Source organism: Acinonyx jubatus, chromosome B3 (genome assembly GCF_027475565.1).
Source record: "Acinonyx jubatus isolate Ajub_Pintada_27869175 chromosome B3, VMU_Ajub_asm_v1.0, whole genome shotgun sequence".
In the NCBI taxonomy this organism is placed as follows: domain Eukaryota; kingdom Metazoa; phylum Chordata; class Mammalia; order Carnivora; family Felidae; genus Acinonyx; species Acinonyx jubatus.
Window position 1 is genome coordinate 27,588,363 of NC_069386.1, and position 239,385 is coordinate 27,827,747.

The 239,385-nt window shown below is 40.6% G+C and overlaps 2 protein-coding genes, 1 long non-coding RNA gene and 1 pseudogene across 6 annotated transcripts; 3 read left to right on the forward strand and 1 right to left on the reverse strand.

Annotated features, from left to right (window-relative positions):
• The first annotated feature begins 472 nt into the window (after positions 1 to 472).
• On the forward strand, positions 473 to 26,206 carry NIPA2 (NIPA magnesium transporter 2). 2 transcript variants are annotated; one of them, XM_015085024.3, is made up of 7 exons: positions 473 to 772; positions 1,521 to 1,657; positions 9,227 to 9,454; positions 10,758 to 10,814; positions 19,679 to 19,769; positions 21,165 to 21,325; positions 24,708 to 26,206. In XM_015085024.3, exons 3-7 carry the CDS (start codon positions 9,316 to 9,318, stop codon positions 25,340 to 25,342), a joined length of 1,083 nt encoding a protein of 360 aa, XP_014940510.1. In that variant the 5' UTR covers positions 473 to 772; positions 1,521 to 1,657; positions 9,227 to 9,315; the 3' UTR covers positions 25,343 to 26,206. The 2 variants fall into 2 exon arrangements, with proteins under 2 accessions (XP_014940510.1, XP_014940509.1); XM_015085023.3 differs by having other exon boundaries at positions 473 to 737.
• Positions 26,207 to 39,065: 12,859 nt separating this feature from the next.
• CYFIP1 (cytoplasmic FMR1 interacting protein 1) lies at positions 39,066 to 170,957 on the reverse strand. 3 transcript variants are annotated; one of them, XM_027067854.2, is made up of 31 exons: positions 170,802 to 170,957; positions 123,703 to 123,825; positions 123,538 to 123,627; positions 122,083 to 122,160; positions 121,729 to 121,830; positions 120,666 to 120,847; positions 117,449 to 117,545; positions 117,209 to 117,337; positions 115,836 to 115,940; positions 113,413 to 113,504; positions 110,144 to 110,261; positions 105,246 to 105,368; positions 104,042 to 104,167; positions 96,368 to 96,534; positions 95,187 to 95,334; positions 93,799 to 93,952; positions 92,231 to 92,387; positions 90,974 to 91,070; positions 88,590 to 88,666; positions 88,383 to 88,491; positions 87,247 to 87,366; positions 85,038 to 85,237; positions 78,273 to 78,360; positions 66,979 to 67,122; positions 63,812 to 63,902; positions 62,569 to 62,699; positions 48,156 to 48,228; positions 47,508 to 47,602; positions 42,825 to 43,063; positions 42,199 to 42,346; positions 39,066 to 39,882 (listed from the first exon to the last, which is right to left on the reverse strand). In XM_027067854.2, exons 2-31 carry the CDS (start codon positions 123,817 to 123,819, stop codon positions 39,718 to 39,720), a joined length of 3,762 nt encoding a protein of 1,253 aa, XP_026923655.1. In that variant the 5' UTR covers positions 123,820 to 123,825; positions 170,802 to 170,957; the 3' UTR covers positions 39,066 to 39,717. The 3 variants fall into 3 exon arrangements, 2 of the variants coding, with proteins under 2 accessions (XP_026923655.1, XP_026923656.1); XR_003423221.2 differs by lacking the exon at positions 170,802 to 170,957 and adding an exon at positions 40,419 to 40,557 and having other exon boundaries at positions 39,744 to 39,882; XM_027067855.2 differs by lacking the exons at positions 93,799 to 93,952; positions 170,802 to 170,957 and adding an exon at positions 94,225 to 94,372.
• LOC128315892 (uncharacterized) lies at positions 63,302 to 80,983 on the forward strand. The gene is made up of 3 exons (XR_008299029.1): positions 63,302 to 63,675; positions 64,135 to 64,320; positions 80,660 to 80,983. It is a non-coding gene; the product is annotated as an uncharacterized LOC128315892 (long non-coding RNA).
• A 9,065-nt stretch (positions 170,958 to 180,022) lies between the features above and the next one.
• LOC113602011 (glyceraldehyde-3-phosphate dehydrogenase-like) lies at positions 180,023 to 189,633 on the forward strand (annotated as a pseudogene).
• The last annotated feature ends 49,752 nt before the right edge of the window (positions 189,634 to 239,385 follow it).

The following is a 239,385-nucleotide window of genomic DNA, read 5'->3' on the forward strand; positions in this document are numbered from 1 at the left end:
TCTGCTCCAAGTGTCTCAAAAGGCGCTTTTACCAAACCACTAAAGAGAACGCCATCTCTACGGGTTTCGATTAGGTCACCCTCGGGAAGAAAGAACCCCACTTGGAGCCCAATCCCGCCCCCACCACTTGGTTTCGCACCTCCGCGTTCCGGGACCCGCCTCCAGCCTCCTGGCCCAGCCCTAGCTCCGCCCCTTGCCCTCTCGGAGCACCATTTCCCTAGGGATTGCTAGGCAGTCTGCTTAAAATGCAGCTTTACACGGTAACCGCGTAAGGGAATTCGCATTTTAAGCAAGCAGCACACAGTTCTTTGACTTCAATCACTTGCTCGTCGAACCTACTTTGCAAAATAGTGCATCCACTCCTTCCTTCATCCCGCCCCGCTCTCTTTGCTCTCCACAGCCCAAGGCCAGCTAAAGAAACCGGAAATCCACAGTAAGGTGGGCCGGGGCGGGCCTTTGCTGCGTTGCACTGCGCGTGCGCGCGCCTCCTTTTGCGTCACTCGACCGCGCCCAGGCTCTCCTCGGCTACTTACAGCTCTAGGTCCCGGCGGCGGTCGCGGGTCATCCGGGGCAGGCTCCCCTCGGCGCTCCCCCATGGAGGAGGCGGCGCGCACGGCTGCAGCCCTGGATGCTCTCACCTCCTACTGGACAGCGTCTAAGGCACTGGCCGCGCGAGCTCAAGAAGGGGCGGCCCGTGTGGCCTGTGTGGGCGTGTGAGCGGAGGTGACCAGGGCCAGGTAGTGGAGGGGACCATGGGCGGCTTCCAGTTGGGGTGAGGTCGCCAGTTTTTAATTTTTTCTTTCAAGCAAGGGCGAAGGGGCTGTGGTCGAATCTGCTGGTCTTGGGTTGGCAGGGGCCCTTCAGGGGCGCCTTTCTCTTCCCTGGGAACACGTGTGTTGTGAAATGGAAGGGCTTTTCCTCTTATCCTGCCTCAAGGAATCCCACTGCGAATTGGGTTGCTATTAAATTCTATGGAAATCTGGCTTGACCCTGTCGGGGCACCAGTTCATTCAGCTCATTCACATAGCTTTCGTTTTGTTGTGAGTTTTAGATTGTTTCAGCTGCTGCGGAGATATTAACTGACTGTTGAACAAGTTTTAGAAGTCAGCCATTGAACATGACTTTAAATTTCCTAACTTTTATAAAGTCATTTAATCCCTCCTTCCTTTTCATAAAAACTCTGTATACGTTTAGTTTTGTTTTTGTGTCTCTTTAATTTGTTCACTAGGTTTTTCAATTCGTTTAATACAGGACTACGTTTTCTGTTTTTAGAAATTCTCTATAAACCATATACCTAGGTAGTACTTTTTTTTTTTTTTAGTAGTAAAAGTAAGATGGGAGAGTAGAGATCTTTGTTTCATTGCAGTAAGCTATCTGTTGAAGTACTATGTTGTTTATGCTTGGTTGAGTAGGTTTCATGTTGGTAAGTAAAAAGAGTATGGAGGCTAGTAGCCAAATTTTTGAAACTGTTTGGTAACTGTTCAGTCCTTTTGCTTACTTATGTATTTTCTTCTTTCCAGGCCGGAGCTACTCTACCAGTGTTTAAAACTTTAAATGAGAATAAAGAGTATTATTTACAAGGAAATGAGAGTGAATAAGTCATCTCTGACCTCTTCCAGCCTTTTTTTTCATAAGAGAGACCATATTAAACTTACATGTAAGTTAAAATTTTAATTTATAACTGATGTTGCTAAATTTGGATTGGAGATTTAGGTTCTGCAGTATTTATAAGTACCGTTTTTAAAAATAATTAGCGGGAAGCCGGGTTGCTTAGTCGGTTAAGTTGGCTGACTTTGCTCAGGTCGTGATCTCACCGTTGGAGAGTTTGAGCCCTGCATCGGGCTCTGTGCTGACAGCTCAGAACCTGGAGCCCGCTTCAGATTCTGTCTCTTGCTCTCTCTGCTCTTCCCCCGCTCGCTCTCACTCTCTTAAAAATAAACATTAAAGAAAACTTTTTAAAAATAATTAGCAAAGTAAGAGATTGGAAAAAGTTAAATCAGTGGAAACCAAACAGAAGTAAAGATTAAGAACTCTAATATTAGTTTTCATTCAGTGTGGGCAGCCCATATAGAAGTAGAGTCTAGTAGACACTTAGGTTCCATTTCAGACTGTATAACTTTCTGTGTGGTCCTCTGCATGTGATTTAACCCCTTGGAGGTTTGGTTTCTTTAGTTGTAAGGTGGGGATAAAGATACCTTCTTCTCATTGTATGTATTAGAAATAATGTGTATCAGTTACCTGGAACAGTGCTTCATAGGTGTTCAGTAAGTAGTAGCTATTACTATTTAGAGGGAAATGATAAAAAAGAATTATGCTTGTTTTCAGGATATTTCTTTTATATAAAAATACCCTGCTGTGGTATCCTGCCTACCCTTGTTCACTCAGTGTCAGCCACAGTGGCCTTTCTTTTCCTGGAAAGCTGCATAACAGTTCATACCTCCATGCCTTTGCATTTTTTCTCAGCTTTGTTCTTTTCCTGTCTCTTTCAGGGCTTTACTCAGTGTTATCTTCTCCACTGGGCCTCTTAACCAAACTAGTTCAAACAGAATCCCCTCAACCCAACTCCTCAATGCCCTTAACCATAGTATTTACCACCTTCCAATATAATATTATTATTTATTATTATTTTTTTTAATTGTCTTGCCCTACCTCCAACACAAGGTAAATTCCATGAGGGCAGGGTTTTGGTCTGTTTTATTCACTGCTATATTCCCATTCCTAGAACATAGTATATATTCATGTCAATGTTTGTCGGTTGACTAAATGAGATAAGCACCTGTCCACAAGAAGCCACCATGAAGGGGATGTAAGTCATATACATAAGTAACCATAATATAGGCTAGAAAAGTGTCCAAAGAGAAGTGTAGGTTTAAAGGCCAAGGAATTCAGAAAAGATTGATTTCTCTGGTTTGTGGAATTCAAGCAGGGCTTCATTGTGGAGGTGCATTTTGAGTTTGCACCTTAAAAGACGAAAGGGAAGGGGCGCCTGGGTGGCTCAGTAGGTTAAGCGTCCAACCTCGGCTCAGGTCATGATCTCACAGTTCGTGAGTTCGAGCTCTGCGTCAGGCTCTGTGCTCACAGCTCAGAGCCTGGAGCCTGCTTCAGATTCTGTGTCTCCCTCTCTGCCCCTCCCCTGCTCATGCTCTCTCTCTCTCTCAAAAATAAAATAAACATTAAAAATAAATTTTTTTTTAAGATGAAGGGAGAATATAAACAAAGGTATGGAGGAGGAGAAGGAGTAGGTAAGAATGACAGCAGTATATTGACCTCTGGTGTATCATAGGGTATGTGAATTATAGTATAGGGAAATAAGATTTAAAAGTTAGGTTGGGAACAAATGGTGAAAGGTGTTAGAGGATTACAAAATTTGAACTTCTTTTTGTAAACATTGGGTAGCCATTCTAAGGTTTTAAGCAGGAGAATGAGATAGCACAGATGTGTTTTATAGAGCAGTGTGATAGCATCATTGTTGAAGCTGAATGAGGATTGGGAGAGCCATGGAGATATGAGGCTGTATTTCACAAAGGTATACTCCATATGGTACTCTTGGCCCTTGTATCCAGTTTGGGTAATGAGGATGGTGAAGCCATGGTCAGAAAACAAGGAGGAGCAGATTGGGCAGATGATGATTTACACTGACAGCCTGGTTGGAGCTGTTACTTCCTTGTGTTCCACCTCTGGGTCTAAATGGAGACTCCAGTGGGAAAGGCAAAAGGCTGGATTCTAGCACTGGTTCTGCTACCTACCCATTTCTTGAGAAGTTGCTTGACATCTCTGTACCTGTTTTCTCTTCATGGGGCCCTCACCACATACCTTTCAAGGTTTTGTGAAAATGAAATGTCAAAAATATTGTGACAAGTTTAAAGCTGTAAATGTACTTCTGTTGGTATATTTTTAAAAAGTATATGACTTTGGTAATTGTGTTGCCTACTGTTAGTCATTTTGCAAAGCAAATCTTAGTATCAGCTTATCTTATAGATGGTAGAATACTAGTCTCATCTTTTCCTGTTACATGTTCTCCATATTTTAGAAGAAGGTGGACCAATTTCAAAACTTTATTTTCTTTAAGATATATTTATTTCATTTTTAACATAACTTGTATTTAATGAAAGTTAATGTTATAAATATTCATAAAAGTAAAATCACCTTTGAAAATTGAACTTCAGAAAGAACAATTTGGAAATTCTAAGAGCCTTTAAAAGTGTGCTTAAAATTAAAATGGGTCACTTCAGATCATTTTACTCAGCTGTGGAATCCTTGAGGTCAGGGACTTGTGATCAAATCATCTTTATAACCCCAACATCTGGCATATTAGAGCTGCTCCGCATATGTTTACTGAACAGATGACCACACTATAAATAATATAACAGCTAGAGGAGAGGAGAATGGGATGGGACCTTCTACCTGGTCCCTGTCAGAGGTAGGATGGGCACATTATCACCTGAAGCTTGTCATCTCTGATTTGAGAACATAGTGGAAGTGAAACATACTAAGTTTTCTTGTTTAGCTGTCTTTAAACCTGGCCCTACTTCATAGTATGCTCAAGAATAAAACAATCCATTTCAGGGGCACCTGGGTGGCTTAGTCAGTTAAGCGTCTGACCTCGGCTCAGGTCATGATCTCGCGGGTTCGTGAATTCGAGCTCCACGCCAGGCTCTGCATTGAGCATGGAGCCTGCTTAAGGTGTACTCTCTCTCTCTCCCCCTCTCCCTCTCTCCCCCTCTCTCCCCCTCTCTCTCTCTCTCTCTCTCTCTCTCTCTCTCTTTCTCTTTGTCCCTCTCACCTGCTTGTGAGTGTGCCTGCAGTCTCTCTCTAAAATAAAAAAATTAAAAAATGAGCTTTATGTAAGTGAAGTCTGAATTTGGATTTGTGAAGCTATTGGATTGGAACTGTAGCTAAACCTGACTTGTTTATGGGTATCATCTATGTAGGTAACAAAGTTATATTTTATAGATTTCAGAATATTTAAACTATAAATTAGCTTGTTCAGACTTTTAAAAGGGAGGTTTGTGGACCAGAGAACTTTAGGTAGTCACTTCCTTGGTAGAATTTGAATGATAATTAAGAACAGTGCTTCATGATGATAATGGTTAAAGGAGCTGATTTTAAGTTAGGGGGTGCTTTGATGACTATTAGGTGATCCTTGTTCATTGGAATGCAGAGTGGGCTGAAGTGTGTTTGGTAGCTAGGTTTCTTTACTCCCATCTTCCCAGACTTTTTACTGTTACCTTTGCATTTTCACTTACATATAACACTATCACTTCCCAGCATACTTTGACAACTTTTTACAGTTCGTAAGTTTATACACTGTAAAAACAGTTGTTACATTTTAGGAAGCTGATCTAAATGATACAGCTTTATTTTTAGGGCCAATTATAATTATTCCATTCATCTATATTCACTGAGAAAACCGATATTAAGACATATTTTGAAGCTGTAGGAGCCCAGCATCTGGCAGTCTAGTGAGGAAGACTGGGTCATAAACATGGTTAAGTGAGTCATTTAGAGTGTGCTGGGAATACCATTAAGCACACTTTTTTTGTTGTCATAATCTTTTTATAATCTATATATATTTTAATGTTTATTTTCGAGAGAGACAGAGCATGAGCTAGGGAGAGACAGAGAGAGGGAGACAGAATCTGAAGCGGGCTCCAGGTTCTGAGCTGTCAGCACAGAGCCCAGCGTGGGGCTCAGACTCATGAACTGCGAGATCATGACCTGAGCCAAAGATGATGCTTAACCCACTGAGCCACCGAGGCCCCCTTACAGTCTATAGAAGTAATTCTTTCTGCTAACCATTTTATTCCCAAATTTTCTGCCTCCCCCCTCCCTGCATATGTTTATGTCTCTGTACATAACTGATTGTCACAGTCCAGAATTATTCCAAAGGCAAGCTGAAGTTAAGTTGAAGTTTGGGGCTACCACATAAAGAGACCAATAGTTTATTTGAAATTTGGAAATCAATAACTTTATAGATTCTTTAGCTTCTTTCTTTTCTTATGTGTCTCTGTTAAGGTGGCGACTCAACCAAGGTCATGCACCCAGCTAGAGGCAGGACTGAATCTTCCAAATTCCCTGCCTTGGACCTTTCTCAATGCATTTTTTCCCTTAGGAGTGGCATTCAGAGGACTAGGGATACTTCTCCAAATCCTTATGAGAAAGATCAGTTCTGGAAAGGTTTCAGTTAGACAGCTAATCTCATCCATATTGTATGTGACTGATACTTATAAAACTCGGAGCACCTCCCTGACTTGAGTGTCTTATGTTCTTTCCATGTTTCAATATTATCTTATGCTAGATTGTGGGGTGACTTTGCTTTTGGGACTTGTTAGTTGTTTCTCTCCTGACATCTCTGCAGCTCTTGAGCACTGCAACATGTGTTTTAAAAAACCTTAATATGGAAACGTCCAAACATACATAGTACATACAGTAGAATAATACAATGAACCCCTGTCTGCCTGCCACCCATCTTTACCACTGATCCCCATTTCTGCAGACAAGTTTTGGTTTTTCAAAAATCTGACGGGAATTTTATATTTACCTGTAGTAAGTCTGTTTAGGTGTGTAAGTTAGTTATCCTAGTGGCATGTAGCGTTTATTTATGATCATACTCATGGTTCATTAAGTCAGCAGGGATGACTCTGTGTTTGGCTGTGCACAGGGTGATGGCAGGGTGCAAAGGGGCAAGCAGAAATATAAAGGTCCTCTTTAGGTCTAGACTTGGAACTGGCACTCCTGTCACTTACACCTTTCCCCCATTGGCCAGCATAAGCCACGGAGCCAAGCCCCAAATCAATGGGTTGGGAAGGACTGTTCTTATGAAGGGTTCTGGGAACCATAATGTGACTCAACAGGCAAATCTAAACACTGGCCCCTTTGGCCCCTTTTTACCATTATTACAGAACATTATCACCCATTATTTAACTGTCTTTTGTTTGTCTCCCATGGAAGACTAAAATTTAGCTATCACCATTTTATGCATAGAGCTTAGCATAATGCTTAATGCTTATGTTTGGTAAATACTGTTTGAGTGAATGGATAAAGCAATTGAGGGGTTAGGTGGTTAGAGTTATGATGCTTTTGCTAAAAGCCAGAATCTCATAACCTGAACAATGGAAAAAGTTGGCTAGTGGGCAAGGGTTAATGAGTGAGGATCCTGACTGAATTGTAGATTAGTTCTGGAACTCAGTAGTTAATTTGTGGGACAAAAAATCTCAAGACCTACCAGAAAGTTGGGCTGGCAGTAAGTTATAACTAATCATAAACCTTCTTGCTGAGTAATATCTTTCCCTCTACTTTCTGCACTTTGCTTTAGTTCATTTGTTAGCAGAGTTCATGAGTGACATTTGAAATGTCTTTGATAAGCCTCTGCTCCCTGTCTGGTCTTAGGGTTTGAGCCCTCTAGGTCCATGGCCCTCATGTTCTCCAAAAAGTCCATCAGTATCACACTTGCACTATGGCAAACATCTGTCTGTTAGAATGATCATCCTCTGCTAACAAAATAATGTGGAAGCTGTTTTCTTTCTACACACCCCCAAAAAGGCTAAATAACAAATAAATAACCATCTGTTTATATCTACATAGATTTCAAAGAAGAAAGTGTATGGGTGAGAAAATTTTGAGTTTCTCTGTGTAGATTATTTAAAAAGGACATGTTGTGAAACTGGTAAATGTATTTATGAACTAAATTTGTATATTTTTATGATTTATTTTCATTCTGTAGAATATTTTTTCTTAACAGCAAAGTTTTGTTACTTTGGACTGTCAATTAAGACTGGAACCATTATTTAAATATGAAACTAGAGTTTATAAAATTAATTTAAATTTTTAAATTTAGTGTATTGTTTTTCTTTTTTTTTTTTTTTTCTTACTGCTTCAACAGTATTTATTTAACCTACAGATATTCCTCTACCTTATTTTGCATAGATAGTACCATGCACATGGTATACAATCTCTGGCTGTCTTGCCTGTTCAGATGAGGTCTGGTTTTTTTGTTTTTTTATTTTTTAAAATTTACATCCAAAGTAGTTAGCATATACTGCAACAATGATTTCAGGAGTAGAGTCCTTAGTGCCCCTTAGCCATTTAGCCCATCCCCCCTCCCACAACCCCTCCAGTAACCCTCAGTTTGTTCTCCATATTTATGAGTCTCTTCTGTTTTGTCCCCCCCCCCCGTTTTTATATTATTTTTGTTTTCCTTCCCTTATGCTCATCTGTTTTGTCTCTTAAAGTCCTCAAATGAGTGAAGTCATACGATTTTTGTCTTTCTCTGACTAATTTCACTTAGCATAATACCCTCCAGTTCTATCCACGTAGTTGCAAATGGCAAGATTTCATTCTTTTTGATTGCCAAGTAATACTCCATTGTGTGTGTGTGTGTGTGTGTGTGTGTGTGTGTGTGTGTGTGTGTATACATACATGTGGTAGATAAATATATATATATATACACATCTTTATCCATTCATCCATTGATGGACATTTGGGCTCTTTCCATACTTTAGCTATTGTTGATAGTGCTGCTATAAACATTGGGGTGCATGTGTCCCTTCAAGGCAGCACACCTGTATCTCATGGATAAATGCCTAGTAGTGCAATTGCTGGGTTGTAGGGTAATTCTGTTTTTAGTTTTTTGAGGAACCTCCATACTGTTTTCCAGAGTGGCTGCACCAGCTTGCATTCCCATAATTTTTTTCAGTTTTATTGAGTTATCCCTGACATATAACATTATATTAGCTTAAGGTATACAACATAATGATTACATATATGTATATGTTATAAAATGATCACAATAAATTCAGTTAACATTTATCACTTCACATAATTATAAATTTTTTCTTGTGATGAGAACTTTTAAGATCTTAGTTACTTTCAAATGTACAACACAGTATTTTTAACTGTAGTCACCATGCTGTACATTATACCCCCAGACTTCTTTATGTTATACCCATATCTGTCACTCCTCTATCCCTGGCTCTGGTAGCCACCAGTCTGTTCCCTGATTCCATGAGTTTGATTTTTTAGTATGGCTTTATATCATGATCCTATCTTTTGCCATAACTGGAAGAGAGATAATTACATTAGTGATAAATTATAAATAGTAAATATATTATCAATAGTAGTAATGAAAATATTCCTTTATGAGAAGAGAAATGGAGTAAATTTTTGAGTTGCATTTGGACTATCACTATCATTCTCTGAAAATCTTGTCTTGTTTTGCATTGTTTAGATTTGAAGACTGCATAACCCTGCCTCTAGCACCAGCAGTTTCTCTGTTTTGTAATCAGTGTGATTTAAAGAACTTCAGTAACAAACGAAATGATCCAGGGGCGTGGAAAATATGACTTTTACATTGGTTTGGGATTGGCTATGAGCTCCAGCATTTTCATTGGTGGGAGTTTCATTTTGAAAAAAAAAGGTCTTCTGCGCCTTGCCAGGAAAGGCTCCATGAGAGCAGGTAGGCTATGCCCTATGTGACTGAAATGATATCTGTGTATGCTTGTTTACTCAGGTTCTTGATGGTAGATGACCACATCTTAATTCCTAGTTAGTATATTTGAAACTTTGAACTATGCAAGCCTGGTAAATGTTTATAGAGAATCAAACATCAGTTACTTTGTAATGAGAAAAATAAAAGTGAGACAATGTCATTAATAAGCTAGCTGTTCACTCCTATAGTTACTTTCAAAGTGGAAATAAGGACCAGTGCCCTATTAGCATCCAGTCTTATCTTAAAATTTTGATATTTCTGCAGAGAAGGAAATAAGGGTTTATGAATAGAATCAGAATCTTACTGAAGGCAAGATCTTGGGGGATACTCGTTATGATTGAACCCCACTCTGACTTTGGCGCATTCACAACAGCATTATGTTGCATCCTGGCCGTGTTTCATCACTCAGTCTCTGCTTTAGTTCTAGGTCTGGTTCTGACCTCACAGGAAGACCTGCTTTGGTAGTAAACAAAACAAAACACCTTCTCCCTCTTTCCTGTGCCATCTTTATGGCCAGAGCTAGTCAAACCATCTTAAAATAGTAGCCTCTATTAGAGGTTAGTGGACAAAGGAGAGAGTATTGGCATATACTGCGTGAACAAGTATATTCCTCATTCTTGTCCTAAGACAGGTACTTGCATTGTCCATGATGGATATGTTTATCAAAGAGTTCATTTGCATTGGCTTTTTCTTTTGGACAATGGCTTAAGTACCAGTTGCTTCCTGGTTTTATTATTTTTATTGGGAAGAAAGTCAAGTAGAAACGGAGGGTGAATATCCTAGCAGCCCCAGACTGTGAATAATGCTTAACTTTTTATGTATGGTCAATATAAGACCCCTTTCTCCAAGGTAACTGCCTCATAAATGGGGCTAACCCACACCTGTATGGCTTATCCACTTTCAGACTAATTCATTTGAAGCTGGACTACTACTTACTGGTTCATTTTCTTTACTTGGTTTATTGAAGCTGAGTTCACGAAACAAAAGAATGAAGTATGGACTGAATATAAGGATTAATTTAATTACTTCACTCAAGGAATGAGGTTTGTAGTATAGTGCAAACCTAAAAATTGTAACATTTTCATTATCCTCATCCTCTTTTCTAAGAAAATCATAAAAATATTATCTAAGAAATCATGATGGAACCTTTATTCAAAGTAATAATCATCAACAAATAAGATGTTTTAAAATCTGTCATAGCTAATAGTTGTCATAAATTTATAAGAGTCTGATAATCTTCCCAAAAAGTGAAATATTTTTTCATTCACAGGTCAAGGTGGCCATGCATATCTTAAAGAATGGTTGTGGTGGGCTGGATTGCTATCAAGTATGTATAGAGAACATTTCAAGAAAATATAATTGTATATTAAAATATTTGCATATACTAGTACAGCTTCATATTACTAGCACATTTTAAAACTAATTAAATTCTTCATTTTTATTTAAAAAATTTTTTAGTGTTTTTTGGGGTTTTTTTTGAGACAGAGTGTGAGTGGGGGAGGGGCAGAGAGAGACGGAGACACAGAATCTGAAGCAGACTCCAGATTCCAAGCTGTCAGCACAGAGCCCAATGCGGGGCTTGAACTCAACAAACCACAAGATCGTGACCTGAGCCAAAGTTGAATGCTTAACTGACCGAGCCACCCAGGCACCCCTTAAATTCTTGTTCTTTAATGAACAGTACTCAAAATATGTAAAACTTAAGCCAGTAAAAGTCATTTAGCAAGCAGTTTAATAGTTTAATTTGAATGAGAAGACTTTCTTTTACCTGTCTGATTAAAACATGTTTAATATACCTGTGTTTTTTTAAATTCTCAGTTTAAGAAGATAAATTTGATAGTAAAAGATCATAGAGGGGCACATGGGTGGCTCAGTTGGCTAAGCATCTGACTCTTGTTTTCAGCTCAGGTTGTAATCTCATAGTTGGTGGGATTGTTGACTCTACTCCAACAGTGTGGAGCCTGCTTGGAATTCTCTCTGCCCCACTCCTCCTTGCGCACTCTTTCTCTCTCTCAAAATAAATAAATAAACTTAAAAAAAAAAAAAAAGATTGTAGAAAACATCCCATTTTTAATTCCTCCTCCTTCATTGACTTTCATTCCAAATTGGAAAACAGGTATCCATTTGATAAGAGTGTCCATGCTTATTTTGATGATTACCTTTAAAAAAGTGCATAGAGGGGCGCCTGGGTGGCTCAGTCGGTTAAGCGTCCGACTTTGGCTCAGGTCATGATCTCCTGGCCCGTTGAGTTCGAGCCCTGCCTCAGGCTCTATGCTGACAGCTCAGAGCCTGGAACCTGCTTCAGATTCTGTCTCCCTCTCTGCCCCTCTTCTGCTTGCTCTCTCTCTCTCTCTCTCTCGCTCTCGCTCTCTCAAAAATAAACATTTTTAAAAAGTACATAAAAATGATATTTAATTCACTGAGCCTTCAAAGTATTCAGGATTAAATTATGTAAATGTTCTTATAAGTTTAAGAGCAGTTGAAATAACAAAGAGACTGATTTGACTATTCATTCAACAAATACTGATTGTTTCTTGTATGCCAGGTGTTGTAGGCGCTAGAGATAAACTGTTGAAACAAACAGAAAAATCCTTATGCACATAAGACTTAACATTCTAGATGGAAGACAAATAATAATAAACAAGATGAAGAAATTAAAATGTGTGTGTTAGTGACAAATGCTAACATTTGCTAGGAGTAAGATAGGGAAGGGATGTGAAGGATAGATGGATAAAAGATGTAAAGGAAATGAGGGGGCTAGCCATATGGATATTTGGGGGAGGAATGTTTTAAGCAGGAGGAAACAGTAAATATTAAGGCTATGAGGTGAAGCAAATCTGACCTTTTGAAGTGTGATAGCTCAGAATGATTTTTGCCCCCTGGTATTTACACTTTTGTATAATCCTCTCACACTGAATTAGTGCTGGCCCAGTGTGGTGATAGGATGCAAAAGAAGTTGTAATGTGTGGCTTCTGAGGCCAAGTCACCAAAAGCCTGTGGCTTTGCCTTGATTGCTTGGGTTGCTTACTGAGGGAAATCCAGCCTTCTGATGACTGCAGCCCCAGCTTATATCTTTGACTATAAACTTCTTGAAAAACCCTGAGTGAGAAGTACCTGTTGATCCCTTTCTGAAGTCTTGACCAATAGAAGTTATGAGAAACCATGAGATCTTGACTATTAGAAAATATGGCTTGTCTTTTAAACTGCCACATTTTGGAGTGCTTTATTAATGCAGCACTGGATTATTAAAGCCTCAGGTAACATTAAAGAGGCAAGAACAGCAAGAGAGTGAATGTGGGGGAAGTAGCAGGGGATAAGTTCAGGGAAGTAATGAGGGTGGGTCTTGTACATCACAGAAATGACTCTGACTTTAATGTGTGGGAAGTCACTGGAGACTTTTGAGCAAAGGGGTGACATGATATGCCTTAGGTTTTAATAAGGTCTCTCAGGCTGCTGTGTTGAGGAATAGACCACATAGGGGAAGAAGCAAGAAAACCAGGTGGGAGGTTATTGAAATAATCAGGTAAGAGGTGGTGATGGCATGGACCCAAGGGAGTTGCAGTGAGCGTGTTAAGAAGTGGTAGAATACTGGATTTTGTTTTGAAGATGAACTGATAAGATTTGCTGAAAACAAGTTAAAAGGTTGGATAGAATATAAACTCTTAAAAACATGAAAGATCCAACATGTAATGAATTACCTAGCCAAGATCAGAGAAAGGCATAAAGCTCAGAATGATAAGCTGAAGACACTTCTGCTCTAGATGTAATTGCAGACTTCAGAGCAGGTAGGTAGGAGAGAGAGTGAACTTTTGAATTGGGCTAATAAGCGTCAGAGTCAGGTGCTGCTAAGAATGGAAACCAGGACAAGATTATTGTATTGGAATTATAAAAACAAATAAAAATTAACTACATGTCTTTTACAAGATGCACTTGTAAAACAAGGATATAGAATGGCTGAAAGAGAAAGATGGAAAAACACCTGAAGAAAGTATGCTAGGTAAAATATAATTCAAAGCATAAAGATAAAAGGTTCAACTTCTCAGGAAGCTTTAACAGTTCTAACTTTATTTAATAATATAGCCTTGAAATATTAAAAGCAGAAGTTGACACAGGAACAGGGGAAATAGACAAATCCAACACCATATGGTGAAATATTAATATAACACTCTCATAGGGTAAGCAGAGTAAAATTGTTAAGTCTATAGAACATTTGAAGAGCAAATTTAACAAACTTTTTGGACATGTCATTGATCTACATTGTTTTCAAGGGCATATGGAAAGAATATTTATACAAATGGACTATTTGCTAGACCATAAAGCCAGTCTTAAAGTTTTCAAAGGATTTAATGGAGTGTTTTCATAGATCATTATAATTACCTTAGAAATCAGTAACAAAAAGAATACATAAAAATCCCTATGTGTGAAAGTTTAGAAATACACTATGTACTCCATGGTTTAAAGAAGTCAGAATGAAAATAGAAAATATGTTCAAATTAGAAAATAGTATATTGGTGCCCAATGCAAAATATCATAACTTGTGGACTATTACTGAAGTTATTAAAATTTACAGTTTTAAATAAATATAATTAAAAATAAAGGTGAGGCATCTAGTTCAAGAAAAAAAGAAAATGTAGAAGGAAGTAAAGAGAAGAGCTAAAATTAAATAGAAAACAAAAGGTATTAAAACCAACATTTGGGTTTATGATCTAAATGAAATTGATAAACCTTTTGTTGAAACTGATGGAGAAATAGAGAAGGCAGAATAGCTGGTAATGTAACTAGAGTTTTGTAGATACCAACAGGATGTTTGAACAGTTTTATCTCAGTAAATATAAGAACTTGGATAAAATACGCAGATTTCTACTAACTTAGTACAATTGGGTCTATAGTTTTAAAACCTTTGCATATATTAAGCCCTGGGCCCAGATGGTTTCATTGGCAAGTTCTGTGGTCATTTTTATTTATTTATTTATTTATATATTTATTTATTTAAATTTTTTTAATGTTTATTTTTGAGAGAGACAGAGTGCAAGCAGGGGAGGGGCAGAGAGAGGAAGACACAGAATCTGAAGCAGGCTCCAGGCTCTGAGCTGTCTGCACAGAGCCCGACGTGGGGCTTGAACTCAGGGACTGCAAGATTATGACCTGAGCGGAAGTCAGATGCTTAACCAACTGAGCCACCCAGGCGCCCCTATTTTTAAAAGAAATAATTGCAATTGAGTAATTTCCTAATAATAGAAAAAACGGTATACATTCCCCTACTCTTCTTAAAAATCTAGTATAATCCTAATACCAAAACTTGACTCTGTATAAGAAAGGAAAAATAGTCTAGTCTCATTTGTGAACATATATGCAAAAATCCTAAATAAATTATGAACAAACTAGATTTATTTTAGGGGGGTAAAGTTGGCATAACTTTGGAAAACCAATCACTGTAATTAATGATGTTAATAAATTCAGAAAAAGCATCATTTCAGTTTACCGAATTTTTATTCAGCAACTATTCATAACTAAAAAACCATTTCAAATAAGTCATTTCAAGACCAGTGAAACCAGAACAATCAAAATAAGCACCAAAATGAAATATTGAAGGCTTTCTTTTTGAAACTGGAAACAAACAAATGACTTCTCGTTACTCCTTCAATATCCTGAAAGAATTTCATAATAAATGCAGTAAGGCAAAGGGGTGGAAATAGAAAGAAATATATAAACTTATTATTTACTGATTGTATGATTGTGGGTATAAAAATTCCAAATTATATACAGATAAATTATAAAATTAAGATTTAGCAAAGTGGTGTTGGGTTACGAAGTCAACATACAAAACTTAGCTGTGTTTCTGTATTATCAGCAACAATTAGAAAATGAAATGTTAAAATGGTGTCATTTGCATAGAATTCTTAAAAACAAGAATTATTTCATTCTAAATCTAACAAAAGATGAGAAAGATACTGATGGAAAAAATGAAATCTTATTGAGAAAAAGACAAATACAAGGATATATTATTTTCATGGATTGAAGGATTCCTTATTGGAAAGTCAACATTCCTCTCCATAGTGACAGGTTAAGTGCTATTCCTTTTAAAACCTATGTGCTTATGTGCTACATGGTAAGTTGATTTAAAAATTTGAGGGGCGCCTGGGTGGCTCAGTCGGTTAAGCGTCTGACTTCAGCTCAGGTCATGATCTCACAGTCTGTGAGTTCAAGCCCTGCGTCGGGCTCAGTGCTGACAGCTCAGAGCCTGGAGCCTGTTTCAGATTCTGTGTCTCACTCTCTCTCTGCCCCTCCCCCGTTCATGCTCTCTGTCTCAAAAATAAATAAACGTTAGGAAAAAAAAAATTTTTTTTTATTTGAATGGTAATACAGAAGTCCAAGTAAAGCAGAAATACTCTTTTTTTTTTTTTAATGTTTATTTTTGCGAGACAGAATGTGAGCGGGGGAGGGGCAGAGAGAGAGGGAGAGACAGAATCTAAAGCAGGCTCCAGGCTCCGAGCTGTCAGCACAGAGCCCAGTGCAGGGATCAAACTTAGGAACTATGAGATGATGACCTGAGCCGAAGGCTGTTTAACCAACTGAGCTACCCAGGTGCCCCTAAAGCAAAGATATTCTTAAGAAAAGGTGAAAGGATTTACTCTACTAGGTATTAAGATTTATTATGAAGCTACACTGAGTATGGTACTGTGCCAAAATAGACCAATAGAAAAGAATGGCGAACCCTAAAACCCAAAAACAGTATATTTATTGCAAAGATGATATTGAAATAGAGAAATGTGCTTTTCAGTATATATTATTGTAACAATCCATATGGAAAAAAATAAGATTTGATTTCTACCTCCATACATAAAAACTTCAGGTGGTTTATAAACTTAAATGTGAAAGAGAACACTAAAGAATTTGAAGGATAAAGAATTTAAAGAAAGATCTCCCATATAAGAGATGGGTGAAATAGGTGAAGGGTATTCAGAGTACACTTAAGGGGTGCCTGGGTGGTTCAGTCCGTTGAGCGTCCTGGTCTTGATTTCGGCTCAGGTCATGGTCCTGGAGTTGTGGGATCAAGCTCTGTGGCTCTCTTCTCTCTCCCTCTGCCCCTCTCTCCCACTCTTGCGCTCTTTCTAAAAAATAAAAAAAATTTTTTAAGGTACACTTTAAAGATGAGCAGTGAATAATGTATAGAATTGTCAAATCAGTATATTGAACACCTGAAACTAACAACACTGTATGTTAACTATACTGGAATTAAAATTAAAAAATAACATTTCTCAAGCAAGTTGTAGGAAGCACTATCAAGAGTTTAAAAGAATGACAAGGCAAATTACAGAATGTGGCAAAAAAAATGGTTGTAATATTTTGCTGATTTAACTCAAAATATTACTAAATATTAAGTTGATATCTCATGGATATCAAATTGTCAACACTGTGGAAAAAAGGGTTGATACAAAACAATACAAAAGTATTCCAAACAATAGCTTATCAATATTTGTTCCTTTGATGGGACTTTCTCATGTAACTTTGATTCGTGAAATGATTTCATTTACAAAGCTATTCTTTGATATTGCCTCAGCTTTTAGCTGTTGTAACTTTATTGTGATGTTTTCTTTTGGCACTTGCTTTACCTTGGATAAAAACTCTTATTAATTTTTTCACATTCCTCTTTTTCCAGATAGCACCTCTTTGCCACTAGTTCCATTTCATCATGTCCTTGTGACTTTCCAATATTCTGAAACTCCTCCAGTTCCAGGGCTTTTTTTTAGCACACTCTATTACATGCCTAGGGAAATTTTTATTTTTATTTTTTTTCTGGTTGTTGTTTAGTTAACCTAGAGCAGTTTTAGGTTTAAAGCAGTATTGAGGAGAAGGGACAGATTTCCCATATGCTCCCAGCCCATACACATTTATAGCCTCTCCCATTATCAGTACCCCTCATCAGAGTGGTGCACTTTCTACGGTTGATGAACCTACACTGACACATAACAATCACCCGAAGTCCATAATTTACATTAGGGTTCACTCTTGATGTACATTCTGTGGGTTTGGAGAAACGTATAATGACATACATCAACTGTTACGGTGTCATGCAGCATAGTTTCAATTGCCCTAAAAATCAGTGAGTCTTGGGGGAGAGGGGGGTTGCAAATACATATACATTAAAAAATAAAATAAGGAGCACTTGGCTGGCTCAGTTGGTTAAGCATCTGACTCTTGATTTTGGCTCAGGTCATTATCTCACAGTTCCCCCCGTTGAGCTGTGTTGACAGCACAGAGCCTGCTTGGGAGTGTCTGTCTGTCTGTCTGTCTCTCTCTCTCAAAATAAATAAATAAACTTAAAAAGAAATATCAGTGAGTCTGTTTTAAACCTTCTATTTTCCTCTTCCAACTCCACTGGCTTCCACACTCTCAAATAGTGGTAGGCCTTCTACTTCAGAGAGATCATAAAAGCCATTAAGAACTGCCTCCATTTCCCACACCAAATCTGAAATCTTACCTTCTTTCTCATCCCTTTTTCTCGTTACAAAGAAAAACGTCCTCCTCCTGCTTAGGCTAGCCCCTCCATCTGTGTTCTGGATTCACTCCCCTCCACCTTGTCAAAGACTCTCCTGCCTAGGGCAATTTTTAACCCACAGAAGATTTACATCCAAAATATATAAAAACTTACCTCAAATCAGTAAGAGAAAACAAATAGATTTACTGGCAGACAGGAAAAAAAAGTTCACCAGCTTCTCCATTAAAAGATTTCCTTTGTCCAACACATGAAAAGGGGAAATGCAAATTGGAAGAATAATAAAATAATCCCATTCCCCATTAACAGATTAGCAAACTTCTAAATCTGACAGTACCACCAAGTGGGACAAAGGGAGCTCTGTTACTCTACTAAGTGAAATTTGGTATAACCATTTTGGAAAACAGTAGCCATGAGTGATCTTTTTCTATAAGATCACATCCTTCCCTTGCATAAGATTCCCCAGTGGCCTTTCAATTTAGATGAAATCCTTGTCAGGACTCACAAAGGACTTGTGCCATATGGCCCTGGCTACCTCTGACTCCTGGGCTACTCTCCCCTTGCTCATTCTATTGGAGCTGTCCTGCCTTCCTTGCTGTTCAGACATGCCAGACATTGCCTTGAGTCAGAGGGTTTTTTTGCTGTACTCCCTGACTGGGACATTCTCCCCCCTGGATAACTGCAGGTAAATATTTCACTTCAGACCAGACTGTCTAAAAGTTTCCTATCAGAGTGCCCATGTTTGGCACCACGATCCTGCCCTCAGCAGCACTCCATTCCTTTCTGTCACTTTGTTTTTCTACACTGCGTGGCTAATCACTTGACCTTTATTTTGCCTGTTTTCCCTCACAAAATGTAAATTTTAGGAGAACAGTATCTTTGTTTGCTCACTGCTGCATTTCCTGAGCCTACAACAGCATCTGGAACATTGTAGGTACCTAAGGATGTCCTTCGAATATAAGAGTTGGGTTTTAAAAAAAGAAAAAGCTAGTGAAAAAGACTTGGGAGAAGTGCTTTTACACCAGTTTTAGCTGCTTTTAATTGATTTGTGTTTGTTGTCATAGGATATAGGTATCTATTAAAATTTTATTTTAAAAAATCTGTAAGCATAAATTAGGTCTCTTCCAGTTAAAATTACAGATTTGTTTCTAATTAGTTGGAACTTTAGTGTTGATAATTTACAGAAGAACCTTTATGAATAGCTGGGAGAAAATAAATTGCTAAATACAATTGAAATCGTACATAATATATATACATATATAATATATATTATATATATAGTACATAACATATAAATAGTACATTATTATGTGTGTGTGTGTGTGTGTGTGTGACCCTTCAACAACATGGGAGTTAGTGGCACCAACCCCCTGTGCAGTTGACAGTCTACAAATAACTTTGGACTCCCTAAAAATTTTACTACTAGTGTGCTATTGACCAGAAGTCTTAACCAACAACATAGTTAATTAGCATATATTTTGTATGTGATAGGTATCATACGTTGTATTCTTAATAAACTAGAGAAAATATTAAGATCATACAGAATACACCTACAGTGGTTAAAATGTACATGTAAGTGGACAAAGTTTAAACTCCTGTTCAGTTCATGGGTCAACTCTAAATGAAAACAAAATGCAGGCATTTCCATTTTGAGTGATTTGTTCCTGAGTTTCTTTTGTTGTCTATCTCCCAAGTGGGAGCAGGTGAGGTGGTCAACTTTGCTGCATATGCCTTTGCACCAGCCACCCTAGTGACTCCGTTAGGAGCTCTCAGCGTCCTAGTAAGGTAAGGACACTACATTTCATATGTAGAAACAGCAGTCGGTATTTTAGTCCATGAAGTATTCAGTACCATCTAATTATACATGCTCAGAATAATTTATATTTAAACAATCTTGAGAACTTTTTTTAAGCTGTGTATTAATTTGCTTTTAAAGGGTTATCTTTCGTGCATAGGCATGCTGTCGATTTGGGAGAGAAAATGCATCTATGCTTTTCTTGCTTGTATTCAGAGCCAATGATAGTTCTACTTTTATTACAATTTTTTAAAATTTCAAGTTGGACTTGTTGGAACATTTATCATTTGAGACATGTACACTTTGATAGATGATGGTTGATGATAAATCAGTTTTTATACCTACTACAGAAAATCAGTGATTTGGTGCAAGATTATGTGCCTCTGAAGCCTGATTCGGGGTACTCATTTGGAGCAGTCCAAGATTTGTCCTTTTTGTTATCTTAATGCTTAGCCCCAATAGCTAATTAGCTTAGCCCCTAATAGTTGAAGTTGGATTTGGGCTACTATTCTCAAAGTTGATTAATAAGTTTTCTTTTAATTTTTCTCCCCCAAGATAGTCTGTATATATATATATATAAATTGATATTATGTAAATTACATAATTTTTTAAGATACTATGTAATATATAATGATATATTATGGTACATTGTCTTTTACCCTGAATTTTCTGTATATTATACCATTATATTTATAGGTTTACATTATATATATTTTTAGATTTGGATTAAACTGGCTATAATGTATTAAAATTTGATAACTTAGGGGTACCTGGGTGGCTCAGTGGGTTAAGCATCCGACTTTGGCTCAGGTCTTGATCTCACAGCTCATGGATTTGAGCCCCGTGTTGGGCTCTGCTGACAGCTCAGAACCTGGAGCCTGCTTTGGATTCTGTGTCTCCCTCACTCTCTGCCCCTTCCCCATTCATGCTCTGTCTCTTTATCAAATAAACATCAAAAAATTTTTAAACTTGATGATTTAATTAATAGACAAATTATTACACGAACACATAGGAAGTATGCATCAACCAGTATGGATAAATAAAGTTGAGCCAATTTTAAGTATAAAATTTGGGTTTGGACTTATATTCTTAGGCTATAAATGCTATAAAATGCTATAAAAATGCTATAAATTTGTGCCACAGCTCCATTTATTGTAAGTTTCATATTTTCTACAGTAGAAATACGGTAACTATGCTGGTTTAGTGTATGATGAAACCAGTGTTTCTCTGGAAACTTTCATTTTAGCTTTGTCTGAAAGCCAGAATCTTTACAAGTTCACAGTGTTTTAGTTTTTTAATAACTTAAAATTCTGAGTTGTGTTGATATTTAAATATGAGAAAAGTGTGATTATTTTAATATTCCACACTCCTCTCCACCATTTTAGTGCCATTCTTTCTTCATACTTTCTAAATGAAAGACTTAATCTTCATGGGAAAATTGGATGGTTGCTAAGTATTCTAGGATCTACAGTTATGGTCATTCATGCTCCAAAAGAAGAGGAGATCGAGACTCTAAATGAAATGTCTCACAAGCTAGGAGATCCAGGTAAGAAATAATAAAAGCTGTATCAGTCTTACTAGTTTGCTTTTTTATTTAGTTTTTATTTTAACTAAAATGTTATGTGCATGTAAAGAGACAAATTGTTCTACATAGCTTATTATGAAAAATAGTGGTCATTTTCCTCCCCTGTCAGCCCCTAAACCCTTGTTTATTTTGTTCTTTTAACTCTTTGTCTATAAATAACGTGCTTATATTGCTGCTAGTCTCTTTGGCTTTAGGCATCATCTGTTATATCTACTACCTGTTGAATGTACTTAGTTCCGTGTAAGTGATTTATTTATAATCACTACATAACTTTTATTCCCAGTTTAGACATATGATATGTTGTGATTTCTTCTCCTTTACTAATAAGTATATTGTTTGATAACTTTTCTGTGAATATATCAGTCCATCTTGAAGCTTTTCTCCGGTGGTCTTAATTCTCCCCTCAGAAATTTCAAACACATTAGGTATTCTGCAGTTTCATCTCTTCTGGAAATCTCTGCCAGAGACTCTTTTGGCCTTAGTCTAGACTGGTATCTTGAGGGTGCTAGCACATTCGTCATTCTAGATTTTCCTTCATCAGCATTGTAGAGGATCCCCTCCACTTTCTATTTTTTCTTGGCTCTGAATCCTGGTTTTACTCCTTCATTTTGGTTGGAACCACTGTTGTAGGAGAGAAGAAAGGCACAGAAGAGATGAGACTTTTTGAGACTTTGTATATATAAAAATGCCTTTAATCTATGTGACCTCATTGTCTTCTCACTTCCAGTGTTGCTGCTAAGAAATCAAACACAGTTGATTCTTTATCTTTAATATGTGACCCATCTTTTATCTTTAGAAACCTTCAGGATGTCGTCTTTGCTCTTGTCATCTGAAATTTTCCACTGATGTACCTAGCTGTGGGCCAGTTTTATCCATTGTCCCAGATACTTGATGGATTTTTTTTAAATCTGGAAATGTGTATCTCACTCTAGGAAATCAGTTTGTCCTTTAATTTTCTTTGTTTTCTCTTTGTGAAATTCTTATTCTTCTGTTGATTGGACTTCCTTGATTGTACCATGACTTTTCTTATATATATTTTCCCTGTTTTTACCATTTTTCCTTTTAGCTCTGTGTCCGGGGAGATATCCTCAGTTTTGTCTTACAGCTCTTTGACTTTTTATTTGTGCTATTTCATGTTTAATTTCCAAGAGCTTGCTTTTATTCTTTGGTGTGTGTGTGTGCCAAAAAAACACAACACAAAATTCACTCTCTCAACATTTCACATATATGTATGGTCAACTACATGCATGGTGGTAAGCAGCAAGTCCTCAGAGAGTCCTGGTTATTTTAAAGTTTTTCTGCAAACTTCAACGTCAAGATTATTTGTGGGCTCCATTTTTTCTTTTGTTTTCAGTCATTTAGTTTTGTCTTTTGGCAGTTCCAGTTAAATGCTGGACATACAATATTAAAAAGTGTAAAGGCTCTAAATGATGTTTTATTCCTTCAGAGAGAACCTAAATTTCTTCTGTCGGGCAGATACAAGTACAGATTACTTTTAACTTAAAGTGTTGCTTCTATCTTTTTAGAGGCTGGTGTCTTTCCATTTTGCTTATATTCTTGATCAAAGTCCTTTTCTCTCAGCTGATAGCCTGGGATGTTTACTTGGACCTTCCACCTTGGTGAACTTTGAATGGCAGTGTCTGTGTTAGCATTCCAAGATTGCAGGCCTCTTCACTCAGCTCTCTTGCTTTTTCACCAGGCTGTCCACTTGGCTTCTCTAACCTAGGCACGTGCAGCTTCTGTGCCTACAAATGCCTTAAGGGGAGTTGCACATAGAAATTTGGGCTCACTTGTCTTCAGTTCCTTCCTTTCTGGAATCTTGGTCCATTGTGTCCTAGCTGCTTAGGCAGCCCAAAATTCCAAGGTTTATTTTTGCCTAGTCTACTGAAACTTCCACATGCCTCAAGTCACCACTTTCTGCTGGCCTTTATGCCCATCCTTACTCCCTACTCTAGAACTGGCAGTCATTGCAAAGGAGAAAGCAGAGAGATGAGTGTGGACCTTACCTTTTTCTCCAATTTTGCCCCTTCAAGTTCTGGTTGCTTCTCTGGTATTTCACCATTGTTTTTTTCTGTTTGTTTTGGTGCCTCTCCTGGTGATCCTTGGCTGCCTTCTGAATGTTGGGCTTGTCAAATCCCCAGCAAAGTCTCCTCCTTGGCTGCCTGAGTCCTGGGAGTTGAGTGGGACAGGGGGAGTCCATGGCATAGACATTTACCTTACCCTAAAGTTCTGTGTTAGTGTGGTACCTTCATACTCAACTGGCCCAGAGTCCTCCAGTTCACTGTGGAAGGAAGAACAGTCACTCAGATGTTCAGAACTGAGCAGGGATTCTGGGATCATAATTTAATAGACTTTCAGCTAGGCCTCCTGTTTCTCAGTCTCCCCTTAACCCCACTTCCAGAGATACATTGTATCTTTGGAAAGTTCTGTGCTGCAAACTGAGTTACATTCTAGTCTTTGATCACTGCTGATGTGGGATTCAGCTTTCGTGGATATGCTTTAGCAGTTATGAGTTATCTTCTGCTTTTTGGCTTCCATAATGTTACTGTCATCTCCTTTACCTGTTCTTGTTTTTGTACATTTGCTTCTTTAAGAATCCTATTACTATTTATTTATTAGCAGAGTTTAAGGAGTGACTGCTCAATTTCCTCATCTTAAAATGCAGATGATAGTATTGATATTATTGGGTAGTTGTGAGGATTAAATGAATTAATCAGTGCAAATTTCTGAGAAAAGTGCCTGGCCCATGGTGCTACACAGTTGTTTGCTAAGTTCAGTTCTCCATATTCAATGAGAACCCTGACAATACTTTTCAGATTCTCTTATTGATTTGCTGTTTACCCCAGTGTTTGTCTCTAAATATTGTCTCTAAATATTTAAAAAATTTACTCCTTTTAGGATGAACTTTATAACTGCTGTTCTTTTCAGCATCTATAAATTGTTGAGTATTCAAGATCATCTCATAATTTCTCTCCACTAGTTTCTGATTATTTCCATTCTTGGAATTAGAGCATTCCAGTGGGTAGGAAGTAGTAAGATCTTCTAGAATAGGTGGCTGTGAATCATTCTGATGTTTCCTATGGTCTAATTATCATGGGGCCTAAGATACTATGTTAAAAATGTTAGTGGTATAACAATTTGTGAATATGAAGCACGTTATGGTGCTTCCAGTGTATACATTTAACTAAATTTTTATGAGTGTGCTTTTGCTAGGGTAGCAAAAGAAATCTAATACTTATTTTAGGGACACACCTTTTCTCCTTTGTATTGAGTTTTGGATTCTCAGGGGTTTCTTTTAATACTTACACCATTACTAAAATAAGCCTTTTCTTGCCTCCTCCAGGTTTTGTGGTCTTTGCAACACTTGTGGTCATTGTGTCATTGATCTTAATCTTCGTGGTGGGACCTCGCCATGGACGGACAAACATTCTTGTGTACATAACAATCTGCTCTGTAATTGGAGCATTTTCAGTCTCCTGTGTTAAGGGCCTGGGCATTGCTATCAAAGAGCTGTTTGCTGGAAAGCCTGTGCTGCGACATCCCCTGGCCTGGATTCTGCTGCTGAGCCTTATAGTCTGTGTAAGCACACAGATTAATTACCTGAACAGGGCTCTGGATATATTCAACACTTCCATTGTGACTCCAATATATTATGTATTCTTTACAGCATCAGTTTTAACTTGTTCAGCTATTCTTTTTAAGGAGTGGCAAGATATGCCTGTTGATGATGTCATTGGTACTTTGAGTGGCTTCTTTACAATCATTGTGGGAATATTCTTGTTGCATGCCTTTAAAGATGTCAGCTTTACTCTAGCAAGTCTCCCTGTGTCTTTTCGACAAGATGAAAAAGCAATGAATGGCAATCTGTCTAACATGTATGAAGTTCTTAGTAATAATGAAGAAAACTTAACCTGTGGAATTGAACAACACAGTGGTGAAAATGTCTCCCGAAGAAATGGAAATCTCACAGCTTTTTAAGAAAAATGTAATTAAAAGGTTAATCTATAATTGTGTTATAAAGTTAATTTGAGTATCAGAATGTGTCTGAAAAAACATTGTTCTCAAAAAATGTTCTCTAGAGACAATCTTTTTTAAAGTTTCACTGATTTGGACCAAGAAATTACTTTTCTTATATTTACATGATGGTAGCTCACTAAAATGACCTCAGTACATGGCCAATTTCTATTAACATTGTATTATTATAGAGGTATTTTAAATTTTCCTTCACCAAAATCTAAATGCACTGACAGTTTTAAGTCTATAAAAATGCTGTATTTTTTCATTGGTGATGAAAATCTGAAATGTACATTTGTCATTCCCACTCCATCAATCCCTGACCATCTGAAGGCTTTTTGATTTAAAAAGGAACAAAATTTTCCTAATACATTATCCTGTGATTTACCTTACCTGTAAAAATGACTCCTGTTTGATGACTTAATTTTAAAATGTTAAAAGAGAAACCTAAGTTACTAAATGAAGAAAAACTAATTTACAAAAAAAAAAAAAAAAAAAAGAGGGTAGGAAGTTGCCTGAGGCAATGTTTCTCACACTGTGACTTACCACCACACATTTGATGGTCTTCCTATTCCTTGATGGCACCATGCTAAACCAGCGCATCCTGTGTCTGTCAGACTACTGCCTGACCAGTTTCATTCTTCACTTACTCTAATCCCTTGATACCTGGAACCTTAATTACCATTTTACATCAGCTCTTGTACTTTTCAGTATATTTTCATAATGAGTTATACTGTCATTTAGATCTAACAACTCTGGGAAATAAAGTCAAAAGACTAATTTCTTAAATTTAGTTCATGTTATAATAAAAAGAAAAATTGAAACAGTTCTCATCTAAGTCTGAATGCTTAGAACACACTTAAGATGTTTGTAAAATATGGTTTCTTTGTACCAGATATTTTACTTAAGAGTTTGTGTAGACCACTATATATTTTGACCTTTTAAAAACATCCATGAAAAAGTGTTTATGGAAAATTTCAAATGTATGCAAAAAGGTAGGATATTATATAATGAACTCCATCCAGCTTCAAAACAGATCATCATAGCAATTGGCCGTATAAAAGTGACAGTTGACACTATCCACTGGGTAATAGGAAGAACACAGGCTTGTTCCCACTCTGCTGCTCCTACCCCAAGTTACACAGCTTGACCTCCACTGTGTAACCAGTCATCACAGGTGCCTCACTGTCCTTGCCTGGAGGTCGCCAGAGCCTCACTATGGTAATGGCACCAACGTCCCACACAGCTCTGCATTGGCTTTATCAGGACCGAGTTAGTCTCCCAAATTTCATGAAATAAATTTCCTTTTCGTCACCATTTTCTTATTAATCCTGTAAAGAGCCTTTGTAGACATTTTTTTTCCTGCCTCTCCCATGTAATCTTAATATCACAGATACACTGAGAAATAGGCTCACCGACCCAATCGAAGGAGGGACATGGAGACTTGGGAGCATCTGAAGCAAGGCTTTAATCGACGTCCTTTCAAGAGCAAGTGTCTGACCAAAAGGCACACTGAGGGCACTTACAGCAGACGATTTATGAAAGTAAATTGCCTAAGGAGTTGCAGACACTTTCAGTCCCTCCTCCCTTGTTCTTTGGCACATGCAGCCTGCGAAACAGAGAGGGGAAGAACCAGGAAGTGAAGCGTCTAAAGGTTTGGGACTCCATTGTGGTGGGTGGAGGGGGTGTGGGTTGTAAATATCCAATAGGTTGTACCTGCAACTATACATAAATAAAGCACAGCTCTTATTTGTTATTTCTGAAGATGAATCCTCTCCTCACAATCCCTCTTCTAAGTTGATTCCATTTTCATTTATATTTCCTTTATGTTTGAAGTCACAAACATACTCAGCAAGTGTTGGCTCTCCTCACAGGTTTATCTTCCAATAATAACAGGTTATTTTAGCCATAAGGCACAGAAATTTGTAAGATTCTGGTCAGCCCCCCTATCTTTCCTCCTGTTCCTTCCAACTTACTGGCTTGATAGCTCTAGGAGCTGGATTGTCCAATTCCTGAGGGAAACCTGAAGTGGAGTAGGTAGTGTCTGTTACATTCTTAAAAGGAACCTTACGCCTGAGGAGGTTTGCTGTGGTCAGATGCTCCCAGCATTGTTCCAAAGTATGTTTTCCCCTACCCAGGCACCTTGGGTCCTAACCTTTCCCTCTCTGTTTACTGAATCCTTTTTTTTCCTATCATATTCCCCCTTTGAACATGTGACTCCACACTGCCATTAGGAATTGGGACAATAATCTTAACTGCTTCCTGCTGAGGGGGTGGTAATAATGGAATGGCAGGGCAAGTTCAGAGGTCAAGCCAGAGGTCTGATACAATGAGAAATTATTTGGAATGTCTCAGCAAAATTTTGTCCTATTTTTCTGGCATATGCAGTGGCATCTATGAATGACATATAAAAAGAATACCATACCAACAAGCATTAATATTCTAAATGCAATGCCTCCTAGGGAGTGTTGGGAAAATGAATAAAGTTTTACGCCACAAGATGACCGATGGAACTAAAACAAGCTCTGGTCTCTAGCTTGGAGACCCCTTTTCTGGGTTCTTCTTGCCCTGCCATGCACACGAAAAACCCCACAGATATGGAAGCTGACAACTATAAATTACCATTCCCACTTGCATTTGGCACTCAGATCTTTGGAGAAACGGTCTCCTCTGAGCCAACTGGTGTTAAATAAATCTCTGATGCACCAAGATCTCCGAGTGCTGCTTGGTTTTTCTGCCAGCATTCCAGCCTGGTTCTGTAACAGGGGGAGACCACACCATGGGAAGGAAAGACATATTGTAGCCATTCAAAACAATCCCTGACATGTCTGGTCATATATATATTTGTAAATCAATTTAACTATAGTTTTTCCTCCCTCTTCCATACTTATTTGGATCTTGTGATACTGTTGAATAGAATAATTAAGCTTCTGAAAGAGTTCATGGTCCTCAATCCTCAATTCCTTCTTTGGCCATCCAGTTTCCATAAGCATTCCATGAGGTGTAATTTACCTCAAGGAAAGATTGATATTTGATATTTAAATTACTATAAGTTTAGGCAAATGTTTATCCATCCTGGAGCTAGCAGCACTATAGCCTGTAATTCATGATGGGGTTTTGGAGTTGAGGAACCATAAGGCAGGCTGAAGGCAAAGGATAAGGTACCACATCCCCCACCCCCAGGTGGGATATGTGATATTCCTCAGTCACTCCTGGCTGCCCAAGAACAAAGGAAAGGACAGAAAACAAATGGTTAAACTGAAAAAGTCTGCATCAGTTTACGAATATCTTAGTAATATTACAAGAAAAGGGCAATCATCAATAGCCTAATCTCCAGGAACTCCCTACTGTCTTATGGATAATGCTTTGCTAAAGGAAAAAACAACCTTAGCTTGACAATAGCTAGGCCTCCAGTAATGTCTTCTTTAGCATATGGCAATTCCTTTAAGAAACTTCCTCTTTACTTTCCCCAACTCCATAGCATATAACCACTCTTCACAACCCCAGTGCAGCCCACATGCTACGGGCAGAAAGAGCTGCACTGGGGTTGTGAAGAGTGGTTATATACCTTCAGGTTGGGAAGGAGTTACAGTGTAAGTCTCTAAGGAATTTTGGAAGGAAGGTTTCCAGTACCTTGAGGGGCTAGTTAGGAAAACATTGCTGCTTAGTAAAACCTCAGTCATGAGACCCTTCAGATGTATATTAAGAGCCATGTTGGAGTATAATTGCTAACATATTCTTAGGAATTAAAGATAAAGGAGGTTTGCAAAGGAATTTTAATATGTTTAAGGAGACTCACAGGATCCTGGGGGGGTCAAGATGATAAGCCAAGATTCCCTTTTGCCCTTAAAGTGTCATCATCGAGGCAGCTGAATTCATAGAGGAAGGTCACTCTGCCTGTTTCAAGGACTTGTCAGTTGGACTGTCGGCAGTAAGGGAATTTAATTTTTCATTTGTCTTTGTTTCCCACATCACCATAGTGATAAGTACTTGCCCTGAAAACCCCTTACATCTTGATGAGGGTGATATTAGGGCTCCAGGAAATGGAGTCTATAGATTTTTATTAGGCTATGGATAAGATTGCTTTTTTCTTGCAGTTTACTAAGTTATCCATAAACTGAAGAAGACTTCTGTCCTGCATGATTGTGATCTCTATCAACCATTTGTTTTCTTTCCTTTCCTTTGTTTTTTGGCAGCCAGGAGTGTCCGAGGAACATCACACATATTCCACCTGGGGGTGGTGGGGGCTGTTAGCTTATACTTTGCCTTCAGCTTGCCTTATGCTCCCTCATCAGTCATAATGTTTCTTCCTAGCAAGGGAGTGGGGCTCCCTGGCATTATCAAAAAAGAATGTGGGAGTGCCTGGGTGGCTCAGTCCATTAAGTGTCCAGCTCCAGCTCAGGTCTGATCTCACAGTTCGTGGGTTCAAGTCCCACATCAGGCTCTGTTCTGACAGCTCAGAGCCTGGATCTGCATTGGATTCTGTGTGTCTCTCTCTCTCTGCCCCTCCCCTGCTCATGCTCTCTCTCTCTCTGAAAAATAAATTTTTAATGTGAAAAAAATTATGTCTCCCCATATGCATCCCAGAGGCTGAGAGAAAAATTTAGTCATAAGTTTTCCAGAGATGCTTCCAATCATGCTGCATTAGAATAGTTGGCTAGAAGTGGAAAGAAGGACAGAAAAGGTGACTCTGATGTCAGGAAGGAAATCAATTGGTTTTCCTTCTATATCCAGAGGTATGTGAGACTCTGGGTTTCCAATATATAGTTGGTTTGGGGGAGCCACTGTAAAGAGCCCCAGGCCCCATCTGTCCCTTTCAGGGACACTGGTTATCTGAGCCCTGGCAGATTGAGATCCCCGAGGGCATTAAGATCTCCAGCAATTGTCTCCACACAAGGGGCATTGCATACTGGGTTTTGATTTCAGTCGTCCCCTCTGAGAACATTCTCGTTTCCAGTGCCTTGAATGGCCACATAAATGGCACTTAGTGCCAGGACCTCGGGAAGTCTGGTCTGAAATAATACCTAAGCCTGCAACTAGGCCTTAGATTTTTTTCTTAGGCCTCCTTTCCTGTTCCTTATTCTCCTCTTGATCTTGGTTGTAATATACTCATAAGTGCTCATAAGAGCACCTCTAGTGTCCCTTCTGGGCCAACAGCCAAATTTTTGCAGCTTTCTCCAAATATCTTGGGCCAACTGAATGGCAAATTTGTCCTTTAGCATCATCTCAGCCTCAGAGGGTATCAGAGGAAATAGCCCTCTAATGAGAGCCTCCTTTAACCTTTCCAGGAAAGTCACCAGGCTCTCATTCTGTGTCTGTAGAATACTGGCTAATTTAGCATTAAGGGCTTAAACTTAGACCTCCTTAATTTCTCCAAAACACAGGCTTGGAAGTGGCAGCGATACCATTACCCAATGGGATTATTATAGTCCCAATTAGGATCTTGGGATGGAACTGCCTGAGCTCCAGTAGGGAACTGGAAGTCCCCTCCCTATAGGACCTCCAGTCCCATCTCTAGATCTCTCAGCTGCTGCAGAACACCATGCTTCTCATTGAGTCTGATTCAACAAAAGCATTATATCTTTCCATGTTAAAACATACATGAATATTCTGAAAAGCCTCTATATACTTACCTGGATCATCAGAAAATTTACCTAGACATCCTTTTATCCAACTTAAATCTTGTAATGAAAAACGTACTTGTAATCTTATAGTGGTACCTCCTTGAGTTTCTCCTTCCAGCACCCTAGCTTCTTGTAGAGGAAACATGCCTGTTACACTATGGGGAGGGCCTGGATAAGGTGGGCAGCAGGGAGCAGAAGTGCTCATTTTTAAGTCTGGATATATGGATCAAGGACCCAAGGAGGAGGAGGTTGAGGTGGAAGACTTCCTTCTTCGCTAAGGTCGGCTTTGGGTACAGGCCCTTGTTTCCCCTCCTGATTGCTAGACTTTGGAAAAGGTTACCAGTAAGGATTGACCTTACACTGCTTACAAGTATCTTGATTTTTTTAAGGCCCCAAAACAACGTGTATAAGGGATTCCTCCCACCCCCCATTTCCCCTCATGTTTGCAAAACAAGTCCAATTGTAGGATAGTATTATTGATATTTCCCTGTGGCTGCCAGGCCAATGTATTGGGGCCACGCCTTGGTACAAAAGAAAAGGAGTCCCTTTTTCTTTAGGGTTTGTAGATCAAAATCATCTCAATTTTTTATTGGTCTTGGTTGGGAAATTGTCCATTTCTAAGAAAAAGAGGAAAAGACAACCCTTATCTCAATTCCTTATGGTGGGCCAGAAGCCTCATCTCCTGACCCTGCATTTTGGTTGACTATGCGACTGGCAGCCAAAAAGTCCTGTTAGTCTCGCAAGGTGCTGGGAGTAGTCACTTTTATCCAGGCTTGACCCTACCTCTGAAAGCTGACCTTGTCTTCCCCAATTTCTCACCCCTCTCTGCTGCCTATGGGACTTTGGGGGTATTGACTACAATCAAGCAAGACTCCCCTGGTTGTAGAGGATGGAATAATTTTATCTTGGCCCAACAGGGATTTGAAAACCTTTTCTTTGTAAGGATAATATCGGCCACTGAGTGGGGCTAAAAGGGCCACATCAAGGTCTATTCCCTTGCCTTTTTCAGCAATGCCCACATAAATATGTTCTAGCCACATGGGTGTCCATTTAAAAAAATTTTTGGGGGGGGGAATGCAAGCTGGTGTAGCCACTCTGGAAAACAGTATGGAGGTTCCTCAAAAAACTAAAAATAGAACTACCTACGACCTAGCAATTGCACTACTAGGCATTTATCCCCGGGATACAGGTGTGCTGTTTCGAAGGGACACATGCACCCCCGTGTTTATAGCAGCACCATCAACAATAGCCAAAGTATGGAAAGAGCCCAAATGTCCATCAATGGATGAATGGATAATGAAAATGTGGTATATATATACAATGGAGCATTACTCAGCAATCAAAAAGAATACAATCTTACCATTTGCAACTACATGGATGGAACTAGAGGGTATTATGCTAAGTGAAATTGGTCAAAGACAAAAATCATATGACCTCACTCATATGAGGACTTTAAGAGACAAAACAGATGAACATAAAGGAAGGGAAACAAAAATAATATAAAAACAGGGAGGGGGACAAAACAGAAGAGACTCATAAATATGAAGAACAGAGGGTTACTGGAAGGGTGTGGGGGGGGGATGGGCTAAATGGGTAGGGGTACTAAGGAATTTACCTCTGAAATCATTGTTGCACTATATGCTAATTTGGATATAAATTTTTAAAAATAAAAAAAATTTTTTTATGTTTATTTTTGAGAGAGAGAGAAAGAGAGCATGAGCAGGGGAGGAGCAGAGAGAGAGGGAGACACAGAATCCAAAGTGGGTTCCAGGTTCTGAGCTGTCAGCACACAGCCCGATGCAGTGCTCAAATTCATGGACTGTTGACATCATGACCTGAGCTGAAGTCAGATGCTCAACCGACTAAGCCACCCAGGCACCCCGCAAAAATTCTTAAACGTTTATTTTTGAGAGAGAGCGTGAGTAGGGTAGGGTCAGAGAGAGAGGGAGACACAGAACCCGATGCAGGCTCCAGGATCTGAACTGTCAGCACAGAGCCTGATGTGGGGCTCGAACCCACAAACTGCAAGATCATGACGCTCAACCAAGACACCAAGTCACCCCTACTTTAAAGTATCTAGATTTATACAAGTCAGCATACACTTTGCTAAGTGTAGCAAAATGGCTCCCATGTATCTCGGTAAAATCCCTATATATCATAGTCATCCATTCCTCTGCCTTGCAGAAGCAACACAAATGCCAGCAGCGAGGGTATCACCACCATTTTCCCAGCCTTTGGAAGAAAGGATGAGCAATTTTAATCTTATACCAGTGTACCTTTAAAATCCATTCATTTATGGGGCACCTGGGTGGTTCAGCTGGTTGGGCGGCCAACTTCAGCTCAGGTTATGATCTCACGGTTCGTGAGTTCAAGCCTCGCATCGGGCTCTGTGCTGACAGCTTGGAGCCTGGAGCCTGCTTTGGATTCTGTGTCTCCCTCTCTGCTCCTTCCCTGCTCACTCTCTCTCTCAAAAATAAAGATTAAAAAAAATAAAAATAAATAAAATCCACTCATTTTAACCTTAGTCTATCTTAATCACACATAAAATTCCTTTCCAAAGATTTCCCTTCATCAACCTTCTACAATGTTCCTTTGTATTCAGATTTTGTCCCAAGCCATTTCTCTCCATTCAGGACAAAATTACCTTTTTTTTTTTTTTTTTACCTTCAACAAAAATATATTTCCATTTCTTATATCTTTCTTACACATCTACTTCTCTACAGAGTTGCTTTACTTATTTCCATCAGTCTTAACTACAGTTAGCAGAATTTTAACTCTTAGAAACTTTAGTCTCCATGTGAAAACTTAGTTACCAGTTGTGAACCATTCGTCAGAATTCTTTAGATGGCAAATTTATGAATCTATTAAGCACAAAGCATGTTTACAAACAGACCCAAATAGCCTTAGTTTCTCTGCAATAAGAAGTTAAAAGCATAAACTGAGGTTTAGTAATCAGTGCTTTAGCATTTTATCTTATTAGATATCCAACAATATCTAATTTGACCTTCAGTAAACCTAGGTAGTAAAACAAATATATTAAGGCATTAAGGTAACCATATGTTCCTCAAGGAAGGTCATGCTCTGCATGTTTCAGATGTCTATCAGTGGGCTGCAAGCTGTAAGATTTATTGAAGCTACATTTCTCTTGCCCTTGTTTTCCTCATCATCCCCCACTCCAGGGGGTTCTCTATTTCCCCTTTCCTTTCATTTTCTCCACAGTAGTTACCATAATCTTTGCCTTCTATTTTTTTCTCTCCTCATCCCTCTTTACAAATCTTTCGAATCTCCCTGAGCAATTCTATCTGCTCTTCATTCCATGTATCCATCTTTTTTAACCTTCTGGCAATATGAGGCCAACTTCTAGTTACAAAATTAACCTTCAAGAGACCTTGCCCCACTAGGTCCTCCAGATATAGGCCTGAATACTTCCTCATCTGATCCCTAAGCCTCTGTAAGAAAGCAGTTGGGGTTTCCTCTTTCTCTTGCTGTATCTTTTTTTTTTCAATATATGAAATTTATTGTCAAATTGGTTTCCATACAACACCCAGTGCTCATCCCAAAAGGTGCCCCCCTCAATACCATCATACACCCTCCCCTCCCTCCCACCCCCCATCAACCCTCAGTTTGTTCTCAGTTTTTAAGTCTTTTATGCTTTGGCTCTCTCCCACTCTAACCTCTTTCTTTTTTTTTTTTCCTTCCCCTCCTGCATGGGTTTCTATGAAGTTTCTCAGGATCCACATAAGAGTGAAAACATATGGTATCTGTCTTTCTCTGTATGGCTTATTTCACTTAGCATCACACTCTCCAGTTTCATCCACGTTGCTACAAAGGGCCATATTTCGTTCTTTCTCATTGCCATGTAGTACTCCTCTCTTGCTGTATCTCAAAAGCCTTGGAAACATTCTGATATCTTGGAGTAGATTTGATCCTTTTGATTATTCCTGATCCTTTTGATTATTAGCTCTCTTAAATCCTGCATCCTAACCCTGTCCCCAGGATCAATGTCCCAATCAACCCTGTCCCATTGTCTACGTTGGGAAACTTTTGTTCAGCTGGCTGAACACTCTGGCTGAGAAAAGCTTCATATTTAATGCTGACTCAATACATGAGTTATGTTCCACCTGTGTCCACTTAAAAGTCAGTCAACTGTCAGCTTTTACGGTGGGGGAATCTGAAGTGGGAGGTCCAAGTGAGTGCTCTTCACTCCTTGACATCAAGGGTGGGAGGAGGAGCCAATGGTGCCAGAGACAGAGAGGAGGGTATAGAATCAGTTATGCAGGCTGCACCGTAGGTGTGCAGAAACAGGAGGAGGAGGAGGGGAAGGCAGAAGAGATGAGGTGCTAGCAGAAGGCAGAGAAAGAAGATTCCTGGTTCTAAACCTCGTCAGCTCAAACAGAGGAGCAGGTGCCAATGTTTTTTTCCACCTAAGTGGAAATATGGAGTCTGTATCAGGCTGGAGAAGATAGGGAATTTCCCTGAAACAAAAGGAAGGAGTTTCAGCAGCTGCTTGGGAATATTCCTTAAAGTCTCTCCCCTGAGGTAGACTAACCAATTAGCTCTAATTATCATAGTCATTAACCCAGGAAATGAATGAGGAAGAAACCCCCACATACAGCTAGAGTCTATTAGGAAGGAGGAACAGTGAGAGTGTCAGAGTCGCCTTCATTAGGAATGGCCTGTTTCCTCTGGCAACCTGGGTTTATTTGGAGGAGGCCTATTTAGACAATCATCCAATATATCAGGAGGGAGTTTACTAGCCAAACACATTTGGGTAAACACATTCTGCAAGAGGCCCTCAATTCTGGATCCTTATTTAGGGTCATGAAAGCCTGGACACAGGGTACCTCCATTTGTCCTGTTTGTCCATTTGTCCTATTTCTTGCAGAGGAGATCTGATGGATTGTATTAAAATTTAATGTCCCATTAATGGGCCATTTTTCCTCATCTCCTAATGAGTATCGAGGCCAGGCAGTAATATAAAAGATCCTTTTTTTTTTTTTTTTCTTAGATCTTGCAATCTGAATTGATTCCAGGGGGGATAAAAGGCATCCCAAGGGAGAGTCCTTGGGGACTGAAGAAGATCCCATGTTTCCTCAGTCTCAGTCCTTACAGTCATGGTTTTGAAATAGAAACCTGAGATCTCTCTCATTTTACTCTTGAAAACATAGGGAGAGCTCTTGATAACCAGCAGAGAGCATAGTTAGTCCCTTTCTTCCCTTGTACTGGAACTTTTGTCATTCACATGAAGTACCACAGCCATAGACCCAGTCTTCTGCTGAGCCAAATGGGCCAAAAAACAGTCATTGAATTGGGTCTTTAGTCCAAGCAATGCAGTAGAGTTTGATTATTTTAGGTTTGTCCTTGTTCCTTGTACAAGGAGCATCCTCCCAGTACTCTGGGGACTATGTGGAGGAACCTGACGAGACCCCACCTCTTTCTGGGTGTCTCTTCCCTTATCCCTAGGCCTAGAATTTTTGTTCCCCATCCTCAACCAGGTTAGTTCTTGCTTCTGAGTTTCCCTGGGGTGCTCAACCACTCTCAATGGAGGTTTCTTACACTCTCCAGGACTCGCTTTGTCTGTCTCCAGCCGTTTCCCTCCATTCCCCTCTTGGGAGAACGAAACTGCAGATGAAGACTCTACATTCACTTTGTATGTAGGATAGATCTCAGTCACAAATAGCCTCCAAAGATTTCCTGACCCCCAAGCAGTACTTAGTCTAATTTTCCTATCTTGGACCATGCACGGAATTACCAGGTCGCTGTGGTACCTGTCTTTTACCCTTCCCCCAGCATCACTTCTTCTGTCTCCAAAGGTAAAAAGTCTCGAGCTCCATGGATCCTGCAGAGGCCAGGGGTCCTCCCATGGAAAGGCCACCCAAACCAGGGTGGGACGTGTCTCCCCTTTCTCAGAACTTGGACCCCGCAGGTTGAGGTGAATACTGGACAAGCCCCTAAATTGTGAGAAATAGGCCCACCAACCCAATCAAAGGAGGGATGCGGAGACTTGGAGCATAGTGAAGTGAGGATTTAATCAACATTCTTGAGAAAGTTAGTGTCTGACCGGAAGGCACACACACTCAGGGCAGTTATAGCAATTTATCTCCTAACATGCAAGTCCCTTCTCTGGCTCCTCATTGGCTGAGTACTACAGAGGTTATAGCCTTACCTAGACATCCCCTACACCCTTAAGGCAAGAAGTAGTCTGACTGGAACAAATGTACATTCCCTGAGGTGTCACAGAGACTTTTAGTCTCTCTTCCCTTTGTTCTTTGGCACATGCAACCTGTGAAAATAAGCTCACAAAATGGAAAGGGGGAAAAAAAAACAGGAAGTGAAGTGTCTAAAGGTTTGGGACTCCATTGTGGTGGTGGTGGGGAGGTATTCATACATTTTTCCAATAAGTTGTAAACCTAACAAGACAGCACAGCTTTTATTTGGTATTTCTGAAAATGAATTATTTCCCTTACTTCCCACATATTCTATATGTTTATGTACTGTGTATCTGTACTTTGTACATAATAGAGTAAGAATCAATTTTCACTTCCGTTGGGTGTGATACTGCATTCACTGAGAATGCATAGTTTAATGAATTCTTATTTCAACATCTTATAACACTCGAAATTGTCTTGTACATAAATGTTTACTACATATGATTTAGTTTATAATAGAATCTTACAGAACTTATTAAATGAATTACTTAAATTTAGCCATTAATCGTAATTCCTCAACATATTCTATACTTTCAGTATAGAGTGAGCACAGATACTACCTCAATCTGCCATTAGTTCACATTATCAAAAGCGACATTTTTAGGCAACTTTTTGTAAAGAATAGTTTCATTTCATAATAAGTCAAGGTTAAAGAGTAGAATGGAATAGTTCACAGACTTTATTTTTAGTAGCATGTATGATGCTGCTGGATTTGGTTTTAGTGGTGTGTTTCCAAAGCCATATGGCAGTTACTCCCTATCATGGTCTTGTCCCTTCCTGCAAGGTTGCAGGTGACCTAGACTCAGACCTACTGAGCCAGGTGTGTGCACTGGGATAAGTAAAGTACCTTGCCCAAACAAGGGCATAGGGTCACAAAATGAGAGAGCATAAGGTAAGCTGACACCCCACAAACACCCCCCCCCCATATGTGTGATATTTCTCAGGCACTCCTGGCTGCCCAAGATCAAAGGAAAGTAAAGAAAACAAATGGTTAACTGATAGAGATCACAGTCATACAGGACATGAGTCTCCATCAGTTTACAAATATCTTAGTAAATTATAAGAAAAAGGCAATCTTATCAATAGCCTTATCTCCAGAAACCTGTAGACTCAAGTTACCTGGAGCCCCAACATCACCCTCTCCTCCATAGTGATATGGGGAACAAAGGCAGGAAGGAAATGGCAGGTAAAATTAAATTTCCTTAGAACCTGCAGCCCATTGACAAATACTTGAGGTAAATACAGAGTACAACATTTTTCTAGGAACCCCCTACTGTCTTAGTGTTAACGCTTTGCTAGAGGGAAAAATATCCTTAGCCTGACAATAGCTAGGCCTCCAGTATCCTGTGATTCTTTTTTAGCATATGAAAATCTCTTTGGAAATTTCCCCTTGCCTTTACCTCCCCCAACTCCCAGGTATATAATCAGTCTCTCCTCACTGTCCCGGGGCAGCTCTTTCTGCCCATGGGTCCTGTCCTCATGCTTTAATAAAATCATGTTTAAAAAAAAATTTTTTTTAAGTTTATTTATTTATTTTGAGAGAGACAGAGACAAGGTGAGTAGAGGAGGGCAGAGAGAAAAAGGAGAGAGAATCTCATGCAGGCTCTGGGCTGCTAGCGTGGAGCCTGATGAAACCAGCAAGATCATAACTCATGAAACTCATGAAACTCATCATAACTCATGAAACCAGCAAGATCATAACCTGACCCCAAACCAAGAGTTGGACGCTTAACCAATGGACCCACCAGGCACCCCAACAGAATCACTTTTTTGCACCAAAGATGTCTCAAGAATTCTTTCTTGGCCATTGGCTCCAGACCCCCATCACTCCAAAACCTTATCAACAACACTAAATGAATGAACACAATTAAGTTTTATTAGTTTGATTTCTGTAACCTTTAAATCATACCTTACAAATTAGACTGTCACAACTGGATTTAGTAGAAGCAGAGGAATCAAGTTCACTATTTTCTGAAACACTGACACAAAAAAAGGAACAATGACTTAGAAAAGGTTATTCATAAAAGACCATCAGAAAAATCCCTAAACAAAAGCTAAATAAGCATTAAGTTTAATTCTAATTGGTAGTGGATTTTATTACAATGAGCTGGTATTAAGTTTCTTAAGTCCATAAATCTTTCCCCAAACATGACTGATCCTTTGCTAAGGAATATATGGATGAACTCAGCAGCATTTTGACATAGCTAGTTGTTGGAACATTCCATAGAAAAATGCAAAATAATTCTGTAAGAACATGATGGCAACAATTAGCAGCTAATATTCTCAGACTTTCTAATTACCAAAGGCATATACAATTTTAGTCTAGAAAAATAATTTTATAAAATTAAGCTTTTAAATTGAAAAGTACCCCCTTTAACAGGCACAGAGATACTGAAAAATAGTCACTAAAAATCTTACTAAATAGTTTATGGAAAGAAAAACATGCCCTTATAGTTATTAAATGCAGTCAGTACTGGGACTCTTCAAAAACATGATGTACATGTCCTCAGCTGCTGGCCAGGGACTGGTGGATAGGTGGCTGAAAACAGCGAACATGCTCCACAGGTGTGCTTTCTCCATCACCAGACTTCAAGTACTTGTCCAAGATAGTAATTATCTCATCATTTAGGATCTGGAACTTGCGAATTCTCTCCACCATTTTCTTCAATGGCTGCAACAGTTAAAATTAGGATGTTTTATTATTAAAACATGTACATTTATTCTTCATGTTTCAAAATGTCAGAATTTTCACATTTTCTCAAAACTTATAGCAAACTACTAGCACACATCTCTGTAATGTACCTATTGGACAATGAATGTATTTTGCATTTAAATACATTTCTCTATTGGTTTCATACTACTGATGGTAGATTTACTTTTACAACTTAGACCTATTCATTCAACACACAGGTATTAAGAACCTGCTGTGTGCTAAAAATTAGTGATGTAAAGATGAAGATAATATGGTCAGTGGGGAAAGACCAGTAATCTAATACAAGTTTTAGATTTCCAGTTATTATAGACAGGATACTTTGATAGATCCTCCTGGTTTAATAATAAAAGACACACACACACACACACACACACACACACACACACACAGAGACACACAGACAGACACACACATGCACACACACACACACAGGAAGAAACTTTAAAAAGCACTGCAGGTTTTGTCTATGCAGGAAGTAAAGCAGAAGCCAGGACCTCCTCAGGGACAGATGCCACCAGCAGCAGTGAGATGAGGAGATGGCCTGGGCTGTAAGCAAGCTGGGCTACACCTGAAGACTCCCCATGAAGCCAGGACCCTCTAATTAGGCTAATGTGGCCCCAAGTTGGTAACAGCCTGTGGAGATGAGAAGCAAATAAATATCTTGGGAGAAAAGCAATCCAAATTAAGTTCAATTGGACAAGAGCTGGCAAATAAAAAACCCTAACACACAAAACATTTCAGAATTTGAGATAACCTTTGAGGCCTCACATACTAGAATTAAAAAATATAATACATCAAATGTGTAAAAAAAAAAAGGGAAAAATTCAGTGAAGAAGATAAAATGATCAATTACCACCAAGATTTGAACTAAATCAAACTTGTAAGTATGTATGTATGTATGTGTGTATATATGTAGGCATCACACATGTATGTATGTATATATGTACGTACATAGGATTCACACTCAGTGTGGAGCCCAATGCTGCGCTTGAACTCATGACCCTGAGATCAAGTCAGGTGCTTAACCGATTGAACCACCCAGGCATCCTCCGAATCAAAAATTTAAAAATAAACTACTATTTCTCAAAACTAAAAACAGCAGATTAGGCACAGCTGAATGAATTAGGTAATTGAATAAAGTACTCTGGGAACAGCCCAGAGAGACAAGAAAATGGGAGATACGGAAGGTAGAGTAGCCCCTCAAAGACGTCCATGCCTGAATCCCCAGAACCTATGAAAATGTTACCTTTCATGGCAAAAGAGACTGTAAATGTAGTTAAGATTAGACTTTAAAATGGGGAAACTACCCTGGATTTTCTAGGTGAATCCAACCTAATCATATGAGCAGAGAACTTCCTTCAGGTAGAGGCAGGAGATATAGCAGAAAGGAAAGTTGATAGATTGGAAGCATGGGAGGGACTTGACCCGCCTTGGCTGGAGGGGTTCATGTGGAAAGTAGAAGGATGTAGGCCAATGGGCAGTAAAGAAATGGGGACCTTGGTCCTCTAACTGCAAGAGACTGCAACCAGCCAACCACCTGAATGAGCCTGGAAGCAGATTCATTCCCAGAGGCTCCAGAAAGGAACACAGTGCTACAGACACACTAATTTTGGCCTTGAGATGATAAATAAAGTCAGTTGAGTCATTCTGTACCCAGACTTCTGACCTACAGAACTGTGAGAGAATGGGTGTTGCTTTAAACCACTAAGCCTGTGGAAATCTGTTGTGGATTTGGAACCTAATTAGAAAACTAACAGGATAAGGGATATGGAAACCAGAAGAATATCTAACAAGTAAGTAACTGCAGTCCTAAAAGAAAATAGAATGGAAGAAAACTAAAATATTTGAAAAGATAATGGCTGAGTATTTTCTAGAATTACAAAGAATCTATAAAATGACAAAGGGAAAAAGGCCTAAAGAGCAGTCATAACAAAGAAATCAAACAAAACAAAACAAAACAAACCACACACATTTTGACTATAACAAAGGAAGCCAGAAACTGGAATAATACGCCAATAATCTAAAAATGCAGATTCTATAAGGCTGTATAATATGAAGCAGATCTAAGTACCCTAAAAAGAGAAAGAAAATGGAATAATTACTATTTGAATTGCCTGACTGCTTTACTTAGCAAGTATATTTAGATTCATTTTGGAAAAGAAAGCTTCAGTTGGTGTCACCTTATGTATTGGGATGAAAAACATTCCCAGAAAAATAACTTTTAGTAAATATTTTGTGAAACTTCCACATAGTGGAAGATTCTCTTCCACATACCACATTTTTGATAATCTCATCTTTGCCATCATGTTTCTGGACTTTAAGTAGATGGTAGCAGAAATCCAGGACAGCGAAGCGCCGCTGTTGCCCAAGAAGTACAATGATCATACAGCCAGCCCAGTGGAGCCCGTCGCCAAAGCACTGCCTAGAAATAAGAAGCAACAAGGACAACAAGCAATCAACAAACAATTATAAAGTCTTTTACAACTCTGTGTCCAGAATTCAATGACCAAGGGATCTACTGGGAACAGGCCAGGAAGGGAACGCCAAGCAGCAGATGACGTGTCCTTTTTGGTAAAAGTCTCTTTTGAGTTCCTTTGGCACGCTGTTTCCTAACCTTCTTTCAGATCACAGACCCTCCAAGAACAATGATTCTATGAAGCTGTGGACACCCCCATCTAGAAAATGCACAGTTAAGAAAACTTAACTTACCTAAGTTTCCATGGGTTCAGAGAACACCTAGAAACTTCACCCCGAGTCACCTCCTGAGCATTAAGAACTTCCACTTAAATAGCTTTAAAGCAACTTGAAAAACTTCTAGTCCACTTCCAGAGGAATGTAGTCTTCTATGTGAGCCTAACACCAGCTTGTTCCCACTTTCCCCATCCACTGAGTACACTTACTCGACTGTAAACTCGTGTGTTCCCACAGGAATGCAGTAGACAAACTGCATGGCACTCCAAAGTCTGTGAAACTCAACACACTCATCCACATGCATGACTCCATTGCTGGGCAAAGGCCCACGCCAGATAGGGTCGTCCAGAAAGGTCCGGATCCGAGTCAGGATGACTTCAAACATAGATAGGCCACAGCAGAGACGTTCCTTTGTCAGCAAGTCCCCCTCTCTCGCTATTGCAATTTGCTGCAGAAAGGATGGAATGTTATGAGCCATGGCAGGCTCACTGCTGAAACCAAACTACCCAGATTTATTTCTGACTTACTTGAAAACTATCCTAATTTGCAGAAGAGGACTTCTAGAAATAAGCATCAGCAACATAAATATGTCAGCTATTACATATATGTCTTACTAGATTAAATATACTTCAGTCTAGGAGAACTGTCTACTACAGCCGTTCTTAACTGGGAGTGATTTTGCCTTCAGAAGACATGTGGCAATGTGTGGAGACATTTTTGATTGTCACAGCTTGGGGTGAGGTGAATGGCATCTAGTCAGCAGAGGTCAGGGATACTGTGTTCTAAAAAGTTTTTTCTTAAATTTTATTCCAATGTAGTTAACAGACAGTGTCATATTAGTTTCAGGTATACAATATAGTGATTCAACTATTCCACTCAGTGCTCATCAAGAAAATTATTTTTTTTAAGTGTATTTATTTATTTTTGAGAGAGAAAGTGGGAGAGACAGAGAGAGAGCACGAATTGGGAGCAGGGGAGGGGCAGAGACAGACAAGGAGACACAGAATCCGAAACAGGCTCCAGGCTCCCAGCTGTCAGCACAGAGCCTAATGAGGGGTTCAGACTCACAAGGCTCAGCCTAAGTAAGGTGCTCAACTGACTGAGCCATCCAGGTGTCCTCAGAAAAGTGTTTTATTCTTAATCCCCTTCACCTATTTCACCCACCTTCCCTCTAACAACCATCAGTTTGTTCTCTGCAGTTGGGTTTTGTAAATTCCACATATGAGTGGAAATCACATTGTATTTGCCTTTCTCTGACTAGCTTATTTCACTTACATTATACTCTAGCTCCATCCATATTGTTGCAAATGGCAAGATTTCATTTCTTGATGGTTGAATGACATTCCACTGTGTTTATATATATGTATATATATATATATATATACACACACACATACATATACGTGTATATGTATATATGTATACATGCACACATACACACCCCATATCTTATTTATCCATTCATTTATCAATGGACATGTGGGCTGTTTCCATAACTTGCTTTTTTTAAGTAATATCGCAATAAAAATGGGTGCGTTTAACTTTTCAAATTAGTGTTTTTGTATTCCTTGGGTAAATACCCAGTAGTGCGATTACTGGATCCTAGATATAGTTCTATCTATCTATCTATTTATTTAATTTAATGAGGAACCTCCATACTGTTTTCCAAAGTGGACCCACCAGTTTGCATTGCCACCAACAGTGCAAGAAAGTTCCTTTTTCTCAACATCCTCGCCAACACTTATTGTTTCTTGTGTTTAGGCTTTCAGCTATTATGAGAGGTGTGAGATGATATCTCATTGTAGTTTTGATTTGCATTTCCTGATGATGAATGAGTGATGTTATCTCCTCATGTGTCTATTGGCCATCTGGATGTCTTCTTTGGAGAAATATCTGTTTAAGTCTTCTGCTCATTTTTAATTGGATTTGGTTTTTTAGTGTCAGTTGTATATTTCTTTATATATATTGGATATATATATAAAGTTCTTTATATATATTGGATACTAACCCATTATCGGATGTCACTGGCAAATATCCCCTACCATTCAGCAGTTTGCCTTTTAGTTTTGTTGGTTGTATCCTTTGTTATGCAAAAACTTTTTACTCTGATGAAATCCCAATAGTTTATTTTTATAGTTTTGTTTTCCTTGCCTCAAGACACATATCTAGAAAGATGTTGTTATGGCCAATGTCAGAAAAATTACTGCCTTTGTTATCCTCTAGGACTTTCATGGTTTGAGGTCTCACTCACATTTAGGTCTTTAAACAATTTTGAATTTATTTTTGTATATGGCATAAGAAAGTGATCTAGTTTCATTCTTTTGCATGTAGTTGTCAAGTTTTCCCAACACCATTTGTTGAAAAGACTATCTTTTTCCCATTTCGTATTTTTTCCCCCTTTGTCAAAGATGAATTGACTATATAATTGAAGCATTGTTTCTGGACTTTCTATCCTATTCCATTGATCTCTATTTTTGTGCCAGTGCCATACTGTTTGATTACTACAGCTCTGGAATATAACTTTAAATCTGGAATTATGATACTTTCAGCTTTTTTGTTTGTTTGTTTTGGTTTTTTTCTCTCAAGATTGCTGTGGCTACTTGGGATTTCTTTGTGGTTCCACACAAATTTTACCATTCTTTGTTCTAGTTCTGTGAAAATGCTGTTGGTATTTTGATAGGGATTGCATTATATCTGTAGGTTGCTTTGGCTAATATGGATATTTAATAATATTTATTCTCCCAATCCATGAACATGAAATATCTATCCATTTGTTTCTATCATCTTCACTTTCTTTCAGCAATATTTTATCATTTTCAGAGTACAGGTCTTTTACCTCCTTGGTTAAGTTTACTCTTAAATATCTTATTATTTTTGGTGTAATTATAAATGGGATTGTCTAAATATTTCTTTCTGCTGCTTCATTAGTGTACAGATTAGTACAATGGATTTCTGTACATTGATTTTGTATCCTGGGAATATACTGAATTCATTTATTAGTTCTAGTAGTTTTATGATGGAGTCTTTAGGGTTTTCTATATATAGTATCATGTTATCTGCAAATAATGAAAGTTTTACTTCTTCCTTACCAATTTGGATGCTTTTTATTTCTTTTTGTTGCCTGAGTGCTATGGCTAGGCCTTCCAGTACTAAGTTGAATAAAACTGGTGAGAGTGGACATCCTGTCTTGTTCCTGATCTTAGGGGAAAAGTTCTGTTTTTCACCATTGAGTATGATGTTCACTGTGGGTTTTTTATATAAAGTCTGCATTATGTTGAGGTATGTTCTCTCTAAACCTACTTTGTTGAAGGTTTTTATCAGGAATGGATATTGTACTTTGCTAAATCCTTTTTCTAAGTCTATTGAGATGATCATATGGTTGTTATCCTTTCTCTTACTGATGTATCACACTGATTGATCAGTGGTGAGTGAACCACCCTTGCATCCCAGGAATGAACTCTCTGTGTCTCTTTCTATGTGTTAGGAAAATCAGCTATGTCTCCTGTTCTTGAAAGAAGTAGCTTTTATGAAGAGGTCCTGCAGTGCCATTTAAGGTGTGTCTCCTATATATGTTATGCATGTCCTGCTGTTGTGGCTGAGCTTTTCCTTCAGTTGTCTGCAGTGGCTCTTTGCCTATTGTGGGTACTTGCTTGGTCCCTGTGGTGTTAATGGGCCAGTCTCACGCTGCCTAGGGCTTGAGTTGAGTCAGACTAGGTGTTTGCCAGAGATGCAGTAGCACCAAACTACAGCTGCTTTCCCTGTACTGTCCCCTGAGCTTTCGTTGGTGGGCAGGGCCTGCAGCCAGACTGGTTGTCTGCCCCCAGCCAACTGCTGGGCCCACCGTTTGACTTGTGTGTGTGGTTATCTTTCCCTCTGTCCAGGGTAAGAGTCATTCTGGACTGGCACTGACCCTTGTCAAGGTACTTGCACACTGCCAGGCCTGTGGCACTGCCCTGGATGGGCTCTGGCCAAGAGCATATTGGAGGGGAGGAGCTGTAATGGCAAGGGGCAGGGGAGCCTGGTATTTGGTGGTATTAGCAAAGTTTGTGCAGCACCAGTCCTCTGTAGGGGGTTCCTGCTATACTGGGACTGAAGTGGGCCTGTCTAGAGGGCGTGGATCTGCTGCAGCACAGCGGGGAGTGGGGTAGCAATGTTAGCAAGTTAGGCAGTAAGTGTCAACATGGTGCTGGCTATACTGAAGGTGGCCATGAGTTTATGCTGGGGGCAGAGGATGGAAATGGTGCCTGCCAGCTCCTTTGTTCCTGGAGAAATCTTCCAAGGATCTCAATCCCTCCAAGATGTGCTCTGAGATGAGTAAACTACTCTCCTTTTCATTTGCCTCAGGTGTTTTTCACACTGCTGCTTCTATGCTATATTTCCATGAGGCTGTTGTGCCAGGGATACTGTTCAACATCCTACAATTCATAAGACAGCCCCCACAACAAAAAATTATCTGATCCAAACTGGGGACAGTGCCACAACTATGAAACCCAGCTCTAGCTTAAGCTGATATAAAATCATGGAACTCTACCCTGACACCTTGCCTCCTATAGGAGACTCCCACTTTCTGTTATTAAAAACCTATGAAAAAAGCCTTCTTCATGAACGGACAGACCACACAAAAAAGTAACATTTACTGTGTACATCTTACATGCTAGGTGATGTCCTAAGCCCTTTGCACATGTTAGGTCACTTAAACTTCCCAATCATCCTGGGACAAGGTCCAGTTACAAACCCCACTGGAAACACTGAGGCCTGAGAGGGCCCATCCAACCTCATTACACCTTCCAGGGTGGGTCATCCAGAACCTGTGTTCTGAAGCCCTAGCCGTGCCAGTGGTTTGATGTGGATACCAAACCTGCCACAGTGACAGCTGTCACAGTATGCATTACCTGAGGGGTCCCCAGTCTTTCAATCAGAGGGACAAGATGCAGTGGGGCGTACTTTGATTCTAGTCTTTTCATTTTGGCATCAAGTCTCTCTCCCTCTGCAGTAGAAAAAAATATTTTAATTTTTTTTTTAACTTTCTGTTCCTTTGCATGGAAAATGATTGCTGAAGTTTAATTTTGTCAAAGAAACACATGAAGATTTCTTAAAATTATACACATAGATTCTCTGAACATTGTTTTAGAAAACTGGTTCATTTGATATTTTAACTCAAAATGACAGAACTGATTTTCTGTTCAACATTCATTTTTTTAAACACTAAAAATTATAAATGTAATCAAAATCAAATAGTACAAAAACTCTCTGTACCCATTTGCTATAATGAGGATCAACTCGTGCCACTCGTTTCATAGATATTCAATGTCCCCTGCTATTCTGAAGCACATCCAAGATACACCGTTTTAGTCTTAAATATTTCAATTATTCAATATTAACTTAACTATGTTACATTTCCAGTTACCTTCAGTTATGAATGAACAGGGACCAAACTCAAACAAAACTAGCACTGAGTTCTCTGGTCACAAAGACCACGTGTCACCACTCAACACTGCATAGGCAATCTGGACTCCCTGGTCAGAGGCACAGAAACTCACCTTTCACGTGGACTCTTGGCAAGATGTTCTGAAATGGGGCTGCATGCAATAGGTCACACACTTCTTCTAAAGACTACAGAAAAGGAACAGAAGGTTGCATTAGGAAGTTTACCTCACCGCAAAGACAGACAGAAGTCTGGTGCTGAAAACAAGATCTATATCTTTGCCATTTTAGTGTAAAATAAATAGTCTAAGCAGCACTGTGCAGTAGAACTCTCTGGAATGATGGAAATGTATTGTTTGTGCTATACATTTAGTTACTAGCCACATGCGGCTAGTACACCTGAATAACTGAATTTCAAATTTTATTTACTTTTGCTACCTGCCTCTTAAGTTTGTAACTGAGTTATAAGACTTTATAACAAGACACCACTGCATAGACAGGAGGAAGGTGCTTCCTCTGTGAGCAGCACTAGAGGCAGAAAGAAAGGCAGCATCATTCTTGCACCCAAACCAAGTTCTGAGTAGTCATCTTGAACCTGCTTTTGGAACACAACTCTTTTAAAGAGGTAATAAAAAGAAGACCCATTCTCCAGAATATTGCAGTGTAGAGGTAGAGTTTACTTCTAATATCACAAGAGTTGCAGAACTAAAAACCCACCACGAATCTAAAGGTGGTCAAGAACAGGGCTTATTTCCAGAGACTGAAGGCTCTTAAACCACAAAAAAGGGTCCCTAAGATTGGTGTGTTCACCATGGGGCAGGCAGAAGAGGTGAGTAAGCTCTCTCTCAATCTACTCCAGGCTCTCCACAGACCCTTCTCCTGTATACCCATCTTAAAATCTTATAATTCTACAATAATTTAAAAAAAATATTAAACAAAAGAACTATTAACAGAAGGTCAAGACATATACCAACTGATGCTATTTTCCCTTCCAAGGACGTCCCCAGATGATGGCAAAGGTAAGACCAAGAAAAGGAAGATAAGACTTTCTGTACTTATAAGTGAGTGTCCTATGGTCACCTAACATAAATCTAGTGCAGCAGCCAGTTAGCTGTGACCTGTTCAACCAGGAGACTGACCCCTCCACACTCCGCCTTCTATTCCTGAGGCCAGCACCAAAGCATGAGCTCTTCATGCAGAATATATGTAGTAGAAGCCACCTCTGGGCCAGTGCACCCAGGACCTGTTCGCTTGGGCCTTCTATTCTAGGCGAAGAAGGTGTGGAGGAGAGAACAAGATAAAAAAAAAAAAGGGACATGATCAGATGATGATTGCATGGTACACAAACACATAATGGAGTGTGATGTCAATGGAATAATGTGCAGCTCAAAAAAGATAAGAAATGTAGAGTGATCTCCAGGATATATTTACTGTCGAGTGAAAACAATAATGAGGAGATGAGTGAATGGTCAGAGTGTAAGGGGGTCAGTTGGAAGCTGACTGACTGCAAGAAAAGTACTCAGGGAAATGGATGGAGGATGGGAAACTTTGACAAGGGACCATAGCTACCAGGTAGGATGCTGGAGGCAGAGCCACACACAAGGAGAGCTGTGCAGGCAGTAAAGTAGCCTACAGGCCAGCAATACCATTCAAGACAGGTGGTTCATCCAGCTGTGCTGCTTCCAGGTGTTATTGCCAATGAGCTCAAATTTTTGCCCCCAAACCAAAGCAAACAAACAAACAAACAAACAAAGAACAGCTATAAAAACAATAAAAACTAAAGACTATAAATATAAAAACTATTGTTAAAAACTATAAAAACTACCATTAAAAACAAATAAGCAATGAAAACTATTCTAAAATCAAAACTATTCTAAAATTAAAAAAAAAACTATTCTAAAATAAAAAGTTTAATGGAGGCACAGCTAAGATGGCAGAGTAGCAGGGGTCCCTAGGCTTGTCTCGTACTTCGAACATAGCTAGATAAATATCAAATCATTCTGAATACCCAAGACATCGATCTAAGGACTGAAAGAACAAACTGCACAACTAGAGGGAGAGAAGAGTCCACCTCAAGGGAGGTAGGAGGTGCAGAGACATGGTTTGGGGAAGAAACAGATCATGGGTGCTGCAGAGAGGAGGGAGCCCTGGTCGTTGAGAGGCAAGAGAGAGGCATACACAAGGTATACACAGGCCTTGAGGCATACACAAGGAAAACACTTCCTCAAAGCCACTGACTAGGAAAAAAAGAGAGGCTGATTTCTTTTTTTTTTTTTTTTTTTAACGTTTTATTTTTGAAACAGAGACAGAGCATGAACGGGGGAGGGTCAGAGAGACAGAGAGGGAGACACAGAATCTGAAACAGGCTCCAGGTTCTGAGCTGTCAGCACAGAGCCCGACGCGGGGCTTGAACTCACGAACCGCGAGATCATGACCTGAGCCGAAGTCGGACACTTAACCGACTGAGCCACCCAGGCGCCCCGAGAGGCTGATTTTCTTGAGTTTCTGCAACCAGTGGGGCTCAAAGACTGGAGTGTTGGTCCATTGTGTGGCTAGTATAAAGCTCTGAGGGTGCTGCAGTGCTCCTGTAGAGAAGACAGGAGGCAGAAGGCATGATCTGAGGATCCCGTGGACTGAGCTGGGAGAGACCGTTCCTCCTTCTTGGAGCGCATCTGAGAGAGGTGGCATTGCCTCTCTAGGGACAAAGGAGTGGAGGGCATCATTTCCCTCCCCCACACCTCAGCATAGGCCCAGGGATACCTGCTGAGGGTGGCTAACCTGTACACTGGCTCTTTAGTGTACTTTACTTAAAACCCCATCCTCCTGCACTTTGTACAACTATCCTTCTGAAACAAACCTGCATCAGTCCTGGTGTGGCAAGACCCTCCTCAAGGGGATGAGTGCAGATCTCCGCCATGCTAGGTCCCTAAAGTTTGGAGTTTTAAAACTCAGTTGGCCTGGCTGGGATAGAGCTCAAAGTATACTGCACTGCTCCAGGCAGGCAAGCAACTTGGACCCAGACAGTGTGAAAGCAGCGATCTGAAGGATGCTTGGGACACACAAGGAGAAACTGCTCCCTCCTCTGGGAGGGCTTCTTGAACAGAAGCAAGCATGAACTCCCCTCTCTGGACAAAGGAGCTGGCTGGAGCCATTTCCTCCCCTGCCCCTCAGCATAAACTAACTTCAGTAAATACCACAGCGTCAATACTGGCTGCCTAAACTGCTTACACCAAGCTCCACCCTCCTGTGCTATGCTGGTAGTGCTTTTCTTGGGCAAGTATGCCTAAGGACCAGCGCCGCTGGCCTATTCTCCAGAAGACCAGCACAAATTCCCACACACACTATGTCTAAGGACCATGGAGTTCTACAAAGCTTTAGCTCTAGTGGAAATAGAATCCAGTCTCTTTTAACAAGCAGGCAAGAGCACACCTAGTTAAAAGTTGCTATATTCTGGCAATGGTCCAGACTTTCCCCACCGCAGGCAAGGAGAAACTGCAGAGAACTGACCTGAAAGAAAGAGCAGCCGTAACACAGCAACACAGTGCATAAAATATGCACCAGAGACACTTCTTGAAACACTAGGCCCTGGACATTATATGACCTCTTCTTCATAAAGCCATTAACTCTCAGGAGCAGGAAACATAATGGCTTTCCTAACACACAGAAGAAGACAGAGAACTAGAAAAAATGCAAGACAGAGGAATTCATCCCAAAAGAAAGAACAAGAAAAGGTCACAGCCAGGGATCTAATCGAAACAGATATAAGTAATATGCCTGATCCAGAACTTAAAGCAACAATCATAACTAACTGAGCTTAAGAAAAGCATCGAATACACCAGGGAGTCCGTTACCACAGAGATAAAAGAGCTAAAAACTAATCAGACCAAAATGAAAAAATGCAGTAACTAATTATCAAAACTGCCTGGATGTAATGACAAGGATGGAAGAAGCAGAGGAATGAATAGGTAACATAAAAAAATACAATTATGGGAAATAATGAAGAACAAAAGAGGGAAAGAAGTATCATGGATCATATAGAGAATTCAGTGACTCCATAAAATGTAATAACATTGATATCATAGGAGTCTCAGAGGAAAAGGGAGAGAAGGGGGCAGAAGGTTCATTTGAGGAAATTATAGCCAAAAACCTCCCTAATCTGACAAATGAAACAGACCTCCAAATCCAGGAGGCACAAAGAATTCCCATCAAAATCAACAAAAGCAGGCCAGCACCAAGACATATTGTAGTTAAATTTGCAAATAATAGAGACAAAGACAGATCCTAAAAGAAGCAAGACAAAAGAAGTCCTTAATTTACAAGGGAAGACAAATAAGGTTAGCAACAGATCTGTCCACAGAAACTTGGCAGACAAGAAAAAGGCATGATATATTCAATGTGCTGAATGGGAAAAATCTGCAGCCAAGAATACTCTATCTAGCCAGCAAGGCTATCATTCAGAATAGAAGGAGAGATAAAGAGTTTCTCAGACAAACAAAAACTAAAGGAGTTTGTAACCACTAAACACCCCCTGCAAGAAATATTAAAGGGGATTCTTCAAGTGGAATGAAGGAAGAAAAGTGACAAAGACTAAAAAGGAACAGACAAAAGAAATTAATAAAATGGCACTAACTTCATATCTATCAATAATTATCCTGTAAGTAAATAGACTAAATGCTCCAATCAAAAGACAAAGGATGTCAGAACTGATTAAAACAACAACAAAAAAACCCGGACCCATCTATACAACTGCCTTTCATAGCTCATTGTAGATCTAAAGACATCTGCAGATTGAAAGTAAGGAGCTGGAGAGACACTTACCATGCAAATGGATGTCAAAAGAAAGCCAGAGTAGCCATACTTCTATCAGACAAACTAGATTTAAAAAAATATTTTTTTAAAGTTTATTTTTGAGACAGACAGAGCAAGCAGGGGAGGGGCAGAGAGAGAAGGAGAGAGAGAATCCCAAGCAGGCTCTGCACTGTCAACATGGAGCCTGATGAGGGGCTCGAACCCACAAAATGCAAGATCATGACCTGAACCGAAACCAAGAGTTGCACGTTTAACCAACTGAGCCACACAGGCGCCCCAAGACAAACTAGATTTTAAACGACTGACTGCAAAGAGATGAATAAGGGCACTACATCATAATAAAGGGGTCTATCCAACAAGAAGTACTAATTGTAAATATTTATGGCCCCAACTTGGGAGAAGCTAAGTATATAAAACAATTAATAACAAACATAAAGAAACTCACTAACAGTAATACAAGAATAGTAGGGGACTTCAACACCCCACTTATAACAATGGACAAATCATCTAAGCAGAAAATCAACAAGGAAACAATGGCTTTGATGACACACTGAACCAAATGAACTTAACAAACCTATTCAGAACATTCCATCCTAAAGCAGTAGAAAACATTCTATTCAAGTGCAATGGGACATTCTCTAGAATAGATCACATACTGAGTCACAAGTCAGGTCTCAACAAGTACCAAGAGTGAGATCATACCATGCCTATTTTCAAACCACAGTACTTTGAAATTTGAAGTCAACCACATGAAAAAATTTGGAAAGACCACATACATGGGGACTAAAGAACATCCTACTAAAGAATGAATGGGTCAACCAGGAAATAAAAAAAATAATAAATGAGGGGCATCTAGGTAGCTCAGTCAGTTAAGCACCGACTCTTGATTTCAGCTCAGGTCATAACCTCACGGTTTGTGAAATCAAGCCCCACAGTGGGCTCTGTGCTGATGGTGTAGAGCCTGCTTGGGACTCTCTTTCTCCCTCTGTCCCTCCCCAACTCACGCACTCTTTCTCTCTCTCTCTCTGAAAATAAATTTAAAAACATTAAAAAAATATTTTTAAAAAAACTGAAAATTAAACAAATACCTGGAAACAAATGAAAATTAAAACACAATGGTTCAAAACCTTTGTGATGCAGGAAAAGCAGTCCTGAGTGAGGTATATAGCGATAGAGGTTTACCTCAAAAAGCCAGAAAAATCCCAAATAGACAACCTAACCTTATACGTAAAGGAGCTAGAAAAAAAAAAAAAAATGAAGCCTGGGGTGCCTGGGTTGGTTAAGCAGTTGGTTAAGCAGCTGACTTCAGCTCAGGTCATGATCTCGCAGTCCGTGAGTTCAAGCCCCACGTCAGGCTCTGTGCTGACAGCTCAGAGCCTGGACCCTACTTTGGATTCTGTGTCTCCCTCTCTCTCTGCTCCTCCCCTGCTTGTGCTCTATCTCTCTCTGTCTCTCAAAAATAAATAAATGTTAAAAAAAAATTAAAAAAAAAAAAGAAGCCTAAAGCCAGCAGAAGGAAAATAATAAAGATTAGAGCAGAAATCAATGATATAGAAACTAAAAAACCCCCAACAGAATAGATGAATGAAACCAGGAGCTGCTTCTTTTAAAAAATTAATAAAATTGGTAACCCCCTAGCCAGACTTACCAAAGAGAAAAGAAAAACGACCCAAGTAAATGAAATCACTAATGAGAGGAGAAATCACAACCAACACCATATGTATACAAAAAATTATGGGAGTATTATGAAAAATCATATGCCCCCAAATTGGGCAATCTTGAAGAAATAGATAAATTCCTAGAAACTACAACAACTAAAACAGGAAGAAGTAGAAAACTTGAGCAAAGAATATCCAGCAAAGAAATTGAATCAGTAAGCAAAAATCTCCCAACAAACAAAAGTCCAGGGCCAGATGAATTCCCAGGGGAATTCTACCAAATACTTAAATAAGAGCTAACCTTTTCTTCTCAAACTATCCAAAAAAATAGAAACGGAAGGAAAACTTCCAAACTCATTCTATGACTCCAGCATTACCCTAATTCCAAAACAAGACAAAGACTCCACTTAAAAAGAGAACTACAGACCAATATCCCTGATGAACATCGATGCAGAAATTCTCAATAAAATACTAGCAAATCGAATCCAACAGTACATTAAAAGTATCATTCACTACAATCAAGTGGGATTTATTCCAGGGTTGAAAGGGGAGCTCAATATTCTCAGGTCAATTGATGTGATCCACCACGTTAATAAAAGAAAGGATGGGAAACATATGATCCTCTCAATAGATGCAGAAAAAGCATTTGACAAAGTACTGCATCCATTCTTGCTGAAAACCCTCAACAAAGTAGGTTTAGAGGGAACTTAACATAATAGAGACCGGCCATCTATGAAAAAAATCACAGCTAATATTATCCTTAATGGGGAATAACTGAGAGCTTTTTCCCCTACGGTCAGGAACGAGATAGGGATGTCAACACTCAAGACAGTTATTTAACATAATACTGGAAGTCCTAGCCACAGGAACCAGATAACACAAAGAAATAAAAGGTATCCAAATTGGCAAGGAAGAAGTCAAACTTTCACAATTTGCAGACAACATGATACTCTATGTAGAAAACCCAAAAGACTCTACCAAAAATTTGCTAGAACTGATATATGAATTAAGTAAAGTTGCAGGATACAATATCAATGTACAGAAATCTACTGCATTTCTCTACACCAATAATGAGGCAGTAGAGAGAGGAATCAAGGAATCGATCCCATTTATAATTGCTCCAAAAGGAATTAGATACCTAATAAACCTAACCAAAGAATTAAAAGATTTGTACTCTGAAAACTATAAACCAATGATGAAAGAAATTGAAGATGACACAAAGAAATGGAAAAACATTCCATGGTCATGGATTGGAAGAACATACATTATTAAAATATCTATACTACTGGGGTGCCCGGATGACTCAATCGGTTAAGCATCTGACTTTGGCTCAGGTCATGATCTTGCAGTTGATGAGTTCGAGCCCCGAGTTGGGCTCTGTGCTGACAGCTCAGAGCCTGGAGCCTGCTTTGGATTCGTGTCTCCCTCTCTCTCTGACCCTCCCTCGCTCAGGCCCTGTCTGTCTCTGTCTCAAAAATAAATAAACATTAAAAAAATTAAAAAAAAAATATCTATACTACCCAAAGCAATGTACATGGAATGCAGTCCCTATCAAAATACCACCAGCATGTTTCACAGTGCTAGAACAAGCAATCCTAAAATTTTTATGGAACCACAGAAGATTTTGAATAGCCAATGCAATCCTGGAAAAGAAAACCAAAGCTGGAGGCATCACAATTCCAGATTTCAAGCTATATTACAAAGCTGTAGTCATCAAGACAGTATGGTGCTGGCACAAAACAGACACACAGATTGAAGGAACAAAACAGAAAACCCAGAAACAGACCCACAACTATATGGTCAACTAATCTTCAACAAAGCAGGAAAGAATATCTAATGGAAAAAAAACAGTCTCTTCAACAAATGGTACTGGGAAAACTGGACAGCAATATGGAAAAGAATGAAACTGGACCACTTCCTTATAACATATACAAAAATAAATCCAAAATGGATGAAAGACCCAAATATGAGACAGGAAACCATCAAAATTCTGGAGAACACAGGCAGTAACCTCTCTGACATCGGCCAGAGGAACTTCTAACTAAAGGCAAGGGAAAAATTAACTATGGGGAATTTATCAATATAAAAATCTTTGCACAGCAAAGGAAACAATCAACAGAACTAAAAGGCAACCAACAGAATGGGAAAAGATATTTGCAAATGACATACCTGATAAAGGGTTAGTATCCAAAATATATAAAGAACTTATAAAATTCAACACCCAAAAAACAGATAATCCAGTAAAAAAATGGAAAGACCTGAACACACATTGTTCCAGAGAAAACATCCAGATAGCTAATAGACACATGAAAAGACGCTCAACATCATTCATCATCTGAGAAATAAAAAAGCTACAATGAGATACCACCTCACACACCTGTCAGAATGGCTAAAATTAACAACACAGGTGGGAATGCAAGCTGGTGCAGCCACTCTGGAAAACAGTATGGAGGTTCCCCAAAAAACTTAAAAATAGAACTACCCTACGACCAGCAATTGCACTACTAGGCATTTACCCAAGGGATACAGGTGTGCTGTTTCGAAGGGACACATGCACCTCCATGTTTATAGAAGCACTATCAACAATAGCCAAAGTATGGAAAGAGCCCAAATGTCCATCGATGGATGAATGGATAAAGAAGATGTGGCGTGTATATATATATATACAATGGAGTATTAGCAGTCAAAAAGAATGAAATTTTGCCATTTGCAACTAAGTGCATGGAGCTAGAGGGTATTATGGTAAGTGAAATTAGTCAGAGAAAGACAAAAATCATATGACTTCACTAATATGAGGACTTTAAGAGACAAAACAGATGAACATAAGGGAAGGGAAACAAAAATAATATAAAAACAGGGAGGGGGACAAAACAGAAGAGACTCATAAATATGGAGAACAAACTGAGGGTTACTGGAGGGGTTGTGGGAGGAGGGATGGGCTAAATGGGTAAGGGGCACTAAGGAATCTACTCCTAAAATCATTGTTGCACTATATGCTAATTTGGATGTAAATTTTAAAGAATAAAAAATAAAATAAAAAAAAATCCTATTAAAGGAGCAGAAAAAAAAGAATGTATATCCTTTCCCATATATATATATATATATATATATATATATATATATATATATATTCCCCTGTAGCTAACAAGCTTCAAAGTTCTTCAGAGCAATCTAAAAGGCCATTTCTCAGGCTACAGTCTTCAGTAAAACAAAGAATAAAGCATTTGCAAACTTAAAAAAAAAATTAACAACACAGGAAAGAAAAGATGTTGGTGAAGATGCGGAGAAATGGGAACCCTCTTGTACTGTTGGTGGGAATGCAAACTGGTGCAGCCACTCTGGAAAACAGAACGGAGGTTCCTCAAAAAGCTAAAAATAGAACTGATCTATTAGAATTGCCTATGATTTGGCAATTGTACTCATAGGTATTTATCCAAAAGATACAAAATTAGTGATTTGAAGGGATACATGCACCCTGATGTTTATAGTAGCAATACCAACAAGAGCCAAACTATGGAAAGAGCCTAAATGTCCATTGTATACATGTCTGTATATAGAACAAACTGAGGGCTGCTGGAGGGGAGGTGGGCAGGGGGATGGGCTAAATGGGTGATGGGTATTAAGAAAGCACTTAATGATGACTGATGAGCACGAGTGCTGTATTTAAGTGATGAATCAGTAAATTCTACATACGAAACAAAAAAAAAGAAAAAGGAAAAGGAAAAGGAAAAGAAAAAGAAAAAGAAAAAGAAAAAGAAAAAGAAAGAAATAAAAAGGAAAAAAGTTTATTAGACACACATGCATAAACTAAAAAACACCAAAACAATACTACCCAGGTTGGGTTTAAGGAGAAGAATTTGAAAATAGAATGAAACAAACAAACTTCAGGAAGCTACATGTATCTACCCAATGCATGAATTCAGAATAAAAAAGATCAACATTTTTGGTTACTGAATCAAATCCTGGTGCCAACTGGGACAACTACTGCATGGCCACATATGGACAGGCCCTGGAGGCCCCCACCCAAATACTTGTTGCCTTGGCAGTTGGGTCACAGTTACCCCACTTTTCTAATGTGACAATCTGATTCACCCTTAATACCTCCATTTATAATAGTGAGAACCTACACAAATACCAAAACTTATTTTTTACCACCTTCCTTGGAGAGACCACTAAGAAGAGATCAGTGTCTAGCGTCTTCAAACCTGCCCCTGGGTTTGATGGGACTTGGGCATAATCATCTGAGATAGATTGAGAACAACAGCCATACCTCCTTCCACCATGGGAAATTCTCCCCTAGTGGACATACTGCAAAATATAACCTCCTACTTCCAACAGGACAAAAGCCAACACCACAAAATTCCTATCTGGGACTGAACCTGGGAGCAGACGTGCCCAACACAGAACATGTGGCTTCTCACCACTTCCACAAGGTGCACTGACAAGGGGATCTGGAGAAGGGAGAAGTGAAGGGGTGACAGTAAGCAAAGGGCCTGAGGAAGGGTGGTGACAGGCATTTTTATAGGGAAGGGCTACCACGTCCAGAAGAGAGCCATGCATGGTGTTCACTATGCCTCAGGCATGGGTCACAGAATCTGCCATGAAAAACAAAACTGCGGGGCACCTGAGTGTCTCAGTTGGTTAAGGTACCAACTTCGGCTCAGGTCATGATCTCACAGTTTGTGAGTACTAGCCCCACATAGGGCTCTGTGCTGACAGCTCAGAGCCTGAAGCCTGCTTCGGATTCTGTGTCTCCCCCTCTCTCTGTGCCTCCCCTGCTCACACTCTGTGTCTCTCTGTCTCTCAATAATAAATAAACATTAAAAAAAATTAAAAAAAAAAAAAGAAAAACAAAACTGCACATGATTAAACTGTAGATGATTGTCTTTTTATTCATTGTTTCAGAAATATTCATACACTCATAAGCCAAAGTTTGCTTTCAAGTCAACTGACAACTACTAATTAACATCTTTTCTCAGTGTCCAATACTATGCTTGTCACTCAAAGGAACTAAGCACAAGAGTATACACTTGAGATACAGGCCTAGTCTCAGAAGGGAGAGAACGAAGGGGAGCTGTGTCAACTGGCTGCTAAAGACCAGCACTCACCAGGCACCTGAGGCCCAGGGGATTCTTCCACTGCTGAGGCACCAATCCCCACTGGATTGTGGTGAGGTCTTTAAGAGTGCTGAACAAGTCTCAGAAGGGATTTGCTAGTCTTGAGAGATTTGCAACAGGCATAATTTAGGGATCTAGGCAGCAAAGATCACATGGGTTTCCAATTTCTCTGTTTTAAGTTTCTAATACAGCATTACACTCTCACACTCCAACCAAAAGCCAACAAATGTCCAACTGTTGCCCTAAAAATGGGTATGGACTGCTCCTTTTAGTTGATGAGTTCTGTCCTTCCAGCATCAAACACCAGTGGTTCTATAATTCTTTTATGTCCGTATAAGGCCTCCTGGACATGTTCTATTTTGTAGGTGAAGAAAAGGTTTTGACCATTTATCGTATTTCCTAAAAGCACAGCTGGATCAGGAGAAAAATCAGCCTTCTAATGGTTCTCTGCCAGTAACTAATGTCAATTCTCTAAGGCAGTCCTCCCTCAGTAAAACTTGGGGCTCCCTGCCATAACTCAACGCCAGTGACTAAAACGCACCTTCAGGTTTAGATACATATGGATGAGAGAGATGGCACTTTATACTGTGTGGCACTATGTGTTCAGGAAAAGTCACACATGAAGGGAATCTTCCTATATTAAATATTTAAACTTCATGATAAATTATGATTTAAAATAATTCTTTTTAGCTTATCTGGTTGTCAAAAATTCACAAAATATTGTAGTATAAGATTCAGTTCTCCCTAATATGTTCCTGGAGCGAGGCTGCCCTGGACATCAGCTGCTTGCTCCCTCTACAGGCAGCCTACCTGCTCTTTGCAGAATTGCCCAGCCCACCAAGTGACTCTGGTGGGTTCTCCACCTCATGCTGTCACTCCTGCTGTGGAAGAGGATAGCACATGAGGGGCTGCTCACTCAGAGTCCATGCTGACTTGCAGATGGCCTGGGGTTCCCCCTCTGTGTCACACACATGGAAAGGGTCTACCCAGGAATACAGTAACAGAGGGTAAAGTCAAAAGATGCAGGTCCTAATGGGAGGCCATCAGCTCCTGGAGGTATCCACATCCAACCCTGGACTCTCTGACAATGTATTTTCTTTTTCTTTTTTTTTTAAATTTAGGTGTAAAGTGGCCAATCCAGTGGCTCAGTCCTTAGAGTATGGTAGTCTGGCTGCCATGGCCTGAAATGTATATAGGCACCCTGGTCCCGGTCACTCTAAAGCATGACCCTGCCTCTGTCAAGCTCCCAAGGTCCTGAAGACAAAAGACTCCTTTAAGAAGCAACACAGCAAAAAATCTCCCCAAATAGGTATAGAGATGCAACACAATTAACACTGAAATGTCATGCTTTTTCAGTACATTTGGCAAACTGATACTTTAAGCAAAGCAAAAACGTATGAAGAGGCAACATACCTTTGAAGAAGAATATGGTAAGGAAATATGTCCTGTCAGGTAGCAAGACTTAAGTGAGAGCTATCAGGAATAAGACAATGTGTTGTTATGCCATGGACATAAACATGACCAATGCATGAAGGTCTGCAGAAAGGACATTGCAAAAGCCTGGACACTGACCAGTGCATCCACAGAAATATGGCAGATGACAGTGACATTGCAGATCATAAAGGAAAGGAGGGGTTCTTCAGCCACTGGAGGAGAGACAACTGATTAGCTCCACAGAGAAAAAAGAAACTTCATCCACTCTTATCACACACAAAAACCAATTCCAGGATTATAAACTTAAATCTAGAAAACAAAACTTAAAATCTTCAGTTGAAAATATAAGGGAGTATTTTATGATTCCCTAGGTAGGAAAGAACTTTGTCAAAAAGATATGAAAAGGGGGTTGCCTGGGTGTCTCAGTTGGTTGAGCGTCCAACTCTGATTTCTCACAGTTTGTGAATTTGAACCTTGCGTTGGGCTTCACGCTGTCAGTCTGGGATTCTCTTCCCCTCTGTCTACCCCTCCCCCACTTGCACATGTTCTCTCTCAAAATAAATAAACTTAAAAAAAAAAAACAAATTAAGAGTACCAGTTTATTAAAAAAAAATCACCACTATCAGAGTGAAAAGACACCACAAACAGGGAGAAGTATTTGCAATGCATGTAAAACACAAAGGATATACAAGGAGCTTCTATAAAGCTAGAGAAGAATGGGCAAAAGACACAATGAGGATTTAACAGAATAGGAAAAACAAGCAACAAATGAAGATGCCCACCTCCTTCTCTGAGAGAAGAGACACTTTCTCTCTGTCACAACAGAGAGAAAACCAGAGTAAGGCCACAAGAGTGTGTATGTTACAGTCACTAGGTTTTCCAATTCAGAATGGTCAGTTGTCATGAGGGGACTGAGAGACAGGCTAAAAGACGCCACAAGGAGGCAACCAGTGGAGAGAACAGGTGTCCCCCTGTGCAATTTCTCAGTAATAGTAAGCTTCCAGAATTTGCTCTATTATGCTACCCACCACAATAGTCATGGGACATTAATGTAGCTTTTTAAACATAGAGTAATTAAAATTCAACCAAACTTAAAAATCAGTTCTTCAGTCACACTAAGCCACACTTCAAGTGCTCAACAGCCTCAGATATAGAATTTTCCATCATGCAAACAGCTCTCCTGGGCAGTAGTGCTTTATATCCTTACATACATGTCCCATGTTTGTTTAGGTATAGCGAATACTACATATTAAAATATTACCACAGTGCTCACATAGTAGAACATTCTTAAATGATGAACTACACTGCATTTTTGTTTTTCAGTTGCAGGAAACAAATTCAAATTAAAGTCTAAATAGTCACACACAAAAAAATGGTGCTTTGTAACACTTACTCCCTTTTTACCCCCATTAAATAACCCCAATAAATCAAGCCTCTAAAAAATTCTTTTTTCTGTCACCTATGGGGAATAACTCCACATGGCCTGGGGGTTGGCTAGGCTGAGCACTCACCAGACTCTGCTCGATGAGCAGGCAGAAGAGGACAGCATTGCCCACCTCCCGCAGATTCTGGAAGCACACGGTCTTCAGCTCCGCATACTCAACAATGTCCTTCAGCTGGTGGTGGAAGAACTCTAGGATGCCTGTAGTAGCAGAGAGTGAGTAAGGGGACTGGGGAGGTTGGAGGCACAGCCTGGGCTCTACGGCTGGGAGCATCTGTGCTGGTCATGAAACATCCTCTGACACTGCCATCGTGCCTGCTATGGAGATGGCCATGTGTCCCCTGACCCCAACATCTTCCTTGCAACAGTAGCCTGTCCATCACCTGGGCCTTGGGACTCAGCTCCAAAGCCTCTTTCTCTGTCAACCCTGTATCTTCTGAGGAGGCACATTACAAGAATAAAGGAGAAAGACCACATCATCATCTCCAGCAGAGGCAGAAAAGGTCTTTATAAAATTCATTATCCCTTCTCAGGCATAGGTAGAAAGGGATGTACTTAATCTACTAAAGTACATCTACAAAAGCCCTGCAGCTAATGTCATGAGTCTCAGTGGTGGAACCTGCATTCTCTCTCTCTGAGCCCCAGAGCAAGACCACACATTTTCATCACTGTCCTGGAGATCCTGCACATTGTGATAAGGCACAAAAAGACACCAGGCATAAACACTGGAAAGAAAGCTAATATTCCCTAATTTGATCTATACATTCAAATGCTGACCCAGTCAAAAGTCCACAAGCTGACTCCAAAATTCACGTGGTTACGCAGAAGACCTAGAATAGCCAAAACAACTCTACGAAGAACAAAGTTGGAGACTTAACAGTTTTCAAACCCCTCATCCCAACTGTCAGGTACCAACTGCCATTTTGCAAGGATCCCCAGGGCAGTTGGACCTGGAAGCTGAGTTCCCTGTCCTTCCCTGGTTGGTGATCTTCAAGGTCCCAGTGCTGTGCAAGAGTCAGGGGTTCAGAGTTCAGAGCCCCATCACCCATCAGTGATTAGGCGGCATTGCCCCTCTCCCCCATATCTTCCTCACCCAAGTGTGATGATTCCAACACACCTGCTCCCAAAAGAAAGGCTGGTTTGTTTGTTCCATTGGAAACAACCAGGCTTTGATTAGGTTCGTGGCCTCCTCCCACCTGGGGAAAGGAGATCCTACCCTTATCAGTAATTTCTGACTTGATATCCTGCACTGAGGTCTGAATGTTAATGCTGTCCCTTCTGTACTGCACTCCTGGGGAGGTGCCCATACTCACCAGGAGAGCCATATTCATGACGGGGCAGGCGGCAGATCTTGGGCATTACCTCCATCAGCGTCTTTACGTACTGCAGGATTGTGCCTTGCAGCTGTAGGAGAAATAGGCTGCATCAACCACTGGCTGCCACTGTCTCAAAGGTTGTGAGTGGTGCGTGGGGCTTCTAAAAGGGAGTCTGTTAGTAAAACACATGGTAATGACCAGGACTGAGAATCACTTTGGCTGGGAAAGGAAATCCTATCCACAGAAAGAAAACAACCTCCACCAGAATGACTTTACAGGAGTAACTAAATGCTTCTTCTAAAACACAATTCTTCTTTCAGGAGACAAGTGGCCTGAGGTATGACAGTGGGAGGGCAAGGAGCTCTAGTTGTATCCATCTGTGGTGAGTGTGGTGGCTCTGAAGAAGTGACATCCTCATGGGGCAGTTTCTGTATTCCTCTGACGGATTTGGTGTAGCTGCAACACTGGACCATGTCACCTCATGTGCCTAACACCTTACAAGTTATGTGTTTTGGGGCAGAGGTTCTAGCTGGGGGTCCCAGCAGTGACTGAGTGGGTCATGGGCTCATGTCTGTGCCAAAAGACCCAAGTTTTATATATTCTTAATTGATTTCTGATCCAAACAGGTTGTATATTTTGTCAACCTCTTAGTATTCCGTCAGGTTTTGCTTTGTGTTAATGATCATATCATCTCCTTGATGGACTGTTACTTTAATTATGTGGCCATTAATTCAGCTTTAAGCATGGGAAATACCTGAAAGTCTCTATTTCGCGATAAAAAATTTTAAAGAAATGGGCTTAATCACAGGTAGTTTATTAAAATAATGGAAAAAGATTAAAGATTAAGATTTTATAAAGTTCTTTCTCAATTAACAGAAATAGAACATAGAAAACTAAATCCATGTTAGTCTACATGTATCATTCTCTCACTTTCTCTTTGCAAAAACTTAAATAAAATACTTCTGCATAGAACTTCTGACCTCAATCTGAAGTTACACAGATGAGTGTCTGAATCCTTTATTCACAGTTTAACCCTTAGCACCCAGGACAGGGGCGCACATCATCAGCCTTACAGGTACAACCAGCTATCACTGGGCAACAGAAGTCTGAATAGCAGCGGGACCCTGCCCACACCACTGCCTCACAGCTGAGCCCATCTGCCTCTTGCTCAGGCCTACCCCACAGACAGCTCTGAACTTCTCGTGGCCAACAGACTCTCCTCCATATCCCCCAGTATAAATGTTTCCTGGAGATCTGTGTTTTAAGAAAACTCCTACTTCACAATCAGAAAAGGGCCTCTCCATACAACTGTCCCTACCCAGATGCTTGCCAACTAAAATATGGTCTCTCCATAATGCCTTTATTGTTCCCTTGGGCAACAGCAGTGGTCCTTTATAAGAAAGCTATATTTTGGTACGTAACTTCTTAAAAAAAATTTTTTTTTAATGTTTATTTATTTTTGAGAGAGACAGAGAGTAAGCAAGGGAGGGGCAGAAAGAGAGAGGGAGACACAGAATCTGAAGCAGGCTCTATGTTTTGAGCTGTCAGCACAGAGCCCAACGCTGGGCTCCAACCCACAAACTATGAGATCATGACCTGAGCTGAAGTCAGAGGCTTAACCGACTGAGCCACCCAGGCACCCCTTAACTTTTTCTATGAATTAGTTAAAATAACATGGACCTATTCTCTTGAATTAAGAAAGTTGGGGGAGAAATTAAAATAAAAATTTTAAATATAAAAAAAAGAAACTAAAAAAAAAAAAAAGAAAAAAGGAAGATAGATGGGAGAGAAATCAAACTACATATGGTCAAAAGTGGTGCTAAACACCACAGAGGAAGGACCCCTGGCTTTTCCACCCCAGAAAATTTAAGGTTATGTGTGATACTGTGATTTATAATAAATATATATTTGGTCTTGTATCTATTCCTGACAAAGAGCTCCTAAAACCTTCAAATTATCCTGAGAGCCTTAAAAGCATCTCTTATGGGGCGCCTGGGTGGCCCAGTCGGTTGAGCATCCGACTGTGGCTCAGGTCACGATCTCACATTCTGTGAGTTTGAGCCCTGCGTCGGGCCCTGTGCCGACAGCGCGGAGCCTGAGCCTGCTTCGGATTCTGTGTCCCCCTCTCTCTCTGCCCCTCCCCCACTCTCACTTTGTCTCACTCTGTCTCTCAAAAATAAATAAATGTGAAAAAGATTTAAAAAAAAAAAAAAAGCATCTCTTATTACGTTATTAAGGTCACTTTTGGAGGCCCACCCACCAATGGGGGCTGGCTGCCAGGAGAAACAACCCCATGGTTGGATTTGGGACTTTTAATACCACCCCCAGACCTCTGGGGAGGAGAAGGGGCTGGAGGTCAATTTAGTCACCAAAGGCTAGAGATTTAATCAATTGTGGCTATATACTGAAACCCCCATAAAACCCCAACAGGGTAGGGTCTGGGGAGCTTACAAATTTGGGAACCAGAACAGGTCCACAGGCCACTATGAGGGGCTCCAAAGTCCACAAGGAGAGGAGCTCCTGTCTTCAGGACCTCTCCCTATGTTATCTTTTCATTGGCTGTGGATTTGTATCCTTTGTAATTAACTGGTAATCTAGAGAGTAAACCAGCTTCCTGAGTTTTGTGAGCTGCTCTAGCAAATTAATTGAACTCAAGGAGGGGGCTATAGAAACCTCTGATTTACAGCCAGTGGGTCAGAGGCACAGGTGACAAATTAGACTTGAAACTAGTGGGGGTGAGGGTAGGGCAGTCTTGTGGGTCAGACCCCTTAATCTGTAGGAACTCATGCTATTTCAAGGTAGACAGCGCTATAATTGAGTTGAATTATAGGACACCCAGTTGGTATACGAGAATTGCTCAGTGGAGTGGAAAACCCCCCTCCCCACATTAGAATTGGGTGCAGGGGCACCTGGGTGGCTCAGTCAGTTGAGCATCTGACCATGGCTCAGTTCATGATCTCTCGTTTTTTGAATTCGAGCTCCACATCAGGCTTGCTGCTATCAGCCTGTCAGTGCAAATCCTATTTCAAATCCTCTGTCCCCCCTCTCTCTGTCCCTCCCCTACTTGCACTGTCCCCAAAATAAATGGAAAAAAAAAAAAAAAAAAAAAGAATTGGGTGCAGAACACTGCACTGTGAAAAGGAAGCAGACTGAGGAAAACATACCAGGCTCTTCACGACCTTCAGCAGCTCCTCCATGACCACTGCAATGCCCTGGTAGCCAAGCAGCCGGCAGATGACCTCAAAGTGCGGAGGCCCCACAAAGTTTCGGTAGCTGCCATAAATGCTAGAGTAGGCCAAGTTCAAAGCCTGAGGGACAAAGAATATAAGGGCTTGATGAAATCTCCAGAATTTTCAATGTGGTCACTATGAAGCCAAGATGAAAAAATTGCTGCACCAAAGATGCATTCAATACATCATGCCCTTAAGATGGAGAATTCCAGAGAATTTATTAGACTGCCCTTACTGGTATTTATATCTTCAACATAAAAACATGACAAGCAAGCTTGCTAAAACAGAAAAAAGAAAACAAAGCCATTTGGTTTCAAAGATTTATCAAAGTGCCAGTTTAAGGTCCTGGAATGAGAAACAAATACATCCTCATTGCTGTCTCCTTGGAGCTGTTTCCAGTCTCCTAGTGGAGACATCTGGGGCAAACACTGATCTCAGGGACACATGGGGAGCTGGGACAGCAGCCCTTTCAGGGAGAATGGGTGAGAAAGGAAATCAGGGTGGTTTCTTATAGGAGGAGACCTCCAAGCTTGTCTAAGAACACAGATTGAACACTCAGCTGGGAGACCCCTAATAAACATTCAGTGCTGTGTATTTCCCTCTCAGCACTTTTCAGGTGCATCCCACAAATTTTGAGATGTTTGCATTTCATTTAGTTTGGTTGTCTTTTTAAAACAACTCTTTTAAAATTTTCTTGAGGTTTGTTTGATGGCCCAGAATATGGTCTATCTGGGGGGAAGCCCCAGGGGCACTTGAAAAGCATGTATGTTCTGCCCTTGTTGGGTAGAGTGTTCTACACATGTCAATAATTTACTGCTGCTTGATGGTGTTTACTTCTTTGTTGTTGCTGATTTTCTGTCTACTGATGACTAAGAGAGAGAAATGTTGAATTCCCGAACTATAATTGTGGAGTTGTTCATTTCTTCTTTCACCCATGTTAGTTTCACCCATGTTAGTATAGTATTTGCCTCAAGTATTTTGAAGTTCTATTGTTTGGTACACAAACATTTAGGACTGCCTTATTTTCTTGGTGGTTTGACCCTATTATGTAATGTTCCTCTTGGTCCCGGATTAATATTCTCTGCTTTGAACTCTATTTTATCTTATATTAATAGAATCACTCCTTTCTTCTGATTAATGTTTGCATGGTATATCTTAATCCATCTTTTTACTTTCAACCTACCTGTATCATTAATTTGAAGTGCATGTCTTGCTTAATCAACTTTTTAACTCCACTTTGCCGATCTCTCAGTATTTTAATTGTATTTAGATGTCTCACTTACATTTGGGACATTTACACATAATGTAATTATTGATATCTAAGTCGGGTCTGTTTCATTCTTCCTGACTTCCTCTGAGTCACTTAAACATTTTTTAGAATTCCACTGCAATTGACCTATAGTAGTTTCAAGAGTATCTCTTCACACGGATGTTTTAGTGGTTGTTCTAGGTCTTATACATTGTATAAGTTAATCATAATCCACTGTTACCAACATTTTACCACTTTGATTGAAGTGTACCAATCTCACTTCCATTTAGGTTCCCTGTATCCTCCTCCTGCCCCCTTAATCATTGTCTTAAATATTTCCTCTACATACACTGAAAACCACATCAGAAAAGTGAGGATTCTGAAGAACAAGCACAGCAGGCCTGCTTGTAATTCCTGGGAATTCATTCTTTGGATTGTTACCAACTAATAAGGGTTTTGTTTTGTTTTGTTTTGTTTTAAATATACATCCAAGTTAGTTAGCATATAGTGCAATAAATGATTTCAGAGTAGAATCCAGTGATTCATCCCCTATATATAATACCCAGTGCTCATCCCAAGTGTCCTCGTTAATGCCCCTTGCCTGTTTAGCCCTTCCCCACACCCATAACTCCTACAGCAACCCTCAGTTTGTTCTCTATATTTAAGAGTCTCTTATGTTTTGTCCTCCTCCCTGTTTTTATATTATTTTTGCTTCCCTTCCCTTATGTTCATCTGTTTTGTATCTTAAATTCCACATATGAGTGAAGTCCTATGATATCTGCCTTTCTCTGACTAATTTCGCTTAGCACAATACCCTGTAGTTCCATCCACGTTGTTGCAAATGGCAGGATTTCATTCTTTTTAACTGCCACATAATACTCCAGTGTGTGTCTGTGTGTCTGTGTGTCTGTGTACATTTATCCATTCATCTATCGATGGATATTTGGGCTCTTTCCATACTTTGGCTATTGTTGACAGCGCTGCTATAAACATTGGGGTACCTGTGCACAATAAGGTTGTTTTCTACCACTAGGGCACTTAACCATGCTATATAAACTTGTTTAGGTTATATGTACAAACAGTGATTTATGATGGGCTCTTTTCCTTCTGGGGGTTCTGGGGTTTCGGTAACTATGAACGGTCAACATAGGTGGCATATTCCTATGTACCTAGCCCTAGTGAAAGCCTTGGACCTGAGGATCTGAGTGACCTCCTCGCTGGGCAGAAAAACTACACATCCCAAGCAACCCCCATGAAGGACAACTTTGGTAGCCTGTGCCCAGTTCAATCACACCTGATGCATCTTTTTCCCTTACCGATCCTGTTTTGCATCCGTTTGCTATAATGAACTATAGCTGTTAGTACAAGTGAGTCTGTGAGTTCTTCTGGAGAATCAAAATGTGTGGGTGTCCTAGGACCCCAAAACAGAAAGTATGAAAACTGAAAACAATTTTCAAATAAAACACTGACCAGGTTGGAAACACTGCCAAGTGCCTGTCCTGTGCCCACCCTTACAACTCCAATCACACTTGAAAGGGGCATATTTTGATCATCAGACCAGATATATCCTCTTCCTAACTCCTCCTCAAATTTGCATTTAACTGCTGGGATTCCATGTTAGGTTTTTGCTTGATAAGTTCTACTGTTTCAAAAGAAAAACATGCAAATTGTTAGTGAAATCTAAAGGTTTCAGGAGCTAGGAAAGATGGTGGAGGAGGAGGACCCTGAGCTTACCCCATCTCATGTTTTCAATGAGATATGATCCACTGCCAAGTCAGTAAGATGGAGAGCTAACCAAAGACTGTGGGAACAAACTCCACATCGAAATACAGAGAAGAAGCTACATCTGAAATGTTACAATGGTCAGAAAGGCAGAAGGACGCTGCCCACAGAAAAGAGGGAACTGAGTGTGCAAAATGGACAGAGAAAAAGACCTCTGCACCAGGGAGCTCACATAAGAGGACTAATATTCATAAATTTTGGCTTTAAAAACCAGAGAGCTCCATCAAAAATCAACAAAAGTAGGCCAACACCAAAACATAGCATAATTAAATTTGTGAAATATAATGCTAAAGAAAAAAATCTTAAAAGCAGCAAGACAAAGGAAGTCCCTAACTTACAAGGGAAGACAAATAAGGTTAGCAGCAGATCACTCCACAGAAACTTGGCAGGCCAGAAGGGAGTGGCAGGATATATTAAAGTGCTGAATGGGAAAAATCTGCAGCCAAGAATACTCTATTCAGCAAGGCTATCATCGGAATAGAAGGAGAGATAGAGTTTCCCAAACAAAAACTAAAAAGAGTTCGAAACCACTAAACAAGCCCTAAAAGAAATATTAGAGACTCTCTGAGTGGGAAGGAAAGACCAAAAGTGATAAGGACTAGAAAGGAACAGAGAAAATCCCCAGGAACAATGAAAAAATGAGTTAAAAAAAAAAAAAAAAGGCTGCAAATACATATCCATCATTTACTCTGAGTGTAAATGGACTAAACACTCCAATCAAAAGACAAAGCATGTTAGAATGGATAAAGAAACAAGACCTCTCTATAAGCTGCCTCCAAGAGACTCAAAGAAATGGAAAGACATCCCATGCTTATGGATTGGAAGAACATTGTTAAAAATGTCTATACTACCCAAAGCAATCTACACTTTCAATGTGATCCCTATCAAAATAGCAACAGCCTTTTCACAGAGCTGAAACAAACAATCCTAACATTTGTATGGAACCACAAAAGACCTCAAATAGCCAAATCAATCTTGAAAGAGAAAGGCAAAGCTGGAGGCATCACAATTCCAGATTTCAAGCTATATTACAAAGCTGTAATGATCAAGACGGATGGTATTGGCACAAAAATGAACACACAGATCAATGGAACAAAATAGAAAATCCAGAAATATACCCACAATTATATGCTCAACTAATCTTCAACAAAGCAGGAAGGAATATCCAATGAGAAAAAGACAGTCTCTTCAACAAACAGTGTTGAGAAAACTGGACAGCTACATGCAAAAAGAATGAAATTGGACCACTTTCTTACACCATACACAAAAAGAAATTCGAAATGGTTTAAAGACCTACATGTGAGACCTGAAATCATAAAAATCCTAGAGGAAAATATAGGCCATAAGCTCTTTGACATTGGCTGTAACAACTTCTTTCTAGGTATATCTCTTGAAGCAAGGAAAACAAAAGCGAAAGTAAAATACTGGGACTACATCAAAATAAAAAGTTTCTTCACAGTGAAGGAAACAATCAACAAAAAACTACAAGGTGACCTACAGAATGGGAGAAGATATTTGCAAATGACCTATCTGATACAGGGCCAGTATCTAAAGTATGTAAATAACTTCTAAAACTCAAAGGCCTGAGAGCAAATAATCCAATTAAAAATGGGCAGAAATCACAAACAGATATTTCTCCAAAGAAGACAAACAGATGGCCAACAGACACATGAAAAGATGTACAATATCACTTACTATCAGGGAAATGCAAATCAAAACTACAATGAGATACCACCTCACACTTGTCAGAATGGATAAAATCAACAACACAAGAAACAACAGGTGTTGGTGAGGATGTGGAGAAAGGGGAACCCTCTCACACTGTTGATGGGAATGCAAACTGGTGCGGCCACTCTGAAAAACAGTATGGAGGTCCCTCAAAAAGTTAAAACTACCATGTGATCCAGCAATTGCACTACTGGGTATTTACCCAAAGAATACAAAAACACTAATACAAAGGGATACATGCACCCCTATGTTTACAGCAGCATTATTTATAATAAACAAACTATGGAAACAGCTGAGTGTCCACTGATTGATAAATGGATAAAGAAGATGTGGGGTGTGTGTGTGTACACACAACACACACACACACACACACATATAAGAAGTCACTCAGAGAAAGACAAATACCATACGATTTCACTCATATGTGGAATTTATGAAACAAAACAAATGAATAAAGGGGCAAAAAGGAAAGAGGAGTAAACCCAGAGTCAGACTCTTAATTACAGAGAACAAACTGATGGTTACAGGAGGGGTGGATGGGTGAAATAGGTGATGGGGATTAAGGAGTGCACTTGTCATGATGGGCACTGGGTGATGTATGGAATTGTTGAATCAGTATATTGTACACCTAAACTTATGTAACACTGTATGTTAACTAACTGGAATTAAAACTTAAAAATAAATCTGAGGGCCTCATATTACAAATGAGAAAATTCACTTTCAAAGTTGCCCTGAATTGCGTAGGGACTGTGGCTTAATAATACCTGGTCCCAGGGGCTCCTGGGTGGCTCAATCAGTTAAGCATCCAACTTCAAATCAGGTCATAATCTTGTGGTTTGTGGGTTTGAGACTCACATCGGGCTCTGTGCTGACAGCTCAGAGCCTGAAGCCTGCTTCAGATTCCCTCTCTCTCTGCCCCTACCCCACTCATGCTCTGTCTCTCTCTCAAAAATAAACATTAAAAAAATACTCCCCCACCCCCCAGCTAATGTCCAGCTTCCCTATGGACTACACTCACCCCAAATAGGGCACATCCCAGGGGCACTACAACTAAAGTGGTGTAACTACTCAGAGGAAGAAGAGAAGGCACTACCTGTGAAAAGGGCAAAGTTACAAATACTTTATTGTAAAATAAATACTTACAGCTCAATTCAAGAAACACTCTGCCAGCCACACCTGACACAAAGACTTGGGTCTCACCTTGAAACCAGAGGACACAGAGCTAGACTCACTAGCGGTGTGTCTTGGGTTCTCTAACACCCTTGAAGGTATGAGTCTTCAACTGTAAGTCAGGGACAATATTACTTATCTTACAGAAAGACAGCATCAGTGACATACTCAAGAGCATGTTCACTTAGAGTGGTGATATTCCAAGAACCAAACAGCACCATAAATGAGCCACTCATCTAAGTCAATATTATTCTCACAAGACACTTACCCTAGTTCATCATTCATTAAAATAAAAAAAAAAAACACATTAGATTTTTGAACTGGATTCATGGTATTCCACAATCTCACAGGTACAAACACTATAAACTGCATTGCAACAAAATGAAGTAAAATGATGTTTCTGAATACAATATTCAACTCTGATATCATGATATATTGTCATTCTGCTTTTATTGGTCCTCAAAAAAGTATCATATAAGATGAACAGTCAACACCGATGTCACTCACCCAAATTTTTGGCAGACTTTGTGTTAGAATCCAAACAATTTAACAAAAATTACTAGTTTAGGGCATAAGAATAAAAATGACACAAACGTAATTTGACAAACTGAGGCTGAAATCTGCAGTTCGGTCGCAGGTGATCACTTTTAAAAGAATAATCAAGTCCAATTCATCTAATCTTTCTTTTCCTCCAAATGGGTACAGCAGATGACCCTAGACTGCTCACGCCCCTGAGGACACATGAGGTGTGAACACAGACCCCACGCCCCTCAGGATCTTTGCTGTACAAGAAGCAGTAACACTGCTGCCTGAATTCCTGGAGGAAAATCAGTATAAAACCAAAACCTGCAGTATAAAACCAAATCCTGAGCCATTAACACCAGGATGGATGCACACTGTGTTTGGGCAGCAGGATGGACACAATAGTGCTGGTGAGGAACCGCTCTCTCAGAACCAACACCACAAGCCTTCTTCCCAGGAATCCATCCCTCCAACGACAATGCGGGAGGCTGGTCTGACACCCCATGGCCAGATGCTGTGCAAATGTGTGGTAAATCACAAGCATCTACCTTTCCTCAAAGGGCCAAACTTCCCTTACGCCTTGTCATCCTCTCCAAATGCTGGGGCAGGGGAGGAAATGGAGAGAATGGAAAAATCACTTCATTTCTTGGTTCCTCCTTCCCACAGGCTCTTCTCTTTTTATCTTAGCATTATAAAGACATATTTTGTGGTCATGCCTAAGACAGGGATTAAACTTCAGAATCAAGCCTAGTTCATAGCAAATCTTTTAGTTAACACAGACCCAAGAAATTTCTATCTTACTTGCCAAAATTTCTAGTCCTATCTTCTAAAACTATATAAAACTTCTTTTAGCTCCAAGAAGGTAAAATACTACACTTTATTTATTTGTTTTTAAATGATTGAATTTTACTAAACATAACTATGATATATTCTGAGTAAAATGGCATCAGTGTAGTGGCATCAGTATAGAATGTGAATTCTATACCTGTACACTGTATTCTGGTTGTTTTAAGTTCTCTCTGATAATTGCTTTCTTTTGTTCCCCTAAATAAGACTTTTCACTCGTTTTTGATACACACTTCAGGTGGTCAGCTTCGGGATAGGTTTCAACACTGATTACATTTTAATTTCAGAAAGGGGGCATAGAGTACTTATTCTAATCCTTCTAAAAATCCTCACGCCTTTCTGGAGGGGCAGAGGAGGTGGGCAGCCTGCACCAATACACCAGCCAGGATCACAGTGTTTGCCCACTTCCAAAGGCATAGTCCTAGCACAATCAAGTTCAAGTTACCATCTGTAGTGACAGCAATGAAGGCAAACAAGAAGACAGAAATGAAAGGTTCACACTCTAAAGAATAGATTAGGAAAGAATGGGTTAGAAGCATCTCTTCTACTTCTCAGATCAGCTGGCATCTAAAAGGATGTCCTAGTGTAGGTGATGTGGGGTAGCAGCCCCTCAGCTCCTGACCTGTGTCCTAGCCTCGACTGCCCTGAGATTCAACACATGTACACAGGTCTACACCTGTTGCCAGCTACACTCGACCAGCAGCTCAGAGCATGAGAACAGCCTTCTCTCAGGGTCCACAGAGTGTGGGTGTCTCCTGGGCATGGGACAGGAGCAGAGTCTGTTAATTGCTTGGGCCTCGTGTCCCATCATAAGCATCACCTGTCTGACCAGTGGGGTTTCCCAGAGGCAGCACTGAGTCAGGTGCTTTATCTTCCACCTCCCTTCTCTGAGGCAGTGCTGTTGGGGACTCCTCTGCAGGCAAGAAATCTTTGGCCAAGTGGGAGGAAGGGAGAGAACAGGGACATGTGGCCCCCTGCTTGTATCTCAACAGCTTCAGTCTCCTTTCCACCCTCCCTGCCTCACTGGCCATGCTCCCAAAACTGCTGGGGTGCCCTTCCCTTGCCCAGGCTCTTGGTACCTGTCTGCACACCAGGGCCCAGTCCAACACCTTCAGGCCTCTGTGGAACAAGGCCTGCACTCACCTGCTGAGCCAAGAACTCTGCTCCCTGGCTCAGGCCAGGTGCAGCCTGGGTCATAGCGCATGCCCAGGAAACACTTGCTGAGTGCCTGAGACTATGACTGCAACTTGGTATAGGTAGAAAAAAAACATTACTTAATATTTTTAAAAATGACACTCAGTCCCAGAACACAGCAGAAAGAACAATGACATCTGGCCTTCTTCACTCCTGGTCATCATCACTAGGCTTAACACAGCAGCCAAAATCCTGACCCTAACAAACGGGGCAATATGATCCTCCAACCCAGCCCACCAACTCCCACAACCTCTGCCTCAGCTGAGTGAGCCATGAAACCTGCCTGATGTGTCCAAAACAGATACCCAGCAGGGCAGCATCCTCCCCCGCTCACAGTAAGGTCTATGACGTGCAGAGCAGACAGACCTAGGAAGAGGAGTGGACACAGGCCCCAGGGATAAAGGCCTCTTCCCTTTAACCCTCCTAAATCTAGCCCTGTCTGACTTCAAAAATGGACACCTCCACCCACCAACTGCCAGAAACCTAGGAAACACCTTTGGGTCTTCCGTTTCTCTCCCCTTCAATCTTTGGGTTATTAGCCAAAGTCCAGTCACATCCACTTCCAAAATACCCCTTGAGTCTAGCTACTTCTATCTCTGTCAATGCCACCTGGTCCAAGGCACCACCTCCTGCCTGGACTAGGATAACATCTTCCCACCTGGCAACGTTCTCCATCTGCTTCTGGTCCCTCCCTCAGACCCCGGCCCAAACTGCCTGTCATACACCACCCCTCCCCACCCCCATCTTGTGACAGAGACTCGGGACCACGGGGTCCTGTGCAGGGCTGGTTCCTTCTCAGCATCCAGATCTTGTTAGAGCAAGGCCTCTCTAAAAACCAGCCAAGGTTCTATCACAACAGTTCCTTTCACAGCATCCTAAGAACGCTGCTTCTCAAGTGGACATGCCCTTCCCACACACAATGCAGAGTACATGGCACCACCCAAATGTGGAAAACAGAGACAGCATCCATTTCAGCTTGAAGTTCCACATATCCTTGCAAAACACAGGCAGTTTCTAGTTCTCTCAACACTGGTTTCCCCTTCCTCCCAAATATATCCTCTACTTAACCCTCTGGCTTATCCCACTAAGACATCTACCATTTCCTTCTTGGCTGACAGGTTGAAAACTTTCAATGGTCACATTAATTTGTAAAGTGTTATGATGCTCTGATTAAGACAGAAGTGGCCAAAGGGAGATGATATCACAAGCCTGGAGAAGTTGAAGGGAGAGAAGGAGGGTGAGCCAAGGACTTGTCTCTTCAAAGACTCGTCAGAAGGGAAGGCTGAAATTCTGACACCCTCCTGAGAGCCAGCACTAGGGATGTGAAGAGTGGTCCTTTTATGTCATTATTAATAGGCTCACTTCTGCACCTGTGAGAAGAATGTGCAGAAAATATGGAGATGGTACTGCCCAAACTTCAGCCCCTCAGAGCTTTAGAGCCGAATGAAGCAGCAGCTGCTCAGAGCTTTAGGTTCTAAGGCCATAGGCGCTGGTGTCCATGACCAGGCAGGGGCCATGATCCACTTCCCCACACAGCCCACAGGCTGTGTGGAGACCGAGGCTGACACCAACATCAGAGGAAACAGCTTAAAATAACTAGTGAGAACAATGCACACACATCATAAACTGAGTTCAGAAAAGGAAAACGTTTCTCAGACTCAGCCCTCCCAGAGACAGCCACTTTTTAGCATCCACTAATCTTTTCTCTGGGTTTATCTTTTTGTAATAAGGAATATTCTGTTTGGAGTGTGATCTTTTTTTTTTTTTTCAACTTAATACAATACAGCCCCCACAACCTATCACAAAATCTATGTAATTATCTGTGATGACTGTATTCCAGTGGACAGTAAGTTATTGGAGTGTTACGTGATGGTCAGTTAAGTTGCTTCCGTATTTTTTATGACAATGTTGTTATGACCACCCCCATAGCAGACCTTACTTTATACTTGTCTGATTTATTCCCTTAGCTGTCCAGCTTCCTACAAGTGAGAACATTTAAATATTGATAAACATTTCAGCTGGCTCCCTAGAATCATACAGTCCCATGTGCACTCATTTATTTTTCTTTAATTACTGGTGAGGCCAGTTACCTATTCCTATTTTTTTTACTACATTTTTTGGAAATATCTGCTCATTAAATCTATCTCATTTTTACTATAGAGGGTTTGTCTTTTTTTTATGAAACCCTAAGAGTGCTTTAATTATTAACAAAACTAACCTTTAATAATACTCTTAACTTGTTACAAATTCAGCCACCCTCAGCCTGGACACTTGTCTTACCTTACTAGACAGCAGTGGTTCTGTGGTTTTTGCCAGTTTGCCTGCTTGCCTGTGGTTTCTGGATGCCAACCCTTTTCTCCACGCCCCCTCCCACCTCAGCCCCTCCCTTCGTGGCATCACACCTGGACAAGATATCCTGCCCTCTCTGTCACAGATATGGCCCTGAGTCTATTCCGCACTTTCCTGGTTTGATATTTTTAAACCATTAAATCTGCTGACAACCTCACTTACTGTAGTGCCAGGAGTGAGGCCAGGCCTAGTTGGACACCTACGACAGCCAGAGGGCTGTCCTAACACTACTATTACTTTTTAGGAAGATGCTAATGGAAGAAAACAATAACATTTCACACATGGCATGATACATCTAAATCACTGCAACTAACATGAATTAAACTAAACTAGAAAATATGCTTCATTGCGAACTTAAAATTTTTAACACAAACACAAAAGGACCTACCTTTGATCCATGTAAATACTGGGGTTGTGCATTAGGCTGTTTATCTCTTTGAAATTCCTGAGAAAATGGTAATACTGTCCGAACAAATCTAAACAAAAAGGATAAAAAGAAAAGAAAAAAAAGAAAAAGAAAACAAAAAAATTTAACGGCACTTCTTTAAAATTCAGAACTTTTCCATTACCCATCAGTTAAATCTTCCTCACAGTTAACTGATACAATCATCACATAGGAAAATTCTAAGAAATCAAAAACCATAGTACAGATGATATAAACACTCTGAAATATGAGATACATGTATCCAGAATTCAGAGTGAGAACACCCAGGTCCTACCACTGCATAAGCAGTCTCCAAACTCTGGAAGACAGTCTGGTCTGTTGGCACCAGGACCATTTCATGCCTAATGCAGTCCATTGACAAGTGGTAATGACCTAGTACTCAGGCCTTGCTGGGTCTCTGGACATGGTGATGACCTCGGGGATAGGAGTGGGAAGGAAGATACAGGCACTGATATCCAGTTACTCAAATCACTAGTTACAAGCTAATGGGAAGAAAGAGCAAACTAAGTACTTATAACCACATTCATTTAGCCAACATACTGGCTTGATAATGGATTAGGAGACCTTGAAAATCAAATGCTTGGATTTTAAAGTGGACATGAAAAGCTTGGCTAATACTTTCATATCAGAAGAGTTCATTTAAACATATAAAACTTTTGGGGCTCCTGGGTGGCTCAGTTGGTTGAATGTCTGGCTCTTGATATCGGCTCAGGTCACGATCTCACAGTTCATGGGTCTGAGCCCCGTGTCGGGCTCTGTGTTGTGCTGATAGCACAGAGGAGCCTGCTTGGGATTCTCTCTCTCCCTCTCTCTCTCTGCCCCTCCCCTGCTTGCTTGCTCTCTCTCTCTCTCTCAAGAAAGAAAGAAAGAAACAAAGAAAGAAAACCAAAAACCTTATAAAACTTTTATAAAGAAGCATCATTACTACATGGATTTGCTAACTATTAAACATGAAGCACTTGATTAACACATATTACACTTTAATAAATAAAAAAGGATGTACTTGGCATAATACCACCAGTGCATGAAATGAACATGCATATCTGAGGGGAGTACATTTACACAGAAATGTCATGCTTTTGAGTGTCTGGATTTTGTTGTTACCCTCTAAAGACTGTTGAGTTATACTGGGCAGAATGTTAAAACTTCTTGCAAGTCAGCTGGAACCTTTCATAATTAGGGTGGCATGGTATTGTAAACAGCTTAGGGCTAGTACTAAGGCAGGCCCTTCTGTCAATTCTACTGAATGCATAGGTATTTGGTGAGGTCTCTCCATTCTTGCTGGCAGGGCCTCAGATGGCTCCTAGCTCTGTGTCAGCTTTGGGAATTCTTCAGCTTAGAGCCCCCAAAAAGTTGTTCTTTGCCCATCTTTGTGGAGATCCACAAAGATGGATCTCCACAATCCACAATGCACATACAGTTTAATATTCAAGCAAAGACTAAAGGGCCCCTAAGTTGGTCTCAGGAGCTATTCCTCTATGCAGCTCTCTCTTCTCTCATACTGTAAATCTGCCCTGCAAATTCCAGCTGTCTCAGCATCCTCTGTTTCCAATCTGTCCCTTCTACCAAATAAGACTTCGAAGCTGTACTTGGGATACATCCTTCCACACTGAAGCCCAGAAAGTGCTTCCAAGCAGAAACCCAGGGAAGTCATAGGGCTTACCTCCTTTGTTTCCTTTCCCCTAGAGAAATAGGCAATGTCTGAAACAGTGGTTTCATAAATTTTTCACTTGTTTAAGGCAAAAGATATATCCAAACCCTGTTACTTCATTATCCCAAATAACTTTTAAGCACTGTATTTTGACTATATATTTATATACATATGTAATATATACATATAGTCAAATAATATTATTGAGTATATATACACTCAATGTAAAGATAAAAAAATGGAATTCTAGTTAGTAGGCTTGTGTTCATCGTGGAAAGGATTAGTAATTTTGAATTTTCTGCATTTTCTAGAATTAAGCAAGTGAGTAAATATACTAATAACGAAACAGTATTCTCACTGTAGAAAGGAGTTATAAAAATGGAAAGGGAGGGAGAAAACGAGAATGAGAACTGCAGTGCTGAACTGGAATTGAAGATATTAGTGTGAATTCAGGGTTAGAACATGTAGACCGCTACAGAGAAGCAACCCCCACCCCCCACCACATAAACATTTTATGGGGTTGTGTCCTCTAAAAAGATAATTTGAAGTCCTAATTACCAGTACCTCATAATGTGATCTTATTTAGAAATGGGCTACTGCAGATGTAATTAGTCAAGATGAAGTTATACTGAAGCAGAGCAGGCCCTTGATCCAATATGACTCATGTCCTTGTAGGAAGAAGGGAAAACAGCATGTGTCTAAGGAGGCAGAGACTGGAATGATACAGCTGCATGCTAAGAAGGCCAAGAATTGCTGACCACCCACCTGAAGCTGGGGAAAAGCAAGAAAAGTCTCTACCCAGAGTCTCAGAAGAAGCACAGCCCCGCTGACACCTTGGTTTTGGATATCTAGCCTCCAGAACTGTGAGAAAATAAATTTTTGTTGTTTTAAGCCCCAAGGTTTGTGGTAATACAGGGACTTAATACAGTACATAGTCAGGTACTCCCTAGCTCTGAACATCAAAAGAGTCTAGAAACAATGACATTCCAGTAGCAATGAACATATCTAACACCCAGACTTACTTTGTAAACATTAAGCCTAGATGTAAAATATTCTCCATTAAAAGGAATCCTTGTAGAAATAACAAATTGCAAAGATAGAGGAGGAGAAGTACAAGATGAACCTGGAACTTTTTGTGGTGCAGAAAGTAGGGCAGTGCTTCAAAATGATGTGGACAGCTAATAGGACACCAAAACCAGGCGGAAGGGGCTCCCACTGGCCAAAATGGGGTCAATTTAAGCCACAAAAACCAAATCATGATAATAACAGATTACAATGCTGAGTTAGAATCTGCAAGTCTTTACTTATAATAAACAAATAAATATATGCCAACATATATAGCTGAAGGTCAACTAATATATATACATGGAATGATGACATTTGAAAATCACCATTGTCAACCACCATAATGATAACTGAGTTGGGTCAGAATCATCAACAGATGATAAAACTAGTAGGCCAAATTTTAATGAGGAACAGTTTATTTATGAAGTCTCAACTATCTCTCTATAAATTACTTATAAATTCTAAGCAGGAAAATGATAACATGTCAGCAGAGAAACCAGGCAGCCACCATCCTAACCAAAAGACAGAAGTTAACATCACCAGTAACGGACAAAGTAATGCCCTTTGCTTCATTGTACACTGCACTGAGGACACACCCATTCCTCTGTGGCCTTCCTCCCTCTGAGGCCTGACTTTGATCCCAATCATTGCCTATTTCCAGAGCTATAGCATTTTCACACAATTATCAGCTGTATAGGTTAAATTTAAGTCATAGGCTACCCTAAACCACTTCCTAGAGCCATCAGGCAAAATCCCTAATCAAAAATAAGCAACCAGTGAAGTTCTGGTTTCCCTTGAACAGTTCTTAGGAAACCCTCAGGGATGGAATTAAAATACTGGGTGACACAATTCTGTCTGTCTTCTCAGGGATTCCAGTTCAGTTCTCAGGAGCCTTGGTGGGCAGAGCAGCCTCCTTACAACACAGGTGGGGCCCACTCAGCCTCCATGGGCTCTGTGCTCACTCTGCAAACAGGGGTATTCACATCTCATGGGCCAATGGAAGAAATATGCCACAAGAGATGAAGGCACCCAAAGCTGCCCCTTCTGCTCACTGTCATTTACATCAGACATTGCGTGGTCTCAGGTAGCTGAGGGCTGAGGTGTGACCTGACACCACTCCTCAGTTACATATTGGATGCATCAATGTTCCTCACACAGTTCTACCAGGGTCCTATAACCGACACTGGCCTGGAGGTTTTCTACCCTTCATAGTACCAACTTCCTAACCTGAGCCCTGTCAATTCTGTCTTTGACAATAAGACCCCTACTGCCAGCAGGCCAGGGAGCCTTGAAGGGGGGATGTTCTCCATTATCAGTCCCAAACAGGGCATCCAACAAGGGCCTATCTTGGTGGGCAGGGACTCAGAATTTGATCCATTTCCCTAACTCCACTCTTCCTCACCAAACTTGTGTTCATATGTCTAAAGTATCTTTCAGAAAACATAGCAGTTCAACACAAGAGTTTATGGCAAATGCTGGCTTTTCATCATCATGTAATCCTGATCCTCCTCTGCAGATCTTCTACACAGCTCACATCAATTCTGAGGACTTGACCCATTGAACCATCACCAAGGAGACCAGGGCAGTCCAACAGGCATAAAGGAGGCTCAGGGAACACCTTTCATTATTCCTTTTGCAAGATCTCTGAGAAATCCCTTAAAGGAAGACCAAATGCTAGATAATTAAAGGAAGACCAAATGCTAGATAAGCCTGGGTAGCTCAGTTGGTTAAGCAACTGACTCTTGGTTTTGGCTCAGGTCATGACCTCAGAGTTTGTGAGTTTGAGCCCCAAGTCAGGCTGGGCTCTGTGCTTTCAGCATGGAGCCTGCTTAGGATTCCCTGTCTCTCTCTCTCCCTCTACCCCTCCCCTACACACACACACACACACTCTCTCTCTCTCTCTCTCTCTCTCTCCCTCTCTCTCTCTCAATATAAATAAACATTTAAAAAATACAATCTAAAATAATACCAAAAAAAAATCACAACTTCCTGTGTTGCCCAATTCCAACCTCACCATAACACCTTTTTTCAGCCTACTGATGGTGGAGTTCTGTTGCATGTAACCTTCAGAGACACCTGACAAGGCAAAAACAATTTAAGGAAAGGTAACAGAAATTAATTCCAAAGGTTCCAAATGGATCAACCAAAACAACTCTTTGGTCCTGCAAACATCAGCCATGACTTAAACAGATTTTCAGAAGCAGAAAAGCATATTTATAGTCTAATACAGAATGACCCTCCTTGTGATATATCATGTGGAATAAAAATGTGCATATAATAGCATGCCTAATAGCACTCATTTCTGCAAAATAAAAAAATATATATGTATATCTGACTGTATGACAAAAACTGTAGAAGAAATACACATTTTAAAAAATGTTTACTCATTTATTTTGAGAAAGAGAGAGTAGGGAAGGGGCAGAGAGAGAGGGAGAGAGAGAATCATAAGCAGGATCCATGCCCAGCGCAGAGCCCGAACACAGGGCTTAATCTCATGACCATAAGATCATGAACTGAGCCCGAGTCGGAAAATTAACCAACTGAGCCACCCAAAGAGCCCTAAAACATTTTTTTAAGTGTTTATTTATTTAGAGAGAGAAAGAGAGAGCACAAGCAGGGGATGGGCAGAGAGAGAAAGAGACACAGAATGCGAAACAGGCTGATGTGGGGCTTGAACTCACGAACCGTAAGATCATGACCTGAACCTCAGTAACCAACTGAGCCACCCAGATGCCCCCCCCATCGATATATTTTTTAATGCGAGCAATCTCTAGGGATTTATTTTCCTCCTCATATATGTATATATGATTTCTAGCTTTTCTACAATTATGATGCATTATTTATGTAATAAAAATATTTTTTCAGTTAATCCAGACTCTAACAATTTGAAAGATATCTGTTTCAGGAGACTAGACACCTTCAAAGAAGTTAAACAATGATGAGTAGTGTGTAAAGTCTGGTTCTGGTATATGCCCAGCCAGGCCCAGAAGCCCCCTAATCTGAGGAGACTGACTGGGACTCCTCCCCCTGTGGCTCTGGAAGCTATGGTCACGTTCCCACTACTGCTGCCTGGCAAGTGTCAGCCACCTGGGGCTGGTGTGATGGCATAGCCCCATGCACCTTGGGTCAAGCCTGTGTCCCTATAAGGAAATCCAACCTTGAGGTCCTAAATAGAAAATGGCAATAGCAGACATGATCAGACCACAGGAGGGCCTCCCTTCTGTCCTCAGTATGTCCTTTGAGACATAAAACTGGGCTTGAAAGTCAGTAACAATTCAGCTAATACATGGTGGGATGTTCAGATCTAGCAGAAAAGCCAAAGACAGTGCTTTTTAAAAAGTGGTCATAATACACATACATACACACACACACGTCTTTGGCACATGCTGACACAGAGCAGAAGGTTAGCTTAGAGTAGAGCACAGAGAACAAACCTGGACAGGTGGCTGCCCAGTGCACAGAGGCCAAGGCAGGGCTGTCCCAGGATTTGGGCCACATCAGGAGGCTAAACCACTTATCAACCGTGCCACCCACATAACTGGCCACTTTTATGTCGTTCAACATAGTAGTAAATGGTAGGTTGGTGAGAGTGTGGCTCACAAACTGATCTTCATACACCCCAACATCCCAGAATGGAAGAAAAATAGAAAGTCACCCACTATATTCCAACATCAGGTAGACTGACAATGGTGGAGGTGGTGCAGACCCTGCAGCTACTGTCCACGTGCACCATGAGATCCTGCCCTGACCTACAAGCAAGTGCCCCAGTGGAGTCTCTACATGCAAAGCCATAAAACATGCCCAGGGGCTGGCCTAAGGCTATACTTGCAAAAAGAGGAGACTGGGAGGGCCTGAGTACCCTAGACGTGACAAATGATAGGGAACAGGGAAAAAGACAGCAACTTAATGGACAATGTGGAGGCCCAGAGATATCCTGTTTAGGAACCCTTTGGCAAGGGCATCCAAAACTATCCATGAGGTTACATGCTCACCGGTTGGTAGAGCCATTATAGCAGTAGTTGGGCAGGAAGTCGTAATTGAGTTCCCAGAAGACATGGAGGGTGATTCTCCCGTATGGCGCTGATACATTGTGGTTGGCCTCCCGGAACATGGCGTCAAAGCTGTCCAGTGTCAGGTACCTGTTTAGCAGCTTGTGGGTCATGCGGTTGATTTCCAAGAGGCCATCCAACTCCTATAGTACCACAAAGACAGGGGTGTGAGGACAGAATTGAGCCCAGCTCATTGGCCCCCATTCCTTACATGGGCAGTGCCATGGTGCTAGGGTGGGCTGGGTAGGAGAGAATAGGATACACAGAGGTAAGGCTGGTGAGCTAGGCCAAGAATATACACAGTGGGGGTCTAGTAGGCCACAGGAGCTTGCTTCTTACACCTAAATTCATTATGTCCTCTCCACTCTTTTGGAAACACCCCTCCTAACCGTGGTCACACCTCCAGGGCAATCATCCTTTTTCCACTAAGGAAACCTCCGCACTGCCCCCTCACTGGCTTCCAACCACCCCTAGGGCAGAGACCACTAGGATGCATCCACCCCTGCCCTGCTGGCACGCTATGTGTCCTCAGGCATCAGCCTGAGTCAGCCTCTCTTACTGTGCACAGAGACAAAGCACAGTCAGCAAGTGCATTCACAGATAGATTTCTAAACTTCTAATTTGCTCATAAATATGCCTAGGTCTGTGTTATCCACTGTAGTAGCCAATGGCCACATAATGGCAATGAGAACATGGCTGGTCCAAACTGAGGTGCACTGTACATGTGAGTTACACACCAGCTTTAAAAGACCAAGTATGAAGACAAAGAATATAAGATATCTATGTCAGTCATCCTGATTCTGTGGAAGAATATGAGGAGCACTGCTCACCCTATGTGGAGATGCTTGAACCCAAGTTGCTGAAGCCCAGTGCTCACTGACGCCTCTCTTGTTCTAGCCAAAACTGCGTCTTTAGTAATGAACAACCTTCCTTGTGTTCTTACATGTTCACTAACAATGTCTGAGGCCTTCATTCTTGGAAGATCTATTTGGTTTGGCATAAAATCCTTAATTCTCATTTCCTTTCCTTGGCTTCTGGCATGAATAGCTGTAGACAAAGCTCTGAAGACAAATTTTCTTTCTCTTATCACTCTGCTCAGATATCCAGAGAATTTTTTCTTTTCCTTTAAAATCTAATACTTCTACAGAGGCACCTGGGGGGCTCAGTTGGTTGAGCGTCCGACTTCCAACTTAGGTCATGATTTTGCATCTCATGAGTTGGAGCTCCACATCTGGCTCTGTGCTGACAGCCTGGAAACTGCATTGGATTCTGTACCTCCCTCTCTCTCTGCCTCTTCCCCACTCATGCTCTGTCTCTCTCAAAAATATAAACATTAAAAAAAAAAATCTAATACTTCCACTGAAATATTCCTTGGTATTGGCCACTTTGGGTCAGTTTTCCCAGGCACATGCCACAGGCTTTTAATATATATTTATAGCATGTACTAAATTTTATCCACATTTCCTGGAAACACAATTTTCAGGTCACACTGCTTTGGTTTTTCTCTCCGGAGACCCTTGTGATATGTATTGTATGTTGGATCTTCATTGTTAATCTTCTATATGATTTTCTTTCAAATCCTTTTTCTCTGTGTTCATTTCTTTTTGATTTTTAAAATTTTCCTTTTTTTAAAAAATTATTTATTTAGAAAGAGAGAGGAGCTGGGGAGGGAGGGGGGAGGGAGAGGGAGAGGGGGAGAGGGAGAGGGGAGAGAGAGAGAGAGAGAGAGAGAGAGAGAGAATGAATGAATATCTCATGCAGGCTTTGTGCTATCAGCACAGAGCCCAACATGGGGCTCGAACTCACGAACTGTGAGATCATGACCTGAGCCAAAACCAAGAGTCAAATGCTTAACTGAGCCACCCAGAGGTCCCAAATTTTCCTTCTTTTATTGTCTTGCCATAGTTAGGTGTAATTTATTCAAGGTTAGGATTATTTGTTCTTTGAAGTCATCTTAGAATTGCAGCCAATAAGAACAGACACTAAAAAATGATACTCAGGATAGGCCAAGCTCGAGTTAGTGCAAAGCTTTTGATTTCTATGCAAAAACTGAACCTACTATTGGTTCAGTTTATCATAAGGACAAAATTAAAATTAGCTCCAATCCTTGTGACCAGTTTCTGCTGAGCTTGACAAAGGGGAGAGCACTTACAACTATTGATGTCAGGTCTTCACTTTCAAATCGTCCAATGGCCAGTTCCAGAGACTTATACATGGCTGCTGAGACACGCTGAGTAATCAGGCGATTAAGGTCTATGGATCTGCCCAGGAGCTGGAAGATGGAGAAAGGAAAAAAGAATGAATAAAAAACAAATGTATATATGCATATGTATATATGTATATGTATATCTATATACTTATACACCTATACAGATATTAAATATATCTGTTCCAGAATCCAATTCCAAAAGATAAAACAAATAATACACAAAATGTAAACATTTTAGATCACATTATATATATAGGTGTCATGATCAAATACTCTACTTTCCTAGAGCTAAAATTCCTTCAGGTCAAAACCATAAAGGACTTTTGTAGCATCCTTTGCTGAATTTATACTTAACATCATGGAGAGAAACTCTAAGTTTCACCACACACCTTGAAAATCTGGGTCTGTCAGTTAGAACCCCTCACAATGGTGTTCAGGACCAACCCCCACTACAGAGCAGCCTGCACATGCCTAACTTTCACAGTATTACAAGAATGAATAAGAGAAAATTATTCCCTCTCTACATCAGAATCCTAAAAACATATGTGTTTCTCAATATCATTTCAATAACATAAACATATAGATACAATCCTGGTAGAAAATGTCTCAAAATGTGAATGGTAATTATCTGTACAATTATATGCATTTTTCCCTACAGTTTTCTGTATTTTACTCATTTTTCTGACATATTGTTTTTAAGGAAACAAAAGTAAACACTGTATTTTTTATTCTTTGTGCTGGCCAAGACAGAGCTCCTCTGTAACACTCAGCTGACAAGTGTTTCTCACCTTCATTCCTTCTAAGTTCTGAATTTTGGGCTCTTAGAGAGGACCCAAGCCCTCTGGGGCCATGCCTTTCCCCAGAGGTAGAACAGGACAGGGTGCAGAGTGCTACAAATCTTCCTCTGTATTTCAGGGTATCCAAAAGAAACTGTCTTTAAAATCTCAACACTTTACAAGGATGTCTCCACAGTAACACAACATACTGACATCTATTAATACCCAGTCAGCTCAAAGAAAACCACACTATTTCCAGTGCTGGCTCGATGCCTCACCATGCCCAGGAGAGGTCTGGCTCACCTGCACATGCCTCTGCTTAAGCAGTGTCTCATAACGGTTAGATGGCGGGAGATGGATCGTTGCCCCTTGATTCTTGCATTCTGATCGTAAACGTTTATCAAGAAGCAAACTAGTAGAGAGGAAGAGAAGACATTTCTCATATGCTGTGAATTTTAATGGAAATGTCAAGTAACCCAAGATTTCATGTCTAAATCATAAACCACATACCTTCCTGCCATAACCTTATAATATGCAAATATCTGGTCTGCCAATTTATAAACAAATTGGTCAAAGCATAGATTCACCTGAAGAAAAAGAAAGCATATATTAGATTTTTATTCCCTAAAGATCAAATAACCCAACTTCAAAAAAAAAAAATCTTTTGATCCAGCAAATTCCACTTTTGGGTATTTATCCAAAAACACTAAAAACACGAACTTGAAAAGATATCTGCACTCCCATGATCACTGAAGCATTATTTACAATAACCAAGACATGGAAGCAACCTAAGTGTCCATTGATGGATGAACATATAAAGAAATTTTGGTGTATATATATATATACACACATACACATACACACACACACACACACACACACACACACACACACACACACACACATATATATATATATAATGGAATACTATTCAGCCATAAAAAAAGAAATCCTACCATTTGCAACTATAAGGATGGACCCTAAGGGCATTATGTTAACTGAAGTAAGTCAAACAAAGAAAGACAAATACAGTACAATCTCATGTGTGAAATCTTAAAAAAAAAAAAAAAAAAAAAGAGGGGGGAGGGGTGCCTTGGCAGCTCAGTCGGTTGAGCTGACTCTTGATTTTAGCTCAGGTCATAATCTCATGGTTCATGGGATCAAGCCCCACACTGGGCTCTGTACTGACAGTACAAAGCCTGCTTGGGATTCTCTCTCTCCTTCTCTCTCTCTGCCCCTCCCCCACTAGCACTCACACCCTCTTGCAAAAATAAATAAACTTAAAAAAAAAAAGAATGCACAGAAAACAGACTGGTGGTTTCCAGAAGCAGGGGTAAGGGTAGGCAAAATGGGTGAAAGTGGTCAAAAGGTACAAACTTTCAGTTATAAAATGAGTAAGTTCTGGGAATATAAAATTAAAAGAAAATCTTTTGTTAAGGTAAACAAAGGCAATTATTAGCAAAGAGAGACAAAAAACAACCTCAATTTTTTTTTTAAGATTATTTGTTTTGAGGGGCGCCTGGGTGGCGCAGTCGGTTAAGTGTCCGACTTCAGCCAGGTCACGATCTCGCAGTCTGTGAGTTGGAGCCCTGCGTCAGGCTCTGGGCTGATGGCTCAGAGCCTGGAGCCTGTTTCCAATTCTGTGTCTCCCTCTCTCTCTGCCCCTCCCCCGTTCATGCTCTGTCTCTCTTTGTCCCAAAAATAAATAAACGTTGAAAAAAAAAGATTATTTGTTTTGAGAGAGCAAGCATGAGCAAGTGGGGAAGGGGCAGACAGAGAGGGGAGGGAGAGAATCCCAAGCAGGCTCTGTGCTGACGCAGGGCTCAATTCCACAAACCATGTATGAGATCATGACCTGAGCCGAAACCAAGGGTCTGACGCTCAATTGACTGAGCCACCCTGGCACCCCAAGAAATAAACTCATTGTCTAACACCAGCAGATTAAATATATTATGGTGTGGCCAGGAGTGATCACTACACAGCCACTGGAATTATGTCAGAACCTTTCTTACTGATGGAGAAAAACGTTTCATGTCTCTTAAAGGCAAAGGAGTATGAAAAAGTCTCTCTTTATCAAGTGTTCCCAGTGGTTTAATTGTATTTGGGTTCTGCTCTGCCACCAGGCTGTGTGTCCCAGGAACTACTGTGTGTGGTGGCATCCTCTGGAGCATGGCTGGCTGCTCTAAGCACTGAGGTTGGTGAAGACACATAGGATGGATAAACCCCTATGACTCCACCCCTAAAACTGTATTCTCCCTTGCAAATAGGGTTAGCCTCACAGGACACCATGTGCTCAAAGGGGAACCACTACAGGACCTGCAGGTGTCTGCCCTTAAGAAGCGTTTTCTAGTTTTTGCGAGGAGGCAGAGAAGGAAACCCAGATGCACAATGTAATTTGTTGAGCTTTAAACTGTCTTATATCTTAAACTAGAAAATTTTTAAATTTTCTCCTTAGATTTATCTCCTTAGCTACATGTAGAAAAATTTAATAATTCCACTTATAGGAATTTGTCCTCAAAAAATAATTGAACACAGTTAAAAAATTAGGTGCAAGGAAGTTCATCAAAGCATTACTTACAATATGCAAAACTAAGAAACTAAAATGAAAGAAATAAAATAGGGGTTGGTTCAGTGCATCTACTATGTAGATGCACCTGCTTTAAACTGTGTTTTTAACAGAAGACAGGTGAGGAAACAGGTGCTTATGACATGCTGTCAATCATCACATGTGTAGATGCAGAGAGAAAAGTACAGATAGGAAGGTTTACTACAAAATGTTTATTTCAAAGTTCATTCTATTGTTTAAACCTCCTGTACTATTAAAGAAAACCTGCTTCCTGTAACACTCAGAGAAAAAGGAAATTAAAGTTTGTTAAAGGTGCCTGGGCCCTCACCTCTGCTTCAATTTCGTCGTAGAGAAACTGCTTGTTGAACCTGGTGAGGGCATAGTGTGCGCTGTCATTGTACAGGTCCAGGGAGTAGAGGACGTACCTGCAGAGGGGGCGAGTGGTCAGCCCAGCCTTCCACAAAGGGCTTTTCGGCTCTCACATCCCGTACTCCAAGTGAAATTTAACATTCATTGCTGACCTCTCACATGAGGAAAAACAGTTCTTACTTCAAACACCAAACTAGGTTTTTGTCCAGGATCCTAATGGACTAATAAGCCAGACAATCCCACAGATGGGACACACTTATGGAGGTCATGCCCAGGGCCCGTTGGGTCCACAAGGGCCTCCTGTAGCTGCATCTTCTCATTTATGTTTAAAGTTTCTCACCACAGAATACAGTATTTTTTATAACCACAAAAACAAGTTATTTTCTTATTTCTAAGAATGAACTGTCTGACTTAACAAGAAAAACATAAAGGTCCTGGGTCCTACAGCTGACCATGACCATGACCAGCATAGCTTTTGAAAGCCCCTTTCCCTCTGCCCCATGTCTGGACAGAAGGCAGCAGCCAGAGGTCTCCAGTAATAAGGATCCTCTGAGGGTACAAGGCCACTCCCACCTCACAGCAGGGAGGCTGTGTGAGCAGTGGGGTCAAGTTCAACTCCAAAGATGCAACAAAGAGGCATGCCAAGGCCTCTGCATTAGATTTCCAGTGTTGTAGAACAGAGGATATGGCCACTCCAGAGAAAGTGGAAGGCCATCTTCCTGACCACCACATAAGAACTGATGTGCATAGGCAAAGACAAAGACATTTGCTCTGTGTGTCGAAGAACCTGCTGGGTCAGTTCCCAAGAATACCTTCATGGACCTCATATTTTCAAAATCTCTGATCCCCTCCGTTGGCCCTGAGTCCTGACTACAAAACAAAGCTGTTCAATTAATACTTTCTCTCCCAAATTCATCTGGCTCAGAGGCTGTGCCACACGAAAGGCCAGGCCACATCTCCTTTTGCTGATCTTAGCTGAGACCCCAGGGCCTTACTTGGACATGGTGGGACTTAGTGACTTCTGCTATGTTCCAGTTGGAGTCTAAAGCCAAGAAACCCATTACTTGTATTAATCTCTGAAGTCTTACCCCAAGTATGACAACTTCAAATAAAGTGCTGAAAACAGTCCAGCCCCTTCCTCCCTCTCCCAGCTCCCAAATGCCACCACGGACCCTGGTTACCACAAATAACTAAAACAGGCCCACAGGGCACTCACTCCATCATGGATGCCTCCTTGGTCTCTAGGATGTGGTCCGTCAGGATCCAGGGCATGGACATCTCAATGGGGAACTGGATCCTCCTGCCCATTGTCAGCTCCAGGAAGAACTCTCGGAACCACAACTGTGAAAGGTCACAGCACTGCTGCAGCGTTTCTTGAAGGATTCAAACGACATCATGTTAATCTTCTGCAAGCAGAAAAGACTCAGCAGGACAATCTCAGGTGGGAGGGGGGCATGTGTGAGATGCTGACTCTTTCAATCTCAGCCGTGAGCCATGCGGGAGCAGATATGAGCAGGGAGGGGTCACACGGCACCTCACACTAGGGATGAGACAACCACAAAGTGGCTGCAAGCAAAGCCACCCTAGACATTGCACATTCCTGCTCACAAAAAGAGAAGATTCAGCATCTGGCCCCTGCTGGTCTGGTATACCACCACCTGCCAATGGGACCTTGTCAACCCTGTGAGCTTCTTTGAGGGACTGGGAAGGGGGAAAATGGCCTTTTTAAAAGGAGAAATAGGGGCACCTGGGTGGCTCAGTTGGTTAAGTATCTGACTTTGTCTCAGGTCATCTCACGGTTTGTGAGTTTGAGCCCTACGTTGGGCTCTGTGTTGACAGCTCAGAGCCTGGAGCCTGCTTCGGATTCTGTGTCTCCATCTCTCTCTGCCCCTCCCCCACTCACACTGTCTCTCTCACTCTCTCAAAAATAAGTAAACCTTAAGTAAGTAAATAAACAAATAATAAAAGGATAAATAAAAACCGTGTTACTTTATTTTAGGATAAAGATGCAGCATTACATGCATATTCAATACAAATCTATCTAATGCAAAACAGAAATTTTTTTTTAAAACAATGTTTCCAGGTGCCTGGGTGGCTTAGTTAGGCATCCGACTTCTTGGTTTTGGCTCAGGTCATGATCTCGCGGTTCATGAGTTTGGGCCCCGCATCGGGCTCTGCACTGACAGTGCAGAGCATGCTTGGGATTCTTTCTTTCTCCCTCTCTCTCTGCCCCTCCCCACTCCTCTCTCTCTCTCTCTCTCTCAAAATAAATAAATAAACTTTAAAAAAAGTTTCCATCATTTGACAAGTGAAAAACAAAAGCCTTACTATTTACTCCAAACCCACTATACTCCCAGCCAAGATAGAGGCTTCCTGCTCTGAGGAAGCTGCTGCAGCACTGGAGTAAACACAGACTCCACATCGACAAAGGGTAGCCACCCAATGCCCTGGTCAAGGTGATTTGCCACCTTCCACACATCAGTGCTCATGGAGGTTGTTTCTCATATTCATCACTATCTTGTATGGGTTACAAAGGCTTTGCATTCAGGTCACAGAGCCAGCTGCAGGCCCACGGCCCTCATCTTTCTAAGGGCCACGCCACATGGAAGGAGCCCTGCCAGCCGTGCATTTAAAGCGACAGGCAAGGAAATACCACGAAGGTTACAACATGGATCATCGTCTGGGTGTGTGAGGGACCACAGCAGGGATGGTCAGCAGAAGCATTCTAGACAGTGTTAGTGTTAGAACATGCTGGGCCAGATGCTGGTCAGCAGTAGCTCTTACCACTGAAATTAATCAAGTGAGTGTAGAAGAATGACTCTCGATGAAATTTTTCTATGTCCAATATGGTGGGCCCCTCAAGGCTACTTCTCAAGGTTTTCTTGGAACCACTTTTGTCTGCAATGAGGGACTCTAGCATGGTTCTCACCATGTAAAGCTGCATTATCCAAGGAAACATTTGTGGGGGAGAAAATATACATGGCACATTAGTTATACCAAACTCAGATAAACCACAAGAGAAAGACTACTGTGCTATGCCCTGACCAGAGCCAGGCTGCAGCAGTAAGCCTACCACTATGCCAGCTCCTCAAAGTGGGTCTGGGCGCCCATCTAAGTAGCCAAGTTGGTGCTGCCTGTGAGAAAGAACTTGTAACAGAGCAATTCACCTCCGTGCCATAATGTCAACAAGAAAAACAAATGATGTCTTACCACCAAAGGTTAAAAGAGGCGGATAGGTGTAGGACTGCCTCAGAAACGCGTTTACCACATGCAAGAGTCTTTCCATGCCCAAAGACTTGAGCTGCCTCAGCAGCTCGGCAGAGCTCAAGGACTCCGCCATGGTGCGCACCAGGTAGAGCTAGACATGGACAGATGGGGGGAGAGGTGGGAGAGAGCCGTTAGTCACAGGACACACACATCATAGGGTGGGGAGACACACATGGGAACGGAGGGTGGGAAGGGTGCATGCACACTGGACAGAATCAGGACAAGCATCTTCCTTGGGTGGGCCAAATGCTTTCCTCCCAGATATTTGAGAGGTTTCATTTACAGCCAACAATGTGTTTTGCTGGTAGTTCTCTGAAAGACTGGCAAGAAGGGATTATAAAAGCCCTCAACAGAAGAATGATGAGTTAAGAAGTACTACATCCCAAAATGGGAAGAGAAAAGCAGAAGGACATACTAAATCAGATATGAGAGTCAGAATAAGGCTGCTTTTGGGGAGCAGGGGGCTGAGCATGGCAGGAGAGAGAAGAGCAGTGGTGGCTTAAGACCAGGGATACAAAAAAGGTATATTCTTAAATTTCTAAAACTTTTATCTTCAGAAACAATCATTTTTAGGCCCAATGTAAAAATTATAACCATACATTTAAACACCTATCAGGAAACACAGCATAAATACGGACACATAGACTTCCACCCACATTTTTGTGATAGGAGTTGATGCAGTCAAATTAAGTTCTGCATGCAAATGATCAAATCTGAGAATCACAAGAATGCTCCAGATTCACTTGGGCAGGGAACCAAGGAGCAGAAAAGGTACAGGCAATACTTGATCATCTTGAGCAGAAGTGGTGATGTCATTTTACTCCCGGTCTTGCTTACCAACCCTCAGCTTTGGGTTAGCCCACTCAGGGGAACAGATAGAGCAGGGGAGCAGGGAGGATGAAAACCTGCGTGCTGGAGGGTCCCACGGCACGCCGGGGTACTTTGATGTCGAAGCCACTCTTGGGGTCCTTCTCGCCCCGCAGGGCTGGGTCATTGAAGGGCTCGTGCCCCGTCTCCCAGTCACACACGGTCTTCCTGATGGCCTGCAGAACACTAAACAGCCCCATCAAGTCATCAGTGAGGCATGGATCACTTATAGCTTCAGGACTTTTACAATCACTGCATCTCCTCACCTAACACAGCTGGAAAACCAATTTTCACACCTGATTTCCTTTGGGGACAGTGTGGGATATGATAATGGACCAGTTCAAAGTGAAATTATCTTTGGATAGACTGTTTTCTCTGAGACATTAGTAGCCCCAGAAGATCTGACTTAGCTGCAGTTTGCATCAATTAGCCTGGAAGTGGTGTTTTATTTCCTGAACACTGTCATGCAAAGGGCAACAAGAGGACAGACCACAAACATCCACCTAGGGAGCTGAAACTCGACCTCCCTTGGCTGATTCCCTGATTTCTAAAGGAACATGTCACCAACACAACTGTGGGGACTGGGTCTATGTCTCGGACACATTTGAAACATGCTCCCATCCCACCATGTGGAGACCCCCCATAGGCACCACACTTGGCAGATGTACCTATCCTATCTCGTGGTGAAAATTCTAGTTAAAACCCAAGTTACTCTTAGACTATACATTTCCGATGTGGTTAGCTTCCTACTACAGCAAGCATGAGCAAAATGGGAAGACTCACAGTATAAAATTTTATTAATGCTAAAAATCATACCAAGCCAGGTGATAAACACATCAATTATAAAGCAAGAAAATGAAATCAATACACTTGTGAGCCCTTGTAAGCTTCATTTTACATAAATGTCTCTGAAAGACAACTTTAAAAGGCTAAATATTAAGAGAAAACTAGCTCAGGATCGCTACAAGATGTCTGCAATATCTATGTATTTTTTGGCCAATTTGTAGGACAGGCCAAAAAGAACAGAAGCAAAAATACTTAAAGACAACACATTTTGAGATGGAAAATCTTAGAGGACATTTACCAGAAGGGATTTTGAAGGCTGAATATAAATGCATTGAGCATACTTATGAAAATGTAACTATACAGTTGTTTAAACTAAACTAATTCTACAGTTTTGGACTCCAAGCTCACAGGGAGGTATTACACTGAGGCTGACCTCTGGATGACATTCTTCTTCTTCTTGATGGCCTGCCTGAGTGGTTCCCGGAGGGTAACCTGGGAGAAGTCCTGCAGCGCAGCATAGACGGTGTGCCGGATGGCGTGGTTGAACACACTCTCCATCCTGCCCATTAGCACCTGCAGGCCTTTGATCATGGCAATCACCTGCAGGGGGACACATGAGTTTCAGTATGGTGGAGGAGAACAGGTGATGGCTCCTTCTCAGGTGATGCCAAGTTGCACCTGGAAGCTGCCTCCCTCTCATGCATAGTAGTACCTTTCCCTGGCCTCCTATGTTTCTGCTCTGAAGCTGCTACCCTGTAACTCTTCTCAGGAGCTCTGGCTCAGTAGCTGTCCCTATGCCTGGGTCTGACTCCATTAGACCATGAGTGCCTTGAGGGCAGGGATGGATCTGCTTCACTTGACATGGAGCTAACAGAGAATTTGGTGACTGACTCAAAGCACTCCCAAATGCATAAAGGCACATGCCCTGTGAAGGACTTTAAAGGAAAAAGAACAAAAAAGATTCAGGAAAGCAAATATGTTATTAGCTGGAAAAGAAAAAAGAAGTTATAAGAGTTTATAGCCCAAATTCCACTTGTTAAACAGTAACAGCATGCTAAATTAATATGCATAAAAAGGCCTGGAAGAAACTACACTAAAATGCTTAAAGTTCATCTCTGTGGCAGCATCATATACTGTGCTTACTACATACTCTAGTGTTCTATTTGTTTGCTTTAGGGATCTATTTGATGGTTCTGTGTTGCTTTTCTAATGGTGGGGGGGATTTCTGCCCAAAAAAAGGCAAATGCCCCAATTCAAATTAAAACTGATTTCAAGGGGTGCCTGGGTGGCTCAGTTGGTTGAGCATCAGACTGGCTCAGGTTATCATCTTCTGCATAGGGCTCTATGCTGATGGCTCAGAGCCCGGAGACTGCTTCGGATTCTGTGCGTCTTTCTCTCTCTGCCCCTCCCCTGCTCGCACTCTATCTCTCTCTGTCTCTCAAAAAATAAATAAAATATTAAAAAAAATTTTTTTTAACTGAAATAAAATTCAAACCACTTTGAATGAAAATGAAAACACTACATATTAAAAATTTATGGTATGTGGGAAAAGTATGCTAAAAAGTAAAATTTTGAGCTTTAGAGGCATACATTAGAAAACAAAAATGTGTGAAAATAATAATAATCTAATATTCATCATAAATCTACAAAAAGAATAGCAAAATAACCCCCCCCCAGAACTAGAGGTAAATAAAAGTAAAAATTAACAAAACAGAAAACAAGCATATCACAGAAGGTGATCAATGAAGTTAAAGCTATTTAAAAAAATAAGTAAACAAATAATAGAATTGACAAATGTCCAGCCAAGACTAATCAAGAAAAATAGACAAGCCACAATTACCAGCATTAAGAAAGAAAAGGGGATGATTACTGATGGGGGAAACAAAGGCAAGAAGGAAATGGCAAATAAAATTAAAATTCCTTATAACCTGCAGCCATTGACAAATATAGAGTAAAATGTTTCTCTAGGAACTCCCTACAGTCTTAATGTTCATGCTTTGCTAAAGGGAAAAAACAACCTTAGCTTGACAAGAGCTAGGCCTCCAGGATCTTATGAGTCTTCTTTAGCACAAGAAAATCCTACTGGAAACTTCCTCTAGACTTTACATCCCCCCAACTCCCAAGTATGTAACTATTCTATCCTCAGGGTCCGGGACAGCTCTTCCTGCCCATGGGTCCTGTCCCGTGCTTTAATAAAATTACCTTTTTTGCATCAAGGATGATGCAAGAATTCTTTCTTGGCCATCAGCTCCGAACTCTACCATCACCCAAAACACCTTATCAACTGTCACACAGTTTATAGGTATTAAGAGATTATGTGACTATATGACTATATCAACATAAAACAAACATACACGTCAATGGAATAGAAATAGAAGTTCAGAAATTTACACATTTCTATCAATTTGCAGTCAACTGATTTTCAATAAGAGTGTGGAAACAATTCAACAGGGAAATATTCCATTTTCAACAGTAGTGGGATAATTAGATATCCACATGCAAAACACTCCTACGCAGGAAAGGATAAACTCTGAGGACTGAGATAATCAAACCCTGCATATTCCCAAGAAAGCCCTGTTTTTAGGACTGGCCCTTCCTTGGCCAACTCCTAGGAACTGAGCTCTGAGCCTCTGAATATTCTGAAAAGAGTGTTTGTGGCTACCTAAGGCTCTGGGCCACTGCAGTACCAGTGTGACTAGATAGTTTATACCAACAATGTAATTTATGGTAAACACCTATTTTTGCACTGGAGTCTGGAGTCTGAGCAGCTGAGGTCAATCATGCAGGCATGCTGCATGCCTACACTACTGACCTACATTACTGACATTATTAACCCCCTTTATTGAGGTTTTTTATTAAACCTGGACACTAAGATCTTGGGTAAGGTTCCCTAGCTGGCAACATTTTTCTCATGCTGCCATTCATCTTTGCCGGGAAAATAAAGTACATCCTGCACAACTGCACTAGTAGGGGATACCTAGAAGTTTGCATCTGGTTTCTCCTAGACTATGCCCAGGTGCCTTTTGCTGATTTAAATCTGTGTTGTTTTGATGAGGGATCATAAGGCAAGCTGAAGGCAAAGTACAGGCTAACAGCGGCCCCTGGACCCACCCAGGTGGAATATGTGTAATATTCCTCAGACACTCCTGGCTACCCAAGAACAAAGGAAAGGGGTTTAAGTGCTTGCCATGGTGATACGGGAAACAAAGGCAAATAAAAAATTAAATTCCCTTACTGCCTATAGCTCGTTGACAAGTCCTTGAAACTGGCAGAGTGACCTCCTTCTAGGAGCTCAGCTGCCTCAATGATGACACTTTGCTAGGGGCAAAGGAGAATCTTGGCTTAACATTATCCTGACCACCACCAGCCCACCCCCCACCCCTCCCCCCCCGCCCCGAACCTTTAAGTCTACTTTAACATATAAAAATTCCTTTGGAAACTTCCTTTATCTCAACTTCCCCAAGATATACACTGGTAATCAGACTCCAAGCCATGACCCCTGATATATATCGGAAGGGTCTCATGACTGAGGTTTTACTAAACAGTAATAAATGGTGTTTTCCTAACAGCAGCTAGCCCCTCAAGGTCCTGGAAACCTTGCTTCTAAAATTCCTTAGAGACTTACACTGTCCCTGCCCCCTTGCCAACCTGAGGGTATATAATCAGTTACCTGTCACAATCCCAATTCACCTCTTTCTGCCCAGGGGTCCTGTCCCTGTGCTTTAATAAAATCACCTTTTTACACCAAAGACATCTTGAAGAATTCTTTCTTGGCCATCAGCTCCGAACCCCCATCATCACCCCAAAACTTCATCACTTTCACTGTAATAAATTATAACTTTGAGTAGAACAGCTACTCAGTCCTGTGAGTCCTAGCAAATCAAGCCCAAGGGCAATTTGGGGAACCTGTAACACAGCCCCTACCTCACCATATTAAAAAACTAACTCAAAACGCATCACACATTTAAATGTAAGAAGCAAGACTATAAAATTCTTATAAGAAAGATAGGAGTAAATCTTCACGACTTGGGTTGGGAAATGGTTTCGTAAATATAAAACCAAAAGCATAAGCAGCAAAAGAAAAAATAAGTAAACTGAACCTAATTGAAATTAAAGACTTTATGCTTCCCAAGACCCCATTAAGAAAGTCAAAGACAACCAAAGAACGGAAGAAAATGCAAATCATGTCTGATAAGGAACTCTTTAAAATATATAAAAACTCAATAAGAAGATAAAAATCTAACTAAAAAATGGACAAAGGATCTGAATAGACATTTCTCCAAAGAAGATTTATAAATTGCCAACAAGCACATGAAAATATGCTCAGCATCATTAGTTGTTAGGAAAATGCAAATCAAAATCATAATGATAATGAGATATACTTCTCATCCAGTAGGGTGGCCAGAACCAAAAAGACAGACAATTAACAAGTGTTAATAAGGATTCTAAGAAAGTAGAACCCTCATACACTATTTATAGGAGTATACTATAGTGGTGCCACTTGGGAAAACCATCTGGTAGTTTCTCAAAATGTTAAACACAGAGTTACCATATGACCCATCAATTCTACTCCTAGGTGTATCAAAAGGAATGAAAACATGGGTCCATACAAAAGCTAGTCCAGAAAAGCTAATAGCATTAATCGCAATAGTGAAAAAATAGAAACAACCAAAATATCCATCAGCTAATAAATAAATAAAATGTGATACATCCATACAATGGGATATTATTCAACAATGAAAAGAATGAAATACTGATACATGTGTGAACCTTAAACACATTATGTTAAGTGACAGAAGTCAATCATAGTCAGCCACATATTGTATGATTTCATTTATATGAACTGTTCAGAATGAGCAAATCTACAGAGTCACAAAGCAGACTGGCTGCCTAGGGCAAAAGGGAGGGGAGAATTGGGTGACTGCTAATGGGTACAAAGTTTCTTTCTGACATAACAGAAATGTTCTAAATTTGATTGTGATTGCACAACTCTGTGAATATCTAAAAAAAAGCATTGAATGTTTATACTTCAAAACAGATGAATTGCATATGATGTAGAAAAAAAAAGTTGTTAACAAAATAAGAGGAGAATTTATTATGAAAAACTTTACGACAAATAGAAAATTTTAGGGGCAACTAGGTAGCTCAGTCAGTTGAGCGCCAACTTCGGCTCAGGTCATGATCTCACAGTTCAGGAGTTTGAGCCCCATGTCGGGCTCCATGTTGACAGCTCAGAGCCTGGAGCCTGCTTCGGTTTCTGTGACTCCCCCTCTCTCTGCCCCCCCGTGCTAGTATCCTGTCCCCCCGCCCCCTCTCAAAAATGAATAAATGTTAAAAATAACTTTAAAAAATATTTACAAAAAAATTAGAAAAATTTAAAAGATTCTTTGAAAACTCCCTGAAAATACGACTTACCATCCCTGAAAATACAACTTTCCAAAACTGATATAAAAAGAAATAGAAAATGTACATGGTAAAGAAACTGATCACCAAAAACCATCACATAAATGCTAGCAAACATTTAAGGAAGAATATGAACCTTACACAAACGACTACAGACAATACAGAAAGAAGGGAGCCCTCAATGAATTGTTTTATGAAGCCAGCATCCAGAAAACTAGAATGGATGGTTATAAAGAAGTAATGTTACCCATTCCACAGGTGTGGGCTGAGCACAGACTTCCTTCCCTAAAGTACACCATAAAAAGGGGAGAACAGGGGTAAGGGGAAGGTGTAGGTAACTTCATAATAGAGAAACCTGATAATACTTCCTTGGCCAGGTGATCAAGGTCAACACCAACAGTGATGAGTTTGTTGACCACATGTACCTTTGATGTGATATGACTGAAATGGTGCTTTACCTCTGTGATCCTCTTTCCCCAAACCTATAACCCCAGGTTAATCAGATAATACCAATGGAGAAACATTCTACAAAATACCTGACCGGTCATTCAAAACAAAGGCAGTCTGAAAAACAACCCAGAGGAGCCTAAGGAGATATGACAACTGAATGTAATGTGGGATCTTAGACCAGAATTAAGACATTATGGAAAGACTAAGGAAATCTGAATAAAATATGGACTTTAGTTAATAATCATGTATCAATATGGGTTTATTAATTATAACAATACTAATATAAAATGTGAAAAATGGGTGTGGGGTATACAGGAACTTACTGTATAATCTTTGCAATTTTTCTGTAACTCTAAAAATATTTTAAAATAAAAGGTTTATTTTAAAAGGGATAGTAAAAGACAGTTTCACTCATCAAGTTTGATATAAAAATCCTAAGCCAAATATTAGCAAACTGTATCTAACAATATATAAAGAGGATAATCTATTATGACTGAGTTGAGTTTATACCAGGAATGCAAGGCTACATTAAACCTGGTCAAAACAAAACAAAAAGACAAACCAACCAGTGTGGGGGGGGGGGGGGGGGGGACCCTCACAATCAATATAAATTAACCACATTAACACATTAATGGAATGAAAGAGAAAAGTCACAGGAGTACCTCAGTGGATGCCAAGTGTTTAATAGAAGTAATATCAACTCATAATAAAATCTCTTAGCAAATAAGGAATTGAGCACAAGCTCCTTAAACTGATGATTGTTGGCATTAAGAAACCTGTAGCAAACACATTATACAGTGAAATGTTGAAAGCTTTCCCTTTGAGATGAGGAATGAGACAAAGCCTAGTGCCTCCTATTTAACAAGTAGGGATCCTACCCAGTGTGATTTAAAAAACAAATAAAAATGGAAAATTGGGATAAATAAAACTGTCATCATTTTCAGATGATTATATAGGTAGAAAATCTAATGGATAATTTATTACAATTAATAAATGAGTTTAGACAAGTTAGTAGATATAAAGAAAAATACAAAAAATAATTTACATGTTAAATAGCAGTGACAAAAATTTAGAAAAAATTTAAAATATACCATCTCATATCAAACACCAAGAAATAAAGCTAACAAAAGATGTGGAAGAGTTTTACAGATTATAAAAGAGGATCTAAATAAATGGAGGGATATATATCACGTTCATAAAAGACTCAATATTCTAAATTTATCAATTCTCCCTAAAATGATCTATAGGTTTATTCATATATCCATAAAAAATTCCAACAGGTTTCACTGTGAGATATGAAAAAATGATTCTAAAATTTGTATGAAAATACAAAGGGCAAGAATAACCAAGGAACTCTTGAAGACAGAAAAGCTTGCTTTACCTGACACAGAATCAACTTACAGTAATTAAGAAGGAGGTGGTGTTAGAACAAGGATAGACCAATTAAAACAATGGATTAGAAAAGTGACCATCGCTTGACTGACAACAAAGGTGGCAAGATGGAGCAATGGGGGCAGAAGTGTTTTAAAAACTAACCTGGGGTGCGGGGGGGAGGAGAGGGATGCCTGGCTGGCTCAGTTAGAAGAGGATGTATGTGACTCTTGATCTCGGGGTTGTGAGTTTGAGCCCCAGGTTGCGTGTAGAGATTACTTGAATAAATAAACTTAAAAATAAACTAACTTGGGGTGAACTTGAGATCTAAATGTGAAAGTCAGAATAATAAAACATCCAGAAGGCAGTAGAGGAGAATATCTTATGACCTTAGGGTATGCAAAGTTTTCTTAAACAAGACAAAAAACAGTCCAATTACAAAAGAAAAGAAACTCGATGGCACTGAAATTAAGAACTTCTGTTCATCAAAAGGCTCACGAAGACACTGCAGAGCTGAGGGAACACAGCCAACATATGTGAGAGCAAAGAACTTGGTGACAACAGCTGGAAACACAGGGGGTCCTCTGAGACCACCAGGGTCCACATTTTGTTCCTCTTCTGCCCCCTCTCACAAGATGTGTCCTACTCCCAGATACTTGTGAACAAACCCCTGATCTTCACAGGGAGCTATCAATACAGAAACCAGAAACTCACATCCTATTTTATTGTTCTGCTGACAACTACAACAGATACAAAGGGCTGTCCTATACAGAAGCAACAACATGAAACTATTCATTGAATTTTACTCAAGATTTTGCCTCTGCTTTGAATGGGAAGACAGTCTGAGGCCAGAGTCAAAGGAGGAAAAGAAAGCAAACCTCACCTCCACCAGGGCGAACTTCTCCTCACTAGTGTAGTTGTAGCGGGTGGCGCGCTCATACTCCTCAGCATTGTCTGGGCAGTCCTTGTTGGAGTACTTGTCCGTTGGGTGCACAAGTTTCCATGAATACTGGTGTGGTCAGAAAAGGGGGAGACATCCACACTGAACGTAAAATGCTTACCTTCTGGTCTGACTGACATGGCCATCACCAAAGTAACCAAAGGTTAGTCTTTTAATATTAGTTGCATCTGAAAATCACACACATGCATGCATGCTCACACATACACTATGCACACATACACATACACACACACGCATACACACGCACACACACACACACCAGAGTTCATCTCCATAAAACTGCAAAACATTCTAGCCATGTGACTTCAGGTTTAAGAAATATATCAGGTAAAATGTTCAGGATATTTTGTGTTGAATATCTAAAACTAGCCATTTCATCACCACTTCTTTTTAAAATCAGCTCTTCAAATGATCATGTGCTCATCTGATTTAATAATTTTCATCTAATCAAAGTAAACAAGAGGAGGGAAAATCTTCCAAAACTTACAGGTATCCAAATCTTCATATCACATCAGAAACTATTTTAGTAATGCTAAACAAAAGAAACCAATGGCTGGAACTCCACGGAGAAAGTGTTTTAAAAAAATGAGAATTAGGGGCACCTGGGTGGCTCAGTCAATTAAGCATCTGACTCTTGATTGCTTAGGTCATGATCTCACAGTTCGTGAGATTGAGCCCTGCATTGGGCTCCATGCTGGGCATGGAACCTGCTTGGGATCCTCTTTCTCTCTCTCTTTCTCTCTCTCTCTCACTCTCTCCCCCTCTCTCTGCCCCTCCCTTCCCTCTCTAAATAAATAAATAAATAAATAAATAATAAATTGCATGAGAATTAAAAATCATAATGGTACAAATTCTATCTAAATGTTTTAAAAGATAAGACTTTTTTTATAAACAGACAAAACATATTCTGAGCCATCTTAGAAACATTTAGACTGATATACATTTTTATTTCTAGGGTTAGAAATAAAAAGCCAATTCATTCTCGAACAAAGACTAAAGTTAATGCAGAAAAAATATCATTTAATTTCTTGATGGCCTTGGGAAGAAAAGCACTTGTAACCAACCAGGGGTAGATGTTCTTTCAGGTCTCTGCATTTCCAAATAGAAGCAAGCATAGAGTGCCTACCACTTCCATCACGTGAGCACTCCACTGAGACAGCAGCTGCAGGCCCTGAAGCGCCAGGTCAAAGAGTTTCCGGTACTCGGTATCTGTTTTCTGAGTCTCCTGGCGGCCCGACCCTGTGACAACCTAGAGCAGCACAGGAACATCAAGAAGTTGCCCTACATCTAGAAAAGTCACTTATGCATTTACCCCATGACCTATCAGACCCACTGGGAATCTACATTAAAGGTGCATTTGCAAAACTACAAAATGATGTAGGCACATGAGCCTTTACCATGACAAAAGGCTGGCAACAGTAGAGCCCTGATAATGGACATTCTGCAGCTCTCAAAGAAGAGAATGTCTCTGCAGACTGTGCTGGAGGGATCTCTAGGACATGGTGTTAAGAGAGCCATGTGCATAGTTATGCTTCTACTTAGCTAATAAAGGAAAACATGCACATCGTGTGTATTTGCTTATATAAAAAATGAAAACCTAAATTTATTTTTTATACTTTTTTAAAAGAGTTTAAAAAATTTTTTTTTAATGTTTTACTTTTGAAAGAGAGAGAGAGAGAGAGAGAGAGAGAGACAGAGTGTGAGCAGGGGAGGGGCAGACAGAGAGGGAGGCACAGAATCTGAAGCAGGCTCCAGGCTGTCAGCACAGAGCCTGGAACAGGGCTCAAACCCACGGACTGTGAGATCATGACCTGAGCCGAAGTCTAATGCTTAACTGACTGAGCCACCCAGGTGCCTCTGAAAACTCGTATTTAACAGTGGCTACCTAGGGGCACCTGGGTGGTTCAGTCGGTTAAGCGTCGGACTTCAGCTCAGGTCCTGATCTCCCAGTTTGTAAATTCGAACCCCACATTGGGCTCTGTGCTGACAGCTCAAAGTCTGGAGCCTGCTTCTGACTCTGTGTCTCATTCTCTCTGCCCCTCCCCCACTTGTGCTCTCTCTCTGTCTCTCAAAAATAAATAAATGTAGGAAAAAAATTTAAGAATGGCTACCTAAAAGACAGGAAAGTGCAGGGTGGAGAGGAATATACCTCCTTTTGTACCTCTGACTTTGGAACCACATAAATATTTTATATAATTATGATATAAAATTAAATTAGGGGACAAAAGCAATCCTTAAAACTCAAAAGCAAAATGAAACAATGAATTAAAGTGTGTACTTGAATTGGGTGCATGACTGCACAGAGGAACTAGGTAGTGCAGGTATCTGACAATGAGCTTTTTTATTATAGTGTAAGTGCCTGGCATTAAGCTTTTGATTGCTGAGGCATCTATTTCAAAAACATCCATCTAGAATAAACACAGTACCAGCTACATAAGTAGATAAAGAGCCAGGTAGCCCAATCTATGAAGTTCCCCTTCTAGAAAGCTCTTGGTGACCTACATAACTCATCACTTGAGTGACCCACTTTACTGCCCTCATTCCTGCTCTTATGTTTGAAATTTGCCAATAAAGAGTAAACCAATGAAATCCTAGGTACCCTACACCCTGGTCTCTTAATAAAGACAGAGCTCGAGGTCCACACTCCGTTGTCATTTCACTTTGTGGCCCCAGGCATGCCATGTGCCTTCCAGAACTCTGAGTACATATGCCTTTTTCCCCCAAAGTTCCCTGATGGTTGTTGCTGAGGTACATCTTGCAGTTGTAGTAAGAACCACAGGGCCTGTGCAGCCACAGTATTGGCTCTGCTCGGGGACATGTCTATGGAGACTGCCAAAGATAGGTGAGTCCCTCAGGTATCACTATCAGGAGGTTGAGACCAACAAAAACCACTTCAAGTGACTTTGAAAAACAATGATAAAAGAAAGAAAGAAAGAAAGAAAGAAAGAAAGAAAGAAAGAAAGAAAGAAAGAGAGAGAGAGAGAGAGAGAGAGAGAGAGGAAGGAAGGAAGGAAGGAAGGAAGGAAGGAAGGAAGGAAGGAAGGAAAAGTAAAACAATGATTTGTTCTTTAACCCTAGAGGGAGAAAATCTAAGGACAAAATTAACTACAAAAGAAATCTTAAAATACTTTTTAGTAATTATATTGTCATTATAATATATTATAACATCGCATATGACAATATACAATTATATTGTTTCTAGTAATTTTATTGTTATTAGCAGTGCTGGTATTGCTATTTTAAGACTGGTAAGTGTATACTAAGATAAGACATCAAGTCAAAAAATGCTGTAGTCAAATTAAGAACCAGGATTTTCAGCATGAAAGGGGAAAAAAAAAGAATCTGAAGTAGATTTACTTCAAAAGAGTATTCAAAAAAGTTTATTACCTTAGATGATGCTAGAGAATCAGTTATTTGAAAATGTGATATGCATAGTAAAGGAATCCAGCTCTGACCTGTCTCTCCTGAAGGAATCATACATGCAGAACAAGAAGGAGTGAATAGAGTAGAGTACCATCAGGTTGCAGCCCTAATGAATTCATACATTTGGCAGTGAACAGTGGTTGTCTACAACCCACGTGAGACAGCCAGCACTCTAGCAGACTGCAGTACAGCAAATTATGGGCCAGGTGGCCAGATGAAAGAGGAGTCTAATCAGGCTCCTGAATCTAAGAACCAACGCAGTGGAAGCACAGGGGACATGATGATGAAGGAGAAAAAGGCAAGCTGAAGGCAAAGCACAAGCTCACAACCCAGTGGGATATGTGTGACATTCTTCAGGCACTCCTAGCTGCCCAAGAACAAAGGAAGGGAAAAACAAAGGGTTAACTGATAGAGATCACAGTCATGTAGAATGAGTCTCCATGAGTTTGCAACTGTCTCAATGATTTACAAGAAAAAAGGTAATCTCCGGAAACCTACAGACTGTTTCCTGGAGCCTTAACATTACCCTGCCCTCCAAAGGATAGAAAATCTTATGTAGGAGGATCAGCGTAGCTCAGTCAGTTAAACGTCCAACTCCTGATTTGATTTCTGATCATGATTTCGTGGTTCATGAGATCAAGACCTGCGCCAGGCTCTACTCTGACAGCATAGAGCCTGCTTGGGATTCTTTTTCTCTCTCTGCCCCTCCCCTGCTTGCATGTGCACACAACCTCTCTCTCTCTCTCTCTCTCTCTCTGCACCTACCCTGCTCACACACACACATATGTGTGCAATCTCTCAAAATAAATAAACTTAAAAAAAACCCAAAATATCTTATATAATTAGTCACTCCTCACAACCCTAGTGCAGCTCTTGCTGCCCATGGTTCCTGTCCCTGGGCTTTAATAAAACCACTTTTATGCACCAAAGACATTTCAAAAATTCTTTCCTGGCTGTTGGCTCTGAACCCCAACACTTCAAACCATATCAATGGCAAATGACACCACAGGGAGTAAGAGACACACCAACCAACTATGGTGCACAAAACTTATTTGGATACTGAGGCAAACAAACTTGGAAAAATAAACCATTTGTGAGTCGATAGAAGACATTAAACAATGATTTTAATATTAAGGAATACTTGATTTTTTTTTAAGGTATGATAATGGTACTATAGCCATGTTTAAAAAGAGCCCTTATCTCTGTAAGACACATGGAAACCCAAAGGAGAGGGTGGTTGGAACCTCTGATCTATATATAGAGCAGAAGCACACGGGTATGGAGTTGCTTTGGGGGTAATAAATGTTCGAACATGGACTATCATGGTAGTTACACAATTCAGTGAATAAACTAAAAACTTTTGAATTGTACACTCTAAATGGGTGAATTGTATGGTATGTGGATTAAATATCCATAAATCTGTTTAAAAATAAACTGTGCAGGGGCACCTCGGTGGCACTCGGTAAGTGTCCAACTCTTGATCTCGGTTCAGGTCATGATCTCACAGTTCGTGGGTTCGAGCCCTGCATTGGGCTCTGTGCTGATGGTGTGAAGCCTGCTTGGATTCTGTCTCTCCATCTCTCTGTTCCTCCTTCGCTTGTGCTCTCTCTCTCTCTCTCTCACTCTCAAAATAAATAAATAAACTTTATTTAAAAAAAAAAAACAACTGTGCAGCAAAGACAGATCTCTTTTTTCTTATTCAAACCGTTACTGTAATTATAAAGGTATGACAGCAGAAATCAGAGGAAAAATAGACAGGAACCATACATGCTATCAAATGCACCTATTTTTAGGGTAGAAATCAACTCTATATGTTGTCTGAGAGCTTTCCAAGAGTTTGGTTTACAACTCTATCAGCACAGCCTTCTTGAACACCCACCCCATCTCTATCCTGTGGGTTGTGCTGGTGGCTGGGAAGGAGTGAGATACTACCTTCTCTCTGGGGAGTTGGCCACCAGGGGTCTGCTTGGAATAAGCATGTGCTCTGAGCCATTTGGACTATCTTCTAGTCATTCTGGTTACATGATGGCTAGTGTTTGCTGGGTGAGAAACAGGGGAGCTCATTGCCCTGCAGTAGGTGGGGTCAACACAGAGTTACTCCCTCCAAATGTTAATGGTCCTCCTGAGAACCCTGAAGTACCACAGTCTCAAAAACCAGACCGGTGTATGTGGTCTCAAGTCCCCAAACGGGACTCATAGGGTCTCATAGTCCCTCAAAGACTATGTGTAACACCCATACCACTGACTACTGCTTGTCCCTGACTTCGCTGCCCTGCCTGCTCAGATGTGAAAAATGACATTCCCACTGCTCCTCTGGACTCAGACCTCTCCACTCCTATCCACCCCACATACAGGCAGGGCTGGCCTGGAGGTATGCTTGGCAGATGGGAAAAATGTGACCAGCCCAAATAAGGACACAGAAAACCCAGCTGCAAAGCTGGAAGGAATTAAAAAGACCTATAGGTGAGACAGTGCTTCCTTCTACCCCCAACTCCAGGCCCTCCTCTGAGTGCACAGGACATGTCCTCCTATTCAGCCAGAGGCTCCTGCCCAGCTGTGGCCTTAGGTACCAGCACAGGCAGGCATGGAAGATCCACTTACCTCACTATTGCTGTAGCGCGCCAACTCTGAGATAAAGCGCATGTGGTCCTCCCGGATCTGGATCATCTGCTCACAGATATTATACTGCGGGCTGCTGCTGGATGATGTGCATGTCCATCTGGCAGTGAAGGGAAAATGTGTATTACCTGAAAGGGTACCTGCATAAGACTTATACATCATAATGCTGGGTGGCCAGGGACATATGCACAGCAGGCACACAGGATGGCCTACTGGTCCTGCATACTGCCAAGGAGAAAGAGGCTCGGAGAGAATATGAATTCTCAGCAAAGAAGCAGCCAGCCAGCCCCATCTCCCTGTGTTAGGGTCACTGTCCTATCTTCCGATACCTGCGTTTTGGAAAAGGAATCATAATTTCTCTTTAATCAGCCAACTACTTTCAAAAAGCTGAGAGGTGTTGCTGGATTTAGGATACTGCATCACCGTGCAAGGACCCTTGACACATACTGCAGATTTGGTGGGAACTAAGAATTCTTTATTACTCACATGTGAAAACATAAGCTATAGTAGAAAACAAGTCAGCCAAAGACTCCGAAACAAAAGTTATCCTTATAGGGAGTTGAAAACTGACATTACTTGGAAGTTAGACAGTTGACTTATGTGCACAATACACCATTTTAGCAGCAAACAGTCAATTTAATGGGAAAGAAGTTTATTAAGAATTAAAAGTTGTTGGAGCTCTTAGGCAGAAAGTATGGGCCCTAGGGCTCTGACCTCTGCTCCCTCACACTCAGCACAGACACTCTCACCATGTTTTTAACAAGCTGGTCCTCTTTGCTTGAAGGGAAGGAATTCAGATTACCACTTTTCAAAATAATGGGGACACTGTCTCAAGCAGCAGTCCTTTCTTACTTTCTGATTCCACTATAAGATGATGCAATGATTATGTTGGCATCATCCAAGATGGCTCCCTGAGTCTGCAATGAGTACATGAGGCCCAGGCCCTAGACCAGGCTCCACCCTCAATAAACCTGCCTCCCCTGCAGGCCCCAAAAAGCATGTCCACCTAAAGCAATGCCCTAGAGCCCAGAACCTGACTGCTGACATCACACACTCTGGCCACCCTTTCTGGACCCAGATGTCGGTGCAGGGCTAGTGGGTTGGGCTCTCAAAGCTCACCACTACTTGCTCAGGCACCTCCCAAGGTGGCTGTTAAATGCCCACTAACACCAATTATATGCTATTGACTTATAATAAATCATATTAAAAAAATAGAAATAAGGGGCGCCTGGGTGGCTCAGTCGGTTAAGTGTCCGACTTCAGCTCAGGTCACGATCTTGCAGTCCGTGAGTTCGAGCCCCGCGTCGGAATCTGGGCTGATGGCTCAGAGCCTGGAGTCTGCTTCCGATTCTGTGTCTCCCTCTCTCTCTGCCCCTCCCCCATTCATGCTCTGTCTCTCTCTGTCTCAAAAATAAAAACATTAAAAAAAAATTAAAAAAAAAATAGAAATAAGCATGCAAAACTCATTGTTTCCTGATTGTCTTACTGGTTTTACCATTACCTCTCATCTAGAGCTCATCTGTGTTTGTTAGGGTAGAAGCACTGTGTAATGGCATGCTACTAGAGCTGAAACAAGTTGTTAGCCTCAAGTCAGTCATGGCGGGAGTATTTACACCATGTAAATCAGCACATGCTCCAGATCAGAGCTTGAATTAGTGCTGAAGCAGAAAGAGGTTTCAGTTTAATGAACGTAACTTAGAGAAGAATGAGAAGTCACCTAACTGGATGGTATATCAAATTTAATGGTAAATTTTATTAGGAAATAAGCTAGCACAGACCTCAACGAACTACAGCACAGACCAAACACAACCTGTGTTTATACGGCCCTAGAGCCATACAAAATGGTACTCACATTTCTATTATTTAAAAAAAGCAACAATAACAGAAAAGAAGAATATATGCCAGATACCACATGTGGCCTGCAAAGCCTTAAAGTGTTTATAATTCAGCCTTTACAAAAAAAGATTGCCAACCTCTGAATAAGCAGATTGAGATGTAATTGATTTTTCAAAATCATGGCTATTTGCAATTGTAGGTTGGCTATGGATACACCTGTTTGGCAAGAGTCAACAAAGCATCCCGTGAAGACTCAACCAGCTATGTGGAATCTACAAAAAAAAAAAAAAAAAAAAGAGTATGGTGTGTTTTTTTTCTCATCTGTAATTGTGAGCTACAGACCCTTTCTTTATGCCAGGGGCTGGCCAACTCTCTCTGTACAAGGTCAGAAAGTAAATACTTCAGAATTTGTGGGCTACACTGTCACACAGCCATTGTCTTCTTTAAAAAAAAACAAAAACAAAAACAAAAACAAAAACAAAAACAAAAACCAGCCCTTTAAAAATGTAAAGGCCAGAGTGGCTCAGTCAGCTAAGCTTCAGACTTCTGCTCAGGTCATGATCTCGGGTCGTGAGTTCAAGCCTTGTCCACAAGCCCTGTCCCTGTCAAGCTCTCTGCTATCAGCGCAGAGTCCATCAGATCCTGTCTCCCTCTCTCTCTCTCTCAAAAATAAATAAACATTAAAAAAAAAAAATGTAAAGGCCATTCACAGCAACAGAGATCTTACAAAAATAGCCCTGGGCTGGATTTGGCTCTTCAGTGATAGTTTTATAAGCTCTGTAATATAAATGCAAACATCCCACTGCCAAGCAGGGCTAGTTGTTAAGCATTTACCAGTGTGCCGCTTGTTTACACTTGGACATTCTCCGTGAGTTCTATCCAAAAGAACTCTCTGTGATGATGGAAAAGTTCTACACTTGATCTTAGCCAAAAGGCCGAGAAGCGATTGATGATGGAAAAGTTCTGTAGCTGTGCTAACATAGTAGCCACTACTAACATTTGAAATACAGATGTTCGATGGGGGGTGGGAGGGAGGGGAGGGTGGGTGATGGGTATTGAGAAGGGCACCTGTTGGGATGAGCACTGGGTGTTGTATGGAAACCAATTTGACAATAAATTTCACATATTAAAAAAAAAAAATGAAATACAGATGTTCTAACCAAGAAAATAACCAAGAAAATAAATTTCTTGGTTAAATTTCTTGGTTAAATTTCTCTAACGAAGAAAATAAATTGCATGTTTTAATAAATTTAAAAGTAGGCAGTCACAAGTGACAGGGCCTACCAGATGGGTTTTTGGTTTTGGTTCCAGATGATTAAAACTGTCAAAGGTGTTCTCTCTAGATAAGTAAGTGTTATAAAACCACAATGAGAACACTGCAGAATGTTCTACTGGACAACTCACTCTCCTCCTACCGAGATTTATTCTCCTCATAGTGGGCACTGGTCTTGACGTATCTTGCCAGTTCTATTTGCATGTCCCCAAACAGTGGAACAACCTGGAGCTGCTATATTCAAAGAACAAAAAAAATAAGGTCATTATGTATGTTTACTCACCAAATACAATCAATGAATAATGGTAGTAATTACTATGGGCTGAATACTATCTCTGCACAAAATACAATTTAAGAACCAATATTCATAAAACCAATTCAAATATTATAATTAACCTACCTTGTTGCTAGATCCATGCTCATAAAAAAATATCAATTTGCATTTCTATCTATTAGTAACAAACAGAAAATTAAAATCTAAAGGGAAACAACTTGCAATAGCATCAAAAAAACTAAAATATATATGAATAAATCTAACAAAATATGTTCAAGACCTCTAAACAAAAACACTACTAAAAATTCTAGAGAAAGTTTTAAAGTTCTAAGTAACTGGAGAAATATATCAAGTTAACATTTTGGAAGACTTGGTACTTTTTACTCCCTAAACTGATCTATAAATTCAATGGAATCCCAAACAATATTCCAAGAAGAGGGCGCCTGGATGGCTCAGTCAGTTGAGCACCAGACTTTGGCTCAGGTCATGATCTCGTGGTCCGTGAGTTCAAGCTCTGCTTTGGGCTCCATGCTGACAGCTCAGAGCCTGGAGCCTGCTTGAGATTCTGTGTCTCCCTCTCTCTCTCTACCTTTCCCGTACCCATGCTCTCTCAAAAATAAATAAACATCAAAACAAAACAATATTCCAAGAAGAAAAATGGTTTATGGATAGTGCATATATGTGTTTGTGTATATGGAAATCAACAAGCCAATTCTAAAATTTATTTTGAAAGGTAAAGGGACAATATCCAAGATAATCTTGAAGAACGTAACTTGAAGTCTTCTTGATAAGCAGATCTGTTCTACGGAAAACTATAGCAACTAAGACAGTGTTGCCCTGGAGCATGGAGAGCAGTGGAGGAGGACAGGAAACCTAAGACAGTATCACATATATATAGACACCTGCTTTATGACCCAGGCAACAATGCACAGCAATGGGGGAAAAGATGGCCTTTACAATAATGAACAGAATCAACTGGATACCCATAAGGGGAAAAAAGAAAATAAAAAAATGTCAACACCCTTCTTCACACCATACACAGAGGCCAGATCCAGGAGGATTATAGATCTAGATGGAAAAAGAAATAGTGCTATTTCTAGAAGGTAACAAGAAGAAAATTCTCATAAGCCCGCTCTATATAGATTTCTTTTTTTTTTAATGTTTGTTTATTTAAAGAGACAGAGTGAGAAAGCAAGTGGGGGGGGGGGGGGAGAGGGACAGAGAGAGGGAGAGAGAGGGAGTCCGAAGCAGGCTCCACACTGTCAGTGCAGAACTTGACATGGGGCCCGATCCCATGAGCTGTGAGACTATAACCTGAGCCAAAACCAAGAGTCAGACGCTTAATCAACTGAGCCACCCAGGCACCCCTACAAAGATTTCTTAAAGTAGATATTAAAGATTGATACATTAGATTACATTAAAATTAAAAACTGCTGTCCACCAAATGACACCTTTAAGAAAGTGAAAAGGAGAGCCAGAAGCACAGAATGCATGTATTTTATAACACATGTATTCAACAAAGAACATGTACCCAGAATATATAAAGAACTATAAATCAAGGGGGGTGGGGGAGCAGGGTAGGGAGCAAGAAACTTGAAGTGACACTTCACAAGAGAACACACAAAAGATGAAGAGTGTGAAGTTATCAGAGAAATATGAACTAAACCACAAGGAAATGTCAGCCAAAAATATCACAATGATGTACACCCTTTAGGATGCACTTCCTCAAAAAAGTGAGTGTCAAGTGTTGGCAAAGGATGTGGAGCAACAGGAAGGCTCATTCATAGCTGATGGGAATGCAAATCAGCATAGCCATGTGGGAAGTTGTTAGCCTACATCTAACACTGAAAATGTATATGCCTGTGGCCCCCAATCCTAGCCCTGAGCAAACACAAACGTGCGCAGATGTGCACTAAATCAAAGGAGCACTGTTCGTACCAGCCAAAACTCATGTCCATCACAGCAGAATGGATAAATAAGTTGAGGTATAATAATAAAATGGGCTGTGATACCACAATGAAAACCTAAGGACTACAGCTTCAGGATCTCACAGAGATGAATCTGATAAGTGAGTGAAAGCAGCTAGATACAAAAGAGTACACCTGGCATGATGCCCTTTATACAAGGTTCAAACCCAGACAAAACTGCTGCTTTTGCAGATGGGAGCCAGTGATTTCCTCCCGCCCCAATGCCCACACCCATGTTTCCAAATATGGGGCACAGAGGTTTAACTCCCAAAATTAAGTGTATACACTTGATGAGAAAGGCTTATCTAAAAAAATGTAACTCACCTTGAAGTACTTATCAATTTTGGATAAGTTTATTCTTTTCTTGGCATCAAGTTTATAGATGTTGCTGACACTCCCGTCCATCAAGTATAGACCAAATCCCATGACCTGAAAATCACAAAATGGCACATAAAACTCAGACCTAAAAGTTTAATTACCCATAAAAACTTCTAATGCTACAGTTCATATATTTGAAGTGGGAATTCATTCTTCTTTCAAAAAACACTTTTAGGGGTACCTGGGTGGCTTAGTCGGTTGGCATCCAACTTTGGCTCAGGTCATGATCTCGCGGTTTCATGGGTTTGAGCCCCACGTCGGGCTCTGTGCTGACAGCTCAGAGCCTCGAGCTTGCTTCAGATTCTGTAACTCCCTTTCTCTCTGCCCCTCCCCTGCTCATGCTCTGTCTGTCTCTCTCTCAAAAATAAATAAACATTAAAAAAAAAGTTCAAAAAGCACTTTTAAAAGCTCCTCATAAATAGCTATCCCTTCATAAGAAGCTCTTCTTTTATCTGTGTCATTTCTTGTGCGTATTTTACTGTCCTCTCCAGGCACAAACACCCACCTCTCATTAAGCCCAATGAAATACTAAGTATGTATTTCCATAAGTATCCATGGCCAGAGACTCCCACCCCAGATGGCACAAACAGAATATTTCCACTGTCATAAAGTGCTCCACTAGAGAGGGCACCAACTCGCCCATGCTCTCCTGTGGGGAAGAGATCTTGGGGCTGGGCCCACTCTTATAAGGAAGGGTTTGTGCTGACAGGACACTCAGCACAGTGTTCTTCAGGGCCATCCTTCCCAAAGGTGGAAAGCAGAGCAAATGCAATGGCAGAACTGACTTCTCCTCATCCCAGTAAGAAATGTCACTGAAAACACTCCCCAATTTAAAACTGAGTAATAAAGAAAAGTATGGTAAAGGCCATGCTCTTGACCAAGAAAAGGCTACTACAATCATGGAGACACAGTAGTGTTAATTCTTAGGAATCATATCCTTAACAAGTAGAATCTGATGATAACTTTGCTACAAGAAGCTAATGCTGACAGAAGCCCTTGACCAGGACTCCTCAGTCATGAGCACGTTCTCCAGGGGTAGGCATGTCATATACCTGACAATGGGATCAAGCCTGGGACACATTCAAAGGAATGTGTCTGGAGAGCCTATAGTGCAGGCTGTGAGCAGGGTGGAGGGTGCTGTGTACACAAACACACGTACGTGTACACACACACACACACACACACACACACACACACACACGGCAAGCGTGAGAATAAGAAAAGGTTGGCAAGAGCATCACAGTCAAAGCACAGCCTCTTCTTGAGAGCAAGCCTGTCTCTCTGCACAGTTATGTGAGCAGCCATGCCCATACACGTACTTTGAGAAGCATGTGTTTCTCACTGGGTGTCAGGTACATCCTATTCTCGTAGTAATCCACACACAGATTCACAATATCAGCGAGGAGCTCTTCGTAGCCAGAAATCACTTCAAGCTGCTGCTGTAAAGACTGAAACACAAAGTGGGAAATCCATGCCATTGACTGCTCCTAGCTCCCTGGCCCTCAGACCCCAGCAGTGCATGCCATCAGCCAAAGTGGGGAGGGTGGGGGAAGCCTTACTTGGGTGATCTTATTGTGGTTGGCCAGGAACATGGACAGATTCTGTGATTCCTGGATGGACTGTGGGTCCGCCATTTTACGTAAAAACTGAGCAGCCCTTTGAAAGCAAAAAAAAAAAACCAACGGACTTAATGATTAAAAAAAAAAGCATAGAAAATCAGGATTACTTTATCTGGCTACAGTTATCTGTGATAATGTAGGTCTTAGAAGCGAGTTATAATTTCAGCCTCCTCAAACTTCTCTACCCTGGACTCCAGGTCACTCTTCTGTCAACCTGGACAGCTCACAACCTCACTGTCCAACAGCTAATGGACTTCTTCAGAGACGTGGCAGCACCAACCACAGGCCTTCCTGGGGATTTCCTGCACACTGGCCTCTCCCTTGGGCTACCTGTTCCTAAGTCTGAGAAAGACTGCCTCCCCCTCTGTGACTCCCAGAGTATGGTAATGAAGATGGCCGGCACTGTCCATGTTCTCCACCAAGAATCCTCTAGGCCACCATGTCTCCCACAAGTCAGGGACCACACACAGTTCTGGTGCCAAAGGTCAGAGACAGAATCCTGGTTCCACCACCAAAACACTGCTCAATCTTGGATTGACCTCCTGAACTCTCCTGAACCTCACTTATCACATCTATAACAAACAACTGTTCACCTGACCTACCCACAGAGAAAATGTGAGGAGAGAGGAAACAGCATACACAGAATTACCTGTACACTTAGGTCCAATAAGACTGGAAGGCACACACTGAGTCTCTGAGTCTTGCAAAGCAGCATAAAGCAGCGAATGTGAGCATTCTGCAACATCTGGGGCTGTTCCCAAAAAGTTTAGCGTAAACTGGCCACCTAAGGACATGTCTGTGCAACCTAAAAACTTTGGGGTTTTACTGAAAAAAATTCCCATGGTAAAGGCTAATAATCTATCCCAACAGTCATTTCCTCCATACCTCCTTAGGAATAAATCCTGAATTTCCATGTTACAGCAATGTGCTTCATCTTCACATGACCAATGGTTGAGCAATGAGATATAATGAAAAGCACTGCAAAGTACTTGGAAGTATATGGATAATAAACAGTATGATCCCTTCTATTCTACTGTCTCCCTGTTGACTGGAATGCAGACATGATAGCTGGAGCTCAAGCAACCATCTTGGACCATGAGACAACACATGAAGATGGCAGAGCAGCAGGACAGCAGGAGCCCTGGTATGAGCACTGTGGAATCCCCTCATCAGTTGCAGATCACCTACTTTGGGACTTTTCAGATGAGAGAGAAATGAGAGATAATCTGCAATCTTGTTTAAGCCACTATTATTTCTCTGGGTTTTAAAAAATTATATAGTTAGGGACACCTGGGTGGCTCAGTTGGTTGAGCGTCTGACTTCGGTTCAGGTCATGATCTTGCACTCTGTGAGTTCGAGCCCCGCGTCGGGCTCTGTGCTGACAGCTCAGAGCCTGGAGCCTGTTTCCGATTCTCTGTCTCCCTCTCTCTCTCTGCCCCTCCCCCGCTCATGCTCTGTCTCTCTCTCTCTCTCTCTCTCTCTCTCTGTCAAAAATAAACATTAAAAACTAAAAAATAAATAAATAAATTATATAGTTAAACCTAATATGAACCCTGATATGATAGCACTTTTTTGGAGCACCTGGGTGGCTTAGTCGATTAAGAGTTCGACTCTTGATTTTGGCTCAGGTCATGATTTCACAGTTCATGAGACTGAGTCCCCAATCGGGCTATGTGCTGAGAGATGCCCCCTCTCCCGCACACACACAGGCACATGCTGTCTCACTCTCTCAAAATAAATAAACTTAAAATCAAAGATGCTGTTTTCTATTTTCCTCAAGCCTCGCCATATAGGTTATCCTGGCATTTATACTCAGAAGCATTTGTACTGTTAGCTATTTCTAGGTGCAAATAAAAAGTGTGAGTGTAAGTGTGTGAGGGCTGGGGAGAAATGGGGGTTACTATCTGGGAAGATGATAAGGGATCCCAAACAGAGGTCAAAGGAAGAAGCCAATGGCAGCTGGGGGGTGCCCCAGGCCAACTCTGTGCTCCGGAGAGCTTGGGTGGCTCCTAGAGGGGGTGCGGACTGCCTGCAAGCACATCAAACAAGGTCAACTCCAGACTTTCCTATTCAAGCAAGGTTAATAGGTCAACTCCAAGGATTCTCTAGTTCTGGAGATCCAGGCTTCTGCATAGAGCTAATTCTAGGTGATGAATGCCTACACTTAACTTCACATGGACCAAGCTTAAAACCCTAGATGATCCAGCTTAACTCCTACTGCTGCCTCAATCTTAGATCTGTTTAGCACTATATCCCATGTTGATTTTATTTTAAAGACCCGACAACAGTTGTGTGATTTCAGATACAACACAACTAAAGCCTATTCCAATACAAAGTAAAATCTCATCAAATTTAATTTCACAGCAAAGATTCTTTGTCTAGCAGAAGAAACAGTAGTCAGCATCTCATTCCAGCCAACCATGCCTTCAACAGTACCAAGCACAGACTTTCTAAAGAAAGTTTATTAGAAGACAGCTCGCTTTGCTCTAAACAACCACCCTTCTTCCTCTTCCTGCCATCAACTGCTCCCTCACAGTATTCCATGGCACACCCACCTTTTCCAATTCTCTTCTCCAGAAGTTCTCCACATTCTCCCTGGAGGAGAGCTGGTTTTGGGGACCTGGAAGCTCAGTGTGACCCCAAGACAGTCCACAGGCCAGCTCTGCCCACTGCTGTGATGGTGTGTACCTTCCCAAAATGTACAACCAGGAAGTGAGGTGCTGTTCATCAAGATGCTTATGGAGCCAAAAGCCTTACAGTGACCCTAACCCTCTGTAACAGGGATTGATCTTGTGCACATCTTCCTTCTCACATGTGCTGAGCACCCAGAGGTCCTCAACAAACATTTGAGGATGACCAGGGTGTCCATATTCCGCTATAGCTTCATAAAACCACAATGTACACATACTCTATGAGAAGACATCTCACTCAATACATCGCCACACACATAATCCGCCAGCTACCCCTGCATCTCATACGCAGGAGTGTGTATTCAAATAGTCCTGAGCCTGCCAAACAACCACTACCAAACAGTTGTGGTTATTTCAGCACATATGGGATGTGCACCTACTAGGTGCAGAGCATGTGGCTAATCAAGAACCACTCTGCCTGCCTGAGCACTCTCTGCAAGGTCCTAGGGCACAAGGTCAAAACTCACCTCTTATATGCCGAGTGGTCATTCTTCACACTGCACTTCATGTTCTTTAACTCATCCAGCACAGCAAACATGTTGATGAACTTTCCCAGCGTGATCAAATAGGCTTCAGAAACAAAATCCTTCCTTCTCTCCGCGTGGCACAGGCGCCTCACCTCCCCACAGAAACGCTCAATGGCATTTCTCTGAAAAGAGGAAGGGAGGGCAAAAAAACTGCTGTCACTGATGGGCCAACTCCATGCCCACCTTCAAGCACAGTCACTGTTACTCTTTGATGAAATACCCACCCAAATGAGTGGACATTTACAGCTCAGGTAATGAGACTTGTTTCTATAAAGTAATTTCCACATGCCTTTGCTCTGTGATAATCACCATTAATTTTCCACTTTACCAACTATCCCTAAAATAAAAGAATTTTGTTGATTATTCAAGCAAAGTTACTGAGGAAATGCTCCAATAGAAGGTCTACAAACAGATGTTTTCACTTTCAGAGGTGAAGATGGGGGCAGGGAAATTTTTCCTCTTAATAACCTTTAAGATAAAACAAAAATTCATCTCCTAATAAGTTCTATCTTCTCCTTTTGCTGAAGGAATCTATAATAAAAACCTTCATACAATTCCAAAGTATATCCTTAAAAAGCCAGCAAGTCCCCTCCCTGTGGCTACTCCACCCAACCAATGGGCCAAAGGAGCCAAGGCAGGCCAAGGACCACTAAGTGGACAGTCAGCAGAGGCTGAGAGAAAAACATCTGAAAAACCAGATGAATCAAAAGTACAAACTGGCAGAAAGACAAACATATTTGGAACTGACAGAAAGCAGTCTTCATGAAGGAAATATTCATTCACTCTTAAAGAAATAAGAGAAGTGAAACACAAAAGACGTATTTATTCTGGAAGGGCCAATAAAGCTGTAGACTGACAAAGGTCTGGTGCCCTTTTGTCTCAGAGGCCATGATGGCTGCTTTAATTCACATACACTTTGTTTAGTAAGTCATGGTGATGGGTGAGAGTGGGCCAGATTCCTACTCCTCTGCATTAAACCCCTAGGATTATTTCACCGTTTTACCTGGAAGTACATAAAATTCATCAGTTTTGTGACTTCAGGCTCAAGGACCTCTACGGTTTTCTCGTAAATTTCCACTCTATTAGGCTGCTCGTTACATTTCACCTAGGAATAAACAAGTATGATATAGAGGCTTCAAATTAGCTAGATAGGAGAGCAGGCAGTCCCAGCAGGCTGTGGGGTAGGGTGCAGGAGGGGGAAAGTACTGGTGGGATAGAGGCAGGGCTGGTGGCATGGGGGTGTGGTCTGGCTAAGATGAGGGAACCATAAGGATAGGAGTGAGGTCTGTGGTAGGGGCGTGGCCAGCAGGGATGGAATCACAGGAATGACAGCGTGGCCTGGCTGGGATGGCTTCACCTGTGGGATGGCCCGAGAGCAGCTCCTCCAGGTGTATAGCATGACGGCGTACTCTTGGCCCTCCTCCAGCATTTCATTCTGCAAGGGTACAAAGGGCAAATCAAAGACAAGTAGGAAAATGATCATAAAAAAGGAAATGCCATGTTGCTAAAACCCAGATACTTCATAGCATCCTCTCACTTTGAGAATAGACAAGTACCAGGACCTGCACGCCACAAGACAGCTGCTAAGAGGCTGGTGATGTTCAGTGCAGTAGTGTGGCCACAATGACCGCCCAAACACTCTCACAGCTTCTGTTGGCTGGAGAGGAGCCAGCACAGCCCAAGGCACCTGCCACAGCCACTATTCCTCAGCTCCATTCAACCCTAAACAACCTGCTGCCAGTGCAGACCTGAAGTAGCACAGATGCGCACAGGGTCTTCAAGGCTCTTAAGACTGAGGCAGCTCTGCCATCCCCAGTGCAGGGGAGGAAAAGCTGTATTTCTGCAACACTTAAAATCCAGAGAGAGTATCCATGCAAAGAGGACTGCCATCATTTTTAAACTGCTTTAGTGTCTACTCCTTTCACATTGTTTCCTTTGATAAAAATGGTAAGAAGTTCAGAGATGTTCTAAAAACATCAACTACAATTTCATCATATTCTTAAGATGCTTTAAAATGTTTACAACCTTGAATCCAGTAACTTCACTTCTACAAATCTACCAATGGGAATAATGATGGATTTGGAAGGATATTCATCACTGCATTTTCTATTACAAAGAAAAAAAGGGAAACTAAGTAAACATGCAAAAGTAATTCAACTGTGGACATTTACAAAATGAACTATACAGTTATGAAAAATCACCTTATCTGGCACACTTTAAAGACAAGTGAAAAGTTCATGAAATCATTAAAATACATAATAACACTGCAATTCATTCATGCAATCGAAGTCATATCTTAGTGTATAACTGTGTTCGTCAATACGAGTGTAAATAAAAAGGAGAGAGGGGTGCCTGGGTGGCTCGGTTAAGCATCTGACTCTTGATTTCGGTTCAGGTAGTGATCTCACGGTTCACGAGTTCGAGCCCCACACTGGGCTCTGCACTGACAGTGCAGAGCCTGGTTGGGATTCTCTCTCTCTCTGCCCCTTCCCCAACTGTGCACTCTCTTTCTCAAAATCAATAAATAAACATTAAAAAAATAATAAAAACATAAAGAGGAGAGAGAATGGTACTCCCTCAAAATGCTGACAAAGGTTTTCTCTGAGCTATAAATGCTAAATTTTCAGAAAGAATATGTATTATGTTTATAATAAGAAACACAAAGGTCTTTTTAAAAACATAAGGCATTTTCATCCACCTTCTTCTTTTTTTCCTTACCACAGATCATATCAGGATAATACCAAAAAGGTGTACATTTGTCAGTACAGGTACTATTCCCCCAAGGAAAACAAAGACATACAGAAGGAATTACCATGCTAGAATGGACAGTTGCTTGTTCAATGTATCTTGCAATCCCAGTGACAAATGCATTTCTGTCTTCAAAATTAGTGTTGAAATTTGGCTGAAAGGAAGAGAAAAACCATCACGTGGAGGTCAGTGTTGCAGACAATGCACCCCACTTCCACTCGGCACACACCTGGTAGAGCAGTGAGGATGGTGGGGGCTCGATACAGGGCTGCTGGTCAGGCAAAGGCAGCTCTTCCAGGAGATCCACATTGGACAGTGCATCCTCCAGTGTCACCTGGGCTGCCATCCTGGCCTAGAACAAAACACAGAGCCACCTGTACTGTGAGGAAGGGTAGTAATACTCTGACAACCATTCCAAGGTGTGGCAATCAGACCCCCTTCCCCTGACCCCTCACTTGAGGGAACTGGGGGTGGATGAGGTGTCAGGACCAATCCCCCAGAGTCTGGTGTCTCTTCTAGGGCTTGCTGGCAATGGAGGCATGATGTAGCCTCTTCTAGCTTCCAGGAGTGTCATAGAGCAGGGCACATGCTTCCTGTCACCCTTTCTACTTTAAGGCCATCGTCTCTAGAGGGCTCCCAGAGGGGCTCTTACAGGGCCAGAGTAGGGAATATCATCTTCAACACCATGTCTGCCCTCAAGAAAGCCAGCACATCCTCTAAGGGGGCAACAGTGCTTCCCAGCATGCAGACCTTCCCAGGTGGGTCCTCTAAGCAACATTACACACTAAGGATGAAAATGGAAAAAGCCAGAGCCCTTTCTCCATGGTCAGCCTGTAGAGGCTAAGCTGAGGGCCAAGGGCCAACATGAAACAGGAAGGTATTAGCAAAGGACTGAGAGCATAAACTCAAAGTCTAGTACAGAGAAGCACAGAAATGAAGGTGGATGTCATCTAACACATCTGTGCCAGCTCCAGGAGAGGAGACCGCACACTCCAGCCTGCTTCCAGCTGAATGCTGGTCTGAACCTGGATAGGCCACAGGGAGTATAAGCAGTTGCAACCCTAGATGTGACACACCAAGCAGCTCTGATCCCAGATAGGACATCTGACCCCAGATGGGACACATGAGGCAGCTACATGTATTGTGAGAAGGAAACAGCAGCAGACAGGCTGGATGAGAACACTCAATGGAAGAAGCTCCTCCCAACACTAGGCCCCAGAGAAAGTGTGGGTATAGAAGTACATGGTAGAGCAAGTTACCAAACCCCCAAGCTGCTGGCTTAAGAACCAAAAAAGGAACCCAAAGGTACTGGACAGCCCCAGGGACAATGTGGAGAGGAAGAATCTCAGAAGAGCAAGCCCATAAAGTTGCTCATGAACTTTGGGCCCATGCCCAAGAGACAAATGCATGGATCTGATCCTCTCACACCCCAATCCCTGAGACCACAGAAAACTCCCAGATGGCCAGAGGCAGCACTCATAGGACAGATCCAAATGGCACCGCAGGGGCTCTGAGAACAGAACTGACACTGAATCACACGCCAGAGAAAGCAGGTCAAAACTACACCCTAAATTGAACCAGGTTGTTTGACTCTAAAATAAAAAGTCAGCATTTGCCTAGGACTTAAGACCCAGAGTCTCATTTCATAATATACAAAACGTCCAGTTGCAGTCCAAACGACTCAGCACACAAAGAACCAGAAATGTCTTAATTCTTATAGGAAAAGATGACTAACATACCAACAATGAAATAATACAGATATTACAATCATGCATCAGAGTTTAAAGCAACTACTAAAAAAATGCTCTAACAATGACAACACTTCCAAACTGAAAGAAAAAATCGAATGTCAGAGGAAAAAAAAAAAAACCTTTATATAAAGAACTAAAGAAAATCCTTAAACTTTTAGAACTAAAAATACTGTGTGAAAAATTTTAAAGCCCCTACATGAGCTCAAGAGCAAAACAAAGATTCGGTGAACAATAGAAATTATCTAATCTGAACAACTGAAAAAAGGTTGGGAAAAAAGTGAAAATCCTCAGGGGAACTTTGGGATGAGAAAAGTGGTCTAACATTTGTGTTATGAGTGCAAGGAGTGCTGAAAGTGGGTAAAAAAATAGCTGAAAACAATGACTGAAAACTTCCCACATTTGGCAGAACACTCATATGAATTCAAGAAGCTTAATAGATCCCAAACAGGATAAACCTAAAGAAATCCTTACTGGACAGATCATAATCAAACTGTTATAAACTAAAGCAAAGGAAAAAAAAGATATGTTGAATGAATAAGTCATGGGAATACAAGGCACAACATAATGAATACAGTCAATGGTATTGTAACAGGGATGTATCAGGATAGATGGTAGTTGCACTTGTGGTGAACACAGCATAATGTATAAACTTGTCAAATCACTATGTTGTATGCCTGAAACTAATGTGACATATTGGGTGTCAACTATATTTAAAAAAAAATTAACTGATGAAAATAATGTATCTTTAAAACAGAGAAAAAAATGCATTACCTACAGAACAACAATTTGAATGCCTGTTGATTTCTCCTCAGAAACCAAGGAGGCCTTAGGAAGTAGAATGACACTTTTTAAAGTCTGGAAGAAAAGAACTGTCAACACAGATTCCTATATCAAGTGAAATAGTCTTCAAGAAAGAAGGTGAAGGGGTGCCTGGGTGGCTCAGTCGGTTTAGTGTCAAACTTCGGCTCAAGTCATGATCTCACTGTGAGTTCAAGCCCCGCAACAGACTTGCTATTGTCAATGCACAGCCTGCTTTAGATCCTCTGTCCCCCTCACTCTCTGCTCCTCCCCCGCTCATGCTCATGCGCTCTCTCTCAAAAATAAAATACACACTGGAAAAAATTAAACACAAAAAAGAATGAAGGTGAAATAACATTCTCAGATAAAGGAAAAGTAAGAGGATTCATAGACAACAGGCTAATCAAAGTTCTTTAGATAAAAAGGAAGTGATACCAGAAGGAAACCTGGGACACATAGAACAAAGCAAAAGCGATCCAGAGGTTAAACTGAACAAGAGAATAGACTGTTTCTTCTGGAGCTCTTTAAAAGATATTTTGTGGTTGAAAGTAAGAAATTAAAGCACTGTCTAATAGGATTTCGGTGACTATAAACATAATATGTAAGAGAACTATGACATGAGGGGGGGGAAGGGAAAGGTGTAAGATTTCTACAATCCATTTGAAGTAGTGAAATATTGATTCTCAGTAAACTGAAATGTTAAGCGTGTGCTTTACAATCCCTAGAACAACCAATAAAAAAGTTATGAAAAGTAACATAACTTATAAAAAGATCATATATAATGAATTAATATGGAATACTAAAAATGTTCAGATAACCAATAGAAGGCAGGAAAAGGAAGCAGAGCAATGGAAAAAATAGGGATCCTCTTTCTGCTATTTGAGGACACAATGAGAAGCTGGGAATTGCAACCTGGAAAAGGGTCCTCTGATTCTGTGACCAATTCCAAAGCATGGGTTTTTTTCCCCCTACACCACCAACCAATTCTTAGACACCAGCTGGGTGTCCTATGATTCAATTCTGACACTATCTAGCTGCAGATAGCATCAGATCCCACAGGTTAAGAACTCAACCCTACAAGACTGCCCCCTGTGCCACTTCAGACCCCAATCAAAAGTCCAGGTTGTCACTTGTGCTTCTGACAGAAATCAGAGATTCCCAAAACCCCCTTCCCGGGTTCAATTAATTTGCCAGAATGGCTCACAGAACTGAGCAAAGTATTTTATTTACTAGATTACCAGTTTATTATGAAGGATATAACTCTGGAACAACCAGATGGAAGAGAGGCATAGGGCAAGTTATGGAAAAGGGTGCTGAACTTCTATGCCCTCTCTGAGTGCTCCATACTCTTCCCAAATGTTCACATATTTCATTAATCCAGAAATTCTCAGAATCCTGTCCTTGTGGGCTTCCTTACATAGGCATGACTGATTAAATAACTGGCTATTGGCAAAGGATTCAACCTCCAAGGTCAGGGAGGTGGGATTAAAAGTTCCAACCCCCCCAATCCTGGCAAATGGCTCCCATTTTTAAGGAGTTTTCCAAAAGTTACCTCATTAACATAAACTCAGATGTGGTTGAAAGGGGTTTGTTGGGGCGCCTGGGTGGCTCAGTCGGTTGAGCGGCCGACTTCCGCTCAGGTCGTGATCTCACGGTCCGTGAGTTCGAGCCCCGCGTCGGACTCTGTGCTGACAGCTCAGAGCCTGGAGCCTGTTTCAGATTCTGTGTCTCCCTCTCTCTGACCCTCCCCCATTCATGCTCTGTCTCTCTCTGTCTCAAAAATAAATAAACGTTAAAAAAAAAATCTTTGAAAGGGGTTTGTTAATGAATATCAAGACACCTTTATATTCTTTTCCACTTAGGGAACTACAAGGATTTTAGGAGCTCTCTGTCAGAAACACATGAACACCAAATATATATATATATATATATATATATATATATATTTCTTTTTTAAATTCATGTTGAGAGAGAGAGTGCACATGAGCATGAGCAGGGGAGGGGCAGAAAGAGAGGGAGACATAAAATCCCAAGCACTGTCAGGGCAGAGCTCAATGTAGGGCTCGAACCCATGAACTGTGAGATCATAACCTGAACCAAAGTCAAAGCCAGGTGCTTAACCGATTGAGCCACCCAGGTGCCCCCAAATACGTATTTCTTATTAAAAATCAGATCCTCACCAGACAAGACCATGCTGGGACCCTGACACCCTGATCTTAGACTTTTAAGCCTCTAGAACTGTGAGAAATAAATTTCTATTGTTTATAAGCCACACATATATACACACAAAAATATGTAAGTGTATGTGGGGTGGGAATATAAAAAGTATGAAATAATAAAATGGTAGACCTATATCCAAACATACCAATAATTACATTGATCACAAACAGTCTAAACACACTAAAGACCAGAGACTGTCAGGATGAAAAACATCCTGACTCAAATATATGCCAGCTACAAGAAGCTCACCTCAAATATAATGACATAAGTTGAAAGTAAAAGAGGAAAAGATAAACCATGCAAGCACCAGTCCCAAGGAAGCTGGAATGGCTATGTGAGAGGTAAACTTCAGAGCAAGGAAATTCCCAGGGCCAAGAGGTGCACTGCGTGACGACAGAAGGTCATTCACCAAGGAGACAGAACAATGCTCAATGTGGATGCATCTAGGGAGAGAGCTTCAAACAACAAGCCAACACCAACAGGACTGAAAGGAGAAGTAAATACACAAGTGCACTGACAGCAACAATTCTGTCCTTGACAGAAAATCAGCCAGAACACAGAGGAACTGAATACTAGGACCTACTGGGACTAATTAGCATTTACACAAAAGTCCCTTCAACAACATATCTATTCTGCATGTTTCTAACCATAAATTTAAAATGTAGCAGATAATTTTTCAAAATATCTGGTCCTTTGTAAACAAGGAAGATGGCCTTTTAACTTCCATCATCAACTTCCTTCTATCATCATGACTTCCTCTTCTGCATACTTATGAAAGAAGAAGTCCAGGATAGCAAAGCACCAAGTAGTGAAGGCTGGTTCTTGCACTGGCCACTGCCCTAAAGAGCCAGAGTAGGGAGTCCCAGTAACATCTTCCAAGGCACCATGTCTCCTATGGATCCAGCCCTGAGTCCTGCTTTTGGCCCTTTGAAAGGCCCAAGCCCAATCTGTGCCAGGAGAGGCTTGGGGGCTCCTGTAGTGCCTCCATGCTCCCATGCCACCTGTGCAATTGGTCAGTGAGAAAACAGGTCAGGCTAACTACCCTGGGACAGCCATACTGCCCATGTGACCAGTCATCTTGGCCTTCTGCCCAGCGCCCACAGGACCCTTCTTCCTCCTCCACCTCTGCCCAAGAGAGCCCAAGACCACCTTTGATGGGAGAAGAGGTGGTACAAGAGGGCTGCAGACAGACTCAGTGACACACTTAGGTCACATTCAAGGAAAAACATAAATGCTCTATTCAAATCACTATTAAAGAATACTTTTCTCATATAAACACAGCAATATTTGTATGGTGCACACACACCTCTATTCAGCCTTAATGAGGAGGGAAATTCTCACACATTCTACAAGATGGATGAACCTTGAGGACTTCATACTGAGTGAAATAAACCAGCCACAAAAGGACAAAGAATGTGTGATTATACTTATGTTAGGTACCTAGAGTAGTCAAAGTCATAGAAAGAAAGTAGAACAATGGTTGTCAGGGGTTGGAAGGAGGTGGGAATGGGGAGTTAGTGTTTAATAGGTACAAGAGTTTCCATCTGGGAAGATGGGAAAAGTTCTGGAAAGGTTGGTGGTGGTGACTGCACAATAGCGTGAATGCACTCAATGCCACTGACTATACACTTAAAAATGGTCAAAATGGTAAATCTGATGTTACAACAACAACAACAAAAATCAGGAGCAAAAAAAAAAAAAGGCAATATTTACCATACATAAATCAGAAAATATGGAAAAGAGAAAAAAGTCCATAATGCCTCCATCCCCCACAGAAAGAAGAGAATATGATACAAGCTGTTTTGTAAGCTGCTTCTTTCTTCCAACTTCCATAAAAATGTTCAAAATAAAAATTTTCAAACTATTGAACATTTTCCCGCAGCACCCATTTAGCTTTGTGTGGACCATTGGCCAAGGCCCTTTTGTGCCTCACTACTGTTCTTTCCTATTTGTCACATTTTCATCTTTTTCACAGCCATAAACACCCCTCAACAAACACTCTGCCATGAATACACATACAGCTGCCATGAATACACATACACAATCCCAGGGCCCCAGAAACATTCCCACGTCTCTCCATCCTGTGCATCTTCCACAAATGTGTATCTGCATGGCCTCTGCCTCAACCACATTAAGGAAACTTGGAACAGTCAGCTTTGGGTCCAAGTCTCCAAAGTCTCTGTCCTGATTTATTCTTTGACACCTCACAGTTCCACCTCCAAGATTTCTTTTATTATTATTATTTTTAACGTTTGTTTATTTTTGAGAGAAAGAGACAGAGCATAGGCAGGGCAGGGAAAGAAAGAAAGGAAGACACAGAATCCGAAGCAGGCTCCAGGCTCTGAACTGTCAGCACAGAGCCCGATGCAGGGCTCGAACCCACGAACTGCAGGATCACGACCTGAGCCAAAGTCAGAGGCTTAACCGACTGAGTCACCCCCAAGATTTCTTTTAAATCTATTTACTTCTCCATCTCTAACTGCCACCAGCAAATCCTGTGCTCATTATGGGCATCACACCACTCTAGAAATGAAGTCCATGCTCTCTGTAACCACTCTGGCTGCCCCAAGCCACAGGAATTTGCCTCTTCCTGCCTCATCCCCTCAGGTCCATGCTACTGCCCATGTTACTGTCAGCCCCCACAAAGCCTGGGTATCCCTAGGACAAGTGTTCGTCATCTGCTTGGCTACCACAAGGCCTGTGGGACAGAGCACTGGAAGGAGTGATAAGACTTTGTAACCAGCTTCCACAATGCCAATGCCCAAAAGCATAATGAAAATGACATATCTGGAACAGTGCTCAAACCCAACAGTGCTGCCTGGTGGGAGTTTACAGTTTAATAACTCAATCCCATTTCTGTCTCCACCAGTTCAGCTCACATACAGCTTCATGTACAGAGATGCACACCAGCTGGGGCTTGGTCACAGCAGGGTGGCCTGTGACCACAAGCACCGAAGGAAAATCACATGGGAACACAAGACAGAAGGTGGCTGTCCGCAAGCCTAGGAGAGAGACCTTGGAAGACACCTTGATCTCAAACTTTCAGCCTCTAGAACTGTAAGACAATATATTTCTGTTCCTTAAACCACCTGGTCTGCGGTATTTGTTGTAGCAGCCTAAGAAAACTAACACAGAGCTAGAATGAGTTGAGCAGAATTGCCCAGACAGGGTCCCTATGCCCTTGCACCAACTGGCTGTTAAAATCCGCCATGCGCTGCTGTTTTTTGATCATGAAACAATACATGCTCAATGCAGAAAAAGCAGATGGCTGCTTGAGCCTCAGTCTTAAAGAGCTAGTATAGGCACTTCTGGTGTGGGAGCATCCACCTCCCGTCACAGAGAACTGACTGCAAATAACAAACTCTCCCTCATTTCATCAACAAATGATGTCAAGCCGGGCTTTTCCTCCTTGACTGAATCTCCATTGGCAGCAGTTCCCAGCCCTCAGGTTTGTCTCCAAGCTTGTCAAGTTATAAAACTGCCATTTTAACAAACCATCAATTGATTTTGTAAACTTAACAGCTTTTATTTTTTTTTTTTAATTTTTTTTTTCAACATTTATTTATTTTTGGGACAGAGAGAGACAGAGCATGAACGGGGGAGGGGCAGAGAGAGAGGGAGACACAGAATTGGAAACAGGCTCCAGGCTCTGAGCCATCAGCCCAGAGCCTGACGCGGGGCTCGAACTCACGGACCGCAAGATCGTGACCTGGCTGAAGTCGGACGCTCAACCGACTGTGCCACCCAGGCGCCCCTTAACAGCTTTTAAAATAAACATTCCAAAGGACATACTAAATGTGTTTGTTGCTCTTCTAGTGACTGTTCAAGTACCCCTGAATCAATTGCAGGGGTCCCTTTGGCTCAGGGGACACCTATGCTCTGGATAGCTACTCAGCATTTTCACACTAGTGCATGAGAGCTGGCCAGCGGTATGAATTAGGGAGCCCTGCACACTATGCTGTGTGCCTCACATATCCAGCTTTTCCTTCATTCAGCCTGTGTCCGGGGAAGACACTGCTGAGTGATCAGCAGGGTCCCTAAGGCATGACCCTGGTATGTGGACCACATGCCTGTGAGCTTGAGCTGGAGGAACAGGGCAGAGGAAGGAAGGCTGTGCTGTGACACACTATAACACTCCCAGCCCAGCTAGGCTACTTCCTCCTTCTATGCCCCAAGTTCCCTGCACTTGAGTGAGGCACTCCCAGGATGCAGGTGACCTCAGGTGGTTGTCAAACAACTGCAGGTTGCTCAAGGCAAGGAGCAGACTCATGCCAAATGAAGGCTCAGGTCTGTGCAGGGCAGGGTCTTCAAAATCCTGCTGGCATCTGCCTCCATAAGAGGTATCTAAATGCAGACTCCCCTCTCCCGCTGTGATACAGACCATACTGGCATGCATAAATCCCCACACACAGGGCCAGCAGCCTGGACAACGCTGCCAGTGCAGCTCCTGAGAAGAGGGAACTAGGGGCACCTCTTCCTTTCATCTCCCACTTGGACTTAAAGCCCAAGGATGATGTCCCATGCATCTCAGGTGGCCATCACAGGTGGGTATCAGAGGACCCTAGGCAGAGGTCAAGCAATCACAAGTAGTCAGAAGGCTGGAGTTCCCAGCACTGGGCAGGAGTTCCTCACAGCTGCCCACTAGAAGGGCAGTACCCACCTGACATGCTGAAGGCCCACGGCTTCTGACCTTCTTCTTTCTCCTTCACTTGGCAATGTTTGCCCCTCAGGCTCAGATTTATCCTGACATCCTCTCAATAAGTTGTCCTCTCACCCACCCTCAAGGTGGGGCCATCACACTCTGACAGATGAGCAGAGCAAGGCTCAGAGGCCCCACAGAGCAGGGACAGAGCTACCCACCCCAGCACCAGGCACTGTGTCCACTTGGGTAAAGGCCAGAGGCAAACAGAGAAGTCAATAAAATGAGTTTCACAAGGGTGAGTGTTGTGTGTTAGAAAGCAGCTTAGGCCTGAGGGGCAAGAGAGAAGCAAGCAAGAGCCAGAACCCCCAAAGAGCTGCCCAGGGGCAGGTGGGAAGCATGGGAACAGGGGACAGAGCCACAGTAAGCAGCCAAGCGAAAAGGCAAGATGATTTCTATAAAGTGTAATAGTTACCACACTCTTTTGAAGCAAAGAACAGTGAATAAGAGAACATTTTGTAAAAATAAATATGATTTAATAGTCTTCCCTGTTTCTGGGTAGCATGGGGGTAGGTGGGAGGGAAGAAAGGGAAGCCCCCGTCTTCTGGCAGTTCCATTAAAAGGTAACAATACACAATGAGTCCTTATACAACTCAATGGTCTTCAAAAAAAAGAATACTTAGAAAAAAAAAAAGAATACTTAGGCTGCAAAGAATTCACAAAAATTAAAGCAGTGAGACTGATTTTCAACTGGCAGTATGGCTGGTGCCAAGAGATAAAAACAAAAAGAAAAAAAAAGTGTGGGGTGTGTGTGTGTGTGTGTGTGTGTGTGTGTGTGTGTGACACGTACCAGTATGAGTGTGTCTGCAATAAGCCAGTATCCCTAGGAAATGGGATACTGTCAGGAAAGGTGTGGCAGAGACAAAACAAAACAAAGGTGTAAGATAAGACCGTTGCCTTCAGACATGGACATGGCAGGTGAAGCAAAAGGATTGGCAGGTGGCTGGGGGCTGCTGACAAGGGGTGCCTAAGAGGATCCACAGTCCAGACATCCCTGCCAAGGTCCCCTGAGAGCACAGCATGGAGGCATCTGTTCCTGAAGGGTCCAGCCCCGGTTCAGACCCCCAAGAGCACCTCAGGGTGACCACAGGGCTCCTGGGGCAGTATTACAGAGCTGACTTGAAGTCTCCACACGAGGCCTCCTCTGAGCCTGGAAAACTTCAGTCTGCACTGCCTGCTGGGGCCAGCCCAGGCCAGCCCAGAGCAGGACTCAGGCCAGGGAGGTGGGGGGGGGGGGGGGGGGGGCCTTATGTTTTAGCAGATTAGAGGATAAACTTCTGTCACCACAGAGATGTATTTCTGTTTTATCACCATTCCTCTAACACTGTTCTAGAAACAGAAAATATCTGAAAACACTTTTGGATGAAATCATTTGCATGTATTTGGAAGAAGGACAGTCATCTACCAGTGTAAAAGAATAAAAATGAAGAGCAAAAGAAAATAAATACCAATAAAGGTTGAACCTAGGGACGATGGACATCAGCTTAAGGTGGCTTCTTTAGAAGGCTGGTTTAAAACACTAAGAGAGACAGCTCAAAACATAAACAGTAAGCAAACTGGTTCTGGTTACTTCTGTTCCTACTACAGCCTCTAAATTTAAATCTTTAGTAAATCAAACACTTAACTCCAGTAGGTCTCACATACTCACAAAGGAACTCAACAAATAACTTCACAGATCTGTAACTTTTATTAAGGTAAGGTCTTACCTAGATAAATTGCTGTCCACCACAAAAATATAAATGAAAGTAGAGGTGTCTGTCTGGGTAGCTCAGTTGTTTAAGCATCCAACTTCAGTTCAGGTCATGATCTCATGGTTTGTGGGTTTGAGCCTGGAGCCTGCTTCAGTTTCTGTGTCTCCCTCTCTCTCTCTGCCCCTCCCCTGCTAGTGCTCTCTTTCTGTCTCTCTCTCAAAAATAAATAAACATTAAAATAAAAAAGAAATGAAAGTAAAACCATTATGCTGGGGGAGGGGGTGCCTGGGTGGCTCAGATGGTTGAGCATCTAGCTCTTGATTTCAGCTCAGGTCATGATCTCACAGTTTGTGAGCTTGAGCCCTGAGTCAGGCTCCACACTGACAGTGCGGAGCCTGCTTAGGACTCTGTCTCTCTCCTTCTCTCTCTACCCTCTTCCGCTCTTGTTCTCTGTCAATCGCTCTCAAAATAAATAAATAAACTTTAGGGAAAAAAAAACTATTGTTAGGTACATGCCTATTAATAAATAGTAAGCATCCAAGGGCCAGGAACCAGACTAGGTTGGGTTCTCACTGTCAGTAAGATAGGGTGGCAGCTAACCCAGCTCACAAAGAGGTCAAAAATTGACCTGAAGCTCTGGAAGGGTAGGCAGCAGTATGTACAGCAATAGCTAGCACCTGGATGCTCTAAGGAAGGAATGAGGCATGGGGACACCAATTCAGAGGCCAGAAGCTGGGGACCCAGGGGTATGTTGCAGGGGAGGCACTACCACCATGCACACATGGAGACAGAGTCTAGCACAGACTGAGATCCAGAGCCTCCCTCTGGGGACATCTGCAAGGAGTGTGGCCCACTGTCAGACAAGCCAAGTGAAGGTGTGTCCTATCCAAGAGCCAGCAAGTGGCAGCTCTACACAGGCACTGAGAGGACTAATCTTTGTTTAAAATAGAAACTGCCAAAGCAGCTCAACACCAAGGTTACAAAACATGGTGAAACCACAGGCAGGAAAATGCAGAACTGATCACTTTGGTGCCCACTCAAGAGTCCTGCTTGTGGCGCCCACAGTGAGAGTGCCATGCACGTGTTGATTCCACCCTGAGTCAACATGACCACTAAGAGGAGTCTTCCCAGTATTTCTAAATTTTTATTTTACAAATTGAAAGTATTTTGCTTGCCAAACTCCACAGCATAACCAAAGAAGAAACTGAAATGATTCTGCTAACATATGAACACTGATTTTCTTCCTCTTCTATATGCAAATAAAGGTACTTCCCAGAAAAGTAGAAATGTCCAATATTTTTATGCAATCTGTTCACATGTAAAATAATAAATCATGTAAAGAAAAGAAGCATACTTTACTGAACCTTGCCTTTCTCTCCCACATTTTAAAACAATGTGCCTTACTATAAATACTTTGGGTATTTACCCAAAGGATACAAAAATACTAATTTGAAGGAATACATGCACCCCAGTGTTTACAGCAGCATTATCAACAATAGCCAAACTATAGAAAGAGCCCAAGTGTCCATTTACTCAGCCATCAAAAACAATGAAGTCTTGCCCTTTGCAACAGCTTATATGGAGCTAGAATTATGCTAAGCGAAATAAGTCAGAGAAAGAAAAATACCATGATTTCACTCAAATATGGAATTCAAGGAAAAAACACAAAGAAACACAGCAGTGTGGGGGAAGAGAGGCAAACCAGGAAATAGACTCAACTATAGAGACCAAACTCATGGTTGCCCAGCGGAGGTGGGTGGGGGATGGCTGAAATAGGTGACACGGATTAAGGAGGGCACTTGTGATGAGCACCCAAGTGTTGTATGTAAGTGTTGAATCACTAAAATTCTATACCTGAAACTAAATTTACACTATATGTTAACTGGCTGGAATTTAAATTAAAACTTTGAAAGATAAAAAATTAAAAATAAAACAATGGGTTTTTCTGTATCACCAACTAGCATGGACTCTATCTTATTTCTCCAGATTAAGGGGAGATACGGAAGGGCGGGGAAGGGGCTGCTGTGATCACCAAGCAAAAAGTTCATAATTAAAAACTAAACATCATTTTCCAGCCAAGCTTGAATGCTGAAGAAACTCAACTGTTTTAATGAACAAAAACTTCAAATTCCATTCTCAAATGCAGCACTAGTCTCTTTTACTATCACTTCAAAAGAACTGCTGCATCAACAGAGAAACAAAATCAAGTCTGCTTGAAAATGACAATAAGGTGAAGTCCTGAGATGGAGTCGGGTTGGGAATCTTGACTCTCTGGACCCCTCCCTCCAAGACACTGCTCTCCATCCCCCTAGGGGTCAGGTTGCCCCTAGGTGTGGTCTTCCCAAGACTGAGCTATCAGCCTCCTGAAAGGGTCCCTGCCCCCACTGCAGGTTTCCTGCTACTGCCCCACTGTCTGTCCAGCCCCTCCCTAACACGGAGCACTCCAAACCTGCACTCATGTCTGCCACCCTCCTTTTTAACTTCTTTTAACTGTGCAAAGCACAACTCTGATCATGTTACTTTCCTGCTTTACATTTGTACTGGCTACTGCTACCTATAGCTGTGGTTTTCAGACCATGTTCTGTGAGACCCTGGGGTACCCCATAATGGCAAGGGAAAGTAGTCCTGCTTTTAGCATTTAATATACCGGTATACTTCCTGAGATTTGTATGAAGAAACTACTCTGATGCTAAAATAATCAATAACAGGCAGAATGGGCCCAGTATTCCAGAGTAAAGTCTCAATCCCTGAGGTAAAGTTAAGGGCCCTCCCCACAGCCTGCAGCTGCCCTTCCTCAGCTCCCTAACACCCAGGCCCTGCCTGACATGCCTGTATGGTGCTCTCCCTCCCATGGCCCCCTGTGGGTCCCTTGGGAAAGTGGAAACACTAGAAACAGTCCCGCAGGGGCATCTGGGTGGCTCAGTTGGTTAAGCATCCAACTCTTGATTTCAGCTCAGGTCAGGTCATGATCCCATGGTTCATGAGGCTCAGGTCATGATCTCATCATTTATGTGTTTGAGCCCCACGTCAGGCTCCATGCTGACACTGAGGAGAAGATTCTCTATCTCCCTGTCTTTCTTTCTCTCCCCCAACCCCCTGCATGCACATGTGCATGCTCTCTCGCTCTCTCTCTCCAAATAAATAAATACTTAAAAAAAGAAAGAAATGGCCGCCTAGCTGAATGCAAGGCACACAGGTAAGCACCACAGAACCTGATATACTGCCATCTGACAGACATTCAGATTAAGCAGGACTCTCCTTGCTGGGCTGGTTGTTTTCCTCCATGGTCTGGGATCCAGAGAGACAGCATGTTGTATTAATTACTAAATGTTTCTTCATGTGAATGTGGCAGTCCTTCATCTTTCACACAGAATCCAGTACATGTTTAAGAGACATCAAAGGAAGTCAAGAATATATCCAGGTGGGTAGTAGAATACACCCCACGGTGGCAGTCTCTGGTATGTGTCTGGGTGTCAATCCGTAAGAGAGGGCACTACCTGTGCTATTTGTATACAATGGAATGTTATTCAGTCATAAAAAAAAGAATAGAATCTTGCCATTTGCAACAAAATGGATGGAGCTAGAGAGGATAATACTAAGTGAAATAAGAGAATGACAAATACCATATGATTTCACTCATGTGGAATTTAAGAAACAAAACATATGAACAAAGAAAAAAGGAGATAAAAACCAAACTGTTAACAATAGAGAACTGGTAGCTGCAGGGGAGTGGGGGAGGACGGTAGGTGGGAAGATGGGTGAAACAGGTGAAGGGGATTAAGAGCACCCTTATCATGATAAGCACTGAGTAATATATACAACTGTTGAATCATTACATTGTACACCTGAAACTAGTGTAACACTGTTATATTATATTCCTCAGTGACAGCACGAAGCCCTGGAAGATGATAGAGACTAACCCAAACATGGGCTTACACCCACCACGCAAGCCCATCAACAAACCTTGAGACCTGCCCTGTGCAGGTCTCAAGTGATGATGACCCTCTTCACTTCACAGTGGGGGAAGCTGAAGCTAGAGGGTCCACTGTACTCCCCTGGAGCAGCTCAGCTTCTCCCCTCCGCCCACCCCGCTCCACAAGTTGGCCTATGCTGTCCCTGCAACCCCAGCTCAGTGGTGCTGCCGCCTTCACCTAAGCAGTTGTGTGTGAAAAGAGTGATGCAGAGTGCTACATCCAAGGGCCAAGCATCACAATGAGCACTGGGCACTGTCTTAAGCATTTGGTGAAGAATACCACTGTTCATCATTTGGCTGGGCATTCTTAGCCTTCTCAATTCGACTCGTTCCCCTTATCATGTGTTGTGCTCTGAAGGACCAGATCCTGTGGGCAGCTGAGGAACAGGTCTCATAAGGTTCAAGGCTGTGAGGCCTGCTTCTCCCTGGCCTTACCTACAAGTGCTAGGCCAGCTTCCTAAGTTCTCCTCTAAGGGTAAAGAAAGCTGCAGGACTATGACGAAAAGGCACAGAAGTTGCAGGGTCAACTTTCACCAGGCACTTTACACTACCTGAATGTGCCTCCTTGTCCTTCTTTTGACCCAGCAAGGACCCTAGCCTTCCACATCCCCATCTAACTGTCTGGGTATAGCAGGGTGCCAACCGGGGTTCTAAAAAGTCCCCAGTGGTTCTGGAGCAGCCCACTAGCAGCCCAAGTTCCTCCCACTCCAGGAGTATCCCTTGAGGGGCACCAGACTGACAGTGGCCCCTGGGCCAGACTCCACCTAGTATCCTCTAGCCTGAGGCCATGACCCTGACCTTAGCCACCACTTTACCTATACCGCACTACTCCCCAATTTCTACCCAGGATGTTGCTGTTCAAGCCATTCAGCCTGAAAATATCCACATCAGACTTGCTGTCTTCCTCTGTGCCCTAAGACCCACTGTTCTCATGGAGCGGGTGTCCTGAGAGGTCCTGGTACAGGCAGAAGGCTTTCCCACAAAGATGCCAACTCTGTAAGTGGGGCAGGAACTCAGAGGAGGAGATCTTAGCTTCATGGAAACCAAAATCCTGATTCTTAGAGCCAGATACCCCCCAGTTCTCTCCAGAACAACAGTGAATCTGTCCAGACCAGTGAAGCCATCAGCTGGCACTTAGTCTCAACTGAACAAAAGCAGACAGCAGTTCTTTCACCGAGCTCATGCAGATCTTCTCCACCATCATAGAAACACCTGCACAGCACAAAAACTTAGAAAGGAAACACACTGGTCTTCAGCCCCCAGGAGTGCACAAGAAGAGGCCTACCCTCCTAGCCTGTCCCAAGCCCAGTCCCCATAAGTGTGGACCTAGATGCTTCCTGCCCAGGTTGCATCACCAAGAACACTCCATACTGGATGGCAGCCTCATCCTTACTTACACAGCCTCATAAATGCTCTCCAAACACTCGGACCCTTCGTATTAACCATTTAAGTTAATACATTTTTCTCTTCTAGAGAAAAGCCTAAGATTACCATCTCTAACCAGAAAAGTCAGTATGTTTTCAGATGACCTTCCTGGCTGAGCATCCCAGGAGGAGATTCTTAAACTACTGTCTTTAAAGCTGCAAGTGATGATCCAGCAATCCCACTCCTGGGTATTTATCTGAAGGAAACAAAGCTACTAACTCCAAAAGATATCTAAACCCCATCTTTACTGAGTCATACTTCATAATAGCCAAGACACAAAAGCCACCTAAGTGTTCGTCGATGGATAAATGAAGATGTGGTGTGTGTGTGTGTGTGTGTGTGTGTGTATGTGTACACATGCACACATTATGGAATGTTACTCAGTCATACAAAAGAAAGAAATCCTGCCATTTTCAACAGCATGGATGAATCTTGAAGGCATTATGCTGAGAGAAATAAGCCAAGGAAAGACAAATACTGTACAATCTCATTTAGAATCTGGAAAAAAACAAACAAACAAAAAACACACACAAAAAAACCAAAAACCCAAGTTCAAAAATATGGAGAACAGATTGGTAGCTGTCAGAAGCATGGGGTACAGGATGCATCAATCAGGTAAAGGTGGTCAACTGGTACTAACTTCGTTATAAAATAAATAAATCCTGGGGATGTAATACACAGCATGGTGACTACAGTTAATAATTATATTGTATTGCATATATGAAGGTTCATAAAACAGTAAGCCTTAAAAGTTCTCATCACAGGAAAAAAGGTTTTCTGTAACTATGTGAAGTGATGGATGTTACCTAGACTTATTGTCGTAAGTAATCATTTCACTGTATGTATATATTAAATCATTATGTTGTACAGTGTAAACTAATACAATGTTATATGTCAATTATATCTCAATTTTTAAAAATTGCAGGTGGATTCAGGTGAAAAAAAGTTGCAGGTGGATTCAGGCAAGGTGTCCTACCACAGGGGCCCAGAGATGATAGCATGGAGCCTCAGCACAGCACCCAGGGATCACTTTCATTTTTATAATCTAGTAAGCAGAACTGTATCTCAATGTTCTTTTAATATGCATTTCTGTTATTCTTACTAAGGCTGAACACATTCCTATACAATAACCTAGTGGGATTTTTTTCTTTTCCCTTGCCAGTTTGATTTATTTTCCTGTTATTTCATCCTTTAAAATATTGGTATTTTCCTCACCAATGTTTACAGGCAGGTCACTACAGCACTGATATTAAGACATTAAAACCATGTGAAAGCTACTGCAACATTTTTCCCAGATCAGGTTACTTGGCTTTCTATGCCTTTCTTGCCACTTTTTTCTTTGAAACTTCAGTTTAAAATTTGTATCATATCAAAACAGATGAACAAACGGGGAAAAAAAAAAGAGAGGAAAGCAAACCATAAGAGACTCTTAACAACAGAGAACAAACTGAGGATTGATGGAGGGAGGTAGAGACGGCCTAGACAGGTGATGAGATCTAAGGTGGGCACTTGTGAATGAGCACTGGGTGTTGTATGTAAGTGATGAATCACTGAATTCTACACCTGATACCAATTTTATCACATATGTTAACTAACTAGAATTTAAATAAAAATTAAAATTAATAAATAAGTAAAATTTTTATATCAACCTTTTCAGCCTTTTCCCATTGGAATTTCCTCTTTTACTTCTAAATTTACCCAGAAGAACTCTGCGAGCCCCACCCAGGGAAGGAAGCAGTTTCTAATCCATAGCTCCCATCTCAGCAAACTGCTGACCCACTTCCGTAAGTCAACACTGCCCATCTGAGAAACAGTTTTGAGACAACAGTTAATCCCCAAGAGTTAACTTCAAAGTAATGTTGAGGTCCACAGAAAGTTGGACCTCAGATGCACAATTGTTCTTAGATCCTGACATCTTTCAACTTAATTATGTTTAATAATGCCATAACAGGAGAGGAACTCCTATCCACAATGAAAGCTGGGGACCTACATGTGATCCACAGGAGAAACAGGAGGCACTGATCCCCCACTTTCTTTTATATAAGTTGCATCTCATCTATACATATTCTTAAAAGACACTTTTTTAATCATTAAAAAAGGGAAAACATGCTATATATAATTGTCTTATTTTTTTCACTGCTATATTATCACTAAGATGCATCCACAACCACAGGTTGCTTTGAAGAGTGGTTTTGACAGGTGTATACTATTCCACTGAACAAATGGGAGTACAGTCTATGGGCCCAATCTCATGAGGCTGGTTACAGGGTCTTTGTTATCATGAATTATGAGGAAAATTCTTGCACATTAATACATGTGCAATGAATTCTGTAAGGCAGGGGTCAGTAAACTTCTTATAAAAAGGCCAGAAGTTGGTAGCTGTCCTATGGATACATACATTATGCTTAGGAAATATACACTGATGTGTTTCAAAGTAAAGGGCTTCAAATTAGTGGGAAAAAGTTTTCTCTGTGTGCATGCTCTTTGTACTGTTTTTATTTTTGCAATATTTTGTCAGTTTGAAATTATTTAAAAAGGGTAAAAATGGAATACTCCCCTGAAAACTTTTTATGAACATAAGGGAAAAGGAATTAAAAATGTTCAAAGGGCACCTGGGAGGCTCAGTCAGTTGAGTGTCTGACTTTGGCTCAGGTCTTGATCTCACAGTTTATGGGCTCAAGCCCTACATCGGGCTCACTGCTCTCAGCGTAGAGCCTGCTTTGGATCCTGTGTCCCCCTTTCTCTCTGCCCCTCCCCTGCTCGTGCTCTCTCTCTCAAAAAAGAATTTTTTTTTTTAATGTTCAAACAGATGTGTCCTAAGTCCTTGAATGGAGGTGTGTTTCAGTAGCTCCTTACTGCTATGACCCATGGCAAGTTTACACACCTGCATCCACTTCAAAGTAAAATGCATCTTTCCAACCACAGTACCTACCTTGGAAATCCCTATGTCTGTCTGCCCAGAGGAAGGTTTTGCCCAGAGTCCTACACTCCTGGAAGAAAACTTCTAAAAGACCTCATGGAGAGGTGGCCTGGAAAGCACACAGCCTCAGGCAGGGCTTTTAAAAGGTGACTTAGCCCCCAGAAATGATCATTTTAGTACTTCAACTAGAACACTTCAGACTACTACAAATTGCTGGGCTTTGTTTAGAAAATATATAGTATCCCAAATTTTTAGCTTCAATTACTTAATTTTATACTTCCCAGATATTTAGGATCGGAAAGAAAACAGCTTACAGAAAATAGTGAAAGACCTTGAAAGTGCAAAACCATTTCCACTTCTGGCCCAGAAAAAAAAGAAACAAAATTCCAACACTGTTTATGTTCTTAAAAAGAACTCCTATCTCTTGGAATGCACACGGAAGCATTTGTGAATGAGATGAAATGCTACATCTGGGATTTGCTTCACAACAGTGCATGTGTGGTGGTGGTTACAGACAAACCAAGATCACTGTTGGGGGATCATAATCCTATTTTCAGTATCTCTGTACATTTTGGAATTGCTCACAATGAACAGTTTAATACACATATATATGAGATTTCAAATCCCTTGTCCCTGTGGGTGATGAGGCAGCAGGTAGTGGCTCTGCCTGCAGACACAAAGGGTTCCAGCCACTCCCACCTATTTAAAACCCTGACGTTCCTTCCAGCTTAGTTTTAATTTTCCAGCTTAGTTTTAATTGTCTACATCTTTTTTCCCTGTGGTAATTAAAACTCCTCAAGAGATAACAGTTTTTGCAACCATTTTCAGGCTGCTACAAAGCTCATAAGATGAATACTTTATTCAGAAAACCATAAAATTCTGAGTGGGACCCTCCCACTCAATGCCCTAATGGTCCTCATACCCAGCTGGGGTATGAGCTGGCTGTGACTAAATACTACAGAAAACCACCAGGGAGGCTTTTTTTTTGAAATTTTACTTATCTTATAAATTTTACTTATTTATTAATTTTAATTTTTATTTAAATTCTAGTTAACATATATGATAAAATTGGTATCAGGTGTAGAATTCAGTGATTCATCACTTACATACAATGCCAAATGCCAAATCTCAGGCCTTTCCCAGATTCTTTAGAGGTAGGGTGGTTCTGGACACCTGCATTTTTAGAGCTCCACCCCCTAACCTCCTGCATTGATTCTAAGGTAGGAGTCTCTGGCCCATTCTGTAAGAAACTGTTTCAGGACACTGGTCTCCCATATGGGGTCTACCATATAATCCTTTGCAATGATATAAGAAAACAGGGGGCAACTGTATTTTTACCTAACAAGGACAAGGAATTAAGCTGTCCTAACAGCTACTCACCTGACCCAGTCCTCCCTTAACCAGTGGTAGCCCACAGGTCTGAGGACTCACAGGTGCCCTATCACTGAGGGTCTGGCCCAGGGAACTGAAGAGTGCCACTGTTAACACCAAGTTTTAACTAAATGCACTACTATGGGCTGAAATGTTCCCCCGACCCCAAATCCGTATGTTGAAGCCCTAATCCCCCGTCCCTTAGGTATCATGGGAGTGGGTCTTTACAGAGCTCATTAAGGTAAAATGAGGTCATAGTGTGGCCCTAATGCAATATGGCTGGTGTCCTTATAAGAAGAGATTAGGAGACAGACAGGCATAGAGGGAAGGCCATGTGAGGACACAGAGGAAAGATGTCCATCTACAAGCCAAAGAAAGAGGCTTTGTTCAGAGAAACCACCCTGCCGACACCTTGTTGTTAGACTTCCAGCCTCCAGAACTGTGAGGAAGTAAATTTCTGTTGTTTAAGACACCCAATCTGTGGTACTTGGTTAAAAGAGCCTTAACAGACTAACACACAAACCCTTTGAAAGGTTCATTCCTGCAAAGATCCTGGAGATGGAGGAAATCAGGAGTACCAGCAGCCCAGGCACCCACTACAGTTCACAGTCAGCCTCACTCCAACTTGCAAGCATGGGAAGTTCTAAGACAGCCAGCACAAGGCCACCACAACTACAACATCGTACAACATTGTCTCCTACACCTCAATCACTTAGTTTTCAAACTATTATCTATTATCAACTATGCATACTTTATGACTGACCCACCAGACTGGGACAGAGATACTGTTTACATTTATAAATCACCAACTGGAGCTCATGTTCAGAGTCATGTTAGGGATGGAGCAAGCAGATGAAAATGATAGGGATGTGAAATGCTGTGCTTTCCAAAAACACTTTTCTTTGCTTCTCTTTTCTTTCTTTTTTCTTTTCTTTCTTTCTTTCTTTCTTTCTTTCTTTCTTTCTTTCTTTCTTTCTTTTCAGGAGGAGCTAATAAAGCAGAAAAAAGATGAAAGGAGAAATATTGAGTAAATGTGTATAATTTATTTAAACTGAATTTTCAAGCAACGTGAGGTACTTAGAAGTACCAACTTGGGCATATGGATGGAGATGTGGGATGAGGAAATGGCACAACTCCATCACTCCCTCCTGGGAGCAGCCAGCTGAATAGGCAAAAGGCTATGAACCATCGTGGGGCTACAATCATCAGAAACCAACCAGTTCTTTTTGTTTTGTTTTGTTTTGTTTTTTATTTTACTTTATTTTTTTAATTTACAGCCAAGTTAGTTAGCATATAGTGCAACAATGATTTCTGAAGTAGATTCCTTAATGCCCCTTACCCATTTAGCCCATCCCCCCTCCTACAACACCTCCAGTAACCCTCAGTTTGTTCTCCATATTTATGAGTCTCTTCTGTTTTGTCCTCCCCCGTTTTTATATTATTTTTGCTCCCCTTCCCTTGTGTTTATCTGTTCTGTGTCTTAAAGTCCTCATATGAGTGAAGTCATACGATTTTTGTCTTTCTCTGGCTGGCTAATTTCACTTAGCATAATACCCTCCAGTTCCATCCATGTAGTTGCAAATGCAAAGATTTCATTCTTTTTGATTGCCAAGTCATACTCCATTGTGTGTGTGTGTGTGTGTGTGTGTGTGTGTGTGTGTGTGTATTACACACACACACACCACATCTTCTTTATCCATTCATCCATCGATGGACATCTGGGCTCTTTCCATACTTTGGCTATTGTTGACAGTGTTGCTATAAACATTAGGGTGCATGTACCCCTTCGAAACAGCATACCTGTATCCCTTGGATAAATACCTAGTAGTGCAATTGCTGGGTTGTAGGGTAATTCTATTTTTAACTTTTTGAGGAACCTCCACACTGTTTGTGGGGGTTAGGCTTAGGAATCCTCCAGACTTACACCAATGGGTTAACAAGGCATAAAGAAATACAAAGCCATAGAATACTCACATCCGAGTTTGGGTAAACCAGATTGGCACCCCAAGAATAGGGGGCGCAAAGACACCCCCAAATAGAAAGGGGGTGTAGATCCCCCAGAATAGAGAGGGAGGGGCAAAGGCCCAAAATAGGAATGGGTACAAAGACTCCCAATACAAAGGTATATGAGATAAGCAAGATCAGGCATGCACGGCAAAAATGCCCCCCAATTTAGTACTATACCAGAAAAGCTGCTTTCACAGCAGGAAAGGGCCAAGTTAGGTAAACTGGTGAATTGGACTATGGACCACTGCACTGCAGGCAAAGCAGCCCAGGGAGGAGATGGTTAACAAAAGAAAAAGTGCCTTATTAATCCTGAGGTTATTCCCTCTAGTTGTCTCATTCCCTAGGTTAAACAGACGCAGTGCCTCGCACCTCCTGTCTGCCGTTAACAACCATCTGCCCATCTGCCCAATGCCAGGATTTGGTTTTATATTGACCCTAACCCCAAACACTGTATATCTTCAACCCCCCCCCTTTTCCCTCACATCCCTAAGTTAATGTTCACAGTTTCTTTGTCTCTTTGTGTACACTCATCGCCATGTTTGTAAGCCTTCTGATCTTAATAAATATGGGGCAGATACCCTTATCCAGGGCTCTTGTCTTTTCCCGGACATTAGCCATCTCTCGCTCTAATCCTACGTCCACTCTTTTGCTGGTCAAAAGAGAACTTTAGACTTAGAGTCTACAACACTGTTTTCCAGACTGGCTGTACCAGTTTGCATTCCCACCAGCAGTGCAAAAGAGATCCTCTTTCTCTGCATCCTCGCCAACATCTATTGTTGCCTGAGTTGTTAATGTTATCCATTCTGACAGGTGTGACGTGGTATCTCATCGTAGTTTTGATTTGTATTTTCCTGATGACGAGCGATGTTGAGCATTTTTTCATGTGTCGGTTGGCCATCTGGATGTCTTCTTTGGAGAAGTGTCTATTCATGTCTTGTGCCCATTTATTCACTGTATTCTTTGTTTTTTGGGTGTTGAGTTTGATAAATTCTTTATAGATTTTGGATATTAACCCTTTATCTGATATGTCGTTTGCAAATATCTTCTCCCATTCTGTTGGTTGCCTTTTAGTTTTGCTGATTGTTTCCTTCACTGTGCAGAAGCTTTTTATTTTGATGGGGTCCCAATAGTTCATTTTTGCTTGTTTCCCTTGCCTCTGGAGATGTGCTGAGTAAGGAGTTGCTGCGGTCAAGATCAAAGAGGTTTTTGCCTGCTTTCTCCTCCGAGGATTTTGATGGCTTTCTCTCTTGCACTGAGATCTTCCATCCATTTTGAGCTTATTTTTGTGTATGGTGTATGGTTCATTTTTCTGCATGTTACTGTCCAGTTTTCCCAGCACCACTTGCTGAAGAGACTGTCTTTATTTCATTGGATAGTCTTTCCTGCTTTGTCAAAGATTATTGGACATATGTTTGTGGGTCCATTCCTGGGTTCTTTATTCTGTTCCATTGATCTGAGTGTCTGTTTTTGTGCCAAGGAACCAACTAGTTCTTAAGCTTGGCCTGGACAGACCTTGGCTGAGTTGGCCAGCTAAGGAATTTGCAGGAGATGACTTGGTCTTCAGGCATGCATGTCCCCTCCTCATGTAGTTGATAACAGGACCTTCTGGGAAAGCTGGCAGGGCTGTCTAGTGGGGACATGCTCCCCAATTACTCTAAATGAAATCAAGAAGCTCCTGATGCAGAATTCTTTTTTTTTTTTTTAAGTGTATTTTATTTTTGTAAGAGAAAGAGAGAAAGCATGAACCAGGGGAAGGGCAGAGAGGAAAAGATAGAATCTCAAGCAGGCTCCACACCACCAGCACAAAGCCTGATGTGGGGCTCAAACTCACAAAGTGTGAGATCATAAACTGAGTCAAAATCAAGAGTCAGACGCTTAACCCACTGAGCCACCCAGGCGCCCCTCCTGAGGCAGAGTTCTAAGCATACTCTCAAAAACATCATCTCGGGTAACTGTAGGAATGCACATGACCTATATAAGAAGGGAGAATTCAGAGGGACCTTGAGACTTTCACATTCATAGTCTGCAGGAAGGGTGTGCATGGCCACAGTGCCCAGGGCCACCCCTACCCCAGTCTGTCGGGGGGACCCCAAGACTGAGTCACACCCTAGAGATCAGACAATACAGCATATCTCCTTTCCTGCCTTGACCTGGGGCAGAATTGGGGCAACAGAGAGTTCCAAAAGCTTCTCAAAAGCCCTTCCAGAATCACAACTAATTCTACAGAACTCTATGGTCTAAGCCCAAAATGTGTGACTAGAATACAAATGATACATAGGGAACTCAGCACAGGGTCACAGAGAGGAGAAAGGAAGCCACATCCCCCGTGGCAACTGGCAAATACCCCAATCCTCAGCCACCCTGGCAGAGGCATCCACAAGTAGGCTCACCCCATTCTGGGCAATCCTGGTGTGTGTTGGGGGGTGCTATATATGGACATGAAGAGGGTTACAGCCTCCCACAGCTCATGTGCAAGGTCTAAAAGTGACACGTGAAAGGATGTGCTCCCCTTTCCTGGTAGAGGGCAGGTGGGAAGTGTTGACTCTCCCTTCACACAGCTGGCAGTTCCAGAAGGCAAGGACCTCCCTGTACCCATGACCACCCTTTGCATGGACTTACCCTTCAGTACGTACTCAGCCAAGCTTTGTTGGAAGAGGCAATTATCTAAACTTCAAGTTATTAAAACACAAAATAAAAACTAAATGAAAATTAGTTTTTAAAAATTAATATAATTAATTAATTAAATGGAAAAAATGTGATGGTTAACTTCATGTGATAAATTGGCTATTCTATGGTATTACCTAGTTTGGGTTCAAATGCAACCTAGATGTTACTATCAAGGTATTTTTTTTTTTAATATGAAATTTATTGTCAAGTTGGTTTCCATACAACACCCAGTGCTCATTCCAACAGGTGCCCTCCTCAATACCCATCACCCACCCTCCCCTCCCTCCCACCCCCCATCAACCCTCAGTTTGTTCTCAGTTTTTAAGAGTCTCTTATGCTTTGGCTCCCTCCCTCTCTAACCTCTTTTTTTTTTCTTCCCCTCCCCCACGGTCTTCTGTTAAGTTTCTCAGGATCCACATAAGAGTGAAAACATATGGTATCTGTCTTTCTCTCTATGACTTATTTCACTTAGCATCACACTCTCCAGTTCCATCCACATTGCTACAAAAGGCCATATTTCATTCTTTCTCATTGCCATGTAGTATTCCATTGTGTATATAAATCACAATTTCTTTACCCATTCATCAGTTGATGGGCATTTAGGCTCTTTCCATAATTTGGCTATTGTTGAAAGTGCTGCTATAAACATTGGGGTACAAGTGCCCTATGTATCAGCACTCCTGTATCCCTCGGATAAATTCCTAGCAGTGCTATTGCTGGGTCATAGGGTAGATCTATTTTTAATTTTTTGAGGAACCTCCACACTGTTTTCCAGAGTGGCTGCACCAGTTTGCATTCCCACCAACAGTGCAAGAGGGTTCTTATTTCTCAACATCCTCGCCACCATCTATAGTCTCCTGATTTGTTCATTTTAGCCACTCTGACTGGTGTGAGGTGATATCTGAGTGTGGTTTTGATTTGTATTTCCCTGTCAAGGTATTTTTTAGATGTGATTAACATTTACATCAGCAGACTTTGAGTAAAGCACATTACCCTCCACCCTGTAGGTGAACATCATCTAATCAGTTGATAGCTGTAAGAGAAAACATAAGAGGACTGAGGTCCTCCAAAGAGTAAGGAATTCTGCCTCCAGACTGCCTTTGGACTCATGCTGCCAAATCACCTCTTCCCTGCATCTCCAGCCAGCCTACTGCAAATTCAGACTTGCCAGCCTCCATAATCCTGTGAGCCAATTCCTTAAGATAAATTCCTCTCCTTCTCTCTATTGGCTCTGTTTATCTGGAGAATCCTAAGACCCGCACCCCCATGCCCATCAAAACAAAGGAAAAACTACAACTGTGTGTACAAAAACCTTATGAGTGTGGTCTCCAGAGCAGCAGCAAGACTGACTTTCCAGAGTCAATGAAATTATCACACACATGCGTAAGTCTGCTTGATTTAACACACTTAAGTTATTCAGTGATCTCTGGGGACAGCTTACCCCAAGGAATCAAGAGTCCATGTCGTTTTAGAGCTCACTGGTTTTGCGAAGCCTGGTCCTTCTAGGCAGGATTTGTGGAAAAAGAAGAAAATTATTTAAAGTAAACAGCTTGAGAGGGTCAGGGATTTAAATACAATGCAAATACTCATCACTACTTCTGACTTGAGGCCAGAAGGTTCTTCAGAGCAAAGCGTACCTTCTTTGGACAAGTATCTTGAAAGATGAATAAACACCCATCCCCACTGCCCTGGCCAAGACAACATGGGCACCAGGAATGACCATGCTAGCTCTGGGCACAAAATTCTGGCTATGGAATCAGAATCCAAGATGGAACTCACTGCTCTCTAAGCATTGGTTCTTCTCCCAGGTGGAGTAAAATGAACCCAAGGGAGAGCAAAGAACTGGGCTTAACAAGTTTGGCTAGTGGAATACCTGAGACATAAATACAAATCACAAATATGCTGTTTCTAGGTCACAGTAGTAATTACTGTCCATACGTCATACTCACGACTAAAAATTCTGAAAGCCACATTTAAGGTCCATCATTTCTATCCCACAGCCATGCACAGAAGATGAGGCAGTCATGATAATGTTGGGTAGGGACCAACCAGTTAAATGAATGCTCAATAAGCTTCTGCTAACAATACAAATGCACACCAGAGACAAAAAGCACATCCCTATTTCCTTGAGACCATGTTCTAAGAGGCTTTCAACGCAGAAAATTCATACAAATGCAAATCTTATCACTGAAATGTTCTGAAATCCTATTAGATAACCTGAAATTAGGCCAGAGCTGACATGTTTATGCCCCACTCACGGCCCTAGGTTCTCCACAATCTCCTGCAGAGTTCCTGTGCTTAAGGCCCCAACTTGTGACCAGATATTCTCCAGATATAAGATATAAGGAAGACAAACAACAAAATGACAGATATAAACCCTCCCATATAAGTACTTACATTAAATGTAAATGGACTAAGCAATCCTAAAGCAGACATTGACCTAATAAATTTTTTTAAATGAACCAATTATATGCTATGAGAGACACATTTTAATCCAAAGATAAAAATAGGTGAAACTAAACGAATAGAGAAAGACACACTATGTAAAGAGAAACCAAAAGTAGGCAAAAAGTAGCTTTACTAATATTAAATATGAAACAAAATACACTTGATAAAATTTGATACTAAACACATGATGAAAGGGCCAATCTCTCAGCAAGATTTAACAATCATGAACACATACGCACCCAACAACACAGCTTTATAACACATGAAACTTCAGAGAATATAATTTTATATGCAGTACATCCTCAGTATTAAAAAAAAAAAACATTAAGGGGCACCTGGGTGGCTCAGTCGGTTGAGCTTCCGACTTTGGCTCAGGTCATGATCTCACGGTCTTGAGTTCGAGCCCCGCGTCGGGCTCTGTGTTGACAGCTCAGAGCCTGGAGCCTGCTTCAGACTCTGTGTCTCCCTCTCTCTCTCTGACCCTCCCCCATTCATGCTCTGTCTCTGTCTCAAAAATAAATAAATATTAAAAAAAATTAGAAAAATAAATAAAAATAAAAAAAGTTAGAGCTAATAAATGATTTAGCAAAACTGCAAGATACTAAAGCAACACATTAAAATCAGCTGTATTTCTTTATGTCGCAATTAACAACCAAAAAGAGATATAAAGAAAACATTCTATTTATTCTATTTACAATAGCATCAAAATTTTAAAAAGGGACTTCTAGGGAAGATGGTGGAGTAGGAAGAACCCAAACTTACCTTGTCCAGTGGGTACAACTAGATAACACCCACATCAGTGTAAATGACCCAAAAAACAACCTGAAAACTGGCAGAATAGACCCTCTACAGCTAAATGTAGAGAAGAGGCTGCAGAAAAGAAAGTAGGAAGGGGGAAGACATGGTCGGGAGCCAAATGGACCCACAGAACTGTCCTCAGGACAGAGGTACACCATGAGCATGGAAAGGTGAAAGGAGCAGAACCCCACACAAGGCTCCCACACAGGATATATGAATCCCCATAACATTCAGTTTCAAAACCAGAGGAGCCTAATTCTCCAAGTTCTTACAATCACACCAGAAACCTTAAAAACCAGTGAGCTCAGTCAGCTCTGGGAGAGCCTGAGGGCAATAGAAAACTGAGTCCCCATCCTTCAAGCAATGTACAACAAACAGTCCCCCTGAGATACAAGAGAGAAGCAACATTTTGAAAAATGCCTGGGGAATACAGGAAGGAGATTTATTTACTAATATTGGAACATAACCTGGAAGGGCAGGGATCTTTGGGAGACTTCTCTAGGAACAAAGGAGCTGGTGGGTGCCATTCTCCACCCTCCCAACTCACCAGCATAGATATAATACAAGCACACCTTTGAGAACCAGTGCTCTCCCACACTCTCTACCTACCTTGCTAACAGTATGCCCCACCCCTACCCCCAAGCACTTCTGTGGACCCATCATCACCAAACCCACCAGCCTAGTTTTCCCAAGGAGCAGCAGGTGCCTTCCTACAATGGACCAGCATGGACCTTGTAGGCACTGTGAGCCCAACCTACGCATTCTCCTGGGGACTGCCCCATCCACTACACTCTTGGTTGGAGCTCACCCAAAGAGGTGTCACAAGTCTAAGAGTAGGCAAGCAGCCCCAACACAGGCCAACACCACTTCAAAGTGCCTCTGCCTAGGCACACAACCAGTCAGACAGTGGTCCCAGCAGTAGGCTAGGAGAAGACATCTGGTCTGACTGCAGGCCCTACCTACTAATGAAAGATCTTCAGGAGACAATACAGGGAAAGCAACCTTTAGTTCAGTGCTACTGCAGCTCTGGCAAATGCCTGAACTGACTCAAGACCAAGACAGCCCTGGAGTGACTGGGTGGCACAATCGGTTAAGTGTCCAAGTCTTGGTTTTGGCTCAGGTCATGATCTCATGATTCTTGAGTTTGAGCCCCTTGTCAGGCTCTGTGCTGGCAGTGCAGAGCCTGCTTAGGATTCTCTTTCTCTCTCCTCTCTCTGTCCCTCCCCTGCACTCTCTCTCTCTCTCTCTCTCAAAATAAACAAATAAACTTAAAAAAAAAAAAAAAAAAAAGACCAAGACAGCCCCAGAATAACACACTAACAACAAAGGAACCAAATCTTGACCACAACAGGCAAAGAAAGCCACTGCACATGACTGGATTGAAGGCAAATCAGCTCAGCCACAACAGTAGGGCACATGCAACACAAAGAGGATACCCCTGAAATGTGACATTCTGATGAACAGGGGATACTGTCCTGTAGGGCACTTCAGAACCTCTTCTTCATAAGGCTACTATTTTCAGGAGCAGGAGACAGAGCTGACTTTCCTAACACATAGAAATAGACACAGAAAGTTAGACAAAATGAGGAGACAAAGAAATATGTCCCAAATGAAAGAACAGGAAAAATCACAGCAAGAGACCCAAACAAAATGGAGATAAGTAATATGTCTTATAAAGAATTTAAAACAATGGTGACTGGGGCACCTGGCTGCCTCAGTCAGTTGAGCATCCAGCTTCGGCTTAGGTCATGATCTCACAGTTTGTGAGTTCGAGCCCCACGTCGGGCTCTGTGTTGACAGCTCAGAGCCTGGAGCCTGCTTGGGATTCTGTGTCTCCATCTTGCTCTCTGCCCCTCCCCCACTCATGTTCTCTCTCTCTCTCTCTCTCTCTCTCTCTCTCAAATATTAAAAAAATTAAATAATGGTCATAAAGATACTTACTAGACTTGAGTAAAGAATGGAGGACTTCAAGGAGGTCCTCAAAAAAACAGAAAACAAAAAAGAACCAATTAGAGACGAAGAACTCAATAAATGAAATTAAAAATACACTAAAGGGAACAAACAGTATATGAGAGCAAACAGAACTATGGATCACTGACCTGTAGGACACAGTAATGAAAAGCAATCATGATGAACAGGAGAGAGAAAAACAATAAAAAATAAGAACAGACTAAGGGAATTCAGTGACATCATCAAGTGTAATAGCATTCTCATCATAGGGATCCCAAAAGGAAAAGAGAAAGAATAGAAAAATTTATGTCAAGAAATAATAGCTGAAAACTTCCTAAATCTGGTGAAGAAAACAGAAATCTAGATCTAGGAGGCACAGACAGCTACCAACAAAATCAACCCAAGGGAACCTACCCTAAGACATACAGTAATTTAAATGGCAAACAGTAGTTATAAAGAAAAAACTTAAAGGCAGCAAAAGAAAAGAAGATAGTTACCATAAAGCTATAAGTGGACTTTTCAGGAGAAACTTTGCAGGCCAGAAGGGAGTAGCATGATATATTTAAATGCTGGAAGAAAAAGCCCACAATCAAGAATACTCTATCCAGTCAGACTATCATTCAGAACAGAAGGACAGATAGTTTCCCAGACAAACAAAAGTTAAAGGAATTCATCACCACTAAACCAGCCCTACAAGAAATGTTCCACTCTTGAGTGGAAAGAAAAGACCATAAGTAGGAGTAAGAAAAGTAGGAAGCACAAAAGCAGTAAAATTTAGTATACCTATACAACTCAGTCAAGAGACTCACAAACTAAAAGGATGTGAAGTATGATACCATACACCTAAAATGTTAGGGGAAAAGGCACAAATAGTGAGTTCTGACATAAGCAACCATCAACTTAATATAGACTACTATATACATAAGATGTTACATATAAACCTAATGATAACCACATATCAAAAACCAGTAATGGATATGCAAAAGATAAAGAGAAAAGAATCCAAGTATATGACTAAAGAAAGCCAGCAAACCATGAAAGAAAGCAAGAGAAGAAAGGAACAAAGAACTACAAGAACAAGCACAAAACAAGTAACAAAATGGCAATAAATACATACTTACCGATAATTATTTTGAATGCAAATGGACTAAACACTTCAATCAAAAGATACAAATGAATAAAACAAAAAAGCAAAACCCATCTATATGCTTCCTTGACCTAAAGACATATGCAGACTAAAAGGGAAGAGATGGAGAAGCATTATCATGCAAAAAAAGTGAAAAGCAAACCAGGATAACAATACTTATATCAAACAAAACAGACTTTAAACAAAGACTGTAGGGGTGCTTGGGTGGCTCAATCAGTTGAGCAGCTGACTCTGGTATCAACTCGGGTTGCTGATCTCACAGTTGTGGGATCGAGCCCTACATCATGCTCCAAGCTCCAGGAGCTTGCTTGGGATTCTCTCACTCTCTCTCTCTGTCCTTCCCCTGTTCGCACAAGCACCTGCAAACTCTCTCAAAATGAACATTAAAATAAAAAACAAAAATAAATAAAACAAAGATTGTGACAAGAGACAAGGAAGGACACTATATGGTAATAAAGTGGACAATCCAACAAGAAGATAGAACAATTGTAATACTTATGCAATCAACAGGAAAGCACTCAAATACAGAAAAAAGTTAATAATAAACATAAAGGAACTAATCGGTAGCAATTCACTAATAGTGAGGGACTTTAATGCCCCACTTACATCAACAGACACATTACTAAAACAGAAAATCAACAAGGAAACAGTGTCTTTGACTGACACAATGGACCAGATGGATTTAACAGATATATTCAGAACATTCCATCCTAAAACACTAGGTCACACATTCTTTTCAAGTACACACAGAACATTCTCCAGAACAGATCATATATTAGATCACAAAACAAATCTCAACAAATTCATAAAGATCAGTCATACCATACCTCTTTTCTGACCACAATGCTATCAACCACAAGAAAAAATCTGGAGAGCACAAATATATTGAGGTTGAAAGCATGGTACTAAACAATGAATGGGTCAACCTGGAAATCAAAGAGGAAATAAAAAAAAATACCTGGAGACAAATGAAAATGAAAACTCAATGATCCAAAATCTTTGGGATGCTGCAAAAGTAGCTCTAAGAGGGAAGTTTATAGCAATACAGGTATGCCTCAAGAAGCAAGAAGAATCTCAAACAATGCAACCTTATACATAAAAGAGCTAGAAAAAGAACAATAAGCAAACCCCCAAACCAGCAGAAGGGAGGAAATAATAGATCAGAGCAGAAATAAATGGTGTAGAAACTAAAAAAGCAATAGAACACATCAATGAAACCAGGAGCTGATTCTTTGAAAGAAATCAACAAAATTGATAAACCTCCAACCAGATTCATAAAACAGAGAGAGAGGGAGAACTCAAACAAAATCACCAATGAAAAAGGAGAAATAACAACTGACATCATAGAAATACAAATGACTCTAAGACAGTATTATGAAAAACTACAGGCCAATAAACTGGACAACCTACAAGTAATGGATAAATTCCTAGAAACATATAACTTCCAAAAACTGAAGCAGGAGAAACAGAAAATTTGAACAGACTGATTATCAGCAATGAAACTGAATCATTAATCAAAAAACTTGCAACAAATGAAAATCCAGGACCAGAAAGCTTCACAGGAGAATTCTACCAAACATTTAAAAAGTTAATACTGGGGCGCCTGGGTGACTCGGTCGGTTAAGCGTCCGACTTCGGCTCAGGTCATGATCTCACGGTCCGTGAGTTCGAGCCCTGCGTCAGGCTCTGTGCTGACAGCTCAGAGCCTGGAGCCTGTTTCAGATTCTGTGTCTCCCCCTCTCTCTGCCCCTCCCCTGTTCATGCTCTGTCCCTCTCTGTCTCAAAAATAAATAAACGTTAAAAAAAAAGAAAAGTTAATACCTATTCTTCTCAAGCTATTCCAAAATACAGAAGAGAAAGGAAAACTTCCAAATTCATTCTATGAGGCCAGCAATACCCAGATACCAAAACCAGATAGCACTAAAAAAAAAAAAGAGAATTACAGGCCAGTATCTCTGGAACATAGATGCAAAAATCCTCAGCAAAATACTAGCAAATTGAATCTAACAATAGATTAAAAAAATCATTCACCATTATCAAGTGGGATTTATTCCCAGGATGCAAGGGTAGTTCAATATTTGCAAATCAATCAATGTGATACTTCACATCAACAGGAGGAAGGATAAAAAAACCATATGATCTTTTCAAAAGATGAAGGAAAAGCATTTAACAAAGTAAAACATACATTCATGGTAAACAAAACAAAACAAAACAAAAAACAACAAAAAAACACCTCTCAACAAAGTAGAGTTAGGAGGAACATACCTCAACTTAATAAAAGCCTTACATGAAAAACTGAGAGTTCAATGGGAAAAAACTGAGAGCTTTTCCCCTAAGACCATGAAAAAGACAAGGATGTCCACTCTCATCACTTTCATTCAATATAGCACTAGAAGTCCTAGCCATAGCAATTAGACAACAAAAAGAAATAAAAGGCATCCAAACTGGTAAGGAAGAAGTAAAACTTTCACTATTTGCAGATGACATGATACTGTATTTAGAAAACCTGGACAACTCTACCAAAAAGCTACTAGAACTCATAAAGGTATTTGGTAAAGTCGCAGGATACAAGTAATCAATGTGCAGAAATCTGTTGCATTTCTATACATTAAAAAAAAAAAGGGAAATTAAAGCAACAATCCCATTTACAAATGCACCAAAAATAACAAGATACCTGGGAATAAACCTAACCAAGGAGGTGAAAGACCTGTACTCTGAAAACTATAAAACACTGATCAAAGAAAGGAAGATGACACAAAGAAATGGAGAGACATTCAGTGCTCATGTATTGGAAGAATAAAAATTGTATCAATGCCTATACTACCCAAAGCAATCTAGATTTAATGGAATTCCTATCCAAATACCAACCACACTTTTCACAGAACTAGAACAAAAAACCCTAAAATTTGTATGGAACCACAAAAGACCCTAAATTTTGAAAAAGAAAAGCAATGCTGAAGTATCACAGATCCAGGCTTCAAGTTATACATATACAAAGCTGTAGTGATCAAAACAGTATGGTACTGGCACAAAAACAGACACAGAACAATGAAACAGAAGAGACAACCTAGAAGTAAACCCGCAACTACATGGTCAACTAATCTTTGATAAAGCAGAAAAGAAAATGCAATGAAAAAAGACAGTCTTTTCAACAAATGGTGTTAGGAAAACTGGTCAGCCACAAGCAGAAGAATGAAACTGGACCACTTTCTTATACCATATACAAAATTAAACTCAAAATGGATTAAAGAATTAAATGTGAGACATGAAACCAAAAAATCCTAGAAAAGAGCATGGCAGTAATTTCTCTGACATTGGCCACATCAACATTTTTCTAGAAATGTCTCCTGACGCAAGGTAACTTAAAGCAAAAATCAGCTATTGGGACTACATCAAAATAAAAAGCTTCTGACAGCAAAGGAAACAATTAACATAGCTGAAGGCAACCCATGGAATGGGAGAAGCTATCTGCAAATGACATATCCAGTACAGGATTGGTATCCAAAATATATAAAGAACTGATACAACTCAACACCCAAAAACTAAATAATCCAATTAAGAAATGAGCCTGGGTTGTGGGAGATGCAGGAAAGAAGCATCAAAGGAAAAGACTTCAAAAGGGAAGGCCTGGAGAAGGTGCAAGGCCTTAGGACATATTTACACAGCTGAATGCAGCTGCAGTTAGGCTTATAAGGAACGCCTAGAGCCATTAACATTGTCCACGGCCGGATCTTCCTTAACACTGGACCCTTCCTAGTGTTATAGAAACCAATTAACTCGAAATTCAACCTTGAAAAGCTTAACCATTAGATTGATTAACACACTTGCTTAGCTGACTTTATGCACATAGTCTTTAGCAATTATCCTAATAAAAAGAAGCTTCATTCTGGATTCGGGGCCTCAATCCGACTTGAGTATGAGGACCTTCACTTAACTGCACTTTGCGGACTCATCTTTTGCGACTCCGGCCATACTCCCTGCAACACTGGGTAGGCTCAGTTGGTTGAGCGCCTGACTCTTGATTTCAACTCAGGTCATGATCCCAGGGTTGTGTGACTGAGCTTAAGCTTTTCTCTCTCTCCCTTACCCCTCTCCCCTGCTTACATGCTCTCTCTTTCAAAAAAAAAGGGAAAAAGAAAGAAAGAAAGAAAGAAAGAAAGAAAGAAAGAAAGAAAGAAAGAAAGAAAAGAAATGAGAAGACATGAACAGACATTTCTCCAAAGACATCCAGATGGCCAACAGACACATCACTCACCAACAGGGAAATGCAAATCGAAACTATAATGAGATATCACGTCACACCCATCCAAATGGCTAAAATAAAAAAACACAAGAAACAAGTGTTGGTTAGGATGTGGAGAAAGAGGAACCCTTGGGTACTGTTGCTGGAAGGCAAACTGGTGCAACCACTCTGGAAAACAATATGGAGGTTCTTTAAAACTAAAAATAGTATTACTCTATCATCCAGTAATCCCACTACTGGGTATTTATCCAAAGAATAGGAAAACGCTAATTCGAAAAGATATATGCAACCCTATGTTTATTGCAAACATTATTTACACCTCCAAATTATGGAAGCCACTCATGAATAGATGAATGGATAAAGAAGATGTGATATATACATAGAATGCAATAGTACTCAGCCATAAAAAAAGAATGAAATCTTGCCATTTGCAACAACATGGATGGATCTAGAGGATATAATGTTAAGTGAAATCGGTCAGGCAGAGAAAGACAAATACCATACAATTTCTTGTGTGGAATTTAAGAAACAAAACAAATGATCAAGGAAAAGATAGACAAACCATGTAACAGACACTTAACTATATAGAACAAACTGATGATTACCAGAGGGGAGGTGGGTGAAACACATGAAAGGATTAATAATAGTACACTTACCATGATGAGCACTGAGTAACGTAGAAATTTGTTGAATCACTATATGTACACCTGAAACTAATATTACACTATATGTTAATTATATTGTATGCTAACTACAGTGGAATTAAAATAAAATTTAAAAAAGGAAAGAAAAATACATATTTAAGAATAAGGAGGTGAAAGATTCATACAACACAAAACAGTGCTGAAAGTAATAAGTATATTCCATGTTCATGGATACAAATAAATACATTCTATGTTCATGGTTTAGAAAACCTCATATTGCTAAGATGACAATATAACCCAAAGCCATCTACAGGTTTGATGTAATCTCTTTCAAAATACCACCAGCATTTTTTGCAAAAATAGAAAATCACACCCCCAAATTAATATAGAGTTACAAGGTACCCAGAGGAGCCAAATGATTTTGAACAAGAACAGCAAAGTCAGAGGTATCACACTTCCTGAATTCAAAACTTACTATGAAGCAACAATAATAAAACAATGTGGCACTGGCATAAAGACTGACACACTGACTAGTGAAACAGAATAGTACTAGAAATAAACCCTTGCATATGCAGTCAAATGATTTTCAACAAGGGTGTCCAGACCATTCCATGGGAAAAGGGCAGTCTTTTTTTTTTTTTAATGTTTATTTATTTTTGAAGGAAGGAGAGACAGAGCATGAGTGGGGGAAGGGCAGAGAGAGAGAGAGAGAGAGAGAGAGAGAGAGACAAAGAATCTGAAGCAGGTTTCAGGCTCTGAGCTATTAGCACAGAGCCTGACGTGGGGCTTGAACTCACAAACCGCAAGATCATGACCTGAATTGAAGTCGGTCACTTAACCGACGGAGCCACCCAGGCACCCCGAAAAGGACAGTCTTTTTAACAAATGGTGCTGGGGAAACTGGATATTTACATGCAAAATAATTAACCTGGGCCATTACCTTACACTATATATAAAGCTAACTCAAATAAATAAAAAACCTAAACATAAAAGCTAAAACTAAAAAAAACTCTTAAGAAGGAAATATATTAGGAAAAGCTTCATAACACTGGATTTGGCAAGGATTTCTTAGATATGTACCAAAAGACTGACCACAAAGAAAATATAGATAAATTAGACATGAAAGTTAAAAACTAGTATATGCACCCAAGGATTCTGTCAGTGGTGAAAAGACAACCCACAGGATGGGAGAAAATATTTGCAAATGATTATTTGATGAGAGATTCACATCTAAAATATATAAAGAATTACCACAACTCAACAGCAGAAAGACAAACGTAATTTAAAAATGTACAAATGACTCGAACAGACATTTCTCCAAGGATATATAAATGGCAAATAACTACATGAAAAGATGCTCAACATTACTAATCACTAGAGAAATACAAATCCAAATCAGAATGTGATGCACTTTCACACCCATTAGGATGGTTATCAAAACAAACAAACCAACATGGGGTGCCTGGATGGCTCAGTCGGTTAAGCATTATGACTTCAGCTCGGGTCATGATCTCACGGTTCAAGAGTTTGAGCCCCACGTCGGGCCCTGTGCTGACAGCTCAGAGCCTGGAGCCTGCTTCAGATTCTGTGTCTCCCTCTCCCTCTGCCTCTCCCCGACTTCTGCTCTGTCTCTCTCTCTCTCTCAAAAATAAATAAAATGTAAAACATACAAAAAATATTTGTTTAAAAACAAACCAACAAACCAGAAAATAACAAGTGTTAGTGTGGTTGTGAAGAAACTGGAACCCTTGTACATTGCTGATGGGAATGCTGGTGCAGCTGCTGTGTTAAACAGTATAGCAATTCCTAAAAAAAACTAAACATTGAATTACCATACAATCCAGCAATTCTATTTCTGGGGATATACCCAAAAGAATTGAAAACAGGATCTCAAAGAGGTATCTGTATATCCATGTTCATAGCAGCATTCTACAACAGACAAAGGTGGAAACAACCTAAATGTTCATCAACAGATGAATGGACAAAGAAAATATGGTATATACATACAAGGAAATATTATTCAACCTTAAAAAGGAATTAAATTCTAATACATGATAAAAGTGGATGGCCTTACTAAGTGAAATAAGCCAGAAAAAAAAGGACAAATATTATATTATCGCACTTATATAGATATCTGGAATAGTCAAGTTCACAGACAGATAGTAGAATGGTGGTTGCCAGGTGTTAGGGAAATGTAGGAATGAGGAGTTTTTGTTTAATGGGCACAGAGTTTCCGTTTGAGATGATGAAAAAGTTCTGGAGATGAATAGTGGTGATGGTTACATAACAATATAAATGTACTAAAAAGGAATGAAATACTGATACATGCTACAACAGAAATGAACTTCCAAAAACAGTATTTTAAGTGAAAGAAGCCACACATAAAAACTACAAACTGTATACTTCCATTTGTGTTAAATGATCAGAAAAAGCAACTCTATAGAAGACAAAGTAAATTAGCAATTAGCTAGAGCTGGGTTAGAAATGGGGATTATAAAAGATCACGTGGAATCTTACTGGAGTGAAAAGTATGTTTTAAAACCGGATTATGGTGATGGCTACACAACCCTGTAAATCTACTATAAATCACTGTATGCTTAAAGTAAATAAATTATGTACATTATACCTCAATAACCTGTTTAAAATATTTTTTCGCTGAGATATCTTACTGGACTTGTGTTAAATTTATGCATCAATTTGAAGAGAACTGACATCTTTACCATGTTGAGTGTTCCAACTCAGGACCATAGTATGCTTCTCCATTTATTTACATCATCTTTGTTTCACTCATCAGCATTTTGTCATTTTCAGGATACAGTTCCTGTGTTTTTAGATTTATATCTAAGTATTCGATTTTTTTTAAACTACTGAAAATGGTATTTTATTTTATTTTTTATGTTTATTTTTAGAGACAGAGAATACAAGGTGGGGAGAGAGAGAATCTCGAGCAGCCTCCACGTTCAGCGCAGAGCCCAGAAGGGCTCAATCCCACAACCCTGGAATTATGACCTTAGCTGAACCAAGAGTCGGTTGCTCAACCGACTGAGCCACTCAGGTGCCCCTGAATATGGTATTTTAAAATGTCACTTTCTAATCGTATGTTGCTAGTATACAGAATGATTGACTTACATGTATTGACTTTGCATTTTGTGACCTTGCTAATCTCACTTACTAGTCCTAATAGTTTTCTCATAGATGCCTTGGATTTTCTGTACAGATCATCATGTCATCTGCAAATAAGGGACAGTTTCATTTTCCCTGCCAACTTCTATGCCTTTTTTTCTTTTTCTGTCCTTACTGAAATGCCTAAATTAAAGTTCTTACATTATGTAGATGTAATTAATCCATACTATACCTGGGGCTGCTAAGAGCTGGCTAAATTTTGGTTGCAAAAACAATAAAAGTAGAGGAGATAGGTTAGTTACTTAAAACTTCACACTTTTATAAAATAAATTTTTTTCTAATATAAAAGCTTTAGAAAACATAGCACTAATAGTAGCTGTCCCTTCTACAGAATTTTTCCTGTACTATCTCATTTGATCTTCGTAACAATCTAATAGGCACTTTCCCCATGACTCCAAAGAAGGAAAATGAGTCAAGGCAGGCCAACCAATGTGCCCACCTGGGCTCATGTAATGATATTGGAGCAGACATCAACAACTCAAAGCAGCAGACTTGCCAGGACCCAGCTTGATCTCACCTGCTCAAGTCTGTCTTTCCTACCACTGGGTAGCTGGGTGGTCCCAGACACTGAGCTGACCTCTCTATAAGGTGATGCTAGTGAAACACAAATCAAAAGCCAGGACACAGTCACACAGTGAGAGGGACAAAGGGAACACTGGCCCATCTGAGGAGTGGGAAGGCAAGTGCTCCTGGAGTGCTGAGTAAGCATATTGCCTTAAAAGAATCATAAACGAGTGATTCAGTAAGTGTGTGTGAGGGTCAGGTCCTAGGATCTAACATTTTGGGGAAGGTATTTGGGGCAGCTTCTTTCTCATTTTCAACTTGATGTATGCAGTCAGATGCTGGCTCTGCTACTTACCAGGCACATAACCTTGGACACATACTTCATTTCTCTTTGTCAATTTTCTCATCCATAAAGTGGGCCTAATAACTGCACCTACATTTGAGGGCTGCAAGGATACGTAGTATGTAAAGTACCCAGAACTAGAGTTAGCCACACTGGTGTTTCTGTAATTAAACTTTTATTGAAACACAGCCACACTCTCATTATATATTGTCTATGCCGCTTTGATGTTACAACAGTGGAATGAGGTAGTTGTGATAAATATTCACTCTCTGGACCTTTATAGGAAAAATAACCCTGGCTTAGAACATTGCTGGAGCATAGGTACTCAAGGTATTATTTAAACCCAAACTCACTTCCAGAATGATAAGCCTGAGTATGTGCACAAAGATAGAAACAAAAGTATTGACTATGGTGGTAACAAATGTGAAACAACAATGTCAATTAATAAGAAGCTGATTATATAAATTATAATATGTCCATGTTATGGAACACTATACAGATATTAAAAAGGAATGAAGGAAAATTTGTGTATATACACTGTGTATGCCAACATATAAATATCTCCAAGATCTTTAAATGAGCCAAAATCATCAAATGGATAGGTACAGTGATATATGCAATATAATCTCATTATGTTACCAAAAGAACACACACAAAAAAACAAAAACTATGCGTATGTACAGAAAAGGCTATATAGTACCACAGAAGTACTGAGGAAATTTCACTTTTAATATATATAGTTCTGGGGGTGCCTGGGTCGCTCAGTCAGTTAAGTGTCCGACTCTTGGTTTTGGCTTAGGTCATGAACTCATGGTTCAAGGGATCAAGCCCCGCATTGGGCTCTGCACTGATAGCACAAAGCCTGCTTGGGATTCTCTCTCTCCCGCTCTCTCTGCCCCTTCCCTGCTTGCACACTCTCTCTCTCAAAATAAATAAGTAAACTTAAAATATATGTATTATATATGTTATGTATAATATATATATTTGTATATATACACACACACACACAAAGTTCTGTATGGTTTCAATTTTCTAGTAACTGGAAGTTTTATCATTCTTTTCATGACTTAAAAATATTACTCAAGATTATACCGTGCATATTTTCAGACCACAACGCTATGAAACTCGAAATCAACCACAAGAAAAAATTTGGAAAGGTAACAAATACTTGGAGACTAAAGAACACCCTAGTGAAGAATGAATGCGCAAACCAAGAAGTTAAAGAGGAAATTAAAAAGTTCATGGAAGCCAATGAAAATGATAACACCACAACCCAAAACCTCTGGGATGCAGCAAAAGCGGTCATAAGAGGAAAGTATATAGCAATCCAGGCTTTCCTAAAGAAGGAAGAAAGATCTCAGATACATGACCTAACCTTATGCCTTAAAGAGCTGGAAAAGAACAGCAAATAAAACCCAAGATCAGCAGAAGACAGGAAATAATAAAGATTAGAGCAGAAATTAATGCTATTGAAACAAACAAAAAAAAAACAACAGTAGAACAGATCAATGAAACCAGAAGCTGGTTCTTTGAAAGAATTAGCAAAATTGATAAACCACTAGCCAGTTTGATCAAGTTAAAAAAAGGAAAGGACCCAAATAAGTAAAATCAAGCATGAAAGAGGAGAAATCACAACCAACACAACAGAAATAAAAACAATGAGAGAATATTATGAGCAGTTATATGCCAACAAAATGGGCAATCTGGAAGAAATGGACAAATTCGTAGAAACATATACACTACCAAAGCTGAAACAGGAAGAAATAGAAAATTTGAAAAGACCCATAACCAGTAAGGAAATCGAATTAGTAATAAAAAATCTGCCAAAAAACAAGACTCCAGGGCCAGATGGCTTTCCAGGGGAATTCTACCAAATATTTAAGGAAGAGTTAACACCTATTCTCTTGAAACTTCTCCAAAAAATAGAAATGGAAGGAAAACTTCCAAACTCTGTCTCTGAAGCCAGCATTACCCTGATTCCAAAACCAGACAGAGACCCCACTAAAAAGGAGAACTATAGACAAATTTCCCTGGTGAACATGGATGCAAAAATCCTCCACAAGATATTAGCCAACCGGATCCAACAATACATTAAAAATATTATTCACCACGACCAAGTGGGATTTATACCTGGGATGCAGGGCTGGCTGGCTCAATATCCACAAAACAACATGATTCATCACATCAATAAAAGAAAGACAAGAACCGTATGATCTTCTCAACAGATGCAGAGAAAGCATTTGACAAAATACAGCATTCTTTCTTGATAAAAACCCTCAAGAAAGTAGGGACAGAAGGATCATACCTCAAGATCATAAAAGCCATATTTGAACGACCCAATGCTAATATCATCCTCAATGGGGAAAAACTGAGAGCTTTCCCCCTAAGGTCAGGAACAAGACAGGGATGTCCACTCTCGCCACTGTTATTCAACACAGTACTGGAAGTCTTAGTCTCTGCAATCAGACAACACAAAGAAATAAAAGGCATCCAGATCAGCCAGGAGGAAGTCAAACTTTCACTCTTCACAGATGAAACCCAAAATATTCCACCAAAAAACTGCTAGAACCGATTCATGAATTCAGCAAAGCTGCAGGATATAAAATCAATGCACAGAAATCGGTTGCATTCCTATACACCAACAATGAAGCGACAGAAAGAGAAATCAAGGAATCGATCCCATTTACAGTTGCACCAAAACCCATAAAATACCTAGGAATAAATCTAACCAAAGAGGTGAAAAATCTATACACTGAAACTATAGAAAGCTTATGAAGAAATTGAAGAAGACACACACACACACAAACACACACACACACACAAAGGAAAAAGATTCCAGGCTCCTGGATAGGAAGAACAAATATTATTAAAATATCGATACTACCCAAAGCAATCTACATATTCAATGCAATCTCTATCAAAATAATACCAGCGTTCTTCAAAGAGCTGGAACAAATAATCGTAAAATTTGTATGGAACCAGAAAAGACCCCGAATAGCCAACGCAATCTTGAAAAAGAAAACCAAAGCAGGAGGTATCACAATCCCGGACTTCAAGCTATACTACAAGCTATAATCATCAAGAGACAGTATGGTACTGGCACAAGAACAGACATTCAGATCAATGGAACAGAATAGAGAACCCAGGAATGGACCCACAAACATATGGGCAACTAATCTTTGACAAAGCAAGAAAGAATATCCAATGGAATAAAGACAGTCTCTTCAGCAAGTGGTGCTGGGAAAACTGGACAGCGACATGCAGAATGAACCTGGACCACTTTCTTACACCATACACAAAAATAAACTCAAAATGGATGAAAGACCTCAATGTAAGACAGGAAGCCATCAAAATCCTTGAGGAGAAAGCAGGCAAAAACCTCTTTGATCTTGGCCACAGCAACTTCTTACTCAACATGTCTCCAGAAGCAAGGGAAACAAAAGCAAAAATGAATGACTGAGATCTTATCAAACTAAAAAGCTTCTGCACAGCAAAGGAAACCATTAGCCAAACTAAAAGGCAACTGACAGAATGGGAGAAGATATTGCAAATGACATATCAGATAAAGGGTTAGTATCCAAAATCTATAAAGAACTAATCAAACTCAACACCCAAAAAACAAAGAATCCAGTGAAGAAACGGGCAAAAGACATGAATAGACACTTCTCCAGAGAAGACATCCAAGTGGCAAGAAGACACATGAAAAAATGCTCAACATCACTCATCATTAGGGAAATACAAATCAAAACCACAATGAGACACCACCTTACACCTACCTGTCAGCATGGCTAACATTAACAACTCGGGCAACAACAGATGTTGGCGAGGATGCAGATAAGGAGGATCTCTTTTGCATTGTTAGTGGGAATGCAAGCTAGTGCAGCCACTCTGGAAAAGTGTGGAGGTTCCTCAAAAGACTAAAAATAGAACTACCTTATGACCCAGCAATTGCACTACTAGGTATTTATCCAAGGGATACAGGTGTGCTGTTCAAAGGGACATATACACCCTAATGTTTATAGCAGCATTATCACCATAGCCAAGGTATGGAAAGAGCCCAAATGCCCATCAATGGATGAATGGATAAAGAAGATGTGGTTGTGTACATACACAACGTGTGTATACACACGTATACATACAATGTAGTATTGCTCAGTAATCAAAAAGAATGAAAGCTTGCCATTTGCGACTACGTGGATGGAACTGGAGGGTATTATGCTAAGTGAAATTAGTCAGTCAGAGAAAGACAAATATCATATGACTTCATTCATATGAGGACTTTAAGACACAGAACAGATGAACACAAGGGAAGGGAAGCAAAAATAATATAAAAACAGGGAGGGGGACAAAACATAAGAGACTCTTAAATATGGAGAACAGAGGGTTACTGGAGGGGTTGTTGGAGGGGGATGGGCTAAATGAGTAAGGGGCATTAAGGAATCTACTCCTGAAATCATTGTTGCACTATATGCCAACTAATTTGGATGTAAATTTAAAAAAATATATTACTTGAGGCCGCCTGGGTGGCTCAGTCAGTTGAGCGTCTGACTTCAGCTCAGGTCATGATCTCGCGGTTTATGAGTTCGAGTGCCGCATCAGGCTCCATGCTGACAGCTCAGAGCCTAGAACCTCCTTTGGATTCTGTTTCTCCCTCTCTCTCTCTGCCCCTTCCCTGCTCGAGCTCGGTCTCTCTCTCTCTCTCTCTCAAAAATAAATAAGCATTAAAGAAAAATTTTTTAAATACTGCTTGAATCTCTCAGGCTGTATCCTAAACGTACACTTTTCAAACCTTCATGTCTTTACCCCTTGGGGATAAACTAGCAAATGGATTAATCTCAAATTCATCGTGCTAAGTGAACTAATAAGCCAGACTCAAAGACCATATACGACATTCTGGAAAAAGCAAAACTGTAACAATGGACAACAACTCAGTGGTTGCCGGGAGTTGAAAATGGGAGGAAGGGCTGCCTACAAAAAGACAGTTGAAGGAATTTGGCGGGTGACAGAACTGCTCTGTATCTTGATTGTGATGGGAGTCATATGACTATGCATTTGTCAAAACTCATTGAACCATACACCAAAAAGATAACTTTACTGCATGTAAATTTAAAAATAAATCTAAATAAACACACATACCAAAATAAAGGAAAATTTTCTTTGAGCGACCTATCAGCACACAAACACATGTATATATGTATTAACACAGGAAATGTATTCCACCACAATTCTATTTGCCTCTGTCACAGAGATGATGCTCTAGGGGGGAAAAGGCAGCAGAGAATGAAACAGCACCAAATTCCTATTGAATTCCTACAAATGCATACTTGCTGTGTCCCCCGTTTATTTAAAATGTGATTTCTTTTCAGCTCTGTGCCTGCACATCTACATTTCACACGGAAAACCACTAACAACCTGCAGGGATAAGGGACAGCATGGGTGGGACCCTCAATGGTTCAGGCATTCCAGCACACAGCATCAGAAACTGCCACCTCTGGCTGATGAACCTGGACAGGATTTTCTGGCACAATCACCAAAGAGTTGGTGACGAGGGGTCAAGCACAGCAATCTGATCTACAGTACCAGGTATCAATGCTACTTCAATCACTAATCATTGAAGAAATAATATTAGAAAAAGGCCAAGAAATACCACTGGGCTCACAAAGCAGTAAAAACCGTCCAATGTGGCACACAGTACCCTCTACTACTAGAAAAGAAACACTACAAAGTCTCAGTCGCCCACAGAAGCACAGATCATCCAACACTAGGTTTAATAGCAATTGCTATCTGTACTGTTTAGACATAACACTAAAGTGGACATGGTCTGGACGCCTCTCAGCTTAAAAAACGCTCCTTAAACCCCATTCCCAAATTACCCTCTCACCCTTTTTCTCACACCCACAATGTGCTGCAAACTAAGCGCACGTATTTCATACTTAAAATACACTCAGTATGGCTGTAGGAACAGCGCAGCCCACGTAACAATCCCCGCGCCTTAACAAAGCCTAAAACTCGTCTCCAAGATTCTGCAAAATGGTTTCGCTTGGCCAGTGTCTCCTTCCCTCAGATAGGGGCACAAAATGAGCAAAAACTGATTCAGGTCTCGCCGCACGATCTCACTGCAAGCTGTCTGCGCCTTACTTTCCAACAATAACTACAAAACACCAATATACCCTCTCCACTGAGCTCTGCCACGTGCGGGGGGGGGGGGGGGGGTCGGGATCCGGAATGCCGGGGCGCAGGGGCCGGGGCGCTGGATGAGGACTCAGGGGCCGGAGCGCGCTGGGGCCGGGAATGTGAGGGTTTCGAAGGGCGCATAGACCGGGATGCGCTGGAACTGGGGGTTCGAAGGCACGGAAACAGGCGTCCGTGGGCCAAAGCGATCCCGGGAGGCCGCGCCGCCGGGGAGGCCGCGCCGCGGAGAACCAAGTCCTGGCCGCCCACGGGGCCCCGGCCGGGCACCGCCGCCGCAATGCCCGACTCGGTTCCGAGGGCCGCCTGGACCTCACAGGGTTTATGGAGCTGGGCGGGGGCAGCAGCCTTCCTCACCTGGGTCAGCGGCGGCGGCGGCTCGGGGGTCCCGGACGGGCCCTGGGAGTTTCCAGGCTGAGTGAGTCACTCGGGCGGGCCGGGAATGCGCCAGGAAACACCCGGCCTCCTCCCCTTCCTCCCGGGGCGGGGGCTCTCCCGGCTCGGCCTCTTCCTCCTGGCGCTCCTCCCTCCGCGCTCGGGCCGCAGCTCTGGCAGCTCTCTCCTCCGCGCGGTGCACCACCCCCCCCCCCGCCCACCGCCCCTGCTCGCTCCCCCGCCGCCCCCCACCCTGATCCAGCCGGCCCACCCACGCCCGACGCCAATGGACAGGAAGGAGGCAACCGAAAAACCCTGGCTGCGCTCCCCTCCGGCCGCCTAAGGTGCTTCCTAGGGACAGCCCCGAGGGCCACCTGCCTCAGCTCTGCGTGGGACAGCTGGGGAGTACTGCTGTGAAGCTTCCCCGTGGGAGCGTCCGGGCTCGTGGAGGAAAAGGAGCGGGGCCCGCATCCTGCTCCGGGGCTCCATCGGATCAGGGCGGTGGGTGGATGAGCTGCAGAAAAGACTAAAAGGCGGGACACTCAGGGCGCGTCGTTCCGTCGCCACTGCCATGTAGAAGGTGCGCACACCTGTACTCCGCAGGCCAGAGCATGGCAGGCGGCCAGTACAGGGTGCAACAGGTATACACCGCCAGAGCCCAGCCAACTAGGGGAGAATGACCCCAACAGACCCTGCAGTGATCATATCTGTTCAACCCCATCTCTCTCTGAGCCAGGGGCAAACGCAAGTGCAGACTTGGGGGAATGGCTGGGGCCGGGGGGGGGGGGGGGGGGGGGGGGGATGGCTGGCAGAAGAAAACTTGAACAATTCCCAAAAGACAATCTTGACAGAGGCCAATTTAGTAACAAATCATGTGGAAACAGTAAATGGAGTGAGCGTATCACAAGCATGCTTAGGAGAAAAAACGGCCCTAAACACCCCACGCACCCCACCTACCCACTTCCCCTTCACCCACCCACCGACATTGTGGTTCTAGTGGATGCCCAATAATGATGGGCATCAAGTATTCTAAATGTGGCCACTTAACTATGAAAACCACAAAAGATTTACTTTCAGCTGTTTTCTGGATAATGCAAAAAGTCACAGCAAATGGATCCTGACTAGACCAGAATCTACCGGTTGTTTAAATATTCTGAGAACATTTTTCATAGAAGTTCCTGGAGCTCCCTAACACTCCTGCAAAACATGGGCTTTAAGTAAGCTTCTGGTTCTCAGCCACACATTTTCAATCAGATTACTACTTCACTCTGTCCAGGGCTGAGTCTCAAAGTTAGATTCCAAAGGGTTTTGTTTTGTTTTGTTTTACACTGTAGATGAAGTGATAGAATACAAATTCAAGGTGTATTGGGCATATATAAAAAGCCAAGAGAGGAAATAAAATAGAATGCTAAAATATGCTCAATCCAAAGAAGGCAGCAAAAAAGCAAAAAGCGTATAAGATAAGCAGTTACAAAGAGCAAGCTGTTAGGCTTAAATCCAACCATATTATCAATTACATTAAGTGTAAATGGACTAAACACTCCAATTAAATTGTTACACTGAATAAAAACAAATCCCAAATATATGCTATTTAAAATAGACAAAGAGGTTGAAATTAAAAAGATGGAAAACAATCTACCATTTATATAACAATCATAAAAAAGTTTTCATCACTATGTTAATATCAAAGACTTAAAGACAGAGTCACCTGAAATAAAAAGGGACATTTGATAAAGATAAAGAGATCAATTCATTAAGAAAGAAAAAAACTTTTTTTTTAGTATGTATGCACCAAATAAGTTTTAGAATGCTTGGGAAAATTGATAGAATCAGAAGAAGAAACATGAACATATAAACAGTCATAATTAGAGATCCTAATTCGGTCCTCATAACTGACAGAACAGGCAGACACAAAAATAAATAATGATACAGAAAAATTTTTTAAACAATTAGTGAAGGTGCCTGGCTGGCTCTGTTGGAAGAGCATGTGACTCTTGGTCTTGGGGGCATGAGTTCAAGTCCCACATTGGGGATAGAGATTACTTAAGCAAACAAATATTTAAATAAATAAATAAATAAATAAATAAATAAATAAAGCAACTAACCTATTTGACCTAAATATTACCTTCACAATACAGAATACAGAATACATTGCATTCAATAAAAGATGCTCAAAACCTTTATACTGAACCCTCCCGGTACTACTGAGAAGAATGAAAGTTTTCAAATACTTAATATTCGCAAAACATACCCTATGCTAGGAAGTAAAACAAATCTCAACAGATTTCAAAGGGTTGAAATCATATAGTACCTTCTCTGACCACCATGGAATTAAACTAAAAAGGAATAACAAAATTATAACTTTAAATGCTCAACTATTAGAGAATGAAATAATACACCTGTAAATATCCCTTTGATCATATAAGAAATCACATGGAAATTTTAAATATGCAGGACTAATAATGAAAACAACATTAAAATTTGCAAGATGCAGCTAAATGAATTCTCAGAGGTAAAGTTTATATATGAAATACATATATTATAAAACAAGAAAGGTTTAAAATCAATTATCTAAATGTCTACCTCAAAAAAGTTAGGGGGAAGAAAAGCAAATGAAATCCAAAGAAAATAAAAATGAAAGAAATAATAAAGATAAGGGCAGAGGTCAATGAACTAGAAGAGAGATGACCAAGCAAAAAAGCTTACTTTTAAAAAACTTTTAGAGGGGCACCTGGCTGACTCAGTCAGTGGAATGTGCAAATCTTGATCTCAGGGTTGTGCATTCAAGTCCCACATTGGGCATAGAGCTTGCTTGAAAGAAAAAAAAATTAATAGAATTGTTACACCCTAGCAAAATTGATTTTAGAAAAACATAAATTACCAACTTCAAAAATAAAAAGGGAAACACCAATAGTTTCTGATAAAAAAAATAAAAAGGTATTAAAAAGAAGTATATGAAAAACTTCAAGGAAATAATTTAATAATACAGAAGAAACACAAATTTCTTGGAAACATGGTTTTCCAAAACTGACACACACAAAAAAATAGAAAATATAAATGGTTCCATATTGGTAGAAGAAACATAATTGAATCGGTAATTTAAAACCTTCCCTCAAAGAAAATCTCCAAGTCTATATAGCTTCAGCAGTGAATTCTATCAAACATGCAAGGAAGAAACAATACCAATTGTATAAAATCCCAGTATTTAAAAGTATGGTCTTGGCTCAACAATAGCCAAAGTATGAATGGAAAGAGCCCAAATGTCCATTGACAGATGAATGAATAAAGAACACACACACACACATACACACATATACACACAATGGAGTATTACTTGGCAATCAAAAAGAATGAAAACCTGCCATTTACAACTATGTGGGTGGAACTAGAGGGTATTATGCTAAGCAAAATTAGAGAAAGACAAATATCATATGACTTCACTCATATGAGGACTTTAAGATATAAAACAGAGGAACATATGGGAAATGAAGCAAAAATAATATAGAAACAAGGAGGGGGAAAAGTATAAGAGACTTAAATACAGAGAACAAACTGAAGGTTGCTGGAAGGGTTGTGGATGGGGAGATGGGCTAAATGAGTAAGAGGCATTAAGGAAGACACTTGTTGAGATGAGCACTGGGTGTTATACACAGGGGATATATCACCGAAATCTACTCCTGAAATCATAATTGCACTATATGCTAACTTGGATGTAAATTAAAAATTTATTAATTAATTAAAGAAAGAAAGAAAGATAAAGAAAAACCAGTGGGAAATTTGGGTGAGGAAATCATTGGGAAAAAACAAAAACAAACTGTAAGTGCCCAGTTTATATAATTTTGAATTATAATCCAAGATTTTATATGTATATATAGAATGTATATAATTAACACGGCCATAGTAAAGATGATCAGCAATTGATTACTAGAAAAAAATACAAAGATTTGAAATGTCATTCAAATGATAGTTTCCATTATATTGGTAATACACAGCATAACTCACATAGTCTGAAATAGCTGGGTCATCCTAATTATAAAATAATGTCTTGTGGTGAGAAATTTATTTCTTACCTATATTTCTAATTTTACAATGAATCATTTGTGATATTTGGTATATAGTCATAAATGCCAAGACTGCAACAAAACAAAGCAAAACAAAAAACAAGTAAAAACACAAACAAAACCCACAAGAAATCAAGAAATTAATCAAGAAAAAAAATAGGCCAAGAGAAATAGATCTCAACATGACTGAGATACTGGAGTTAGTAGGGAAGGACTTTAATACAACTACTGTAACATATTTATGCTACTCTTTCTTTGTCAAAAAGAAAAAAGAAAAAGTATGGTCTTGGCATGAGGATATACAAATAGATCAATGAAACAGAATAGTGAGAAATAAGTCCTGCTGTAGACTGAATATTTGTGTCCCTCCAAAATTCATATGTTGAAACCAAATCCCCAATGTGTTGGGATTTAGAAGTGGGGCTTTTGGAAGGTGATTAGGCCATCAGGGTAGAGCCCTCATGAATAGGATTTGTGTCCTTAGAAAAAAGACTCCAGAGAGTTCTTCATCTCTTCCACTATGTGAGGTTACAGGTCTATGAGCCAGGAAGTAGGCTCTTACCAGACACTGAATCTGTCAGCACCTTGATCTTGAGCTTCCCAGCCTCCAGAACTTTGAGAATTAAAATCCTGTTGTTTATAAGCCACCCAGTTTATGGTATTCTGTTATAGCAGTCCAAATGGACTAAGACAAGCCCACAACGATATGGTCAGTTGATATTCAGTAAAGGTGCCAAAGTAATTCAATGAGATGAGAAATAGACAGGATTTTTTTAAGGTGCTAAATAACTGCATAACCATGTGGGGGGAACACTGAACCTTCCCCTTGCACACACCATATGCAAAAATTAACTCAATATGGATCATAGATCTAAATGTGAAATCTAAAAGATAGATACAATGCTTCTAGATGAAAACATAAAAGAATAATTTCAAAATCTTATGGTAGACATGGTAGACATAGGCAAAAACTTCTTAGAATAGATAAGGTTCTTTCATCAATATCTTTAGGGAAAAAATGATAAATTGATTGGATCAAAATTGTATAACTTCCCATCAAAAGGCAATGTTAAGAGAATGAAATGCCAAGGCACAAACTAGAAGACAATATTGCTATACATGTAATTGACAAAGGAGTTATATCCAGAGTATACAAAGAACTCCTACAAATCAACAGTAAAATGATAACCCAATAAAAACAGGACACTTCAAAAAAGAAATCATATTGGATATCTCTTATAAAAACATACATGTACACCATGCTACAATAATTCTACTTCTATGTATTTACCCAAGAGATATGAAAATGTATCTCTACACAAAAACTTGTACGTGAAAATTCTTTGTTTTTAAAGTTTATTTATTTATTTTTGAGATGAGGGAGGGAGGGGGCAGAGAGAGAGGAAGAGAGAGAATCCTGAGCAGGTTTCACATCAGCACAGAGCCCAATGTGGGGCTTGAACCCATGAAACATGAGATCACTATCTGAGTCAAAACCAAGAGTTGGATGCTTAACTGACTAACCCACCCAGGTGCCCCTGTACATGAACATTCTTATGAGTTTTATTCATAATAGCAAAAACTAGAAACAACTCAAAGTGCATAACTAGGAAAAATGGATAAATCATGCTATATTCATACAATGGAATAACACTAATAAAAAGGAGAGAATGATGGAAGCATTATCACAAAATGGATGAATCTCAAGATTATTACATAATTTTACCACATAGAAAAGATAATGTGTTGGTTGGTGTGAGCAAAATGACAGAGTAGGAAACCCTTGTTCTCCCACAAAAACATCAAGTTGTTTATAAGCCACCCAGTAGCTTACCAAAATAGCTTTGTGAGTACTCTAGAAACCAGTTAGTAATCTGCAGCAACTAAACAAATGCACAAAGCAAAAGTTATACTGAAAATATTCCAAACAAAAATTTCATGGCATTTTTGATCACCCTTGCCTACTACCCTTCCTCCCCCCCACCACCCGGTCTGACTTAGGAGGAAGCCACTCAATTTCTGGTCCCTCCCTTAGGATGAAAGGAAAAAAGTGGGAGTTGTCTGCAATGTTCTGACTTGTCTGGGGGTTTTTAGAGAGATTGTTTTTTGTCTTGCTTGGCTCACAGTGATGACAGGAATGGTGGATTAATTTGAATATCAGGTTGGAGGCTGATGAAAGCAGTGGTGGATGTCAGAGCATGGTGGAGAGCTGTAGGGAATTTCAGACCTAGAGATTAATTATGCATAGAGGAATACAATAGAACATCTAAAGCCCTGAGGTTGAGACTCTTAGGGAAACAAGACATTTTAAAAGCAGCTGTGCATATAGGATATGGGGGGGAGGGGAGGATTCACACACCCCAAGAATGAAGAATGATACATGCCTTAAGTCTTCACTTGCAATGATTAATGAATGTCTTCCACTGCATGGAGTCAGTCTGCAAAGACTGAGAGAGGTACCTGTTTTTTCAATGCTTAATTTTCAACAGAATATCACAAGGCATACAAAGAAGCAGGGAAACATGACTCATCCAAAGGAACAAAATTAATCTCCAGAAACTGACTCTAAAGAAACACAGGTTTCAGACTTACTTGACAAAGACTTTGAAACAACTACCTCAAATATGCTTGATGAGCTAAATTAGAACACATACAGAGAACTAAAGGAAATCAGGAAAACACAATATAAGCATACATTGATATATTGTTATATGAACAAAATGAGAATATTGACAAAGAGAAATTCTGGAGATCCAGTTTCTGGTCTAGCATATCTGGAGCTTGAAAGTTGTCACTGTGTCCTAACAAGTAAAAAGCTACAAGAACTGAAAATCAACAGTTCTTAGATCCATTAAAGAAGTGAGGTCACAGGACAAATTGCTAACTCATAAATCAGAGAGATAAGACAGGTGGATACAAAGAATCAGAACTTACCAAAAGAGAAAGCCATGAACAGAAACTTTTAGGGACCTAGTACTAGGGTAGGGAAACCTAAGCTGAAACTAATGAACTGCCAGAGCCTCAGTGTAGATAAGCTTAAGACTTAAAAATTCCAGGAGGGAGCCTGTCTTATATCCACAATTTTGCAATGTTTATCTCCAGGAGTCTTACTATGTTCTCACAGTGAACACTAGAGAAAAATCACCTTGTGCTTCCAGCAAGAGGAGAAAAAAGGAACTGTTTTGAAATATTCCAGAGTAGTATGTTCTTAACAAAGCCTGTCCTCAAGAGGACCATTTCAACAAACCCTAACTCATGGCGGGGGGCGGGGGGGTTGCGGGGTATCAAAGCATAACCAACCTGAGTGAAGGGAAATACTCAATGCAGCCCCTTCTAGCCATCCTGTCCCACTTAAAGGGGAGAAAACTGAGAAACACTTGTGAAGTTCACAGCCCGGGGGCATAGGCTTACTAGAAAATGGAGAACTAATTGATATAGTTTGAAGGGGGGTTTAGGAGGATTGGTCAAAAAAAAATTCTTAAGACATTTTTAGTGCAAAAAAGATTATAGCACAGGGACAGGTCCTGCGGGCAGAAAGAGCTGGACTGGGGTTATGAAGACTATGTCAGATTTTCTATCCTATGGACAGGAGGGTGATGTTAGGGGTCCAGGAAATTGAGTCTATAGGTTTCTGGAGCTTGCTTTTTCTTGTAAAGCATTAAGACAGTTGCAAACTGATGAAGACTCACATCCTATCAGTTGACCATTTATTTTTCCTCTTTCCTTTATTCTTGGGCAGCCAGGAGTGCCTAACAAATGTCACATACATCTTACCTGGGTGGGAGGGTAGTTGCAGGGTGTTAGCTTGTGCTTTGCTCTCAGCTTACCTTTTGCTTCTTCATCATAATCATAATTTCATGAACTATGGAATTCTTCCCACCCCACTACATCTTAATGTCATATCAATAAAAGTCTATTTACCACAGATCCTTTTACCCAGTAAGATAGAGAAACTGAAAGACTTCATAAAAATCTGCTTTTTCTCCTTTTCCTGCTTCTATTCTTGCTAAGACTTGTACCTCCACCCCACATGACACATGCCTTGTAATGCAAATAGCATTGTAAGGGACAAGGAGTTCATGATTTCTCTAGAACTGATAACATCTAAGGAAGGACCAGATGAGAATGATCAGATGAAGTTATCATATATGTATTCCAGATCACCAGAGCTAGACATCTGAATGTCAAGACCCCTGACTCCAAGGAATAACATCTGTGATCTCATCTTTGTTCTAACCAGTTCCTGGATGCCTAAGAGGACACGGACACCAGACCACTGTCCGCAGTAAAAATCCCCAGACCCCAAATAAAGACAAGACCCCCCTCCTTTCCTTTCTGAGTCTCCCAGACATTCCTTCTGTATCTGCACTCCCTCTATACCTTCAATAAACTCTGCTTTTACTGCCTGCTGACTTGAGTTTGATTTCCATCCTATACACAGCCAATGACCCTCTTGGCTGGTCCTGCAGGACTCTCTCTGGATCTCTGGAACCAGCCTGCCAGCATCACCAGTACATAATATATGTGTTTCAACAAACATTTTAAGTACAATAACAGGCAAAAAAAAAAACCAGTTTAAAGAGACAGAGCAAGCATCAGAACCATACTCAGGTATGGGAGGGATGTTGGAATTATCAGAATAAGATTTTTCAAAACTATTATTAATAAGCTAAGGACATATTGTTCAAGTATTCTATTTCCTTATTTGGTCAAAAATAATTTGACCATATATGTGAGGGTTTCTTTATGGCTTTCTATTCTATTTCATTGGTCTGTATGTCTGTCTTTATGCCAGTACTACATTGTTATGATTACTGTATGTTATGATTACTATAGCTTTATAGTAAATTTTTTAAATCAATTTGACCTAAAAGACATATACAGAACACTCCAATCAACATCAGAATAAACATTTTTCTAAGGTGTATAAGGAACATTCTCTAGAATAGACCATATGTTAGGCAACAAAACAAGTCTTCAGGAATTTAAAGAGATTTAAATCATACAAAACATCTTTTTTGATTACAGTGGAATAAAACTAGAAATCACTAGCAGAAGGAGCTCTTTGCTCCTCCTTGTTCAACAGATGTGGCATCTTCTGGTGCAGTCTTGCCATGTCTTACATCCCAAGACATGGTGGTGAAGGTTGGAGTAAGCAGGTTTGGCTGTATTGGGCACCTAGTCACCAAGGCTGATTTTCACTCTGGCAAAATAGATATTGTCACCATCAATAACCCCTTCATTGACCTAAACATGGTCTACATGTTCCAGTATGATTCTGCCCAATGCAAATTCAATGGCACAGTCAAGGCTGAGAATGGGAAACCTGTCATTAATGGAAAGCCCATATCCGTCTTCCAGGAGTGAGATCCTGCCAACATCAAAAGGGGATAATGCTGATGCTGAGTATGTTGTGGAGTCCACTGGTATCTTCACCACCAGACCCTTCTGCTGATGCCCCCATGTTTGTGACAGGCATGAACCATGAGAAGTATGACAACTTCCCCTAGATTGTCAGCAATGCCTCCTGCACTACCAATTGCTTGGCACCTCTGGCCAAGGTCATCCATGACAACTTTGGCATCATAGAGAGACTCATGACCACAGTCCATGCCATCACTGCCAGCCAGAAAACTGTGAATGGCCCCCCCTGGGAAGCTGTAGCATAATCACTGAGGGCCTTTCCAGAACATCATCCCTGCTTCTACTGACACTGCCAAGGCTATAGGCAAAATAATCCCTGAGCTGAATGGAAAGCTCACTGGCATGCCCTTCTGTGTCCCCACACCCCAGTGTGTCAGTTGTTGATCTGGCTTGCTGCCTGGAGAAAGCTGCCAAATACAGTGAATTGCCATGGTAGCGAAGCAGGCTTCAGAGGGACCCCCAAGGGCATCCAATTGGGAAAGGATTGTCTTTTTAATAAATGGTACTGTAAAAATTGGATATCCATATGCAAAAGAGTGAATTTGGATAATCACTTTAACCCACATACAAAAATATACTCAAAATAGGTCAAAGACATAAATGTTAGAGCAAAAACTATAAAACTCTAAAGAAAAACATAAGAGAAGTGTTTCATGACAGTAAATTTGGCAATGATATCTTGGATATGTTGCCAAAAGTACAGATAACAAAAAGAAAAAATAGGCAAATGGGACTAACAACAAATCTAAAAACTGTGCATCAAAGGACACAACAAGTAAAGTGAAAGGCAACTCCTGGAATAGAAGAAGATATTTCCAGTCATATATCTGATAAGGGGCTAAAATACAAAATATATAAAGAACTTACACAACTCCACAACAGCAAAAAACAAGCAACTCAATTCAAGACTGGGCAAAGGGGGGAGGAGTTAAAGTGGCAGAGGAGTAGGGTGACCCTAAGCTTGCCTCCTACCTTGAACAAAGCTATATAAATATTGATTATTCTGAACACCCAAGAAATAGATCAGAAATCTTTGAGAATAAAGCTGCACAACTACAAACAGCTTCTCATAACAAGCAAACCAAAACACATCTAGGATCTAGCTTCCTTTATTCATTTTTTTAATTTAAAATTTTTTTGAAGCTTTATTCCTTTTTGACAGACAGAGAAAGAAAGAGCACAAGTGGGGGAGGGGCAGAGAGAGAGGGAAACACAGAATCTGAAGCAGGCTCCAGGATCCAAGCTGTCAGCACAGAACCCGACATGGGGCTTGAACTCACAAGCTGTGAGATCATGACCTGAGCTGAAGTCAGATGCTTAACCAACTGAGCCATCCAGGTGCCCTTCATTTTTTTTTATTTTAAATTTAAATTTAATTTTATCTTTTTCCCCTTTTTTTCTCCAAAATGACAAGATGGAAGTATTCACCCCAAAGTAAGAACAGGAACAAGTGAAGGCCAGGGATTTAATCAACACAGATATAAGTAAGATGCCTGAACTAGAATTTAAAATAACACTTATAAGGACACTAACTAGGCTTCAAAAAAGCATAGAAGACACTATAGAATCCCTTATAGTGTTCCCTATAGTGTTTTGCAGAGATAAAAGAGATAAAATCTAGTCCGGTGAAAATTAAAATGCTAAAACAGAAGCAATCCTGAATGGATGTCATAGCAAGGAGGATGGATGAAGCAGAGGAATGAATCAGTGATATAGAAGATAAAATTATGGAAAATAAAGAAGCTGAGAAGAAAAGGGGGAGAAAAGGCAATAGATCACAACAGTAGACTTAGGGAACTCAGTGACTTATTAAAACAAAATAGCATTCATATCATAGGAGTCCCAGAAGATGCAGAGAGGGAAAAAACAGGCAGAAGCTTCATGTAGCAAATTATAGCTGAAGACTTCTCTAATCAGGGGAAGAACACAGAAATCAAAATCCAAAAAACACAGAGAACTTTAACTAAATTCAATAAAAACTGGCCATTGCTAAGACATATCATAGTCAAATTCACAAAATACACAGACAAGGAAAGAATTATGAAAGCAGCAAGGGAAAAGTCCTTAACCTACAAGGGAAGACACATCAGGTTTGAAGCAGATCTGTCCACAGAAACTTGGCAAACCAGAAGGGAGTGGCAGGATATAATCAACATACTAAATCAGAAAACTATCCAGCCAGGAATTCTTTATCCAACAAGGCTGTCATTCAGAATAGAAGGAAAGGTAAAGAATTTCCCCCCAAAAAACTAAAGGAGTTCATGACCACTAAACAAGCCCTCGCACAGAGAACCATCTATCATGTTAAAGTCAAAAGAAAGCTGGAGTAGCTGTGCTTATATCAGAAAAACTAGATTTAAAAACAAAGAGTGTGACAAGAGATGAAGAAGGGTATTATGTCATAACAAAGGGGTCTATCCATCAAGAAGAACTAACATATATATTTATGCCCCCAAATTAGAACATCCAAATATCTAAATCAATTAATAACAAACTTATAGAAATTCACTGATAACAATACAATAATATTAGGGGACTTTAACACCACATTTACACCAATAGATGGATCATCTAAGGAGAAAATCATTAATGGCTTTGAATAACACACTGGACCAGATGGCCTTAACACATATATTCAGAACATTTTATCCTAAAGCAGCAGAATACACATTCTTCTCAAATGCACATGGAATATTCTCCAGAATAAATCATATACTGGGTCACAAATCAGACCTCAACAGGTAAAAAACATCGAGATCATACTATGCATATTTTCAGACCACAATGTTATGAAACTTGAAATCAACCACAAGAAAAAATTGGAAAGACCACAATGCATGGAGGTTAAAGAACATCCTACTAAAGAATGGATGGGTTAACCAGAAAAGTAAAGAAGAAGTTAAAAAACACATGGAAGCTAATGAAAATTAAAACATGACACTGCAAAACTTTTGGGATGCAACAAAGGTAGTAGTAAGAGGGAAGTATATTGCAATACAGGTCTGCCTCAAGAAGCAAAAAAGGTCCCAAGTACACAACCTAACATTACACCTAAAGGACCTAAAAAGGAACAGCAAATAAAACTTAAAGCCAGCAGAAGAAGGGAAATAATAAAGATTAGAGCAGAAATAAATGATACAGAAACAAAATTAAACTAGTAGAACAGAGCAATGAAACTAAGAGCTGATTTTTTGAAAGAATTAATAAATTGATACCTCCCTAGCTAGGCTTATCAAAAACAAAAGAGAGAGGACCCAAATAAATAAAAACAAAAATGAAAGGGGAGGAATCACAACCAACACCACAAAAATACAAACAATTATACAAGAATATTATGAAAACTTGTATACCAACAAACTGGGCGATCTGGAAGAAATGAACAAATTCCTAGAAACTCACACACTACCAAAACTCAAACAGGAAGAAATAGAAAATTTAAACAGGACCATAACCAGCAAAGAAATGAATCAGTTATCAAAAATCTCCCAACAAACAAGAATCCTGGGCCAAAAGGCTTCCCAGAGGACTTCTACCATACTTGAATAAAGTAGAGTTAATACCTATTCTTCTCAAACCACTCCAAAAATAGAAATGGAAGGAAAAGTTCCAAATGCATTTTATGAGGCCAGCATTACCTTGATTACAAAGCCAATGACCCCACTAAAAAGGAAAATTACAGGCCAATATCCCTGATGAACATGGATGTAAAAATTCTCAACAAGGTACTAGGAATTCCAATTCAACAGTACATTAAAATAATTATTCACTATGATCAAGTGTGATCTATTCATATGGTGCAGGGCTGGTTCAATATTTGCAAATCAACCAGTGTGATATACCACATTAATAAAAGATAAGAACCTTTTGATGCTTTTAATAGATGCAGAAAAAGCATTTGACAAAATACAGCATCCATTCTTGATAACTGCTGCACACACAAAATAGGAATAGATGGAACATACCTCAACATCATAAAGGCCATATATGAAAGACCCACAGCTAATATCCTCAATGGGGAAAACTGAGAGCATTTCCCCTACAGTCAGGAATGAGACAAGGATATCCACTTTACCCATTAGTATTTAACATAGTACTGGAAGTCTTAGCCTCAGCAGTCAGACAACAAAAATAAATAAAAGGTATCCAAATTGTCAAGGAAGCAATCAAAATTTCACTACTTACAGATGACATGATACTCTATACAGAAAGCCCAAAAGACTACACCAAAAGCATTGCTAGAACTAATACATGAATTCAACAAAGTCACAGGGTATAAAATCAACATGAAGAAATCTGTTGTATATTCTATATATCAATAATGAAGCAGAAGTAAAAGAAATCAAGAAATCAATCCCATTTGCAATTGCACCAAAAACAATGAGATACCTAGAAATAAACCTAACTAAAGAGGTAAAAGATCTAGACTCTAAAAACTATAAAACACTTATGAAAGAAATTGAAACAGACACCAAGATATGGAAAAGCATTCCATGCTCAATGGATTGGAAGAACAAGTATTGTTAAAATGCCTATATTACTCAAAGCAATCTATACATTTAATGCAATCCCTCTATCAAAATACCATGAGCATTTTTTCACAGAGCTGGAACAAACAATCCTAAAATTTGTATGGAATCACAGAAGACCCGAATAGCCAACAGAATTCTGAAAAAGAAAACCAAAGCTGGAGGCATCGCGATTCCAGATTTCAAGCTATATTACAAAGCTGCGGTCATCAAGACCGCACACAGAAATATATTGTGTATTGGCACAAACACAGAAACATAGATCAATGGAGCAGAATAGAAAACCCAGAATTGGATCCACAACTATATGGTCAACTCATCTTTGAAAAAACAGGAAAGATATTCAATAGAACAAGTCTCTTCAACAAATGGTGTGGGCAAAACTGGACAGTGACATGCATAAGACTGAAATTGGACCACTCTCTTACACTATACACAAAAATAAATTCAAAATGGATGAAAGACCTAAGTGTGAGACAGGAAAGCATCAAATTCCTAGAGAACACAGGCAGCATCCTCTTTGACCTTTGAGCAACTTCTTACTAGACGTATCCTGAAAGGCAAGGCAAGCAAAAGAAAAAATGAATTATTGGAACTTCATCAAGATAAAAACCTTCTGGGGTCGCCTGGGTGGCTCAGTTGGTTGAGCGTCCGACTTTGGCTCAGGTCATGATCTCATGGTTCATGAGTACGAGCCCTGCATCGGGCTCTGTGCTAACAGGTTGGAGCCTGGAGCCTGCTTTGGATTCTGTGTCTCCCTCTCTCTCTACCCCTGCCCTGCTCGCACTCTGTCTCTGTCTCTCAAAAAGTGAATACATGTCAAAAAAAAAAAAAAAGAGGGGCGCCTGGGTGGCTCAGTCGGTTGAGCATCCGACTTCAGCTCAGGTCACGATCTCCCCATCCGTGAGTTTGAGCCCCGCGTCAGGCTGTGGGCTGATGGCTCAGAGCCTGGAGCCTGCTTCCGATTCGGTGTCTCCCTCTCTCTCTGCCCCTCCCCCGTTCATGCTCTGTCTCTCTCTGTCTCAAAAATAAATAAATGTTAAAAAAATAAAAAAAGATAAAAACCTTCTGCATAGCAAAGGAAACAATCAACACAACTAAAAGGCAGACTATGGAATGGGAGAAGATATTTTCAAATGACATGTCTGACAAAGAATTATTATCCAAAATCTATTAAAAACCTTATCAAACTCAACACCCCTAAAACAAATAATTCAGGTAAGAAATGGGCAGAAGACATGAATAGACACTTTTCCAAAGAAGACTTCCAGATGACTAATAGACACATGGAAAAATGCTCAACATCACTTATCATCAGGGAAATACAAATCAAAACCATGATGAGATACCATCTCACACCTGTCAGAATGGCTAAAATTAACAATACAAGAAACAACGTGTTGGTGAATTTGCAGAGAAAGGAGAACACTTTTGCACTGTTGGTGGAAATGTAAACTGGTGTAGCCACTCTGGAATTTGGAGTTTCCTCAAAAAGTTAATAATGGAACTACCCTATGATCCAGCAATTGCACTACTGGGTATTTACCCAAAGGATACAAAAATACAGATTTGAAGTGGTACATGCACCCTGATGTTTATAGTAGTGTTATGAATGATAACCAAACTATGGAGACAGCCCAAATATTCATTGACTGATGAATGGATAAAGAAGATGCAGTATATATTCACAATGGAATATTGCTCAGCCATCAAAAAGAATGAAATCTTGCCATTTGCAATGACATAGATGGAGCAAGATTGTATTATGCTAAGTGAAATAAGTCAGCTAGAGAAAGATAAATACCATATAATTTCACTCATATGTGGAATTTAAGAAAAAAAACAGATAAACATACGGGAGGGGGAAAAAGAGAGAGGGAAACAAACCATATGGTACTCTTAAAGATAAAGAACAAACTCAGGGTCGATGGAAGGAAGTGGATGGGGGATGGGCTATATGGGTGATGGGTACAAAGAAGGGCACTTGTTATGATGAGTACTGGGTGTTGCATATAAGTGATGAATCATTGAATTCTACTGAAACCTATATTGCATTGTATGTTAACTAACTATAATTTAAATTAAAATTAAAAAAACAGAATGGGCAAAGGACTTGAACAGATATTCTCCCATGAAGATATGCAAATGCATAATAAGCACATGAAAAGATATTCAACATCACTAATCATTAGGGAAACACAAGTCAAAGCAACAATGAAATTCTACCGCACACCCATTAGTATGGCTACTTAAAAAAAAAAAAAAAACCAAACCCTAAAAACAGAAAATAACCAGTGTTGATGATGTGAAGAAATTGGAACCATTATGCACTATAGGTGGGAATGTAAAATGGTGCAGATGCTATAAAAATGAAAAATAGAATCATCACATGATCTAGCAATTTCATTTCTGGGTATAAATGCAAAACACTGGTCTCAAAGGGATATTTGTATAACTATGTTTATATTAACATTTTTCACTATAGCCAAATGGTGGAAATAACCCAACTATCTATTGACATGTGAATGGAGAAACAAAATGTGGAATATACATACAATGGAATATTATTCAGCCTGAAAAAGAAATGAAATTCTGACACATGCTATGTGGATGAACATTGAAGACATTATTCTATGTGAAATAAGCTAGTCACAAAGGACAAATGCTATATGATTCCACTTTTATGAGGTATCTAGAGTACTGAAATTGATAGAGGTAGGAAATATAAGGGTGGTTTCCAATGGCTGTAAGGAAGGTGGAATGGGTATTTATTATTTAATGGGTACAAACCTTTAGTTTTACAAAATGAAAAGAGTTCTGAGGATGGATGGTGATGGTAGCACAACAATGTTAATGTACTTAATATCACTGAACTATGCACTTAAAAATGGTTAAGATGTGGGATGCTTGGGTGGCTCAGTCAGATAAGCATCCAACTTTGGCTCAGATCATGATCTCACAGTTTGTGAGTTCAAGCCCTGTGTTGGGCTCTGAGCTGACAGCTCTGCCCCTCTCCTGCTCACACTTTGTTTCTTTCTCTCCCTCAAAAATAAATAAGCATTTTTAAAAAATGGTTAATATGATAAATTTTCTTATGTGTAATTTATCATAATTTTTAAAAATCACATAAACATTCAACAAAACACTAGCAAATGGGATGCAACAAGATATTTAAAAAATTGTACACCATAACCAAATGAGATTTATCCTAGGAATATAAAGTTATTTGAACATACAAAAATCAATTAACATCATTATCAATAGAATAAATAATAATCACACAATGAACTCAATGATACAAAAAAAACATTTGATCAAGCCCAATAGCCTTTCATAATAAAAACATTTAACAAGGTATGAATAGAAGTAAACTTCCTCAACATGATGAAAGGCATTTATAGACACCCCGCACACTTAATGGTGAAAAATTGGACACTTTACCCCTAAGATCACTTCTACTCAGCATTGTACTTAAAGTCTACCTAGGGCAACTAGAAGAAGAAAAAGAAAGAAAAGATACCTATATTGGAAAGGAAAAAGGAAAAGCTATTAGCAAATGACATAATCTTATATGTAGAAAATCTTAGAGTCCACTAAAAACCCACTAGAACTAGTAAAAGAGATTTAGTAAGGTTGCAAGATACAAGATCAGTATATAGAAATTAATTGCTTTTGTATATACTTGCACTGAACAATCGGGAAAGGAAGAACACAGTTCCATTCACAACAGCATCAAAAAGAATAAAATACTTAGAAAAAAATGTAGCCAAGGAGGTTAAAGACATACACTGAAAACTAGAAAATGTTGAAAGAAATTAAAAATAATCTAAGTAAATTCTTTCAAGGCAGCTGCTCCAGGATGATGGGCAACATGATAGAACCAGTTAAATCCGTGAGCATGGGCCCATTGCTACATTTTATTTGTTCTGAAGTGAGTTCCTTGATTAGAAGAAATGCTGTGTGGAATACCATAATGGTAAATAAGACGTGTTTATTGTGGAAAACTTTGGAAAAAGACAATCTGTATCCAGAAAACATTTTCGTTATTGAAATGTTTTCACAACGTTCTGCATCCTTTCCTTCTATTTCTCTTGGCCAGACCTCTGTCAAACTGACTCTTGGATATTTCTATCTTGCAGGAATTCAACTTGAGCATTCTTTAAAACTGTTTTCCCCTCTGCCTCCCAAGCTCCAAATCTGCTCAGCCACCTTTATCACCATCTCATGGAAGAGTACTACTCTTCATTCCAGTTGCTGAAGCCATAAAATGAGGACTCATCCTCGATACCTCTCCCTCATCCTCCATTTGTAATCAAATTGTTCTTTTCCTTATTAATCAATTAATACGTTGACAATTATTATTGATTGTTGTTATAAAACATTGAATATATCTTATACACACAGCTGCTCCCGGGTTCAGCATTGCCATCCTGTGCCTGTTTGTCAAATGAGACTATAAAAATGTTCCAAGAACCCCTCTGGAGGCTTAGCTCTGCCCATGTGAGCTTGGAAATCCCAAGGAAGATGTTTTTGGCCTCCCTGAGACTGAATATGATCTAAGTCTGTAAAGGGCCCGGGAACTGCTAACGCCTGCTTAGTTGGCCTGTGCCGTTTGTAAGTTCTTTGGGAGCTAAAAGCCATTTTTCCTTGCCAGTACCACCTCTGCCAGGGGGAGCACTGAAGGGACACCCTCCGAATGCTTTAGGCAGGAACCAGAGGGGGCAGGTAGAACAAATACCAGAAGGGCAGCGGAAAGTGATTTCAGAGAGGGTACCGCCTTCAGAGCTTGTACCAAAAGTTTGATGCGGAAGGGCTTGGGGCTAAAGGCGGAGCTTGGGCTCTGTCTCCTTGCTGATCTGATCTCTAGGGAAGCCCAAGGCCCTGCTGCAGGGCAGGTCCCTGACCAAGGTACCTCTCTCACACCGCACAACCACTGCAGGCCTCTCCTCTAAGAATGCAAACAGGAGTCCCAGCCTTAGCCATGCCCTCTGCATGGGGGGGGGGGGCGGGGGGGGTACTTTTTTCCCCTTTCATTTTGCTCCTCCTTGGCCTTCATGGAACACATTTCTTGGTCCAAATTTAGGACTCTGATTTCAAACCACTGCCAGTGACCTCATGTGGATAGGTGGTTATTCACTCAGAGGGTCTGAACTTTATCTTCTCTCCCCCTTTGCATCTCTTGTTCCTCCCCACCGCCTCCTACTTCTTATTGTGGTCATCATCATTATCATTGTTGTTATTCATCATTATTGTTACTTTTACATTATTATTTATTATTGTTTTTATACAACATTGTATAAAATTGATCTATAATAAAAGGTGTCCAATGTAGTGATGATGAGGATGGAGAGTTCTTCCAATTTCTATACCTGGTGCTGCCTGGAGCCCTTCTTAGAATGGAACCTTGTAAATACTCCAAGTACTTCCCAGAGGTAGGGACTATCCCATCTGGGGTGAGGGGTTTGGGGGATAGGCAAGCAGAAGGTTCCTTGGCCCTATGGAAGCTGTCTTATCTGCCTCAATCTGGCAGCCTGGAAGGCCTGGTGAGGGCAGCCCTGGCCACCTGAGCCTGTGCAGAATATTCTAATTCCTAGGAGACTAGGAACTGCTTGTTCTGGTCAGTGTCACCCCTACCACCCAGGGAATCACTGAGGGTGATGACCTGGTTGCCCTCCAGCAGCCCCTGGACATGGAAAGCAGACTGAGATCTCCAGATTTGCAGAATGCAGGCTCCAACAGATGACAGAAGGGCAGCCAGGCAGTCAGTGCTGAGGTTATTTCCCCTTCCCCAGCTCACAGTCACTCTGGTGATGGGGACTCTTCATCATTGGCTGATGCTTTCTCTTCTCCTTGGTATGCTGTAATTTTTACACTGCGATATAAAGTTACTATTAATAATATATCTTATGTTAGATGATGAGGATGAGAGAAGGAAGAAAACAAAAATATATGGTTAACATATACAAATATCCATGTCAATATTGGGAGAGGTGGCAGGGGAGAAAGGAGGTGGAAGGATAAGAACTAATTCTAAGGGTCTTTTGAAACCACTGTCCCTTTCCCTCAAAACAGTGAATTCTACTCTTCCAAGCTGGCCTAGACCACTGTTACATTACCATTCATATGGGTCCAAAGGACCTCAGGTGAATATAAGAAATTTTTTTTGTCTTAAAACCAGAATTTAAAATGATGGTAATATTCTGGGTCACAGTTTGCACTTCATCCTCTGAAGCCTGCTGGGATTGCAGTGTGCTTTATACGTCTAGATGGAAAAAGAGGTTGTGGGGTAAATTCTAAGAAAGATCATTGGTGCCTCTCAAGGCAACTGCCACAGGGAGACTATTACAGATTATTTAAACAAAAGAGGGCTAACATCCTCAGGCTACGGTGGAAGGGCTGTTTTGTCTGGCAAAGACCACTCAGTAGAATTTAAGGGTTTGATATCCCCAACTTCATTGGGATCACCCGGTATGGCCCCATTCCAATTTTTAGGATCCCATTCCTTCCCAATCAATTCCCTGACTTTAACAAAAAAGACCTTGTGAAGTTAGGAATTCAATTTGTATTGTAATTCAGCTGTTCACTAAAGGTGGTGGGTTTGATTTTTGGAAATCTTGGGCTTGCAGCTATAGGAGATAAGATTTTTTTCAGGGCAAGTATAGAAGCTTTTGGCCCTTTATTAGAACTTAAGCTGGGAGTGTGAGGCTTTCAACTCATTCTGTTTTTTCTTTTTTTAATTCCAGTATAGTCAACATACAGTGTTATTATTAGTTTCATATATACAATATAGTGATTCAACAATTCTATACATCTATCCAGTACTCATCATGATAAGTGTACTCTTCATCTATTTTGCCCATCCCCACCCCCTACCTCCCCTCTGTCAACCATCAGTTTTTTCTCTATAGTTAAGAGTCTGGTTTTTGGTTTGTCTTTTTTTTTAATTTATTTTGTTTCTTAAATTCCACATATGAGTGAAATCATATTGTATTTGTGTTTCTCTGACTGACATATTTCACTTAGCATTATACCCTCCAGATCCATTTGTGTTGTTGCAAATGACAAGATTTCATTCTTATTTTATGGCTGAGTAATATTACAGCATATATATACCACTTCTTCTTTATCCATTCATTTTTCTGGATATTTGGGCTGCTTCCATACTTTGATTATTGTAAATAATGCTGCAGTTAACACAGAGGTGCATATATCTTTTCAAATTAGTGTTTTCATATTCTTTGGGTAAATATCCAGTAGTGGAATTACTGGATGATATAGTAATTCTATTTTTAATTTTTTTTTGAGAGAGAGCATGAGCAGTTCAGGGGTAGAGAGAATCTTAAGCAGACTTCACACACAGCGTGGAGCCCAACATGGGGCTCGATCTCACAAACAGTGAGATCATTACCTGAGCTGAAATCAGGAGTCAGCCGCTTAACCAACTGAGCCACCCAGGGGCCCTCTATTTTTAATTTTATGAAAAACCTCCATACTGTTTTCCACAGTGACTACATTTAGCTGTGGAGAATCTGTTCTGCCAATCTTTGGGCTGTTTTCTGCATTATTTACACTGATATGAGTGTTACCTGGCTGTATTCATGTGAAAAGGTGAGCTTGGGGTCCTCCTACTCCACCATCTTCCCCAGAAGTCCCTTTGGCTCATTCTTAACTTTCCTCAATTTCTTTGTGTATTTAGAAGCAACCACTCAACTCCATTCTCTATCTTATTTTTACTGAAATATTCTAACAAATACTTGGGCACCTAGAACCTCCCCTCCCACCATCATTCAATTGTAGATATCCAACAGTGAAATTTGAGTAACTCTTATGTCATGTGATGCTATGAACTTACAGTGTCTTCATTATCACCAGAAACAGGGTCATTAGTGCCTTAAATCTAACCAGAGAGCCAATTCCAGAAAACCCAGAAACAATTCAGAGAATTTATTCTTTGTTTTTAACCTTTTCAATGTTTTAAAAAATTATTTTATTATTATTATTTTTTTGAGAGAGGAGAGAGAGACAGAGTTTGAACAGAGTAGGGGCAGAGAGAAAGATACAGAATCCAAAGCAGGCTCCAGGCTCTAAACTGTCAGCGTGGATCCTGATGCAGGGCTTGAACTCACAAACTGTGAGATCATGACCTGAGCCGAAGTCAGATGCTTAACCGACTGAGCCACTCAGGCACTCCTCAGAGAATTTCTTCTTCTTCTTCTTCTTCAAGAATTTATTCTTAAGATTCTGTTGTTCTGGAGCCATATTTAGTATAAAATATCAAAATGTATATCAATCAGAGTTCAACCAGAGAGGTAGAAACACTAGGAGATATATATGTGCATATATAATCCATATTAAAATTTATTACAAGGAATTTGCTTACCTAATTGTTCAGGCTGGAGCTAAGCAGGTCCAAAATGTGTTGGATAGGCCATCAGGAGGGGAAGTTAGTGGGCAGCCAGGAATTCATGGGCATGGGCCAATGCTATTGTCACATAGTATCAGAAAGGGATGATCACAAGCAGGATGGAAACCCACCAACACAAGCTGAATTTGGTGTTTATGGGTAATCAGGAAGGAAGAGCCAGCTAAAGAAGAACAACTGTAGACCCAGCTACTGTTAAGAGTCTAGTTCAGAGAATGTCTAAGCCTTCTTTTACAGGGCTTCCACTGGCTAAATAAGGCCCACCAAGATACTCTCCTTCGTTTAAAGTCAACTAATTAGGAACTTTATTACATATACAAAATTACTTTCACACATCAAAAACCCATCATACTACTCTTACCAGACTTGGGTCCTTGGGCCCAGAAACTATAGAAATGGGCTGGACCAAAATTTAAATCACAGGCAAGGCTTTACTGGGGCAAAAGCTATGGTAAGGGGAGACACAATCACCACAAAGGTGTCAAACTAGCTCCCCAAACAATAGCCAGAGAAAGTTTTATAGAGGCTGAGGTGGGAAAGGAGTGATGGTTAAGCATGTAGGGGCAGGGAATCCCAGGAAAGTAGGCATGCAGGTAAGTTGATAGAACATGTTTCATTTGCATACTAAGTGTCTATCTCTGGGTGTGATTGTTAACATTAAAATGAGGGAAAAAGTCAATGAAAGTTCAAATTTGGTGACCATCCTGTCTTGGATCAGTTTGAACCGGTCTGGGTTTGCTTCTTGGTTCTAGTTCTGCTCTGAAAGAAAAGCAACACCAGGCAGGGAGTGCCCTGGGTATATAGGGGCTTGTTCTCAAGGTTTCTGACTATCTCACTCCTGTTGTCAAAGTGTTTATTTCTACATTCCAGTCTCCATAACTGGAATAATCACCTACTTGAAGTTTCTGTCTCTCTTTCCTCTTCATTAATTCTGCACACCACTCCCAGATTAACCTTTCCAAAATGTTGCATTTCTATGACTGTGGTTACAGGTCAAATTTCAATTTAATGCAAAGACTATGAATAATGGGAGTCAAAATGGCAGAGTAGTATGGAGAACCTGAGCTATTCTTGTCCCTGAAACACAGCTAGATCAGCATCGAGCCATTTTGAACACCTAGGAAATTGATCTGAGAATGCAACAATCTGCATAATTTGAGTGAGAGAGCTTGGCAGGTATGTGGTTCAAAGAGGTGAAATAGCTGAGTAGGGGAGAGAAAAGTGGCAGTGCTGTGGAGGGTAGGGACCCATATTCATAGAGAAAGGATAGAGAGAAAGGGGGAAAGAGTGCAGTGTGTTGGTATTGTGCAAGAAAAACACTCCCCCTGGAAGTAGCTGGAGAGAAAGATAGAAAGAATGAAAATACTCACAGGGCACTGGACAAGAAATCTGTTCCCCCAAACCATTGACAGGGAAAAAGGAGAGGGTTTCAATACTGCCAGTTTTCCATAACAGTGGAGTGAAGAGTCTGTAGTTTTGGAGCTCAGTGCCTGGCGGTGTTCTGGTAAGGAAGTGGGATGAATCCCCAGGAGTAGGCAGCATGGTCTGAGGGGCCTATGTGCCACATCGGAAGAAGCAGTTCCCCTGGTTGGAGTGCATTTGGTAGAGGTGGCAGGGCTTATCCACAGGCAAAAGTCCCGGCAGATCCCAGAGAGCTCCACGTTTACTGATGTTGGAATAAAGATGCCAACTGAGTGTAGCAAAATCTGGCATGAGTTGTGTATTGCAGTTTACCATAAACTCTGAGCCTTGCCATTGTGCAGTCATGCTAACATTTTCTGGGACAAGTTGGTACCCAGCCATTGCTCTGCGAGACCCTCCCCCAGAGATGATCAGCGCAGGTCCAAGCCACAGGAGTCTCTGAAGTGGGGGGTTGACACCCCAGGGATAAGACTCTGGAGGGAGGCACCACTGACAGGCAGAAAGCTTGGACACAGACCGGGTAAAGGTGGGGAGCATACGGGCCATACATTTGAGAGTCCAATGTGTCTCAGTGTGGATCTCTTTGTGTTTATCCTTTTTGAATTCATTGAACTTCTTTCATTCTTTTTATTTGGGGGGAGCGGGGGCAGAGAAGGAGAGATGAAACAGGGTGCTGTCGATAAAAACCACCAGACGCCAAATAGAAGGGAGGCAAGATTTTATTCATGGCTGGGCCAAACCTGATCTCCTGATCTTAAGGAGAAAAGTGCAGAGAATGGCCCCAAACAAAGGTAGCAGTGAGCTTATATGGATTTTAGCAAGTCAGAGAATGTCATTATTTAGTTAACCAATTACAATTTACAGCATTTCATGGTAGCCAATTATATTGTGACACACAGACGTTAGTTTTGGCGGGAACCTATCAATTTAAAGTTCTTTGTCCTGAGAGAGTTTAAAATGACCATAGTTAGAAACCTAAGATACTGTGGGGCAGTGAGTTTGTGACTTTTTATATGTTGGTCTTGCCTAGGCCAGATCTTGGTAGAAGGGGTGGGGGAGCATTTTGCAACCTACGTTATTTAGCAAGCAGGCGAAGTCACAGAAGCAAGATAGGGTGGTTAGTAATTTCCAATAACCCTAATAGGGAACTACATAAGCTTTTATCTCAATTATTCATGAAAGGTGAGTTTAAGCCGAATTTATATACAATAAGCTTTGTGATATTTTATAAGTTGACCTATTACAAGAGAGAGAATCTTAAACAGGTTCTATGCTCAGTGTGGAGCCTAATATGGCACTTAATCTTATGACCCTGAGATCATGACCTGAGCTGAAATCAAGAGTTGGAGGCTTAACTGACTAAGCAGCTGGTACCCCAACACTGAACTTCTTCAATGTGTAGATTCATTTCTTTCATCAAACTTTGGAAGTTTTTGGCCATTATTTTTTCCAAAATTATTTTTGCTCCCTTTTCTCCTTCCCTTCTAGGATTCTCATTATCTGTATGTTGGTACACTTGCTCGCTGTACATTAGGCTCTTGAACTTTTTTTCATTCTTGTCACACCTGTCAATTTCAACCCACCTATCTTCAAGCTTACTGATTCTTTCTTCTGGCTGCTCAAATCTCTATTGAAATTCTCTAGGGAAATTTTCACTTCAGTTATTGTGTTTTTCAGCTCCAGAATTTTTTGGTTCCTTTTTATAATGCTATCACTTTATAGATAGTCTTTTTTTTAATTTTTTTTAATGTTTATTTATTTCTGAGACAGAGAGAGACAGAGGGGAGGGGCAGAAAGAGAGGGAGACACAGAATCAGAAGCAAGCTCCAGGCTCCGAGCTGTCACCACAGAGCCCGACGCGGGGCTCGAACTCACAGACTGCGAGATCATGACCCGGGCTGAAGTCGGACGTTCAACCGACTGAGCCACCCAGGCGCCCCAAGATATTCTTTATTTGTTGAGACATTCTTTTCCTGCTTTGCTTTATCTCTTTATCCATGATTTCCTTTAACTCCTTGAGCATATTTAACACAGCTGACTTAAAATCTTTGTCTAGTAAGTCTGATGTCTATGTTTCCTCAGGGAGAGTTGCTTTTAATTTTACCTGGGAATGGGCCATACTTCTTCCTTCTTTGCATGCTTCATAATTTTTTTATTGAAACCTGGACATTTTTTTATTATAATGTGGTAACTCTAGAAATCAGATTTCCCCCCTTTATCAGGGTTTATTTCTTGCTTGTGTTATGTCCAGAATTCGTGATCCCCAAAGACCAGCAGGGAGCCAAGTCCGATGCAAAAGCAAAGAGCCTTTATTCGAGCTAGCTCGAGCTCAATCCCCTACCTGCACTGATGCAGCGGTGAGATGCTGGGGAGAGAGAGTTTTAAAAGCACAAAGGTATTATCGGGGTCTAGGGGCTGTTGGTGAGGTAATGGCTGTGGCCTCAGCCGATTGGCTGGGGAAGGGTCGTGGCCTCGGCCGATTGGCTGGGGAAGGGTCGGAGTCCTGTTATGCAGGTCGTGTTTTGATCGGGAAGTTTGAACGGGTGAGCGGGAGGTTACTCAAGGGGAGGAGGCCTGGTCTGAGGTTTCTGCGATTTTCCCGGAAAGGTGGCATGTCGGGGACATAGTCACTCAAGGTGGAGGACACAGAACAAGATGGAGTCAGCTGGTGTAGGTCCTCCCTTTCATTTGCTATGATTTGTAGGTGTTCATGTGCTTACTGTCTTTTCTAAAGTGTAAGGTCTGTATTCTTTGTCACATGTGGACTCTGAAGTCTATATTCTCTTAGCTTGTGTTTAGCTAGTGTTTTGACAAAGATTTCCTTAATGACAGGAGAAAGAGAGAGAAAGGGAGGGAGGGTAGGAGGGAGAGAAGAGAAAACTCTCTTCCCATCTTTTCAGATTGGTTCTGTGCTGGGGTGCTCCTTCAATGCTTAGCCAGGCCTTAATCTACACTTCCTGCTTGCACTGAGCCTGTAGATCAGTTAGAAGTAAAAGCTTAAGATACTCTCATATCTTTTCTGAGCCTGCATCCTGCTCTCAGCATGAGTGTGGTTTTCAAAATCCCCAGTATACATATAGGACTTTTGAATGCCCTCATTTCCTCAAGAAACTCTCTACCCCTGGTTTTCCTCCCAGAATTTAGGTGCTCTACTGTATTCTTCAACAACAATCTTTTGCCTGAGGCAGCTGTAGGTTGCTTTTTAACTTACAGTGTTTTTGTAGAATACCTACTTCCTTTCTTCCCTAAATGAGCTCTGAATTTGGCAAAACAAAGGCAAACACCATGTATCAGTCTTGCCAGTAGCCCCAGATAAATAGATAAACATAATCTTTGCAAATATGATGTGTCCTGTTCCCTCTGCGACCAAATGTCCTGCACTGAGAAAATAGGCTCCTGTCCTCAAGGCCACAAGCAAGATGGGGAGGGGATGGGAGAAGGGCAAATAAAAACATACAAATCTTTCTTATTGTTTTTAAGTTGCTCAATTTTATTGGTGTTCTCATTGCTGTTAACCTTTGACTGTTCCAGAGTTCTGGCAAAGTTGATTCTAACAGTTTCTGTTTGATTTTTGCATGTTTTTGTTGAGGTCAGACACTTTGAGCTGTCTACTTGGTATTTGTACCAGAAAATGTTTTTAAAAATATTAAAAACCCAAACTAAACCAAAGCAAGAAGTACAGTGCTGATCATTTCTCTCTTATTCTTACTGTGTTAGAAACTGCTAGTGACCCATAAGTAAGTAGCTGCTTCCCCTGTATCTTTGTTAGTGGATGGATCACATCCATGACCACCTTTATCCTTTTAGCTGGGTGCACATTTCCCTGCCTTGCTTACAATTAGGTGTAATTATGATGAGGGAGCATAAGGCAAGCTGACAGGCTGCCATCCCCCCCCCCGCCCCCCATCCCCAGGTGGGGCATGTGTGATATTCCTTGGGCACCAGGCACCGCTGGCTGCCCAAGAACAAAGGAAGGGGAAAAACAAATGGCTAACTGATAGAGATTATTGTCCTGCAGGACCTGAGTCTCCATCTATTTACAAATATCTTAGTAAATTACAAGAAAAAGGCAATCTTATCAACAGTCTAATCTCTAGAAACCTATAGACTCCATTTCCTAGAGCCCCAACATCACCCCTCCATAGTGATGTGTGGAACAAAGGCAGAAGGAAACATCAGATAGAACTAAATTTCCTTATAACCTGCAGCCCATTGGTAAATACTTGAAACAGGCAGAGTAAAAGTTTCTCCAGGAAACTCCCTACTGTCTTAATACTAATGCTTTGTTAGAGGGAAAAACTTCAGCTTGACAATAACTAGGACTTCAGTTTCCTGTGAGTCTCTTTAGCATATGAAAATCTCTTTGGAAACTTCCCCTGGACTTTACCTCTCCCAACTCCATAGTGTATAACCAGTCTCTCCTCATGGTCCGGGGGCAGCTCTTCCTGCCCGTGGGTACTGTCCCCATGTTTTAATAAAATCACCTTTTTGCACCAAAGACATCTTCAAGAATTCTTTCTTGGAGCCTGTCAACCCCACTATCACCCCAGAAAAACCTCATCAGTTAGATACAAAGTTCTGGCCATTGTGACCCAAGTAGGAGTAGGTGTGAAGTTTCTGAAAGGTGTCTTTAAAGGGAAGATATGTCAGTCTCTAGTACTTCCTTTTTTCTGCTGGCTGATAACCCTCATGAAATATGAAATGAAAGCTTTGTGCTGAGGATGGAGGACCAAAAGATAGAAGCCTAGGACCTTGTCACCAAGAACTGCCATACCTGAGTTCTGCCATACCTGCTCTGGAGGTTTTTTAGTTTTACATGAGAGAGAGTTTTTTAGTTTTACATGAGAGAGAACCCTATTCTCTTTATATTCATGGTATTTTAGGGTTTCTATCATTTTTGCTGAATCTAATCTTGATATGTTCTTTATTCTACACAGTCCAGACAACTTAGCTTACATGTAGCAGAAATCTTTTGGGTTATTGATTATTTTATTCCAGTATATTTTCTAACCTATTATTGGTATATAGGAAAGCATTATTACTAATTTAGTGAATTGTCCTCTGATTTTGAGTGGAGGGGGTTCTAGGAAGACAATTATTATCTTCAAATGATGATAATTTTGTCTCATTTCTAATATTAATATTTTTTCTAATAGTATTAACAAAAACCTAAATTTCTTCTTAGCTAATCTCACCATTTCAAAGTGGCAGGATCTCACTAGCCATATGTGTACAATAAAATCTCTTTTTTTCCCCCCACACTGTATTAAACCTTGGGTGGACAGTTAACCTAAGTTTACTCAATGTTTGAACTGTACCACTCACATCTCATTCTGTCTTTGGGATCCTTGTTTCATCTGTGATAGGTCTGTGTGGTCTTCAAAAACCAAGAGAACTTTCCTCAGGTGTCCACATGGACCTCTCACTTCCTGCCCTGGGGCTTCCTTGTCAACAATGAGGCATGAGGGTCTGTGAAACTGGCAGATGGACTTCATAGATGGGCAGAGGGCACATCTTTCTTTTTTGGGCAAAGCTTTGACTTACAAGAGGGGAGCCAAAAGATCAATTCTCTCTTCTTCCTGACACAAGAGATTATGTGGTCTCTTGGGGCCATATCTTGAGAGATGGAATGGGCATGCTTTCTTTGCTCAACAATGCACTCCCATACCAATAGCTCTCCTCCTTCCTTGACTCACTCCTCTCCTTTCTGACTCCTGCTACAGGGATTGTACTTCATCAGAAACTTGAAGCACATGCATCTTAACCCTAGGCTGAATTTTCTGGGGGAACTCAAGCTAAGACAGGAATCAAGAAATGGTCTTATGCACTTGGGAGCTGTGAAAGTCTGTCTTCCAACCACCATAGGCACAGTGATGCAAAGAGAGGTGTTCTCCCAAGAAATGAAATAAAGCTTATAGGTTTAGAGAAATAGAAACCAGAAATGGAGAGAGAGGAGAGTTCCTTGAGTGTAGAACAAGTTTCTATTTCTGGGTTCAAATCCCTACATTCCTGCCCTCCAGTTATGTGGAGATTTCCCTTTACAATAAATTAACTTTTCTTAATGGTACATAGAATTGATGGGATGGTTTTGTGATATCTCAAGTTGGCTATGCTGACCTACATTTACCAGAATTATTTCCTTATTTTTGTTTTAAGATTTTATTTTTAAGTAATCTCCCCACCAACATGGAGCTTGAACTCATGACCCCAAGATCAAGAGCCACATGCTCCACCAACTAAGCCAGCCAGATGTCCCCAGGGTTGTCTTTCCTGTATGGTGCCTAAGTATCAAAAGAAAGGTTTTTTTTTTTTAATGTTTTATTTATTTTTGAGAGAGAGAATATGAGCAGGGGAGGAGCAAAGAGAGAGGAGGACAGAGGATCAGTAGACAGCTCCATGCTGACAGCAGTGAGCCTAATGCAGGTCTCAGACTCACAAACTGTGAGATCATGACATGACCCAAAGTTGGTTGTTCAGCTGACTGAGCCACCAAGGCACCCCACAAGAGAAATTTTTAAAAGAGACTTGGGAGGGAAATGAGGCAGCAGCAACTTTGTAGCTCATACATGTGTTGCATTTCTGAGAGTCCATGTCATTAAAACAAGGCCTGCCACTGCCTCCTTCTCTGGATCCTCTGATTCCTGAACCAGGTTCTGTGCTTATTAGTGTCATGATGAAAGGCCCCAGTTTTGCAGGTCACCTAGCCTACTACAGTCAGAAACAACAGGAGTTGACATGGGTTTCAGTCTCTCTGAATGGGGTTCTAGCATAAGCTTGTGGACTCCAGCTTGTTTTTATTCTGTCTCATTTCACATCCATCTTCTCCTCCTAACATCCTGCCCTGTGGACAACATCCTCCAGGATCAGATGCAGACCCACAGCCTTGTGGAGACTGATAGACTGGCTTTCACAATTTTGTAAGATCAAATCTTTGTAGCACAAGTCCTGTGACAAGTCTATTTATGAATATCCACATATACATGGGTTATATATATATTAGTGTTTCCTTCTTCTTGGACCAAACCTTGACTGACACAGAATTTGGTACCAAGGCAGGAATGCTGCTGTAACAAAACCCTAAAATGTGGGTGTGGCTTTGAAACCATGGTTTGAGTTTAGTGTTGATGATACCTTGAAATGCCTGCAACAGTGCTCATAGAGTTTTGAACTTTGAGGAAAATACTGGAAAGGGCCTAAAAAATGAGAAAAATATTGTTGGAAACTGTAGAAAGAAGATCCTTGTTATGTCCAAGCAGAATGTTTACCAATGCTGTTGCCTGCAGCTATGCTGAAAGAATAAAATATCCCTAATGAATTGAGTGACCTAGCTAATGAATTTTCCAAGTGAAATATTAAAGATACTGCCTGGTTTCTTCTTGTTGGTTATAGTAAACACGAGAGAGGAGTGATAATTTGAGAAGACTCTTAAATAAAAAGGAACTTGAATTAATGGTTTTGAATATGTTCAGCTTATCCATGTGGCAAATGAGGCTAAAATTAAAAAATGGCTGTTGAGCAAAGAGGAAATATGTAGCATTGTCAAGAAAATGTGGTCTAAAGATACTGAGACTATAACTATAAAATCTTTTCAAAATATTTTCTTGATTCTCCAGAAAGAGCAAAAGTTGTGCCTCAGAGTATACTTCAGTCACATAAAAGGCCCTGTCAATGGATTAAGGGTGTTTCAAATATTAGGGTCCTTAGTAAGCTGGAGGAAGAGCAATATAAGGAAGGGGTTTATTTCAAAGACATTTGTTTGTGGGTGTATCTAATTGAGTGAACCTGAAAATATTTAAAGGACACCCACAAAAACTTTAGTAGTATTATGTCACCAGAAGAACCACCAGTTTGGACTAGAAGGAACAGAGATTGTGGGAATGAGGAAAGTACTTTGGACCCTCAGAATTCTACTGCCAGGAGGCAGTCTAGGAAAAGGAAAAAGTGTGACTGAGTGCAGAACCAAGAGACCAGAGGGTAGAGCCAAGAACTCTGAAAAGTATTCCCAGGTCTTCAGATCTAGTCAAGAAAATTCCATGTTTGGTCAGCTGGGTAACAAAATCATTGTGAATCTGCTTCCTATCTTTCCACCCCTCCACCCACCCCTTTTGAACAGGAATGACCCTGACAATTATCCCACACTTGTCCCACCACTATATAGTGACTATGTATGGGGTAGATCATTTGTCTCTTTAGTTTCATCTATGTTCAGGTGAAGAAACCAGAGTGAGCCACTGTACTTAAGGAACTGTCTCAAGATACCCTATTGACACGTGAATTTGATTTAGAAGGTGAGTCTAAATCACCTTCTAAATCACTATAATGCTACAGTGGGATGAAATTTTTGAGAGCCTTGCAAGAGCAGTGCATGCATTTTGATGCTTTTAATGACACAAATGATTGGGAGGCCAGACGGTAGATTGTGGTAGATAGCTTTGAAGTTGGTACCCCAAATCCCCAACACCTGATGTCTATTCCCTTATGTAAACCCTTCCCCTGGATAGTGCGCTGCATTTGGTATTCAGTTCTGTTGAAAAGAATATAGCAGAGGTGGTTAGATGTTATTTCAATAATAGTTTATAAGAAGACTATGGCTTGCATTTCGGGTCTTTCTCACTCTCATCCCTTGCTCTGAGGAAAGCCAGCTGCCATTATGTGAGCAGCCCAGTGGAAAGGCCACATGACAAGGAATCATGATCTCTGACCAGCAGCCAGTGAGGACCTGAAGCCTGTCAAGGCTCATGTGAATGAGCATGGGGCACATTTTCTCTTTGATGCCATGATATCATTGCAGCCTATCGATATTTTTTTTGACATAATTATTTAATGACACAGGAAAATAGCATGTTATGAAACAAACTGGTTATAAATCAGAAGTAGAGGATGATGTCACTTTTGATATTGATACCAGAAATTTAGAAGTATGCATACAAAACACTGGACAGTCATGTACTAAAATATTGACAGTATTTAAAAAAATTTTTTTTAATGTTTATTTTCGAGAGAGAGAGAGAGAGAGTGAGAATGAGCAGGGGAGGGGGCAGAAAGAGAAGGAGATACAGAATCTGAGACAGGCTCAAGACTCTGAGTTGTCAGAGCAGACAGGGGGTTCAAACCCATGAGCTGCGAGATCATGACCTGAGCTGAAGTGGGATGCTTAACCAACTGGGCCACCCAGGAGCCCCAAAATATCGGCAGTGTTTACTTCTGCTCTGTGATTAGATATTCTTCCTTTTGTTTTGTGTATTTTTTGAGACATTATTATTTTTAAAACAAAAAAGAAAAAACAAGTTACCACATGTCTTTGAGAAACAGTTATTAAATGCCAGGAGTCCAGCAGATAGGACCTGAACCCCAGGACACATGCAGCCAGGGGATTGGCCAACATTTTTATTAAGCCAGGAGCACCCAGTTTGGCCATACCCAAATCCCTGACTCACAGAAGCTATGAAATAGTGTTAAGACACCAAGTTCAGGATAATTTTTTGTGCAGCAATAGATAAAACAGTTTGTTTCTATTACTTGCAACCTAGAGGGTAGTAAATGATACATTAGATGATACCCAAATCCCCCCACAATTTAATGCAATTGAACTTTCCAACCTTCTTTCCCACTAAACTTCATGAACAACACCCAACCTGCATTTTTGATGCTTTACTTTTATTATATATCTACATTATAGATATATAATATATAGATATTCCCAAAGCAATTGAGTCTTTTCTTCTGAGCCTAGCTCTGTCCTCACTTGATGCTCCAAGCTTTTTTGATCAGCTCATCTGACGTGATCTCTCCTCTGACACAAACCTTTGACATTTTACTCATTAGGACAGCAAGATGGGATCCCTTGGGAACAGCAGATTCTTGGGTTCCACTCCAGACCTATTGGATTAGAAATTCTGGGGTGGAGTCCAGGAACTTATGTTTTAACATGCCTACTAGGTGAGTCTGATGCACACTCAAGCTGGATAAGCACTGCATGTGGATATTATAGGGAAGATGTTTTTTCATAAACTTCAGGTTTTCTTACCTAAATTATAAGCTCTTCAAAGGCAGAAACCAGAATGTTTCTTTGTATGTCACAGCCACTGAGTACTTCACATGTTAAAAGTATTAACATATTTATTACTCTTTCTACTAGGATATACTCCAGAGGGGTCACCCTCCTGTGAGCCTTAAAGTGGAGATTTTTAGGCCTTCAGAATGCAATCTTTTTTTTTAATCTTTTACATCTTTTACTATAATGATGACAAATATTAGCCACAAAATATTTTGTAGCGTGCAAAGGGGTTTTTAAATTGACTTTTATTTGAAATTGACATCAGGCTAAAATAAACAAAGGAAATAAAGAATAAGGGCTTCAGATCATCAAATTGCTATTCAGGATGTGTTATAACGAACATGGACATTCCTGTCTGTTGGTGAAAATGACAAGGTGTGATTAATTTTTTTTCATTTCATTTTATTTTATTTTTATTTAATTAATTTTTTAAATTTACATCCAAGCTAGTTAGCATATAGTGTAACAATGATTTCAGGAGTAGACTCCTTAGTGCCCCTTATCCATTTAGCCCATCCTCTCTCCCACAATCCCTCCAGTAACCCTCTGTTTGTTCTCCATATTTAAGAGTCTCTTATGTTTTATCCCCCTCCCTGTTTTTATATTATTTTTACTTCCCTTCCATTATGTTCATCTGTTTTGTATCTTAAAGTCCTCATATGAGTGAAATCATGTAATATTTGTCTTTCTCTGACTGGCTAATTTCACTTAGCATAATACCCTCTAGTTCCATCCATGTAGTTGCAAATGGCAAGATTTCATTCTTTTTGATTGCTGAGTAATACTCCATTGTATTTATATACCACATCTTTATCCATTCATCCATCATTGGACATTTGGGCTCTTTCCATACTTTGGCTATTGTTGATAGTGCTGCTATAAACATGGGGGTGCATGTGTCCCTTTGAAACAGCACACCTGTATCCCGTGGATAAATACCTAGTAGTGCAATTGCTGGGTCATAGGGTAGTTCTATTTTTTTTTTTTTTTTTTTTTGAGGAACCTCCATACTCTTTTCCAGAGTGGCTGCACCAGCTGGCATTTCCATATACCACATCTTCTTTATCCATTCATCTCTCAATGGACATTTGGGCTCTTTCCATACCTTGGCTATTGTCGATAGTACTGCTATAAACATTGGGGTGCATGTGCCCCTTTGAAACAGCATACCTGCCTGCCTTGGATAAATACCTCATAGTGCAATTGCTGGGTCATAAGGTAGTTCTATTTTTAACTTTTTGAGGAACCTCCATACTGTTTTCCAGAGAGGCTGCACCAGTTTGCATTCCCACCAGCAGTGCAAAAGAGATTCTCTTTTTCTGCATCCTTCCCAACATCTGTTGTTGCCTGAGTTGTTAACGTTATCCATTCTGACAGGTGTGACGTGGTATCTCATCGTAGTTTTGATTTGTATTTCCCTGATGATGAGCGATGTTGAGCATTTTTTCATGTCAGTTGACCATCTGGATATCTTCTTTGGAGAAGTGTCTATTCGTGTCTTTTGCTCATTTCTTCACTGGATTGTTTTTTGGGTGTTGAGTTTGGTGAGTTCCTTTATAGATTTTGGATACTAACCCTTTATCTGATATGTCATTTGCAATATATTCTCCCATTCCATCAGTTGCCTTTTAGTTTTGCTGATTGTTTCCTTTGCTGTGCAGAAGCTTTTTCTTTTGATGAGGTCCCAATAGTTCATTTTTGCTTTTGTTTCCCTTGCCTCTGGAGACGTGTTGAGTAAAACGTTGCTGCGGTCAAGATCAAAGAGGTTTTTGCCTGCTTTCTCCTTGAGGATTTTGATGGCTTCCTGTCTTACATTTAGGCCTTTCATCCATTTTGAGTTTATTTTTGTGTATGGTGTAAGAAAGTGGTCCAGGTTCATTTTTCTGCATGTTGCTGTCCAGTTTTCCCAGCACCACTTGCTGAAGAGACTGTCTTTATTCCATTGGATATTCTTTCTTGCTTTGTCAAAGATTAGTTGACCATACATTTGTGGGCCCATTTATGGGTTCTTTATTTTGTTCCATTGATCTGAGTGTCTGTATTTTGCCAGTGCCATGCTGTCTTGATGATTACAGTTTTGTAATTCAGCTTGAAGTTCAGGACTGTGATGCTTCCTGCTTTGGTTTTCTTTTTCAAGATTGCTCTGGCTATTCAGGATCTTTTCTTGTTCCCTACAAATTTTAGAATTGTTTGTTGTAGCTCTGTGAAGAATGCTGGTGTTATTTTGATAGGGATTGCATTGAATATATAGATTGCTTTGGGTAGCATTAAAATTTTAACAATATTTGTTCTTCCTATCCAGGAGCATGGAATCTTTTTCCTTTTTTCTGTGTGTCTTCTTCAGTTTCTTTCATAATGGTATGATTAATTTTTTGAAGATAAATATATCCTTTTTATGATATATTTTCTTCACTGCACGATGAGATTCTTGAGAACAGGCCTATATCTGAACATGTTATGGTCAGCATCTCTCATGGGGCAAAGTACACAGTAGATGCTCAATATTTGTTGAGTGAATAGCTAGCACAATGAAACACGGGGATTATATGTGTCATGAACCTATATGTCTTCATATAAACCAAAATCAGAGCTACATATTGCATTGCAGAATATGAGACTATGTGCGATTGTGCTGTTGTTTTGTTGGTTTGCTTTTACAAATCAGGTCATATTCTTTGCATTGAATTAGGACACTATATTGAACTTTAGTTGGAATTAAATTTTCCACCTACTCATTTATAAAATGACTTTCTTTTTTTTAATGTTTTAAGATTTTATTTTTAAGTAATCTCTTTACCCAATGCGGTGCTTGAATTTACAACTTTGAGATCAAGAGTTGCATGCTTTACCAACTGAGCCAGACAGGCGTCCCTACTATCTATTTTTTTAAAAGTTTACTTAGAGAAAGAGAAGGAGAGTGAGAGTGAGAGACAGAGAGAGCATGAACCAGGGTAGGGGCAAAGAGAGGGAAAGAGAGGATCCCATTTAGGCTCCATGTTCAACACAGAACCTGGTAGGGCTCAATCTCACAACCACAAGATCATCACCTGAGCTGACACCAAGAGTCAGACACTTAAATGACTGAGCCACCCAGACACCCCTCTCTATTTTTAAAGTCAAGTTTATTGAAGTACAACTTATGGTAAAAGTTATCCTTTTTAGATATGCAGTTTCATGAATCCTGATGATCTCACTACTCCAGTCAAAATAGAGAATAGTTTTATCATCTCCAGAAATTCCCACATGCCCCTTTGTGTTAATCTCCTTCCCTGAGCCCCAGCCCCTGGCAACCAATGATCTATTCTCTGTCTTACGGTGTTGTCTTTTCCAGAACATCATCTAAGAGGAATCATACATTATGTAGCCATTCGAGGATGGATTAACTTAGTGTTGTTTTTGAGATTCATCCAGGTTGTTGAAAGTTTATGTCTTCCCATTGCTGAACAGTATTTCATTGTATGAAATGGCACCATTTGTTCATTGACCAGGTGATGGACATGTGGATGGTCTCGTTTTTGGTCCTTATGAATAGAGCTGCTGTAAACATTTGTGTACAGGTTTTTGTGTGAACACACATTTCATTTCTTTTGGGTAAATGCCTAGGGCTGGGATTGCTAGGTCATAAGTATATGTTTAATATTATAAAAAAAAAAACCCAGAAAAACTTTTTTCCAAAGTCGCTAAACCATTCTGTATTCCCACTAGCAATGTATAAAAGTTTCAGTTGTGGGGTGCCTGGGTGGCTCAGTTGGTTGAGCATCTGACTTCAGCTCAGGTCATGATCTCACAGTTTGTGAGTTCGAGCTCTGCATCGGGCTCTGTGCTGTCACCTCAGAGCCTGGAGCCTGCTTCGGATTCTGTGTCTTCTTCTCTCTCTGCCCCTCCCCTGCTTGTGCTCTGTCTCCCTCTGTATCTCAAAATAAATAAATAAATATAAAAAAAATTTTTTTTAAAAGTTCCAGTTGTTCCACATCCATGTCAAAACTTGATATTATCAGTTTCTTGTTTTATTTTTGCCATTTTAATAGGTGTGTAAATGGCATATAATTGTGCTGAATTTTTTGAAGTTTATCTATTTTTTTTTAGTAATTTCTACACCCAATGTGAGGCTCAAACTGATGACTTTGAGATCGAGAGTTGCATGATCTTCTGACTGAGCAAGGCAGATGCCCCTAATTGTGTTGAATTTTTTAAAATATTTACTTTTTAGAATTGAGGTATAATTTATATACAGTAAGATGCCCAGATCTTAAACCTATAGTTCAGTAAATTTTGACAAAGGTATGTATCTGTATAACCAATAGCACTATAGAACATTTTCATTACCCTAGAAAACTCTCCCTTGACCCTTTTCAGGCACCATGACCTGCCGGAGGGAACCACTACAATTTCTATCAATATATATTAGTGTTGTTTGTTGTTAGATTAATATAAATGGAGTCATAAACCACAAATCCTTTAAATCTGGTTTCTTTTTTATCAGCATAAATTTCTTGAAAAATCATCTATGTTGTTATGTGTGTCAGAAATGTATTACTGTCTAAAAAATGGACTTTACTTTTAGGGCAGTTTTGGGTTCTCAGCAAAGTTCACTGAAGAAGGTACAGAGATTTCCCATATACCCTCTACCCCCACACACATACACATCTTCCCCTACCATCAACATCTTGTACCAGATTGGTATGTACATTTGTTGTAATAGGTCAACTTATAAGATATCAGAAAGCTTATTGTATATAAGTTTAGCTTAAACTCACCTTTCATGAATAGTTGAGGTAAAAGGCTTACGTAGTTCCCTATTAGGGTTATCGGAAATTACTAACCACCCTATCTCGCTTCTGCGATAACTTGCTCCCCCACCCCCTCTACCAAGATCTGGCCTAGGCAAGACCAACATGTAAAAGATCATGTACTCGCTGCCCTACGGCATCTCAGGTGTCTAACTATGATTGGTCATTTTAAACCCTCTTAGGACAAATAACTTTAAATTGATAGGTTCCCGCCAAAACTAACGTCTGTGTGTCACAATATAATTGGCTACCATGAAATGTTGTAAATTGTAATTGGTTAACCAAATTATGACGTATTCTGACTTGCTAAAATCCATATAAGCTCACTGCTGCCTTTGTTCGGAGCCATTCTCTGCACTTTCCTCCTTAAGATCAGGAGATCAGGTTTGGCCCAGCCGTGAATAAAATCTTGCCTCACTTCTATTCGGCGTCTCATGGTTTTTTTTCTCGACAGCACTCTGTTTCATTTGTTACAGTTGATGTACCTACATTGACATAATATCACCCAAAGCCCATTATTTACATTAGGATTTACTTCTGGTGTTGTACATTCCATGGTTTTCGACAAATGTATAATGACTTTTATCCACCATTGTAGTGTCCTACAGAATAGTTTCACTGCCTTGAACGTCCTGTGTTCCACTCTTCATCCTTCTCTCCTTCCAACCCCTGATCTTTTTACTCTCTCAATAGTTTTGTCTTTTACAAAATGCCATATAGTTAGAATCATCCAGTACTAGCACCATTTGTTTAAAAACTTTCCTGTCTCCATTAAATTTTTTGACATCTTCGTAAAACAAAACAAAACACCAATAGGTGGTATAGGTATAAATCTATTTCTGGACTATATTCTATTCCATTAATCCATTTGTCTATCCTTCTGCCAGTACCACACTAACCTTGATTATTGTGGCTTTATATAAAGTCTTGAAATCAGGTAATGAAAGTCCTCTAATATTATCTTTTCAAGATTGCTTTGGTTATTCTAGGTCGTTGGCATATTCATGTAAATTTCAGAATCAGTCTGTCATCTACAAAATACCTACTAGAATTAATTTGGGTTGATCTGATTTTATAGGTCATTTGGGAAGAACTGACATTCACATAGAATCTCTAGTTCCTAATTATGGTATATCTTTTCATTTTGGTCTTTAATCTCTGAGCAATGCTTTATAGTTTTCAATACAGAGGCCTTGTATATCTTGTGTTAAATGTATTCCTATTAGTTAATATTTCCAATGTTATATTGTACAATTTTGCCTTCCAATATCTTATTACAAAAATTTCAAACATACAGGAAAGTTGAAAGAATTCTACACTGAACCTATACCCTAGTTCCTATTAATAGCATGTTACTATATTTGCTTATATATTCAATTTTTTTCAGTTTGTTACTCTTATTTAGAAATATATTTAAAAAAATTTTAATGTGTATTTATTTTGAGAGAGAGAGAGAGCCAGCAAAGGAGGGGCAGAGAGAGAGGGAGACACAGAATCCACAGCAGGCTCCAGGCTTGGAGCTGTCAGCCTAGAGCCCAACGCAGGGCTTGAACTCACAAACCACGAGATCATGACCTGAGAGGAAGTAAGACGCTTAAATGACTGAGCCACCCAGGCGCCTGGAAATATTTTTTATATTGACCTTGAATCTTGTGAACTTATTAGATTCACTTGTTAGTTCTAGTAGTTTGGAATTCCTTTGCATTTTCTACATATACAATTGTCACTTACGAGTAAAGAGTTTTACTTCTTATTTTCTAATCTTTGTGCCTTTTATTTCTTTTTCCTATTTATTGCACTGGCTAGAACCTCCAGTATAATATTGCATAGAAGTGTTGGTGATGAGGGAGCATGAGGCAGGCTGAGGGCAAAGTAGAAGGTAGCACACCCTCCCTCCCCTGCCCCTAGGTGGGATATGTGTGCTATTCCTTGGACATTCCTGGCTACCCAAAAACAGGAAAGGAAAAACAAAAACAAGTGGTTAAACTGGTAAGTCTCCACCAGTTTATAAGATAAAGGCAATACCATCAATGGCCTAAAGTCCAGGCACTCCCTACTGACTGTCTTAATGCTTTGCTAGGGGAAAAACAACCTTAGCTTGACAGCTAGGCCTTCAGTAATCTCTGAGTCTTTAGCATGAGAAAGTCTGTTGGAAACTCCCTCTTGACTTTATCTCCCCCTACTTATAGTGCAGCTCTTTCTGCCCACGGGTCCTGTCCCTGTGCTTTAATAAAATCACCTTTTTGCACCAAACACATCTTCAAGAATTCTTTCCTGGCCGTCAGCTCCAACCCCCACAAACCCCACCATCACCCCAAAACTTCATCAGTAAGGTGGTATCTCTGTGGGTAAGGATTATCTGTCCTTGAGAAGTCATTGTAGTGATGGAGTGTCAGCACCAAGCAGAGACAGGGGAGAAAACTGCAAAACATATTCAGTACAACACTAAAGAGAAGCCCAAATAAAAGTTCTTTGGTAGTTGATAAAAATCCTCCAATGAAAATCCTCCAGTCCAATCACTAAAGGAAAGAGAGGGATTGTTTAAAGCATCAGTTTGAATATTCATGTCAGTTAGAAATCCAGAAATATTTTTGTAGTAATCTGGGATGCACACACAACATTTTCTATGAGAGCACAAGTTCCACCGTGTGCAGTAGCTAAAACATTTAATGACATTTTATTTTATAGAACTGTTTTATGCATTTGAGTTATTTTACCATTTAATAATATGATGTTATTTTGAGAGCCACTTAAGGCCTGAACTGTGTAACAGGTGGAGTTTAGCCATCGTATAGACTCTGTTTTGTTTAGTAAGCAATCAGGTAATTAATAAAAGGAATTTTTATAGAAACAAGAAAAATATAGGTTAATGGTTAGGGCAAATTACAAACCAAGTGTCTGCCAGTGATAAGTTTTTTAGATGTCAGGATTGAAGCCTCCTCAGATGGAGTGGGAACTGGCAGCAGGAATCAGATGGGTTTTTCTGGTTTGTAATTCAAATGTCTGTGGTGATCCTTTTCAACAGCCCATTGTAAGAAGGAATTGTTAGTATAGATTGGGGAAAGGAGAATACAAAAGAAATGTACAATCATTATAAGAGAAGTTTGTGGTCTTCCATAGGTTTACAAGAATAAGAAGGTGTCTTAGTTTGCTCATTGGTTTCCTGTGAAGGAGGAAGGTTTTGTTCTAGATTATATGAGCCCATTGAGAAGGAAAGCTGGTAAACACAAATAAAAAGGGTGAGACAGGTGTCTGAGGCTGGATACCTCCCTCGCATGCTTTTGGCTTCTGCAATCTTGCTTCCCTCTTGCATCAGCCAGCAGGCAGGAACCAGAAGCTTGCATATACTAGTCCTGCCCAACCCAGAAGCACATATGTGTAGAAGATCAGTAAAATCTGAGCCAGATGCTCAGCCTTAGGAGGTGACTCCGCTGGGCTGGCACTGGTGTGAAATAAACAGTCTTTTCTGATTCCCCAGTGCTTGTCGCTGGTCTCTTCCTGGGTGCTATTTGCTGTAACACCATGAACAGTGCCTCTCTAACTTTACTGCAGTGAGACTATATAATATGACCCAGTAGGGGCCCTTCCATTTTGGAATTAAATGCCCTGCTGTATTACACTTTCAATCCTTTAAATAAAACCAGATCTCCTAGATTTATAGAGGGTGGGTTTCTAGTAATTGTCGTATCAGGCATAGGGAGGGTATGGTTTGTATATTCAATTAGAGATGTATGAATTAACCTGGCCTTAAGGAAACAATTTAATAAAACACTATAGTCTTTATCTACTGATAGGTCAATACTGAGAAAAGTCTTTTAAATACAATTGTGGGGGAAATCTATCCCATTTTCTAGTTGTTTAAATAATATACCAATGGGGTCCTGTTACTATCTCCACAGAATAACAACCAAGAAGATTGTCCATATATGTGCTGTTGTGACAATTTTTCTGAGGTTTACCTCAAGTTGGCAAACAACAAAAATTTAAAAACAATCAAAACTAGAATTTAACATCCATCAAGGTGCATTATTGAAAGAGTTTTTCTAAAAACCCTCATTTCCAGAGACAGCCAAATCAAGACTAATTCATTTGTAAAACAAGTCCAGTTTTAACAAACTTGGTCTGATTATTTACATAAGGTTGGCAAGAATGCCAATTGATCATAAGGATCTTTTAAAGTTTGCTTTGCTGGAATCTTTTATAAGGAATCTCCAGATTGAACTTTTAGTAGCCTCTCCAGGCCAGAAGCCAAAAGTCAAGTACGTGCTGTCAGACATGCTGCAATACCTGTAGAATTGGGCAAATTCCTCTTGAGGAGGTCCCCAAGATATCTTGAGCTTCCTGCACCTGCCAGGAAGTGACATTCTTCACTTACCTGGTAAGACAGCTGGGAATTCTGTAAGTAAGGTATCAGGCCAACATTTCCAAGGGTCTTTATGGCTCCATGTTTCATAAAGTCAACCTTGGTTCCTTAGAGCTGGGTGGTCATATCTGAGTCTATGCATGTCACTCTCAAATATGACATTCTGCGGTAGAGATCCCTCCCTAAGGAATGTGGTGAGTAAAGACCTCAAGATAAGGGAAGGCAACCTGGCTATGTGCTTATGTGACATCTCTCATGACCCTGTAACATGAGACCACCCAATCAGACTATATGTCTATACGTTACCCATATATGGGAGACAAAGTGGAAAATACATAAAAGGGTACCCTACGTGGTGTTCAGGGCTCAGTTTTTTGGGTATAAACCCTCTGAGCCCATGTTAGTATGAAAAAAGTTGTTTCCTGGAAAGAAAAGCCTTGGAGTCACGACTCTCTGTGAGAGAATCCTGCTACATTTCTTGGGGGCTCGCATCTGGGATTGAGGGATGGTGCATTTCTACCTCCTTTGCTGCCCGGATATGGACCTTGGAAAGCCAGGGGAAGTGACCTTACCTGGTGCCAGTGGACCCATTTAATCCATAGGAAACTTGCCCCTCTGGGCATGCCAGGGTGAGGACCCTCTGTACGCCCTGGAACCAGCTCAGGGAGTGCCACCAAAATCTGATAAGAACCTGGGCTCATTTGGTAGAACTGCCCCTAAGAGGCAGAAGGGGAACCTGATTGTTACAGAAACTGGTCTGGATCACCCGGCAGAAGAACCAAGTGGCACTTGGAGATCTTGGAAAGCAGGAAGTTTATTTTACATCAATGGGCTCAGAAGAGATCATTCTCCAGAGGTCTGAGTCCAGAGCATCAACAGAGGGGACAATTTATAGTCTGTTACTTCCGCATTCCTCGTTAGTAGTAATTTGGCACCGGAGGCAAGAGGCAAGCAGGGTGGGAACAAGGGAAGTCTTCAGGCAGGGACAGAAATTCCCCTATCAGTCCTGTTGGCCATCATATAACAGATTTTTCCCTAACATGATCACCTCCCAGAGTTGCCTGAGTAGTTCCATAAGGAATAAGGAAGGGAAATATGACTCTAACCAGAGTGTTCGAGTTGCAGTGTAACTATGTGTGGGGTCACCAGACTCTAACATGCTGGTTAGAGTTGCTGTGTGACTGTGTGTGGGGACTTTTCTCTCATTTATTTCCTGGGTCAATGACTATGATCATTAGAGTCAACTGTCTCTGGTTAGTCTGCCCCAGAATGAGGACTTTAAGGAATATTCCCAAGCAGCTGCGGAAACTCTCTTTGTTTTGGGGGAAATTCCCTGTCTTCTCTGGACTGACATGGACTGCCTAATTTCACTAGTGGAAAACAAAACAAACTAAAAAAACCCCTAGAGTGTGCTCCTCTGTCTGAGGTGACAAAATTTAAAACTTGGAATTCTCTTTCTTTGCCTTCTGTTAGCACCTCACCTCTTCTCCCTTCCCTTCCCCCTCCTCTTGTTTCTGCACCACCTGGGGTGCAGCCTGCATAACTGGCTCCTCAATGCCTCCTGCACCATCAGCTCCTCCTCCCACTCTAGATGTCAAGGAGCAAAGACCACCCACTTCAGATTTCTCCATCAGTGTTCCAGGTAAAAATTAACCACGAGGAACAAATTGTCTTAAGTGAATCCAAGTAAAACGCATTCAGTGTTTAAGTTAATTTAAATTTGTTGGTTTGAGATAGACCTGTTTATCAACATTAAATAAAAAAAATTAAAAAAAACCACTTTTATTCTACCTAGGTTTGCTGAAGGTTAAATAAGCTCATGTTATCTCTGCTCCAATTTGTTAGCAAAAGAATGACTTAAAGTAATGGTTAACTTTGTCTGTATCATAGTTTTCATGGGTAATTGTTAAGGTAGCTTTCAAAGTCTTTGATAACGTTAACAGTTTTTGCTTGCATGACAAATTGGGGTTGAATTCATTGGATATATAATAAGATAAGAGGCTAAAGCACTAATTACTAGATGTGGGTGTGTGCTTTTGACTTGTTGCAGAGAAACTAAGGATATTTGGATCTGTTGGAAAACATGTTTTGTGATTAATTGGTTCATAAGTTTGCCATCTAAGGAATTCTGATGTAACAGACAGTACACAATTGGTTACTACTTAATTTTCCTCGGAGACTAAGGTTTCTTAGTGTTAAAATTCTGCTAAATGTAGTTAAGACTGATGGAAATAAGGAAAGCAACTCTGTATATAGAAAAGCAGATGTGTATGAAAGATATCAGGAATGGAAATACATCTTTTGCTGAAGGTAAAAGAAAGTAATTTTGTCCTAAATGAGACTGGTTGTTTGGAGAAAAAGGGCTTAGGTCAAAATCTGAAAGCATATGAAAGTTGTAGAAGGTTTGTGAAGGGACATCTTTAGAAAAATTTTATATGTGGTCAGGACCAACTAAGGTTAAAATGAATGGATTTTAAAAGTACACTGGTTTAAGATTAAAATTCCTTCTCCTTTGATTCAAAGGCTGGGAAAATGGTGGTAATACCCTTGGTGCCAGCCTCCAAAACTTCCACAAATGTGTTGTTCCTGTTTAGCAGAGGAATGGATACCTGTGACACATAAGGGATGGATGATATACGAAGAGCTTTTACTGGGATACATGGGAATGATTTTACTCAGCCTAGCCCATTGTATGCCAAAAATGGATATCCACATGGCTGGAATATATTTATGTGGGCATTGCTGAAAAAGGCACGGGAGTAGATCTTGACTTTGGCTCTTTAACCACCCCATCAATGGCCTATGATCAATATATAAATTACTATTGGGCCAAAATAAAATTAGTGCATCCTACCACAACCAGGGAAGTCTTGATTGGTCACGGTCCATACCTGCAACGTCCTGCGGGCAGGAAATGGAGGGGTAGGAAAAACTGGGGAAGACCAGGTCAGCTCTTGGAAGTAGGGTCAAGTCTGGGTAACAGCGACTACTCCCAGCACCTCATGAGACTGACAGGACTTTTGGCTGCCAGTCGCATAGTCAGCCAAAACAGGGGGCCAGGAGTTGAGGTTTCTCCTGGCCAGCTATAGGAAATTGAGATAAGGGACACCTTTCTTCCTTTTTTCTATAGATGGGCTATTCCCAAACCAAGGCCAATACTCCTTTGGAATGCATTATGACTCTTTCTTTTACACAGTCTTGGCCCCAATGCAAATTGGAGGAGGAAACCTGGCCACCAAAGGGAAATATCAATAATAATACTATCCTACAATTGAACTTGGTTTGCAAATGTGAAGGGAAATGGGGATAAGTCCCCTATGTTCAGTGTTTTTGGGCTGTAAGAAAAAATGGACATATATGTATGCAATGTAAGGTCGATTCTGATTTTTAATGGCAACCTTTTCTAAAGTCCAGCAATTAGAAGGGGAGACAATTAAAGGCCACTTACCTGTATCCAAAGCAAACCTAGAGAAGGAGGAAGGGAAGTCTTCCACCTCAACCTCTTCCTCCTTGGGTCCTCAATGTATATAAAAAGTACAATTCTGCTCTCTGTTGCCCACCTTATCCAGGCCCTCCACACAACGTAACAGGCATATTTCCCTTATGAGAATCTAGAATGCCAGAAGGAGAAAACTTTTATATTACAAGATCTAAAACAGATAAATGGAGATCTAGGTAAATTTTCTGATTACATAAGTGTATAGAAGCTTTTCAGAATATTACATATGTTTTTGAGTTGACCTGGAAAGATATAATGCTTTTGTTGAATCAGACTCTTAATGAATCAGAGAACTGTGGGGTTCTGGCAGCAGCTGAGAGATATGGGGATGAGCAACTCATTAATTACCATGGGACTGCATGGAATGCAGGTCCTATAGGGAACTTCCAGTTCCCTACTGGAGCTCAGGCAGTTCCACCCCAAGATCCTAATTGAGATTATGACCATCCCTTGGGGAATGGTGTCGCTGCCACCTCCAAGCTTGTGTTTTGGAAAAAGTAAGGAAATCTAAAATTAAGCCCTTAAATTATGCTAAATTAGCCAATATTTTACAAACACAGAGTAAGAGCCCAATGGCCTTCCTGGAGAGGTCGAGGGAGGCTCTCATTAAATATATGGCTATCTCCCCTGGTACTGCTAAGGCTGAAATGATCTTAAAGGACAAATTTGTCACTCAATCAGCCCTAGATATTCAGAGGAAATACAAAAATTGGCTATTGGACCAGAAGGGACCCGACCCTGGAGGAGATCTTACAAGCTGCCAATGGGGTATATTACAACCAAGATCAAGAAAACAAAACAGGAAGGAGGCTTAAAAACAAAAACAAAAACTGAGGCCTTAGTTGCAGTCTTATGTACTATGTCAGACTAGATTTCCCAAGGTCCTGGCCCCAAATGCCACTGTGTGGCCAGTCAGGGCACTGGAAATGAGACTGTCCTCAAGAGGGACAACAGAAGTCAAAGCTCTGCAGGTCATGCCCCTTATGTGGAGACCATCACTGGAAGTCTGAATGTCCTCAGGGACCTCCATCTATGAGGGCTCAGATAAACAGTATCCCTGAAAGGGACTGATGGGGCCTGGGATTCTTTGGAGTGGCTACCCAGATCCAACTGTCTATTGGAAGCCCAGAGCCTTGGGTAACTCTGGAAAATTCAGGTAACTAAAAGCTGGTTCATTTCTTTCTTGATACTGAAGCCACCTTTTCTGTTCTCCTTTCCACTCCAGGCCAACTATCCAAATGCCAGTATGATGATTAGAGGCATCTCTAGAAAACTTATAACTAAATTTTTCTCTCAGCCCCTGGGATGCATATGGGGAAAACTAATTTTTTTCTCATCCTTTCTTAATAATAATAAGAATATACCGGAATAATAATAATAATACCGGAGAACTTACTCCCTTGATAGAAAGGGACATGAAAAGAGCTCACCTGCTATATCAGTTATTAAAGAAGACTCAATCCCATCTACTCTCCCAAGGAAATAAACTGGGGTCTGACTCATGGATACTGACTCCAACCCTCAGGATGCTTACAAACAGAGCAGGGGCAATTATTATTACCCAGCTCACAGAGCTAAAAGATCATTAAAGCACTACATCAGGCCTTTCATTTAGGGAGGGGTAAAACTTACCAAATGGCCCAAAGTACGTTTACTGAGAAAAATTTGTCAAGGACAGTTCAGCAAGTAGTATCAGCCTGTTAAGTATGTCTTAGAAACAATCCTCTCAACCACAAACTTTCTCTCCCAGGCAATCAAGGAACTGGAGGCTATCCAGAGAAAATTGGCAATTAGATTTCACTCATATGCCAAGGTCAAAAGGGTTTCAACATTTGTTGGTATGGGTTGATACTTTTACTAATTGGGTAGAGGCCTTCACCTGCAAGACAGAAAAGGCACACGAAATAATAAAAGTTCTGCTTTATAAAATAATACCCAGGTTTGGCTTCCCTAAAAATTTCCAAATTAATAATGGTAAATGGCTGCCTTGACTCTAGAAGGACTCCCGGTTCTTGGAAAAGTTTTACACCTTGAAATAAAGCAAAGTGTCTGCTTATACTCAGCAGAAACTATAAATAACTCTCACACACATTAGATGCTTAAAAATTTTTAAATTGAGTTAGGGCCAAACTCTTGGACATTGGAGCCACCATTGATTACTTACTGCTCCTCCATCACCTGGGTTATGAGACATTCCCTGACATATGTTGTTTCAATATAACCGATAATTCTCACAGTCTTAGAACTGATATAGATGACTTTTGGGAGTAATTGAACAAAGTCAGGGTCTCTCCTGGATTGTGTGACTAGTTTGGGAACTGGGGACATTATCTTAAGATGCCATCTTTTTGGTCAGTATAATCTTTACTTTGTGTTTTTCTCTTTGTGTCTGCTAATGTTTATGCTGCCTCATGCCTACCAGCCTTCTTATAGAACCATACCATGGGCCACTCAACCAAATCTTGGGTAGACTCTAACTGCTGTACCCCCACACTGTCCCTTATCAACTTGAAGAAGCCAGAATGGTCATCATCCCTGTTCCCTAACAACAGTTAGGGGTCCTATTACAGGGGAGGAATGAATAGGGAAATGGTTAACATTAGGCAGGGAGAGATAAGGGACCTTCAGGGAGGCAGACTGCAGCTATAAATGGGACACTAAAGAAGCAGATGGAGTTCTCCCCCCATTATCAAGGGCATAAGGGGGGGGGTTCTAAATAAGACAGGCAATCTAACCGTAAGACAACAGATGACGGTCCTTGGCTCTACCTTAACCATCTTACACCACTAGGTTAGGGAGCTGTGAGTCTGACTACAGACGCTCACCTCTTTAAATCAGGAGATGCTGTATGGGTGAAGGAGTGGAATGTCCAACCCCTAGAGCCCCTCTGGAGGGGCCCGTTCAGTGTTATTTTGTCTACCTCTACTGCAGTAAGGGTAGCCAAGGTGGGACCCTGGATTCACCACAGCAGAGTGAAACTGATATCTCAAAATTGGGAATGCATTCCTGATCCATCAACAACGTGCAAGCTGACCATATGGAAGAAGCAATCTGCGACTTCAGAGGCTCTGGGAGACTGCAGCCCTGCTTTAGTCACTCTGGAAGCTGACTAATCTATGCACAGCAGAAGCGTGAGGAATCACGGTCCAGTGGAACAAAATACTGTTCTTATTTTCCATATCTGTTTCCTTACTGTGATGTACTGTTACCCCTTGTTTCTCACTGTTATTGTGATTCTTGGTCTATTTTTCACCATAGAAATGGCTGAAACCACCCTGGCTGGCTGGGAATATGGTGAGAGGTTTCTGTTAGCACTCTCCTTCCTTTTGTGGATAGGATGCTTTGTTGGTACCAACATGGGGGGATCAATGGCCATGGGAGTCTACAGAAATAGATCCACATGAATCTTATAGTGGAACAGAATACCCCATCCTACTACTGGGGTTCCTCAAAACCTCAATTATTGGTAAAAAAAACAACAACAAAAAAACAGAAACAAAAACAAAAACTACCTTGGGGAAAGGGAACTTGCCTTGGGGAAAAAAAAAAAAATTCCTGCCTTGGGGAAGGAAGTTCACCATCTCTGTTGGAAGCTTGACATGCCTGGGCCAAAGATTTTATAACTCAACTGCCTGGGAAACCCAATAGTGGGGAACCCCAGATCACCTTGAGCCAGATCCCCACTGTGGAGGATAAGTTTAAGAATTCTTTGAGTTTGCACCAATGGATTAACAAGGGTTAGGGTGGAAAGTCGCCACACAGTGAAAGGGCTGAGGGCTAATTAGTGACCAAAATACCTTGTTAACCCTGAGGTAGCATTCTCTATCTGTCTTAGCCTGTAGAAGAGTTAAGATAAACAGACAAGGTGCCTGGTTCCTGCAATAAATGGCCATCTGCATGGCTATTTTGATTTGTCTTGATCCTAACCCCTAACACCGCGTATCTTTGAAAATCTCTTTTCTCTCACACACATGAATTAATGATTACTGTTTTATTGTTTCTTTCTGCACCATGTATGTAAGTTTTACTTCTGCATCACGTATGTAAGCCTTCTGATCCTAATAAATATGGAGAAAGGACCCTTATGCAGGGCTCTTGTCTCCTCTCAGACATTAGCCTCTCTCGTATTCATTTCTGCATCTGCTCTTTTGGTGGACAAGAGAGAACTCCAGACTCAAAGTCTGTGACACCCCACCCCTGTCTAACTTCTCTCATCTCCAAGAGGCCTGGGATAATGTCGATGCAGCCATCGAATGGTGGGCACCAGGTGGAATATACTGGATATGTGGAAGGACAGCCTATACAGTACTTCCTTCAGGTTGGTCTGGGTTATGTGTGCTGGGAACTATCCGTCAATATTTCTTACTGCTCCCACTTGCCAGAGGGGAACATTTGGGAGTCCAAGTGTATACGGACAGGGAGACTCGAAGGAAATGATGTGCCTTACAAATTGGCAATTGGAAAGATGATGAATGACTTCCTGAGCATATAATCTAATATTATGGCCCTGCCACCTGGGCGGAGGATGGGTCCTGGGGCTACTGTAATCCCATTTATATGCTAAACAACATAATCATGCTGCAAGAAGTTGTAGACATTATAACCAATATAACTGCCAGGGCTTTTAATTTACTAGCTGAACAGCAGGCCAAAATGTGCAATGCTATCTATCAAAATCGCTTGGCCTTAGATTACTTGCTTGCTTCAGAGGCAGGAGTTTAAGTTTAACTTTAGTTTAACTAACTAGTTAGTTTAACTAGTTAGTTTAACTAACTGTTGCCTGCAGATAGATGATGAAGGAAAAGTTATAGAAAAGATCACAGATCAAATGAGAAAGTTGCTCATGTCCCAATCTAGACCTGGAAAGGTTGGGACCCCAGGGAGTTTTATTCAGAGGATTTTTTTTTTTTTAAACTCTTAAGGCATTCAAAACCCTCATGGGAATTATCCTCTTGATTTTGGAAACTTGCTTAATCCTACCTTGCTTAGCTCCCCTGGTTATACGGTCTGTCTACAGCCTCATTGAGGCAATGGTCGAAAGAAAAATAGCTATAGCCACGCATGTGATAATGTTATGAAAATATAGACCTCTAAACCAAGGTGATGCTCTTTGACCCAAAATAGGGGGGTCTGAGAATCAAATGGGGGAACGTAGTAGAATCCCCTCCCTAAGGAATGTGGTGAGAAAAGACCTTAAGATAAGGGAAGGCCACTTGGCTATGTGCATATGTGCATCAGTCACTACCCTGTAACATGAGACCAATCAATCAGACTGTATGTCTATATGTTACCCATATATGGGATACAAAGTAGAAAATGCATAAAAGGCTATACCATGTGGTGTTCAGGACTCAGCTTGGGGGTAAAAATCCTCTAAGCCTATGTCAGTACAAATAAAGTTCCTTTCTGGAAAGAAAAGCCTCAGTGTCACGACTCTCTGTGCGAGAAACCTGCTACAATTCCAGCCAAAGCCTTGGTAAAATGACCAGTATTTCCAATGGTGTCTTGTTACAAGAACAGATTCTTATTGAACTAATGCAAATAACTATAATTGTCATGAAAGAATACTCACTGATAATCTTTGAATTTTAGAGGGTTTAAGTAGAGAGAAAAATAAAATACTTCAGTTTGTACTCTATTATCCTATCTATTGTACTCAGTATCCTACTACTGTATATAATGGATATCTTAAGAGAAAGCTTCCTTAATCTAGAAGAGCAAACATTAGAGAACCAGCAATACTTTAAAACAAGAGTCACAAAACTATAACCATTTTCCTCAGTTCATTTAGTTCTATGTTTCTAATTCTTGTTCAGTTTGAATGCAGCTTTTTAGTTCTGGAAATTCTTACCCATTTTTGTATTAATCTTAAAGATTTCAAAAACGTGTATCTGTCTTAAAGATCCTTTTTATAAGTCTCCTTGAAGATGAAACACGTTTTGTAGGAACATCAGAACAATTAACTATAAATGACAGAAGTAAAAAATGGACATGGTTAAAAATATGATGTGAGAGTTCATGATGATGCAATTGACAAGGAAATTTGGTTATTACTGTGACACATAACACTTTGATAGTCAGAATATCAAGTGATGGCCTTATTACCAAAACATTAAAACTTTAGGAATTGCATATATATTTGAGCAGTTATAGCTTTTACCCAAGAAATACAACCTAAGTTTTACCATTATTTGACGGGGCTTTCCACTTAACATACCAAATAAAAAGGCCTAACTGGTCAAAAAGACTTCATTTACAATTTAGGTTTATAAAAACCTTAGAAAGTTATAAAGCATATCCTAAATAGGATTACAGATCTTTACAAATCTTATTTAACCAAGGTAGGCAATACGAGATTAAAAAAAAAAAAAAAGAAAGAAAGAAACGGGAGATTCCAAAGGCAGATATGTAGGGTTATATAGTTGTTAGCAAAATTTAGCTCATTTAACATTGAGAAGTTTTCACTTTAAGTAATCAAAGACCTGATAAAGACATAAACATAAACATTTAAAACAAGCTTTGGTTTTCCAGGAGACAAGAGAAAAAAACTTTGTTTACATTTTCTTATCAAGAACAGACCAACAGGGGCGCCTGGGTGGCTCAGCGGTTAAGTGGCTGACTTCGGCTCAGGTCATGATCTTGAGGTCCGTGAGCCCGAGCCCTGCGTCGGGCTCTGTGCTGACAGCTCAGAGCCTAGAACCTGTTTCAGATTCTGTGTCTCCCTCTCTCTGACCCTCCCCTGTTCATGTTCTGTCTCTCTCTGTCTCAAAAATAAATAAACGTTAAAAAAAAATGTTTTTTAAAAAGAACAGACTAACAATCCAAGAAAATCTCTTTTTTTTAAACATAGAGAAAAGCAGAATTTTAACCTTATACCAGTGTGCTTTTTAAAATCATTCATTGCAAGCACCAATAACCTCCCAGTCACCTGGAGTTACAAATGACTCCTTTGATTCCTTAGACCTGTTTATCCAATCAGTTGCTGAATCCTAGAGGTCTCACTTCTGTGATAGGCTTTGCTTAATCCCTTCCCTTGTATTTTTTTTAATGGTAACTTAATCTCTACCTCATTTATTCTCACACACTCTATTTAAGTAGCCATACAATTGGTTTTCCCATTTCTAATGCCTTTCCCCACTTCCATCAGATTCCTCATTTTACAACACAGTTCTGTCCATGTCGCTACTTTATTTTTGGGGGGAATAAACCTTTATGCTCACATTCCAGAGCGTCCACTCTCTCATCCCATCCTGTCTTCCCAACACTATTTGCTTTGCTCTCAGACCCTCAGCCATTCCCCACCATAGGTGATCTTTGCTCTTTCTCATGAACTCCTCCATAGTTGTGTGTTAGGAGTGGATGACAGTCTACAGTAAGATGATTATTTGTAAGATTTTGTTCACCTTTGGATCCTCTGCAGTGCTTAATGTAGAATCTTACACTTAGTCACTAAATAGAAAGGTGTTGAATAAATCAATGATAATTCTTTAATAAATATACTGCATACATTAAAAAAAAAAATCCCTTCATTGCAACCTCAGTCCATCCTAACCACACATAAAATTCCTTTCCAAATATTTCCCTTCACGAACCTTCTACAACTTTCTTTTGCTTTCAGATTTTGCCCCAAGCCATTTCTCTCCAAACAACCAGTCTCATTTAGGACAAAATTACTTTCTTTTACCTTCAACAAAAGTGTATTTCCATTCCTGATATCTTTCATACACATCTACTTTTCTATATACAGAGTTGCTTTCCTTATTTCCATCAGTCTTAACTACATTTAGCAGAATTTTAACACTTAGAAACCTTAGTCTCCGGGGAAAATTAAGTAGTAACCAATTGTGTACTGTCTGTTACATCAGAATTCCTTAGATGGCAAACTTATGAACCAATTAATCACAAAACATGTTTTCCAACAGATCCAAATATCCTTAGTTTCTCTGCAACAAGTCAAAAGCACATACCCACATCTAGAAATTAGTGCTTTAGCCTCTTACATCATTATATATCCAATGAATTCAACCACAATTTGTCATGCAAGCAAAAACTGTTAACGTTTTAGGTTATCAAAGACTTTGAAAGCTATCTTAACAATTATCCATGGAATTTTGACATAGAATCATTTTAAGTTGTCTTTTTACTAACAAATTGCAACAGATAACATGAGCTTATTTGATCTTCAGGAAACCTAGATAGAATAAAAGTTTCATATTTAATGTTTATAACTCTAAAGACATGTTTATCTTAAACCATAAACTTAGTTTAAATACCAAATACGTTCCACCTATGTGTCCACTCAGGACAATTTGTTCCCCATTGTCAATTTTTACCTGGAACGCTGGTGGGGAAATCTGAAGTGGGAGGTCTGAGGGGGTGCTCCTCGCTTGACCTTGAGACTGGGAAGAGGAGCCAATGGTGGCTGAGGCACTGCGGATGGTATAGAAACTTGTTATGCAGACTGCACTCAAGGTGGTGCAGAAACAGGAGGAGGTGGAGGGGAAGGCAGAAGAGGTGAGATGCCAGCAGAAGGCAGACAAAAAAAATTCTGGTCCTAAACCTTGTCAGCTAGAACAGAGGAGCAGATGCCATGTCTCTCTCTCTCTCTCTCTCTCTCTCTCTCTCTCTCTCTCTCTCTCTTTCTCTCTTTCCACCAACTAGTGGAATTAGGCAATCTATGTTAGGCTGGAGAAGAAAGAATTTCCCCAAAACAAATGGAGTTTCAGCAGCTGCTTGGGAATATACCTTAAAGTCCCCATCCCAAGGTAGACTAACCCCAGTTGGCTCCAATTATAGCTGTTAACCTGGGAAATGAATGAGGGAGAGGCCCCACATCAATTAGGAGGAACAGAGAAAGAGTCAGTGTCCCCTTTGTGAGAGATAGCTTGTGTTTCCTCCAGCAACTGCGTTTTATCAGGAGAAGGCCTATTTACACATCCAATTTGTCAGGAGGGAGTTTACTAGCCAAACACATTCTGCAAGAGGCCTTTTAGTTTGGGTCCTGATTTAGAGCCGTGAAGGTCTGGACCTAGCATACCTCCATCTATTTTCCCTGTTTCCTGCAAAAGAGATCTAACTGCTAGATCCTACTAAGACCATGCAGTATTACAGGAGATCAGTCCTTTCCTAAATTTTGCAATCTGAATCATTTCCAGTGGGTTAAAAAGGCATCCCAAGGGAGAGTCCTTGGGGACTGAAGAGAAGCTCCCATGCTCCTAGAGATAGAAGTAGAGAAGGCCCATTACCATGTAGATCTCCTCCTCCCCCCCAGCTCCTGGGTTGTGTCCCACACGCAGAATATGTCAGAGGTTCTGGGTGTCAAAGTGACCCGAGGTGTCCCTGCAACGAAATCACTATGATCACTGACCAGCCGACTAAGGGCTACTGAAAGAGGGATGCTAGCATCCCCTTGGCTTCCCCATTGCATCCTAGGCTGCAAATGGGTTCTGGCATATGGGCCTGAGCTTACCTTGCTGAGAAGGCCAAGAAATCATTGTTTTTAACTCAGAAAATACTGGAAAAGCTTTACAAGGAGGAATTACCCAATTTTGTAGTTTAAGTAGTAGTTAGTAGAAGATATTGATGGAAAACAGTAAAGCTAGAAATCCATCATGATCTAAGAGACAGTTAGTCTCTACAGCCAAATTCCCTAGGAAATGGTCCCCAGTTGGATTTTAATTCAATTGGGTACTGGTTTTGGCCAGCTCCCAATGGAGGTCTTGGGTCCAGAAGTAGTTAGACCAGAGATGTGGAAGGGATCACATTTGACCAATGAGGAGGAAACCTCACAGGCAGTGTTAAGATTGGCAGCCATCCTGGTGACCTAGGTGGCTGTCCCATGCCCAAGACAATTTTGTATAAGGACAGGAATAAAGAGAAGGCATCAAGTTTCTGGGTCTTATTATCATTCTGGCCAGGGTACTAACTTCCAGCCTTTCTCCTCCCATAGAGTAGCAGGTTAGAGGATTGCAGCCTAAGCATTAACATGAAAGTGTTCCAATAAGACCATACTTCTTTTGAAAAGCCCCTGAAATAAATGTAAAGGAACAAAGAGAAAGTACTCACCAAGTTTACACTGAAGCTCAGAATCCAGATGAAAAGACTCATAGCCTCACACATTGGGTGCCATATGATCAGGTTTGGGGATGATGGTGGGGTTTGTGGGATTCAGAGTCAATGGCCAGGAAAGAATTCTTGAAGAAGTCTTTGCTGCAAAAAGGTGATTTTATTAAAGTATGGGGATAGGATCCATGGGCAGGAAGAGCTGCACTGGGGTTGTGTAGAATGACTGGTTATTACCCATCTGGGGGCTGGGTAATGCTAGCTTGTGCTTGGCCCTCAGCTTGCCTTATGGTCCCTCATCATAACCAAATGGGCCTTGAACATAATACTTTCTCCTCAGGGAGTATCTTTCGAAATCCTTGTTCAGTTGTTTTGGCTACCACCTATTGTTTTACACGTTGGGTTTTTAGGTCTTACTGATGAGAGAGCATGGGGCTAGCTGAGGGCAAAGTATAGGCTAACAGCACCTCCCCCCACCCCCCCACAAGGTGGGATATATGTGACATTCCTCAGACACTCCTGACTGCCCAAGGACAAAGGAAAGGAGAGAAAACAAATGGTTAAACAGATTGTCTCCATCAATTCACAAATATCTTAGTAAATTACAAGAAAAAGGCAATTCCATCAATAGCATACAGTCCAGGAACTCTCTACTGTCTCAATGTTAATGTTTGCTAGAGGGAAAAACAACCTTAGCTTGACAATAGCTAGGCCTCCAGTAAGTCTTTAGCGTGTGAAAGTCTCTTTGGAAACTCCCTCTTGACTTTATATCCACCGACTCCATTAAACAGTCACCCCCCACACTTACAGTTCAGCTCTTTCTGCCCATGGGTCCTGTCCCTGTGCTTTAATAAAACCACCTTTTGCACCAAAGACGTCTTCAAAAATTCCTTCTTGGCCATGGCTCCAGACCCCATGAATCCCATCATCACCCAAAACCTCATCATTACTATACACATGCGTAGTTTAGGAATCAAAGATCTGAGAAGAGTTAATACAGTTTCTAGGACTCCTGTTCATAGCTCATACCTTCATGGCAGTCCTGGAGTTTAAGGTCAATGAGACTTGAGCTTTTTGGTTGAGATTGGTCTGCTCTGTACTGTGCATTCTGGAAGTGTCCTTAGAGAAAGCCATATAGGTGTGGGTCTCACCCAGTATGGTTCCCCTTTCAAGGTAAGTACCCTTAATTTCTGCCTGCTTTTGTTCATTCTCTAGTACCATTTTAAAAATTTTGTCCAATTTATCAGGCAAAATTTTAGTCCAATATTCACTACTCAGCCATCACTAGAACCTGCAACCTTTCTCAATATTTTAAAGATGTTAGTTTCCTCTTGGTTATTTTGCTTCCGATATATCAATATCATTTTTTTTTAAATCACTGTTATCCTGTATGTAATGTATCTCTTTTCCTCTGATTTTTAGGATTTTCCTTACTTTTGTTTTCAACAGTTTAACCATGATGAACATAGGTATGATTTTCTTTCTCTTTATCCAACTGGATATTCACTGAGGTTTGTGAAGCTGTGGGTTCATGTTTTTCATCAAATTTGGAAAAGTTTGAGCCACTGTTTTTTAATTGCACATCACTCCTTTATTATACTGATCTGGGGAAAAGATTTAGTACAGTTACACTCAAAATGAGTACTTGGGCACAAGTGGCAGGGCCAAACAACTGTAACCTGATCAGAAACAGATACGATGAAAGACAAACTTGGACAGGATCAAGAGGCATTTCACTGCTATAAAACATTAAGACTGGGGAGAGATTCTAAAACACACAGGAAGATGAACTCCTAGGCCTCAGAAGTGAGGGAGTTTATCACATATTATGAAGAATGGCTTATATTTGGATAATCACATGTGGCAATAGTTCCCCAGATGGGGACCCCAGAAGGGTTTTTGTTTTGTATTATTTTTACATGTATATTTGTAAAAGTAAATGCAACAATAAGCATTCAGTTAGATCCCAATCTTCGGGAGCCAGTGGGGGAAATGGTTGTTTTAATCACCATGCAGTTTACATTAATCTTCCACTGGAGTGACTAGTGCCCCCAGACAGTAACCTGACTACAGAATAGTACAGGGCTGGCTCCTGGGAACACATACATACAGGCTCTCTTGCATCTCGTTGGTTATGCCTTAGCGAATTTCCTCTCTATTCCCTACTCAAGCAGATCCTTAGTAATAAACAAAGTAGTAGGAAAAACCCTGGAGTTACTACCTTTCTTGAATAAGAGGGTTAAGAGTCTTTCTTCAGCTTGGATTTAGGATCTATGCCCCAAAAGTGAGGCCATTATTTCTTAAGAAAAAAAAAATTAAGTGTATTTATTTATTTTGAGAGAGAGAGGGGATAGGGGAAGGGCAGAGAAAGAGGGAGAGAGAGAATCCCAAGCAGGCTCCATGCTACCTCCATGTGAGCCCGATATGGGGCTTGATCTCATGAATCATGAGATTATGACCTGAGCCAAAATCAAAAGTTGGACGCTGAGCCAATTGAGCCAACCAGACAACTTGGTAATATGTATTTGGTCTTTGTCCCATTCCTGGCACAGAGCTTCTAAAACCCTTGGGATTTCCTGTGTGGAGAGCAATAAATGTGCCTTTGTTGTGAAGCAACTGTGGGAGTTTCTAGGTAGCCTAAGTATGAAGGTTGGCCCCAGAGGAACCAATTATGTGATTAGAGGGTTGGAACTTTCAGTCTCTCCTCCCACCTTTGGGGAGGGGAGAGGGGCTGAAGATTGCGTTCAGTCATCGATGGCCAATGATTTAATCAATCATGCTTATGTAAGAAAACCTTCTTAAATACCTAAAACCAACAGGTTTCAGAGAGATTTGGGGTTGGTGAATGCATGGAAATTCTAGGAGTGTGGAGTGCTCAGAAAGCATGGAAGCTCTGTGCCCCTTCTCACATACCTTGTGCCCTATGCATCTCCTCCATCTGGCTGTTGCAGAATTACATCCTTCCATAATAAGTTGGCAATCTACTAAGAAAAATGTTTCTCTGAGGTCTTTGAGCTGCTCTAGCAAACAAATGAAACCCAAGGAGGGGGTTGTTGGAACCTATGATCTACACCTGGTCAGTCAGAAGCAGAAGTGCAAATCTAGACTTGCAATTGGTGTCTGAAATGGGAGTGGGGAGGCATTCTTGTGGGACTGAGCCCCTTAACCTCTCGGAAGCTATTCACAAGTGTCAATTTGCAAGCTATCCTAACACTGTCAGAATTCAGCAAAATTGTAGGACAGCCAGCTGGTGTTGGGGAACTGCTTGGTGTCTGGAAAAAGCACATACACATTGGAATTTGATAGGGAAGGAGTCCTCAGATTTCTTCTAGAGTTGAGCTGAATTGCTGCTGGACCTCAGCTTTAATTATATTTCACATGTGATTTCCAATCTCTAACCTCCACTATCACTACTTTTTTTTTTTTTTTTTTTTTAATCTTGTGAGTATTCGAATTAGGAGAGGTTGAGTTGTACTTTCAGGTATTTTTGGTTCACCTTTGGATTTAGTTTTGTTAGGGCTCCAGAATCTAATCACTCTGAGAATGCACAGGACTACACTCCCAGTTTTCTACCTTGTGCCACCTTAGCAAAATTTGGGCAGGATTCAGGGAGAAAACTGTTGGAACAAGTGACTGAGCTTGTATTTACAATTTTTGCATTCCATTCCATCCTAGCAGATGTCAAAGGGTCAACTGATTTCTTCTCATTCCTGTATATTCTTTCCATCGATGACAGGCTAGGTCCAACTGCCAACCTACACCATTCATCCCTCCCAGGTATGGAGGTTGCACAGCTCTTTGCTCTCTTATAAAGGGCTTATTTCTCTCTGGAATTCAGTTCAAGTTTCCTGTATAGACAGTCTGCATTAATCCCACAGAAAAGTATACATTTATTTTGCCTTTTCTTGTTAACCACAGGAGTGGAAGTCTTTAGTGTCCTTTATTTCCTAACCCAAAGCAGAAGTATGTAGAACATTTTCTAAGAATTTGAATCAAGTGTCTGACAAATCTCTGACAAGAGGAATTGTAGATCAATTAGATATCAGTATTTCCAAATGGCTGGAACTCTAAATACCTAAATTCTCAGCCTCTTCACAATTAGGTGTGACCATGTAAGAAAGTTGCTTGCCCTCTGTCTTCTCTTCCTCCCTCCTGTGGACTGGGAGGTAGACAGTTCTGCAAGCCAGCTTTGACCATACAAACAAGGGAAGCACCAAAGGCAATCGCAGAATAAGCATAAGGAACGTGCACTGTGAACAACCTCATGGTGTGGAGACACTCATCCACCCTGAACCACCCTCTGCACTATTAGAATGAACTACTTTCTTCATGGAAATGAGCTTAGGTCTATTACAGAAGTTGAGCCTATGTTCTAAATCAGTGGTTTCCAACATTTTGTCTCCTAAATAAAAAAATTAGATATCTGGACTCTGACTTTACACTGTAACCTGTATTTGACTTGTGATTTTAAGAGTTTCCAAGGACATTTACCAAGTTTAAATTGGAGGAAGAATAGACTATAACTGTCATTAGTTGGTTTCTTTGGGAAGCAGCCTCCAAGATGGATTTATTTTTTTTAATTTTTTTTTCAATATATGAAATTTATTGTCAAATTGGTTTCCATACAACACCCAGTGCTCATCCCAAAAGATGCCCTCCTCAATACCCATCACTCACCCTCCCCTCCCTCCCACCCCCCATCAACCCTCAGTTTGTTCTCAGTTTTCAAGAGTCTCTTATGCTTTGGCTCTCTCCCACTCTAACCTCTTTTTCTCTTTCCTTCACCTCCCCCGTGGGTTTCTGTTAAGTTACTCAGGATCCACATAAGAGTGAAACCATATGGTATCTGTCTTTCTCTGTATGGCTTATTTCACTTAGCATCACACTCTCCAGTTCCATCCATGTTGCTACAAAGGGCCATATTTCGTTCTTTCCCATTGCCACATAGTACTCCATTGTGTATATAAACCACAATTGCTTTATCCGTTCATCAGTTGATGGACATTTAGGCTCTTTCCATAATTTGGCTATTGTTGAGAGTGCTGCTATAAACATTTGGGTACAAGTGCCCCGAGGCATCAGTACTCCTGTATCCCTTGGGTAAATTCCTAGCAGTGCTATTGCTGGGTCATAGGGTAGGTCTATTTTTAATTTTCTGAGGAACCTCCACACTGTTTTCCAGAGTGGCTGCACCAATTTGCATTCCCACCAACAGTGCAAGAGGGTTCCCGTTTCTCCGCATCCTCTCCAGCATCTATAGTTTCCTGATTCGTTCATTTTGGCCACTCTGACTGGCGTGAGGTGATATCTGAGTGTGGTTTTGATTTGTATTTCCCTGATAAGGAGCGGCGTTGAGCATCTTTTCATGTGCCTGTTGGCCATCCGGATGTCTTCTTTAGAGAAATGTCTATTCATGTTTTCTGCCCATTTCTTCACTGGGTTATTTGTTTTTCAGGTGTGGAGTTTGGTGAGCTCTTTATAGATTTTGGATACTAGCTCTTTGTCCGATATGTCATTTCCAAATATCTTTTCCCATTCCGTTGGTTGCCTTTTCGTTTTGTTGGTTGTTTCCTTTGCTGTGCAGAAGCTTTTTATCTTCATAAGGTCCCAGTAATTCATTTTTGCTTTTAATTCCCTTGCCTTTGGGGATGTGTCGAGTAAGAGATTGCTACGGCTGAGGTCAGAGAGGTCATTTCCTGCTTTCTCCTCTAGGGTTTTGATGGTTTCCTGTCTCATATTCAGGTCCTTTATCCATTTTGAGTTTATATTTGTGAATGGTGTGAGAAAGTGGTCTAGTTTCAACTTTCTGCATGTTGCTGTCCAGTTCTCCCAGCACCATTTGTTAAAGAGACTGTCTTTTTTCCATTGGATGTTCTTTCCTGCTTTGTCAAAGATTAGTTGGCCATATGTTTGTGGGTCTAGTTCTGGGGTTTCTGTTCTATTCCATTGGTCTATGTGTCTGTTTTTGTGCCAATACCATGCTGTCTTGATGATGACAGCTTTGTAGTAGAGGCTAAAGTCTGGGATTGTGATGCCTCCTGCTTTGGTCTTCTTCTTCAAAATTACTTTGGCTATTCGGGGCCTTTTGTGGTTCCATATGAATTTTAGGATTGCTTGTTCTAGTTTCGAGAAGAATGCTGGTGCAATTTTGATTGGGATTGCATTGAATCTGTAGATAGCTTTGGGTAGGATTGACATTTTGACAATATTTATTCTTCCAATCCATGAGCAGGGAATGTCTTTCCATTTCTTTACATCTTCTTCAATTACCTTCATAAGCTTTCTATAGTTTTCAGCATACAGATCTTTTACATCTTTGGTTAGATTTATTCCTAGGTATTTTATGCTTCTTGCTGCAATTGTGAATGGGATCAGTTTATTTGTCTTTCTGTTGCTTCATTGTTAGTGTATAAGAATGCAACTGATTTCTGTACATTGATTTTGTATCCTGCAACTTTGCTGAATTCATGTATCAGTTCTAGCAGACTTTTGGTGGAGTCTATCGGATTTTCCATGTATAGTATCATGTCATCTGCAAAAAGTGAAAGCTCGACTTCATCTTTGCCAATCTTGATGCCTTTGATTTCCTTTTGTTGTCTGATTGTTGATGCTAGAACTTCCAACACTATGTTAAACAACTGCGGTGAGAGTGGGCATCCCTGTCGTGTTCCTGATCTCAGGAAAAAAGCTCTCAGTTTTTCCCCATAGAGGATGATGTTAGCTGTGGGCTTTCCATAAATGGCTTTTATGATCTTTAAGTATGTTCCTTCTATCCCGACTTTCTCAAGGGTTTTTATTAAGAAAGGGTGCTGGATTTTGTCAAAGTCCTTTTCTGCATCGACTGACAGGATCATATGGTTCTTATCTTTTCTTTTATTATTGTGATGTATCACGTTGATTAATTTGCGAGTGTTGAACCAGCCCTGCATCCCAGGAATGAATCCCACTTGATCATGGTGAATAATTCTTTTTATATGCTGTTGAATTTGATTTGCTAGTATCTTATTGAGAATTTTTGCATCCATATTCATCAGGGATATTGGCCTGTAGTTCTCTTTTTTTACGGGGTCTCTGTCTGGTTTAGGAATCAAAGTAATACTGGCTTCATAGAATGAGTCTGGAACTTTTCCTTCCCTTTCTATTTCTTGGAATAGCTTGAGAAGGATAAGTATTATCTCTACTTTAAACGTCAGGTAGAACTCCCCTGGGAAGCCATCTGGTCCTGGACTCTTATTTTTTGGGAGATTTTTGATAACCAATTCAATTTCTTCACTGGTTATGGGTCTGTTCAAGCTTTCTATTTCCTCCTGATTGAGTTTTGGAAGCGTGTGGGTGTTTAGGAATTTGTCCATTTCTTCCCGGTTGTCCAATTTGTTGGCATATAATTTTTCATAGTATTCCCTGAGAATTGTTTGTATCTCTGAGGGATTGGTTGTAATAATCCCATTTTCATTCATGATTTTATCTATTTGGGTCATCTCCCTTTTCTTTTTGAGAAGCCTGGCTAGAGGTTTGTCAATTTTGTTTATTTTTTCAAAAAACCAACTCTTGGTTTCGTTGATCTGCTCTATAGTTTTTTTAGATTCTATATTGTTTATTTCTGCTCTGATCTTTATTATTTCTCTTCTTCTGCTGGGCTTGGGGTGTCTTTGCTGTTCTACTTCTATTTCCTTTAGGTGTGCTGTTAGATTTTGTATTTGGGATTTTTCTTGTTTCTTGAGATAGGCCTGGATTGCAATGTATCTTCCTCTCAGGACTGCCTTCACTGCATCCCAAAGCGTTTGGATTGTTGTATTTTCATTTTCATTTCTTTCCATTATTTTTTAATTTCTTCTCTAAGTGCCTGGTTGACCCACTCATTCTTTAGTAGGGTGTTCTTTAACCTCCATGCTTTTGGAGGTTTTCCAGACTTTTTCCTGTGGTTGATGTCAAGCTTCATAGCATTCTGGTCTGAAAGTATGCACGGTATGATCTCAATTCTTGTATACTTATGAAGGGCTGTTTTGTGACCCAGTATGTGATCTATCTTGGAGAATGTTCCATGTGCACTTGAGAAGAAAGTATATTCTGTTGCTTTGGGATGCAGAGTTCTAAATATATCTGTCAAGTCCATCTGATCCAATGTATCATCAGGGCCCTTGTTTCTTTATTGACCGTGTGTCTAGATGATCTATCCATTTCTGTAAGTGGAGTGTTAAAGTCCCCTGCAATTACCACATTCTTATCAATAAGGTTGCTTATGTTTATGAGTAATTGTTTTATATATTTGGGGGCTCCGTATTCGGCGCATAGACATTTATAATTGTTAGCTCCTCCTGATGGATGGACCCTGTAATTATTATATAATGCCCTTCTTCATCTCTTGTTACAGCCTTTAATTTAAAGTCTAGTTTGTCTGATAGAAGTATGGCTACTCCAGCTTTCTTTTGGCTTCCAGTAGCATGATAAATAGTTCTCCATCCCCTCGCTCTCAATGTAAAGGTGTCCTCAGATCTAAAATGAGTCTCTTGTAGACAGCAAATAGATGGGTCTTGTTTTTTTTATCCATTCTGATACCCTATGTCTTTTGGTTGGCGCATTTAGTCCATTTACATTCAGTGTTATTATAGAAAGATACGGGTTTAGAGTCATTGTGATGTCTGTATGTTTTATGCTTGTAGCGATGTCTCTGGTACTTTGTCTCACAGGATCCCCCTTAGGATCTCTTGTAGGGCTGGTTTCATGGTGATGAATTCCTTCAGTTTTTGTTTGTTTGGGAAGACCTTTATCTCTCCTTCTATTCTAAATGACAGACTTGCTGGATAAAGGATTCTCGGCTGCATATTTTTTTCTGTTCAACACATTGAAGATCTCGTGCCAATCCTTTCTGGCCTGCCAAGTTTCAAAAGAGAGATCAGTCACGAGTCTTATAGGTCTCCCTTTATAAGTTAGGGCACGTTTATCCCTTGCTGCTTCAGAATTTTCTCTTTATCCTTGTATTTTGCCAGTTTGACTATGATATGTCGTGCAGAAGATCGATTCAAGTTATGTCTGAAGGGAGTTCTCTGTGCCTCTTGGATTCAATGCCTTTTTCCTTCCCCAAATCAGGGAAGTTCTCAGCTATTATTTCTTCAAGTACACCTTCAGCACCTTTCCCTCTCTCTTCCTCCTCTGGGATACCAATTATGCATATATTATTTCTTTTTAGTGTATCACTTAGTTCCCTAATTTTCCCCTCATACTCCTGGATTTTTTTTATCTCTCTTTTTCTCAGCTTCCTCTTTTTCCATAACTTTATCTTCTAGTTCACCTATTCTCTCCTCTGCTTCTTCAATCCGAGCCGTCATCGTTTCCATTTTATTTTGCATTTCGTTTAAAGCGTTTTTCAGCTCCTCCTGACTGTGCCTTAGTCCCTTGATCTCTTTAGCAAGATTCTCTGCTGTCCTCTATACTGTTTTCAAGCCCAGAGATTAATTTTATGACTATTATTCTAAATTCACTTTGTGTTATATTATTTAAATCCTTTTTGATCAGTTCATTGGCTGTTATTTCCTGGAGATTCTTTTGAGGGGAATTCTTCCGTTTGGTCATTTTGGATAGTCCCTGGAGTGGTGCGGACCTGCAGGGCACTTCCCCTGTGCTGTGGTGTATAACTGGAGTTGGTGGGCGGGGCCGCAGTCAGACCTGATGTCTGCCCCCAGCCCACTGCTCAGGCCATAGTCAGACTGGTGTGTGCCTTCTCTTCCCCTCTCCTAAGGGCAGGATTCACTGTGGGGTGGCGTGGCCCATCTGGGCTACTTGCACACTGCCAGGCTTGTGGTGCTGGGGATCTGGCTTATTAGCTGGGGTGGGTAGGCAAGGTGCACGGGGGCAGGAGGGGCAGGCTTAGTTTGCTTCTCCTTCAGTGATCCACTTCAGGAGGGGCCCTGTGGCAGCGGGAGGGAGTCAGACCCGCTGCCAGAGGTTTGGCTCCACAGAAGCACAGCATTGGGTGTTTGCGTGGAGCAAGCAAGTTCCCTGGCAGGAACTGGTTGCCTTTGGGATTTTGGCTGGGGGATGGGCGAGGGAGATGGCGCTGGCGAGCGCCTTTGTTCCCCGCAAAACTGAGCTCTGTCCTCCCGGGGCTGAGCAACTATCCCTCCCTTTGTCCTCCAGCCTTCCCGCTTTCGGAGCAGAGCTGTTAACTTATGACCTCCCAGATGCTAAGTCCTGCTTGCTGTCAGAACACACTCCATCCGGCCCCTCCACTTTTGCAAGCCAGACTCGGGGGCTCTGCTTGGCCGGCGGGCCCCTCCACCCCGGCTCCCTCCCGCCAGTCCGTGGAGCGTGCACCGCCTCTCCGCCCTTCCTACCCTCTTCTGTGGGCCTCTCGTCTGCGCTTGGCTTCGGACACTCCGTTCTGCTAGTCTTCTGGTGGTTTTCCGGGTTAGTTAGGCAGGTGTAGGTGGAATCTGAGTGATCAGCAGGATGCGCGGTGAGCCCAGCGTCCTCCTAAGCCGCCATCTTCCAAAAACCAAGATGGATTTAGACATGCAGATTGCCCAGTGGAAAGAAGGGAAAGGTAGAACGGCCAGAGAGAAAAGTGAACCTGAATTATAGGTCAGTGGAATTATCCCATCAGTTTATCTTATTTGAAGAAATTGGCACAGTTCTCCACACCTTCAGCAACCAACACCCTGATCAGTCAGTAGCCATCAACATCAAGGCAAGACCCTCCACCAGCAAAAGATTATGACTCACTGGAAGCTTAGATGATGGGTCAACATTTTTTAGCCATAAAGTATTTTAAAATTAACACAGATTAAAAAAAAAATTTTTTTTAACGTTTATTTTTGAGACAGAGACAGAGCATGAATGGGGGAGGGTCAGAGAGAGGGAGACACAGAATCTGAAACAGGCTCCAGGCTCTAAGCCGTCAGGACAGAGCCCGACATGGGGCTCGAACTCATGGACCGCGAGATCATGACCTGAGCCGAAGTCGGCCACTCAACCGACTGAGCCACCCAGACGCCCCAAAAATTAACATAGATTTTTAAAGACATAATGCTATTACACACTTGACAGATACAGAATAGTGTAAAAAACATAACTTTTATACAAATTGGGAAACGAAAAAATTAATTTGACTTGCTTTATTGTGAAATTTGCTTCATTGCTGTAGACTGGAACTGAGCCCATGATTATCTCTGAGGTATGCCTGTATAAAAAACTTTACCAAAAGAGTCAGCCCATCATTGTTTAAAACTCAAGTTCATCATGACTGCTTTAATGGAAGAATGTTTTCACTTGATGGGACCAGATCACAAAAACCTTCACATATCTTACAACTGTTAGGTTATACTGGAGTATTTTCTTGAGACATGGAAGCAGCTGTTCATCTTCTGTCTGAAGGCATCCTCACCAAGACTTCAGAGTAAAGCTCCAGACCTTGGCTATCACCCAGGAGGCATTATTACCAGACTTTGCCATCTGCATGCAGGAAATGCTGATGCTGCAAGATGACTGAGATTGTATCTAAAGGCAGAGGGTCCCTGATGCTCAGTTCTGAGGATACTTGGGGTTAAGGATGCTTTTAAAAATAACTGATATATAACTTTCTTACACCATACACAAAAATAAACTCAAAATGGATAAAAGACCTAAATGTGAGACAGAAAACCATCAAAATCCTAGAGGAGAAAACAGGCAACAACTTCTTTGACCTCAGACACAGCAACTTCTTACTTGACATGTTCCTGAAGGCAAGGAAAATAAAAGCAAAAATGAACTATTGGGATCTCATTAAGAAAAAAAGCTTCTGCATAGCAAAGGAAACAACCAACAAAAGTAAAAGGCAATCAGCAGAATGGGAGAAGATATTTGCAAATGACAGATCAGGTAAAGGGTTAGTATCCAAAATCTATAAAGAGCTTACCAAACTCAACACCTGAAAAACAACCCAGTGGAGACATGGGCAGAAGA

What these genes read in the sequence shown, in the direction of transcription:
- NIPA2 (XM_015085024.3), top strand. Translation starts at nt 9,316, where the DNA reads ATGATCCAGGGGCGTGGAAAATATGACTTTTACATTGGTTTGGGATTG. An exon ending in GTGGGCTGGATTGCTATCAA is followed by an intron (nt 10,815 to 19,678) that starts GTATGTATAGAG and finishes CTATCTCCCAAG; the next exon opens with TGGGAGCAGGTGAGGTGGTC. An exon ending in GCTCTCAGCGTCCTAGTAAG is followed by an intron (nt 19,770 to 21,164) that starts GTAAGGACACTA and finishes CCACCATTTTAG; the next exon opens with TGCCATTCTTTCTTCATACT.
- CYFIP1 (XM_027067854.2), bottom strand. Translation starts at nt 123,819, where the DNA reads ATGGCAGCCCAGGTGACACTGGAGGATGCACTGTCCAATGTGGATCTC. An exon ending in AAATTGATAAGTACTTCAAG is followed by an intron (nt 113,505 to 115,835) that starts GTGAGTTACATT and finishes CTTTGAATATAG; the next exon opens with CAGCTCCAGGTTGTTCCACT. An exon ending in GTGCTCACGTGATGGAAGTG is followed by an intron (nt 104,168 to 105,245) that starts GTAGGCACTCTA and finishes TGACCACACCAG; the next exon opens with TATTCATGGAAACTTGTGCA.